Source organism: Drosophila santomea, chromosome 2R (assembly GCF_016746245.2).
Source record: "Drosophila santomea strain STO CAGO 1482 chromosome 2R, Prin_Dsan_1.1, whole genome shotgun sequence".
NCBI lineage: Eukaryota > Metazoa > Arthropoda > Insecta > Diptera > Drosophilidae > Drosophila > Drosophila santomea.
In genome coordinates, this window is record NC_053017.2 from 9,225,901 (window position 1) to 9,487,850 (window position 261,950).

General features: G+C 45.8%; 44 protein-coding genes, 1 long non-coding RNA gene and 1 pseudogene across 73 annotated transcripts; 23 read left to right on the top strand and 23 right to left on the bottom strand.

The window, feature by feature from the left end:
* Positions 1–32,076: 32,076 nt before the first annotated feature.
* On the bottom strand, positions 32,077–33,990 carry LOC120445911. The gene is made up of 4 exons (XM_039626569.1): positions 33,434–33,990; positions 32,553–33,171; positions 32,293–32,486; positions 32,077–32,215 (listed from the first exon to the last, which is right to left on the bottom strand). Exons 1-4 carry the CDS (start codon positions 33,690–33,692, stop codon positions 32,109–32,111), a joined length of 1,179 nt encoding a protein of 392 aa, XP_039482503.1. The 5' UTR covers positions 33,693–33,990; the 3' UTR covers positions 32,077–32,108.
* A 907-nt stretch (positions 33,991–34,897) lies between these two features.
* Positions 34,898–36,204, top strand: LOC120446626. The gene is made up of 3 exons (XM_039627686.2): positions 34,898–35,607; positions 35,666–35,862; positions 36,043–36,204. The coding sequence occupies exons 1-3, from the start codon at positions 34,904–34,906 to the stop codon at positions 36,135–36,137; spliced, it is 996 nt and encodes a 331-aa protein (XP_039483620.1). The 5' UTR covers positions 34,898–34,903; the 3' UTR covers positions 36,138–36,204.
* A 1,305-nt stretch (positions 36,205–37,509) lies between these two features.
* On the top strand, positions 37,510–65,873 carry LOC120446139 (calcitonin gene-related peptide type 1 receptor). The gene is given in 11 exon segments (XM_039626964.2): positions 37,510–38,232; positions 55,358–55,574; positions 55,986–56,129; positions 58,174–58,280; positions 58,380–58,471; positions 59,720–59,846; positions 59,948–60,174; positions 60,468–60,644; positions 60,964–61,087; positions 64,129–64,257; positions 64,561–65,873. Coding segments are annotated over 10 exon segments (1,827 nt in total). The 5' UTR covers positions 37,510–38,232; positions 55,358–55,387; the 3' UTR covers positions 65,074–65,873.
* Positions 65,874–67,317: 1,444 nt separating this feature from the next.
* On the bottom strand, positions 67,318–73,537 carry LOC120445937 (PDZ and LIM domain protein 7). Of its 3 annotated transcripts, none has more exons than XM_039626602.1 (6): positions 71,117–71,135; positions 70,799–70,950; positions 70,598–70,689; positions 68,543–69,288; positions 68,261–68,328; positions 67,318–68,190 (listed from the first exon to the last, which is right to left on the bottom strand). In XM_039626602.1, the coding sequence occupies exons 3-6, from the start codon at positions 70,686–70,688 to the stop codon at positions 68,103–68,105; spliced, it is 993 nt and encodes a 330-aa protein (XP_039482536.1). In that variant the 5' UTR covers position 70,689; positions 70,799–70,950; positions 71,117–71,135; the 3' UTR covers positions 67,318–68,102. The 3 variants fall into 3 exon arrangements, with proteins under 3 accessions (XP_039482536.1, XP_039482535.1, XP_039482537.1); XM_039626601.1 differs by lacking the exon at positions 71,117–71,135 and adding an exon at positions 72,741–73,537 and having other exon boundaries at positions 67,381–68,190; XM_039626603.1 differs by lacking the exons at positions 67,318–68,190; positions 68,261–68,328; positions 68,543–69,288; positions 71,117–71,135 and adding exons at positions 69,319–69,849; positions 69,975–70,147; positions 72,741–73,537.
* Positions 73,538–74,736: 1,199 nt separating this feature from the next.
* Positions 74,737–75,512, bottom strand: LOC120445182. The gene has a single exon (XM_039625394.2). It carries the CDS (start codon positions 75,434–75,436, stop codon positions 74,969–74,971), a length of 468 nt encoding a protein of 155 aa, XP_039481328.1. The 5' UTR covers positions 75,437–75,512; the 3' UTR covers positions 74,737–74,968.
* A 1,216-nt stretch (positions 75,513–76,728) lies between these two features.
* On the bottom strand, positions 76,729–77,851 carry LOC120446326 (annotated as a pseudogene).
* Positions 77,852–78,005: 154 nt separating this feature from the next.
* On the bottom strand, positions 78,006–78,815 carry LOC120446325. The gene has a single exon (XM_039627241.2). It carries the CDS (start codon positions 78,722–78,724, stop codon positions 78,053–78,055), a length of 672 nt encoding a protein of 223 aa, XP_039483175.1. The 5' UTR covers positions 78,725–78,815; the 3' UTR covers positions 78,006–78,052.
* A 2,293-nt stretch (positions 78,816–81,108) lies between these two features.
* On the top strand, positions 81,109–83,604 carry LOC120446543. The gene is made up of 3 exons (XM_039627558.1): positions 81,109–82,953; positions 83,029–83,125; positions 83,182–83,604. The coding sequence occupies exons 1-3, from the start codon at positions 81,229–81,231 to the stop codon at positions 83,553–83,555; spliced, it is 2,196 nt and encodes a 731-aa protein (XP_039483492.1). The 5' UTR covers positions 81,109–81,228; the 3' UTR covers positions 83,556–83,604.
* A 187-nt stretch (positions 83,605–83,791) lies between these two features.
* LOC120446578 lies at positions 83,792–86,493 on the top strand. The gene is made up of 3 exons (XM_039627600.2): positions 83,792–85,458; positions 85,889–85,985; positions 86,052–86,493. The coding sequence occupies exons 1-3, from the start codon at positions 83,932–83,934 to the stop codon at positions 86,441–86,443; spliced, it is 2,016 nt and encodes a 671-aa protein (XP_039483534.1). The 5' UTR covers positions 83,792–83,931; the 3' UTR covers positions 86,444–86,493.
* A 1,108-nt stretch (positions 86,494–87,601) lies between these two features.
* On the bottom strand, positions 87,602–88,759 carry LOC120446558 (muscle-specific protein 20). Its single transcript, XM_039627576.1, has 3 exons — positions 88,604–88,759; positions 88,110–88,442; positions 87,602–88,042 (listed from the first exon to the last, which is right to left on the bottom strand). Exons 1-3 carry the CDS (start codon positions 88,631–88,633, stop codon positions 87,851–87,853), a joined length of 555 nt encoding a protein of 184 aa, XP_039483510.1. The 5' UTR covers positions 88,634–88,759; the 3' UTR covers positions 87,602–87,850.
* Positions 88,760–93,797: 5,038 nt separating this feature from the next.
* LOC120446607 (glutathione S-transferase E14) lies at positions 93,798–95,956 on the bottom strand. Its single transcript, XM_039627647.2, has 4 exons — positions 95,751–95,956; positions 95,466–95,666; positions 95,282–95,404; positions 93,798–95,192 (listed from the first exon to the last, which is right to left on the bottom strand). The coding sequence occupies exons 1-4, from the start codon at positions 95,898–95,900 to the stop codon at positions 94,968–94,970; spliced, it is 699 nt and encodes a 232-aa protein (XP_039483581.1). The 5' UTR covers positions 95,901–95,956; the 3' UTR covers positions 93,798–94,967.
* A 269-nt stretch (positions 95,957–96,225) lies between these two features.
* Positions 96,226–98,431, top strand: LOC120445848 (protein PTCD3 homolog, mitochondrial). The gene is made up of 2 exons (XM_039626480.2): positions 96,226–96,679; positions 96,737–98,431. Exons 1-2 carry the CDS (start codon positions 96,353–96,355, stop codon positions 98,366–98,368), a joined length of 1,959 nt encoding a protein of 652 aa, XP_039482414.1. The 5' UTR covers positions 96,226–96,352; the 3' UTR covers positions 98,369–98,431.
* Positions 98,432–98,537: 106 nt separating this feature from the next.
* On the bottom strand, positions 98,538–99,749 carry LOC120445849 (probable palmitoyltransferase ZDHHC24). Its single transcript, XM_039626481.2, has 2 exons — positions 99,451–99,749; positions 98,538–99,398 (listed from the first exon to the last, which is right to left on the bottom strand). Exons 1-2 carry the CDS (start codon positions 99,686–99,688, stop codon positions 98,785–98,787), a joined length of 852 nt encoding a protein of 283 aa, XP_039482415.1. The 5' UTR covers positions 99,689–99,749; the 3' UTR covers positions 98,538–98,784.
* An 866-nt stretch (positions 99,750–100,615) lies between these two features.
* LOC120445735 (sulfhydryl oxidase 1) lies at positions 100,616–103,767 on the top strand. Its single transcript, XM_039626305.2, has 2 exons — positions 100,616–102,168; positions 102,997–103,767. The coding sequence occupies exons 1-2, from the start codon at positions 100,744–100,746 to the stop codon at positions 103,480–103,482; spliced, it is 1,911 nt and encodes a 636-aa protein (XP_039482239.1). The 5' UTR covers positions 100,616–100,743; the 3' UTR covers positions 103,483–103,767.
* LOC120444827 (transmembrane protein 183) lies at positions 103,765–104,974 on the bottom strand. Its single transcript, XM_039624783.1, has 2 exons — positions 104,818–104,974; positions 103,765–104,753 (listed from the first exon to the last, which is right to left on the bottom strand). Exons 1-2 carry the CDS (start codon positions 104,882–104,884, stop codon positions 103,765–103,767), a joined length of 1,056 nt encoding a protein of 351 aa, XP_039480717.1. The 5' UTR covers positions 104,885–104,974.
* A 212-nt stretch (positions 104,975–105,186) lies between these two features.
* LOC120447148 (probable peroxisomal membrane protein PEX13) lies at positions 105,187–107,168 on the top strand. Of its 2 annotated transcripts, XM_039628595.2 has the most exons (4): positions 105,187–105,388; positions 105,450–106,151; positions 106,205–106,434; positions 106,567–107,168. In XM_039628595.2, the coding sequence occupies exons 2-4, from the start codon at positions 105,469–105,471 to the stop codon at positions 106,986–106,988; spliced, it is 1,335 nt and encodes a 444-aa protein (XP_039484529.1). In that variant the 5' UTR covers positions 105,187–105,388; positions 105,450–105,468; the 3' UTR covers positions 106,989–107,168. The 2 variants fall into 2 exon arrangements, with proteins under 2 accessions (XP_039484529.1, XP_039484528.1); XM_039628594.2 differs by having other exon boundaries at positions 105,187–106,151.
* Positions 107,169–107,703: 535 nt separating this feature from the next.
* LOC120447147 (transcription factor Dp) lies at positions 107,704–113,086 on the bottom strand. Its single transcript, XM_039628593.2, has 9 exons — positions 112,406–113,086; positions 109,850–110,007; positions 109,720–109,786; positions 109,521–109,647; positions 109,124–109,457; positions 108,820–109,055; positions 108,680–108,762; positions 108,533–108,616; positions 107,704–108,472 (listed from the first exon to the last, which is right to left on the bottom strand). The coding sequence occupies exons 1-9, from the start codon at positions 112,470–112,472 to the stop codon at positions 108,288–108,290; spliced, it is 1,341 nt and encodes a 446-aa protein (XP_039484527.1). The 5' UTR covers positions 112,473–113,086; the 3' UTR covers positions 107,704–108,287.
* Positions 113,087–113,332: 246 nt separating this feature from the next.
* Positions 113,333–114,844, top strand: LOC120447151 (F-box/SPRY domain-containing protein 1). 2 transcript variants are annotated; one of them, XM_039628600.2, is made up of 4 exons: positions 113,333–113,482; positions 113,567–113,936; positions 113,990–114,354; positions 114,414–114,844. In XM_039628600.2, exons 2-4 carry the CDS (start codon positions 113,629–113,631, stop codon positions 114,506–114,508), a joined length of 768 nt encoding a protein of 255 aa, XP_039484534.1. In that variant the 5' UTR covers positions 113,333–113,482; positions 113,567–113,628; the 3' UTR covers positions 114,509–114,844. The 2 variants fall into 2 exon arrangements, with proteins under 2 accessions (XP_039484534.1, XP_039484533.1); XM_039628599.2 differs by lacking the exon at positions 113,333–113,482 and having other exon boundaries at positions 113,489–113,936.
* LOC120447157 (COP9 signalosome complex subunit 9 homolog) lies at positions 114,759–115,321 on the bottom strand. Its single transcript, XM_039628609.2, has 2 exons — positions 115,161–115,321; positions 114,759–115,020 (listed from the first exon to the last, which is right to left on the bottom strand). Exons 1-2 carry the CDS (start codon positions 115,236–115,238, stop codon positions 114,883–114,885), a joined length of 216 nt encoding a protein of 71 aa, XP_039484543.1. The 5' UTR covers positions 115,239–115,321; the 3' UTR covers positions 114,759–114,882.
* Positions 115,322–115,327: 6 nt separating this feature from the next.
* On the top strand, positions 115,328–116,110 carry LOC120447154 (UPF0587 protein CG4646). Its single transcript, XM_039628606.1, has 2 exons — positions 115,328–115,668; positions 115,731–116,110. The coding sequence occupies exons 1-2, from the start codon at positions 115,416–115,418 to the stop codon at positions 115,967–115,969; spliced, it is 492 nt and encodes a 163-aa protein (XP_039484540.1). The 5' UTR covers positions 115,328–115,415; the 3' UTR covers positions 115,970–116,110.
* Positions 116,111–116,226: 116 nt separating this feature from the next.
* LOC120447145 (organic cation transporter protein) lies at positions 116,227–119,935 on the top strand. Of its 8 annotated transcripts, XM_039628589.1 has the most exons (9): positions 116,227–116,584; positions 117,488–118,110; positions 118,165–118,882; positions 118,946–119,039; positions 119,228–119,284; positions 119,378–119,478; positions 119,539–119,619; positions 119,678–119,788; positions 119,844–119,898. In XM_039628589.1, exons 2-9 carry the CDS (start codon positions 117,554–117,556, stop codon positions 119,871–119,873), a joined length of 1,749 nt encoding a protein of 582 aa, XP_039484523.1. In that variant the 5' UTR covers positions 116,227–116,584; positions 117,488–117,553; the 3' UTR covers positions 119,874–119,898. The 8 variants fall into 8 exon arrangements, with proteins under 8 accessions (XP_039484523.1, XP_039484519.1, XP_039484522.1 ...); XM_039628585.2 differs by having other exon boundaries at positions 119,678–119,935; XM_039628588.1 differs by having other exon boundaries at positions 117,488–118,882.
* On the bottom strand, positions 119,857–120,946 carry LOC120447152 (transmembrane protein 186). Its single transcript, XM_039628602.1, has 2 exons — positions 120,764–120,946; positions 119,857–120,699 (listed from the first exon to the last, which is right to left on the bottom strand). Coding segments are annotated over exons 1-2 (615 nt in total). The 5' UTR covers positions 120,765–120,946; the 3' UTR covers positions 119,857–120,085.
* Positions 120,947–121,125: 179 nt separating this feature from the next.
* Positions 121,126–123,478, top strand: LOC120447150 (aquaporin-11). Its single transcript, XM_039628598.2, has 4 exons — positions 121,126–121,265; positions 121,872–122,052; positions 122,378–122,791; positions 122,882–123,478. The coding sequence occupies exons 2-4, from the start codon at positions 121,875–121,877 to the stop codon at positions 123,094–123,096; spliced, it is 807 nt and encodes a 268-aa protein (XP_039484532.1). The 5' UTR covers positions 121,126–121,265; positions 121,872–121,874; the 3' UTR covers positions 123,097–123,478.
* A 162-nt stretch (positions 123,479–123,640) lies between these two features.
* LOC120447156 lies at positions 123,641–124,474 on the top strand. The gene is made up of 4 exons (XM_039628608.2): positions 123,641–123,835; positions 123,895–124,001; positions 124,067–124,199; positions 124,336–124,474. Exons 1-4 carry the CDS (start codon positions 123,724–123,726, stop codon positions 124,404–124,406), a joined length of 423 nt encoding a protein of 140 aa, XP_039484542.1. The 5' UTR covers positions 123,641–123,723; the 3' UTR covers positions 124,407–124,474.
* On the top strand, positions 124,439–127,948 carry LOC120447155. Its single transcript, XM_039628607.2, has 7 exons — positions 124,439–124,580; positions 124,632–124,786; positions 124,844–124,979; positions 125,082–125,209; positions 126,843–127,088; positions 127,150–127,368; positions 127,809–127,948. The coding sequence occupies exons 1-4, from the start codon at positions 124,472–124,474 to the stop codon at positions 125,153–125,155; spliced, it is 474 nt and encodes a 157-aa protein (XP_039484541.1). The 5' UTR covers positions 124,439–124,471; the 3' UTR covers positions 125,156–125,209; positions 126,843–127,088; positions 127,150–127,368; positions 127,809–127,948.
* On the top strand, positions 125,847–127,948 carry LOC120447153. 4 transcript variants are annotated; one of them, XM_039628603.2, is made up of 7 exons: positions 125,847–126,067; positions 126,133–126,350; positions 126,419–126,554; positions 126,655–126,746; positions 126,804–127,088; positions 127,150–127,368; positions 127,809–127,948. In XM_039628603.2, exons 1-4 carry the CDS (start codon positions 125,959–125,961, stop codon positions 126,714–126,716), a joined length of 525 nt encoding a protein of 174 aa, XP_039484537.1. In that variant the 5' UTR covers positions 125,847–125,958; the 3' UTR covers positions 126,717–126,746; positions 126,804–127,088; positions 127,150–127,368; positions 127,809–127,948. The 4 variants fall into 4 exon arrangements, with proteins under 4 accessions (XP_039484537.1, XP_039484538.1, XP_043861838.1 ...); XM_039628604.2 differs by having other exon boundaries at positions 126,843–127,088; XM_044005903.1 differs by having other exon boundaries at positions 125,862–126,067; positions 126,655–127,088.
* LOC120447143 (ankyrin repeat domain-containing protein 12) lies at positions 127,943–131,126 on the bottom strand. 2 transcript variants are annotated; one of them, XM_039628582.1, is made up of 6 exons: positions 130,919–131,126; positions 130,563–130,844; positions 130,311–130,501; positions 129,616–130,254; positions 129,361–129,556; positions 129,096–129,260 (listed from the first exon to the last, which is right to left on the bottom strand). In XM_039628582.1, the coding sequence occupies exons 1-6, from the start codon at positions 130,928–130,930 to the stop codon at positions 129,231–129,233; spliced, it is 1,350 nt and encodes a 449-aa protein (XP_039484516.1). In that variant the 5' UTR covers positions 130,931–131,126; the 3' UTR covers positions 129,096–129,230. The 2 variants fall into 2 exon arrangements, with proteins under 2 accessions (XP_039484515.1, XP_039484516.1); XM_039628581.1 differs by having other exon boundaries at positions 127,943–129,556.
* A 162-nt stretch (positions 131,127–131,288) lies between these two features.
* On the top strand, positions 131,289–132,510 carry LOC120447149. 2 transcript variants are annotated; one of them, XM_039628596.2, is made up of 5 exons: positions 131,289–131,493; positions 131,554–131,698; positions 131,755–131,880; positions 132,041–132,190; positions 132,247–132,510. In XM_039628596.2, the coding sequence occupies exons 1-5, from the start codon at positions 131,366–131,368 to the stop codon at positions 132,508–132,510; spliced, it is 813 nt and encodes a 270-aa protein (XP_039484530.1). In that variant the 5' UTR covers positions 131,289–131,365. The 2 variants fall into 2 exon arrangements, with proteins under 2 accessions (XP_039484530.1, XP_039484531.2); XM_039628597.2 differs by having other exon boundaries at positions 131,384–131,501.
* A 93-nt stretch (positions 132,511–132,603) lies between these two features.
* On the top strand, positions 132,604–135,182 carry LOC120447144 (origin recognition complex subunit 3). Its single transcript, XM_039628583.2, has 4 exons — positions 132,604–132,745; positions 132,808–133,605; positions 133,675–134,912; positions 134,977–135,182. Exons 1-4 carry the CDS (start codon positions 132,719–132,721, stop codon positions 135,071–135,073), a joined length of 2,160 nt encoding a protein of 719 aa, XP_039484517.1. The 5' UTR covers positions 132,604–132,718; the 3' UTR covers positions 135,074–135,182.
* Positions 135,100–139,135, bottom strand: LOC120447142 (valine--tRNA ligase). 2 transcript variants are annotated; one of them, XM_039628579.2, is made up of 6 exons: positions 138,998–139,135; positions 138,729–138,943; positions 138,410–138,577; positions 137,089–138,351; positions 135,889–136,918; positions 135,100–135,829 (listed from the first exon to the last, which is right to left on the bottom strand). In XM_039628579.2, the coding sequence occupies exons 2-6, from the start codon at positions 138,912–138,914 to the stop codon at positions 135,327–135,329; spliced, it is 3,150 nt and encodes a 1,049-aa protein (XP_039484513.1). In that variant the 5' UTR covers positions 138,915–138,943; positions 138,998–139,135; the 3' UTR covers positions 135,100–135,326. The 2 variants fall into 2 exon arrangements, with proteins under 2 accessions (XP_039484513.1, XP_043861837.1); XM_044005902.1 differs by lacking the exons at positions 135,100–135,829; positions 135,889–136,918 and adding an exon at positions 136,962–137,024 and having other exon boundaries at positions 139,002–139,042.
* Positions 139,136–139,580: 445 nt separating this feature from the next.
* Positions 139,581–162,084, top strand: LOC120446836 (probable lysine-specific demethylase 4B). Of its 8 annotated transcripts, none has more exons than XM_039628024.2 (9): positions 139,581–140,251; positions 150,217–150,757; positions 150,833–151,171; positions 151,230–151,552; positions 151,618–151,877; positions 151,992–152,366; positions 152,974–153,378; positions 154,933–157,201; positions 158,107–158,605. In XM_039628024.2, exons 2-9 carry the CDS (start codon positions 150,326–150,328, stop codon positions 158,141–158,143), a joined length of 4,440 nt encoding a protein of 1,479 aa, XP_039483958.1. In that variant the 5' UTR covers positions 139,581–140,251; positions 150,217–150,325; the 3' UTR covers positions 158,144–158,605. The 8 variants fall into 8 exon arrangements, with proteins under 8 accessions (XP_039483958.1, XP_039483955.1, XP_039483957.1 ...); XM_039628021.2 differs by lacking the exon at positions 158,107–158,605 and adding an exon at positions 159,707–162,084 and having other exon boundaries at positions 139,582–140,251; XM_039628023.2 differs by lacking the exon at positions 158,107–158,605 and adding an exon at positions 159,707–162,084 and having other exon boundaries at positions 139,582–140,251; positions 151,995–152,366.
* Positions 142,199–144,418, bottom strand: LOC120446837. Its single transcript, XR_005615893.2, has 2 exons — positions 143,756–144,418; positions 142,199–143,108 (listed from the first exon to the last, which is right to left on the bottom strand). It is a non-coding gene; the product is annotated as an uncharacterized LOC120446837 (long non-coding RNA).
* Positions 162,085–162,227: 143 nt separating the features above from the next.
* LOC120444828 lies at positions 162,228–163,028 on the bottom strand. The gene is made up of 3 exons (XM_039624784.1): positions 162,879–163,028; positions 162,661–162,819; positions 162,228–162,590 (listed from the first exon to the last, which is right to left on the bottom strand). Exons 1-3 carry the CDS (start codon positions 162,927–162,929, stop codon positions 162,228–162,230), a joined length of 573 nt encoding a protein of 190 aa, XP_039480718.1. The 5' UTR covers positions 162,930–163,028.
* A 644-nt stretch (positions 163,029–163,672) lies between these two features.
* On the bottom strand, positions 163,673–167,208 carry LOC120446994 (1,4-alpha-glucan-branching enzyme). The gene is made up of 4 exons (XM_039628294.2): positions 167,020–167,208; positions 165,802–165,971; positions 164,799–165,739; positions 163,673–164,744 (listed from the first exon to the last, which is right to left on the bottom strand). Exons 1-4 carry the CDS (start codon positions 167,097–167,099, stop codon positions 163,878–163,880), a joined length of 2,058 nt encoding a protein of 685 aa, XP_039484228.1. The 5' UTR covers positions 167,100–167,208; the 3' UTR covers positions 163,673–163,877.
* A 690-nt stretch (positions 167,209–167,898) lies between these two features.
* On the bottom strand, positions 167,899–170,141 carry LOC120446995 (serine palmitoyltransferase 1). The gene is made up of 6 exons (XM_039628295.2): positions 170,073–170,141; positions 169,758–169,831; positions 169,194–169,693; positions 168,809–169,136; positions 168,389–168,754; positions 167,899–168,326 (listed from the first exon to the last, which is right to left on the bottom strand). Exons 2-6 carry the CDS (start codon positions 169,803–169,805, stop codon positions 168,162–168,164), a joined length of 1,407 nt encoding a protein of 468 aa, XP_039484229.1. The 5' UTR covers positions 169,806–169,831; positions 170,073–170,141; the 3' UTR covers positions 167,899–168,161.
* On the top strand, positions 168,155–174,575 carry LOC120446996 (apolipoprotein D). Of its 2 annotated transcripts, none has more exons than XM_039628298.2 (5): positions 168,155–168,287; positions 171,888–172,064; positions 173,817–173,971; positions 174,027–174,099; positions 174,155–174,575. In XM_039628298.2, exons 2-5 carry the CDS (start codon positions 171,927–171,929, stop codon positions 174,425–174,427), a joined length of 639 nt encoding a protein of 212 aa, XP_039484232.1. In that variant the 5' UTR covers positions 168,155–168,287; positions 171,888–171,926; the 3' UTR covers positions 174,428–174,575. The 2 variants fall into 2 exon arrangements, with proteins under 2 accessions (XP_039484232.1, XP_039484231.1); XM_039628297.2 differs by lacking the exon at positions 168,155–168,287 and adding an exon at positions 170,270–170,591.
* Positions 174,576–174,722: 147 nt separating this feature from the next.
* Positions 174,723–175,094, top strand: LOC122756433 (glycine-rich cell wall structural protein-like). Its single transcript, XM_044005887.1, has one exon. It carries the CDS (start codon positions 174,723–174,725, stop codon positions 175,092–175,094), a length of 372 nt encoding a protein of 123 aa, XP_043861822.1.
* A 564-nt stretch (positions 175,095–175,658) lies between these two features.
* On the bottom strand, positions 175,659–178,350 carry LOC120446993 (tyrosine-protein kinase transmembrane receptor Ror2). The gene is made up of 4 exons (XM_039628293.2): positions 177,955–178,350; positions 177,583–177,862; positions 177,275–177,517; positions 175,659–177,213 (listed from the first exon to the last, which is right to left on the bottom strand). The coding sequence occupies exons 1-4, from the start codon at positions 178,321–178,323 to the stop codon at positions 175,931–175,933; spliced, it is 2,175 nt and encodes a 724-aa protein (XP_039484227.1). The 5' UTR covers positions 178,324–178,350; the 3' UTR covers positions 175,659–175,930.
* Positions 178,351–178,474: 124 nt separating this feature from the next.
* Positions 178,475–180,007, bottom strand: LOC120446997 (DNA ligase 1). 2 transcript variants are annotated; one of them, XM_039628300.2, is made up of 3 exons: positions 179,802–180,007; positions 179,536–179,622; positions 178,475–178,883 (listed from the first exon to the last, which is right to left on the bottom strand). In XM_039628300.2, the coding sequence occupies exons 1-3, from the start codon at positions 179,898–179,900 to the stop codon at positions 178,698–178,700; spliced, it is 372 nt and encodes a 123-aa protein (XP_039484234.1). In that variant the 5' UTR covers positions 179,901–180,007; the 3' UTR covers positions 178,475–178,697. The 2 variants fall into 2 exon arrangements, with proteins under 2 accessions (XP_039484234.1, XP_039484235.1); XM_039628301.2 differs by lacking the exon at positions 178,475–178,883 and adding an exon at positions 178,961–179,079 and having other exon boundaries at positions 179,802–179,993.
* Positions 180,008–180,458: 451 nt separating this feature from the next.
* LOC120446990 (tripeptidyl-peptidase 2) lies at positions 180,459–186,028 on the top strand. The gene is made up of 12 exons (XM_039628291.1): positions 180,459–180,745; positions 180,947–181,283; positions 181,341–181,890; positions 182,139–182,693; positions 183,035–183,156; positions 183,213–183,369; positions 183,438–183,640; positions 183,706–183,869; positions 183,935–184,046; positions 184,107–185,102; positions 185,164–185,491; positions 185,550–186,028. The coding sequence occupies exons 1-12, from the start codon at positions 180,581–180,583 to the stop codon at positions 185,920–185,922; spliced, it is 4,062 nt and encodes a 1,353-aa protein (XP_039484225.1). The 5' UTR covers positions 180,459–180,580; the 3' UTR covers positions 185,923–186,028.
* Positions 186,029–186,154: 126 nt separating this feature from the next.
* LOC120446989 (activated Cdc42 kinase-like) lies at positions 186,155–196,076 on the top strand. 2 transcript variants are annotated; one of them, XM_039628290.1, is made up of 8 exons: positions 186,155–186,282; positions 187,511–187,580; positions 187,660–188,059; positions 188,114–189,196; positions 189,259–189,995; positions 190,056–190,275; positions 194,216–195,535; positions 195,593–196,076. In XM_039628290.1, exons 1-8 carry the CDS (start codon positions 186,279–186,281, stop codon positions 195,782–195,784), a joined length of 4,026 nt encoding a protein of 1,341 aa, XP_039484224.1. In that variant the 5' UTR covers positions 186,155–186,278; the 3' UTR covers positions 195,785–196,076. The 2 variants fall into 2 exon arrangements, with proteins under 2 accessions (XP_039484224.1, XP_039484223.1); XM_039628289.2 differs by lacking the exons at positions 194,216–195,535; positions 195,593–196,076 and adding an exon at positions 190,493–194,131.
* Positions 196,077–196,159: 83 nt separating this feature from the next.
* Positions 196,160–201,135, bottom strand: LOC120446991 (condensin complex subunit 3). Its single transcript, XM_039628292.2, has 7 exons — positions 200,701–201,135; positions 200,454–200,630; positions 199,563–200,377; positions 197,978–199,505; positions 197,335–197,916; positions 197,121–197,276; positions 196,160–196,830 (listed from the first exon to the last, which is right to left on the bottom strand). The coding sequence occupies exons 1-7, from the start codon at positions 200,944–200,946 to the stop codon at positions 196,276–196,278; spliced, it is 4,059 nt and encodes a 1,352-aa protein (XP_039484226.1). The 5' UTR covers positions 200,947–201,135; the 3' UTR covers positions 196,160–196,275.
* A 651-nt stretch (positions 201,136–201,786) lies between these two features.
* LOC120446518 lies at positions 201,787–204,885 on the top strand. Its single transcript, XM_039627529.1, has 4 exons — positions 201,787–203,352; positions 203,409–203,641; positions 203,695–204,091; positions 204,149–204,885. The coding sequence occupies exons 1-4, from the start codon at positions 201,889–201,891 to the stop codon at positions 204,656–204,658; spliced, it is 2,604 nt and encodes an 867-aa protein (XP_039483463.1). The 5' UTR covers positions 201,787–201,888; the 3' UTR covers positions 204,659–204,885.
* Positions 204,886–205,163: 278 nt separating this feature from the next.
* LOC120445339 lies at positions 205,164–206,247 on the top strand. The gene is made up of 3 exons (XM_039625675.1): positions 205,164–205,358; positions 205,432–205,640; positions 205,711–206,247. The coding sequence occupies exons 1-3, from the start codon at positions 205,280–205,282 to the stop codon at positions 206,026–206,028; spliced, it is 606 nt and encodes a 201-aa protein (XP_039481609.1). The 5' UTR covers positions 205,164–205,279; the 3' UTR covers positions 206,029–206,247.
* Positions 206,248–208,341: 2,094 nt separating this feature from the next.
* LOC120446793 (nose resistant to fluoxetine protein 6) lies at positions 208,342–212,142 on the bottom strand. 2 transcript variants are annotated; one of them, XM_039627950.1, is made up of 10 exons: positions 212,042–212,142; positions 210,794–211,969; positions 210,371–210,734; positions 210,243–210,316; positions 209,981–210,183; positions 209,813–209,925; positions 209,546–209,756; positions 209,292–209,473; positions 208,770–209,235; positions 208,342–208,715 (listed from the first exon to the last, which is right to left on the bottom strand). In XM_039627950.1, exons 2-10 carry the CDS (start codon positions 211,056–211,058, stop codon positions 208,488–208,490), a joined length of 2,106 nt encoding a protein of 701 aa, XP_039483884.1. In that variant the 5' UTR covers positions 211,059–211,969; positions 212,042–212,142; the 3' UTR covers positions 208,342–208,487. The 2 variants fall into 2 exon arrangements, with proteins under 2 accessions (XP_039483884.1, XP_039483883.1); XM_039627949.1 differs by having other exon boundaries at positions 210,794–211,103; positions 211,192–212,120.
* A 16,462-nt stretch (positions 212,143–228,604) lies between these two features.
* LOC120445575 lies at positions 228,605–230,657 on the bottom strand. The gene is made up of 2 exons (XM_039626063.1): positions 230,391–230,657; positions 228,605–230,326 (listed from the first exon to the last, which is right to left on the bottom strand). The coding sequence occupies exons 1-2, from the start codon at positions 230,437–230,439 to the stop codon at positions 229,740–229,742; spliced, it is 636 nt and encodes a 211-aa protein (XP_039481997.1). The 5' UTR covers positions 230,440–230,657; the 3' UTR covers positions 228,605–229,739.
* Positions 230,658–261,950: the final 31,293 nt, after the last annotated feature.

A 261,950-nucleotide genomic window follows, 5' to 3' on the forward strand; every position in this document is an offset into this window, starting at 1 on the left:
CATTTACCCATTGCGAATGGCATTCCTTTCCGGCTCCTTTGGCCCAGTGAATTCCCCAATTTACATGCAGGTAAAAGCCAAATAAATATTAACAACTTGTTTGTCCAAAATTCAACAAGATTTCCAACGAGCAAATTACTCAGCCAAAAACACGAAGCCAACTTTTATACAAAATTGAGGGCGGGTAAATGTTTTGCCATGAAAACCTGAAAATCTGCCAAAATTGAGAAATGTTGGCGAGCCCATTGGAATGTTTGCATTGGCCTTAGTGGCCTTTAAAGGAGCTCAGTAAATAGGGAAAATGAATGCAAATTTCTCATTTTCAAATATTAAATACTAAAGCTTGCAAGAGTCTTACGTAAATGAGTTGATGTTACCCCTTTTAGTTGTCAATTTAGTAAAGCTAATCAAACTGTTCACTGTCACTGCTTGAGAAACTGCTCGAACTTCGGCAATTGCCTACCTCAATGGTTAATAATTCATAGGTGACTTTGTGTATTTACTGCACTAAAACTTTCTCAACTTTCCCCAACCAGCCAACTCCATTGAACTTCATGTTGGGCCAAAAGTTGCCCGGGAAAGCCAAACCATCACAAAGCCAAACCGCAATAGAGCAAAATTGCCAAAGGGAAGCGAGGCGACGGGGGTCACAAGCCATTCAAAATGCAAAATGGCAAGCGTAAAATTGTTTCAATATTCATAACGTTGGCGCTAAATGCTCGATTTTCCATGGCCATAGTGGGGCCAAAGTAAGAACTCCGAAACGGAAGCGCATAAAAACTCAGTATTCGATGTCACAGGCCCATGAATGTTGACACCCTGGATCCTGGATGCTGGCTGCTGGCTGCTGGATCCTAGACCCTGGATGCCCTCTTCTTCCCCCCACGTTGGTCAACATTTTGGGAAATTTAAAGCACCTGTGCTGGGTTGTGGCAGCCGCAGCAGCAGCAGCAGCAGGCCTGATAACGCAGTAGGTGCTGCACCAACACGACACGTCCTGCGTGTCCTGGCCATTGGCGATAGCAGGCCGTATCCTCGACCCGGAGTGCCCCAAACCAGGCCAATTCCCATTATTGGTTAGCCAGAGCGACAGCCGCACGGCCCAGATGCAAACAATGGCCCCCTTGTCAGGATTCCCGGCCATATCCTGTGCCCACACACACACGCACACACAAACATATTCACACACATACACACACACTGTCACAAAGGGAGCGGATAAAAGCCGATAAGCGACATTTATGCGCCCAAAAACTCGCCCAGGAATAGGATAACCCACTCTCGAGCACCTCCTGTCCCCGTTTACACTTCGTGTAAGTTTCGGCACTAAGCTAAAATTGAATATTTTTAGCCCATTTTAGGTTGAGGCGCTAATTGAAAAGGACACACACATGGACGGGACTTAGACGGTGCAGCTGGGAAAACGCTTTAACTTCCGGCGGAAGAAGATGAGGAGCTACTAGAGTTGCTAGAGCAGCTCCTTGCTCCTTGCCATGCATCAGCATCCTTGGCCATGCATCAGCGAGCTGTGAGCATGTTTGCGCCGAAGATTAAAAGCATGTGTCCGGTTTTATGTGCCACGCCCCCCACGTCTGGCAGAACGGGGGCCGATGGGCGGAATTTATAACCGTAAAAGTGCAACAGTGAAAAAAGCGACGAGGCAGGACGAAGGGGCATGGAGCCAAACCAGCTGGCTGGTTTATGCTACATGGCAACGTTTTACGGGGCAGAGAGATAAGTCCTCTGGCATCCTTTTTGGCATGGCATGGCATGGCATGGCGTGGCGAGGATGGCATGGCATGGCATGGCAGCAGGATCTGCAGGAGTTGCTCCGCGTTTTGTTGCATAGTTTTGATTTATTGCAGAGCAGAGAAGCGCAGAGAAGCGCAGGGCAAAGAAGAGCAGAGCAGAGCAACAACGACTACAGCGAATTCCATTTGAAAATTCATAACGTGCAGCAGCGAGACAGGACATCCCAGCGAACGTGAATGGCATGGAAGGTGGGAAATGGAGCCATGGTTCCACATCCACATCCACATCCACTTCCACATCCACCCAGGAACCCAGTTTATATCCGCAATATCAGGGCATTATATTACCAGAGACAGGCATGACTGGAACTGGGACTTGGTTTTGGATTCGGATGTGGATGTGGATGCGGATACAGAGCTAATTTTAAATGCCTTACTTGGCATTTGGCCTGAATGTGATTTGGCAAAACTACCTATGAACTAAGGACTCGACCTAAAACCACTGCCACTTGAAATCCACGAAACACGAAACGGAAAACTCTGGAGAGGACTCCTCGAACGAACTGGCGAGTAAATCAATTAGCAAGTTCGCCTCTAAAATCGTTTGAAAAATATTCTAAAGGCGGCAAAGGGTTTTTCAGTTTTAGCTTTGTGCTTTTTATTTTGTTTTTTTTTTGTGGTCGAGAGAGCCTCTTCTGGAGCTCCGTTGATTGTTGAATTATTTATACGGACCGCATCTACATACATTTCGGTGTGTGCTCGGCTGATTTATATATACATATGCGTCATGCAAATGAATTATGCACATGAGTTGGCAGCCAGCAGCCAGCAGCCAAGGGCTTCTCTTCAGTTCTAGTTTTTGGCTTTTCATTTGCTCCTCCGCCCGCTGTTGTTCAACACCTTACACCGAAAAGCCATGAGAAGCGTTTTGTCAGCGATTCAGGCATTTAGCCGTTTTGGTGGGTAGCTTTTAACAGCTGCCGATTGATTGCGTGATTGATTGATGCGCGTAATCGATACGTGGGTAAGTATCCTTGTGAAAAAGTGTGCAAATCAGTGGATATACGAGTAGTTAACTGGGCTGACCCGAGGGTTGGCCGGTGCATTCGTACCCTTATCATTCTCTCGCCCCGTGTGCATTGAAGACAACTGGACGGAGAACTGATAAGGGCTCGTATCACCAATTCATCAAGCAATCCCCATTGAATGTGCCAGAATTCGGCGAGTCATAGAAGAGTAAATGCACTAAAGTGCACTAAAGCGTGAATAGAAAACAAACTGGAGGAATCTGCAATCTGGAATCTGGAGTCTAGTATGAGGAATCCGTATCCGTATCCAATGCGATGCCGTGTATATCCGCATTCCCATGTGGCTGCTCAGTGTGCGAAATCATTTTCAAATTAGCAGCTAACGTTGCACAAAAATCAGCCAACTGCTGTTGGTTTCGTTCCTTCTGCAAGAGTAAATTGCAAATTGAACGTGCGCAAAGCTGAAATTAAATTGTTGATAGTACGTACAGCATTCCCCCGCATTTCGGTGTCCTTCGTCTATGTTTGTAATATAATTTCATCAGGCGGCGATATTTAAACATTTACATTGCGTTTTGTGGTTGCGGAATTAATTAATTGCTCTTTGCCATGCAATACCAAAAGTATTTACCGAAATTCAATATTGTCATCGCGATGAATTCGTTGATCTATTTATTTCCCTATGGTAAACATGACTGAGAAGGCGCTGCATTCATGCTAATGCAATTATCGGCATTTTATTGGATTCTTTGGGGAGTTGTTTTTACGCGGTTTTTTTTTTTAATAACTAAAATAACTGCCCACAGCGATTATCTAATAAATTTATTATTTTTAAAAACCGAACATTTGTAGTGGCTTTGCGGAATATTTAATCTTGTGTTTAAATGTTTGCCAATCAAGCATTTAACCTTTTAATGACATTTTTCTGGTTTCCTGTATTTCCTGTCCATGAAGCAATTAATGCTGCATACGTCCTCTTGTTAAACTTTTATTTCTTAATTTGATGACATTAAAACGCATAATAAAAAGTTTGTGATCTAATAAATTTTTAGCAATCGAAAGAGTAAACAAGCAATTAGTGGAGTTTGCAGTCGAATTGAAATAGTATTGAACCAGCTGTTGTTACTTTTATAATTTTATTTCACTTTGCAATCGAAATGAAATAGTATTGACCAAGCTGTTTGTTACTACTATAATTTTAATTCATTGTTAAAAATGTTTTTTGCTTTTCGTATTTTCCTATTAAATGTCCAATTCATCGACCTCATTATCAATATAACTTGACCATTTTAGCTCAATAATTGTTTTTACATAAACAGTTGCTAGTTCTTAGCCAAATGAGGCAATTGCTGATGCTGCGATGAGCTGAGAAGCCCCATAATGAATTTCAATAAAAGTGACACAGCGAACTGTCGCTGTGCGTGGAGAAGGTCGTTGACAAGTTCTTTTGCTGTGTTTTTGGTCACCTCCTGGCGGGTAATTAAGTTCCTCTCAGCGGGTCCTGCCACATTCCTTGTGCGGTTAATCTATCAGCGAGTGGCAGATACCCCTACTCCCGGATCCCAGTTCCCAGTTCCCAGCATCCAGCTCCAGTTCCAGCTCCAGTTTCCCGCCTCCAGCAAGCCAGCACTACGCACACATATCGCTCTCGCTTTAATTATCAACAATGAGCTGGGACCAATAACTGTGCGCAATTCCCCGCGGTGACATTGCAGACGCTTTAATAAACAAACCATCGGCACTTAAGGAATGAGCAAAATACACATTAAATGTCCGGGGCCCCAGAAAGAATGGAGCATAAGTACAATGAGCCGGAGAAGCCATCAGCCGAAAACGAGAGCCAACAACAGAACCAGAACCAGAACCAGAACAAGGACGGCAATCAGCGAGGGCAGCTGGAATTATGGCACAGAGCAGCGAATAAGGACGTATCAAGAATCAGAAATCAGGAATCAGGGTCCAAGGACTAAGGAGCGAGGAGCGAGGACCAAGGAACTGCCGGCAAGGGGGCGAAAAAACAATCCAACATTCATTTATTATTTAATACGAAAACGCAATTCGTGCATTCACCTGGAAACCATCAACAAACGTCACCAGCGGGAATACTTCTGCTCCACACACACAGGCACACACACTTACACGCATACATGCGAATCCGGGAGGATTGCCCGCTCACACAGATACACGGATACTCGAGCAGATACAGATACACACGGCAAATAGTTGGCAAGTTCGAGTGGCTGTAGCCTGAAGGCGCAGGACGAAGGATGAAGGACGCAGGACGCAACCTACGCAGCCAAGCATAACGGTAAACCAAGCTGACGTTTACTGGCAAGGCGATAAAGCAGCGACACACACACATACACTCAGACACTCGGGGCACACACACCAGCGCAGCAGAACACCATCACAATCACAATCACACGGGAGCAAAAGTCTCAGACGGACGGACACACACAAATGTAATTCAAGCAAATTGAAATTTTATTTCAGCAAATGTCTTGCCCTTTACTCTCTGCGGCTGTCTACCTCCATAGAATACAGTCAGAGAAAAACATGAAACCCACAGAATTGGAAACAAATTGTCTAGCACTTAAAAATAGTTCATGTCTTTGACTTGTTATATACCATTACCCTAAATCTTTTAGATAAATAAAGTGAGTCAAATATGGCAGAAAAGCCAAACACCCTTTTTAGAATTTTCTAATATGAATGAGTGGAAATAAACAATGTAAATGTTTTTTAAAATGGAAAAAAAGTCAATAAAACAATATCTGATTTGAAGAAACAAAATGGTTTATTTAATTATTTTATAACTCGTTCTTAATTGACCTTAGATACATTCAATATCGATTTACATCGATCTTGAATCTCAGCTCTTGAATTTGGAATTGGTTTCTTATTTCGTTAAGTGTAGAATCAGCACTTACTACTGCTTTTTTATAAGCCCACCCACCATCTCACCCACTCAGGAAGGACGAAATCGCCCCCTGGTTGTCCTGTCTGGCAGTTGGGTCTTGTTGGTTTCGTTGGTCATCCTTAAGTTGCGCGATTTGTTGCACTTTTCAATTTAGATAAATTAAAAACAATGCCACAGAAAACTTTGCTCTGCTTGCGGTAAATGTTAAATGTTTGCCAAGAATCAAACTTGAGAGTTCCAGCGCCACCTAGAGATGCCGACACTTTGTGGACCCAACTTGTAATCGCCCGGGAATTGTGCACTTTTGTTTGTTCTTTCGACCAACCTGCCCCACCGACCACCGCCCACCGCCCACCGCCCACCAGCCCTTTTGATCCCCCTTGGATCCGTTTGTTTATTGCAGTTGGGGGGGCCCTGGGGGAAGTGAGGTGCCGGGAATACGAGTGGTACGTGCAATCGATGCTGCTGGCAATTCAAGTGAAAAGAACGAGGGATCCTCTGCGGAGCTAAGCTGCAGCTGCAGCTGGAATTCCGGAGGAGTTGGAGTTGGAGATGGAGTTGGAAGTGAAGCTGAAGCTGAAGTTGGAGCTGGAGGAGTCGCGTGAGGAATTCCGCCAGGTGCGGCTGTTGTCTCTCAATTGAAAGTGCTGCCATCTCCCGCGAGGCCCACAAGTTGTCGAGAAAAAAAAAAAAACAAGCAGGAGCCCCCAAGCTGGAGCAAATATCAAGGAGGAGAGTGAAGTCATACCGCGCTAAGAGCATTGCTCATACGCCAGGTACGCCCGTCTGCTCGGCTTAATCGATGGCTGCACACACGAGTGAGCAGAAGCTGGCGAGGATGGGGATGTGGATGGGGATGGGTCAGGATACAGCGTCGAATAATGAACTCAGCAGGCGGCCTTTAATAACGAGCAGCTGGGCCCCTTTAATAGATCGATTGCAACCACTAACCTGGTAACCAGGCAAACCCACACACCAACACCACCACACACACAAGCACAGCCTTTCGCATCCTGGTGCAAGCAAGACAGACACAAAGCCATTGGATATTTATGGCATTGCCCGGGCAGATTATGCGGCTAAAACTTTAGCAACTTTGCACTCGCATCGCAAGTAACTGGCGAGTTTACGTGGCTGCCAGTGAAATGCTGGCAATGAAATGCAATTTGGTTTATGAACTCCACGCAAAGCAGGCCAAAAGGTGCCGAGATTTAGCCAGTGCCAAATGAACTTGGCGCCACTTTCAGCCACTTTCAGCTCTCCACTTGCATTTGCAGCCAGGACTTTGCGACCACTTTGTGTCACACTCGTGAGTTGCAAGTTGAGAGCTCGTGTGTGTTCGTGTGTGTTGGTGTGCGGCAAGGATAACCTTTTGCAGAGCATTAGTATGCAAATTGTTGCAGGTAAATAAGCCATATAAATAAATAAGAGGAATTCAGCAGTTGGCACAGCTTAAACATGACTTTGAACACTTGCCGCTATTGATCGAGTTTATAAATCATGTGCAATTAAAATTCTCTAATTAAGCACTATAAATAAGTAATTACGTTATTTCTCGTGAATATTGAATGCGTTGCATTGCTCAAATAATCCCAGAACGATTCAATGCGATTCATAAATGGAATTTCTTAACGATTTTTTAACATTTCCTTGATGGAAAGGGTCTTCCTTTCCCTGAAATTTATTCCATGAAATACTGTTTGGCACTAATCGCCTTTAAAAACCCAGTTTAAAACCGCAAAATGTTTATTTTCAATAACATTAGCTAATCAGCTTATTTGACTCCACTACTGGAGCCATAATTTATGCAGCTAATTAAATGTCCGACGATGTCCTCGTTTCGATGACATATAGTATATGGCCATTAAGGATCAAGTTTTGGGCCATAGGCTAATGGCTGTAATTAAAATATATTAGTTGAGCGGCCTTTAGCTCGTTTCGCACAAGTTTAAATCGTTAAAGTTTGGCAAGCGCTTAAAGCGTAGCCACTCCTATCTGCGACACGGGAATCCATCTAAAGTTGATTAAGCGAGTGCATATGGCAAGGGCTTCTGGCATTAGCGGTGCCAGGTAAATATTTGTAAATCAGGACCTCACACCCACACACACACACACACACACATGGCAAACTTTGCGATTGCCAAGAGCGACACGCACTTGACTTTCGAAACTCACTCGAAGTCTAAGTTGGCTGTGTTGGCTGAGTTTTTCGCTGCCTTCTGTCTGCGAGTTTGCCTGCGAGTTTGCCTGCGAGTTTGCCTCCTCGTCTGTCCCGATGTCCTTTTGTCCTTTTGTCAGACTGCCTGTTTGTTTGTTTGTTTGCTTGCGCTCGAGTTGTGCTCGCTTTTTTGCCATGATGTTGCACTTTTTGCGGCCCGAGAATAAAGTTGTTTTCATCCAAGGAAATCTGGTTAAATAACAAGTACTCGCATCTCAGTACATATCTGGCAGTGCCAATTGAACCGCTGCCAGGTGTTCGAGTACACTCTTCCCTCCTCCAGCCACCGCTGCATATCCTGGACTAAAGAGCCCGGAATATGTCAACACATCTTGGTCGACTGGCTGCACCATCTCCCCACCCTTTGGCTGCCCGCACTGACCCCAAAATGTCTAGCCATCCGGCCTGCAACATGCACTCATTCATTCACTTCATTTGCCGAGTTACGCACGCTCTGGGAAGATTGGATACGTTAGGTTAGGAGTGGGTATAGGTTTGGGTGTGTGCCCGAGAAGGGAGGTCAAACTCCGCCCACTGATGACATCAATTTGCGTAAATTGTGCTTGGAAAACGCTGCCGGAAACAGGCAGACTAATGGAGCGGAAGTTTTTCCAAAGCATTCGAATGCCGCTCGTTGAGTCGCAGGCCCTTTGTTGCAACAAACTGCTAGACAGAGAAAAATGGGATTAGATCGCACCCACATACATATGTTTTTGCTATTTAAAACACTCGAAATGGATTCTAAATTTAAGGTTGCAAATCAAACAAATGTACTTAAATTTATGTATAATAACTAGCAAAGATTTCTTATAAATAGACATTACTATGTGCCCATTGTGTTACAAAAGCACATTGTATAATAATTCATTTGCATATTTTTATATCCTTTAAACGCGTAAATATATTTTAATCGGTTTTTTTTATATATAAGTAAGAATTTAATTTAATTGATACGCATTATGACACTGCAGATTTTATGATGCTTTTTGCTGGTACTCTTGCTATACAAATATTTATGTTCAACGGGTATAAAAACTATATAATTGCTGCCAATTTGCATGGTATTTTTTCCGTCTGTATTGAGTCAAGGGCTGGAGGGGCGACTCCCCGATATCCTGGTTCTCCGGCTTGCCAGCCAGTCAGTTAGCCATTTCGTGTTGCACATTCAAACGGCATGCAGATGAGCTGGCAGGATGTTGTTGCTGCTGCTGCTGCAGGAGGGCGGGCAGGCGGGGCAAGGACAATGAAAATGGTGGGAAATGGGTGTGGAGAGGGTGGGGGAGGGAGGGGTTCGCTTCCCGGTTGACTGGCAGTTATTTAGCGGCTCTTCTAATGAAGCTGCTGACGGCAATTAAACATTACGCATACGCACCGTTGTGCAGGCGAATTTAATGCAATTGTCTCGTGTTCTCACTCACTCACTCACTCACCCACTCACTCACTCACTCATTCAGCGGATGGTAAGTGAGACAGACAGACAAAAGGACGGCAAAGGGTGTAGAGAAAATGTTCCGCTTAATTTGTTTGAACGGGTGCCGTGGCTATGTGAAATTAAACTTGTCTGCCGCGCATTTAAAATGTCACCGAGCAGGACCGTCGACATGGCACATGGCCGTGATCCGGTTGTGGTGTCCTCCCATCCCAGGACCATCCCAATACCAATCTCCGCCCACTTCCGGCGCCCATGATAGCAGCACTAGCTGCGGTGCCCGCATGCAAAACGAAAAATTTTATCAGCATCAGCATGAAAATGTCGCCGCATATTAACCTGTCATCCATCACTTTTGATACTTTAGCAGTCCGCCGCCGTTGCCGTTGCCATCGCCGCGTGTTACCTTTTCCCAGATCCTGACCCCGTCCCCAGCTCCTCCCGTGACCCCTTACCCCCTGACCCCCCTGACGTCCCCCGTTGACATCACGCAGCGGCAAAAAAGGGTCAATTCCGTTGCACGACGATACACAAAAGGATAACGAGCGCAATATGAGTTGGCATTATAATACGCCAGCAACAAGGACTACAACAACAACAGTTTGCTGCCGAAGAAAGCGGGCTGCAGAATAAAAAAAAGTGGAAAAAATGGCACAAAGAGAAAATAAAATGGCGTCGCTGCTGCTATCATCATCGCCACATCGCTGTAGTTGTGGTGGTAGTGGTAGTGGTAGTGGAAGTGGCAGTGGTATTGGTATTGGCAGTTGCATTGGTAGTGGTGCTGATGCTGCTGCCACCGATGCTCCATTCAATGACGATGGGGAAATGCAAAAAGTCTCGACTTACACTTTTTATTCAATAAAAACTTAACTCGATTTTGAGGAACAACCAACCAACAGTCGAAAACCGATAACGATTAGGGAAAATTCGGTTAACTTTGGAAACTAACAGCGAAAATTCTGACGAAAAGCGTTGCCCAGCTGCATTGCTTTTACTCCAGCAAAATAACGAAAAATAATTCATCCTAAGCACAATAATTTTAATAATTCGGCGAATTTAAAGCTTACATTCTAACAGAACTCAAAGGATTTCCAAAAATACGTTTTTATAATGCATCAAAGCATTTGCTAAGAAACTTACACATAAACGCATTTAAAACAATAGTTATCTACAGTAAAGCGACTAAAATAAATACATTCCTGTTTTAAATACTTATGCCATATTATTGAATAGCATACCAGTTTAGCATACATTTTGGCTGTGTGCAAAATAATAGTAAATTTCATTACGCTGAAATGCACGAAATAACATCGCAGACAAACATAATTGTAAATTCCATTAAGTGTGGCAAGCCTTCAAATGTATTAGCCCTCAGAAATCAGATTTGGGGAATTAAGCAAAATGAAATAATAGCTGCAGTGGGGGTATTTTAGCCCCTGCCACCACCCACCACCCACAAGCCCACTGGATGTTTCATTTACTGTTGATTCGCTGTTGGCCAACTTCGGCGCAGCCAAACGGCCAACTTTAAAGGGGTTTGTCGACGGCTTTTGTTGGGGTTTTACAAAGGGGGCTTACAAAAGGGGGCGGGTATTGTTGGAGGTGTTCCCCAGTGTTCCCTAGTGTGTGTTTGTGTGTGTGGGAGTGTGCCTGTGCTTTTTATGAGTAAAATTGTAAATTATGTCAACTGGCCACGACCCACAGAGCTCGTTATATAGTTGGAGTGCCGTAAAGGATATGCGGGGACGGGGCTGCGTTCCGGCACTTCTCTAACTGCTACACGAAACTAATGAAAATTTATTGATAATAAATTTAATATGTTTTGCGGTTGGATGTTATATGTGTCCCCACATAACTTCAACCTATAGTTGTATACATACATATGTGCGTTTGAAGTTACGCAATCGATAGTCAAAGTGAGGATGTCTAGCCCCACCGATTCAGTGCCAACGAATCATAATTAATTTATGGCAATTAATTAGTTGGCCATGTAATGCAGTTGGCAATGCATGATGCCAATTTACCCCACGTCCACCCATCACTTTTTATCAGCGGCCATTATCATCTATCGTCATGCCGCTGTTGACATTTCATTGAGTCGAGCTCAAACTTCATTATGTCCTGCAGCGGTCCTGGCGCCAGGACGAAGTCTCATGTCGTGTGGGTGCGTGCTGTGTGTGCTTTTCCTCAGTTTTCCCCCAGTTTTCCCCCAGTTTTCCTTAGTTTCCCCCATCCCAAGCCACAGCAAACCCTTAACTTGTACTCTGTCTTCCTCGTGGCCCGACATCTTGCTCTGCTTCTTCTGGTTGTGTGACTTTGTCTAAGTTTGTTTGCATAACCTATTTGTATAAATATTTTGCCTTGCTCTGTTGCTCAACTTATTTGCACGTACACCCCCCTTTGAGCCTTGAAGCCCACCACCCATGACTCCCTGGCTCCGTCTCTGTTTCGTAGGTGATAACAATGTTTGTCTTCATTTTCGGGGTGGAACAAAACTTTACTCTTAACATTTTCACTTAAACTTGCACAACAAATTCGGTTTATTATTTTATAGTTTGGACACGTGTGTGCTGTGTGCTGTGTGCTGTGCGTTGTGTGTGGTGACTGCTGCCTGGCTCAGCAGAAATGTTTCAACCAAAATAAAACACAATTCGGTGTTGCATACTTTCGGGTCCTGCGTCCTTGTCGACCTGTCGTCCTGTCGTCCTGTCTTCCTGTTGTCCTGTCTACCAGCACAGCCTTCGCCTTTGCCCCCCAGAAGTGTTTATGCAAAACCAATTTAATTCCAGCGATTTGTTGACACATCGAGGAGTCGAAGCCAGGTTTATGTATTGGCCGAGATTAGAGTCGAAATTAACGTGTCTGTTCTGGCTGTTTTGACTCGCAATCCCCAATCTCCAGATGGTAAATGCAATTTACGCCCAGGCTAAGGCAATTTCGGCGCCCCCGTTTTGCAGCTTAATGAATTGTCAAACACTTTAAGCCAATAAACGCAATAATGGCAGACACACACTCCGGCGGCATTCAGGTAACAGCTACTGCAAGGCGTTTAGCTGTGAAACTTTTAAAAGTTGCCAACTTTTGTACACCACCTTCGAGTCCCTTGAATCCTCGAATCCTCGCTCGAATCCACGGGCACACACGCACATTTTGCACTTCTTTCACATGCCAGGACATTTGTCACAGGGCTTTTCTTTCTGCGGCCATGACTGTCAGCGAAACTTTGCTCCTCCGCCGCTCGACAGCCAGCAAAGTGTTTATGTTGGCCGGAAGACATAAAAGCGAGTGCAGTCAATAGTCCACACGGTCGATGGGTTGCTGGGTTGCTGGGTTGGTGGGTTGGTGGGTTGGTGGGGCAGGAGAGTGCGGAGATGCCAGTGACACGCAACCGCAACAAATCCAACCGGAAATCCACTTTAAACTTGGCCAAGAGCAGCTTCATCTTCCTGCTCCTGCTCCTCCTGCTCCTCCTGCTCCTCCTGCTCCTCCTGCTCCTGCGTGTTCCTGTTCTCGCCATGGCAAAGTGGAGCTGCACTTGCACTTGCACTTCAACGCTTCGGTCGAGTGCCATCGAGCAATCGATGGACAATGCCGAACAAAGACAATAACCAATGGAGTTTGGGCAGGTTGGAATGGGCGGTGGGGGGCGTGGTAGGTGTGGAGAAGGAATGGAGAAGAGCGGAGAAAGCCTTTCTAACTGTCCATTATTGAACTGGCATTAAAAGCTAAAGACAGAGGAAAGCGAAAGTCGGCAAGCGGAAGAGGATATCGAAATGGCTCAACAAATAGCTCAACAAATCAAATTATTGTTCAACCATTATACACATTCAAAGTAAGCACTATTATTTTCATGGGCAATTTAATTTGTGCAGCTAATAAACTGGAAATGAAACTAGCCATTTTAAGCTACCTTGATTGCAAACCGAGTTAAAATGTGAGATGTATGATTTGCAATAGCTACGAATACAATTTTGGCCAAAAAGCTTACTTAAGACCAAAAGCTGCTATTGAGGCAAGATTCCAATCGGAGTGCTCAGAGTCATGGTGCATTCAGAAAATGCATTCAAAGGAATTAAAAACTCACAAACTTATTGCACGACTTTGCAGTTTCAATGATAAGGAGAAGAAACGGGGGAAATAATTGGCATGAAATGACACAAAAATTGATTAAGAGCCAAGAGACCGAATAAGAGGCCATGAAATATTGAGCACATTTTTAAAGGCCAACAGCAAACAGGCTAACAAGCAATGAGCAACAAGCCAGAGAAATGCGATAAGGAATGCGTGAGGAAAAGTCAAGAGAAAGGAAATGGAAAAGCGTGAAGCGAGAAGCGAGAAGGCGAGAAAGCGGGCAAAATGCCGGATGAAGGCAGCGACAAAAGTTGAAAAAGTTAAAATCAATTCGTGGCCAACTGAAACCTGATTTATGGCTGCATTTATGAAATGCCCCAAAAGGATCGAAGGCAGTCCTGCGCCAAACACACACATAAAGATACTCCTTCGGCAAACACACTCGAAACACTCGAACACATACAGAAGAAGAAAACATTCGGAAAACGGAAAGTAAAACGGCTCGCAGCTCGGAAATAGAAAACTAAGTGATTGAGGAGTTCTAACGAGTCCCAGCAAATTTACCAGAAAATTGACTTTTTCTGTTTGGAATTAAAGCGCTTGGCTAGCTCCGCCCATTCGATTCGATGGGCGTGGCCTGTCAACTGAAGGTCCTTTTTTTTTGGGTGCTTTTGGAATGGGTAACGAGTGAAATTGAACTGTTTGCAACTACAAATTGCAACTTGTTTTCACCTGGCTGCGTTTTGTTTTTTTATTTTCAGTTTCGACAGGTGAAATAACCGCAATTACGCTGATGCAGCCCTCTCCGTCCCCCCCTCTCTCTCTCCCTCTCTCTCCTTTGGCCAGTAAACTTTAGAAATGAAATTGCCAGTCCGAGAGAGCCGGGCCAAAACACATTTGCTGTGGCAAGAAGTACGCTTAAGTGCCGCTTTGCGAAACATTTCATTGCATAGGCGGAGGGACGAGGGAGCGGTGGGCGCCCTTCTCCCTTCTCCCTGGAGGGCGTGGCAGGGTGCAGGTCCAACAGGAAGCTGGCTAAAGTGAAATACTGGCAGCAGAAGCAGCAGCAGCAGCAGCAGCTACGTCGTCCTCCGCGCAAAGTCAAAAAACTAACGAAATCGGAAACGGAAGCACACAAAGCGCCATGGTCCCGCTCCGCCGATCCGCCAGCTCCTCCAGCTCCTCTTGCTCTTCCTGCTCCTCCTGCTCTCCTTGCGCCTTCCGCTCGACGTTTGTCCTGCATCATCATTGTCGCTCCGCTGGCTGCCCGAGAACTGCTTAAAAGTCAAAACACAGCGAGCGGGAAAGCGGGAAAACAAAGTGTGCGGAGGGGGGTGCAAACTTTTCCCCAGTCAAACGGGGAAACAAACAGAACGAACGGAGCAAGTTGCCACAGTTTTTCCCACAGCAGTTTCCCCTCTCGCAGTTCTGCCCGCCACTGGCCGCTGGTTGTCATCACTGCGATATAAAAATTGGATGCTCATTTGCTGCTCTTGGTCAGCTTTCCACCCGCTTTTCACCCGCTTTTCCACTCGAACCGCTGGTAATTTGCAGCGGCCAATCTTTGCCGCTCCCTTCGCCGCACACTCGAATGCTTTGTTCAATTAATGAGACTCTTGACAGTTTTCCACAGCGCAGCTTTCGGCTGCTCCTTGTCCGCTCGCTTCCCTCTTTTCCACTTTTCCGCTTTTCCCCATTCCTCGTAACTCGTAACTTGTTCCTCATTTCCCATTGCCACAGCTTTCAGACCTCAGTTAGCAGTTAGAGCAGGCCACTCGTGCTGCTGTTTTGTAATTTATAATGTTAACTTTTTGATTTTTGCCAGGTCAGGGCGCACTTAATTAATGAAACAGGCGCAGGAAATGGCGAAAAGGAAAGGACTTGCGGAGCAATGCAATTGAACACAAATACATAAATTCAATTAGGCAGGCACAACAGAACAGAACAGCACAGAGCAGAGCAGAAAAGACCAGAAATCAATAAACAAGTTTTGCCTCACCTAATTGGCAGCCACGCCCCCATTGCGCCTCCGCTCATTAATTGCCCCACGTACATTGCTCATACGTCACGTGGCGCGCTAATGCCAAAAAGGAGTGGATAAAGTGCTGCACAGGAAAAATCGTCTGACGCAATGACTGATATGAAGAGTGCTTTTTAAATTTCACAATACTTTATACTGCGGGAAGCTTTAAACTCTATGAATGAGCGTAAATATGTTTATCCACTAATATCTAGCTGGTTTTTTTAGTCAACTGAATTATATTTACGTTCTCTGCGATTTGTTTGCAGTGTGGCAGAGAGTTATGTGTATGTGCATGTTAGGTGGGGGAAAAAACACCAACTGTCAGCTGTAATTAGCACACTCTCACACCACACTAACACACACATCGCCTAACTCGAGTTGACGCGATGAAATTTTTGACTGAGTGATGCCCACATCCCCATCCCCATTCCCATCCCCATCCTCCATCCTCCATCCGCCATCCTCCATCCGCATTCACATCGTTCCACGGAGCTCAGTTTTTGGCTGGCAAAAGATGAATGTCTTTGGCTGCAAGCAGGCAGGCTTGGCTGTAATTATTAATGTCATCATCATCAGCATTATGGTCATCATATGGCAATGTCGGCGCTGATGATGACTTGCCTGCTTTTAGGCGGCTCTTAAAGTGTTGAAGTTGCCGCTTGGCTCGACTCACACACACACAAGTACATAAAAGAAGGCCGGATGCCACACCCTAAAAGGGAAAACACCAACGCATATTAAACAGACTACAGCTCAGACTCCTTCAGCCGCGGGCAAAAAATAATAATTTGCAGTGCACATTTCTTGCTCTCCTCTTCCGTTTGCTTTTTCTGTGCCACTTTTTTCCCCTTTTTTATGTTGCGCTGGATATATATTTATATGTATGTTACAAGTTGGCATACCTTTTTTCAACTCCCGGACGAACGGACAAACAGACGGACAGGCGGACGGATACGGACACGGATGATGGGATCCCGGGGATACTGGTGCTGAAGCCCTGATGCGGCGGTGTTCATGTTGTTTGGCGCCATTATTAATAAAGTTCACGAATGCAATGCAATGAGCACCGAGCGCGTTATGAGTGAGTTTCCCCGCAGAACCCACACACTCGCGCCGAACTCATAAGCACACACTCACACACTGGCACACACACTTCTCACGGACACAAATGCACACTTAGTGGGAGGATGCGGCAACTCACAATTGCAACGGAGAGCTTTGCAGTGCCCTGCGAAAGAGTCAATGGGAATCCTGGTCAAATTTAAAGATTAAATTGGTAGTGCGAACATACCAATTGAACGTGTTTCTATAGAAATCTAATTTCCACTCGATTCTCTTTATATAGTAATGTTATTAGCTTAAAGGTAATTCATATATTGTAAGGGTGTTTTAAAAGTCGACGCATGTGTGGCGGATGCATTCGCATTTTTTATGCTATTTACACTGGGAGCCGCCGCATCTCCGACTCGACTCGGCCCGCAAGTCCTTCCTTTCCTCGTCCTTCCAACTTTCTGCTATCTATAACATACATACCGAGGATCCTGACTAACACACACACACGCACAGTTGCACACACACAACCGCAGCCAGTGGAAATACAAACGAACATGGCGCGTACTTGTAATTCCGCCTAGGTGCATGGCGGCCCAAAGTGTTTCTGTTTCATGCCCATTGCAACAGTTGCAAGTTGCAGCGGCAATGCCACATCAGCTACCGCACACACCTACACTCTCGCACACTCCCACACTCGCACACACACACATATACACACGCAACACATCACACAGTTGATGTTGATGCGCCTCGAGTTCTGTCGAGTGCGGCTTTTGTGGGAAAAATTAAAAATTTCGAGTGGGCCGCAAGTGGTTTCAAGGATTTGCATTAAGCGCATGCAACTTGCCAACTGTGGGTGCCACCCCCTGGCCACCACCCCCTCTAGCTCCCAACAGTCAACATCCAACACCCAACACCAAACACCCACCACCCCCCGGGCACCCCTGGGCACCCCCACTAACCACATGCCACCAGTACAAAGGCACAGGCCCTGGCACAGGCACATTAACGGTGCGGATGTGTTTGGGCTGTTAGTTTGTGTTTGCCCACCGACTCCCCATTTCCGCCCCCACCCCCAACACCCAACTGCAGCCCCCTTCCGCTTCCGGTTGCGATGGCGACTTTCGCTTTAATGACTGCCCGTCCAAGCGTTAAAATTGCTCAGCAAATTCAAATACTAATTCTTATTAGGGGATAGATAAGTCGACGGCCAGGGGTAACTGCAAATTAAATATTTACTCTTCTACCTTGGCCAACTGACGAGATTTGATGACACTGCGGGCTAGAAGCTGGTTAAAAAAGTACCATTTAATAGATTGAAGAGTTTGCCTTACCAGAGGACAGTAAATCCTTAAATATTTATGCGTCCTTGTAGCGCAATCAGCTTGGTTCATTTCTATATCACTTCAATCTAACACAGGAAACATAAATATCTAAACATTTGTGAGTTGGGTTATCCTGATAATCAGTATTCGCTCACTAAAATATAGTTTAAATCCGTTGATAGGATTTTGAAATAGTGTATTTGTCCTACTTTAAATAAAGTTAAGTCTTCTTGTTTCGACTGAGGTCCTCAGTTAACACAATTATCGCTCACATCCGCCTCGGGGCTTTGACTCCTTGACGGGGGAATCTTTGTGGGAGTAGCCATCAGTATCCGTGGGATTTGCGTCGCAGCTTAATAATGATCCGTCTGCCTTTGTGATGTACCCCCGGAATCGCATCTATTCTCATAGTCGTACTCGTACTCGTAGTCGTAGTCGTAGTCGTAGCACATGCATATCAAGCTGCTTTCAGCTGCATTCTTAGCAATTACACAGGGCTCAGACTTGGCAGGAACAGGAACAGGAGCAGAAGGGCAGCAGAAATCTGGGTATAAAGTAGAAAAAGGCAAAGAGTGGAAACTAAACCTTTGCATGGCCCACTAAGCACACTCGTCAGTTTGTCTCTGTCTCAGTCTCAGTCTCAGTCTCAGTCGCTGGCTGTTTTCCCAGCCAGTCGCCTGCTTTTCCCGCTTTTCCGACCCTCGTTCTCTTGTTTTCTATTTGCCAAGCGCTTCAGTCGGCTAACACACACACACAGTCACATGTGCCAGTCTACAAATGGTATTTTTATTTATTCTGAGCTTTGACTGCAGCCTGACTTGCAGAAATTTCATAATAAAGTTGTTGAACTATTTTTCATAGCATAGTTTTAGGGACTCGCCGTGCACTTAAGCGTATTAAAATGCACTCGAAAGGATGCAAATAGCAGATAATAATCGGCCAGCTGAACCCTCCGGCGAGTGGCAAAAGTGAAAATAAGAGCCAGGTTTCTCGTTTGGCAACGTGTAATTAAGTTGTGCCACTATGTACGAGTATATATGCTCCATGTGTGCTCCTCGTGCTTCAGGGCGCTTTAAATTGCTCTGGACGGGGGTGACAAATGGCCAGAACCCGCAGCTCTCGGATGGTCACATGCACGTACTTCCTAATCCTTTTTTTTGTTTCGAGGGAGGGGCGACCAGGAGACCAGGCAAATCCAAACCAAACCAAACCAAAATCGAGCAGCGAGCACAGTTGCAACGTGCGACGAAACGAAATCAAAAAGTTCCGAAACAATTTCGTCGTAAATCTTCGAAAATAGTTTTGCAGTCAGGCCGACAAGTAACGGCAAACAAGCAAACAGGATAGTGAATCCGCAATTGGAAAATGCTTTCGGGTCACACAGCGAGCAAATGAAATTGAGCTTGTCCGCCGGGCTCAAAAAATGTGTGCATTGGCATTGTTGCACCGCTCAAGTATTCTAATAACCATAGCATAGCCACTCTCCCCTCCCCTCCACTCCCCACCAATCCTCGGTGGCGCAGCCCCTTGCTCTTTAATGCCCGAAACTTGTGCGAAATCAGGGGCAGAAGTTGAGACTCCTGACCGCAGGATGCCACACAGCTAAGCTGGCGTACAAATAAACATTTAAAATGCCAGCCAAAGTGTGGAAAATCAGTTGCTGACAATGAATCGGAGCTCGGAACGGCACTGGCATGAATGAGAAGGAGTCTGAGGTTTGTGGCGAATTTAAACTGCCAGACCCAAGTGGTCGGTGTTCAAGTGCTTCAGTGTGTGTGTGTTCCTGTGTGTGCCTGTGCCTGTGTATGTGTGTGTGTGTGTGGAAAGTGTAACTAATGCTCGACACTGGCACTAATTTAATTACGAAAAACGCAAAAGTGTCGCCTGGCAGCTAATGCAGCTGGAGCTGCAGCAGCAGCAGCAGCATCGCCTCGGCCATTTGCTGATTGCCACAAATTGCTCTGGGGGGCCTCCTTCTGGGCCAAGTTTATTTTTTTTATTTTCCACCCTTTTTTACTCTTTTTGGCCAGTGGATGTCACTGAGTCCACCCTCTTATTTTTGGTTTTTATCAGCAGGAGCAGCAGGCGGAGCAATTGCAGCTCATTAGGCAGACACTTGCAAAGGATTTGTCCTGTCGCTGTGCTTGTGTGCGTGCTCCCCCGCTCGCCATCTCCTTCTCTTCACTGTGTATGTGTATGTGTTTGTGTGTGGCAAATTAATTAATTTAAGTCTTATGCAATTGCAATTGCATCGCACTGCATTGCCAGTGAGACAGCAATAAAACATTAGACAAGTGTCTGCTGCAAACGAGGTTAAACATGCCACTGATGTTGCACTCTCACACACACACAGACTCACACACACACACGGGGGAATGCCACGCCCTTCTGGCCCCTCCGCCCGAACGGTTCCTGTTTGGGGCCAGGACATTCAATATTTTCCGGGCATTCGGCAGATGCTCGGCAGATGAAAAATCGATTTTAGTTTAAAATTAACAGCCTCAAAAATGACAAACACTGGCACTTGCTCTCGATTCGCAGGACCTACAGGATATTGCATATTTGCCCACACTCTCACACACACAGACACACACACATACACACGCACACAGGGCAAGTGAAAAATGTAACTTTAAAGCGAATTGCAGGCCTAAAATGGAATGGAATAGCCACGAACACAGTGTGCAGCACATTTGAGCCAAATTGTGGGGGCAACGAGTCCTTCGGACGGGAGTTTCGTCCTTTTCTGCTGCTGCCAGGCATTTCTTACATTTTGGTTGCATTGCAGCCACACTGAGAAAAGAATTCGATACTGAACGCTTGGAAGTGAGTGATTATAAGAAATGAAACTTAGCTTTCAAATAATAATGAATAAGTGGTTATTACTATGCATAAGTTGCAGAATCACTGGGTTCTAGTTAACTACTGTAGGGTTAGGTTAAACACCGCTTAATTTTTAAAACTAAATTAAAGTTAATGTTAGTTTGTTATTGGAAATATTTTCAAAATACCCATCCAGTTTTGAACATTTTTTCGCCTGCCCTCACAGCGGCAAACAGAAATTGCAATCGAGCGCGTGTCAAAGGACATGGAGAATCCTTCGCCTGGCGTTTGGCATCCAAATGCCCCAGTCGCCCATCCTGTGTCCCCTCCGCATCCTCCATGCATCCCGATGCTGGTCGGTCCCTCGCTTAAAGTGAAGTTGTCCACATTGACATGGCCAGATCGGCAGCCCAGGAACACGGAGGTGGGTGGTGATGGGGCCTGGTGTAGCCAGGCCAAATGTGGATGTGGGCGTAACGAAACGGAATCGAGTTGCATGTGTGACGGAAATGTGAAACAAGTCGTCCTTTGGCCCCCTTTGCACCCCCTCCACCCATCGAAACCAGCCATTCTGCCCCCTCTTTTCGGGCAGTGTGTGCGGGCCAAAAATGCAGTTGTTCCATTGTCACAATTGCCAATGAGGCAGCCACTGTGCTGCAATCGCTGCACCACTGTCCACTGCCCACTGCACCGTTCCGCCTGCGGCGACCGGAAGTGGTAAACATGCATGCCAAGACCTGCAGCCTGGATAGCAGACCCACTGGCCACTGGCCTGAATCCAGGAGGCACTGGCCAGGAGGCTGCAGTTATCGACCCCCAGCGGATGCCGCCTGGATATGTAATGAAAAATCAATCAATGCAATGCACTTGCCGGCTGCCATAGGTCAAGAATTCCATTGCCACTGTGCGACATTCTTTTTTAGGTCCCTTTGGATTGCTATTGTTATTTACGGATTATTTCCATCGAAATAAATATTTTCTGCCGAAATATTTTCACTTGCCTGCCGCCTGAGTATTTCCAGGCCTTTCAGAATAGTGCGTAAATTGCAAAAGGCTAACGAGAATTTACAGGCGCTTAAATATTCAATCAATTTGTTGTGTCAATGTAGTGCGATAATTACCATAAAAGAAAGGAGCCTTAAGTCTTTTGGCTATTTATTGACTTACGCTGTATTTGATAATGCTTAAATATTTAGTCAGTAAATCGGAGGGGCTTAAAGGACTTAAAGTATTTTATTATATATTGATATTTATATATTTATTTATGATATATTAATGACAAGTGTGATCAAAATAGTATTATTATCTTTCGCAGTAAGGTTGTTTCCTTACTGCTTTTATTTATATTATTCCTTTGGATAGTGAACTTCACTTTCAAAGTGAAGCTTTTCAGTCGAAGGTAGTCCATCTAATCTAAGTAAGCAAATCCTTTTTTACCAGATAACTCCTTCTATTTGACTCAACCGCAAAATCTTACTGCACAGAAGTACAGCTAAGCTCGAGGACGACGACAAGGTGTTCCAAGTCAAGAACTTCTCGATTTCCCGAGGACTCCGCAGCAATAACTACAACTCAGCCCGATTCGGGGGGCCGATGTGTGGGGGAGGATGTGCTGGAAAAGCGAGAAAAGCGGGAAAACCCCGGGCTGCTTCGTGCGGCAGGCAAATTCCGAGAGAAAGAAATGGGCGACAGGCAGTTAAGACAAAAGAATTGTGGCAAAAGCAGCCATACGAAAAAGGTCGCGCCACACAGACGCAGACGGTAAATTGAAATAAATGCAAGACGGCGGTAAAAGTTGCCGTCGCACGTTTCAATTGCAATCCACCCATTGCCAGTCCCCCCCTCTCCCAAAAAAAAAAAAAGGAACCGAAGGAAAACACAGCTCCTTCAGGCAACAACAATTTTTCGGCTTATTAATAATGCAGCGGCCGCAATTCAATGAATTTTTGACTCCGGCCGGAGAACTACGGCAACCTACGGAGCACTACGGCCGGGGGCGATGGCTCCCGGGCATGCCATCGTTGCACGGCCATCGGAATCATCCGGAGCAGGAGCGGCATCATCCGCAAGCGGAGAAGCAACATAATTTTGTCTCTGCTTTTTTCCCCGGCTATCTGATGAACCTTTTAGCTGCGCTGAGGGCTGGGGCGATTTTTGTGTGAGTTTCGGGGGGAAACGAGCGGTGAGCGAGCAACTGTAACATGGCTGCTTAAACCTTTACGTGCGACAAATTTACGACTCCAAATGTGACCGCAACAACAACAGCAGCAACAGCAACTACAAATGGAGCAGCAACAGCAAGGTGAACACATTTTGCGGCAAAAAGCAAACAAAGTCCGCCCACGCAACCACAGGACCACACACACAATTCGGAAGGTGGATTGCAGTGCGTTCCCGGTTCCAAAATAGCCACAAAACCCCTGACTCGCAGTTGAGGTTGCCTTTTAGGATTCAAAAATATATATATTCAAAAGCGAATCGGACATAATATCAAATATCGGACATAATATCAAAGAGATTCAAAAATGTATAAAAGTGCGATAACTTAGAACAAGGAAGTACTTTAAACAATTGTAGTTTGCCCATCTAATCAACGTAACAAAGGTGAATACTTTTGGAGATTTCGTTTCGAAACATTTTGGGAACAGCTTCGAAGAAGCGGATTCCGCTGCCCGTTCAGTGGCCCACTCCGCCGGCAATTTTATCCTTTAGCAAATGCCCAAAAACCGTATCCACCCCCGACCTCGCCCCACACCCTACACCTAAAGCACACCGCCCGCCACCCACCACCCACTTTGCCACGCAAAGAGTTCACTGTCCATTACATAAATATTTTATTTCAATAAAACGTGAGCAGTTTTTATGAATTTCATCGACATTTCATGCACTCTGGTGCACGAATTTTGCACTTTACTGTCGCTTAGTGGCATCGTTCGTGTTCGGTTAGTGTTATGCGAGCGTTTTGGCCCATCCGGCGCTTAAAGGGTTAAAGCCATCTGTGCGTGCATGCATGTGTGTGTGTGAGTGTGTGTGGGCCATAGGGACTCGGTGTGTCCATGTCCGCTGATGTATGAAACGTTTGATTGAATTGACAGCACACACTCCGCATCCCCCTTGCCCCCTTTGGAGGTCCGTGGGCCAATCGAGCGCGTATCGAAAGCGAACCGAACGAACTCCACGCTCCAAGGACCTCTGCTCCTGGCCATAAAAAACAAGATGTCATAAATTTTCAACGCATTTCTGTTTGTTTTCCACGGCGTTTTCCCTGCCCGTTTCACGTTTTAAGCGTTTCGTGTGCATTTTGCGGCTGCCCCTGCTTCGCTTTTTCCCTCTGTTTTTTATGCACATTAAGTTAATTGGAAAACTCATAAGACCCAATGAGCATCGCGGCCACTGTGCGGATTGAGCTAGTCAATGTAAAGGCGGCCCGAAATCATTAATCTCCGTTTGCCGCTCAGAAGGGGAAGTACCCCACCCCAATGATTAAGGTAGCGCCACTCCCCACTCTTAATAAAAAAAACCAACAACAACAACAAGCAAACAAACAAGACGGAGGCGAATTGAAAAAATTTTAATCTCTGTCGCCAAGCGGAAACACACAGCGCAGTGCTGATTGCTCAGAAAAAATGTAGCTAGAAATCTGGACATCACAAGCATTTTCTTTTAAGCACTGAAAATTGTATTTAATCGTAAAATACATTAACCTAAAATAGTTTTCAACTCTAAATATAACACGGTAAATATTATTACATTGTTGACTAAACTATCTTTCCACCATGACAGGTTGGAGCGCCACAGAAATCGGCTGGCCAGCGCTCTAAATAGATCTCGCCCACTAAGAAGGCTGAATAGAAGACAACCGAGGGAAGTAAAATCATTGTAAAATAGAAAAAGCTAGCTGTAGTTAGCCGGCGCGCCCAAATGGGCTGAATTAATAGAAAAGAAGGACACAAAGGGGCTCCAAGTTTCCCCGTATGCCTTAATAAATAAAAAATTATTATTATTAAAAAAAAAAAAAAAAAAAAAAAAAAAAAAAAAAAACTATCTTTCCAAACTCATGTGTGTTTCTTATTCTTACCACTTTATTCTAAATAACGTTGAATCTTTAGCAGTGCTTGACTGAAAATTGTAGCCTACTTTTAAGCGGCAGTTAATAAGCGAGTATCTTAATGTTCGATCGAACATGTTGGAAGCCCAACTTCCAACTATAACTTGTCAGTCTAAGCAAAGACATTATAATAACAAGATGCGTAACGGCCATACATTGGTTTTGCACTATGCAGCCACTTTTTTGGTGACGGCCGAAATTGCTCTCTTTTCGCTCGCCAAAAATTGAGAGCGTAAAAATCTAAAAATAGAATTGACTTGCTTGTGTGAGTAAAAACAATAAAGGAGATAGTGTGTATGTGTGCGTGCTTGTGCTAGAAGGCGATTTTCGGGCCGAAATCAATTTTTGTCTTTGGTCTAAGCACTACTAAACAATTTTAGAGTTATTTTCAGATTCTTTCCCATTTCAGTTAATTTTTTACTGCCTTACATATATAATTGTGGCAGCACTGATGTTGACAGTCGCTTGTCGACGCTTTTCCCTTGACTGCCCAGAATTGATGTATAGCTAGGCGCAAGTTTTAGCCGTGGTCGCGGCCAGGGGTTAAGGACCAAGGACCAAGGACCAAGGACGCCAAGGACACGCCAGCGGGTGGCTAACAAGCAGAGAGCACGAAACAAATTGAAATGAGGCGTACGGAACTGTCGGCTTTCGACCGCCCTCCAAAAAGTGAATTTAATAGCCCAGCATATTTAAATCGTAAAAAGCGATAGCAAACGCGAGCGCGAAGCCAAACAAACTTTTTTACAAATTAGCTCGAATTTATTTAAATGGCACTGCCTGCGTTGTAGGCAAAAAATAGGTGGCACAAAAATAGCCCATTATGCGGCTGTAAATCTAGAATTGAATTGAATCTGGAATTAAGGAGAGAAAAGCTGAATACAACCTTAAAGAATGTTAAAATGTAAGTGTTCTGCACCATCAAGTTGGTTCATTTATTAAATGGACTTTATGCTATTAAAGCTAATTATTTTTGAATGTTGTGATGTAGTATTATTATAATTTAAAAAAAAAGTCCAAAACACGCCACAATTATTTAAAATTCATATTTGATTAAATTTTCTCGATGTTTCCTATTAAAATTCGATTTGAAAATGAACTATACAGCAATTTTTGCTGCTTTTAAGCATGCACAAGCCTGGGTAAAAATCTAAGCGCATTTCAATAACCATACAAATGTGGCTTTGCGATTATATTTATGCCGGGTTTCATTACAATTACGGCTGTTGGCTGAGCTGCTGAGTGAAAAAAACTCGCGTAAACCGAAGCCGAATATCATTCGCATACGTTGAAAGCTGCTCGCAAAATGGAAAATGTTTGCCAAACGCCATGTCGCGTTTTATGCGCTTGCTTTTGTGGCACTTTGCACTTGTGCGAAAGCCAAAAGCCGAAAGGCAGATGAGGCAGCATTTTTATGGTGCACCACCCAGACGCACACCCACACTCAAACGCACCACCCAACCACCCACTGAATGCAGCAGTTTTTCGCACACTCGCGATAATTGCAGCCACAGCAGCAGAAGCGACACGAAAACTGTTGCAATGCAATTAGGAATCTATTTTTTGCTGATGTCTCGCACTTCCGCCGCTTGGAAACTCCCGCGCAAGGATCCGCGCGTTATCCTTATTAGTTTCGCGCACCATTGCGCCAACTTGTCGGGCATCATCGACACTGTTTTGGCCATGGCCATAACGCTTATGGTTATGGAGAATCGTTGCGACCGGCTGACGGCCAGGCCACATTTGCTGACCATTTCGGCTGGAATCTCATTTCAAATTCTATCTAATAATTAACATGGCCATAAAGGGCCCACCTCCCCCCTCTGTTCGTTCATTATGTAAACTGTCTCGCTGGCATTTCAACTTTACAGAAACGAAAAACTGGGATACCGGCCAACAACAAGCCGCATTTATTTTTATTCGCCGGGAAGGAAAAGGAAGGGCAGAAACAACCTGTCGCCAAGCGAGGGGAAACTCATTTAAGCCAAACAAACATTTGTAGTCTTAATTTTCGTGGCTCAACATAAACTTGGTTACATTTCCAGCCCCCAAAACGCCACCAATTCCCAGTCCCGCGCCGTAATGGCCCCCACTTTGTTGATGATTTTCATTAAATTCTTACGCCTTTTCTGCACATTGTTGTTGCTGCTGTTGCTGTTGCTGTTGCTCCTGCTGATGGTGATGCTGTGCTTAAAGGATACACAGGCACACTCATACACACTCACACACACGCACACACTTTGCGGTGGCAGTTTCATTTGCCTGCCTTAAAAATCCGGTACAGTGTGCTTCCTCAATCCAGCACTGAGAAAAATACTGCCTGACTTGATGATTAATCAAATTTTACTTGAGTATATTCAATAATAAATTAATAATTTTCCTGGAGTAAAAGTATACTCTTTTGCATCAACGTATGATTAAATACGAAATGCATTTAAAGGAAAATATCTAAGTATGCAATTATAAGAATTAAAGACTTTCGTAGTTTCTCCTTGTGTATTTACCATTTACTGCCTGCCTGCAGTTAACTTTGTGTTTTTATCGTTATTTGTGTTGAACACGCATACTTAACACCATCGCACGCACACACCCGCACACTTACACCTACACACGCACACAAGCGAGTGCTCGCAGTGAAAGATAGAAGCTTTCTTCAGAAGAGCACCGTGCACAATATGGCTGAATTCTCATCAAAATTTTATGCTGAAATTAACAAATCTGTTTACAAATTTATTAAAACGCAGCGCGACTCGCTTGTTTCCAGGTTCTTTGGGTGGGTGGTGCGCCCCCTTGTGTCGTCATCATCATCATCGTCATCACCAGCACTGCCATCATCCGCATCGTCATCGTTATCGTCATCCGAGTGTTGCCAAGCTCCCCCCAAGCACCCCTTTCGCCAGATCGTCGAATAGCTAATGTTGAAAGTGGCGCAGCAATGCCGCCGTTGTTTGATCTGTTGACAGTTTGATGTGTCCGCCAATTTTTCCATAATGGAACCTATTGACCAGCCACAAACAAAAGGCCCGAATCGCCCACACATACTGGCAATTATTCAATATGCAAACATGCAAACGGTAGCGATTAACATATTATAACTCACACAGAAGAGGCAAACAATCGCACCCACACACTCACACGCGTGTGTTAGAACACAAATGGGGTGTGTTGTGTGTGCGTGTGTGGGTGGGGTGTATGTGTTGGTGTGGGTGTGGGTGTATGTGAGTCAGCAGCGTTTTGCATAATTCCCGAAATTTCCATAAACACAAACGGTGAGAAATCCATAGTTCAAACAGTTACCGTGTCGCCAACGCAATTTGCATAGCGACTCAAACTCAAACACAAATTCGAATCTAGACTCCAAGACGCAGGATGGTGTGGGTGTTGGATTTGGTTCTGCTTCTGCTTCTGCTTCTGCTTTCGGTTTTGGTTTTGGATTTGGTTTTTGAATTTGGATTTGCATTTCCGCATGAATTAGCTGACCAATAAGAAGGGTGAGGTTTTCCTGACTCATTCCCCGATTCTGGTCTCTGTGGGAATGTAAACAGCGGAGAACTCGTGGCGGCCCTAATAATAAAATTAGGAAAACCGAATGACCGTGGCAATGTTAAGATAGCCGTACTAAGTGCCGTTGCCATATTGGCACACATTCTTTGATCATTCAGTTTATGGTGTGAATTTAGCAGCTTATTGGCTGCTAATTAGTGAACAAGTTGCCAATTCGTTGGAGAAATTTTTCTGTAAGCTGTTCAGCTGGAATTTGGTGCATTTCTGCGATCTAAAACCAGTTTATCAAGCGGCAGTTTGGATCCCTTTTCCCTTATCCTTGTGGCTATATAGGGTTCTCTTCTATAAAACACACTTATTATTAAATATTGAATATTTAAGTTCTTGAATAAAATGAAGGACATCTTAGCGCTTAATAAACAAATAAAATGTAGCGGTATATTAGTTTGGTAAATACAACTTTCCGCCAGCAAAAAATGCACTCTTTCGACATTCCCATTGTCCATCCAAGTAAACTGTTTTGCATGCGAAAACCCTTGGCGAAATCCCATCTATAGTCGTGCAATTTGAATGGGAAGTCTTTAAGCCAAGCGGCTTAAGCATTTAATCAGTTAATTGTTGGCAACGGCGAAACGCATGGGTGTGATTTTTTAATTAACAGCGCCATTTACACAGCATTACCATTCCAGCACGCCACGCCCCACGCTCGGCTACCCATACAGATGCGATCAGCCCACGCACACACACAAGCACGGAAACCCACACAGACGCACAGACGAACGTTGGAATGCTGGAGAAACAAGAACAAGTACAAAAATTGCCGTTATCACGCCACAATAACCTCAAAATTTATTCACTTTATTGATAATGCAATAAATCGCAGCCGAGTGGCCAGTGCAACAGTGTGGGTGCATGAGCGAGTGTACTAGTGTGGGTGTGGTGCTGGCTCTGCGCGTGTGTGTGTGTGAGGCTCTCTGTGAACTGGCAATTTTTTCGTAGCATATTTTCGGGCTGGCGCATATTTTTCATGTTTGCATATTTCATTTCAATTTTATTTCTTGCTGCACACTTGCACACACACACACGTGCGCCTGTGTATTTACATCCAGTGTAAAATATGCCATGAAAATCAACAAAAATTCGCACACAGAGCGCACGTGAGTGGTTTCCCCTCCCCAAGTCACACCATTCATTCCCCGTCTCTCTCTCTCTGAATGTGCATGCTTCTCTTTCACAGACAACGCATTGCAATTGTATCTCGAATTTGCAGTTTTTGTCTTTAGGAACAACAGAAGAGAGAACAGGACATTTCGGTGGGCGGAGGGCTCGATAAAGGACCGCCCGCCACAAAGGACACCTTCAATATTTTAGTTTCATTTCATGAGCCTGCGACAATGTGTTGATAAGACAACATGCACGCAAAAAATTCCATCAAATTGGGTCATCAAATCTTAAGTTCTGTTCAAAAACAAAAATATGTCTAATGAACATTACATATAGAATGCCAGAGCGGGAAGGTCAAAAATGCATAAAAGTTATACACAGATATCTGAAATAAACAAGTATGTAAGGGAGGTGTATAAAAGTATGCTACGAAGAATGTCGAATCTATGAAATCTAGCCTCTATAAAAGTAATTTCTTTGTAATACAAAATAAACTCTGTGCTTGTGCTGCAAAATATTTATTTTGAATTTCATCAATTGTAAATATGCTAAAGAAGAGGTTTTCTTTCAGTGCACCTACATGGTCGCTTACAATGTCCATTTGCGATGTCGCGAGCCAAAAACTGCAGTCCGTGTAAGCCACTTTGGCATGCATTTTCACACCCCTGCTGACCATGACAAATTGGCTTGCATTGCTCGGGTGTCCGAGCTTTCCCTCTTCGCTTATTAGCCATCAATGCGAGGTGGCTTTAAGGGCTTTAAGCCCGAACTGAACAGGCATCTTATCTTGGTCAACTGGTCGCCCCAGCTGCGCGCAATTCGCACTTCCGGTTACACTCCATTTAGGGCACCATATTGCCGGGTGTTCGTGCTGGCACTTTTGCGCATATTTTGCAAAATCATTACTTAAACACACTGGCATGCTGGCGAGCTGGGCAAGCGAGAAAGAGCACCAAGTATAGTGCGAAAGAGAGAGGCTGACCAGTCCAGTGGAACGCTGCCCTTTTCCTTCTGAAGGCCCCGTGAGTTTTTCCTGTTTTTCCTGTTTTCCCTGGCTTTTCAGTCGCCTCGTTCGCTTTCGGGGGTTTTAAAATGCATTTTCGTTATTTTCACTGCAGCTGCGACGCGTTGCCAGTTGCTGGCTGTCGTCGATCTTTTGCCACTCACAGCATTTAGCCTTAGCCGCCTCAGGAGGTCCTGGCCATCCTTTTTTCCAACCACCCTCCCGCCACCCGCAGAACGCCATCTACCAGCAGTTTAGTTTGGCGTTAATTTATGAGCAACATTTAGCAGTTTGTACCTGGGAAAGCCGTTGCAAGCCATTGCTAGGGAACTTTGCTTTATGGCTTGTTGTTTGCCACCTACAAGGAGCGCAATAAAAAAAGCTAGAGATACAAATTAAATGAAGCTGCGACTACCAGATGCCCTAAATGTGGGTGGAATTTGTCTCGTCAGACTGCCTATTACTTCTATATTATAGACCTGTTTATATATAACTTACACTTTGCATAATAAATCAATACTCCTTAATTGCAAGATGACAATTCTAGGTAAGGAAGCTTTTATTTTGGCGTGGAAACTCAAGCAAGAATGCCAAACAACACGAAACTCTAAATAATGTAATGAATAATTAGCCAAACCTGTGCCAAAAATTAGCCATTAGACGTTGGCAACCATTTTACAAGTGGCGTACTCATAAGTACCCCCACATCCATTGCCTCGACTGAGTTGCTTGTGTTTTGTATTTATTTATCTACTGGTTTGGTTGGGGAACCATTTAAGATGGGTCACGGTGGGCTTGGGAAGCTCCCTCCGCCGATCCCCGCCTGGCAGTCTAACAGAGCTGCTGTCCACGGCAGGTGCGAACACGCTAATCCAGCCATAAAGAGACTCCCCCGGAACCAATCAACCATATTGACCGTTGGGATTGGGCTTGGGATTGGGATTGGGTTTGGGATTGGGTCTGGGCATGTGCCTGATTGGCTTATTTTACAATTTACACCAGAAGAGAGTGGCGTGGAGTGGAGTGTGTGGCTGGGTGAGAGTGATTCTCGGAGCCGGCGCTGCTAAATGAGCCATGATCGCTGGAAGAATGCGCTGCCCGTCAATTAGCGGGCTTCCAAATCTAGCACCTTGTCAGAGTGAAAGGCTTCCGGGGAATAGCAATGGGAATGGAAAGGGGAAGGGGAAGGGGAAGGCGGTCTGTGTGTAGCGGACGCGGTTTGATTCCCAGCACTCAAAGCTGCCAATGGCGCATTTTATACATTTCTATTTGTTTGCCTTTGTTCTGCGGTGGCATTTTAGCTACACATACTATACTACACTATACAGGGGTATTGGCTCCCCATCGGGCATCGCAGCTCTTGACTTTAATCACACTAATTACGCAACTAAAAGGATAATCGTGTCGCTGACCGCACAAGCTCCTTAATGCGTTTGTCCAACTTTTTGCGACTGCGTTTGTGTGTGTTTGTGTGTGTTCGTGTGTGTTTGTGTGTGTTTGTGTGTGTGTGCACCATCCAGTTCACCACCCCCCACCCCGATGTTTCGTCATAATCCCTTCGATTTGACAAGCTCATTAACTGAATGCCGAAATTAAGCTTAAACGCGTGTGTTTTCCTTAAAGACATTCGAGTTTATTTAATGTTGAGGCAAGAAACTATCCAAGTGTAGGTGAAAACAAATGAGTGCTTAAAGCAGCGAATTCCTCTGGCGGTAGGTCATACTGAAACCCGTCTCCACATCCCGATTCAAGGTGAGGTCATCGCTGGAGAAGTGCATCATGTAGGGCGGCGAGGCTGCAGAATGGAATGGAAGCCACATATCAGGCGCTGTTCAAAGGGCATTCCCCCTACGCAACAAGAGCAACACTCACCATAAACCAGCAGGTTGTCGTTGGTGCCGCAGTAGTAGGTGGGCTGGTAGGCCATGTTCTTGGCCAGAATGCCCTGCGGTATCATTAAGTAGTCCTCCTGTCTGCCGGTCGTGTGGACAGTGGCGTGGCAGAACTCGTCGTAGCCCTCGCCGGAGTCCGACTGCACGGACATCGAAAGCTTGCTAAAGGAGTATCTATTACGATATGAAGGAGGGGTTTCATCAAATTTAAGATATAAGCTATAATTTAGCCCTACTCACTCGATCATACTGGCTGTTGTGGCAGACTTGATGCAGATATTGTAGCTCAAGTCGGGCATATAGTTGCTGATGACTGAAGTCTGGAAGTTGAAGCTGCGAATGGTGCCCGACAGATCGGTGTAGTACTGCTGACAGCCGGGCGGAGCAAGTAGCTCATAGTCCGCGTGGTGGGCGGCGAAGATGTCCCTCAGATCCTGCAGAGAATTGGTGGAGGTTGCCAGGCCGGCAGAGGTGCTGGAACGACGTCGGCTGCTTGCTGGCGGACCTTCCAGCTGGGTTACAATCAGCCTCCAAACGGGTGCAGTTCCTCTGGAGGTGACGACAAACGTTAGGGTCACCTGGTCGACTCCCGCAGCCGCATTGAAGGGCAGGTACAGGTGCTGGCCATCGTTTACTCCGCACAACTTGAAGCCACCCGCCTCGAAGTAGTCCTGGCACTCGAGGACTCCATCCGTGTCCGTGGGCTGCTGCATCACGAACTGCTCGAAGTCGATTCGCAACTGCTGCACGTTGCTGCTAAAGGCTTCGATGGTGTAGGTGTTCAAATCGGTGGTTAGGACGCCAGGATTCTTGATGATCGTCCTCTTCTGGCGCGTAGAGGCGCCCACTTGAAGGTTGGCTACCGGAAAAGAGGGAATTTTAGTTTATCCTAAGAACAAGATTGCTGGCTCTTAAATATTTTATTTTTTCATACTTGTATTTACTCGGTTTTTCACTTCTGCGAGAAACACTTTAATAAAATTTATATTTTAAAGGAGAACCAACTCATTAAAAATGGAGTGCATTACACGTTAGTACTTCTAAGAAAGCAATAACATAATGTTCCAGTGGCCATAGTATTATATTTATTGACCCACTTTTCCTGTCAACAACCAACTCACTTTCACAGCAAACGCCGTAGGTGCCGCAGTATCCATTCACGGTGCCCGACTGCCGCATGCACTTGAAGCGCGTGAGGCAGGTGCCGGTGGTGCCGCTGTTGGTGACGCAGCTGTCCGCCAGGACACTCCTCCGCCTGGCCTGGCGCCACAAGCCAGGCTCCTGGGCGCCGGAGGCCAGGGCGCCGCTAGTGTCATTCAGCGTTTGCGCCTGCGCAATGGCCAGTAATCCGGAAAGAAGCAGCAGCGTGTATCCAATCATAATCCTCGGTTTCACTCAGGTTCTATTCACCCACGCACTTTCACAACGACTGTGTGGATCTTTTGGGGGTCGCAGCGCTTATATAGCACTTCTTGGGCCCAAGAATCCGAAAGATACAGCTCGCAGCGCTGGCAGCGATGCGGTGATGCGGTGATGAGATTTTCGTGTTAGAAGCAACGGCGTGTCAATATTTGGTAAGAAGCTCGGTTCGTCACCTACCGGCATGAATATTCAAGCCAGGCTAGTTGCGCCTATTAACTTGCTTGCTCTTGCCCATCGCCGATCGAGTTGATCGAGTCATTGAACCTCGACGAGTGTCCATTACTGTGATCTTAGATCTGTCAAAACTGGGTTATGTTTGCACACTCTTTTGGGAACTGAGACGGGGCTGAGTGGCTGGCTATCTCATTATCATCGATGATGATGATGACGATGATGTCAAAAAGTGAAAAGAGGCAACAAGTGTTGGAGGGTGTGATTGAGTTGACAAGACCCCAATTAGAGCCAAATTGCACAACTGAAATTGGGCCTCAACTTCGATAAATGCAGTCGGGTTCTATTCGTAGTCGAAAGTTGTTTAAAAAATCTACTTATATACATATTTGCCCATCAACTGATTGCCTCCAATAAACAACACATTTATCCAATAAAAGCGCGGTCAAGTCGGTTTGTATAAAACCTTATCACTATTCACTGGGGATTTTGTTATTTAGGAGAAACTTTGATTGCTGTAAAAGAGAATAGTCGGCGATAGATAAACAATTTATTTTTAGCTTTTTAGTAAACATATTTTTTGTTTATGTACGTAATTATTGGTGGAATAAATACAATTCTGTATGGAAGCGGGGAAGTAACAACTTTATAAACACCAAAAAGTTATTATCATCATTAGAAGTTCAAGAGTTAAAAAGGCCTTACAAGTTTCAGGCCAAAATCATAGTACTCCTTTGTGAGGGTATAAGAAAGCTTTTTGAATGAAAATAGCCTAAATAGATTGCTTAGACTTTTCCCCACTGATAGGGCAATTAAAAATACCTTTTCCATGGCTAAACAATTGTTTGCGATTTCGCCATCAGAATGCAGGTGCCCCCTTGGAGCGGAGCGATAAAACCAATCGATCATGATTGTTGACACTGGAACCTGGACAATTGGACGCGATTGGAGTGTCAGGTGCGATTGCCGGCGGGCCATAAAAACCCATCCACTGACCGATGTGCAAACTCAGAACTATGAAGAACTGCATAGCAAGCGCCCTGCTCCTCCTGGTGGCCGTTGCGGCCGCTCAAGCCGCTTCGGTGGCCACGCCCACCTGTGGAGGCTCCACCTCCTCGAAGAACATCAACCTGGTGAACCCGACGAATCCGCCGCGCGTGTGCGAGTACCACATCAAGCCGACCAGCAAGTACGTTTGCCAGCTGAGAATCGACTGGGCCATGACCTTGGCCCAACCCACGCTGGAGTCCGATGGTTCGGGCCTGACCTACGCCGAGTGCACCCGGGATGCCTTCGAGGTCGATGGACTGAAACTGTGCGGCACCGAGGTGTGGCAGCACATCTATGTGCCCTTCAACGCCACCGACGGTGAGTCTGTGGTGGATCTGGTCATTAGCTTGGCCGATCGTGCCGGAGGCAGTGGATTGCCCGCCGCCTACTGGGACATGACCGTCACCCAGCTGGAGTGCCCGGTGGGAGCCTCCGTTCGCTCGCTGGCTCTGGAGGAGGAAGTCACCATTGAGAGTCGTGCCACCTCCAACCAGGATGGCTTCTTTGTGGCCCCGCCCGGCTGTCGGCAGTACTTCCCGCAGGCCAAGGGAGCGGTGAAGTCCTTCAACTACAACGACGGCAATGGCATCTATCCGTCCCGCATGAACTACGCCATCTGCTTCCGTCGCCAAACAGATACCAAGACTCTAACGTGAGTAATGTAATATATAATTCTTTGATATTAACGTAATTTAACAATTTGTTTAAAGCATTCGCGCCTATGACTTCAAAGTGGGAGATGTGGTTTCCGCGTCCACCCTGATGACCGATGAGAACTGCTACAGCAGCGATAGTACCAACGATCTGGATGCCGATTTCCTGCTGGTGCCACAGGCAACCTTTGAAGATAGCCACAAGCACGCCACCTACTTCTGTGGCTCCATCAACAAGGATGTGGTCATATCGAGTAAGTTTCCAAGAGCTTTTTGGGGGCGAAAGCTCAGGTAACACTAGTGAACAAACTTTTGAGATTGGCAATCTATTTCTATATTATATATACATTTTCAAAATGAAAATCAAATTGAAAATTAATTTCCCGAAAATAATACCTTTACACTAAGTATTATAATATCTACCAATTTTTTAGGCAACAATCCCGGTCCTTTGATGGTGCTGTTCAACAGCGACGACATCTACAGGCAGAATGAGGCTGGCTTTGCTTTCACCTATGTCGTGTCCTAAGCGGCTGAGCTTCTTTGATTTCGTAAGCTAAACAAAGAATTTGGCAATAAACGAGGTTTAAATAAAAGATTTACCGAGTGTTTACTCAAGCATTAGCGTTGGACAATCAAAGAGAGTCGTTCGGCAGACTTGGCAGCTACAATCGTATGGGAATTTGGGGCTTTCGTTTTCTATTCCCAGTGCTTTGCCCTATCAATTACAGATAATTGAAGACTTATCAGAACAGACGCGGTATCAACATTTGTCTGCGACAATTACCAGACAAGCGATATATTATCTCAAGAAGCCCGACTATCTAGGTGTTCAAATAATGTGAGACAATCCATCAAGTGGTTCTCCAATCTATCAGATTCCAATCTTGGCGGAACTTTATCTAAACGCCTGTGAGCTATTTGAGATAATATCGACGTGGGTGAACTGTGTTCTAAAGTGGAAGGAAACTCTGCATAAACTATGTACTGAAATTGAATGCGTAGTTGTTTAGAAGCTTTGCGATTTTTATCCTGTGAGATAGAAGGAGTTTCAATAAGCTTCATTGGTTGAAAGCTTCAATAATATCCTTAGCCAAAGCAGTACACAAACTATATAGCTTTCAAAAGCCTACTGTCGGAAACGTAAATACTTTCAGACTATCAACAAGTGTTTGAAAGTATTGTCTTGGGGCCGTTCCCCCAAAAATATTTACGTTGATAGTATGAATTTTAAATTAGAATCTGAATGCTATTAGAGTAAGGAATAGCGATTATAAAACTTGCGTTTTATTAGCGGCGCCAGTCGTTTATCAAAAGCAGCATAGTCCCATAATCTGTATTTTAATTCGTTCGACTTGGAGCAATATTCCTTATCAGCCTCTTCAAACGCAGCGCAACAAGTTGCGAGCAACATTAGGTGCCCTGTGCCGAATCTGCTGCCGTTCGCCGCGGTGGAAAGCTTTGCTAAAGCTCGGAAAACTCATTCTTGGAGGCCAGCGCACTGTGGGTAGGAAACCATTTGAATTTCGAAAAATAAAACTTAATAAAGAAATAATATGTACGTTTTTTTGTGAGTGGTTTATGGTTATTGTGAGAAAATCTTAAAAAATAACAAACAGAATGAAAAATCTAAGAAATATTATTTTACATTACAATTTATGCTTTTACTTATTTTTAAAGCTTGTATTTTTTATTTGATACAGCTTTTTAGCCAAATGCTTAAACTGTAACTATTTTAAGAGAAGGTGCCCCTGTCTGCAGAGGTATCCCCTGAATGAGAGATTTACTTGCAATTTTTGCACCTTTTCCCACTGTGCAGTGATAAGACGCGCAATGCTTACGGCTAGCTGCAGCAACATGTTGCGCAGTAGCAGCCACGCCGGCTGCCAGCCGTGTGGCATGCGGATTTGACTTCAGTTGCCGTCCAACTGCCGCGTATTCGGAACGCTCCTCGCGCATCCGAGCCGGTTCCACAAGCATATCCGAAGCCATTTTCGAACGGTGTGCGCGAATCGCTCATTAAACCCAAATGGGTGTACAATAAAAAGTTTTAGTCCCGGCCATTGAAAAGTGTGTGTGCTCTACTTGTTCCTTTATTATCATTTTCTCCAAGCCATTGTCATCGCTTTTTGCGTGCAACGTGTGGCGTGCTGTGCCGTAGTGTGGTGTGAGTGGCCGGTTGCGAATGCGAGTGCGTCGCTTAAATGCCAATTAAAGTGGCAGGCGTTTAATCAAGTCAAGTCCCAGTCTACGACTCCGACTCCGACGAAGTAACCCACTCCAACAACGCCGACGGTGTGACAAAAGAGTCTACAGGAGTCCTTGGCATAGCTCCACTCTTCAGTTTCCTCGCCATCCTCACCATCCCCACCATCCCCACCATCCTCGGCATCCTCGGCAGGCAGCGCACATTCACGAAATTCCCAGTGAAAACATAGCCATAAATTAACAACTAATTCAATTAACTGCTGACAACGTCAACGAGCGCCGCTTGGCTGCAGCTTGGGACCAGATCCTTTGCCAGGAGGCGGGCCAGAAGGGGGCGAGGAAAAGTCACTGCATCGCCGCAGGATATGCGGCGGGCTGCCTAGGAGGAATTCCTTGTGCCAGCCTCCTTCTTCACGGTAAGCCCACGGTTCCCACTCACAATGGGTGAAATATTTCAAAGCGCACACATGCCGCTGCTCGCAACCGGAAATTATGAGGCCTGTGCGTTCCGGCGTACATTTTCAGGCGACTTTATCTGCTTATTCCAATCTCACATTTTTCATGTACATAACTATCGGTCTATTGTATTATGTTATCACCGAGGATATGCAAATTTGTATGGTTGCGGGAACATTGTCCATTTAAAAGAGTTTTAGAGCTGTGCTTTTAACATGACAAGTAAATTTAAATTCAGTAAACAATTTTAACACAACACTTTATTTTCCAGCTTATTTGTACATCTTTTAGAGAAAGAAGATATGATTAAATTGGTAATATGTTTGGGAGTTTTCTAGAAACTTTTAATTTAAAATCCATTTAGTCTATGCTTAAATCTACATAAAAAAGTTTATGTGACGCACATTTTTCTAACACTTTTCATGGACTTACCCTTGTTAACTCTGATAAAGAGTGAAGAATGGCTGTCAAAGTGGAAATCGGAACATGCGTTTCAGACTCTTTTGTATAAGTGAAGTCCTTAGAAGTTGGCCCAGCGAACAAATGAAATATTTGAGATGTGCTCCCAAGTCATGGCCATTATGCAAATCACAGATTGAGTGGAAAACGCCCAAAAGGATTTAGTTTTGGGGCCCATTCCATTCGACATTCGGCATTCGGCATGTGAATCGACTTTTGTTTGGCTTTCGAATCCTGGGTAGCAGCTGCATAAATCAATGGAGCAGCATTTCTCTCGGTTCGTTTGATTTTTGATTTCCAGCTCCATGATGACGCACGTTGTAAGGCCATAAATCTTGCGATCTGGCCGGAATGTCTTTAATTGTTAAGCGCACAGACGGCAATCTGCAATCTGGAATCTGGAATCGGCAATCTGCAAGTCGACGATGATTTCACAGCACGACGCGACACTATCATTATTGTGCGATGATCATGATATATCTGCCGTCATTTGTCACTGTAACAAGTTGAGCCTGGCGGCCAAAAGCAAACAATTTGCCACCGGCTAAATTCGCTGTTTGCTATTTCTTATTTGCTGTTAGCCGTTAGCTGTTAGCCATTTGCCATTAGCGTTTACGTGGCGCCCGAACTGCACCGTAGATGTCATAGATACAGATACTGGGCCCAAGATACGTGGGCATATTTACAATATAATCGTGGTGTGGGTGTGCATTAGCTTTTACTTTAAACAATAAATTCTAGCGGAGCGCTATCTCTTAGCCGGGAATATTTTGGACCACAGAATGCATTTCGCGAACTATATTATATTTTGCTTTCCTTTCTCGCCGCTTTGTTTATGTCCACGTGAGCCAAATGCGGCGGCTAATGAGTAAATATTGTCAGAGATAATACCCGAGTGCATAGTAGCCGTTTGCTTTCTGGGGCTTCCAGCAAATGGACGACTCTCGAGAGATATAAATCAGTGCTCTCGAGCTAGAAATGCAGGAAGTATCTTCTTTTTACTAGAGTAAATACTGAAGTCGCTTAGACTGCAACTGCAAACAGATAAGGCACCAAGTTATGATTCGAAATGCTTCCAAAGTACGTTATTAAAGTGCAATAAACAACTCATGCCCTCAACATACAGACAAAAAAGTGCAGGCAATTAAAAACTCATTAAGTGGAGTAAGAACGAAAACACATTTCCATTTCACATCGAAAATTACTTCTAATTTGTTTATTATTGTTCACAGAAATTTGATCAAAACAATCTTGAAAACAGCAATACCTATACATGAAAATTAATATCCAACAGAAATGGCTATCTAAATATAGCCTACGTTTATTCGTTTCGAGCATTAACATTCTTATGCCCAATAAACGCAGCCATTAGTACCAAATTATTTATTTAACCATTAATGAATGTATTTGGAAATCGTTGCCACTTTGCCAATATGAATGCTACTATGCTGGATTCTGTTTATAAAAGCAGGCTTATGAGTGATTTGTCGGATGTACGAGTTCATGTAAACACAATCAAATCAAACACTCTTTGACAAGCCCTCATCCTCGTCGGTTGTGGGCCAATATCGATTGCCCTATTTGTTATCAATTGCCATCATTCGTGGCTTTGGTCCACTGATTGATACATCCCGTTTCGCCGGTTGCCAAATTAATTTCCCTCGCAGCCATTTCAACAACATGGTTGCAAAGCGGTTACGGATTTGGGCATCAACGGTGTTTATTGTATTAAGAATTTTCCAAATTAATTGCGAATTTCGGCTATTTTTGGGTTCAGTGGGCACGAGTTTTCCTCATCACTAAAACCGTCAAAAAAAAGAAAAAAGGGGAGACTGACAGGTCTAAACAATAACAAAATGCTGGCGCTGATTGAACCGCTCAGTGCACAATTTCAATCAATTTTTCAATTAATTTTCATTGCCCCGCGTGCGGCCAGTTTGGAAGTGGGCACGATGATCAAACGACGTAGAGATCGCACGGCCAACGTCATTGTTAAGGCCAAATCAGTATTGGCCGCATCGCAAATGCAGGCAAATGTAGGCAAATGTAGGCAAATGCAGGAAAATTAAAATAAATGGTTATGGGACTCCATAAAGCATTACAATATCACAAGGCAGGAGCATCGCGAACTGCCAACGTGACTCACACACCCAGGCCATGTTGGCCAAAGACAAACATGGCCCTCTGTGTGTGCGGGTTCAATTAACGTGGACAAAGCAACTTGTTCTTGGTCGCAGGGAACCTGGAGTTGGAGTTGGAGCTGGAGATGGCTAGAACTCCAGCCTGAAAAGGCAGCGTCCAGATTGCAGCTTCCACAATCAGCCGAGCCAGACGAGCTGGCAGAAAAAGTTGTTAATTGGAATTTAACAATCTCTAAAAGCGTCTAATGGATGCGATGCGTGCTCTGCGTCCCGGCCGGTCGACCAAGCGATTTGCCCCACTGTGCGACTGGGCTACCAGTTTACCCACTCTGCGCTTTATCTGCCGGCAAATGTAGAAATTAAGTTTCGCCCGGCCAGATGGATCCCGACCGAGCGACTGTCAGTATCGTTTACGTGCCGCCGTCAGGCAAAAACAATCAACATCAACTTATTTGTCTGCTGGCCAAACATCTCAAAGTGGCCAGCATCGCAGACGTAGCAGCATCTGCTAAATCCAGATAGCCACAGAGTCAGTTGCTCGCTGCTTCGGTGTCATGACCATTCCGGGTCCATTTCTGGGCCTGGGCCTGCTTGCCCATCTGCTGAAGGAGTCGTGATTTTATTCCCCACACACTGACGCAAAATTGGGTATCTAATTTATATTAATCATATTTAAGAGTGGTAATCCATCATTTTATCTAAATATTTAAATGCCATTTATTGAATGCTTTTGGGGCTTACTTTTTTATTCCTACACTCAAGATAGGAATGCTAATCATTTTTAAATAATCATGGAATGGTTGTATATTTAGCGCAATATCTATTTAATAAGATTCCACATGAGCTTAAAGATAGTCCCGTATAGAAATAGAGAGAGGTAGAAATTAACCTATAATTTATTATTTGAAAATTAAAATATGAGAATACTTATTTCCTCGCAGTGCATAGAGCACAGGCTCGGCTTGCATTCTTGCGGCGTCATTTAGTCGTGGGCTTCGTAACAAAGATCGTTAGCTGTAGGAATTATTGGAGCAGCTTTTCCAGCGGCTTTATCCAGCCGTCAGTTCGAGTGGGGAAAATAGTTTCTCACAGCTGGCTCTGCCCCTCTGCCCCTCTCCCCTCTTTCTGCCGATGACAGGTCTCGGTTTTGGGCCCACCTGCCGGCTTTTTGGATGGCCTCCTGGCCTCCCTGGCATTCCTGACAGCCCCGTGCTCCTCAGCTCCCTTGGATCCCTTGGCTTCAGCTGCCGGTGACAGTTCACGTCACCACAGAGCCACCACCAGCTGGCGGAAGCTTCTTTGTGCCGCCGGCTGGCGCTAATAAAGCATCACACACATCCGCATCCAGGCCCAGGTGGCCAGCACGTGTGCTGCCTGGCCTTTGATAAAAATGAGAATAAAGATAAAAAATAAACCAAGTCAAGGGGCATCTTGTGCTCAGCATAATTTGCGCTGACATTAATCAATTGCATGGGCGTGGGCTTGGCAGGCGAGAAAAACCGCTCCGCACTTGGCCATAAATTAGCAGCCGCATCCACGAAACATGGCCAGGAACACCTGTTGGTGGCCAGCACTTCCGATTCGGGCCGCTTTTGAATATGATTTGCAGCATCGCGGTGCGGCGAACATCGATATGCTCTTTAGATAACGCCGAGCAGCTTCCCTCCGCAGATTGCAGCCCATAAATCAGCCGCACATTGCAAGGCTCATGCTCAAGCTCAAGCTGGTGGCCCTTGTCCGACACACTGGTTGTCATTAGCTGGAACATACGGCAACATGAGGCATGTGGCAAGTAGACACATTTTTGTGGCCCACAAACATATGTATGTATTTGTATGTGCCAAGACATCGGCGCCATTGACACATGACACGCCCGTTTATCGCAGCGGAAGTCGGCTGTCGAATCGGCACTTGGCCATTTGGCTTCTTGGCCAAAAGTGTTGACAGCTGCAAATCAAATTGTCATTAAATGTTCGTTTCAGGCAGAAGCCTCTGGGCACTCCTCCAGAAATAGTGTGCCGTCGGTAATTGCAATTAAAACAATTTTACGGAGCGTGTCGCGCCGACACATTGACAAACTGCGCCAATTTACGTGGGAATTCGGGGCGGCACTCAAAACTTTTCGCCGGTTGAAAAGTTGCAAATTGTTTGAAGCACGGTTGAGTTACAAGTTAACAAATGGTTGCAACGGCAACTGATACGTGCATATTTTCAGTCCTAGTCCTTAGTCCTTGGCAGGAGCTTGAAATACGATTTTAAAATTGTTTCCACGATGGGGGTTTCTTACTTTCTTTGATTTTGAAATACATTTCTTTGATGTAAAAGTACATTAAAATGGCACGACAACTCTTTGGCTGACTTACTTTATTATTTAAGATCCGGATTGACTAATATTTGTATATTATTTTATAAAAATATAATTATTTTCATTTTATATTTCGATACATTACCTTTATATTTGTATAAGTACAAATAGTTAGTAGAGTTTACAATTCAGGTCCCTTTTCTTTTGTATTATAAGTTTCAACGAAATCTATGACTGCTATATTTTAATTAAAATAAATAAGCCCACCAGATCTTCTGAACATGAGTAGCATTTTTCCACTCAAAACAGTGATAAGATAGTTATGAAGTCCAAAGATATGGGTTTGCATTGATTTATATTAAAAAGAAGAGCTCTAGATTAGTTCGAAAATACTTATATCAGGGAAAATTCCAAAAAAAAGATTGTAAAATTCCTCCAAGACATATGCCATATGCCATTGAACTCTCGAGATGGCAAGTGCGGGCCCTATTGAAATTCTAATGATAAATCGGGTGCCTGCTTTGTCTGGGTAAACCAGGTTAGCGGTTGTGGCCAACGTGCCGCCAATGCTGCGTATGCGTAATATTTATGGCACGACGCACATGTGGCAAGGTTCCAAATGCAAGAAGCTCGTCAAATGGCATAAATAAGCACATCTCACTTGGCAATGCGTTGGCTGCTTCTCTATGCAACATGCGACACGAGTATTGCATTAGAAAAGAGGTGGCACCGACGTTGCACCCACACCATTCCGTACGCCCTCACAATTCTGGCACGCATCTGAATGAAATGAGCAATCAAAAAGTGCGCATAACTTAATTAAAGATGTAGAGAGTGGAGAAGTCGGGGAGGGGAAGGGTAATGTGGCCAAGTGACCACTGCCAAATTGTCGCCTTTGTTGGACACGGGTTTTTCGCGTTAAAAGTTCCATTTGAAGTTCATTAGCATGTTTATTGGGTTGTTTAGTGTCCTTACCGCCAGCAGCCGGTCCTGTAATTACTCGGTTTCCGGGAACAGAAGTCGAGACTTTCAGCAACAAATGTTGCAACATTAATTAGGACACATTTGCTGGAAATTCCCTTTCAATTAGAGCCCGCTTTTATGCGACAGGATCTGCTCGAGTGTCCTGCGAATGGATTCCAGCAGTCAAGTGCCGCCAGGCGGGCGAAATGTAGTGGCACTGAGCTGCGGATTACGAGTAAGTCGGTCAAAGGTCAGCTGCTCTTAATGTGCTCCACCGCAGGCTTTAAAGCTGCTGCCCCACCACTCGACCTTTGGCTAAATCTCGGCTAATGAGTTCCAGAGTGGTATAAATAATGCAAAATGTTTCACAAATACACTCTGAGGGGGCACGACCACACACCCATTTATCGGCAGCCACGGAAAACAATGGTGCTTTGAAACAAAAGTTAAATAAATACGCATATCACACACATTTTTGGGTACTCATACATACTTGGGCGCACTGGAAAACAACGGACAAACTTTAACACTTATTTAATATACATACAAAAACTGTTAGGTTTATAAGCAAGGATAAGTTGTTGTGCATATAATTTACATATCTGATTTGTATACTTCTTTAATGCAGATATGCAATTATCTGTCTCAATTTAAGGAAATCCTTTTATTTTAAGAGCTCACAGATTGTTTCCATAGTTGATTCCCAATCAACACATTAAAATGGAAAGAGGCATGATGTTTTGAGAACACTAACGGGATTAAATAAATCTCCAATCGATCATGAGATTTCTCCTTGTGCAGCTGTGCAGCACCTCAATCTCCAGTGGGGGATTGTTTTAACAAATGTCCATCTTCGCACGCCTGTCTCGTCTCGAGTGAGTGGCAGATGGATTGGCAGCAAGTGTCATTTCCCCAGTCCATTGGAATGGACAGTGTGCTCCACCCACCTACTCGTTGGGTTGGTGGATTGGTGGGTGGAACCAATCAGTCGAGGGGCTGAAACTTAAACCAGAAACTAATTGAAGTTTTGCGGGTGCTCCGTGCTCCGACATAATTCCGCTTTTGTACTTCCAGCCATAGCAGCCATGCAGCTGATCCCATCAGCAAAGCTCCGGGTCTTCAGCTCGTCATTAAATCCTTTGCGTTTCGACTTTGGTCAGTTGATTAAGTATGCATAAACAGCAATTATGCCGCCCCTTGGGGGCGTGTCCGCGTAATTTATGCTAAGTTATGGCGTATTATATCTATTGCGGACCCATTTCGCTCGCTTCTATTACCAAAGACGAGCTGCCTGGGAAAAAGCACAAGCACGAAGCACGAAGCACAAAAGTTGGCAAACAAAATCCATACATTAAGCATATCCTTTTTGCAGGAGCCTCCCTCTAGAGCTCCCACGGCCATAGTAACCCATTGAAATTAAAACGCTCTATTGAAGGAGCGTCCCTTTTTTGTGGGGCACCCCACAAAATCTCCCTCCAAACAATACTTTTAAAACCTTTGTTGCCTTTTTCCGTGTGCTCTTTGCGGCCACGAAATTGCAGGTAATTAAGATGCCGCCCCATGGCATAAAGTACACAAAAAACGGCCAGTGAAAAACGGAGTGTGGCAAAGGAAAACATAATTCACTGTCTGAAAATTCATTTCGACATTTCGCTTCCCTTTGACAACGCTGCTGCCAAGAGGGCTGAATTTTCCTGCTGCTTTCACTTAAGGATTTTCCCCGACATTCGTTTTCCTTCGCTGTGCAGATGGAGCACCTTCTTGGCCATCCTCTCCTGCGTTAAATTGAGTGTGAAGTGTGCTAGGCATTTACTCAAATTGGAGTATAATTGACTACAAGCCATTTGTTTTGAGCAGCGGTTTTATGGCGCTATTAAATATTCTTTTTATATAGTTAGCACAGGTCGTAAATAACTCTTGAGGCCAATAATTTGGTGGCATCATTTCGCGATTAGCAAGAGCAAAAATTATAATGTTCACGTACTAATAATCATAAATCTCGCTAAACAGCTTTCAACACATAATGCTTTCATTAGAAAAGAGGGCATTAATTCGAAATTATAATATGTGAATATGCAAATGAGACACTAATATTTTTGTGCATTTATGTATAATCAAAGTTTATTTTCCAAACAACAGAACCTAATAATGCAAAGCATGGTGCTCCAACCAATCTGAAAAACTGCGCATGAGGGCGAATGTTGCATTCGTTTAACCCACTTGGCATTCATTGTTGCATGCAGCATGAAATATGGAAAATTATGCTTAGTCTGGTGAAGGAGAATGCGGCAACCGAACTGCATTGCTAATCGGGATCGTAAGAGCTACACAAAGAAAAGTTTATAGCTACTTATATTGGCACTATGGCACTATACAAAAATTTGTCATATTCTAAGCATAGTTTTAACTACCAGAATACGAGTTTTTCAAAATCCTTACCGATATTAACATTGAACGATTCATTAGTTTTTAATCGAAGACATTTGATCTTATTTTGTATGGTTTTATTTTAATAAGAGAGATTACACTTTCATTATAAGTTAGAATTCAATTTTGCTCTGTGCATCATCTGCATGCTACCAATTCACATTAAACTAGGCAAGTAGAATCTGGTTAAACATGTGCCATAATGCCATAATTTGCCAAATGCACAAACACAAGGATATCCAGGAGCAGACGTCCTTCCCGAAACCACATGAGCTGAGATTTTTGGCCAGCGACACTGTCGCCCTGTGAGATAAATTTGGCCAAGTTTATTGAATTATCCAACAGTTTCCTCGGCCATCCAGATTCCAGATCCAGATCCAGTTGCTCGACTGGACGGGACAGCTTCGATAAATTGGCAACATGGCTTTAATTGGCTCCGAGGCGTGCAATCAAAACAGTTTTCGATAACGCGCCACGAAAGGTTCAAAGCCCAAAGTTCCTTTGACATGGCCTGCGGCTGCAACTTGGCTTTGCTTTTCCTTTTCCTTTTGCTTTTGCTTTGGTTTAGGTTATGGTCTCGTCTGTCGTGGGCGAGAAGGCAAATCAGATAAGCACTTAATGCCAAGCACACAATGTGGCCAAGAGTTGTTGGCCAGGACACAAACACACAAACGCAAGCTCACACACACGAACGCAACATACATACACATACACGCTTGACTGGCTTGTAATGGAATTGCGATTGTATCTGGCAGATACATTTGTGCTGGAGGTCCACAAACGAACCCATTTGTTTGGCAAGCAGATTTATGCTCATGCTCATGCCGTTGTCATCGGAAGCCTAATTAAATATCACAGGCGGCCGAAGTTCGAGGCGGAAAAATTACACTACAACTGAATTAATTAAGCCAACAAGTTCCACTACTTCGTTAGTATGTAGTGTCGTCCGTCGCTCGGTTTCATTACCAAGAAGTCGGCAAACAAAAGTTTGCAGCTGTCGGCAAAGTTTATGATCCGACCTCGAAGAGATAGCGCAACAAGTAAATTCCGACTTAGCACGCGCCATCGGCCAAAGATACATTTAATTAATTTTTGATTCCACCAGATACTCAGACAACTAGTCGTATCTTCGGATGACGCAGTTCATTGCTTGTACTGATACAGATTAGATTCGGTTCCAGCTCGCAGCTTACTTCGGTCTAACAACACTGACCACTTCACTTAGAACTTATGAATTTGATTAAAAACTTTTCCTTTCACTCTAAGTGTTATTTAAATCGAAATCAATTGCATGACAGTTACAACTGGCCATAAATCGCGTACAAATTCCAGTCGAGCAGGCAAAAGTCCCAATCTAACTTTTCCTTTGTCTGCTCCACATGCAAAATTAGGCACAAACTTTGTGAAATCGAAAGCGACTCCAACACAAAGGTCCCAGCACTCAGTGGCCCATCACTTGAAGTTATTGAACCTCGACTGCCGACCATTGTTTCCCCATTATGCATGCAGGAGCGGATCAGCGGATGCGGGGCACGAAGGGCGCGTCTGACAATTACACAAGCTCCCTGCAGCAAAGTTCCACAAAGAGCAACAGTTGCGGCAGCCACAAAGAAACTCAGCTGCAACTGAAGTCGCAGCAGCAACACAAATGTGCCAAGCCAACAACAAAGGCGGCAGAAATAATATTGCTCATAATAGATGCAAATGCTGCAGGCGTTTTGGGAGAGTATACAACTGCAGTATAAATATATACAACTTAGATACAATTCTACAACTAGAAGAGGGCAACTGATTTAAGCGAACATAACACAAACCCAAATCATTGGTATTTCTCCAATTAAATGCAAATATGTTCATTTAAATCTTGCTGTCTTATTTAAGCACTTTAAGATACAACTCAATATAAGTACATTCAACTGAAAAAAAACTTGTTTTTATTTATTTATGCTTATACTACTTGCTTATCATTGAAGGCAAAAACTTCCCAAAAATGTGAACAGCGTATATAAAGAAAACCATTTGGAAAATAACATCCCAACATCAAAACATCAAAATACCAGCAATGACAGTCGTTTTAAGAGAAGCTAAGCCCGCAAATGTGAATTTCCATATGAATAGAGCAACAATTGTCCAAAGGCGGCGCAAATTGCAAATGAAATGAAATATGAAAATCAAACTGACTTCCCCCCAATTGACATTAGCTGACTGCCAGAGGAGAAACCCATTTTTTTTGGGGGGGGGCAGGAGGTTTTGGGTATGGAAATGGAAATGGATGGAGGTGACGAGCACAAAACAATTCTACTTGGGCGCTGACAATGGCTTTGGCCCATTCTCCGCAACTTGCCTGTGAAAATTCGACTGGTTTTCCTTACCCGGGTGTAGTCAATTGTAAACACATTTAAACAAAACTCAACGAGACGTGCGGAAAATTGCTGATATGAAAAGTGAAAAGTGCGCCGAGGTCGTGTGTTTGGGTATCCGACGGGAATGCTGCCTACACCAATTTGTGTGGCCAAAATTGTGGGCGAAAAACAAAATTGGAAGGGGCAAGGATGAAGATGAGGTCCTAGCTGAAGGATCCGAAAACGTAGGCTGGCCGCAAAATAATGTTATTGATATGAATTGAGTTCGTTTCGCAGGATGCGAAAGTGCGTGAGCTGGCCAAATAATTATCTTGGCTTCGTGTTCGGAAAACTCCAATTTGGAGCACTAATTTCGGATGGGATTGTAGTAAAATCAAATTAATTGTGAGCTAGCGTCTGGGGTGTGAATTAGAAATATTGGAAAATTAAATGAGCCAAATAAATTCATTTACCTTGGAAAACGCGTCAGGGGTCGGTGCTTTCAATTTTATCTGCAAAACCTTCACATCCTTTATGGCACAGTAGCAAAATAAACGTAATAACGACCAGCTTTTCATTACAAGAATAATTTGTTGTAAACTTTTTGTGGACCTTAGATGTGCTGAGCAATTTCTCAAATTTGTTCAGAGCTTTGTAACTTTTCAAGACGCTTTTAGCCACAAGTTCAATGTCGTTTTCGTTACTGTTTGAGTTGAAGTAACCCACTTTAGCCACTTCGCCCGGCCATATTTCAATTGGACTACAAAGTATTTGTCGAAAAATTCCCCCGTCCTAGCAACGGCAGAGAAATAATCAAATTGTATGATGAACACGCCTCGACTGGAATTATTATAAGAGGCAGCCTGAAAACAAATTCCCAAGCTCACAAAAAGTTGCCCAAACAATAACAAACTGAAAGAAATGTGCACTTGAGCCGCGAAAAAGTTGGAAAGGGGGAAAAGTACATTTATTCCCCGCGAAAAGTTCTTGAAATCAAAGTACGAAAGCAGCACAACAAATAAGCGCAGTTAAAGTACGAATTTTCTCACTGGCTTTTGCCAAATGACAAAGTTAAATAACAACTGGGGAAAGGGATCCTGCCCTGCTTGTTGCCAGGACTGTCACTCTTTGAAAAGGATACGGCACATGCACAGTGCCTCTGAGCAGCTGCTTTCTTGTTCTTGAGGTGCTATGCTACACATATACTACACACATGAAGGCAAACAGTGCCGTTCAAGACATTAGTACTTTAGTACTAATTTAAATATATTTTTATTAAAAGGGATAAACAGGAAATAACAATATCACTATATCTTATGTGCCTGCTAAGCCTCATGATAATACGAATGGTTTGTTAAGTAAGATAACCATCTTGAGATCTATTGTTGTGGCCGAATCTGTGGGTGTTTAGGGTGTGTGCCGAGCACTTTTGAGTAGACCGCAAGACATTTGTGAAAGAGCAAACAACAGACGGCAAACAAAGTCCATTTCAGAACTCACACCTTGCCGGGCTCAGACATATGCAAATTCAGTGCGCGAACAAATTGTGCAATTGTTGTTGGGAGGAAGTGAGAACAAGGCATTTAGCACGTGTGGCACGTATTTCATTTCAGAACCCAGCGCAAACGCACCTCCATCTCCAAACGGCGGAAAAGCAATGAACCAGGACACAGGTCGACTACATAGGGAGCTCCAAGGATGCAGAGCAACATGGTAGCGAGTTGAGAGTAGGACTGAAGGCAAGATTGTGGCGCAAATGCACTTAACGCCGCCGGTCTCTTAAAACTCCGCTTTTGGCCGGCTGGCGAATTTAAAGCCTCATCTTTCCTTAATCCATTGCCGGTCCTGTTTTATAAATTATTCCATGCCATTAGGGCTCGGCTTTCACGCTCAGCGCTCCATGCTCCACGTTCGCCGCTTTTGAGTCCGGAGCCAAGTGGGCAAGTGGGCAAATGTGTGTGCAAAATAAATAAATCGCTTGTTCTGGTAATCTCTGGCAACATTTTTATGGCCCTCTCCTCAGCCTTCCCAGGCTGCCCAACTGGCCAACCAGCTTAATCCTGGCTAACACAGATACTTCCGGTTGTGGTGGAGCGGTACGAGTAGTGTCCCTTTTGTCGGATCTGGGTTCTGGGATGTGGGATCTGGGATCTGGGATCTGGGCAGTGCCTGTTGAGCGATTCCGTGTTTACAGTTTATACTTATTTGAAATATGAGCTCCTTTCCACGCTGCCAAATGCGCGCTAAATAAATCAGACAGCGTGCCCGCAAAATCTTACCCATGGCAGCTGTCACTCCGCATTATTATCACTAACAAAAGGTCCCCGGCGCTGATGCAGTGACTCAAGCCCCGGACAGTGTGCCTGGTGGAGCACCCAGGATGGCAGCTTTGGATAAGAATGGGGATCTTGAGAAGCGCGAGTCTGTCAGCGAGGACAACATGATTTCAACTCCTTTTTGAATAAATGGTACGTCATTATCGGGTGATAATGGAGCAAGTCCTGGATCCGCACCAGAAGTGTGCCACAACATACTTACAAATGAACTAAAATATAATATATTTTATTCTGTATGTTACACTTTGGCTGAAAAACAGTATCAATTAACTGAAGCACTGTCAATCTTCTGTGAAATCTACTAAAAAAGACGTTTGATACGTTTCATCACTAAAATCAAAATAAAATATTTATTTAGAACAGCCATCGAAACACGAGTTTTTACAAAAACAGAATTTTCTTTAATTAATAATTGCATCGCATGTTAATTCTTACATATAAAATAACGGCCATTAAATAAATCAAAAGTCCCAATAAAGCTTAACATAATTCAAGCCCCATTGACGACCGTCAAGAGCAAATAACATTTTTCCTCATTGAAAAGGATTTTTACTTATAATCCCCGGCTGAAATCCACAGGAGCAAGCGAAATTGGAAACTCATAAATTGCCTTTATGCTCTGTCATTCCATTCGCAACAAAAGTGGTGGAAAATGGAAAACGATTCAGTGCATCAATGGCAACTGGGAATCCGGCGAAATCCGAATGGAATGCCATAGTTCGGGCCATGGCTAAAACGTTTCAGCCATTTCTGTCGCTGCAGCAGAAATGTTGTTTTAGGCAAAATGGTATTTAAGCGATTTAAGAGCCCGCTCGACAAATCTTCATTTCGAAATAAAACACCCAATAAAACATAAAATTCTGTGGAAATGGCTGGCTTTTAGCAGAATCTTTTAAAGCAAAATACACTGGATTTATGACATATTCGATTCGATTCTTTCATGCTACATTTCAAAGGGGGGAATTCAATTGCCGCCCACCAGCACATTCAATAATTGATGCCGTTGTTTGCTTAAAAAGCAAGCGAAATTTAATGCAAAATATAGAATAAATCATTTCGAAATCTTGCCATGTGGGCGGTATAAAAGTGGCGCAGACATCGTGGTACGTATGATTTATGCGCCTAATAAATTGCTGCAGCGAAAACTAAAAGCTGTTTTGTGCTCAGCGCGGAATGAAGATAAACTATCCATCGGGTTAGTTTGGGTTGGTTTGGGTTCCAATCCACTGAGTCCGAGACCAAAGGCTCGATTCACAACTGACAGCCAACGAATTGGAAATCGGCAAACAAACATTTTCATTACTCATACGTCAGGGGGGTACTCATACTTGTGTGTGTGTGTGTGTGTGTGTGTGCAAGCGCAAAAAACCCCGAAACCAAACCAAACCAAACCAGCCATTGAAAACATTTTGACAGATGCAGACGGCACAATTTCGCTTGGCTACGTTTTTTAATACCCAACAGTTTTGCGCAACATTTCGCGTGCAAAGTTTTTCACCATGGCTCCATTTTTAAAAATTGTTGGAGAAGAGTGGGCGAGGGGGCGTGGTCAGGGTCGACACTTCAACGCCGAGTGCCAGAATAGATGCCCCAACATGATACACATGTAACCCACGCATACATTTGCCAGTTTTATGCTTTTCCATTCCTCAACGCCCCGCCGCAATTTCCCATTTCCCCTGGCTTTTGGCCGTTTTTATTGAAGCTTTTATCAAATGCAATTTACGGATCCCTGACATCGAGCATTAGCTCAGGGTGGCCCAAGTCAAGTCGGGTTTACTTAACGCACAGCAGCTGCTTTCCCAGCCCCGATTTTCCGACTTTCCGATTTTCCGACTTCCCACCTCTAGACCAACTTTTTCGACAGCTACTTTTCGCCTATGGCACTTTTCCACACGCTTTTATTGCTAATTTCTGCTATTGCCGACGTTTTGCGTGAGTTTCGCGAGTTGTCGTAAAAATATTTTTATTATCCGATCGCGGGTGGTGTGCGTACAGATTGGGAGCCCCTCCCCCTCCTGAAAGCACATTAAAGCACGAGCTGCCACATTTCGGCAATGAGACACGCTAGAAAGTATGCTAGGCAAAATCCAACACCTTAACTTTCACATTCACACTGTGAATTCAAAGGCGGCAACTTTCATTGATTCCAAGTTAAATACTTAAAGCCATGCATTTAAACCCATTTTATGGGATCAATACAAGTCCTGTAACTATGCGTTCATTTGAGTCCCTTGTAACAAAGTTTAATTCGGTTGAAATACTATAAGTAGTAAAAGAACTAAGAACACTTTAAGAGCGATTTTGTGCAGGATATTCTTAGCCTGAATATAAAAAATATTGTTTATTTATTCAGCCATGGAATTCACCAGCTTCGTGTGCTTCAAACTCGCACTCAAGAAAAATTCTAGTACCTAATATTGCTGCCCGCACATTCAATATGATTTATCCGACTTCCATACAACACCCGACTATTTTTCAACCCACTTGAGCACCGAATCACTTATTCATTCCATGGCTGATGGGCAGGTTCAATGTGGACGATTTATGGGTAAGTTTGTACCGAGAAGTCGTAAAATTAAAGTGCCCCGAGCCCAGGATTCTGAAGACGCTTTTATGGCTATGGCCAGTTAATAACCAAATTTGTCTGCTCAGCTTTGGCTTAAACATTAAACCGACTTGCTGGGCGATGAGCTCAACAAAATCGAGCGAGTTGTGCTGAGTGATGTTCTGCGATTTCGTGTAATTCGTGTAATAAATATAAAACTTGTATTATGATTACAAGGGTAGATGGAGAGCTGCTAAACCCGAGCAAACATGGCATAAAGCGTTTGTCATAAAACGCCACTCGTTCACAAGTGTTGTGCACACAAAGTGCATTCAGTTTGCCATTACCCAAGCCACAGCCCTCGGGGAATCCCCCTCGATGTTCTGCTCAGCCAATTTGCAATCCTAGATTTTATGTAGTTCGCTCGCAAAGGAGCCTTTTCTGCGTTACCGGCTGTCATTGTGGTTTTTGCTCTTGTCACTTGGCAGTTCGAGTGCAGCCAGCAATTTGCCTAAACGATAAGATTAGAAAATGGAAATGAAAATGAAAATGGAAATGGAAATGGTAGTGGTGACAGCCACCTGACGCAATCTCGCATGAAAGAAAATTGTTCGGCTGCCATTCAATACCCGGCATCCGAAATCCGAAATCCGAAATCCTCGATATCCAACTGGACATGACCAGTTTCCGGAGGAATGCACTCCACTAGCATCTCGACACAAGCATGTGTTTGTTGTTCTCTGTCCAAAAACACGCCCAACTTATGCTGGCACATTTCAGTGCAGTTGACAGAAATATGCAAGCAGACGGCAGTAAATATTTGTTTGATTATTTATTTTAAAGAAATATGCAAATTCTCAGAGAAAAAAAATAATAGTAATAGAAAATTTGTTAATCAATAAAAAGAAACCTATGCAAACACAAGTCGTGGAAGCGATTGCTCTGCAAATTCCATATATTTTAACTATCAATTTACAAAAATAAACGCGGCAGCCCAATTCCCACTGAAGCGTTCAGTTTATTATTTCAATAATTACGCAAAATAATTGCCACTGATAATAATGGTTTTTTGTTTTTCGACTACTTACTTTATAATAATTTTATTATTTCCCAATTAAAAAACATTTTTTTTATAGCTAAGTTAATAATTCACTAGACTATTTATTTAACTAACTATTTAGGCTTAACTACCAGTTACCAGTTGACAGTTTGTATTTCTTTTGCCTATAGTAACATTATTTGGAAAAAATGCCACTTAAATTAGACTTCTGCATTTAATTAAAAGCTGATGCAATCGCTTAAACTCAATTAAGTTACGCACATCTTCTGTGTAAAAAATCAATGCATTCGACCATAAATAATTCCGTTGCAATCAGTGCAAGAGTATTCAGTCGTGGAACTTTAATAGCGGCAAGCTGTTGGAAAACCAATTAAATTCCCCTTCAAATGGAGCGTAAAACGCAAAATACTTATGGTGGGGGCGGCACACATTCGCACACGCATTTATGAGCTCGGGAAAACCCATTTGATTGACTAACGAAACTTATTTGCTACTTTATTGCAGCGGACGCAGTGCAGCAGTTCCACGACGACCATGAGCGACCAGCTTGGCAACCCCAATGCAACATTCAGCGGCAGTGGAAGTGGCAGCGTTAGTGGCAGTGCAATTGGTGGCAGCAACGCCGCCGCCATAGCCGAAAGTGTGGCAGAGAGCGGTCCGGACTTCGATGCACTTCGGGCCGCCTGCGAAACGCGGCTAAATGCCAGCGGTCAACTGGCGGGTGAGTCGTGCACTGCGAGAAAATATGCAGTGCATATGGAAACTGTGTTATACAATTATTATTACCACAGTGTGGCCAGTTGTTTAGCACACACTAGTCAAATTTCTATTAAAATTTATCTAAATTCGTTTTTATAAATTTCAAAATCATTTTTGTACACTTTTTTAACCATTTGTAGATCATTACATTTATATTTTTATGACACACATTGGCGTTTACTTAGGCAAGACAAAAAATGCAAACTGAAATTGCAGCACTAGTGAAATATAAGAATTATTGTTTCATTGCTACATTTTTGCCGCGTGCTTTACGTTCTGGCCAACTGCAATTTCGGCGTCCATTATGCACGAGTAACTTTAAATTGCTGACCTCTCCCTTCCCTCTCCTTTCCTTTGGCCCCCGGGCAAACAGGCTCCGAAGGACCAGACGCAGGAGCAGAAGCAGGGACCCACTGCGCCGGCACCTTTGATGGCTGGCTTTGTTGGCCGGATACGGCCGTCGGCACATCCGCCTACGAACTGTGCCCGGAGTTCATCACGGGATTCGATCCAGCAAGTAAGTGCGCCGGGCTGTTGCTGAATTGTTTATTAAATTCCACAAAGCTACATCCGTTTCGGGGTCAGCTGGGGATCTGCATATGACACGAAAAAATATATATAGTATACCATGTACACATACATGGGTTACATAACGTGCCAAAGGGAAATGTGTTTGCACGAGCCAATGCGGTTGGTTGGGTTGGTGGGTTGTTTGGTTGTTTGGTAGTCGGGGATCTAGGTGGTCTACCCTCTAATTGGGCTCATCCCTCAGCTCGTCGTTATATACACATAAATGGAACAGAAAATACGCTCGCAGCCAGGCCAAATCAATTGGAAACTTGTTATGTTTATGCTTTGATTTCGTGTCGTATGGAAACATAGAATATTCACAAACCCACACGGCTCCTTGCAGCTCCCTGGGCCACTAAATTATCCAAAAGAGCTCGACAAAATGCTAAAATGTTTCGCCTGATTTGGCACAATTTGCCGTAGTCTTACCGAAATCAAATGTAAGGCAGAAAACACGGCCAAATTGATTGAGGCTGCTGGGCAGAGTTGAAGTCAAATATGAGTATGTGCACAGGTATTTAAAGCTACTAAAGCACCAAGCAAAGGGATTTAAATTTTATTATGTTTGTGAATTATATATTTTTATTCATTAATCAGTGTTCTTGGCAAGGTGTTGATGACGGTCACAATGATATATGTATGTATAACTAAAGAAGAAAACCCTTTGAATAGTTTGGCCAACTCATTGTCCTATCATTAGCATGTCATAAATAAAAATATCAAAGGTGACTTGAATAATTTCTGAGCTTTCCGCAACACTGTGTTTATTTCATTTAATTTATAATTAGCAGATGAGTGCTATATAAATTAATCAACAGAATGGCCGAGCGCACAAAGAAAACTAATTAATTATGCTTGGCATATAAAAACGAAGCCACGCTCTACAAAATCATCATAAATGCGGATAAATATTTGAAGCAATTTATGGCATAAATCATGCGCTGCATGATAATTTGCATTAATGGTGTACAGCCAACTTAAACCTCAACCTCGTTTTGGCCATGACCAGGGCAACGAAAATAGCGAGAGTTGAATGACTTTTTTTGTTGTGACAGAGAAAGTGCTACTTTTGCTACATTTAGCTTGTGGTTAGCTTGGCGCCACCCTCACTTTTATCCTTTTTGTACTTTTTTTTGGCTTTTTTGCCTTGGGGGTCGCCGCCAGCTTGTACAAGATTATGTGCTTTGGCACTGCGCCGCCATTAACTTTTATGGCACTTCCGGTCGCCGGATGTCGATGTGGTGAGCTGTGGTCGAGAACTCACTCACCCCGCTTACCCCGCTTACCCCCGCTTACCCCGCTTACCCCACTTATCTGCCACACAGCGCGTATACGTGATTTTCTCCGTCTGCGTGCCAAACGGCGATAAATGGATTCTTGGCCAAAGATCATCGGTCGAACAGAACGGAAAAGGCAGAAATGGCGGAAAAACGAACGACCTGATAAAACTCACCTTCGAAGTTCTTTGCCAAAAATGCTCGAGTATTTTTTTGACAAGTGCCACTCCGTAAATTGCACTAGCAACTTGGTAATCCACAGTCGAACGGCACTTGACATGCCACAACCAATGGAAAGTTTTTGTCACGAACTTCGACTTGATTCGACTTAAAAACACACAGACGAGCCAAACAACAGAATGATTATGCAATTCCAAATTAATATGGTTGCTAAGACCCATACGAATCGCATTTCTTTTGCGGTTAACTTGGTGGCAGATGCAATAAATAATGGTTAATTCAATTGAATGCTCAGGCCGACCGCAAAATGTAAATATGAGCCAGAGTATTTATCCAGTAGTCAATCAAAAAATCACACACGTTTAGCAAGTGTAAATATTTGTGTGGTGCACAGGATGTCGAAATGTTTGCTAGAAAATGCGGAAAGGATTAATCGCATATACAATATTTATTGGGCAGGTGTAATAAGCAGAGTAAACAGCGCGGTTAATTATTTTTTATTTATCGCAAACTGACATTGCCTCCATTATGCAGGATATGCCCACAAGGAGTGCGGTCTCGATGGCGAGTGGTTCAAGCATCCGCTGACCAACAAAACATGGTCCAACTACACAACCTGCGTAAATCTCGACGACCTCGAGGTAAGCCGATCCCATAGACTATAGTTTATCCTTCATGCAACTAATTAATCGAAACACTATGTATCTGCCCACTTACATCTCTACCCCTCTCCTCTTCAGTGGAGGCACAACGTGAATCTGATCTACGAGGTGGGCTACGGCACCTCACTGCTGGCCATTCTGCTGTCGTTGGCCATATTGGGTTATTTCAAGTGAGTATGGCAGAGGGCTTTCCACTCCTTCATCTTGGCCACAAGTTGACAGCTTGGCTGCTTGGCTGCTTGGCTGCTTGAGTTGGGAGCAGGGAAAACCACTCCAGGGTAATGAGGCGCGCTGGTGATTATATTGCGACTTATATTGAGACTTATGACGACTGGCGCCAAAAGTGAAACTTGCTGACGGATGGATGGCAAACAAATGCGACAGTGGCTTAATCAACTGCCAACCTGGATGCTGGGCCCAAATGCTTATTGCACTCATTGCTCACTTAATGCGGCACAATTGACGCCGGAAATGGCGAAATGGGAAAATACATTGTGTCCCCTTCTCCTGGCGACTCGAAGCAGGATATCGATTAATTTCCCAGTGCCTGCAGACCAATTAGTGCTCTGCGTTTGTTTATCGCACATTCGGATGGAGCTGGGGCCCAAGGATAAAGGATAAGGGATAATGGATGTGCGGACAGAGGGGCGATCCCATAGACAGAACGGTTTTAAATTGTGTGCCAAAGGCAAATAAAATGGGGCCAGCGACGTGTGGGAATTCGGTCTGCCCTAAAAAAGTGAATAATTAAAAGTTTAATGACTGAGCATCGTGACCAACTAAATGGACCACTCCACCCTCAAAAGCAAAGCATTCCTCAAACAGCAACGATGAAAATACCAGAATTTCAATTCAAATAAAACTTAATTGCATAAAGGAAAATTAAGTCTTAGTGTCAGGGTATTTTAATAGAAAAATAATCACTACTTTAAAAAAGTATGATTCTCATTTAATAATTGTATTGCCTAAACAAGGATTTTTTAATGCAACTCCCCTTAAAATTACCTTTGATAAAGTTTGAAAAATAGTTTGTTTCTTGAGACAACAATTTACAAACCAACCGCTTCTGAAGGTACTTTTCCATTTCCTAAAACTTAAAGCACTATAAAGTAGTGAGGGGGATACCAAAAACAATCTAACCCATTGAATTAAATTGCCGAGATGAATTCAAATTAGATTCAGTTTGGCCAGATGTCAGCAATCAATGCAATTGAGCAAAGGAGAAACAGAAAATGGGAAAATGGGAAATGGACTTTGGCCTTTTGGTCGCAGGACTTTTTCTGCCTCTAACAGCTCTTTCAGAGCCTGGCCGAATGCAAATGGAGCCATAGACAAACTTGCAAATTTGGCCATAAAAACTTGCCACAAATTGCCGGCTGATGTAATTCGATTCGCATATTTGTCTTTCGATTGAACAGATCCCTGAAGTGCGCCCGCATCACGCTGCACATGAATCTGTTTGCCTCGTTCGCTGCCAATAACTCGCTGTGGCTGGTCTGGTACCTGCTGGTCATGCCGAACTCGGAGCTACTGCATCACAGTCCGGTAAGTGGGCACACCTGGCGAATGCGTAATGGTGAATCAACCTCGGCTTTCAATTTCCAATTTCCGATTTCCATATTCCGAATACCATATTCCACACCCAGCTGCGCTGCGTGGCTCTGCACATCACGCTGCACTACTTCCTCCTCTCGAACTACTCCTGGATGCTCTGCGAGGGATTCTATCTGCACACCGTCCTGGTGGCCGCATTCATTTCCGAGAAGAGGCTGGTCAAATGGCTCATCGCCTTCGGCTGGGGCTCCCCGGCCATCGTCATATTCGTCTACAGCATGGCCCGCGGTCTGGGCGGCACGCCCGAGGACCATCGTCAGTAAGTGAATAATAAATAGCTACACCTCACACCGAAAGAAATCTACGAATACCTACAGTCATCAAAAGTGAATATATCAAAAGCGTAAACAAGGAACAGGTTATAACCATAATGTGTTGTTGTATAACAGGTAATCTTATGATATTGAAAGTGATTTAAATCAGTTTCATCAAGATTTCTCTGTGTAGTTGAGAGATTGCGTCTGTCGGCCGCTTGGCCAAATGCTAATCAAATCAATCAGCAATTCACCCACTGACTCATCTCGCATTCCTCCACCAACTTGCTTATTGCAGCTGCTGGATGAGCCAAACCAACTACGATAACATTCTGGTGGTGCCTGTGTGTATCTCCATGTTCCTGAACCTCCTGTTCCTCTGCAACATTGTGCGCGTGGTCCTTTTGAAGCTGAATGCCCCGGCAAGTATTCAGGGCAGCTGCGGACCATCGCGAACGATTTTGCAGGCATTTCGGTAAGTTAGTCACCCCCCTTTCACAAAACAAAACAAAAGAAAAGCAACTGGGGAGACTGAAACACTTACGAGTATAAGCGAAGCTGAGAACTCTGGCCAACTGGCCCACGGGGCGAATGCGTAATTATATTTTGTTTCCCCTGTATTTAGAGTATTCCTCGTGCAGCCATCAGCTCTTTTATTGTTTATTCGCTCTGCACTTGGAAGCTGGGTTCATTTTACATTTTGAATTACGCATACGCCGCGTTGACTTGCATGTTAATACACGGCTGAGAAACGAAAACAAGGCATTATAATTCACCCTCTCATCCTGTTTTAGGGCCACGCTGCTTTTGGTTCCTCTGCTCGGCCTCCAGTACATCGTAACGCCTTTTCGTCCTGCGCCCGGACATCCCTGGGAGAATACATACGAAATCATCTCGGCGTTTACTGCCTCGTTCCAAGTAAGTAAAATGTTTTCCTTTCTGTTCTCGTTTATTTTTTTCCTTTTTTTTTCTTTCGTTTTTTCTTTCCGGCTTTTGTTTTGCACGCTCTCATAAAATCACTTTACGACTCGGAGCTGGCTAAAAAGTTATGATGTTAGTTCGCCTCATGGTGCCATCCACCACTGGGAATGCAAATAAGCCAGAATTACTGGAATACCAAATACCAGAGCTAGCTCATTAGATCGGTTCGCTTTTCAAATCAATAATGAAAGTACACGCCATGTGAAATTCCCGCCATTGGCATTTCAATTGATCTCGGTTTATTAAATTGCTGGCCGAGATTGGAGCGAAGTTCCCCCTTGGAAAAATGTGGCAAGTTGAGCATGAAATGCACTCTCGCACACAGGAACTCGTAAAAGCAACTCGAGCTTGTCGCTCTGCCAAGTCAGTTTCGATAGACCACCATTTACACTTGCTTAACATATATTTCTTGGCCGCAACTTAAAGACAACTACGCGAAACTTCATCGAGCTGCGTTCCCTTCTTGTTTGTAGACAAGCTATAGAATGTTTTAGTTCATGTTTTCAGTTTGCAGTTCAAATGGCTTGCATATATTTGCTTGTTTTTTCACACGAAATGGTTTTCTTGTACAGGCTGTTGACATTACAGTTCCCGTGGAGCCAGAGGTGCATAAAGGTATGCAACAAAAATCTTTGCGACCGATCTACACCCAATATAATCGATTTAAAAGGCATCCCAGCTAGCAACTTTCACAAAACCCATTGAATTCATGAGCAGCCCTAAAACAACAGAGAAATCCATTATCTTGCGAGTAAACATTAAATCATCTGGGGTGCCAGTAAGCTGCAGTCTTTTGACAATTTTCTATAACTCGGCAACAGCACAATGACACCTCGTTTTGAGCCTCTTCGTCAATGCCAATCGATTGATGAAATCTTTTATTCGAGAGCTGAAAGCTTAAGGCCAGTCGCCTGGGACTTTTCCTTTGAATTTTCCTCTGTTCGTATTTATTCACTTTTTTTATTGGGTTGTTTTCCGTTGGCTTATTTGCTGGAAAGATGGAAAAGTTTTCCCGCTGAACTCGGTGGTTGCATATAATTTGGATTTATTGTGGCAACCGTGCTGATGATGTCGACAGTCGTAAAAGATTCCCCGCAAGTTTTAAGCTCCGGAAAGAATATCAAATAATTTTTGAGTTAGGTGCCGGGGGATTTGTATACGAGGGAAATGGTAAAGCCCGAAACTGCTTAGTCAAAGACGAGAATTTATATGCATGTAAACGTGTTTATTTGGTTGTTTTGGTGCCGAAATGCGAAACTTGCTGCAATTGCCATTTGTCCGCTTGCGAGTTTCCCGCAGAGATTTTCCTCTGTTTTTCCCCCAAAAGCTTGTGGACATTTTGTATTTAGCAGATGTGTAGACTAAGCACGTTCTACTGTAATTGAATTAAAAACTTTCGCTTGGCAGAAAGCCAAAGTGGAAAACAAACGTCAGATGTCAACAGAATAGTATTATGAAATTCGCTTGGAATACTCTCAACTTCTTGCCAAATATTTTAAATCAACTAATTGGCTTACTAAAGCTTTCTATTCAACAGGTTTGCCTGAAATAATATAATATAAAAATTCAGTGCTATAATAATAAACTTGTCTGTGTTATTTAGCAAAGAAAAAAAAGGGAACTTTAGAAAAACGCATAAAATCCGGATAAAAAAACATTAATCCAGCTTAAACTTTATTCGGGTAGCACTCATAGTAAATGGCTTAAACTGCCAGACAAAGAGAGATAGTTCAACCGAAAGCTTTATAAATGGGACAACAGAGAACAGGAAGGCAACGCAAAAAAGACAGCAAAATGGGTGGAAAAATTTAATAAAGCCAGATCGTGTTTATATTTGGGTAAATGTAGTACTAGTTGGCCATCCGTTCTGTGGTGGAACACATCCCGGAACCAACTACGCCAACTAAAACTACTAAATAAGGAACGGTTTACACAACAATGCAGCTATACACAAATATGTAAATATGAACTCTGTTTTACAAATCGAAACATTTGACCTCATTTCGCAAGGAAAAAATTAAAATACTTTTATAGAGGGATAAGAGTACGTAGAGAAGGAGAATTTCATTCTGAAATGCTCTGTACAATACAGATACACTGGGAGCAAGGATAAAGTCTGCCAATTCGAGTGGAGACAATCAATTCTAGTCCTGGAAGAAGTGGTTCATTTGCAATCAAACAACAAATGTCTTCTTTGCAATATGCTGTGAGGTTATAAAACCCCATTTTGATTATGGAAAGGCAGCCAGAAACAGAGGAGTAAATGGATGGCAACTGTGGCTGATTGAGTCCATGATGGGTCTCCGTGAGTAGTGGCAATCAAAAGAATCCCCGCTCCGAAGTGCTAACCAGAAATCCAGGCGGCAGTCAATGCACGTACCCGGCCATACATTAAATATTTACATATATATATATATATATGGCCCCCACAAACGCCGCTTGCAACAATCAGGCAGAAAGTGGCAGGACAAATGTCAAACAGTGGGTTCGCATCGGTGTGGAGGAAGGAACGAAGGACTCACGGCCCGTTGAAGTGGCCGTCTGACAGGCGAAATGAATACTGAGCCATTTCGGTGGCAGGATGGTGGAATAGCCAAAGAAACAAGCAAAATTCTATTATGTATTGTATTAGGAGCGACTCGGGACAAACAAGAAAATGGAGATACACAAAAAGGGGAATGTCGCCTTTTGCTATACCCTGGAAAGCATTGTTGGTATACTAGCTGGGCTTTCAAACCTGTAACGTATATAATTATACTTCATCAGGGTCACTAGCCGAGTCGATCTGGACATGTCCGTTCGTCTGTCCGTCCGTATAGACGTTGAGATCTCGAGATGGGTAGCTACTGGTTATACCCAATTGCAGGGTACAAAGAGGGACTAAAGCGATGGACACTGCAATAAGGACAACTGCGATAAGCCGCCACGATAATTTGGCCAGCCTGCTCATCATAGTTCCATTCTTTTTTTTTTTCCAGGGTCTGTGCGTGGCCACTTTGTTCTGCTTCTGCAACGGCGAGGTGATTGCCCAAATGAAGCGCAAGTGGCGGATGATGTGCTTCAGCAACCGACCGCGGACCAATTCCTACACAGCCACTCAGGTCTCGGTAAGATTTGTACTAAAAGCTTCACATGCTTTTCTCCCATCCTTTCTCTCTGCTAATTTTGTACCACGGGTTACGGCGCGTATGAGTAATGCAGCAGCAGTAGCACACTTAAGCACTCACAGTTTATTGGCCTACAGATCCGAATTAATCGCATGCAACAAATAAACAAACAATAAAATATATAAATCTAACAATAAAAACAAAGAGAGACAGACACAGACATAAGATAGTTACAGAAACCGACGCACCGTTGCCAACTGGCCAACCACCATGATAGCAAATTCTCAGTTCTTTTGATTGTAGTTCGTGCGCTGCGGACCGCCACTGCCAGGAGAGGAGAAGGTATGACTAAAGGACATGTCGGCCAAGCGACGCGCCTCCGCAGGACCCCAACACCACCATCCGCACCATCAAAGCCACCAGTTGTCCTCCGATCAGCAGAGAGCACGCAGCCAGAGCCTGGCGAGTTCGTCGTCCTTTCTGGACGGCTGGCGCGACCGGATGCCGTTCCGGAAACGCCGCCAAACCATCGACCACTCCCGCCAGAGCCAGCCGCTCATGGAGGAGGGAGGAGAGACCGCCGGCCACGCCAAGTCCGCGCCAGGTGCCGCCGACAGGCCGACATTGATGACGACCATTGCGGAAGATGTTGCCGAGGCAGCAGCAACGGCAGCAACATCGCACGCAGCTGCAACATCCGACGCAGCAGCAACAGGTGCAAGTGGAGTGGAGGAGGGCCATCCCAATGGCATGGGCACTGTCATAGTTCGCATGGAGAGAGCTGGCCAACAGCACATGGCCGATGAGGCGCTTTAGGTTAATCTCTCGAGTCACACAACATCTCATAGTTTAAGCCACAGTTATACCAAAACCAAAACAGGTCAAGAACCCAAAAACCAAACCCCACCAAAAGCTACAGCCCATTGAACCCAGTTAGTATCGCCAGGCATGTTCCTCAATTATACCTCGAGTTTCTAAATAATCGAATGGGTGTCTAAAAGTGGACAGTGTCATTTTGCATCAAATTTGCAAGGCACAGCTTTTAGATTTGCCATTGTTGTTAAATGTTCAGACACTCTCAGCTGAGAACTTAAAAATTACGACTTCATTAGCTAAATTTGCATTTCTGTTGAATTTGTATTGCATATTTTAAAGTCTACTTTGAGGCACCCGAGATATTGTTAGGAATCTTGCGGAAAACTTCAAAGCACCCAGAATAAGTTCCTTAGCCAGCAAGGCTGATGTGTATTTTGCAACAATTTGCGCCATGCTAAATGTTAAGTTTGAATAGTATAGACCGCAGTTCTCCTTGGTTTCCCTAGAATGCGAAATGCGAAATAAATTTCAGCCTTTTGCCGGCAACGGACCCACTTGAATGAGAACATATTTATTGTACCTATATGAATGTAAGAATTTACGTGGATATTAAATATCATTGTTGTCTTAAGTGTTAAGTGTATCCTAGGACTAGTGCCCCCCCGAACTCCCTGCCCCCAAAATATATATATATATCTCTCTCTCTCTGTGGTAAGCTGAGCTTTCTGGCAATCGCTTTTAGTGTGTCTATGAATGTACGCAAATGTAATAAAATTTTAATGATATCTACGTATGCTATACATTTCCAAGTTCCTCTGGCTCTTCTCTGCTCGGTTCTGCTTGGTTCTGCTCTGCTAATTAGTCAACTTTCAGTTTGTTTAATGAATCTGGGGTACGTCTGTCAACAACAGCAACAAAAGCACCAACCTCAAGCCAGTCCGGACTCCGGACCTAATGCCCATTTAATGAATGCCATTTGAAGTTGGCCCTCCTCCGCTGCGCTTCGTCCCCATGGACGTTGGCCAGGTTATCCAGCCTGGTGATGAAAGCACAACAGGTGCTTCCGAATTCCATTTGAGCCAAACCTGTTTGCGCCACAACATGAAGCCTAATTTATATTGGTGTCTAACGAGAATTGCCGGGCTTCACTAAAAACAATGCTGAACTATTTTGAATTGGTACAATAGAGACGGGCAGTTTCACTTGGCTATTTGGGCAAAGGTGGGTGTGCAGCTGGTAACTACGGGTAAGTAATGCGGATTTGCCCTTTCACAGTGGAAGTTCCAGCTTGTTTTCTGTCTGAAGGCGATGCCCTCACTTGTATTTATTTTCATTCTTTCAAATATATAATTTAAAGCACCATAAAATCCATATAGTAATTTCAAATACTATTAAGATAAATGCCTAGATAAACTTTTATACAAATAGATGATACAAAAGTGGCTAACTAAGTTTAGACATTGCTAATTGATGGATGAGCAGAACGAAAAGGTATTCTCCTTTGCCTTTTAAGTCTGCCCACTGACTCTGAAATCCAGAGACTGTCAGCTATTCCCACGTAAACCTACCGAGTGAAACCGCATTCTGGCCCACCAGGACACTCCGCAGCAAACAAAGCTCATTGCAGTGCTGTCAACATTTGTTGACACTTATTGAGGACTTTCCGTTGAGTTCTGGCTCTGGTTTGGCCGTTTCCCGTTGGTGGTTTTCATAATGACGTCCCGGCAAGTGCCATCGGGTGGCAGTGGGCGGCAGTGGGTGGTGGAGGGTCCCTGTGGGTGGCTGTGATTGCGACTGCCACTTTGTTTGTATGGCAGGCACGTGTCCTCGCAGTTGCCCCATTGTGCGCTCTATGTTTTATGCATGTAAAGTGTGCGCGATAAGTGGCAGTTTCACAATGTGCACTATCACACTCCTGCCCACAGAAACTCATAATTCTGCAGATTATTCGCGCCCGGAAGCATAGTGAGCACACATGCTGAACTCAGCCCAGGTTGATATCGCTCATACGCCGCGTACGCCCGCCGGAGTAAACTTTTCTCATCAGCCAGCAGGCAAATGAGCTGCTTAATTCCCGAGCTGTTTGTTTTCAATGCTGCCAGAAGGGAAAACATTTACGTTGTGCACGCCAACAAGGCGCTTCATTCACTTAGCGACTCAATCTTGTATTAAAGTTCAATAAATTCAAAAAGTGTGTTGTGATTCTTTATTAAATTTAACTTTCAGCAATTAAATGTAGCTTATATAAGACCAGAAAAATATTTGAAACATGATACTATAAAACTTTAAATTTGTAATAACTATAAAATTCTTGAATAATTTGTATGTTAGCCTAGATTTTTGACCACATTCCATAATAGCAATTTCAATTCAAAAACAATTTAAAATAAAATCCTTTAAATATATAAAAAGTGATCCAAACCAATCTAGAATGACACTACCCTTGCACAGGGCTCTAAAAATAAGAGTTAACTTCGAGGAACATTTTTTTGGCACCGTCATCGTCCTTTTCCGTATCCTGCGTGACTCACAGGTCCTGCTGCTTTCGGAATAAGTGCATTGCGTTGGCCTTCAGATGGAATTTATGGTGCGGTGGGTCACAAATAATGCATAAACCCGGCCAAGTTGCAAGTGCCGGTTGAAGAGCTTGGCACTGGTCTAGTTTGGGCTTCGGCTTGGGTTTGGTGGCGGTTTTGTCTTGATTTTGAGTCTGCTTGCGTTTGACTTGGCAGTGATTTTTTTGGCATACGGCAGAGTGCACTTTAATTAAAAATTTTACCCGACTGAAAGGCTGGGTGTGAAGCGTGTTTGAATAGAGTTTCAAATACGCCCGGGTGTGCGGCTTTTAATTGAAGTGCTGCTGAAGTTGAGGCTGCTGTTGTCGCCTGTGTATTTGCATAATGAACTCAATTAAAAGTTGGCCACTTCACACCGCCCTTCGACGTCGAGTTGTCCCCCTCTGAGGTTAAACTTAGTCTAATGGCAGGAACTGTTTAACATGGGTTTGACTCCTTGCTCCCTTCACAAATTCACTCCCTTTTGTCCTTGAGCAGCAGCTGCATTCGCTGCCCCACCAATCCCAGCGGCTTTCGTGGCACCAAATGGCAAGTGGATTGCCTGGAATGAATAGGGTTTCAATTTGGGGTACATACTCGTACATGGGCACGTGTCCTGATTCACCACTCACTTGTATATGATCTTTTCACGGTCTGCCCAGGGCCAGGATCGCTCCAGCTTGTCCAGCCTGAATAGCAACTAAAAGAAGAGTTATGCTTTTATAAATATGCATAAATATATTGTATATTTGTAAAGCAGAAACGATTCTTAATAATATAGTTGCATTTTAAATGCCATACTAATTTGCAAACTGAAAGATCCCCTTAGAAAGTCCCCTTGCCAGACTTTGTAATCGCAATCGTTTGAAATCATCATAAATTACTGGCCTGATTGAAATATGCGGTGGCATTACCTTTTGTGTCTGCCCCTCGGCGGATTCTTGAGGTGGAGCCTTTGGAGTGGGCGTGGCTGGGCGCACCTTCACCGGCTCGGCTTCCAGGCAAGGCTCCTTTGCCTGTGGCTGCTCCTGCCGAGGCACCTCCCTTGCCTGAGTTCCCAGTGTCAGTTCACCTTCGGCCTCGGCGTCGTTAATTCGCAGCTTGGGCACATTGCGGAGATTCCACGTGTAGGTGGTGTTTAAGAAATCGCTGTCATCCTCGTCCTCGTCCTCTGTAGAAGAATACGTATCCGCGGCGGGGGTCGCTGGCAATTTCATGAAATACACCGTGCTGCCTGGATCATCCTCATCGCCGGATTCTGTGTCATCGCTTGCCTCATTTGCCGGATAATTGGCTTCCGATGCATAATCCGATTCCGGCGTGACATCCTTCAGCAGCTTTGATTGCCTGGCACCTTTCGGAACATCCACGTGCTCGGCCTCCTCCTCCTGAACCAGCACCAAATCTTCCCCGTCACTGTCAGTGTCACCTGCTTGTCCCCCGTTCCTCAGCTCAAAGTCAAGGGCATCCTCGTCGTAGGAGAACTTCCGCTGCACATAGGCCTCCTCCTCCTCGTCCACCTCCGATTCACTCATGCGGCCGAAATTCTGCGACACGGTGGCCAAAGTGGAGCACAGGATTTTGGGTATTTCGGCGATGGCAGACAACTTTCGCTGCATCTCCAGCAGACGCATCTCGATGGAGCTGGCTCGTATGCGTCCTAAATGGAATCCATTAGGGAGTAGAGGTATTTTGGGGGTTTCAAGGGGTTTCTTTTTATTAAAGCGACAAGGACAGACACGAAATATTCAACATTATGTACAAGTGTAAAAGAGTTAGCGAACTCTACACAGAGGAAAAGCTTCATCTAAATCAAGACTATTTATTATCTGAGTCATTAGTTTTGTATAGTGGATAATTGTGCGAAAGCAATGCATCTTAGATAGAACAATTTCTCCCTATCTTTCTATCTCGAAAAATATTCAGCTAGATATTATGTATAAAGAAATACAATACACATCAACAAAACATTATTTCTCATATTGGTGGGTAGTAAGATCTTTTGACCGGCATTTTTTCACAGTGCAGGTGTAGGGATGCGGCAGCTTCTGCTGCCAGGGATAAGCCGGTTAGCTGGGTGAACGGCTCCTCACTTGGCCTTGGAGGCGCTGGGCAGGGCCATCAACATGTTCTCGATGGTGTTCGTGCGCAGCTCCTGGTTGTCGCCCACCTCCGCGAAGAAGCGCCGGATGTTCCGGATGATGCGATGGTGGGGCAGCTCCTGGATCGCGGAAGGATTACACGGGGAGGCGATGGAGAACACGGCGGAAAGTGGGAGAAGGGAAAAACGGAATGTGTTAATTTCGATGGCAGAGTTGTTGGCATGCAATCGTGTGGTTGGTTCACCTGCTCCTCCTCGTCGGACGACTCGTCCTCGCTGAGCTCAATGACCACCTCGTTGCCCTCGTCGTCCAGCTGCGTTTTGGTTTTCTTTTTCTTGGGCTTCGGCGGCTCCGGGGGGTCTTGCCACATTATCGGATGCCAACAACGCGAGCCAAGCAGGGGGGTTGGGGTGAAGTCTACAAAAAGATACAAAGCCAAGTGAGTTCGGGGCTACACAGGAAACAACTTGGGACTGTGAAAAAGTTTTACGTATGGACAACAATTTTAAAGTAATTCGGATAGGCACGGTTCACATTAAAACAAGTAATTTGGATCGAAGCAGATAGAATATGAGTTATATATTTTAGCACATTTCAGCACGTTTTAAAAGTATTTTACCATTACTAAGTTTCATTGAATGTATGACTAATATATTTTTTATTGAGAATAACTACAAACTACATTAGTATCTTCTGTTTAAAGTGAAATTTTCCTAATTACTTATAAAACACGTGGCACATTATTAATAGCACTTGGTAGTAATAAAAAGAACAACATTTTCACACCACATTTCTGTGAGTAATCAAGGAATGGAGCTGGAGGCGAATGAACTGATTTGGGAACCCATGCAAAAAGTAAGTACTCACCACTTGGCGGCGGCAAAGGCTTTGGAACCCGCATCACAATCGACTTCTCCTCTCCGGCCTCGAACTGGCCCATGGGATCGTCCTCCTCCATGCTGCGGGGGAGATGGACAGCAGACAGTAGTTTGCTCATTACATAAGTTAAACGGCCTGAAAGCCTCCCAGACGCACCGCAAGCCAGCAAGTGCATCTGGGGCAACCTACTTGCGCAGCAGGAAATGTATCTTCTTGGGTGTCGAGTTGATTTTCTCGTGGGCCTGGGACAGCGTCAGCTGCGAGGCGTCCTCCTCGTTGATCTCGAGTATGATGTCGCCCAGGCGAATGCCCGCTTTGTCGGCCAGGCCGTTGGGGGTAACCTGCAAGGACCACAAGGATGTCGATTGAAATCGAGAGCGATGCGATGCGATGCCTATGCCGATATCAATAGCGAGAGCGAATGCGAAAGCCCGGCAGCTCCTTTCACTTTCAGCAAAAACCGCACCGTGCGAGCTTCGAGGCGCAATTGAATGGATATCTGCGTACTTTGAGTTTAAGTTCAGAAAATATACGCGATGCGCGAACGACAGATACAGATGACATGTATACGAGATGAGCTAACTGAACGGCTGCTCCCAAAAGAAAATGGCCCAAAAATAATGAAAAAACAATAACATCTAAAAGCAACACAGACACAATGCGTTGTTCTTAAACATGGCGGAATGGACTTGGTGGGTACCCTTTAATAAAAATATCATGGAAAATATAAATAAAATTGGATTTGTAATCATGTACCTCCAAAGTATTGTAAAGTTGTAAGAATTAAGAAACAATGAAACAAGTTGAACTCAAATAAAACAAATAATACTTATAAAGGAGTACATATAGTTAGGTACAAATAATCGCCTTTTTCCTTATGGAAACTACGTATGCATATGGTTCATCAAACTCTTTAAATGTCCCCTCAATTGACTTGAAATCAAAAATAAAACAAACAAGCAACAACGACTGATTTTTTTTTTAAAGACTAAACGCGAAACGTCAAAAGTAAAATGTTGCACAAACGCCAAAAGCAATACTAATAGTTTCGCCTTATGGGAAATCAGTTTGCATACATATGAGATACAGTGCGTCACATTTTTGTAGGGTTTCTTTATAATAACAATATATATAGATAGGATATCGATATCTAATACATTATTATAGCAAAGAGATTTTCCATTTGCATATGACTCTTTAATTACTTTCATTGATTCGATAATCATTGTTATATTGTGTGCTTGGATACATATATTTTATGACAGCCAACGTATTTATTTTGTGTATGAGGGGAAGGGGTGCTCGGCTAACCCAAATATTGTACATTCACTCGAGACTCAAGTGGGCCAAAAAGAGCAAAAAAGGGGGAGACGAGACAGGCCAACTAAAAGGCTAGAAAAGACTCGAAGACTGAGCACAGAAGACAGAAGACGGGGCGCGGCAGGTGCAGATGCCAGAAACAATAAAATGCTAGCTTCTATGTGCTGGCAGCCAATTTGCATTCGATGCGACTTCGTCATAGCATAATTGGAATTCAAATTTGACTTGGTTTGGTGGGTTGGGTTGTTGTCGTTCTGGCTCGCAATCAAAATATTGGAAACAATGACGAAACAGCAGTTGCAGCGGAAAGGAGCTACAGTGGGAACTACTGCGAGTGCAACTTGCTCCAGTTAATAATAGCTAAATGTGGAATTAAACAAATATTCAGCAATCCTGTTCTTGAAAATGTTCTTTAATTAAAATTATGATGTATTAAAATATATCATAAACTTGGAATGAATTAAGCAATATTTTCTTATTTACCAGTAGTAGATCAGCCAAAGTTATAAATAAAGTACAAAGTACCTTTATTCGGTATTTATTTATTAAGAACGAAGTAAAATGGGAAATTTATTCATCTTCGGAATCATTTGAGTTATGTACTTTTTAAATTTATATTTACTTCACTGCCACTTAACATTTAATAAATATTTTTCCCCCCCTGGAATGGATACCCAGAAAAACAGTTCAGCTTAAATGCCATTCCTACAATTTGCAATGGCTTGAGCTTGACTGTATCGATATAATTGTAAGGCTGGCACCAGGTGGCCTCGTTCCCAGGGACGAACCACCCCCATGGAGTATAACTCACCTGGAAGACTGTCAGCGGCATGTGGAACTCCGCTCCGCCGGTGATGAGGAATCCCCACCGGCTGTCGTCCTTGGTGGCGTACGCATCGGAGTCGACATCGAAGGCGGGATAGCCGTCCGTGTCGCCGATGCCGCAGGACACCTTGATGATGGGCGCCTTCGCCTTGGACTCCGGCACGGACCATAGCAGTCCCAGTGGTTCCGGCATTCCGGCTTTGTTTACCCGTACTCTTGCGAAGAGATACCGGATCTCTTTCTGGTTCTATCCGCTGGTTTTATTTATAAATTCGCACTCTTGCCGGCGGCACTCTTGCACTCTTGCACTCTTGCTTTTCTATTCTATCTTTCTACTTTTACAAGTATACTCGTATTGCTCTTTTTTCGCTGCGAAAGTTTTAGTTGCTCTTTTCCCAATCGCTTGTTTGCGTTCGCCTGTCAAAATTCCGCCCGTGCAAAAATATTACTCGAATTTTGCCGGCTTTTCGATACAACCTGAATTCCGGTTACTTTTTATTCAAACTTTCGATTCAAACTGCAGGAACCAGTTGAATGCCTGAACTTTGGGCAATTGTGCGACTTATATAATCAGCAGTCACGCATTGCACAACCCCAATCTCATTAAATCTTGGTCTGTAAAGTGGAGAAAAGTACGGAAACTCCACAAATTTCTGAATTACCAAGACCACGACTATGAGGGATAATTATGGAAAATGTATTTAACACTTTTTTATGCCTGCTGTCTGGTTGTTCCTTTTTTACTTTGTGGCTTCTCTTTCACTTCCACACGACTGCACTCGACTTGGGCAACTAAAATAATTTTCGAGAAGTTTTCCTTTGTGGCTGCATCTTTTCCATTTTCCCCATTCTCTCTCGATCTTTTTTCCTCTGCTCCTCTTGGTCTGTTTTTCCTTTTTTTAGATTATTCTTGCATTCTTTGTTGCTTTTTTCGACAAGTGGAAGCGTTTTTTGCTACTGATTAAAGATATTCCCAAGCATTCAAGTTTAAATTAATAAATGCATGTGGCATTGAAAGTAACCACTCTTATTAAGCTATAATTCATTGCACAACTATTAATTAAATCTACGCAAGCAAGCTAGTTTAACTAAAGAATAGTCGATGGGACTTGTGATGGGAACTGAAGAGGAAATAACATATGACAAATAATAATATGACATCAATACTCAAAAATGTAAGCTAGGCATAAGTTTAAATCAATAATTATCTAAATGCTTAAACCTCCGACTCATATACATATATACTATTTATTATACATTCCCCCTGTTACTCGTACCTAATATTCCATGAATCCAGTTACTCTACAAGAGTAACTGATATGAATATAGGGCCATGCTCACAGACAAAGCATTCCGCTTGTCAAATAAGCAAAAATGGAAATCAGAGTTCCATGTGTGGGAAATTTCAGGAGAAAGGCCCAAAAAAATAGCATACACCTGGCAGAAAAATCTCGATTAGCTCAGGGACAACTGCAAATGTAGATATGCTCGTGTGTGGCATGCCTGTTTCAGGAATAGTTCGTACACATTTTCTTGGAGTGGTCATAAAAGAGTGAACAAAACGTGCCTAATCAGCCGCAAAAGACCAACAACCACAAATGGTGACAAACGAAGAAACAAAAGCGTGGGAAAATTTGCGAACCAAGTTTTCAATATTCCAAACGTCGTAAAAGGCGCAAAATGCAGATGACACGAGTCACAAAAAGGCTCTTCACAAAACAGGAATTCGTTTGGAGTACACGCATAGCTTTTCGTAAAGAAACCAGAGAACAACCCAACTATCAGATACCCAATACACAGCTAGCACAAAAATCATCATAAATATCGGTAAAAAATGCCAAGATATATAATAATACTTCAGAATAATTGAATCATATTTGAAAAAAAATGGATGACCAAAGTGGTTTAGCATATGAATAGAAACTAACAAGCCCCCCCGAAAACTTGAACTTCGCACTCCAAACTCCGCATCAACTATAACATTTTATCTTGTTGCTATTTATTTGTAAATATGTAAATTTCTTAATGGCTAACAGAGTTTTACAAATCATTTCCAGAATGTAAACTTCATTTTTAGTTCTCATTAGTACATCATAAATTTAGGAACGTCGTGATAAGAATGGTGTTACTGATAACGTAGCAGATGACTAATAGGCCAGGGGTGACATGACTGGGGGAAAGAAATTTCATAGGAACTTTGGAATTTTTTTGTCTCTATTTAGAAGTGGGATTTTTTTTAGGTAAGTCGTTACAAATCGCGTACATATGAGATATTTCAATTCTAGAACTTATGGTACTTCCATTTTCCAGCTCGCTAAAGTCAGCATCTGGGCAAATAGTGGCCAGGAGATATAAGTTCCTGTACCTCACAGCCGACCTGCGCCTTCTGACAGCGGGCTCCACGGGTTCCTGGGAGTCCACAATCAGTTTCTGTTCCTCCCCCGAAGAGGATTCCATTGAGCTGTTCATACCATCGTGTACCTCCTCATTAACACTATCCGTGAGCTCCTCAGAGATGCTGCTACTAGTGTCCTTTGCAGCTCGCTTGCTGATAATAGGTGATAGGTGATTATATTCAGAGTCCCCGATTATATCAGAGGTGATATGCTCCCAAGTTCGGCAATTAAATGCCCCACTTAGCACAATGGCCGACATAAGGAGCAGCAACACAGATCGATGCATTCCGGTAATCCTTTTATATTCTGGCAAACTGTATTCCCCTGGCTTCCTCGGTGTGTTCTCCTCACTGAGAACGACTTTTTCGAACTGATTCTGACCGACTGCACACGTTAACCGCGAAACCTCAACGAATGTGCTATCGCCTTCTCGACGATTATGTGATTATAGACTCAAATTCAATTGTGCCAGTCAGATAGCGGGTCTCAATAATAGACTCTTTATGATAGACATCATTGAAATCTGTTTCATCTAGTCCATTAAAATCGTCACTTAAAGCAAAATTTGCCTGGCACAACTAAAAAAGCGTAGTTTCATTGACTAAACCATTTCAGTTTTAGGTGGGCTAATTTCGAAAAGCCTTTCAAATATTGAGAACAAGTTGATGATAAATATTCAATATTATGGTAAAATTGATTGTGAAAATATTTTTATTGGGAGTAATAAGGTATTGAAACTAGTGAGATAGGCACATATTTCATCATGCTGATTCTTAAATTATTTAAATAGGTATTAATCAATACAAAACAAAGTATGTGCGGGGTGTGAGTATATGTATGTTTTCTCCTCTTCTCTAAGCTTAAGAATCATCTTTCTTTCTTCCTGGGAGCAGTGCTGTCTTCTACCCACTAAATATATCTTGACGTTCATACGGACGGACAGACGGACCGGATGGCCAGATCGATTTAGCTATTGATCCTGATCAAGAATATATATACTCTATATAGTCGGAAACGCTTCCTTCTGCCTGTTACATACTTTTCAACGAGTCTAGTACATATACCCTTTTACCCTACGTGTATTGGGTATAACAGACAACGTAGACTTAAACTTTGCCATGCTCACAGGGAAATATTTCGTCAAATAAACAACAATGGAAATCAGAGTTTCATTTGTGGGAAAATTCAGTATAAAGGGCCCAAAAATGTGGCACACACCTGACAAAATTTCGATTAGCACAGGGAATACTGCAAGTGTAGATATGGTCATATTGTGTAACATATGCATGTTTCAGGAATAGTTCAGACACATTTTCTTGGGGTGGTCATGAAAGAGTGAACAAAACGTGCCTTATCAGCTCCAAGAGTCCAAAGACAACAAATGTGGACAAACAAAGGCACAAGACCGTAGGCAAAATTTGAGATCCAATTTTTCAATATTTCAAAACTTCAGAAAGGGCGCAAAATGCAGATGACACGAATCACAAAAAGGCTCGTCACATAACATGAATTCGTTTGGCGTACATGCTGTAGTCAAGTGCCTGACTATCAGATAATTCATAATACAAATAATTCCAGGAAAGTAAGCTTTATATTTAGTTCTCATGAATACATCGTTAATTTAAAATCGTAAATAAACATAAAAATGACCTTTGGCCACTTTGACGACTGCTGTCCTGATTACGATGGTGTTACAGATAAGGCGAATGAAATAATGGGTGGTCAGTGGTCACATGCTTGGGAAAAAGGAATTTCATAAGAATTTTGTAGCTTTGGGAATTTTTGGAATTTTTGTTTTTCATTTAGAAGAAAGAATGTTTTCTAGGTAAGCCATTACAAATCGCATACATATCACGTATTTCAATCCAAGAACTTATCGTACTTCCATTCTCCAACTCGCTAAAGTCAGCATCTGGGCAAATATGGGCCAGGAGATATAAGTTCCTGTACCTCACATCCCCCGAAGAGGATTCCATTACGCTTTCCATATTATCGCGTACCAGCTCATCGACACCATCCGTGAGATCCTAAAAGGTGCTGCTACTAGTGTCCCTGGCAGCTCGCTTGCTGATAATTTGATCGACACCGCTGTACAGCTGCTGCCCCGATAGGTGATTATAATCAGAATCCTCGGAGTCCAAAGAACTTGCCACACCTAGCACAATGGCCGACATAAGGAGCAGCAACACAGATCGATGCATTCCGGTAATCCTTTTATATTCTGGCAAACTGTATTCCACTGGCTTCCTCGGTGTGTTCTCCTCACTGAGACCGACTTTTTCGGTCAACGAATGTGCTATCGCCTCCTCGGCGATTATGTAAATTACGTAGGTTGAAACAGAAGAGCCTAGTCCCTTAAAAACGCCACGTAATGCACAATTTGACTTACACAACTAAAAAGGCGTAGTTTCCTTTCCTGTACCATTTCAGTTTTAGTTGGCTCAATTTCCAAATGCCTTTTAAATAATGAGAACAAGTTGATGAGAATGGTTCAATATTATGGTAAAATTGATTGTGCAAATATTTATATTAAGAGTATTATGGTCTTTCAACTACGGAGATGAAAATTTCAAAATCGAAATTACACTTGCATACAAATTTTAGTCCAACTCAACACAAGCCTCTCGCATCTAAGCAATAGAGCTTTCATTATACGTCCTTATCAATGTAATAAGCACTCAGTACAAAGACCGATCTTAAAGGAAATATTAATCTTGCTAACTAGTAGGGATAGTCCAGAGGATAATACCTTGTACTGACAACTCAGTAATTATAATTAAAAGTCGTTTGTAGTACGCATACATTTGTAAAAGGTGATAAGACTACTAAAAGCCAATCTTGAAAAAGCTATGTACTTGTAATGTTATTTATGTTTATTTCAAATCAAGTTCTCTAAGAGATATCATTCGGCATAGGTGGCTTCGTTGGCCTCTTTGGAGCTGACCTCCATGACTTCGCATCCCTGGGCATAGTCCTCGATGCTTGTGTTATCCTTGCCCTTCAAAAGCTCCGCTGCAGCCTGCGCCATCTCCTCGTCCAGCTCCTTCTCAGCCTGGGGATCCAGGGTCGGCTCATCGCTGCTCATCCGATCGCCGAGCTGGCTGGAATGGCTTTCGGTAGCCTGACGCCTTCTTCTAGACTCGCCTAGCTTACAAAAGTCTACGAAAGTGTCATGCAGAATGGTATGCTTAATATCCAAATCTTCCAGTTGTTGGCAAAAGGCTAGCTTCATCGAATCTTCCGCGCTTCTGCGTTTCCTAGCCTCATGTTCCGTATTAGTTTCTTTATCCGCAGGTTTTTTTGTCTGCTCTTCGGAGGAACTGTTCGATTTGTCCTTCTTCTGGCCCTTGTGCTCCTCAGAGGAGCTGCTGGAATCCTCGGTAGATCGTTTACTGATGTGGTTTCCGGTGCTGTCGTCCAGGTCCAGCAGCTCACCGCCATCCTCGCTCTCCGTCAGCATCTGCTCCAGCCAATCCTCCTCGGATTTGGACAGTTTTGTGGGCAGAGCCACTGCAGCACAGAACAGGATGGCTGACATAGCCAGTAGCAATAGTGATCGCTGCATTGATCGCATCCTTGTGGTATATCCTTAAGGTTTGCATATAAGCTCTCCTGTGCTCCACTAGGCACACTTTGCGCCACGAATTTCTTTTGCAAACTGACTACGACTGGTGGCAAAGATTTGCCAAGAAACCTCAAAAGTTCGTTCCTGTCCAGATTCTGAAATTACGGGTGCAAATGTAATTAAAGCCTCTATCAAATACGTATGTTTAAATGTTTATTGCATTATACAAGTATTGCATATAGATTGCACATAACACTCTATCTCATTTTCTGTTTCCGCGGCACTGCGCAATTTCCGAGTTTGCGCCAATTGCGAGTTCAGAAATCCAGACTCACTTGCATAATTCATGACAACAAATTGAAAGGCTGTGGAACGCGATGCACTATCGAGCTGCCACAGTAAGGCAGGCGAAATCGCCCTGATAAGTCCACGGATCACCACAGATCAACCCCGACGCGCAATTTGTAATTATTGATGCTTGTTCAAAACAGAAGAGTACAAATGAAATAGTATAATCCGAGTACACAGCAAACAAAAAGATCGAATATGTTTTGCAGTCACAGAAAATATTTTCCTAGCTGCCCCACTAGTGAAGATTACATAGAAGGTTTTAGAAAAAAATTGTAAATTAATTTAAATAATAAATTTGGTATGCTGGCATAAAAATTGTGTTAAATAAGAAATAATAAAAGCCCATACATTCCTAATTTATTTAAAATATTTGTTAACTCATCTAATCTTTAAATGATTCACAGAGAAATCCAGATTTGTTTTTTAATGACCTTCTAATCTTCAAACGTATATTCCACAAACACCGTTTCGAAAAATAAACATTAAATCACTTTGTTATTAAGCTGCAATATGTATTTATTTTCTGGGAAATTATAAATACAAATTTGATTATTGAAATAATTATATTAATTCCAGCGAATTCCGTCACATAAAAAAACTGAAGATTTCAGGTTTGTCTAGTTCTTCTTTCCGCTTAAGTTCAGCAGTAAAATAAAATCTATCTTGTAAAACAAAAACTTTTCTCATACAATTTTTAGCATTTTCTTAATCTGCTGGGTTTTTGTATGCAAAAGGCTATATTTTCCCGCACTGTGTATAAAAACACTCGGAAATTACAATTTGGCCGGCGCAACGTGCCAGCGTAATTGAAGCGTTTCGCGGAGGGAAAGTCAAGTTCAAGAGTTCTCCTAAGTATCCGTAGGATACTGCGACGCCTAAGCCGAAAATGCCACTTAAGGCGGACAAACAGAACGGGAGAACAAAAATAAAACAAGAAAGGATTCCCGAAAAGCTTCGGACGGAATGATAAATAGCAAAAGGATTCCCGTTCGGCTTCGCTGAAGACTGATGACGTGAGCCGACTGGGAAGTAGGCCCACCAGTAGGCCACATGTGTCCACTGATGAGTGTCCAGTAGGGGCAATTATGGTGTCACCGGTGTTTGTTTACCCGACTATTAAATATCCATCAGAAAGTTGGCTATTATTCACCTGAAGGCGCGCCAGAGGCAGCGTCTTAAATAACATCGAAAACAAATTTATTTAACAGCCATCAAAGGGGATTGGCCCATTGCGTCTGTCATAAAAAAGTTATTTGCCTTCTTGCTGTGGATCCGGCTTATTGAATATGATTCCCAGATGTCCTTCGCAACATCAAAGGGAAAGCAGTGGAATGGGAGAGCAAAGTCGCAGGCTCATGCATAATTTAAAGCAATTTGGCATTGTGCTGTTGTGCTGAATCAATTTCCACGCCCAGACAATCAAACGGAAAGTATTAAGACCCGAAATCCATTTCAAGTGCTGCAGTGCTTCCATGCAAATTACACTCTCCACCACTGCAGCACTTTTATGTAAATCCTGGCAGGCACCTGGTGCCGCTGCCCAAAATGGCAGTGAATTAAAGCACCAACATTTTGTCATATTTATTAAAAATTTATCAATGTCATAAAGTTTACCGCACCCGCGCAGAAAACCAACAACAGTCCAGGAACACACGCACACAATGGCCAACGATCAATCAACTTTAAAGCCCTGGCAAGATTTACTTAGGACCTCCAATTGGACCCCAGATGGTGCTTAAAGTCCGCAAGTCGCGGCTTTAATCCACGTTCACCAGTTTAACTTCTTAATAATATATATCGTTTCAATTCAATTTGTTTAAATCTTAAGAGCACTTTACTTAAATAGAAATTATTAGTACGTCAAGCCTAAAAGTATGCCACTTTTTCTTTAAATCAATTTCTGTTCCTTATTTTCAACCTTTACTGCAACGGCTTTGCAAAAAGTATTGGGTAATTTATATATGTAGAATTTATTAGAGAACAATAACAATTGACCAACTTTTTGTTGCTTATTATTTTGCTTGAGTTATTTGTCACATCAACAAAGAAAACCAAAAACACAACACACCCACAGGGAACCCACAACACAAAAAAAACACACAAAAGAACAAAATAAAAAAATAACAAAAAATACACTAAAAAAACACACAAAAACACTAAAAATGTCCCAAGATCCTGTCTCTACACAAGAAGTCTTCCCCGCGGTGGAAACCATCGAAGCAGGAGAAAAATCCGTGGTAGACACTGTCCCAGAGGTTGTGCCCCAAGAAAGAGCGGCTGAGGCCGAGGGGACCTCCAAGCCGGAGGAGGGCAACCAGCCACTTGGCGATGCACCGCGAGAGGAGAAGCCACAGAACGCGTCTATGCCCATCACCGCACTGGAGGCGACGGAGGAGGGACAGGAAACGGAAACCATCGAACACGTAGCTACCAAAACAACAGAGCAAACGGAAGCCTCAGATGATCTTTCGGCAGAGGAAAGGAAACTGAAGCTGAAGAAGGAGCGAAAGGAGCGTTTGAAGAATTTCGCAACCACTCGGTTTGCCCCGATTGAATTCGAGGACAAAGTTAGTTTTGTAGGGGTATATAAAGAAGAAGTCAGGGATAATGAGTTGGAGGAGGAGGAGGACCACTTAGCCAACCCTGATGAGCACATTGATGGGGTCGATGGAGTCGATGAGGACGCGGATTCAAGTGCCACCGACGAGTCAGAAGACGAATTATTCTTGGGACCCAAAATGGTGAGCCTATTCCCGACCTATGGCTTCTCAGATGGCCCTGTTGATAAAAGCATATTCCAAACGGATGTAAAATTTGAGGACATTGATTATTCGGCGAGTTTGACTGGCATAAGCATTGTATCGACGAGAACATTGAAAAGCGAACGCGATCCGGATTCCGTTCAGATGAAAACCAACTTTCTGAGGGATTTCGATGTGCCCAGTCTGTCGGACATATCGGAGGAGCACGAGCAGTCTGCTCAGTCACCGGATGGTGATAAGCGGTCGCTGATAAGCGTACAGCACGATGATGGTTTCTATGCGGATCCCACGTCGAAGATGGACTCAAGTTCCAGCTCGGCGTCGGAATCGGTTGGGGACATGGAGGAAGAGCACCGCGCTGAGGATGCGGCTTCAGAAAGTGAGGTCGGCTCCCTCGATATCTCCGACATACCTGAATTCAATGAACCACCAGTGTTCAGGACCAGTGTTCCTGAAGAAAAGCATGTGACTCTGGATGAATTCACCATCTTGTCGAAGGTGGCCTTCTCATTTCCCGATATCCGAGAGGATCTTGACATTTCGCTTGCTTTCGAGATCAAGTCGGTGGTCGCCGATCTACTGTTCGATCTTTTCGAGGAGACGGCTAAGATTTCGGACCTCCACAACAAGGAGAACGAAATTCGCGCGAAATTGGACAAGAGTAAGCTATTGGACGAGCTGCAAAAAGTCGTCAGTTCATATTTGTTTGAAAGGTCCACCAACGAAATGGTGGGCAATCGACTGATAGAGTATTTTAAACGCAATCGCAATGCCCGGGTCTTTGTCACGCTCTCGCAGGAAAGTGAGAAACGATTCCATTCCCGATACATGCAGGCACTGGCTCTGCTGGACAGTCTGAAGTATCGACTGGTGGTGGCCAAGCACAAGCACGCCATCCAGATGAACAGGGTGATCCTGGATCTCCACTCCGCCCAGAGTGTCGCCTCGATCACTGAGGAGCGCTTAGAGCATCTGCTCCGGAAACACCTAGTCCGGGCCGACTCGGATTACCTGCGACGTCTAGTCGATCGCGAACTGAGACTAATGACGGTCAAACGGAACGAGATCAGCGACGCCAGACTGTTCCTGATCATAAGAAAGCACACCTTGGGTCACATATTTGGTGTAAGTATGCTGGTCAGCAAACCCAGCACTAGCATCTGTATGTCACTAGTTAATATTCCTCCTTGACTCTGCCAGAAAATCCAAGAACTGGAGACACTAAGTGACACCTTGAGCATCAGGGACTTCTTGGCCGTGCAAAATGATGTGATTGCCCTGCAAAAGAAAATCGAGGGTAAGCCCGATATTTGCCTCACAAAATTCAAGCTTTCATGATCCCATTACCGGCAGAGCGCACTGTCGATCTGAAGAGGTTGCGAACGCAGTTCCTCATGGACGTTCATCTCACCCGACACAATCGGGAAAAGGCGCTGGCTCTGGGGGAAAAATTTGAGCTAATGAAAATACTGCTGCGCAACGCCATCAAAAATCAGAGAAACCTGCGAAGACGTCTCTACGAAGTGAAATTGGAGCGCAAGACGATGCGTCAGCAGTTAAGGGACCTCACCTTCCAAGGCGGCATCCTGTCGATGCCATCGCTGATGTATGACTTCGACAACACCGTGGAGCGGCTGAAGGAGAAGCGGGAATCGGTCGCCAAGCTCAGAGAAACCATGAAGGCACTCCAGCGTCGGGTCAGCCAACTAGAGGGAAGAAGCATATAGAGTTGTAAGAACAGATAAATCGAATAAACAGTGCACTTTATCACAAAAACGTTTGGCTGCTTTTACTGTGACAATTAGTTCCAACTGAATTTAAAGGCAACACCTTTGTACCCTTGTAGAATATCATTTTAATGTGAAATAAACTCCTTTAATTCGAATGTATAAACCATTTGGGGTGACAGAGTACCCTTCAAAACATATGCCCCAATGCAAAGACTGTCAGTAAAAGCCTAGGGTACAATCACAAAACAAATGTACACGAGTACACAACAACTCTAAACAGAAACACTAAAAATATAACACAAAAAAACCATTATAAAAAATACAAAATATCGTATGCACAAACGAAAAAAGAAGTAAAGAAAATACATACACGATGGAAACAGAGTTAAATGAAGAACCGCAGATTGATTTGGTCGAAGAAAACGAGATAGCTTTGGCTGAGGAAGATCTCTCAAGATGTTCAGAAGATATGATTAAGTCGGATTCAGAGCCCGTATTAATAGTTTCTATCTCATCAAATAATAACAGTGAGGTAAGGTTAAAAGCCTTAAGAAAGGAGGAAAAAAAGGAGCAACTAAAGGAAATCATGAATCGACTAAAGGAGCGCGACGCAGAGGAGTTGCGAAAGAAGCTGGCCGGCAAACAGGAGGAGGTCAAAGGGAAGGACGAAATGGACAGCCAGTCACAAGATAGTTTCCAAAGGGCCCGGTTCAGCTTACAAGTCGAGGAGTGGGATGACACATTGCCAGAGCCCAATCGGGATGATGATATCGATGATACCAAAAGTACCACCAGGCACTCGGATGATGCACCTCCAGCAGCCACTTTGGACGCAGTTGATGCCGAGGAGGATGACTTGCTCGATCCCATCGAAAGCCGTTCGGAATCCGATTCAGAAGCACCAGTGACCCAGAGGTCCAAGAGCATAGATCCCATGCAAGTGGCAGTTAAGTCTTTAATGCTGGTGCCCAGTCTATCGGATATATCGCTGCCAAGTGAACAGCCTCTTCGAAGAAAGTCTACCCAGTCCGTGAAATCATCTCGATCATTATATGTTAGGCGTCTCACAACCGATGACGACACAAGTTTCGATTCCGAAGAGGCGGAAGAAGAGTCCACCAAAGCCCCCAGTGAATTCCTTACTACTGCAATTGAGCAATCTAGCGAGTCGGAATCGCTTGGCGGGTCACTGCCGCCCATTCCAAAAACAGAACCATTGGAAAAAGAAGCCCAACCTTACATGGACATCGAACAGTTGTTTCCGGTCGCATCGGAAAAACTCGTTGAGAACGAAATCGATACGGCAGTCAATCTGAGGATTGCAGAAACACGCCAGATTGTTAATGATTTTATAAGCCACTTGATACAGAAGGTAGTCGTGCCGGAGCACCGGGGTACTGAGGAATATAATCGGGTGCGACTGGACAAGGAGAAGCTGCTGGATGGGCTGAAAAGTGCGGTGCATGATTACATGATTGTGAAAGATCATAACAAACAGCTGGAGGATCGGATGATAGAGTACTTCCGCCGCACCAAGAACTTTCGATGCTTTGACCGCCTATCCCAGGACGCCGAGTTGAGCTTCTCCCGTCGCCTTGATAACGCCCTGGCCTATCTGTCCTATGGCCAAGAGCGCCTCGCCAGGGTGAAGGAGAAATATGGCATTCTAATGAGCACTGCGTTTTTGGAACTCTCCAACGCCATGAACATCGTTCTCAGCACGGAGCATCATCTCGAGCAGACGTTGAAACAGGTCCTGGTTCGCCCGGACGCCGAGACCGACTTCCTCAAGCGCCTGGTTGCCCGCGAACTCCGACTAATGGCCGACCATCGGAATCAAATCAGCGATGCCAGGGTGTTGCTCATGTCGCAGAAGCACACCTTGGGTCGTGTCTTAGAAGTAGGTATCCAGGGATGCACTGTTGTCCAGATGGTTGTTGATTGCGGGGTTGGCAGACATGAAACCCCCAACTGTCAAGTTTCCCCCGTATTTTCCTACATATTCTCCGCCATGTTGTCCGCAATGTTGTCCGCAGTGTTGTCCGCCATGTTGTCCGTCATGTTATCCTCCATATAGTCCGCCATATTGTAAGCCATGTTATCCGCCTTGTTATCCGCCTTGTTATCAGCCATGTAATCTGCCATCTTATCCATACTCGAATGGAATTTCCACCATATGGAGCTCTTTGTTGCCCATTACGTTGTCCACAATATTTTATATCATGAACACCACATCCCAAATATTCCACGATGTAGGCGAAATTCTACCTCTAAAATTGTTTTTCAATGTTCCATATTTTTATCAATTTTTGTATTCGCTTCTCTCTTAGCAAATAAGAGATGTAGATACTGTTTGCGCCGGTGTGAGCTTGAATGACTTTATTTCCGTGCAAAACAAGGTGTTGGGGCTCGAAAAGAAGATTGAAGGTATAGTCTTGTGTATATCTCTGTTTTCTATTCGATCCCTATGTGAATATTTATCAACTTCATCAGAGCGAAATATTGAACTGAAAAGACAGCGCAGACTATACCACACCGAACTGCATATAACTAAGCATAATCGAGAGAAGTCCCATGAGTTGAAGAACAAGATTCACCAACTTAAAGTTAACCTGCTAGGAAAGCACCGGTTGAGGGATAACTTAAAATCCGTGTTGTGCCATGCGAAATTGGAACACAAAGCCATTCGGAGGCGGTTACATGAGTTGACATGCCAGGGTGGTATCCTGGCTATGCCCGCACTGATGTATGACTACGATCGGACTGTTGCCTATGTTTCGGAAAAGGAGAAAGCGGTCTCGAGTCTGCGGGAAACCTTGAAATCACTTACCAATCAACTGCACAGTGTGCTGGCACCTTTCAAGAAAAACTCAGTCATTCAATAGGACTATGCAAACTTTTAAGCTAAATAAATTTTTCCACAAAAATAACGTAATATTTGTCGTTTAATAAGACTATAAACAATGAAAAGTTCAAGACTTCCTGCTCGTAAGCTTATGCATCAATAAGAACCCAGAATCGGTAGAGAAAATCTCTTAATGAACCATTATGAATTTATATATATCCCCCACATTTTCAGTGTCAAGTTTGTTATTTATTTGCCTGCTTTGTTTATTCCACCCATATATATGTTGAACAAAATGAAACCAAGGGGAAATACCGTTTGGCTGTTCTCATTAATATTTCTAGCAGGCAATTGTTGGAAATTTTCAAAATTCTAAATATACCAATTCGGAAATTGGCACGCTTTATTCTTAATCATCTTTTCTGAGCACTATTTGAGTTTAAAATACACACGACCTGAGTACACTTCAATTAGCCAAAACGAATGAGGGAAATATTTCACTTGAGGACTGCGTCATTTTGAAACTAATTGAAGAGATGCTGAATGTATTCCGCAATCTAAAACATGTTCCTTAGATATATAGATTGCTTAAGTTTCCAGATTCTTCCAACCTTGCTCTGTTCTCACGGCATAATAAGCTACAAAAGATCAATACCTCCAATAGACGGACTGTAATAAATGAAGAAATTAGAAAGGTGCCAACTGAAGGCGTGAAATATTCGCCAGCGATGTCTGGCTTCTCATTTTTGGCACCATCATAGTTGCACCTGCAACACATAATGTTGTGTGTGTGTTCACTGTATAGTGAACAATTTCACGCTTCGGACAGGTGAGTTTCGGCATTCCATTCGCTACATATATACTATAGGTATAGGTAGTCAGTGTATAGATGCGCATCTTGATAATAACTCTGCCCAGCGCTGATGCTGCGACCTCGACACGCTTCGGTGGAATGTTTCACATCGCACACACTCATCGGAGTGTGTTGATGTTTGGTTTATAACGTTGATACGATGATACATATATATATGGATATATGGATATATGGCTATACGAGTATAGCTATTTGGCTATACGTATGAAATTCATTTTTAGAACGCACCGTAGGCAGATAAATAAAGTCTGTACACCCACACAAGCAACAGCAGCAAGAACGTAGAGAGCTCAAGGTTATAGAGGTGATTGGAAAGTGGAAAACTGGGATTTTTGAATTACTTTATTGTACTCATAAATAGATTAACTTAGGCGTATACTTAATATAAGGCGACAAGCCTTTGCGTTGCTTTCATGTGTTGTTTTGTGTGAGTGTGTTCTTTGGTGTTGTATATTGCTTCGGTGAGGAATAGCATTGTGTTCATGTTTTTCATCATACAAAATATATACGGGTGTGTTCACTTAGCATATGTGTAGAAAAGGGTGTGGATCGGGCCGGGATCCATCCTGGCGCTTACTTGCCGAGCAGGATCTTGCGGCCGGCGCCGAGGTTCTGGCCAGCCTGGGTGGCTCCCTTGTTGGAACCGGCCTGCAGACCCACGATGGTCTGGCCGGCCTTCAGCTGCTCATCGGTGAAGTCGCGCTTGCACTCATCGGCGGGCTTGGGGCCCAGGAAGGGACCCTTGAAGTCGGCGTGCTTGTAGGTCTGCAATGGGTTGCAAATCGAAGATTAGCCTGGCTCAAAATGGGTTAGAATGGGATTTTGAACTTACGGCACGGCCCAAGGCGAAGATGGTGTTGGTCACGTTGGCAATATCCTTCTTCTCGTACAGATCGACGGTCTGGAAGACATCGATGTCGGGCACACCGTACTCCTTCAGGGCCTTCTGGAAGTTGTTGATGTTCTCCATGAACTTGAACTGGCCGCCCGAGGAGTTGACCTTGGCCACGGCATTGGGCGACAGCACGTTGATCAGCTTGCACAGCACCTGACCGTCCTTGAGCACATCCTCGTAGGCCTGGCCGGCGGGGAACTTCTCGGCAATGATGGCCTCGATCCACTCCTGGGCCTCCTTGTCCATCTCGGGATTGCGCTTGCCGGCAATCTAGATGGATCGTTTCAAGAATGAGAAAAAAAGGCATATTTTAGGCACAACATTTCACACAGCTCGTTGTTCGATTTCACACTTCTTCAATCCATTTTCGTGTATACTCGTATACATATATTTTCGTAAGGATCTTATTTTTTCACTGGTATGGTATTCACCTTGGCACGAACGGCACGCTCAAGAGACATGTTTGATTGGTTTGGTTTTGGGTTCGGGTCCTGCGGGATCTTCACTAAAGCTCTGACAAGCTAACACTGATGCCAGCCAACGGGGCGTATGCGGCTTTTAAAGCGCGAGAGAGCGTTCTCCGACGAATTCGTTCAAGAATTTTCCAAAAATATATCCGAATTCGGAGTCGAGTGTGTGAAAATTTCGCAGCGTGGGCGTTCTGTATATCTATTCGAAACGCCGACTTTGCCCGTCTCCCGCGTATGAGTCGTGCGTTATAATTTTAGATCATCATCGGCCGAGAAAAAGGAAAAATCCAAATGCTTCATCATTTTCACACATTTCCAATCGATGGGTGCGGTGTGTATGTGTGCGTGTGTGTGTGTGTAGATTGTGCTCAAAGTGCTCATTTGCATGTTAGCCGCATTTTTTCGGACTTGCTACTGTCCTGCTGTCATTTTGCACTCATTTCGGGCGCGTGCATTCGTTGGCCGTAATTTCCATCGGCATGCAATGGGTCATAATTAAAAATGGCAGCAAATTGGCTCCCATCGAGCGACACATCCTCCAGAATTTACAGGCAGATTTATGATGACAAGTACATCCTTACAATATTCACGCAGTTCTCAGGGCATTTTCTTGTTAAGAGGACCTTCTGAATAAACCGCCTGATTATTTACTTATTTTTACGTTTAAAACTTTAAAAATGTCTATGTACTCAATAAACTTTTCTGCAAACGCTATCGGGTTTTCAAAGTTTGGGTTTTATTGCTATTTTAAATGTATTTAATTAAATGTAATCATTCGAGACGAGATATAGGAAATCAGAAAAACATCATGCAAGAAATGTATGCTTTTATAGAATTGTTAATATGTCGGTTATTTTTGTAAAAGAATAGTCGAAATAATGTCATACTATTTCGATTGATTTAAATGAATATAAATATTAAACAAATATTGATTTTGATTTGGGCTTTTGTTTACATGGCTGCTAAGGGCTATTAACAATAATAAAATTAATAATAACAATTTAACGCTCTTTTAAACACCTCTCTTGATTGCAACATTGCATTTAATGCATTAGCCATACAATGCATTTATAATCTGATAATGCATATCAAATTGTCCTCGAGGGAAAAAGAGCCATTTACAAGCATTAAAAAGCAAGATGACAGCTATTACTTTAAGAGCGGAAAATTAAGTTGAATTGCGTGGCCTGTGTTATTGGAAAGCACTTTGTTGGAGGACAGCCGTCACCAAAACATGCCTTCAAAATTAACAGCGGGAGGGCAATAAAGTGAAGACGACCAGTCAAGGCGACTGGGAACTGTCAAAGTTCGTGCCCCCCAACAAAAATGAATATTTTATTAGAGTACTTCGGAGGAGAGCCAAACAAACAAATCGCACAGCGATATCTATTTTGGGATGGGGGAAAATCTTTTGCTAGAGCAGATACAATTTCGATAACACTCGGAAAATCTACGAGATACACGTAAAAGGCGCGACGAAATTGTGCTATGGGTAGCGCGAATATTTCTGAATTCCCGATGCCGAACAGGTGGAACCGAGCCGAAATAGTTGAGATTTTCCAGGCTTTTCTTGTTTTTCCCTCGGCCGAGAAAAACAGATGGCGTGTTCGTTTATTTTTACCGCCTCCTTGGCCCGCGGCACTTCGTCGACGGAGCGCTTTCTTTTTTACATTTTTATTTTAATTAACAAATACGCGGCGAATTGAAGTAAACCGCATTTGTTGCCATTTAAGTGAATTAAATGTGCCCCAGGCTGGGTTTTGACTATTGTCTTCGCCAAAAATTTAATTAATGCCCCGCAGTTGGACGGCCATTTTTCACGGCAATTAAATTATTGTAATTGCATTCGCCGACGAGGGGTGTGGCTCATCAAGTGAAAGAATCAAATTCAATTACGATATGGCACCCTCGATGGTTTTGGAAAGCACTGCCGCCTCCCTAGGATTGCAATTCAAACAAATGGCTGATTAAATGTTTATCCGGACCCCAGAGTCCTTCATGCATCCTCATCAGGCGACATTCCCCTCCATCGTTTTGGCCAAATTGCACGGAGGACACACACGGCGGCCCAATTGCGTATGTGTTGTGTTGTGTGCTTGTGTTTGTGTTTGGCCAGGAAAATTAGATTCGAGTGTGCAAACATCCTGGCGGGGAACCATTTTGCAGGCGCTAAGTTAGGCGGGATTATTTTCCCATAAATCAGCATAAAAAATCCACATCCAGGCCAAAGGCCTGTGCCCCGCAAAATGGCCAGCACACAATGGTCCGAAAATGGCAACGCATATCCGAAATGAAGTCAAGCGAAAATGAGGTCGTTGGGGAAAAAGGCACCAAGGGATCCAATAGATCCAACGGAGCCAATGGATCCAAAGGATTCGGCGCGCCCTTGGGGCATCGAGCAACCACTTGCTGGCATTTGTGCCGCTTCCGCTGGCTTACAGTGAAGCTGGGCGGAAACGGAAATTGAGTCAAGCGTTTCAGTTTGCAGACTGCAATTTCATTTATAAACAAACACAAAACGGACAACATCGTTTCGAATACAGAACACGGATACTGGGAACTTGTGCCCCATTGCCAGTGAGTTGGCCGTCTATAAATAGACGCATTATTTATTTAAGCTCAACATTTAATTGGAAAATCATGCCCAATGTCGTCATTTTGTTAGCGAAAATAAACATTCGATTCGCCGCGGTCATGGCATCGAGTAGTTATTTATAAGTTTCTCATAATTTCTGTAGACATTTTTCAGCTTCTTGCGACAAAAGCAATTAAATAAATTTCACATTTTCACTTTGTCGTCGAGAGAACATTCGTAGCACAATGTTGGAGGAATTATATGTTTTGTATTTAAAATTGTTTACCTTTTGGCCAATTTTTTTGTACCCAAAATGTTTTGGTTTAAGCGAAACAATAACTGCCAACTTTTGACCAATCATAAAATTTAATTGCATTTATTTATGGGCTCAACACACGTTCCACGTATCAATTAGGTCAATTAGGATATGTTCTTTGTTGTTAATACAAATGTATATTACTTACATGTTTATTTTATCAATAAATTTTTAACTCATTTCTCATCTCATTTCTAAGACCAGAGAGCATTTTAAAATTAATTTGAAATAAGAATACTATTTTGTTTTAAACTTGGTTCAACAATGATTGCGATGCGGAATCTTTTGAACACCTTGCTTGATAGATGTTTGTTCTCTTCCGTTCTGTTTGGCTTTCACCCAAGATCTTTCAACCAAACGGACTTTGCTAAATCTTGAGACGTAAGCCTCAGATAAATGATACTGGCGATGTGGGTGTGGCCCGGCATACGCCCCCGAAAAACCCGAAAAAAGGTTAATTAGAAATTCAGCTGGACCGCAACCGAGATGCCTAGCACTCAACCACAACAGAAAGGTCTTTCTGCTCCACCAGCTGGCAGAGAATACGGAAGGTGAAAGTAATATAATAGAAATTAATATTTGCGAGGGCGGTTAGTTGGCCGAAAAGTATACGGATTTTTAATCAATAATTCAACTGTGACTGCTTTCCAGTTTACGACCAACTCAGCAGCGGCCAAAGGAGAGATGTTTGACCCGAAATAAAATCAGCAAATATTGGCCCAAGTAATAATCGAAGAGCTAAACCCAAAATCGCTTGTCCCAATGGTCGATTGCGAAAACTTTGTCAATATTTCAGTATCACGCTTCGACGACTTCTGGCCTCCAAATGTTCCCAATGCGCACAATGCGCCCATTGGGCAATGGGAATTGGCAACGTGGAATGGCCTGGTCTAATTGAATTTCCTGGCTAACACTTTAAAGCTGGCTGCCTGGCTGCCTGGGTGCAACTAGGAGCCTGTAATGAGGTTTCATCCACTGCCCCGCATCGAGAAACTTTCCATTTGGACAAATTGACTGGCAGGGGCTGAGCAGGCGGACTTCAAAGCAGCATTTTCACTAAATCAATTTGCACGATGTAGGCTCAAGGAGTTCTGGACCCTCCTGCCATCACTTGCGAAGGGGAAAAGTTTGTCACAAAAGTTGTCGCCTGTCATCCATAACTCGATTTGTAAATGGCAACGTGTGCCGCATTAGGGTTCTCTCCTGGATGGGCTCCACTTTTTAAAAGCTATGCTAATTTGAAGCCATTATACGCCCAATTATGGGATTCCTTGTGCCAGGAAATGTGTGAACATATAAGGAGATTGGAGAAAGTTGAAAACTTTTATTTAATTTGCAAAGAAACACACAACATAAAGCATAGGTAAATAAGAAATCACAGACATTTTTATATAATGTGGCTACAAGTATGCTGTAAGAAATGAATCCATTTTAAATTTATTAATTGAAATTTCATTTCATTTGTGCATTTGTTTATGCTTCTCAGATTGTAATTTCCACATTAAAATTACGAAGGGCATACTTAATTTGCATTTTCCTTTCTATGGTTGTAATTATTGTTTTGGAAAAACAAAATAATAGCCTTTTTTATGAAAAAGTAAACTTGTAACCACCGTGTTTCCCCTTCGAATTTTACACTTGTGTTTTCCTGTGTCTAATTTATGCCGGTTGAAAAGTCCTTGCCAGTTCGATTTTAATTATTTATTTTAGCTTCATAAAAACAACAATAATTATTTAAATTAAATTGCCTTTCCGCCCAGTTCGCACAGTAAATTTGCCTTTATATATCAATTGGATTCCGCGAGGCTGAGGCATTTGGACATTTCCCAGTGGGTGGCATTGCATCATCATCGTCCGCCGCTGGAATTGCCCATAAATAAAGTCGCATGTATGGGGCAACGTGGCCTTTAATCGAATTTAAGCGACATGCAAATACACACAGAAAAGTGGTAGAAAAAATGCTTCATTTTGAGTGTCGACACAGTTTATGCTCTAAGGAAAAAAGTAAGTGGTTCAACTAAAACTTTTTTAATATACGACGTCCGTAAATGACATTATAAAAAAATGTATAGAGATTTTTGTGTTGCAAATATTTATTATTTGTTTCCTTTATAAAACAAAATGCAATATACATACGTTTTCGAGAACACTTGGCATAATAAAGTAATGGTTAATAATTATAAATCAAGGCAACAACAATATTTTAAGTATTAAAAGCTATTCTGATTCATGAAACACTTGTGCATATACAAATTGTTCATTGCGACTGGCTTGCCCACATAAAATTGCAAATTGATGCAAATCACCAGACAAAGTTGCTAATCTCTGCGGCAAAAGAGTAAGACAGAGCTTAAGTAAAATTATTCAGTTTTATATATTTGGGGCCCCGGATGCGCTTTTGGTTGGCCGTTGACAGAAAGCTAAAGCATTCCGGTGGCCATGACAAAAAATCTCTGTACAAGCACTGACAACGTGAAGGGCAGATAAATGTTGAGACAACGCCGGGTGAAATTGAAAAACTTGCTGAGCGCAAAGTTTGCCGCGTGCCTTGGATGGATGTTGCTCCGCCTCGGATGGCAGCAAGAGGCATTAGGAATGGCTGCATCTTTCCCGACACTTGGCAGCTGAAAAGCCAGGCGGTCAGAGGGTCAGAGGAGCAGAGCAGCAGACATCCGACGAGAGGACCAGGTGCACGTAGACGCCAAGCTGTAAAGATGGACGTGGATGTGTATGTGGAGATCGGTGCGTGCGCCAAAGTTTGTTCGAGTTGGCTGACCAGGGCATCGAGTTACTTGCTCCTCGAGGTTCGATGCGGAGCAATTAGCAAACTGGTCCTCGAACAGGATTACCCCGCTCAACTGGAGGGCACTCGATATGGCTATTAGGCCTGACAAGCTGTCATTAGGGCGCAAACGTCCGGAGCAGCCAAATATTTGCCAGCGTTTTGGATGTAAACAAGGGTCACTCGCATATATGTTAATGAGCTTGCTTAAGGGTCGCGGCCAACCGCTAAATTACTTTGAATTTGGCGGAAATACACATATATTTTCCCTTCACCAAAGCAAATATACTCTGGCTGCACCCACATAAAAGGGTTGGATGTTTAGATATCCGTTTACCCCCTAAATAGTTTACGCTTTTAAGAGGGAAATTTATCAAATTATTTCGCACGAGTTTCTATAATAATTATTAATTGGCGTACTTAAGAAATATGTTATGGAAAATTATCATCTGGCATTAATAAGAATATTTCACTTTGTATTGCTATTTTCATAGATGAATATCTGTATGCATGAAATCCAATCACAATTTAAGTTTAATTAGGACTTCAGCTATATAAACAATATTTTTTAGAATTTATGATTATAAGCAAAGTAAGCGATCGAATCAACCCCGTTGGCAGCTTAATTAAACAAGCCTTCTGATGAGCAGTGCTACTCCACTTTCTCGGTGACTGGGGCGGATGATGATGGGAACTGAAAGCTGCCGACGCTCTCCATCGTCTGGCGAAGCTTCTCCAAGCCACTGCAGTTGGCCTCGTATGCATCCAGCTGCTGCATCGCGGTGAACCAGCGCCGCAGACGTGGGAACTGCGACAGGGGAAACATGAGATTGACGGTGCTCAATGTGGTCACGATGGATAAGTCGGCGAGCGTCAGCTGAAACCGCGGCAACAAAGGTGAAATTCTAGACTTAATTGAGCCGCCACAACGACAGGGAATCGCAATCAGATGAGGTGGTTTTTTACCTGTGGCCCTGCCATAAAATCGCTATTTTCCAGGTAGCGCTCCATGATAATATACGCCTCGGTCAGCTTGCGTTTATGATGTGCCACATCGACATGGGCGAATCCCTGGCGGACAATCGCCGACTGTGAAAAATAAAAACAATATATATATGTAAACATCTAGTTTTAATTGCAAAACACCCACCATAAAATCACTGTCACGCCGAAACAAAAAGGAGCACTCGAAGAGCAGGAGGTTCAGGACCTTCATCCGTTCGCCGTGCTCCTGGGGCCACAAACTACCGCCCTCGTCGAACTTTTCCGCCAGGTGAATGAGTATAGCATGGCTGTCCGTCAGCACCATATCACCATGGACTAAGGTGGGCACACTGTGCTGGGGATTCAACTAAAAATGCCACAATATAAAAACACCATTAACGATTTCGTATAATTATAATGAATTGCATATAAATTAAATTTTCTCACTTACCGCTAAGAAATCTTTTTGGAATTGCTCGCCCTTGAAGAGATTCACAAACCTTAGCTCGACATCTATATCCAGCAATTTGATTAGCATAAGACAACTGCGGACGGGCGGACTGCGTTCGTCGTAATACAAAATCGGCTTGGGCTGTGACATATCGTTAAGATCAGGTAGAAAAACAGACAAACGAACGCCTTGAAAGCCGATCAGTAACTGAATTGGAAAGCATATGTCGCAGTGGCACATGTGGCATTTGTGTACTTCTATAAAGTTCATCATATCATTATTAAAAATTGCTTAATTTATTTAAATTAAAATGTGCACTTTCACCGAAACATACAAAAATGTAAATGTAAATAGATTGGAAAGATAACGAAGACATTTTAAAATTGGCGCTCATTTTTAAATTCGTGTGGTATCCCTGATATAGTGCTGAAAAACGACATACTAACCCGCACTGTTAACCGGACTGTTAGCTACAGCTGATCAGCCACACTTTTTGGGCAAGAAGAAGCACCTGCATTTTCCCCAATTAAACCAGAAAAACATTTAATTTTCTTGGTTTCTTTACTGAAAGTCAGGTTAGTTTGTGCCCAGCCCCCTAAACAATGTACCTCTCGCGCCAATTGAGACTGCTGCCCAGGGCGAACATCGCTCGCAGCTTGAGTTCCAGCGGAGCACATTACACAACAGCGGCGCCGGCGGAAGATGTCCCCATTGAGATTCCCAATCGGATCGAGCGTTCGCCCACCGATCTCCTCCAGGCTCTGGCAGGCACCGTGGCCAGGGATCATACCGCACCGCACTACAAGTACCACGATGACCCGTTCCTGATACCCATGTCCAATGCGGCGAAACGTACTTATGCCATGTCAAAGGAATCGGGACGCAAGGCGGCCAAGTGGATCAAGGAGGAGCACCGCGATCTGTTTATGGTGAGAAGCCAGGTGAAAGTGTTACCACATACATACTTATCATTTCCCATGTCACAGCACCAAGAAGCACAGCCGGCCATCGAGAAATTCGCACCTAGCATGGTCTATACCGAGGATTCGGTGGTGGACGAGACCTCCCTTGCCCAACTGATTTCCCAGGGTGAACTTAAAGACGCTGTTCTAGTCTACAACCTCCTGGAGCAAAAGGGAAATCCAATCAGTCCCGATCTTAAGCAGAGCCTTCTGGAACTGGTTTGCTTCCACAACAACCAGGAACCGCTGCCGGCGGAATACATTGAAGAGCGCTGGTTCATGCAGAACAATCGCCGACGAGAGCGTGGTGGCAAGACCTGGAAGGATGGCGATCTGGCAGAGAAACTGTACTCTGAAATCGAGCCCAAGACGCCGCAATCATATGCCTCGCTTATCCGTGGAATGGCCAAGTACTTGCAGTGCGAGCGGGCATACGCATTGCTCCAGGAGGCTGGCGAGAAGCGGGTGCAACTGGACACCAACACCTTCAACTCCGTTATCGAAATAGCGAGCTTCCTGAAGGACACAGCCGAGCAGCGATGGCAGCTCTGCACGGAGCTTCTGAATGAAATGTCGCAGCAGAAGCTGAGACCAAACCTGGGAACTCTGAACGCGGTGCTGCAGTGCATTAGCACCTTTGGCAACTTTAAGTTGGCGCGCACGGCTGCCCTGCAGGCTCTGCCGGAATTCAAACAATTGGGTGTGAGTCCTAGCCTGGGAAGCTACTACTACCTTCTGATCATCTTCTGCCGAGAAAGAGGACCAGTGTCCCATGTTATTGTGGATATCCTTAACGATATTTCTGGCAAGGAGTTCCAGATTCAGCATCCCAAAGACACATACTTCTTTGCCACCGCCATGGATGTGTGCCGCAATCATTTACACGACAAATCGCTGGCGAAGAAGGTAGACGAACTGCTGCACACGGGCAAGAACTACGATTTGATTGGCGACTCCTTCAAGGAATCAATCTACTACCGCAACTATCTAGCTCTGCTATGCCAAACCGAGTCGATAGATGAATTCATGCTGAGCTACGACCTGCTGGTGCCCAACATCTACATTCCCGAACCGGGTATCATGGAGGAGATTCTTAGAGCCATTGAGATCAACGGCGGCGTTGAGTATGTGCCACGCATTTGGTCTGACATGGTGGTATTTGATCACACGCACCGAGAGAGTCTTCTACTCTATGTACTTCGCATCTTGGTAGATAATAAGCCCAATGCAGATTCCCCAGCCCAAGCACAGTTGCCGGAGCAGGGCGCCAAGGTGGCGCTGGATATGTACGAAAGGGTGGAGGAGGCTATCAAGCGACTCCGAAAGGTGTCCTTCACCGGCCAAATGCTGGGAGATATACTCACGCTTCTCGTTCGCGGAGGTAACTACGAGAAGGCGACGGAGGTCTTTGCCCACATTGACAAAAACCAGCACAGGATTCCCGGAACACCCAGCTTAAATGCTCTGCTGGAATTTGTGGACGCAAGTGTGCAGGAGAAGTCACCCAGCCAGGCGCTGTTCGCCCTGCAATACGCCGTTGAAAACAACATCGATTCCAGGGCGTTAGCCAAACGCATTCACGAAGGATTTACCCTAAATGAAACACACCTGTCCAAGCTGAAATCGCTTGTAGGCGAAAGTTTCCTCGACAAGTAATAGATATAATGATTTGTAATTGATATAATGAACGCTGTTAAATAAATTACCATTAACTAAATACTAGTATTCATTTAACAGAATAATTTAAAACTTTGCCATAGAATACACGTTACTGAATACACAGTATTCTTAATATTTTGTAAAGCTTTATGTCAATAAAAGGGTTTTGTACTATTTTAACATGTCAGCCGATCAAATGTGAGATTTGTAAACATTAAACATTAATTTCTCTTGGTCAAGTTGTGAGTAACAATACCAAATATTGACTAGTATAAAATTTATGATATATGTACCCGAAGAAATTGTGACTAGAGCGTCTTAAAATAAACAATACTGATTAGTAATTTGTTATGAAGTAAATATAAGTAAATGCCTCTAATAAGTGTGAAAAACGGCTAAGACACAATTCAGATCTATTCCTCCTTTGGAGAGAAGGCGGCTATGGGGTCCCAGTTCACCCCGTCGTGGGGCAGATCACTGCGTAGAAACGGCGACAGCCAGGTGAGATGCATTCTCTTGCCCAGAACCATCTCCAGGTTACCCCGCAAGCCGCGATCGTACTTCCTTGTACCGCGCTCCCTTGTCACTGCACCGCTCTTGAATATCGACCAGTGGAAGACAAGGAGCAGGGATGATATGGCGAAGCCCAGAAGGGTGAGATCATATATGACCAAGTAGAAGGACTCCCAGCTTGGCGACAGCAATAGGCTAACCACAGGAGCAAAGATGGTGAACAGCGTGGACCAGCGCCAGTAGACATCCAGATGGAGATGCCACAGATAGATGCTTTCCATGATGGCGGCCGCCAAGGAGCCGATAATCATGTACACCAGGTAGTAGAAGAAGTACCTGTAGTTGTGGTGCCCGATGCAGCAGCAAGTGAATCGACAGTGGTGGTCCCGCTTCAGCACGCACACGTTGCACACTTCGCAGTGCCAGGATCGAGGTGGCACCAGTGTTTGGCAATCGTGGCACGAGTGCCACCGGGCCAGCTGCCCCGCATCCATCGGTGGCTTCAGAAACTCCTCTATAAAGATAATCTTAGAAGGGATACCAAAAAATCATTGCTGTCTACCCACTCCGTATACTAGTGTCCACAAGCATGCACGCCAGCATGTTGGAGGTGATGTTGAAGATGACGAAGAGGCTGGCCAACCAGAATAACGTGTAGCAAAAGCCTCCGATGGCAAACAGTTCCGGCATGACAATGGTGACATGGAAGATGTATGTCACGGGCACGAAGACAGCTACCAGGAGGAAACATGCGAAATCCGAAACGGAACGCGGTTTAATCCGATCCCACGAGCGCAAAATCATCTTGCTCCCGTTATTTTTTGTACCCCCAACTGAGACAGTGCTGCAAAGCGATTTCTGGCAGTGCTGCTAACGGTAACTCTGTTAACCGGGCAAACAAATCGGTAAAACACAACTGTTACCGCTGGGAAACCAGTACAATGTTAAATAAGACAACATTTAACAGAGTCCATTCATTCTCCAAAAGAAACGAGAGATTTCATTTTAAGTATATTAGAATATTTAAGATAATAAGATGAAAATAGATACAAATAAATAAAATGTATGCAAAATGTATAGTTCTGCAATATGCTTGTGCTTATATTAGTTAGTTAATCTAAGTTTGCATTTTATAAATAAGTATATAAAATCTTGTACTCAGAAACAAACATTCTTTTGAATAAAATAACGACTCTATAATGGGTTTTTCAAAGTAAATAAAATAAAACCATAAAAAATTGATAAGGAACATCACTTTATTGAGGCGAAAGCTTTTCTTATTTCTTGGTATTTTTAATGACATTTCTCTAAATATATGAGTATGCATACATAAATGAGTGCCTTTTTTATGGGGCTTATCAAACACCATGAACGAAACAAAAGAGTAAACAAAATATTTAGCTAAACAATAAAAAATCATTTCCCTAATGTAAGGGTCAAGCAGATCTGAAACACTGCCTAACTAAGGTGCACATAAATGTATTATTTATTCGTTCATATTTTTCCATTAAAGTTATTGAAACTTTTTGGAACTAGTTCGCAGTGATAGTAAAATCTTGTAGCTGGAAATTATATATGACAATTTGTTTTAATGACAATAAGCCAAAGTAATTCAAAAGTGCATAAATTAGCTGGCACCGACCGCTTTTAACAGCGCTTCGCTCGGCGGGTTTTGAAACTAGCTGACTTCTAGCTATAAGGCAGTTGATTTGGCATCCCTGCCAGCAGTTAATCAAACCACTAGCGACCGTAAAACATTCCAAATGCTTCGCTGAAGTCAAATCTTATCGCAGCAGAGCAGTCGCGTTCCACATCGCATTCCGTACGAATCGCAACCGCAAATTGGATAGATCCGCAAAATGTCGGCGACGCACCTGGTTATTCTAGCCGTCGCCCTGCTGGTGGACTTCGCATCCGCGGGCGTTCCCCTTCCGCGATATGAGGCGCTCCTCAAGGAACAGTCCGCTCCATCGGATCCCTCACTGGGTCTCTACGATGACGGCGATAAGGTTGTCCGCCTGACGGTGAACAACTTCAATTCCACCGTGGTGGACCAGAATCGCGGAGCACTCGTCGAGTTCTACAACACGTACTGCGGCCATTGTCGCCGATTCGCACCCACGTACAAGGCGGTAGCGGAGCACCTGTTGCCCTGGTCCGAGGTGCTCATCGTGGCGGCCATCGATTGCGCCGCCGAGGAGAACAATGGCGTCTGCCGCAACTACGAGGTGATGGGCTATCCAACGCTGCGTTACCTGGGCCCCGGTTTCCAGCCGGGTCCTCAGCACTACGGCCAGAGTCTGCAAACGCAGGATATAAACGAGATCCGCGAAATACTGGCAGGTATGGTGGCCGCTGAGAACCTGACCAGCAGCCACAACAACTCCTACTGGCCAAACTTTCACTCCCTAACGGAGAACGATTCCGCCAGCAGTTTGTTCGAAGGTCTCAGCAGCGTCACGCAGTACGTGGCAGTAGTCCACGAACCGGAGAACACCACTGTAGGCGTCGAGTTGGCTCTGTTCATGACCCAGTGGCCAACGGTGAGCGTCCGTCGCGTCATCGATCCTGCAGTGGCCGCCAAGTTCAAGATTAACACGAGCAATCTGCCCCTCAGCTTGGTGGATCGCAAGGGCGAGATTACGGCGTACGCGCCAGAATCTACCAATGGTGAATCTTATGCCAAGAAGCTGTCCGAAGTGCTGGGTAAGAAGAATATCACTCCCAGGCCAGTAAAGGTGCACCAACCATCGGCTACGCCGGCGACCAAGATTACGGGACAGAACGAATTGATCGACGAAGTGCACCGGAACAAGCACTTCGTCTACCAGGCGGATCTTGAGCAGGCCATTCGCACAGTGCTCCACAACGAGGTGTCCAAGGTGGGCGAGATCAGTGGCGAGAAACTGCTCGCCCTGCAGCGATTCCTGGCCGTGCTGCAGCGCTACAATCCGCTGGGTGCCAATGGCCACCAGCTGGTGTCAAAGCTGAAGGACTTCGTGGTACAGTTTAATGATCAAGTGTCGGGCAGACAGTTCGAGGAGGAGCTAAAACGTCTGGAGGCCCACCTCTCGCCCGTCTACTCCTCCACCCACTTTGTGGGATGCGCTGGATCCAGTCCTCGCCTGCGCGGCTTCAGCTGCTCCCTGTGGACGCTCTTCCACTTCATGACCGTGCAGGCGGCCAACAACGAGGAGTCCCAGGATCCGCTGGAGGTTCTGCAGGCCATGCACGGCTACATCAAGAACTTCTTTGGCTGCACTGAGTGCTCCGAGCACTTTCAGGTGAGTCAGCAGGCGGGGAGGAAGCTACGTGCTAATGACCACAATAGTGCTGATTAGGAAGGCGATCGTTATGGGGTAGGGTAGGATAGTTGATTACCAAACAAAAGACTTGAGTGCTGACTGTCGGAATTTTCCATGCATGCCAATTCGATCTTTTTTAACCAGAAAACTAATTTACCGCCCGAATTAGACCATTAAACAGCAGAACTAGTGTATAATTTAATGCTGTGTTCATTAAAAAAGCCAGTGTGCGGATCAGCACCTCCGAATCCGGGGTTTCACGGGTAATCTTTACTGCCTAACTGGTATTGATTTCCCTGCACGTAGTGCGGCTTGTATAATACACTAATTGTATAATCACGATGTAGTCACTTTGATAATTGTATTCAGTTGTTCTGGCCCTCGCGCTGAGCCGAGATTTTGTTTGTTATTTATAATCCGTGAGTCACACACCTACTTTCTCTTGAGGCTAACTACACAGGTGATTTACTAGTAGGCTACAAGGGCGACTTGTTTTCAGGTAAATTTTAATCTTTTTTTTAACGATACTGTTTCATTTCAAATCTATTTTGAGTTCTATTCTGGTTGTTGCACATCATTTATTAATTCAGACTTCTCCATGAAACTTTAATAGCAAGTTAGGGAAAATAATTTAACAGCTGAGCAAACCTCCTGTAAATTGATATAGCACACAGTGGCATTTCATTTCGGGGCTGCCCTTAGCGAGGTACCACTGTAATTAACTAGGTTTCCGTTCGGCAGCTGTGACAACAGTGGTTTTTTGTGACGCTCACGCATTAAGTAATTTATTTTGTTTACGTTTCACAGGCGATGGCATCGAGGCGAAAAATCTGGAGTGTGCCGAACAAAGAGGAAGCGGTTCTGTGGCTTTGGGCAGCCCACAACGAGGTGAACCAGCGACTGGCGGGCGACGCCACCGAGGATCCAGAGTTCCCCAAGAAGCAGTTCCCAGCTCCGGATAGCTGTAGCGAATGCTACCGTACGCCCGGCTCCAAGTCGGAGAACTTAGAGATCGAGTGGAACAAGGACGCCGTGTTGGGCTTCCTCAAGAACATACACAATCCGCAGTTCATCAGCCGGTACGGTGTGCAGCGGGAGGAGCTGCTGCACCCAACGGCGGACAAGATGCGGCAGAAGCGACAGATCTCAAGCGTGTTTACAGACATGGATATGCGGATGGGCATGCTGCTGTACGCCTTCTGCATTGTGATGATGGTGTTGGCATTTAAATTGTTCGCCTTCAAGGGATACCGCAAGAAGCCCTATGGCCACGACCTTCTGGGCAAGGTGTAGGTTAATCCACAGAAAAGCTTCCCCTAATTCTAAACAACAAACAAAAGACACCGAACATCCAGAAACGGAATTTAACACGCCACATCCTTGCATGTTTTGTATTCGTGGCATTTAGAGTTATAATTAAGTTAAAAGTGTGTATATATGAACAGTCTTCTGCCAGTTGTAACCCCTAACATAATCGCTTTTTACCACGACGATGCACCTGATTGCTTTATTTTTTAGGCATGCAAATGTGATTTTTCCCTCCAGAAGTGACAGTTTGAATAAAAACGATCAATGCTACACGATTGCGAACACTTGTTGCATGTTGAACACATGTTTTGGGCGGTAGCACTTGTGATAAGGTGCACATACAGCAATATTGCAGATAAGGAAAGACAATTGGTATGAGGAGAGGGTTTTATTTAATCTCTGGAACTTCGGATGCCACCAAGGCAGTACTTTGTACTTTTCGATGCGAGCGTGTTTAATGGTTACAGACACATTTTGGCAGCCATCCTCGGCGAAGTCCAGCTCTAAGTTCTTAGCCAACATATCCCTGCAGAGGAGTTCCCGGGTGGCCCGTAGGCGATAGCGTGCCTGCTGACGGCTGTAGGATAACATGTTGGCAGTTGGCACGGCGTGGCGGCAGAGAACAATCAGCATAACCACACCCTCGTTGGGATTGCCCAAAGTAAGAGGAAGCTTCGCCGTATCAGCCTCCGCCAAGGATTCCCAGTCATTTACAACTTCGCTGGGGTCCGTCTCCAATTCGTCCTGCACATGGGGCTGTCGGTTCGAAAACTTGTAGCACATAATCCACAGACACTGCTTCTGCGTCTGCCAACTGGATATAAGGATGCGATTCAACAGCCAGTCCAAGCTATAGCCTAGTTGCAGGCGAACCTTCAACGGGCGGTAGCAGTGGAAGAGCGCGTCGAGGACAAGTGATCTGAGGGCCTGGGTATCACAATTGCGCATCTGCTCCAGCTGCAGCTCGGGGGGCAGGTTCAGATTCCACGCAGAGGTGGCTCCAGTGCAGTGACGCCGGTAAAGATTGCGCCAAAAGGCCCGAGAAGCCACGAGTCTAGCGGTTTGTTTACATATGAGAGCGAAGGTCTGCACGTCTTCCGGATCAATGTGCATGGATATGTGGAACCAAATGTCATGTCGCATGTTGATCACATTGTTGTTGCTGCCCTCCGCCATGGCCAAAGTGGGTGCAGTGGCTCGGAATGTGGACTTCTGCTTCACTGCGACGTAGACATCCGATTGGCGTGCATATATTGCTGTGGGTCACGTCAATTTATACCGACATTCAGGAACGCTCTGTGGGCGGTAGGGTCAACTTACCACATTTCCCTCTAGTGCGGAATAGTTTGTGTTGAATAAACTCATCACAATCGGCATCCAAACTCATTATGTTGTGCTATCGCAGGCTCAACAGCTGTTCATTTGCGAGTTGGCGATGCCCGACAGAGTTGTCACCCGTCGCGCATGTATTAAAACAACAATTATAATTAGGCCTAAAATTGTATGCAGGAAAATAACACTAAGAGAAAGTTTTGTTCAAGAAATAATACACAAATCTTGACGGAATGCAATATAACTTTTTATTACGATGCCACAAGCTTATCAAAATCAAACTTTTAAAGAAGCAAACCGAACTCACAATCTCTAGCCATGTAGAGCGAGACCTGGTCACTCTGTTTAAGTGCCATCTCTAGTTGAAATCTAGCTGGAAATAGATAGAACGCTACAACTGCTGAAATTGATTAATTGTTAAAACAAAAGTTTCGCAAAGGTTCGTTGATAAGCCTCTGTTGGAGTTCCGAGGCAACAGCAACGAGCAATAGCCAATCCGCACGAAGCAGTCACTTACCGACCGCCAAATCAGAGCCAGAAATCTACAGTCGGCCCGAACGTACGAGAGCAACTACCGTGCCGTGGGGTAAAGTTCACAGCACTTTTCCTTTTGTCCCAAGTCAGTCAGATTTCGTCACCATGGTCGACAACAACAACCTGCGCAGTGCGGTGATCAGCGAGGCGCCCCTGCTGCCGCCCTCGAGCAGCATCGGAGTGGGCGTATCCAGCGGCGGAGGATCTCCGCCGGAGGCAGTGCTGCGCACTCCGTACGGCAATGTTAGGGCGCTTCCCGGACCGGCGCAGCCCCCTCCGCTGCCACAATCCCCATTCCAGCAGACACAACAGTTCGGTGGATTCGGCACCGGGTACGGCGGAAACAACTACGGACTTGGGGGATATGGTGGATTCAACAGCGGCGCCTTTGGATATGGTGGATTAAGTGGGTTTGGCAGTGGATTCGGAAGTGGATACGGAAGTGGATACGGAAGTGGATACGGGTATGGAGGCGGCTATGGTGGAGGCTATGGCGGCGGCTTCGGCGGAGGATACAATAGATTTGGAGCCCTGGGCGACAACGATCCGGAGCAGCGGTTCATTCATATGGCTGAGGCCAGTTCGCGCCCAGCCTTCCAGAGCATCGAATCCCTAGTGTCGGCCATTGGGAACATCGCCTCAATGCTTGACTCCACATTCTTCGCGTTGACCAGCTCGTTCCGGGCCATTCTCGGCGTGGCCACGAACTTTGTACGGCTGCGGAGTGTTTTTGCCCAGTTCTGGACCACGTTTGCCATATTCCGCGGTCTGAACTGGATCTACAGAAAGTGAGTGCGGTGCAAAAGTGTGGAAGCCAATTTAACCATGTATTTCGTTATAGGATACTCTTTTGGCTGCGTATTTCGAACCTGGACCCTTCATCGGCGGCCTTCAAGAAGGCCTTTGCCGAGGCACTCAACGAAGGCAATGCCCAGGCGGGAGGGGCACCTAAGGTTCCACGAAAGGGAAACTCACCCTGGCCGGTGCTGGCCTTTATCAGCTTCATCTTCACTGCTCCCTACTTGATCATGAAGCTGCTGGGAACCGTGACGAACACCGCCCAGGAGGAAGGTAAGCCCTGTACATTGCACAGTCCATTTTATCTAATCGAGAGCACTTTGCTCCGTCCATGTGCTATAATCTGGCCGATAAGGCCTCTTAAGATAAGGCTGCGAATAACGACTGTGCTCTCATCCCAAACAGCCCGTAATCCGGCCAAGTGGACTGCGCCAATTCAGACTCAGGCCGTCTACGACTTCGTGGGTCGCAGCCCGAGCGAGCTTTCACTGCGCGCCGGACAAACGCTCCATGTGGCTCCCCGCGACATCCAGCAGACGCTCAATTTGCTGAACACCGGCTGGGCCCTAGCCACCACAAACGGACAAACCTCCGGCATCATTCCGATTAGCTATGTGAAATCACCACAGCAAATGCGCCAAGAGATGCAGGATCAAATGAAGCCCGCTCAGCCACAGCCGGAACTAATGAATTTGTCCGCGGCAGCCTTTGCGTCTCCTCCGTTGGAGCAGCAGATGAACTATGACTTCAATCTGGCTGCCCAGCAACAGGCACCTTTGGGTCCGCCATCAACGACGTCAGCTGTGCAGGGCGAGGGCTTTGCATGAGCCGGCCAAATCCTCGGGGAATTAGCTTAAGTTTAAGTTATGTTTGGTTCAGCTTCTGTATATGTATGTCCCTGTATTTTAAGTTAGCTTTCGCCTTTTGTATATTTCTATTTAGTTGTAAATGTTAATTAGTCAGCGATCCCAATGAAAGTAAACATTAACCATATGTGGTGTCATGAATTGTTGACTTATTGGGTGGTGCAGGGGCTTCTTATGTTATTCGCTTTGTGAAATGTGTGCAAGCCATTGAGGAAAAGATTAAATTCTCGGTTTATCATATTTTACAATATGCAAATTACTTCTTTATTAACTTGTCACTCGGTTCGATTTCGTCTCACTTGTTTGTAATTTCCTTTGCATCCATGCAATTGTTTCGATTTATTACACAACTACATGCTCGACACTTAATTGTTAACGCCTTATACTTGACTTTCTACTAATTTGTATTTGTATGTTGTTGTATTCACTTGAAGAAGGTTCAATAATATAAATACAAATTCTGAAAAATGTATATCTTGTTTAATTGTTATTACTAATTAGGTAGGTTGATTATTTCGCAACTATCTGCACTCCGTTGTCAACTTAAATTGTGGGTTTTGAGAATCTAAAACAATCGCTCTGTCGAAGGGTGTTAGCAAATTAAACATATTTCATATGTTTGCTCTTGTCTGCAGTTCAAACTGCTCGTGGCATTCTAAAAATAATTGCATTTCACTGCGGTTGTGTACAGTTTTGGTATATTATATTATTAAGAGACAATTACCCATAACATTATCGCTTTTGCTTAAGCCTACCCAAACATGAAAAGGCCATTAAGGGGAAAGGGAGACTGATAACAACTAAGTAGAGAGTGAACATTAGTCTGGGCCTGTGGTTTCGCGGTATTGCCATATGTGAATTGTGGTTTGAACTAAAATACGCGTTCTGCTTAACTAGACAAATTATTTTAAAAACGTTTGAGCTTAAACATAAATCTTCAATGATACAAGTACAAACTGTGTATGCAAACTACACTTACATACATGAACTACCGAATCATTCTGTCTCGTCGCTGCGAGATATATGTATAATTTAATAGAGTCTCATTGAGAAGTAAACAAAACCAATTGTGTGGGTGGGTCGGATTGGGTGTGGAGTGGAGTGGAGTGCGACCCCTGCCTATCCAGGGGGCCGTGGCAAACCTAACAAAGCGTTGATAAACGTAAAACTAAATGTGTCCTCCGCATCAGCATCTGCACCTCCATCCGCATCCGGGTCCGCATCGGCCATGGCTGGCACAATGACGGCGGCACAATCAGCTCAATCGATATCGTCGTCCAGCTCGTCATCGTCCATCTCCAGCTTGAACTCGCCATCGGTGGTGTGTTGTGCCGAGTGTTGTGCAAAACCCTGGGACTCATTGGCCGCATCCAGGTACCCATTGAACTCATTGTCCTCGTCGTCCGATTCGTACATGGTTTCGCCAGTCTTGCCAGAGCCGTAGGCTGAGCAAATTACAAATTAAACTTTATAATTGAATTGAAATTGGCATTATAAGGCCATACCTTCAACATATTTGGCGAGGTTTGGGGGCACCCACGACTTGACTCGTTCAATGTTCTCCGGCGTGCATTCGCCCTTATCCAGTCCTGCAAATAATAGCATATGCAATGACTTTCGTATCTTGGCAGCATAAAATAAAACACACTCACCCAGAAGGAATCCCATGCGCTTAAGGACCTCAATGTCATCGTGCATTTCGAAGGTTTTGTCGAACTTGAATATGTATTCGGACCTGGAACGAAATTTGTGATATAGAATACATGCATACTCCAACTGAGTGTATGCTCACTTGTCGTTGGTCACACTGCAGTTGATTTTCGTGGACTTGTGCGTGTTCACGATGATGAACGGTAGCTGGATTGAGGCATTGGGGGAAGGCACCACGCCTTGGCTCTCGTTCCGCTTGTTCCGCTCGACCAATCCCTTGAACGCCACATGCTGCATGATCATTTCGCGCAGCATTTCGTTTTTTTGTTTGATTCGCTCGCGGCGCTGACTGTTTTCCTCTTCCAGGGCGAGAAATGTCTATGGAAAGGGGGCAACATTATCACATTAGCATGGTGTTCGGTGCTCATGGTGAACTCTAGTCCAACCTCTGCCGAATTGGCGGGCAGTCCTATCCAGCGAATCTCCTTCTTGTCCTTGGAAATAACATTGATTGCCATCAGTACGTTGAGCGCATCGTAGACACGACGTCGGATATTCTTTTGATCACAGTTGTTGTCGTACGCATTGTTCTTCATCTCCTCGCTGACCAGGTCGTCGGCCACCTCATTGTAGGTGGTTTTGCCCTTCTCCTCCACCTTTTCGCAGACCTTCATCGAGAAGTGACGCAATCCCTTGCCTGCCTTGTCCGGCTTGCGTTTCCTTTGTACGGACGATGATGAGGCGGACATGGAGTGCAACGTGTTACTCTGAATGGCATGGCTGTTTGGAAAAGGACATAACTTTAGTAACCGCCTAGAAACTGCTCTGTTCGCTTCTACTCACAGTTTTGATTTCATTTTCATGGGATTTGGCGTAAACTTCACATAGCGATCTCCCTTCAAGGGCAAGTCGTAAAGACCACTGCCAGCGCTCGAAGTCTTCTGCGCCGAAACGGTGGTGTAGGTAGTACCTGTTACTCGGAGGAAACCAACAAATAATTAAATTAGTAAAAGGAGGATCACCAAGGGCTAGAAACGTTTACCTTCTGTTTTTGGAATGGACAGTCCGTTGTCCTGCAGCCGAATAAACTGCCCCTGACTACTGGAGCCCTGTGGGTTAAGCGGATCGTTAGGTACTAAGTGCAAGCAACGTGAGGAACGTTTTACACTTACCATCTGACTAAAGGCGCCCATGCGTCCCACGTTGCCGATGCCGCTAGCATTTCCGCTGTTGCGCGCGGATGAGGTGGTGGCGTAAACGACAGCCACGGGTTTTCCGCCATCCAATTCGGACCTGGTTTGGGCCGGCTTCAGCATTTTGGATATTTGTCCTGCGGAGTTGGAAATATGAAGAAGAAGCGGAGGTTCCTTAGTTGCGGATATACACATAACACGCGACTAAAATGCCTTCTTTGATAACGCAACTGCATGTATTTTCACAGATACACATGGGTGTTGAAGTGTTAGTGAGCAACTAAGTATGTGTGTAGTACTATCAACGATGCGTTGTTTTCGCCGTTTCCACGGCGAATTCATCGCAGCGAAGTGAAGAGAATGGAGCGAACGAAGCGCATTGGAGTCGGAGTACAACAACAAAAGCCCAGCGGAACAGTAAGATTGGGGTGCATACACACATACACGCATACTAAAAGGTATACCCACACTTACGTGCTGGTGGTGTGCGTGTGTATCAATCGGTGTGACAAGGATAAAAATGCAGAAGCATAAACAACCCGAAACCAGATCGCCTGGACATTAGAGATGGCCACCACGTGACCCTTACCCAAATAGAGATGGTTCGATACTTAAGTTCGTGACTTGACACGATTGTTGATCAAAGACCGGTAGTCCATGTGTCGGATTAATCCGAATTCAAATGAAACTCGAATTGAATACAGTTCGATAATATGTTTCCCATTAAAACTTATTACTTTCCCTTAAAATTTGAAGACCAAAAAGCAAGCAGAAGCCTAAACAGATGGTATTCAGAAAACAGAACACAAACTAATTCCGTTTACTGTTTTCAAAAGAGTCACACATGATATCACTGATCGCAACATGGTTTGTTAGAAAATATTAATTACTGCTAATTTGATATGACATTTCCATTCAAAAGCAACATATAATATAATATCCAAGCAGAATTAAAATGAAACCCATTAAAGCTACTCGTTTGGCACCCCTGGTTTCGTATCTAACCGGCTTCTCTAAGCATTACCAGTTTTAGATCTGTAGGTCTTCGTCTTCTTTCGATGTAATAATTATTCACCTGTCGCCAGCCCGATATTTGCATAATCATAACAACAAAGCAGGTGGTGGACAACGAAGAATGGAGATGAAGATGCCCAAAACAAAAACCGCAAAGGGTCGAATGCTAAAAATACCTGCCAACACTCCCGCACCCACGGGCACACCACACGCACACACACACCTGCAAGTGAGTCAGACTCACGGGGGCTTAGGCATACCCATACGAGAAAATGTCGGACTGTCCCACCAGATGGTAGCCATGGGAGTCTTAAATTCGGCGGGGGTTATCCTATTCATAGGCAGGGTCCCGAAATGCAGGTGCAACCATAATCCCTGCCATTGGAGAAGCAGTTCCACAGTCCGCCTGCATCAGTCAACTAGATAACTACAAACCAGGTTCCTCGCTGGTACTGGTCTATATACTGCGTTTATGCGCTCACCAAATTCAACAAAAAACGGAATGATGGATTGCATATTATAGCTTCGATTACAACAGAACATTAAAAGTATGCATAAGGGTGTCAATTTGATAAATAAATCCTCTGCCCTTTCAACACATTTGATAGCTTACTTTAAGCCACATTTAGAATGTTTTATTTTCTTATTTTGTGGTCTTGGCTGAATGACACTCATGAAGTTAATCAGTGGGCTACTGCGGTTTGCGCTAAATGCCGCATAAACGCGGCGACGGACAACCACACACGTGTACAGCGCTTACACCTATTTGCGCTCGCCTGTTTTGGGCTTCAGCTTCGTGGCTGAATACGTGTGTGTGTGGCAGTGTTGTTCTTGTTGTGGCTGTTTTTCTCTCACCCCGATCTCTCTCTGCGTTGCGCCCCGTCTCTCTCCCACTCGCTGAGATATGGCAGAATGTCACGCTGTTCAGATACATTGGTTTCTCGTTGAATTTATCAAGTCCCCCACAATAATACCTTTGTACGTAGCTGAAATCAACGATTTATCACTACTACACTTCATGCTAAATCCTCAAAGCGAATTCGCAGTAGCGGCGAAGTAATCAGCTGTTCGCCGCCCAATGAAAAAATAACAAAAAATAAGTGGGAGAAAACGCGCGCGTGCTAGTGTGCGTACGTGTGTGTGAGTGAGCGCGCCAACTGGGCGATGGGCGTAGATGGTAGAAGGGGGCGGGGCTGGGTGGCTCGCCGATTTAAGTTGTTATTTCGCGGGGGTCTCTCTGTCTTTTATTATTACTTTTTGCCAATTCCTAGCACTCTTTTCGGTTCGTCTCGCTGGTCTCCCCCCGCAAAGCGTATCAAACGATGAATATGGTAGGCAAAAGAAACCCGAAAAAGCAAAGATGGCGTTTTACGCTGCCCATGCAACTTTGTAGCGTATCTGTGTGGGTCGGCGTGTGTATATGGGGGTGTGTGTGTGTGGGTAGGGGTGGTGAGAGGGGGAGTGCACCCACTCCACCGTGAGCCAAAGTCCTGTCACAGGATTCCGCTTCCGCCCACTTACCGTGCTCATTTCGGAAGAAGAAGTTCACCTCATCGGCCTTCACCGTACCGCTCGTCGAATGCGCCATTTTTTGGTCGCTGGAGATCAAGTGATCTTGCTGTTGTTGTTGTTGCCGCTTACCGCTCACCAGGTGGACCGCCAAAAAATGAAAGAAACAGCAGTGCTACGTGCCGTTGCCGCAACGTGTGTACTGCGGGGCAAATAGAGCTGCAAAGGGGCGACGGCGGTGGGTGGGCGGGTGGACGTACTGCACCCACGGGCACGTGTGCAAATCCGGATGCGGACCACGACCACGACGACGACGACGACAATTGCGACGACTATGGGGAGCGCACTTGTACAAAAAATAAGTGTCGCCCGAGTCAAAATGGCGAGCGCATTTTTCACTTCCAGCGGCAGGGCATTTTTTTTTCTTTTCTGTTGCTCACACACACTCACAGCGGCGGCCCTTTTTCGGTGGACTTTTTCGAGGTCTTGCGGCGCACGGATTTTAACGCGGTTAGTGGCAAAAGATTCGGCGGACTATTAGCTTTCGAACGGCAGGCAGCAGCGCGTATTTCCGCAATTTCTAAGCGCAGCAAAATGGTCACAAAATTTCCACCAAGTGCTGCTTTTCGTTTTCATGTGGGAAAGGCAAAGCAGGCTGTGTGCGGGTGCGAATGAAATGGCAGACAGTGCGCGCCAATTTACGCATCAATTTACGCAGTGTTGTAAGCAGCTGTGTGCAGCGGCCGCTTTCCCGCACTGGTCGCGGATGTAAACAAAGTTGCCACTTTGTCCAGGTGATTGGTATTTCGCTGGCACACCATCAACGGTCACCTTGCATTTTCTCCATTTGCTTGGTTTGAAAAAATGACAATCAACTAAGCGCAGCAAAATGGTCACAAAATGTCCACCAAGTGCCGTTTTTCGTTTTCATGTGAAAAGGGCAAAGCAGGCTGTCAGCGGGTGCGAATAAAAAGGCAGACAGTGCGCGCCAATTTACACATCAATTTACGCAGTGTTGTAAGCAGCTGTTTGCCGCGGTCGCTTTTTCGCACTGGTCGCGGATGTAAACAAAGTTGCCACTTTGTCCAGGTGAGTGGTATTTCGCTTGCAGTCCACCAACGGTCACCTTGCATTTTTCCCATTTGGTTGGTGTGGAAAAATGACAATAAAAAGGAACGGGTAAATCCAAGCAGCAGCTATATACAAGCAGCCCAGCAGCGGAGCAGACGCACACAATGGTTGATCCTGTGGCGGCGCTGTGCAACTACAATGTGCTGGAGGTGATCTTCTCCTACCTGGAGCTGGAGGACCTCAGTCATTGCTCTCAAGTGTGCAAAAGTTGGTATCACTTCCTTAACGACGAGAACAGCGACGTCTGGCGCTGGCACTGCCTAAACAAGCTGCCCAAGGAGGCCCTCAAATCGGACCTGCTGGCCTCCGTCTCCACATACAAGACGAAGCTGCGGGCCTATTTTCACGCCTGGAGCCCTAACGACTGTTCGCGGAATGTGTACATCAAGCCAAATGGATTCACACTGCATCGGTAGGTCTTTTGTGTGGCTAGAGCTGGCTTAATGTATCCTTCCATTGCCGCAGCAATCCCGTGGCCCAGAGCACAGACGCGGCCCGGAGCAAAATCGGATTCCGGCACGGTCGTCACACCTGGGAGGTGATATGGGAGGGACCACTGGGCACCGTAGCCGTCATCGGCATATCTACCAAGGAGGCGGCTCTGCAGTGTCACGGCTATGTGGCCCTTCTCGGCTCTGACGACCAGAGCTGGGGCTGGAATCTCGTCGAGAACCACCTGCTGCACAACGGCGACATGCAGGGCAGTTACCCGCTCCTGAACAACGCACCCAAGTACCAAGTGGGCGAGCGGATACGCGTTATCCTGGACTGCGAGGACAACACGTTGTCGTTCGAGAAGAACTACGAGTTTCTTGGTGTGGCCTTCCGGGGTAATTCGAAATACTCCGATGGTACCAACATTCTGATTCTATAAACTTGTACTTTGCAGGCCTGCCGGACAAGAACCTCTACCCCACAGTATCCGCTGTCTACGGCAATACGGAGGTCTCGATGGTTTATCTCGGCACCCCGTTGGACGGATAGCTTCGCAGAGGACCTACAACTTCAACGGATCCTCTAGGTTATTGTGTACATTTGTATTTATCTTAATTATGATTGCTTCATTCCACCTGCAACTCAGCTCGATAAATTTAGTTACTAGTTTCGTTTTTTTGTACAAAATTATGAATTTTGTTGATTTACGCTACGCCAAAGTTCATATCCACCTCGGCACTATCTTCACATGGCAATTTACGTTAGTTATACGAACCAAATGAATATAATATTATAGCGATTAAACAATAGTTGCAGCAATTTTTTATACACCGAAGATCGCTGATGATTGCGCAAGTAAAATTACAGACAAAAGAACGAATTGCAGACACATTTCTTTCAATCCATTCATTGAGCGGTGGCGCCTACTGTTTCCCATCGGATTTCATCTTGGCCCAGTTGTCGTCGTCGAATAGATCATCGAAATCGTTGTAGAAGTCAGCGTGGACGTGCTTATCGTTGGACGGCAGGTGGTCCATCATCATTCCTGTGGCTCCGCCGGACTAACGGAATACAATATAAGAACAAACTAGGTTAGCATTGGGATTATGAAAGTAAATTCTAAAAATTGTAATGTCTACAAGTATAAACAAGGTTTGCCACAACCATGTTTTTCGATTGGAAGCCCTGTTTGAGGACTTACCTCGTCCATTTCCATGTAGCCGGGGCCTTCGGAAAACATTTCGTCGGCAGCCAGAGAGGGTTTCATGTTTAAATCCATACTTAATTATATTTTAGTTTCCAACTAACTTTTTAATGCTTTGTTTTGCGCAGAAAATGTACTTGGCTGATGGCGTTGCCACTGCAGTGACAGACAGAAAAAGGTGGCCATCCGGCAACCCTGCCAAGCAGCTGATTGCTGCTAGTTGCTGAAATATAAATAACAAATTTTATAAAAATGGTGCGTGTGGGCCTACAGGTTTCCGCCACGCTGGAGAACGTAGACAAGTTGGAGACGTGTCATCCGGACTACTCCTTCTTCTTGAAACTGAAGTGCAGCAACTGCGGCGAGCAGTCGGACAAATGGCACGATATCACCGAATCCGAACGTGTGCAGCAGGATTCGCGCAATGCGGCCGGCTTTAACTTTTTCATGAAGTGCAAGATGTGCAGCCGCGAGAACAGCATTGACATCGTGGATAGGTCGAATGGTAGGTGGTTTGTTTTGCGTAACGAACTCCCAGTGATCTCCTGAGTTATACCATCCTCACAGCTCCTTACACGGCGGACGATTCTGGAGGATACAAGACCATCGTGGTCTTTGAGTGCCGAGGCGCAGAGCCCGTCGAATTCTCGCCCCGGGTCGGATGGCGCGTCTCATCCGCTGAAAATGGCCAGCAGTTCGAGGAGGTAGACCTCTCCGAGGACGATTGGGTGGAGTACGACCAGAAGAACAACAACTCTGTGGGCATTTACGAGTTCGCCTCGAAGTTCATCAAGCTGAAGAAGTGAATCCGTTGCTTCATTTTGCCTAGGATCTATTTGATATTGGGCTTACGCCTTAAACTAATAAATATAAAAGCCACGACACTCAAAAACAAACATCCTTTAAGTAAATAAAAATGGATTTTGAATTGTTTTGTTAACCATAAATGACCATTTTTAAGATATTCAATACTTCTGTTGATTTTGATTGCGGTTTTAAAAATATGTTTAATCGTTTTTCTACTTACAATACAGAAGTTTCCCAGAAATATTTCAAATATTATGTGTGATCATCGTGCGATTCTCTTAGCCGCTTTCGCGGTAAGAGAAAGTATCCCACAAACTCTCTGCACGGTTTTCTCTCGGTATCGATTTTAATATGCCGGCTACTTTGATTTCAGATTGAGCACGAAGATATATGTAGCACTTGTAGCAATTGTGTTTGCCTCTCTGTGTGCGTTTGCACTTGATTTCTCAAGACAATTCGACTATTCAGTATTTCGCCAGACTGCGAGCGATACGGACCGGATACGGAATTCGAAGCCAGTTGCCGGAACCGGATATCGTTGGAAAAGGCGCGTAATATTTTGTGAATGGTGACCCTTTGAATCACCTTACGACCACCTGCCGAGTGTCTAGCCGGTGAGTCTCCGCTAATTATGCCGTCTGGTGAGCGAGTGCCGTCAGCCAGCGTCACCAGGTGCATCATTAAACCTCTCAGTGATTAGATAATGGGGGCAGTCTTATCTGGACCTTTGGGCGACGTAGTTCAGCAGCCTGCATAGGTTCCCACCAATCCGAGCCCTGACCTTTGCGAAAGTACGTGACATGGAATGTTCATATCGAGCGCTTTACCCCTGGCCACTTCCCACACGGTTCATCCATTATGCATGATTCTAGGCTGGCACGCTTCAATCATGCATCTTCTCCAGTTGTTAACTGCAACACTTGGAAGACTTATTCCCATTCCCATTACAACACTTCGCTTTCTGGGATGCAGCATTTTATCTCAATTGACAATGATTGGATTGCGTGCCTGCATATAAATTCCGGCAACTAATTGGTCACTTTTTACATTGAGTGGTGTTTTGTTTAAGTCAACAAGATCAAACTGTCAATCCATCGATCTTAATGTTTAACATAATGAAGAATGAACGACTTTTATGTCTTCTACATAGACTCATTAGCTTGATTTTCTATCTCATTTGTTTAAAAATATAAAGAAAGCCTTTTTAAATTTCTAGAATTTTAGAAAACGTTTTAAAAGTTCTTGAGGTTTTTAATTACGTTCCGGCCATTTTGCTTTACATATAAGTTAATTTATTAAATTTTCAATGGAGTATTTATCGACACAGGGGCTTTCATTTTTAGCAAAAATTGTTTTAAATTTTTTTAAGATAGCATAGATACCGGCCGCTGGACTTTTTCAAAAGTTTATTGTACACGCATTTCTATTTCTGATCTGCTGCACACCTTCTATATATACACCCTCGAAAACGCGTGGTCAACATTAGAATGCCTATTAATTAGCTATGGTAATCGCAGGTCAAGCGCCGTAAAATCCGGAATCCTTGGGCTTAAACCCACTCACCCCTCACCACTCACTTCAGAATGTCAGCTCCAGCGGCAGCTGCGGCGTCTGCCGTCCTGGACTTTGACGACATTCTAGCCGAGATCGGAGAATTCGGACGCTTTCAGCGACGGAACTATCTGCTCATATGCCTGCCCGTACTTTTTGCGGCCGCCAACAGCCTGTCGTATGTGTTCACGGCAGGTTCGCCGACCTACCGATGCTACGTGCCCGAGTGCGATAAGGTGGAGGATGCGGACTATGGAGCGGATTGGGTGTCGATCGCCGTGCCCGGCAGCTGGAGCAAGCGGGGCCAATTTACGCCGTCCATCTGTGAAAGGTTCGTGGCGAACGGAAGCCACTTTGCATCAACCTCAGAGCCTTGGAGGTCGTGGCCTTTGGATCAGTGCTCGTCTGCGAATTTCACGGCGGAAACGGAGAGGTGCCATCAGTTCGTGTACGGCAGTTCGGAGCGAACCATTGTGCAGCAGTGGGGAATGCACTGCCAGGAGAATCTCTGGAAGCTGGCCTTCGTGGGCACTGTGCACTTTGCCGGCCTGGTTGTGGGAACAGCTCTCTCCGGATACCTTGCCGATCGGTATGCACCGACTGCTTACCATTTATGTTTATGGTCTACATACACCTATTTTAGATATGGACGCAAGCACATCTTCCTGTTCTGCATCGTGTTCATGGCGCTGACGGGAGTGGCGCAGGCGCTGTCCTGGGACTACATAAGTTTCCTGGTCTTCGCCTTGTTGAATGCGGTGGGCACTTCCGGTATTTACCCGCTCGCCTTCATCATCGGAGTGGAAATGGTCGGACCGCGCAAGCGTGAGATGTCCTCCATCGTGCTCAACTACTTCTATGCCGTGGGCGAGGCGCTCCTTGGCCTGTCCGTTTTCCTGCCCGACTGGCGGCAATTGCAGCTGGCGCTCTCGCTACCACCGCTCATCTGCGTGGCCTACTTCTGGCTGGTACCGGAGTCCGTTCGTTGGCTGCTGGCCCGTAATCGGCGGGAGCAAGCGGGTGTCATCATCCGGCGGGCGGCCAAGGTTAACCGGCGAGACATCTCCGTCGAGCTGATGGCCAGCTTCAAACAGCAGGAGCTGGAAGCGGAAGCCAGCCCTGAGACTGATGTCGAGGGTGGCCAGGACGTGCGGAAGGATGACAAGATCTGGTTGGCCATCAAGGAGGTGGCGGGCTCTCCCATTTTGATGGGCAGATACGCCATTCTGCTGCTCACTTGGGCCGTCAATGCCATCGTCTACTATGGACTTTCGCTCAACGCCACCAGTCTCAGTGGCAACAAGTACCTGAACTTCGCCCTGGTTTGCCTCGTTGAGATTCCTGGCTACAGCCTCGCCTGGGTAGGTTGACACCGCCTTCGTCCGGAACCGCTACTAATCCCACCCCTAATCCTCCGCCAGTAGCTGTTCCTACGGAGATTTGGCCGACGCATGGCACTTTCAGGATCCTTGCTGCTCTGCTCCATCACGTGTGTGGCCAGCGGATTCGTCACACTAGGTAAGAATCAGATAATGAATCAGATCACGATCGGCAGTTACCCTGAACGTTGAGATCTTTAGTCATTAAATATTACTCATACGAAGCTTTGGCCAGCTAGAAGTTGGCTTAGCACAACTAGACTGGCATTCATTTCATCAAGGGTAGTTTAATAATAACGATCTAAATCCCCATGCATACACGCTAAGCGCAAGGAGATTGGATTCCCTGCCCAACTGGAGGCGAGAGTAGGCACTCGTGGAGTTGTGAGTTGCCTAGATTCCGATTCAAGATCGGAAAGCTTAGCGCTTTAACATACCTCCTGTTTATCTGGCCATAATAAGCACCTTGTTTTCTAGGTGCCGACTGGCTGGTTGTGACGCTCTTCCTTGTCGGAAAACTGGGCATCACCTCCTCCTTCGCTGTTATCTACACATTCACTGCGGAAATGATGCCCACGGTACATAGCTCATTTAGTTGGCCCAACTCAGCAGATTAGTTTCGATTTCCTTTATCATAGGTCATTAGGAGCGGCGGCGTTGGTGTCATGTCCACATTTGCCCGCTTCGGTGCGATGCTGGCTCCATTTGTGCCTCTATTGGTAAGTTAAGTTCTGAATTGAAGGGAACCCTTTTGACAACTCATTGAAATCTCGGCAGGCTTCTTACTATGACCCACTACCTCTGCTTCTTTTCGGGAGCTTATCGCTTGTGGCTGGACTTATTTCGCTGTTGCTGCCGGAAACCTTCAACCAAAAACTACCCGATACGGCAAGTATCTCCCGAAGTGTTGGAACCACAGTGTTAAACTTTCCCATCTCCACAGGTAGAAGAGGCGATTGCATTGGGGAAATGATTCATACAGCAGCCTATATTTTTCTTAAAACGCATGTTGCTGAGCCTAAAAAATACTCGTAATAAAGTATGGCATACAAAAGGATTACTGACCTTAAAGGTTGAGCATCGAACACAACACGCATGTGGCTCTTGGACATGATTTTGTAATTTAGATACTAACAATTGGGTGTCTCCGGTATAACAATTGCCTAAAACTATCTATCGATCGATTCAATCTCCAAAGAGGCCCTCGAACAACTGGGGATCACTGACATGGCCAAAGCGATTGAGAAGCTTATACCGCCGTTTGGGATCGCTGCGCAGGCAGATGGGCGAAACAAATCGCAGTCGGGACGGACTTCCCTGCTCCCAGCTGGGCAGCACATCATCGGTGTCCACGAGTGCCTCCTGTCGCCGTCCCCAGAAGTCCACGTAGGCCAGTTTGAGCAGATCCTGCTGCTCGTTCACGTAGACGAAGCCCACGAGATTGGAGGCCGCGTAGCTGGCGAGTGTGAGGGTGATCAGGCCGGTGACGCCCACGGCTGCGTAGATGGCCAGTGCGTCCGTGCTTAGCTGTCCGGCGCTGCCCAGGGCGAAGACAATGGGCGTTCCGGCAGCCGTGACGGCAGCCTGGTAGACTTTCAGCTTACTAAATGCGGCCACGATCCTTATGCTCGGCAGACTATAGACGGTTCGCCATTCGGTGAATCCGGCGTTTTCGTGGTCCGCACTTTTTCCGGCCGCTTCTGTTGCGAAGCGGCGTCTCTGCGCCGGCTGAATGGCTAGGGACATGCAGCTCCTCCATGGCAATCTAGCAGGACTGACCCGACTCAGCAGCTCCAGCACTAAAATAATCAATTTGCGATTTAAAGTTACAAACATTATGGTTGTGTGGCGAACTCAACTCACTTTCATTGATTTGTGGGTGTTTGGGCTGAGTAATTTGATCAAAATGTTTGGTTTTCGTAAAACTGCTTTTCTCGACCTAACGCGTATATTTAGATTCGCACTTTATGTTATAGTTATCCGTCTTAAGATCATTATTTACTAACATGCCTTGCATAATAAACAAACGCACGTGTGAACGGTACCTAAAGCCAATCAGCTGGCAGCTGTCTATCGATAACCCAGGTGCCGCCGTGCCAGTGCTGCCCAGCGTCGCTCAGCAAACGGCGGTTACTTTTTGAAAATGGGCGAGCATGGAGAGCATGGCACACAAGTGAGATATTACGTCAGGACCCAGTGGATAAATATAGCAGAGCCAGATGATTTCCCGGCGCACAGAGAGTGATCAATAAATAAGGCACTTGTACTAGGCCTCAGTCGTCGCACAGTTCTCACAGCCTCCCAACGCGATCCTCCGCCAGTTCGTTAATCTAATTTAACGAAGTTCATCTTTTACAATTGCGAAGTATGTGCATACACATGTCCAAAAACATGGAACAGTCGGGTAGTCGACTGCCAGTTCTGAGTATCCAAATTTCGTAGACAATCGTTGCAGCAGCATCCAACATTTTCCAACTACTTGTGTTTATTTGGCTTTCTTTTCGCGGTCAAGACTCAGTCAAAACATTTATTTTTAGATATCTCGCTTGTGCACTGCATTCGGAAATAGTTCTTTTGCACACAAACGCACTGGTGTGCAATATTTTTCAACATGCAAATTGTTCAAGGTTCAGGAGATAAGAAGGCCTTGATTAAAGGGTCACAAGCATTAGCCATTTAAAAGGTTTGGTCGCGGTGGAAATATATTTTTATTTAGTTTAGGTATTACAGTAACTTTTGGGAAATGTATAGCTACTCAAATATAGCTTAAAATTTGTTGATGATTTGCACAAATATCAACTTCGAAAAACGAAATGAACAAATATAACTAAAGAAAGTCTTTCATGTAAGCCTAAGCAGTACTTGTTAATTAAAACTTCAGATCTAACTGGTTAACTGATCGGTGCTACATGCACTTATAATAAAGCAGCTAAAACCAAAAGTATTTTAGAAGTGTCCTTCCAAAACGCAGGACATGTCGACGACAGCGCTCGGGATCAGCGCCCTCTTCATGGTGGGCTGCTGTGCTCTGGCCCAAATCGCTCGGGTGATCTGCCGGCGACTGGTGACCCGTGAGGGCTTGGTTCCCATCCTCATCAACGAGGCCATCGCCGCCGCCGAGCTGTGCGCCTGCTGCTTCGAGCTGATTATTGGTGAGTAGAAGGTTTGGAAACCGATTATTTGATTTCAATCGTCGTTTCCAAAGGATGTGGAATCTGTGAAAATTACTCATACGCTACGTAAGCCAGCTTGAATACTTTATAATAAATCCTTCCTCCAACTCCTCAGTTGATGATAAGAATAGTCAAGTATGTGCGGGAATACAATTTGGATAAATTGTACATAAATATAGTATGAAAATTTGTTGTCAAAGGCAACAGTACGTATGAGTAATAACTCAGCAACTAGAAAGTGTGATCATGTCATTTAAAACTGCGGCACTCAACGGAAGACTTTCGCTTTCAATGCTCCCCGCAGTGGCCGACAACTTCGGAGTGTCCATGTACGCCGTCTGCCTGTTCCTGCTGACCATCTGGTGGGGCCGCGTGTGGGGCGACGCCTCCGCCTGCCCCTACACCCACATGGAGGACGTGGTGGAGGGTCGCACCAGCTTCAAGGAGATGGCCCTGCGCAGCTGGGCCGAGCTGATGGGCGGCTGCTGTGTGTACCGCGTGGTGCAGGTCTTCTGGTGGCTGGAGCTGGCCGAGACCCATCGTGGACGGGCGTTCGAGGCCTGCAACGCCGATCTGCAGGTCAGCCCCTACTTGGGGGCGGTCATCGAGGGCGTGGCCACGCTGCTGTGCCGCCTGGCCTCGAAGACGATCAGTGAGAAGGAGCCACGGTTCGGGAGCTACATCGACTCCTTCATCGGCACCAGCCTGGTCGTGGCAGGTGAGTGGCGTAGCGCTTGTTCGATCCGATCCGCCTGCCCACTGCTGGTCTCCTAAGTAGTTTACGCCTTTAACTATGTCCTGCTTGCAGCCTTCAACTTCTCCGGCGGCTACTTCAATCCCGTCCTGGCCACCGCCCTTAAGTGGGGCTGTCGCGGCCACACCCACCTGGAGCACATCATCGTCTACTGGATTGGCGCTTGTGCTGGCGCCGTGCTCTCCATTCCGGTCTTCAAGGTGCCCGCGGTGCGACGCCTCCTGCTCGGCGAGGAGGCGGCGTCCAAGTCCAAGTCGAAGCAGGAATAAGCCCGAAATTCAGCCCTTTTATTTCGCGTATCCGCCGATATCTAGGTAGACATGGCATGTCGAATACGATATGGAATGCTATTGTTTGGGGCACCGACTACACAGTTTGAGATTCCCTCCACCCTCTTTCCTCTTACAAAAGAGAACATCATCGCTCCATGCTGAGCTATATTAAATTAACATTCTGGCGCACATGAACAGAAGGAATTGGGCTTTAATATATACATAGAAAATATATATGTGTATATTTATATGTATTCTGTCACTATGCACTATATCACTATGTCACTATAAGTAGAACAAATTTGTTAATGTTTTGCGAAAAACAATAAAATGTATACAAGCATCATGTTGCCGAAACATTAGTTGCGGATGCACCCGATCTTGTCGCTTCGTTTTGATCCGTGTTGCTAGCAACTATCTGTTAGATACATTTTATGGTACTAGCGCCCCACATATCTTCCTATAGCCCGTCGATCTCGGAATAAACTTAGCAATCGGATTATCGGATTGGATTCGGAATCAAGTACGCTTGTGAAAATCATTGGAAAACCGAGCAGTTCAAATTCAAGCTTCAACTGAAACGTACCATATACATATATAATATTTACTTAAAAATCTGCTGCAATGGCTATACCAACCATAAAAAAGTGCTTCTGCCTTGAGCTGAAGTGGGGAGCTCTCATTGCCGCCTTGGTTGACTTCATCTTTGCAGGCTCCTGTGTGGGCTGCACTACCGGTGAGTTTCATTGAAGTTTCCAAGGGCTAAGGAAAGAAAGAAATGCACGAATCTTGCAGGGTATAGAGATTCCGATGGAGGTTTGAATTTCGTCTGGTATGCTGTCGCCTTAGTTCACATTGTACACATAATCTTCACCATTTTGGTCATTGTTTCTGTTTTTGTGGTAAGTAGTAAGTAGTTGGTCATGTCTGCACAACGAGCCTAAGGAGCATCTTAACGATTTTCTAGGCAAACAAAAAACTCGTCATACCTTATCTTATAACTGGAATTATTCGCATTATACTGGATGTCATATTTTTCATATTTGTGTTAATAGATGGCACTGATGACGTGGCGCTGGTTCTTATCATAATTAACATAGGTACGTTTTTTCATGTTTTTCGGATATGTATGTTAGAAACGTACGTAAGATGGCTTTGATTTTTCTTTAGTCTTTATGCATTCGAGAGTAACACCTAATAAGTTCAACTTAACACTCTTCTTATCGCTACCCATAGTTATTGCAGACATCTTGTGGATCGTTATCTTCTCATGGTACAAGAAGCTTGGAGGCTCAGCGGATGTATAGATCACTGAGACAATACAAAAATGATGCCAAGACCACAAAAGAACACTAACTAAATCGCAATTAGAATGAAGTGTGCCATTAGAAAGTGCTGCTGCTGTGAGCTGAGATGGGGAGCCCTGATCATCGCCCCTATAGACATGATTGCGACTGCGGCAGTTGTTTTGGAAACTAAGTGTAGGTGATGTTGTGTGATCCGAAACAGTTTGGGCATAATGTGTTCCACAGATTTGGCCTATTATGAAGACTGGTGTATGGATCATAATGAGGAGGTTCGTGAAAGCAGCTACTACTCTTTAGCCTACTATACTTGGATTATCGCACTTTTCATCCACTTTGCCCATCTAATGTCCTGTGTTTTGGTTATTGCCTCTGTTTGGGTGGTAAGTATTCATTTCCAATCAGCAGCACAAGATTCAAGAGACCCTCTTTTGCTCCAGCAAACCAAAAAACTGCTCATTGTCTATCTCATTACTGGAGCGATACGCATTATTTTTGACTTCATATTTTTCATTTATGTATGCGTCGCGATTGGTGCTATGACTTTGACCTTGCTTCTCATTGGCTGTGGATTCGGTAAATCTAAAAAAATATCTAAATATCTTTGCTAGCTGGCCGGAATTAATACTATTGCCCATTTCAAACACCTTGTAATTAATTTGCAATTTAAACCCGCAGGTGTTGCCATTTACTTTTGGGTCGTCGCCTACTCGTGGTTCAAGATGATCCAAAGCCCAGCAGGCGGAAACTGAAGTACCTCACTTGATCGCACCAGGCTTAACACAATATACTGAAATAAATTCTATGTAAACAATTCAAATCGATTGCAAATTCATTTCAAATTGGTTCGTCAGCAGCAGCAGTGTGTATTTCCATAGCCTCCCCAGAATAACCACGTCATATTCATCGATGTGATTCAGTTTTGTTGAATCGGGCTTGGCGTATAAAAGTAGCAGACTTGATGGGTCCAAAAGGAGTTTGATCCTAAGTCTCTTCACAACCAAAGTTTTTGTCCTGTGGGGCTAGGTTCTTCTTACTTCACGTCGCCTCGTCCTGCTTGTCGACGCTAACAGCAATCTTGGGCAACCAAATATCCTCAATAATCCTAATCCCCCGTTCTGTTCGGTTCTTGGATCTCCTTTCTCGATGGAGTCCAATTCTAAGTCGAAGCAGGAATAAGCCCGAAAGTCATCCCTTGCATTTCAATATTCGCCTATATCTAGGCTCTAGCCTCTTAGTTCTTAAAGGAAGCGATGTCGGGCTTTAATAATGTAATATATATAATGTTGTAAATATATATGTTATTTTGACACGGCTTCAGAACGGATCAGCTTTTGGGATAGTTTCCGGATTATAGAGTTCATCAATGATAAAGCTGATCAATTGATGTTGCTAAACATCGGTAAAACCATACTTCAGTGGTAGCCTTTCCGATCACTAGTATTAATTTATTTGTTTCCTTGGCATAGGTTATGAAAATATATCATGATAAATGCCCTGATCAGAGTGCCCTCCTTTCAGAACTCTAAAATTTAGTACACTGAAATTTCGTAAAATGGGCGTTGTCGACAAATTTCTTTACTTCTTCGAGCTGAAGTACGGCGTACTCATAGTTGGGTTCGTGGACATCATCCTAAGTATACTCTGCGGGTGCTACCTGCCATGTAAGCACTGGGTTAGCACGGAGGAGGAATGTGGGTGGGATAACCGTGTTGGTCTTCTTCCACAGGGATAAGGCGTAAGGTGGATGAAGATTTTTGGATCCTTACACAGGCGGCGTATACTATTCATGGGCAATCCCTTGCGAAACGTTCGCAGCTGTACGATTTTTATGTTGCTGATGACTTTTACTTCAATAGGTTCGGCTATTCAATGTATATATTCTGCTTGATTGTCCTCGTTCTTCACATTGGCGCCTCCATACTCATCATTGTGTCCGTACTCTCGGTACGTCCATACACCGTCTTGTCCAAGTCCCCATCCCAACCGCAGAACATCCCCGTTTACTCGCTTAGGAGGAGAAAACCATGGCTGCCCCCTACGTGGCCACTGCCCTGATGCGCTTCGTTGTGCTGCTCCTCATCCTGATTTGGATAGTGACCAAGTCGTTTGACTGCACCACCACTTTTTGGCTGATAGGCCTGAGTCTGTGTGAGTACTCTCTAGTGCCAAGTGTCAAGGGCCAATCAGTCAATCAAAGTGGGTTTTAAATCATGGCATCAATCTCTCATCATTCGCTTCACCTCTTCAGTTCCAGCCACCTACTTTTGGCTAACAGTCGTGTCTTGGTACAGCCCGTCCACCTCGGAATAAACTTAGCAATCGGATTTGTGTCAGAATCAAGTACTCGCATTATTCGCATTATACTGGATATCATATTTTTCATATTTGTGTTAATAGACGGCACTGATGTCGTGGCCCTGGTTCTCATCATAATAGGTACGTTGTAGGTGATGTTCCACAGATTTGGCCTATTATGAAGACTGGTGTATGGATCATATTGAGGAGGTTCTTGAAAGCAGCTACTACTCTTTAGCCTACTATACTTGGATTATCGCATTTTTCATCCACTTTGCCCATCTAATATCCTGATAATTGCAAGAGATAACCTAATAATGGCTCTCGCACTGCTCATAATCGGGTTGGTAAATGGGATACTTTTGATTTTCACCATAATTAACACAGGTATGTATTTCACATGAGATACTAATAAGACCAACAACACTTTCCTTATGGCTACCCACAGTTGTTGCAGTCTGCTGTTGGTACGTTGTCTATTCATGGTACAAAAAGCTTGAACGCTTAGAGGAAGTCCAAAACTGATACAAGACCCCAAAAGAACGCTATTTAAATCTTAATTAGAATGAAGTGAATCTTAATTAGAAAGTGCTGCTGCTGTGAGCTGAGAAGGGAAGCCTTGATGTAGATGTGATTGTGACTGCGGCAGTTGTTTTGGATATTAAGAGTAACTTTTATAACATTGTTTATAACCTCATACCCGTTCCTTGTAGAGTAACAGTTTGTAACAGGCTGAAGCAGTTATATATATTCTTGATTAGGATTAATAGCCAAGTCGATCTGACTATGTCCGTCCGTATGAACTTCGAGGTTCAGACTCCAGAGACATAGACGCAGCGCAAGTTTGTTGACCCATGCTGCCACGCCCACTCTAACGCCCACAAACTGTCCAAAAGTAACTGATATCTGATAGACGGGTAACCCGACTATAGGATTCTCTCTTTGCTTTTTTATTGATGCTTGCGTGGCGATGAGCGCTGTGATGTTAACCTTACTCCTCATCGTCGGTGGAGTCGGTAAAGCTTACAACTTACCTTTGGCTAACTGGCGAGAAATAATATTGATTTTTTTTAACACCTTGTTATTAAATTGCATTTAACCCCATAGGTGTGGCCCTTTACTTGTCGGTCGTTGTCTACTCGTGGTTCAAGATGATCGAAAGCTCAACAGGTTGAAACTAAAATACCTCATTTGATCGCACCAAGCTTGATATTATGTATAAATAAATTCTAAGTAAGCAGTTGAAATCGATTACAAATTTATTTCAAATAGGTTTGTCAGCAGCCGCTGTGGGTATTTCCGTAGGTATTGGTTTTCGTCGGCGAGCCCGCCGTTTCACTCTTAAAATGACCTCGTCCTTTATCTGTTCGTACTGGTAATCGGTGTGGCCCAGGGAACAGCGTTTGGTCACAGTTGAGCCATCGTCATGTAGGCTGGCTCCCAAAGTTTCGTCGATGGTGTCATCCAAACTGGCGGCTGGCACCTGCGGCGCACTGTCCATGTTGACTTTTCTCTTTTTCAGCGGGGTTTTCTCCGTGGCCTGTTTCTTTGGCGTCGGCATCGATGACACAGTCTTCGACTTCGTTTGGGATTTGATGGGACCGCGCTGGCTTGGAGACTGGGTGAGAATCGTGATAAGGCTTTGTTTTGGCGTCTGCGGAGCTCTATTCGACGTTGAGGTCACTACAGTTTCGTCCGGTGACTGCTGGTGCAATTGCTCCAGTGCCATCTCAATGGCGTCTTCTGCGATCCGCATATTCGGATAAGTTGGATCTGCTGTGCTCGCTGCATCCTGATCGTTCGTCAGCATGTCCATCTCAGCTTCCAGAATAACCTCGTCATGTTCATCGCTGTGATCCAGTTTTGTTGAATCGGGCTTGGCGTATAATACAGTAGACTTGATGGGAGTTTCGTCCGCGGAGCTAAAAGCAGTTTGATCTTTTATCTCTGCACAACCAATGTTTTTGTCCTGTGTGGCTAGGTTCTGCTGATTCGGCGCGGAATTTGTGACGGCTGTTGGCGCCTCGTCCTGCTGGTCGACCTTTACAGCAAAGTGGTCGATGTTCGCCATCTTGGGCAACCGAATATCCTCGATAATCCTCACTCCCACGTCGGACTTGACTACTGAGCTTACTTCATCCGTTATGTTCGGTTCTCGGATCTCCTTTCTTGAGCCCGCCTTCTCATTCTCATCATGCTGAGAACACACATCAGTTAGGGGCGTCATGTTCTTTGATAATGCTACATAATCGGTTCCCTCTTCGTTGTTAGCCGTTTCCACAACAGTTTCAACTGCAAATGGCTCTTTTTTGTCTAACTTTGCCTGTGGCTCGTTGGCTTCTCTTGCATCCTTGAGTTGGTCTAGCTGTTGCGCATCTGCTGGACAATCTTTTGCTGAAATGTTTTTACATTTTTCAACTATTACAACCTTTTGATTCGACGTCTTATTTAATAGATCGTGTGCGTGTGTGTCTTTTGTATGATTCGAGAACTTTTTAAAAGGATTTTTTTCGTCTCGTTTATCCAACTCTATTTCGTTGTTAAAAACATCCTCAGATTCTGGGTTAATTAAATTAAGCCCCGGGATAATATCATGTTTTGGAATACAAGCTTCAGAAATTAAACCATCTTTCGGTTGAGTAATATCTTTCGTCTGTACCTTTGGTTCGCTTGAGGAATTGGCATTCGTTTCTGAAGCAGCATCTCTTCGCTTGGAAACGCCTTTCCTAGGCGGTTGGGACTCATATACCAGTTTGGTGGACTCGAGGATCGGGCTCCTGCTGCGTTGGTCATTTGCTTCATTGCCAGTAAGTGTGGTGTTGGCTTTGGTGCTTTCTCGTGACAAATGTATTTTGCTACAAAAATCAGATGGTGCTAACAACAAATGTAACTTATGTCCTTTAGCTTTACTGACCTGGGCGATGCGGAATGGCTACGGCGTTTGGCGTGCCGGGACTTGCTTTCTTGACTCCTGTGGTAATCTCGCCGGGAACTATGTTTTGGACTCCGGCTGCGGCTATGGTGTCTATCTCTGGATCTGTGTCTATTTTCTGGACGACGAGTCTGTGTAGTAGATTTTCGATCGGTGGTCTTGGAATATTCCGGCCTGGGGAACTTGCTTCTTTGGACCGATTTCTTGTCATCTTCTCTTGTGATAGATTTAGTAGCATGATCTTTTGAGAACCACTTCTGGTCATTATCTTTTAGGATTGGCTTCTTATTATCATCCTTGAATATCGCCGCACTTTCAACATCTTTTAAAGCGATTTTTTTAGTGTCATCTTTTGTGGTCATCATCTTTCTAACATCTTCTTTAGCAGTGAACTTTTTAGTGTCATCTTTTGTGGTCATCATCTTTCTAGCATCTTCTGTAGCGGTGAACTTTTTAGCGCCGTCTTTGGCAGCTTTGAACGGATTTCTATCCGTTTCCATATCCGTCTTGGCATCGATTGGCTTCGCTTGAAATTCTTTCGTACGCTTACTCTCGGGTTCACTTACCCCTGGCAGTTCAAATGGTCGCGCTCGTTTTCGCCGGAAGCATACATCGTCCTTTCTGTTAAAGAAGACGTTGTTAGTTAGGAAGCAGGGGGGTTGAAAATTTATACTAACTCGTTTCGCAGCTCGGAAATCAGTGTCTCTTTTCTTTTAATCTCCGCCTTGGCTGTGTCCAGTAGATTCTGCAGATTAACCTCCATGGTTTTTATCTTCTTTCCGAGTGCCTTATTCTCGGCCTTTAGCGCAACAATTTCGGCCAGCGCCTTTTCGTATTTGGCTTCCCATTCCTGTAGCTCTTTGGTTTTCTGCAAGATGGTAATTTAATTAACCGAACTCCGCTGAAAGACTTCCACCTGCAAAACTTACACGATCTTCGACCTTCTGGAAGTCGTCCAAATCATCGTAGATGTCCAGTTCAAGAGATCTGTCCACTTCCTTGGACTTTGTTGAACCTGCAGGCTCCATCTCGTACAGATCGTCGTAGATATCCAAATCCATAGATTTATCCTTATCTTTTGACTTCAACCCACCCACGCCATGAGCTTCCAGATCCAGCTCCATCAAATCCTCCAAAGCTTCGGGTAGCCCCAGTTCCTCGCTGGATTTCGTGTTCCCCTTCACGATCGCCTCCGTGTTTTCTTGGCTCCCCTTCAAACGAGGATATTTACAATTAATAATGATTAATAAAGTTACGTTTGTTAGTTAGTTACTGTAGTATTTACCTTCTCAGCCATAATTTAGACAACTTTCAATACACAAAAGAACCCCAATGGTCTTGATTTCCTTGTCCACTTCCACGGATATTGCATGCAATTGGATAGCTCGGTGGGTATTTGTATTAATGAAATATTAACTAATATTATTATTCTATTAAATATTCTTGGAACATTCCGTGTTGCCGCCAATCGATAGCAGCAGAAGCGCTTGCCAATCGGAAGCAACAGCTGACCGCCTCGAACGATAGGCAATGAAGAGGCTCGATATCGATTGTTAGCTGCCAAAATGTGGCGGCAAAGCAAATTATTCAAAAACTACTTCCTTTCAAGTTCTCGAGTTCCCATTAATAATGGGATTTTAAAAACAATCTAGTTGACATCCCTTAATACTCAAATTTCTATGTCCTTCAAACAAAAATAAATAAACACTTAAATACCTAGAAACACTACATAATGGCAGACATTCCAGAAAAAAGTTCTTACTACAAGAGGGAAAGAAGGAAGTTCGCCCTGATCACTTACCTACTAACCGCGATATTCTTGATCGTGGCGCTTTTGCAATGGGCTCTTTTCCGCTTTTTGTACGTTTGTATGTATTTTTCAAATCTATTTTATCCTCATTCCACTTTTTTTATTTTCAGAAACTCTTTAAATGTATTTTTTACTTCATACTATTGGCTGAGCTCCTTGTTTTTTGGAGTAGGCCTGGTACTCCTCGTTCTTTTCATATTCTTTGAGGTACTGCGCTTTAATAAAATGGTTAATTGGTTGTTTGCAGTCCTAATTGTAAGTCTATAACGTTATTCGCAGTCTGGGTGCAAATATGAACCTATTCTTCCCAGCTTGAATTCATTGTACTGGGAATCGCACCGCTGGTTGTCCGCCACTATAAGTATCAGTTCCTCTTTAGCTTCCTCATATGGACCCTAGTCTTGGCACTCTTTATCGTCTGCGGTTCCTTCCTTCCGGTAAGATGTGTCCCACATCGTTTTTATAATTGTATTATTTAGAGATTTGAGTCAATTTATTGATATTTTGAGCTTATTACGTGTCAAGCTATAGTTCTTGATAGTATTTCATATAAATCAATGGCATTTGGTTCAAACCTATTATTGTTATCCCATTAAGCTGGATCTCACACTGGATGTGGTGGTGCTATTTGTGCTCGCCGTGGTTTCCATTATCGGCGCCATATACTTTGTGATGCTTTACATCGTGGCTAATGTCGCATACTCGTTCATCATCGCCCGGGGCTTTATCGTCATCAGCATCTTGATGGTTAGTACTATATCTGATTTTGAATTAGTTTCTGTCATTAATTTTCGCACTTACAGTTTGTGATGTACCACGCGCAGATTATAAATGGTGGAAGGTTTGCAGAGATGCGCACGAAGGACTACTTCCTGGCAGCAATCATACTCTTCCTCGATTTCCTGCTCCTCTATCTCTTCTCGTTCCAAATGGCTCCAAAATGGTCGGATCTCTGCGACCGCGAACGTTCAAAAAACTTGGTGCTCTTCAGAGACTCTACGACTTCGAGTCCCCCGAAATGGTGGTATACGAGGACCTCGTCGACGGAGGGTATGACAACGAATTGATATTTAGGGGTACCCGCCCCTAAATTCGTTAGCCAACACTGCCGCCCATTTGGCGCCAAACACAGCAGCCAGCTGATTTCATTTCGCGTTACTACCGGTGAAGAAACTTTAATTGGGACAGAGCTGACCTAAACAAATAAATAAATAAACGCAACCCGGCGACATAAAGAGACCACGACATCGGGCCGCAGTCAGTGTAAAGCCAGCGATGGATCCCACCATTTCAGTGTCCAAGGTAAGTGGCTTTGGCCTCCAAACTGGACATTGAGGTTTAACTTCTTATTGTTTTGCTTGCAGGGTTGTTTTGTCTACAAAAATGGCGCTACGAGAGCCGGGAAAAAGGCGGCCGGCAAGCGGAAGCGTCCTGCCGCGGAGTCCAGTAGCCTTCTGGGTCAGGAGGTAGTGCAGCAGCCCTTCTATGAGGAATACCGCAACGCCTGGAACCAGGTAAACGACCACATAGCTGATCTGCAGCACCGCAGCTATGCCCGCACTCTGGAGCAACTGGTGGACTTTGTGGTGGGGCAGGCAGAACGTGCCACCCCGGACGAGGTGCTGCCCACCGCCGCCTTGTTAACGGGCATCAATCAGCCGGATCATCTCAGCCAGTTCACGGCACTTACACAGCGACTCCATGCCCAACGCGCTGCAATGGTATGTGTGCTGCAGTCGAGGGATTGCGCCACTCTAAAGGCTGCCGTGGAGTCATTGGTTTTTGGGCTCGTAGAAGATGATGCGGAAGTAGAGCAGATGGATGACGTGGACGAGGATGGCGCCGAACGGGATCGCAAGCGACTACGTCGCTCGCAGTGCACCATGAAGCAGCTTAAGTCCTGGTACTCAAACAACTTTAACTCGGAACGGAAGCGTCGCCAGCTGGTCGTCATCCTTCCCGACTTTGAGTGCTTCAACGCAAACGTGCTGCAGGATCTCATCCTCATCCTCAGCGCCCACTGCGGCTCACTTCCATTCGTCCTGGTCCTGGGAGTGGCCACGGCCATGACAGCAGTGCACGGCACACTTCCCTACCACGTGAGCAGCAAGATTCGTCTAAGGGTTTTCCAGACTCAAGCTGCTCCAACGGGCCTCAATGAGGTAATAGCCCATTCTTTCTTACCAGTGTGTGCTTATTTGTGTGTTAATAGATTTCCTAACCACTTTTAGGTGCTCGATAAAGTTCTGCTGTCGCCCAAGTACGCTTTCCACCTGTCCGGAAAGACATTCAAGTTCCTGACCCACATCTTCTTATACTACGATTTCTCAATCCACGGCTTTATTCAGGGCTTCAAGTACTGCCTGATGGAACACTTCTTTGGTGGAAATGCCTTTGCTCTTTGCACGGATTACAGCAAAGCCTTGGGACGCATAAAGCAGCTGTCCCACGAGGATATGGAGACAATCAGAAGGCTTCCATCGTTTCGTCCGTACGTTGAGCAGATCAATGATTGCAAACGCATCATAGCCGTGCTCACCGACGATGACTACCTAAAGAAGAAACTGCCGCAGCTGCTGCGCGACTGCCTACTCCACTTCCTGCTCTTTCGCTGCTCCCTGGAGTTTCTTACAGAGCTTGTTGGGGATCTGCCGCGCTGCCCTCTCGGAAAGCTGCGTCGAGAACTGTATGTCAGCTGTCTAAACCGAGCGGTCATTTCGACACCGGAGTACAAGGAGTGCCAGCAGATGCTTAGCTTTCTGTCCAAGGACGAATTTGTCGCTAAGGTAAACCGATCCCTGGAAAGGACTGAGCAGTTCCTAGTTGACGAAATTGCTCCGCTGGAATTGGGCGAGGCCTGCACTGCTGTGCTGAAACCTAAGCTAGAAGCTATACGCCATTCAGTGGACGAAGTGGTCAAGGCCACCATGGCGACAGTAGCAGCGACATCGCCCACCGAAACAAGCAAGCCAACGGACCAGCTGACTTCAGTTGCCTCGCGTCAGGAACTGAAAGATCAGCTTTTACAGCGCAGCAAAGAGGACAAGATGCGGCAGCAGCTGAATACGCCCACCACTCAATTCGCACGGGCTCTGCAGAAGACTCTGCAGCTTATCGAGGCACAGATTGTCCAGACACATCTTCGTCCGCTGCAGGATGCACCACCTATTCACGAACTTTTTGTGTTCAGCGACATTGCAACCGTGCGGCGAAACATAATTGGAGCCCCGCGGGCTGCACTGCACACTGCCCTGAATAATCCACATTTTTACATGCAGTGCAAGTGCTGCGAGCTGCAAGATCAGTCGCTACTGGTTGGCACGCTGCCCGATCTCTCCGTGGTTTACAAGCTGCACCTGGAGTGCGGTCGCATGATCAACCTTTTCGATTGGCTGCAGGCCTTTCGATCAGTTGTGAGTGGCGGCGACAACGAGGAAGTGGCCCAGGAGCAAATCGATCCCCAGATCCAGTGAGTACAAAATGATATTCCTCTCCGTATACCATAAATCCTTATTCATGTTTCCTTCAACCAGAGCCCGATTCACGCGTGCCGTAGCCGAGTTGCAGTTCCTGGGGTACATTAAGATGTCGAAGCGCAAGACGGATCATGCCACCCGATTAACCTGGTAGCTCGGGATATGAAGAACCAAAATCCCTTAGCGAATAGTACTTTTCTATTTATTTATATTGGGGCAAATTTCGTGTGTGGGACGTTATAAATAAATAAAACATCAATCGATTTGTCTACTCTGTTCGAAATGCATTAACTTTGTTTGCGATTGAAGCGCGTTCTTGTATTTTTAAGTAAAGCCCAGCAGCTGGCCAGGCAAGCGTGCTAAATATCAATTACCAGTGATCCCGACTAGCGGTTACTGTTCCCTGTTCACATCAGTTTCAGAGTCTCGATGGCGGCAGCGATGCGTTCAATCTCTGCCCGCGATTCGGAAAGTTTTGTCTCGTTGGCCTCCTGCACCTCGGCGGGAACCTTAGTTGCGTAGTCGGCGGCCTGGATGGCCTGTGTCAGCTTGCCCACCGTCTGCACTAACTGGTCGCTCTTCTTCTGCAGCTTGGCGATCTCCTTGTCCGCCTCCACGAGTCCCTTGAGCAGCAGGTGCACCTCGCATTGGCCCGTCACGGTCAGGATCGCACAGCCCTGGGGTGCGGGACTGTCGAAGACCACCTTGGAGCAGTAGGAGATTGTGGCCAGATCGCTGGCGTAGCGTTTGAGTATTTCACTGGGCACCGAATCCGTGCACACTATATACACCTCGGTTTTAACCTTGTTGGGCAGATTATAGTCGGAACGGGCAGAGCGGATAATCCGCGCCGCCTTCTGCACAAATTCCACGTCTGACTCTATTTTCGTGCTGCGCCAAGATGTATTGCCTAGGTATAAGAATATTAAAAAAAATTCAATTGCATCAATAAATAAAGAGGCGACTTACTGGGATAGCTAGCCACGCAAATGCTAGGAGCGGGATTTGCCCTTGGCAGCCGCTGGTAAAGTTCCTCCGTGATGAAAGGCATGAACGGAGAGAGCAGGCGCAGACCATAATCTAGACATACGTAGAGTGTGCGCCTGGCGGCGGCCTGCTGCTCCTCGCTGCCGCTCTGGAAGATCGGCTTGAGGCACTCTAAATACACGTCGCAGAGATCGTAGAGCCAGAATGCGTAGCAGGCGCTGGTCGCTGCAGCAAAGTCGTAGGACTCAAAGCCGGTGTTGCAAGCTTCAATGGCCGCTGCCAAGCGTGACAGGATCCAGGCGTCCATCTGGTTGATCGCTTCAGAGGCACTCAGCTCCGTGTCAAACTTCTCAGAGCCGGTGAAGTACAGCAGCGCGAACTTGGTGGCGTTCCACAGTTTGTTGCAGAAGAAACGATATCCCAGAACGCGGTTAATGTCCAGGTTGATGTCGCGCGCCTGCGTGATGTAGGCGCACAGCGCGAATCGAAGGGCATCCGAACCGCACTCGGGAATTCCCTGCGGGTAATCCTGTTTCTGTCCAGCCTTAGCCTTTTCGATCTCCCGAGGATCCAGGTTGGAGCCCACAAGTTGAGCATGGAGTCCCTCGAGCGTAATGCCACGAATAACATCCATAGGATCGATTACATTTCCCAATGACTTGGACATCTTGCGTCCATGCGCATCCCTCACCATGGGGTGAAGGTAGACCTCCTTAAACGGCAGTTTGCCCAGCAGCTTCTGTCCGAAGAATACCATGCGGGCCACCCAGAAGAAGAGAATGTCGTGACCCGTCTCCAAGAGCGATGTGGGATAGAACGTCTTCAGATCCTTAGTTTGGTCTGGCCAGCCAAAAACGGAGAAGGGAAAGATTCCCGAACTGAACCACGTGTCCAAGACATCTTCGTCTTGTTTCAGAACGATCTTGCTGGAGTCCACTCCGAATCGTTCGGCTGCCTTGGTCAGGGCCTCCGACTCGCTGCGTGCGACAATCCAGTACTGCTCGTCGTCGTTCTAACAAGGAAACAAATAAGACAGTTGTAATACGTCTAATTTAAGTGTGATCTATAATTTAAGATATTCTTGTTGGCTTTTTACGTACCACTGTTCCATGAGCAGACTAAGAAATCCAACGTAATATATTACCCACATAAAATGTTATTACCCACAACAGATTTACTTACCGATCCGGCTTGGAGGGAAGGGTCGGTGAAGCTGACATGGTATGCCGGAATCCGGTGACCCCACCAAAGTTGCCTCGACACGCACCAATCACGGATACCGTCCATCCAGTGGTACCACGTCTTAGTGTGGTGTTCCGGTATGATCTTCAGTTCGCCGGAGCGCACTGCCTCAGTGGCAGAGGCGGCCATGTCCGAGCAGCTGACATACCACTGCGGCTTAATCAGTGGCTCCACAACGTCCTTGGAGCGACTGCAGATGGGCACCACCATCGGGTTGTTCAGTGTCTCGCGGTAGAGATTCAGCGCCTTAAGCTTCTCCAGGATTTTCTTGCGGCACTCGAATCGCTTCATTCCAGTGAACTCTCCGTAATCACCGATTATGTAGCCGTCGTCGTTGAAGATTGTAATGAAGGGCAAATTGCAGCGCTTGCCCACCTCGTAATCGTTGGGATCGTGGGCCGGGGTGATCTTTACGGCACCCGTACCGAAAGCCATATCCACGAACTCGTCACAGACGATTGGCAGGCGGCGCGTGGAGAACGGATGGACTACGAACTTGCCATGCAGGTGCTTGTACCGATCGTCTTGGGGATGCACAGCCACAGCTGTATCGCCCAGCATAGTCTCGATACGGGTGGTGGCTACAATGATCTCCTCGTCAGTGTCCTCCACCTTGTAGGCGAACTTTATCAGAACGCCGAACTCCACCTTGTCCTCGTATCCGGGAATCGAGAGGAATGTGCGACCGGGGATCTCCACCTTGTCCACCTCAATGTCTGATATGGCCGATCGCAGTGTGCACGACCAATTGACCAGTCGGGAGCTACGGTAGATGCTGCCCTCCTCGTGCAATCGGACGAAAGCCTCGGTAACGGCGCGGCAGAGCTTGGGGTCCATGGTGAAGGCCACACGGGTCCAGTCATAGGAGGAGCCCAGGGACTTCAGCTGCTCATAGATGCGACCGCCCTTCTCCCGGCGCCAGTCCCAGATGCGCTCAATGAACTTTTCGCGGCCAAGATCGTGCCGCGATAGCTTCTCGTCGCGCCACAAAAGCTTCTCCACCACCACCTGTGTGGCGATGCCGGCGTGGTCACAACCAGGCACCCACAAAGTGGTTCGTCCCTTCATGCGGTGATAGCGCGTGATGGCGTCCTCGATGGCGTTGGTCAGGGCGTGGCCCAAATGCAGGGAACCCGTCACGTTTGGTGGTGGAATGATCATCACAAACTTGCCATTGGGATTAGGGTCGTCAATCGATGCACGCTTTCGGAGCAAGCAGAATTAGAAACTACAGTTTTACACAAAACATGGATCAACTCACTCCGTACTCAGGCGTGAAGAAGCCCTCCTTCTCCCACCAGCTGTACCACTGTGCCTCCACGAACCGTGGGCTGTAGGCATCGGGCAAGGCTCCACTCAGATCCTTCTTCTCCCCGGGAGCTGTTTGTGCCGTGTACACGGCAGCCTCTTTCACCTCCTTGGTGCGCTTCTGCAAGGGAAGGTAATTCGAGCATTACACATAAGTGGCACTAGCTTTCACCAATAACAATAGGCAGCAATTACTGCCTCTCACTTGGCCACATAACCTCGATTTGGGATCTCAAAATAGGAGGCATTTTCGGAATGAATGCATCACTAACCTCGGGCTTCTCCTTTTTGTCGCCCGCTGCTGGAGCTGCTGCGGCCTTCTTATCCAGCTTCGCCTGTAGCTTGGCCAGCTTCTCCGCCTTCAGACGCTCCTTCTCCAGTTGCTTGGCCGTCTTGGGAGGATCACCCCCGGCTCCGGCTGGTACGTTGGCATCGTTCTGCTGTTCAGCCTCGGGCATTTTGATGTCAGGTGATCTCAGGAGTAAATCTGGATAGTGCAACCGTTGGTCAAGTGATGAAATGGACGGAGTACATTACTCACATGCAGTTGGACTGGAGTCGCAGAAAAACAGATGAAAACGTGTGCAGTTTGTGGCCAGGGTTGCCAACCGGAATTTATTTTGAATTTTAATTGACAAGAATAAATATATATTTAAAGTGGAATTTTAATTAATATTTGTTTTGAGAGCTAGTTAATGTCTTATGTAAAATTAGTTTTCTATAATATTTTGTTACTATATTTATTTATATTCAAACCAATAATAATACATCGTATTTTAAAATATAAATTACGCCAAATACTCAAAATTTAATGTTAATTTATTATATAATGCCTACGATTATGGAAGTGTTATTTTATAAATAGTTTAATAGTTTTGCATCGTTTTAGTTTGGGAATTTTTGAATTCGTAAAAAAAAACGTAATTGCGTAAGAATCCCCAATCAAATTTAAAATTGTTTAACATTCTCAAAAATGTTTTAATACTAAATTTATTTATAAAATTTATTTATAGCATTTCTTTATAAAATGGCTTATTTTGCAACAAACTTTCGCTAAATTCAGTTTGCCAGCACTGTCGTATTTCGATAGGCCTGAGCTAGAATTAGATTGTATTATCGCTACAATCTGGTCACACTTGCAGTAGTGTTTTTGGTGTTTTTGTATTGCAAGATTTTTGCGAAAAATAAATACATAAGCTAGTGTAATTTGTGTTGTTCTTTTGTGAAATGTAAAGTGAACACAGACACCATAGTTTAGGCCAGAGTTCAGTGCATACAATGTACACATTGTACCACCCAAGAAAATGACTAATTACAGCGTTTAGTGTAAGTGTTCCCATTCGAGTGTGTGTCCATTGGACTGCAGAGGAAGCGTCTGATAAGCAGCCATCTTCTTATAAGAATGGCAAGAAAATCCCTGCCAAATATATGTAAATCCTAAAAACTATTGCCGTGCAGCAAGGGGCACATGCCTCCTGGCCGTCCACGAGATCGAGAAACAATAGATTTAGCAACACCACAACAACAACACACCCAGACATGTGCATCGCGCAGCTAATCTATTGTAAATAAACTGCGTCTGCGTCCATTGTGAACGAACACCTTTTCTCGGTCACGTACGCCGATTCCGATTCCTCGATTCCCGATTCGCTGATTCTCCGATTCCGTTGCAACCAGCAGAGCAGTTTGCAGGGAATTGGCGAAAAACCAGGTGCCCCACATCCTCCAGAGAAGCAGTTGCAGGAGCTGTAGGAGTGCGATAGGAGGAGAGCAGCATCCACGGCATATTCATCGGGTGAGTTTCCCAGACGAAAGTGCACTGCTTTCCAATTGGCGATTCGCAGCAGCGAGTCCGCCGTGCAAAATCGATTTTTCAATTCGCCCACTGGGGCTGCCTCCCTACCACCCACTGCGTACCGTCCACTTTTTACTGGAACGCTTGGACGCGAATTAATTCCATTAACTTGGGTAATTCGCCAGTGCGGTGTGGTTCCTTTTCCGACAACTGTGATGCACAGTCGAGGTCGGGTTTCTAGGGCTCTTTACATCTTAAATCAGTTTAAATTCAATTTATATTTGTTGCTGTAATATGATATATTTAACACATTGTTTTGAAATTACAATTCAATGAAATAGTCCCATAGAACCCAATAGATTATTGAAGTATCACCGATAAGTAGGCTTCGATTGAAAACAACATACAACATTTTTACAAACAGACGTTTGTCTGTTTTAAGCAAGAAATTAGGCTAGCTTACTTGCACTTAAAACTTAGAACGATTTTGACAAAGATTCACACTAATTTTATTAGTGATGTCCCACACTTTCGGGGACTTAGTGTTATAGTTTTCCGATTCATTCAGAATGTTATGAACAAAAATGCAATATTCCAGGGTAAAAAGGACTGTGATTAATTAATGAAACTATAGTTGCTGTCTGATCACTACCATTAATTTTCCAATCGTTTCTAAGGCAGCTTGTTATCTGTAACTCAGAATGTTATGAAACACAACGAATTATAATTTGTTGTCTTTTTTATTTGATAAAGTAAAGGAAAACATGATATTAAGCTATGAAGCTGAAATTGGGGTCTATTTATTTCCCGATTTCTATGGGAGGAATACGATTAGTTCTGCGGTTTCTATTCCGATCTATTGGGACTTATATGCAGTTTGCACGAGAAAGGTTTTCTGAAGAGTTTCAAAAAGATATTTGGGATTTGAAGTGACTACTATTTCTTTTAGAGTACCCTCTGGTTAAACTTCCACTACAGATGGGTTCCAATTGACGTTCTTATCAATGAACTGGAGCGCATTTTACAGAATGAATAGCTAGATCGATCTGAAATTAGAAGGTACGAGCTGTCTTTGTAGTCTTTATTTAGAAAGCAGCTGCGGTTTTATAGAACCTTGCCCGGCCGTTCAATGACTTCTTTCAAGCAAACAAAGGTAAACAAATGTTTGACAAGCCTTTGACGTGCCCACAGGATAACGAAATCAACTCTTCTGGAGGCAGCAACTGACCTGCGACAAAAGGGACTCACAAAGAAGAACATCTGCCGTCCTGTCTGGCTCTCTTCTTACCTGCCTCATCCAGTCAAAAGGACTAGGTTCAATGTACGCCTGCGCAAACATCGTGGCAAAATGCAGCTGCCACTGAAACAGGACAGCCTTAAAACCGACGGGGAAGTCGTGATTTTTTTTAGCGACATTTTGCACTTCCTCTGCGACGACAGTCGCAGGCGGAAGTCTCGAATTGTGTAACAGTTCTGGCTGGCTCCTTTCACCAGCTCTCGTTCCTCGTAAATTGAATGTAATCGCCTTCGATCGCAGTCGTGTCCTTTCGCCGCTCACATACCGGTTTTGATACCCAGTCCACCAGTTGTTCAGAACGCAACTCGAAACTCTTCCCAGTTGGAGCACTCATCGCTCCCCTCTTCCTGTGCTTAACCTTAGCCCTAGCCCCATTCCCATGCCCATGCCCATCCTTATCCCTACGGGTCTCGGTGTCCAGTTACAGCTGGGAGAGTTCAGTTTTCGGAAAGCTGTTTGCTCTGCGTTTGCTGCAGGTTTTTTATGCTGGCTCTTTGGGCATTGGAGAGCCATCCTGTGGGGTCGGGCAGCTGATGCCAATCCAAAGGCTGATGCTGGAGAAGCAGCTGGGCGTGGGGCCAGGATATCGGCTTTCCTTACCAGCTTCATCAGTTTGGAGTTTGAAACAAAAGACAAATACTCATAGGGCATCAATTGAGTTATGATCTATTACATTTTGGATATATGTAGGTTTAAAAAGCGTATATATTGGGTTCTCGTTTTGTACGTTTGGTTTGTGTGAATTTAGACAAAACGAACTCATTGCAAAAGTAAGGCTGTTATGATTGATTTATTACATTTTCCCCGAAAAAAGGTACCTTTCCTTGTGTTGAATGGTGTCACCGCAAAAAACATGTAACTGCATTGCAACTGCGCCAGGACAAAGGATGTCATTCATCAAAAACGAGTTGGAATCGCCCCATATACTTCGTGTTTAATTAGCTTTTCGTGGTCCCTGCTCGCAAAAAAAAAGAGCGCATTACAGTGCTGAAGAACTGAAAATTTATAGCAGAGCTAGATAGAATAGTTGGGGGCCCCTTTGTGCAGCTGGCAGATGTCCTTTGGTTCGTGGCACATGCCAAGGCGAGGATCGTTGAACGAGGAGCAGGGCAAAACGAGCCAGATGTTAACGACCGCTCCGTTTGTGTTCCGTCCGTGAAGAGTAATCAATGCAACAGCAGGCCAGCTACGTAGTCTCTTTCTCGATCCCTTCGTAGCCATCGTCCTTTCAGCTTGGTTCTGCTCAATGCCTCAATAGCTCAATACCTCAGAGCCGGCTGCAACTCGTTGGACTGCCTGCCCGCGAGCGACCATTGCATTTTACGGCCGACATCGACAGACATCTGTCGGTTCCAAAAAGGCCGGTCTGCCGCTGTGCCACCCAGCCAGCTGTCCTGAACGAGCGAGATGTTCGAATTAAGGACTCGGCGTGCAGGTGATGCAGTATTTTCCGCCTGGAGCACACTTTATCCTTGCAGAGTGCCGGGTCTCCCCTCAATTTTTTTGTGGGTGGAGAATGAGTGCTGCTGGGGTTGTGTGGAGCGGAATGCGGGACACTGCCTATGGGGGATGGCCCAAAATCAGCTGTTTGGCGCAATGTTTATAAACAAAAAGCGAAACTGTGACACTGGCAGTGGCAGTAACCCTTAGACACGTCTGGGCATATTTTTGGAATCACCACCAGGGCAAGAGCCCGAACCCGAGCCAGAGTCGCAGCCAGAGCCAGAGCCAGAGCAACCACCGACCTACTTTGGCGCACTTGCTCTGGGACACATGGCGCATGGGGTGGTTCCGCTCACACGCACGCACCACATCGAACCGCACGGCCTTCTCGTAGGTGCAAGGACGTTGGGAAAACCCCCCAAAATGTAAACAAACGCAAGCAACCCCAGCAGAGACACCGGCACCGACCGTATCCGCTCTTGCTCTTGCTTGGTCATATGCCTCCGAACCCACCACCTACGGAACGGATACGGTTACGGCTGATATGGATTCGGTGGCGTGTGCCGGCATGTCATCCATCCACCCAACGTCTTCGACACGTCACATTTAGGGGTTTTCCCAACCAAAAACAAAAAAAAAGAACCCAAACCAAACCATAACCATATTGAGACCAAAACAGAGCGAATCCGTGGTGGTCGGTGGTAGTTAAGGCAGAGCAAGGAGCATCCGCTCCCGCTCCCATTCATAAAGCATAATAAACATACCCCCGGACCGACTAGGTGGTGCTTTTGCCAAAGATCCCGTCCGTAGGTCAGGTGTGGTGGTTCCGAGTGGATGAAGTGCGAACAAGTTGTCAACTCAACAGGTCGCCGCCCCGCCGGGTGGTTGTGATGCACTGGTGGTCGGTGGTCGGTGGTCGATGGTCGGTGGGTGGTGCAATGCGATCCTTTTCAATCCAACTGAGGGTATTTTACTGATTAGTGAGGCGGGTTAAGTAGCTAGAGCCCTTGGTGTTGGGAAAGGTTTGGGGCTTCCCCCAATTTGCAGTAATATAGTAGTTTTGGATTCCTTTTCAAATCGTGGCATACTTTGCAGAGATTTTTCCCAACATTTGCTCAGTGTTTTTAAAGGGAATAATGCAGTGAAATAGGTAAAAAGTGACCACATTTTGGTTCGTACCCATTTTAAAGTATATAATGATTCAATTCCTAGCTATGATTAATGCAATATTATATAACTATTCAAATATGGATAATAATTCAATTAATATCCATTTATCTTAATCTATAAAGATATTTGCATGCAAATAGTTCGCTTTGATGAATTTATAATCCGATGTAAATTGCCTTGCCAATTTTTTTTAAATAAATGAATGAAATTAAATGAGTTTCTAGTTAAGACTTAGCTTCCTTGCTTAAATATTTTGCTTTAAACTACAATTAGGTGTCCTTTGAATTTGCTTTTGCATTCTAGTGGCCAATGGCCTCGTTCTATATGTTGTTCTAATGCCACAAATCTGAATGCGGAGCATGCCGCGACTAAGGTCCTGGTGCGCACATCCTGCTCCGATCGACTTTCCCTTGGCAGGATAACGAAGTGGCCACTTGAGCACGGACACGGGCACGGCAACTTGAAAAGTTTTCGCTTTTTCTCGGCGTTCATGTTAGTATATATACAGGATATACTTAGTCATATATCCTGGCACTTCTTGCTCCACATGTACCATGCACACATACATATACTGAGCCGTATATCCTTGCGCTTTCTGCTCCACATGGCCGCCATTTTGTTGACCAATAAGACTTGGGATGCGAAAAGTGTCGAGCAATAGACGAACAATGGCGAGGAATAGAGAATTAATTAGATTGGCAGCTGCTGGGCGTGCTGCAGCTGAGAGAGAGCCAGAGAAATAGATAGAGAGATAGGAGAGGGGAGTCAGGAGGGGGATAGAGAGGAAGAGAGAGCAGCGAGTGTGCGCGGAAAGCCTGCAACGGGAAACTTGTCATCGAATTCGAATTCTACTCCTTCCTTCTCCTTCCTTTGCGCTTTCTATTCACTTAGCACATAATAACAGCACAACAACATCAATAACCGAAAGAATGGACGCCAGGACGAATGTAGCTGGGCGCCTGCTAAAAAAAAAAGAAAACGCACAGAAGCAGAGCACTAGACACCGGGAATACACACAGAGACACACACACGCACCAGAATCACAAAATGTAACGAACGAAAAGCATGAAAACAAAACAAAGGCCAGCGGCAAAGGCAGAGAAACGAGCCAAAGCCAAACAGTTGTGCAATTGAGATAAAGGACAACAAAAGGGAAACTTCGAAAAGGGGACGCGTGCTTTGCTTTTTGGTCGATGCCTGTCCTCGCCGCACAGTGGGATATTTTTAAAGATATTAGGAATGTGTGTGTGTTTCTTTAATCCTTTAAAGCCCAAAAATCATTACACTCATTGTCCGGTCTTTTGGTGAAAGTTCCAAAGCTGGTAAAAATCGTTGCATACCTTCCGGAGACTATTATTATTAAAATATTACAACAGCTCGTTTAGTTTGTTTTTAAATCTATACATTTTTATTAGTATGATAAGGTGATGGATACAAATAAATTAGGAAAGAATAAAAGAAACTAAAAAATGTTTTTTTGTATTGTGCGGGAAAAATATATAAAACCATGTTTCAACATCGCCGATTAAAATAATGAAGTTGTTGTATAAAATGTATAAATACAGATAAAGATTATGTATCAGTTCATAAAATAATTGCAAATGTAAACAGAATGCAAATTTATAATGTACCACCTTTATAAGGCAAATCCCACTGTGCGGATTCGACGCGCGTGCTTTGCGTCACAAAAGGATATAAACAGGCAACTGGCAGCAGGAACAACTACGGCAGCACAGCTACAACAACAACGAGCGGCAGGAACAAGCATAGAAAAAAGCATAAATAATCTTGTAGCTGTTGTCGCAGCTGAGGCGCAGCGGAGCTCGAATTGAAATTTTGTGAGAAATTGTGTTGGAGAAATGCCTTGTGAAATCACACGAGGCACAGGACGAATGTGTGTGCTCGCGTATGTATGTGTGTGTGTGTGTGCGTTTGTAAAATGGAATATAAAATGACAGGCGGAGTGGTATGGTGCGGAGTGGAGGGGGGCGCGGTGGGAATGTGGAAAAAGGGGACGCGCATTATGGCGGTTCTCCGTGTGTTCTTCATCGACGACGTCATCGCCAGTTGTTGTTGCTGTTGCTGTTGTTGTTGTTGCTGCTGCTGTTGGTTCCTGTTTTCGCTTTTTACCGTTCAGTCAATGACCACATTGTGTACACAACTGCACTGTTAGTATGCGTGTGTGTGTGAGCCATTCCTGCCGGAAGTTGAAGCCGCCGCCTGGTCATTCTCGCTGCTTTGCTGCAAGCTCTCTCTCGTTCGTTCGTCCCTTTCCGCTCTCTCTGCGTTATGCCTGAGTTGCTTTGGAGAAACAAGTTTTCAGGACAGGATCCTTGGACACCCCGCCACTTTTTGTTTCTTTCGTTCAAAGTCCTGCCGTGCAGTGTGACCGTTCTTTTGTGCTCTGGTCACGCTTTGATCCTGCCGTTGGCCGCTCCCCCAAGCTCCATTTTTCCATAGGCGTCGCCCGGCTAATGACATGTTGTAAATTATACTACCACAAGGCATTCCTTTCGCCGTTTCAAGCTGCTGTAATTACTCAGCCCGGTTTCCTTTTTCCTTTTTTGTCCCTCTCCTTCGCTCCACGTCCTGTTTTAATATTTCGCGTCGGTTTTTGTATGGGTTTTCTGCACACAGGATGCAAGAAACCTTGTTATCGAATCGCTATCACGTAATTGCTCGCTGCAGTTGCAGATGTGCTAATTTGTATTCGCCAAGCGCATATGCCATTAAATTGTACATTATAAGGGATTTAACAAATTATACTTCTGCGCTTTTGGGAAATTAATGTCCTTAACAGTTGCTACAATATAAGATTTTTTTATTGCCGAAATGATTGGGAAATATAATTGGGGGCGGTATAACTTAAGGCGCAAAAAGCGATCGGCTTAAAGTGACGTCCTTATTAAGCTGGTACAAATATCTGCAAACGAAATATGTCCTCATAAAATGTAAGGCAAGCTCAAGCCATATATTTGAATAGCTAATCTAATGAGTACAAATTTTGAAACCGATCAATAAAATTGTTTACTCTGTATAGCACGAATTAAATGGGAATTTTGTAGCATACAAGTAAACAAACAAACGAGCCTTGCTCTTAGCCCTATTTGTTGGTTTTGCAATAATTATAAAAATATGCAATTATTAAGTACGAGGCACACGAAGCCGTCTCAAGTGAGAGAGTCCTTGCGTCCCGTCTCAAGTGGATCTTCAACCTCTTACCTCTGCCACTGTCGTTTACCTACGAACGATCGCTGGCGATCCGGGATCAGTAAGTCCTAGATTAGATCTTCGCCAAAATCCGAAATCCGTGCCAGGACAATGCATAATGAGGATTAAGTCCTTTGCGATTTCTCTGACTGCTTACTGAGATGCAGAGAACGAGAGAGAAGTCCTGACTGCAGAAGAGAGCGTTTCGCATGGCGAATGCATTTTTCCTTTTGCCACATTTGCTTTTCGCAATAAAACTAAAGAGCAGAAAAAAAGGCATTGTTCGAACCACGGATGAATAGAGGAAAAAGGAGGAGCGGTTAAAACTGCCAGTTTTCCACACGGCTTGCATTTCCCTATCCACAATTATCCTGTCAAACTTGTTTGCGCCGTCTCCCTCTAGCTCTACACAAATTTTTCTTTCGCATTATGCTTTGACCAGAGCATTCGCATTAAAAGGACAACGCTCTTGTGCGACGTGACTGTGTGTGCGTGAGCGTGTCTGTGTGTGCGCGCTTGCTATGTGTGTGTGTGAGTGCGAGCGAAGAGCGAGTTCTTTCGACGCCTGCGTCGCCATCGTCCTGGCATCGAATTGCCGTTCAGTCGACGCTTGCCACTCAGACCGCTCAGACATGTCGCGCCCGTCGTGAGTGCCAGTTAGGAGTCCACATACATATACATATATATAAATATACATCCTCGAATAGAGAGAGCAGCAGCCATCAAGTCGAAGACTGTGTAAAACGCAAAACAACGACGCCATCAGATGTTGCAGGATAACATAAATTAATATCAATCACGCAGCAAAACCAAAGTATTCATCCCAAATCATTCTAAAAGAATAGCAAAACCCAAAAAAAAAGTGCTCAAGTGTATAAAACATCAAATTGTGCAAATTAGTTACAGTTAGTTAAAAAGCAGCAAAAGTTTCATATGCAAATACACAATAAAATAATGTGCAATAAACTACCAATCAATTCAAACAAAAGCAAAGCAGCAGCATCCGGAACAACAGTCACATCCAGCAGGAGTTGCTCATATAGTTACAAAAGTACTTTCGACATTTTGTTGGGATTTACGCACGGCGAGCATAGAATAAACTAGAGAAGCAGAACCAAAAAAAAAACCCATCAAAGCACATCACAAGTGAGTTCCGAATTTCGTCCTTTCACAAACACACTCACATATTCGTAAACACACACACACACACACACACATGCATACGCACTCGCTGCATTGCGACTCGTCCATGTCGAATCCCCTCTGTAGCGAGTATATCCTGCCCGCTCACTCGCTCTTCCCACCATATTCGCTCTTCCCTTGTCAGCTAGCAAATAGTTTTGCGCACTCGTCAGCTCCCCCCTCTCAGATATCCCGTTACCCCTCCCCTTCCCCAACATCGTCGGCTCTCCGCTCTCGTTCGCTTTTTGTCTTCTCGCTCTCTACGAATTCTCGGGTGGTGGTACAGTTTTCTTCGTGGTCGAAAAATTGCGTAAATTTTCATCTAGTGCTCTGGGATGTCTCGCACAGCGTTGTCCTCGTTATCGTTATCCTTGCTGCTCCTCCGGCCTGCAGAACTTCCATTCTGCTTGTGCGGAAAATAGGAAAAACAAACGGAAAAACGATTGAAATTGGTATTGACTGGGAAAAAGATGTCGCCGGATTTGTGTCATTTGCTTATTGGGCGTTTTCAATCCCTATAAATGACTTGGCATGGGAATAACGGTTCGTCCTGGGGCTCAATAATTAATTATCCACTTCATCTTGATTTATTGTGTTTTTTTTGGGAGGCTTATCGTATACAGAAATACACACAGAGAAATTTTTCAATCACGCATGACTCATGTACCTATTTATTATTTTACATTTCACACTTTAAAGTCATTTATCCTTATCTATGGCAATCAATTAAAAGTAAACAACTTTGGTATACAAAATAGGTGGAGTACTAGTTAAAAATTCATATTAGTTTAATTTATTTGTACGCTAATTTCAACGATTATAAACCTAATATATATATTTATATAGAAAGTGTTAATAAAAAGCGCCATATTATGAAATAAACTTAAAAAATAACTATTTTAAGTTATCTCAATCTAGTCGGTGATTGTTTATATATATTTTGCGTGCTTACATAAATAGCGGTTTTAATTTTAATAGAATTATGTATTATATCGAATTTGGGAACACTTCTACTTTTTGACAAACTTGTTTACATTTATCATTATTACTTTATATTTTACTTATACATATTTGAATAAATATTTCCTCAAAATAAAGTGCGGTAAGAAATGAATCGAACTAACCATTTTCAGCCAACATACAGTATTTCCATGTTACCGGTTATACCTTTAACTCACAACTTTTCAGCTGGTTCTGCATGAAATCTGATATACTTATTCAATTTACAACACATCGCCGTAGTTAGTAGGGTTATCAAACGAACGATCATTGCACTTTTTATGGGTTCCTATGGGTTATGGCGGGTAGCGCTGGCCCATGAGGAAAACCACTCGAATGACAGGGGCGGGGGAAACGACAACTGCATATCCTGCCAGCCTCTATTCTCCTGCCAGTCGTCCTGCCTGCTTGCCTGCTGTTGTAGCTGCCGCGCCCATTAAAAAAAAAAAAAGAAAACCTCGAAAAGTTGCAGCTGTTCCCTCAGCGCTCCTTCTCTATTTGTTTTGTGGCTACCAGCCATAATGCCGATCCCAAGCGATCCGATCGCTGAGCGCTTAGCAACGGGGCAGGCAGACGGGCAGACGGGCTGGCCATGAATGGCATCTGCCCGGGATTAATGGGCCGTGCACGGGAGTACGGAGTTCTAATGCTGCTTCTATCACAGTTCCAGATCGAAGCGCCCGAGCTGTGAGAGAAAAGTGTCTCGGCTCAAAGATTAAAAAGTCCGACAACAGGTCGGAATTGAAAAAGGAAAGAGAAAAGCTGAGACGAAAATGAAAATGTCAGAGGTGCCACGCATCATGGTCTTTCGACCCACCTGGGAGGAGTTCAAGGACTTTCCCAAGTATGTGGCCTACATGGAGTCACAGGGCGCCCACAAGGCCGGTCTGGCCAAGGTGGTGCCACCGCCGGAATGGGTGCCCCGTCGCAGTGGGTACGCCGATCTCGATGCCCTGAATGTCACGATTCCGGCGCCCATATGCCAGGTGGTGACCGGCAAGCAGGGCTACTATCAGCAGATCAACATACAGAAAAAGCCACTCACAGTGAAGCAGTTTAGCGAGCTGGCCAGCACCGAGCGCTACGCCACACCCAAACACTTTGACTTTGAGGATCTGGAGCGCAAGTACTGGAAGAACATAACATATGTGGCGCCCATTTATGGGGCAGACGTTAGCGGAAGCATCACAGACACCGACCAGGATGTAAGTTGGTTAGGGTTTAGGGTTTCGGTTTGGGCTTTAGTTGATGATCCGTTGCCGATTCGTTTGCCGTTGCAGAGCTGGAACATCAACCGGCTGGGTACTATTCTTGACTATGTCAACAAGGATTATAACATCCAGATAGACGGCGTGAACACAGCTTACTTGTACTTTGGCATGTGGAAGACGACTTTCGCATGGCACACGGAGGACATGGACCTCTATTCCATCAATTACTTGCACTTTGGGGCGCCAAAGACGTGGTATGTGGTGCCGCCGGAGTGTGGTCGCAAACTGGAGAAGGTGGCCAACCAGTACTTTCCGGCCAGTTACAAGAATTGCAATGCATATTTGCGCCACAAGATGACGTTGATTTCACCACAGATTCTCAAGCAACACGACGTGCCCGTCAGTAAGGTGCGTTAATGGGTAGTAATTATGTCCCTAGTGGCCGTACTAAATCCGGCTCTTGCAGATCACGCAGGAGGCGGGCGAGATCATGATCACGTTTCCGTTCGGCTACCATGCCGGCTTCAATCACGGCTTCAACTGTGCCGAGTCCACCAACTTTGCCATGGAGCGCTGGATCGAGTACGGCAAGCGGGCGGTGCAGTGCACCTGCAGCAACGACATGGTCAAGATCTCGATGGACACATTTGTCAAGCGCTTCCAAAGCGATCGCTACGATCTGTGGATGGAGGGGCGTGACGTGGGGCGGCATCCGGAGGATCCGCCGAATGGGGTGCCCAGTGCAGCTCCCCTGCCACCACACCTTGATGTCCTGCTGTGTGATAAAAAGTAGGTTTCCTTGCGCTCCTTAGGGCTTCCAGTGTGTCTTATTCCCATCTCCTGCTCCTCCGCAGAATGAAAAAGCAATGCAATCCCACCAAAGCCAAGAGTTTCAAAGAGCGTAATCCCGATCTGGACCTGGATGAAATCCAGCAGAATCCCAACGTGCCCGACGACGTCAAGGCCATGCTGAAGGAGAGCGTCCTAACGCTGGACACGGGCGATTTAGCCACGGATGAGGCTGATTTTCCCAACGAGGATGCCATGAGTCTACAGAGTCCGGCGGATCTGAAGACCAAGCAGGAGCTGCTTGAGTACATAGACGACGGCACAGGTGTGTGGGTCGGCAGGTGCCCTTCAAAATGAACTCCCCCTTTCCCCAGCTGAACTATAATATGTTTCCTTTTTTCGCATTTGTTCTTTGTCTTCCCCATTTGCTTGTTGACAGAAGATGATGATGAGGAGGAGGACTTCAAGCGGCGCAAGCAGAAGCGGCGCTACGATGCCGACTACGACGACGATTGGCTGGCGTCCAAGCGCAAGAGTAACTCGCGAAACAGTCGCGGTCGTAGTCCGCGCACCAAGGATGACCGTTCCATATCGCCAGCCTCCTCCACTTCTTCGACGTCGCGGGGCGCAAGGCGTGGCAAGGCCAGCGGCACGCCCCGAAAGACTCCTGCACGGCGGAAAAAGGACGCTAGTGCCACATCTCCGGCGGTCACTTCTGCTGCAACTGCTGTAAAAACAGCCACATCAGCCGTGGCAGCTGGAACAGCATCACCAGCCACAAACACAGCAACAGCAGCAGCAGATGGCGGAGGAGGTGAGAGCAGCAGCTTAAGCAGCCACTGCACCACTGCATCCACATAATCACAGCTTCACCTGTCCACCTCCAAGCCATCCAAATTCTTTAACCCAATGCCCCAATGCCAAAACGTCCCTTCTTTAGCTACAATCATTCCAAATTCCACAGCATTTTTTTGTTCTAACCAAATTGACAATGTCTCACATGCCGTTCCACATGCATTTCATCGTTTTTGTTTTGCGTTTAATGTACAAATAAATCGTTCTAATTGTAAGAGTGCGTCAGAGAAATATACGATCACGCTTTTAAGTCTATGCTAAAAACTAACCGAAAACCAAAACTGTTTTACTAAACCGAATCCAAGGTGTTGGTGCTGTCTGGGCCTGATCCGTTCCTCTTGTTTTGCTGCCCCAGAATCCGCTTCACTTGCTCTTTCGCTTTGACTACTCACCCTCATTCCACCCAATCACAATGCCTCCTCCCCAGAAAACCCCCGAGTCCACATGTGTGTGTGTGTGTGCCTGTGTGTTTACACCAACAGTAACCGTATGAAACGCATTTAATCACAAACTATTGAAATCCCTGCTCGATCAAGTACTAAACTCTATCGATTGACGTTTTTCAGATGCCAAAAAGGAGCGACAGTCGCTGCAATTTATGCAACAATCGCGTAAATTTGAGGGCAAGATACCAAAACTAAGTCAAAGTCAAACGAGTGCGGCAGCAGCAACAGCAGCAACGGCAGCAACAGAAGCATCCACATCCAAGTCTAGTCAAGAGCAGCAGCAACAGATTGTCTACGTCAACATGTTGCCCGCGGCCAATACCCTGAATGGCATTCCACAGCAGCAGCAGCAGCAGCAATATGCGAGCACGGATGGCAATGTCTATCAGCTGCAAAATGAAATACTCTGTGATGCGAACGGACATGCCGTGAGTGCCGCCACGGCTTCATATCAAACTACGGCCAGTAGTCCGCAGCAGCAGCATCAGCAGCAGCAGCAACAGAATGTTGCAGCCAGTGTTGCCGGTAAGTGTGCAACTTGAATTTGTTCGCTTTACGTTAATTTGTTTGTTGGTTGTAGTCTTTGTGTATGGTTTAACCCTCTTGTGTACTCGTATTTGGTGTTTCAGTTGAAGCTATTACCACTAACCGCTCTCATTGTAAATACAAACTCACACAATTATGATTTTGACCGTCATCCGAATTGGCCAACTTCGAATCCAATCAATTGTTTCGTTCTGTAAGTGTTGTCGCACATCCATGTCCATGTCATCCATTCGGTATCATCTGCACTCCATTCCAAATTGAAAACTGCATTTTTATTTATCAACTTTTTGTGCCAAAATTCAAACGCGCGCCACTAAGGGAGAACGTTTCGAATGAGAACAAAACATTGAATTTGACTTCCATTTGTGTGTTCCGTGTTCTTTGCCCCTCCAAAAAAAAATAAAACGATAAAAAAAGCAAAATGAATGAAATGAAATAAAAAGGCAATGAAATCTTCAATTACCCATTACCGACCTATCGAAATCCAATCGCATCGCCCAATTAATAACAACAACCGCTTTCAACTGCTCCACACACTACATGCTCGTCTTTAATTTGCGACACCCTTTCCCAGGTCTGTGTCCTGTCTCTTCTCGAATTGTCGAGAGCATTGGAACAAACACATAAATAAATGCACAAATCATTTCAACCGAGGGAGGGAGGGAGCTCCGTGCAAAACAGTAACGCGTCGAAAAAGGCTCAAAAACAATTGTCGATCACGTATTATTTTACTTTATTAGCTAGTTTAAGCTAGTTTGTTCTGCAGTTCAAACTTTGGCGCCCAAGCTGTGAGACCAATGAGAGCAACAGTGCTGCCCATGCGCGCGCCGACTCCTGGCAGCACTTGCGCGCCAAATTTGAAAATTGAGTTTATAATTTTTAGATTTGCGATTATGATTTAGTTACTTTTAGCAACGACACTTTCCCGTCTTCTACCTCTCACTTATTGTTTCCCACTCCACCACACTGGACACCACACAAAACACAATCCGTTCCCAGCTCCTGCTCCTTCGCAAAAGTCGGAGGAGGAGGAGTCTGACCAACGTTGGCCACACACACACCAGTTTCATCCTCTGCTCTGACCACCTGTTACCACCACCTCAGTTACTGAAGTCGATTATTTATTTAACTTTATTTAGTACGTATTGAGTTGCGAGTACTGTACCAGAGTTACGATTACGATTGCTGTAATGTAGATCTAAGTAAACACAAATTCTACCGACAAACAAAAACCAATTCACTCACTTTCTATCTATATGTCCTGTATTGCCGTATCCAATCGATTCGATGAATAGGCCCGTCCGTAAATGCATCAGATGCACTCCATCTGGGGCATTTGCGTATATACAGTTGGCCGCAAGTAGCTTTCATTTTGCACAACATTTGTTTTATGCGAACCTGATTTGAGTGAATTGTTGATTGATTTCGATTTCAATTACGAATTGATTTATTGATTTATGCAAATATTACATTCAAACACATCTTTTATGAACCAAACCAAATATGTATTTTCAAAATATATATAAACAAAAGACAATGTGGTCACAACTATTAGTTCGTCCTCCATCCTGCACACGAACGCCAACACCAACGGAGTGGACGCAATCGCCGCCACACAGCAGCTGCAGCAACAGCAGCAACAACAACAGCAACAACAACAACAACATTACCACTATATCACCACCACCGGCGAGGATGGACAAACCCCGACCACCATAGTGTTCGAGAACTACAACGGCGGCATGCCAGCGGTCAGTTCCGCCGCACCAACGCCCGTTCCCGTGTCGCAGGCCAACTCAGCCGCGACGACGACCACCACGGCGCTGGTTAACACGGACGGCACGATCATCGAGTTCGATGGGAGCACGTACGAGGAGTACCACGTACTCAAAAGCGAGCCCGGCAGCAGCGATTGCCTGAGCAACGGCAGCAGTGCCGTGGCCGCCGACATAATCAAGTACGATCCCCAGCACGGAGTCGTTGGCGACGAGGAGGACGACGAGGAGAACGGCTTGTTACAGGTGAAGTACGAGGAGCAGAGCCTCGAGCACGATCCGGATAACGAGCACGATGCGGACCAGGAGCACGAGTACGAGGAGTTCCAGGTGATCAAGGCCGAGGTAGAGGCCGAGGCGGCGGAGCTGGCAGCCGGCACCACCAGCTACACGATCAGCCAGGACCAGCCGGCACCGGGCACCCCGGTGCTGTCCTCCATGGTACCCAAGTCGGGATCGGCGGCGGCCGCCAAGCAGAAGCGCAAGCGCAAGACGCGTGTCATCGCCGACGACGAGCAGGGCGAGTACCTGGAGAAGATGAGTGTACGTGGCCTGGACATTGCCCGCTACGAGCACATCATCGACGGCGTGGCCTACTGCCTGGTCTGCGCCAAGAACGACATTTTCAAGACGTTCAAGAACAAGTACAGCTTCCAGCGACACGCCTACCTCTTTCACGAGGGCCAAAACCGCAAGATATTCGCCTGCCCCATCTGCAACAAGGAGTTCTCGCGTCCGGACAAGATGAAGATGCACAAGAAGGACAAGCACGGCGACGTGCCCATGCCGCCATCGGCCACCACGACTCCGCTGAAGGCTGACGGTCCGCCGGCCAAGCGGGCGCGCAACTCCCGCACGCCGCGCGTTCGCAAGACGAAGGGCGGCGATGGCAGTACGCCAACCAAGAAGCGGCTGGCGCAGATCGACAGTGTCCTGGACGACGTGCAGAATGGAGAGTCCCTCACCATGGCGCCGGTCAGCGTGAGTCACTCCCAGCAGCAGCAGCAACAGCAGCAACCGATGCAGCACAGCATCACAACGCTGGCACCCACGACGCCGTCGCAGCCGCAGCATCAGCTGCAGACGCTGCCCTCGCTGGACTTCAGCGGCATGATTCTGCCTGGAGGCGCACAGCTGGCACTGGCCAATCCGGGCGCCACCAGCTCCGTGGGACTGCATCGGGGACCAGCCACGCCGAATGGTCAGCCGGCGGCGCCCACCACCACGCTGATCTACTCGAACCAACTGGAACTGCAGCAGGCGCTGCTGCAACAGCAGCTGCACGGCCAGAGCATCATGATCCAGGATCAAGCCGGCAACCTGGTGCCACTGCAGCTGGACGGAACCCAGGCGATATACACGACGGCGCCGCAGGCTCAGCGCCAACAGACCACGGCCACATATCAGACGACGCAGCAGCAGCAGCAACAACCAGCGCAGCAGCCCGCCAGCCAGGCGCAACAGCAACCCCACTACGAGCTGGACAACGTGACCTATTTGAGCTCCACGGCGGCGGCCACTCCGACGTCAGCAGAGCAGCAGCAGCAGCAGCAGCAACAGCAGCAGCAGCAGCAGCAGCACGTGATCGGCACGGTGCAGAGCTATCAGATCCTGACGCCCGACGGCCTGCAGAACTTCCAACCCAAGCTGGAGGCGGCCGAGCTGGGCGACCTGTGTCCCTACTCGCAATACACCTTCACCACGCACGCCGGAGCGCAGCCCACGCTGAATGCGAACGCACTGGACGCGCAGAACCATCAGCCGCAGCAGCACCACCAGCCGCAACAGCACCACCACCAGCAGCAACACCACCAGCAGACGCAACTACTGCAGCAACAGCCATTCGCCACGCACCACAATCCGCACCAGCAGTTCATGGAGCTGAAGAACGAGCTGCTGATCAAGGGCGGTGACGCCTACACCCTGGACACCGCCTCCATGTACCACCTGCCCTTCTCGCCCACCTCGATGATCAATGCGGTGAACGATGTGAACACCTCGTCGCTGCTGGAAACCAAAGAAATTAGGTAAACGCTCTTTCCAACTAACCAAGCCCACTATTGCCCACTTCCCTGCCTCCCTTGTCTGCCCGACTTTTCTCTTAGTGTAACGCGCTCGATTAGATTGCCGCTCTGTATCTGTATCTGTAACTGTACTATATCTCTGTATCTGTACCTATACCTGTATCCTATACCTATCTTAAACTTAATCCATATTGCTATCTCTGCCACCGTAACCCCTTTATTGCGACTGCGACTCCGACTCCGATCTTCCTTTCCTGTATTTAGAATCGCGAATCGACGGTGTACTTAATACAGAAAATTAAACACTAAACACCCGATGGCCGCCTACAAAACACGAAAACCGAACATTAGGGGAAGGGGGGATACATTAAGTATTGACTTGTTTAGTTTTTAGTTTTAAATTAGGATTATGCATATATCTTAGTTGTATTATTTTGTAATCATCCATGATGTACCTTTTTATTTATTACGTATCTGCATTATTTAGTAGTCTTTAACAGAGTTTTTCAGTTGGTACTTTAGTCGTATGAATTGAAGTTTGTGCATTTATTTATTTACCAATCATAAACCCACTGAGGTACTGCACTCTATTTCGAATAGAATGTTCCCTGTGTGGCTTGTTGTTGCTTTCTTGTAAAATGATATGCCATCGAATAATACCAAATGAATTCCCCGAATTAATCACAATAACCAATTCGAACCCCTTTTTGTTTCGAGAAATATTTGTGTTCAAATACGTTTTATACTTCAATGCAATTTTGTTCTTTTTCTTTCTTTTCTCTTGTTTTATTTTATGTACACACAACCAACCCACCAACCAACCAATCAATCAAACAATCAATCAAATCAACACTCCAACAATATAATACCCACTAAAAAAATAAATAAAAAACGCTCCCTAACTATAGCTACGATATATCAGAGGCAGTGCTATTAGCTCTCTGAATAAAATGATCAACACAGAAAGCTGCAGCCAAAGTACCAAAAATTCTATTTTACGAATACAAGACTATACACTGAGTTCGCAATGAATACGATAGCTAAACGAAACGAGTATAAAAGTGAATACCACCTAGCCATAATCCCAATCGAAAGCAACGCAAATGGAAGCCATTTTCAATGTTTGCCCAGATCAGCGGCCAAGCATATAAACAAGAATCCACCAAACTAATTTAGCGAAGCATTTGTGTACTTACAACCGACACATCACATACTCATTTTACTCGATTGATTCACTGATTCATTCACTCTTCCATCGTTTCCCGTTTGTGTGTGCGTGTGCAAGAGCAGCAACGAGCAACAACCAATATTCGAAAGAAACAAACAAGCAAACAAGCCAAAAAATGATCTCCAACACTCATAAAAAATAATATAAACATATAAAAAATATTGGACAATTAGTGAAAGGTATGTGTACTTTTGTTTATTCGCCTTATTTTCTTGTTTCCCATTTTGTTTTGCATAACACTTTTCTGTTTTGTTACTAACCCTGTCCCCTTGGGTAACTGCATCGTAATAACCACTGGTATTCAAACACCCACTAAAAGGGAACCGCACTGTTCAGATACTTTTGTGTACATGGGGTGTAAGTATCTGAAACGTCATCTACTGACCACTAACCACTGATCACTGACCATCCGGGAGCAACACCATCTGATCCATCCACACATCCACATTCGATCCATTTAAGCTATCAGCCATAAGAGCCCTTATCATTTACTAACCAAAATTAACTTTGATTTAAGCATATCTAACAACTAAATTAAATGAAAGGAGTCGAAACAATCGAAACTAACACCAATTGAAATGAGAAATCAGCAAATATGCTAATCAAATTGTTTTTATTTTTCTTTTTCACCCGACAACATTTTACGTTCGTCTGTTGTTTGTGTTCTTGTGTTATTCCCTATGATTTGCACACAAAAATTCATGATCATGCGACACAACAACCACATCAACAACCACATCAACATCAACATCAACATGAACAACAACAACAACAGGTTCTTCTAAACACGACAACCACCAGAAACAAATGTTCAAGCGACCATACAACACCACAACACCCAGCAACAACCACAGAACCCAGAACACCACAACCAATCCAAATCCGAATCTGAATCTGAATCCGAATCCGAATCAGAGTCAGAACAATAATACCACGCCACAAGATGATTCGCAGCGCCGGCAAGTGGAAGCGTATCGCATTTACTACGAAGAAATCGTCGTCAAGCAGGCTAATGCCCGTGCCCGTCTTGCCGACCGCAGCACAAGTTGCAGCAATAGCAATAGCAACAGCAACAGCATCAGCAGCCGCAGCAGCAGTAGCGGCAAAGGCAGCGACAGCGGCAGCCGCAGTGGCAGTGGCAGCAGTTTCGTCGACAAGTTCACTGACTTTGTGACCCTTTCGAGCCGAACTTCTCCCATGCCCAATCCCCCTGCCCAGTCCCATGTGCCGCCACCCACAAGAAATGCGACTAATGAAATCCTTCCTCCCAACACGAACAGCAGCAGCAGCAGCGGCGGCAGCGGCAGCAGCACCAACGCCACTAGCAACACTGCCGGCAGCAACAGTGCGTCCGCCGTGGTGAGCAGCAGCGCGAGCAATGGCCTCAAGCCGGCGGCCAAGAAGACACCTGTCATTCTGCTGGCCGCTCGTGGTGCCGCCAAGCAGCCGCAGCTCAGCATTCTCAATGGCAACACCAAGGCCGGAACGGGAAATGGAAGCGGAAGCGCAGGCGGAGGCGGAGGCGTTACGTTGGTGCGCGTCAATGCATCCAATCGCAATCAGCGCCAGGTAATCGTCGCCCCGGAAGTTGCTCCTGTGCAACAGCAATCGGTGGTCGAGGAGGAGCTGTTGGCCGAGGACGACGAGCTGGAAGAGGAGCTGGATGAGGATGCAGTTGCCCTGGCCGGACTCTCCTCTTCGACTGCCCAAATCCTGCGGAAGTTCCGCATACCAAAGGGCACAGCCGTGACGGCCAAGTCGGGTGACAACTACCTGGCCATGCCCACGCCAACACCGTCGCCGCCGGGTGTTGTCAACTTGGTTAGCTCCGGCGTTGAGGCTTCCGGTTACATCGAGAACGACGACGACATCATCGAGGAGCTCAACGAGGACGACCTGGTCGAGGAGATTATCGACGAGGAGCCCAGCCAGGAGCAGACGGAGTTGCAAGAGGCGACGACCGCCGATGGCCTCGATCTGAGCAGCACGAACAGTGCGACGGCCACAGCTGGCACCACCGTGCTGCTGGCCCCCCAACCGCCTCCGCTTCAGCTCCAGACGGTGGCCTCCAACGGCACCGTGACCTGCTTCAACCTGCCGGCCAACACCATTCTGCTGCAGTCGGCCGACGGCAGTATAATCGCCGCCACCCAGGTGCCGCATCCCAGCAAGGCGGGCCAGCAGCAGCTGATTGCGCTGCCGGGCAACGTGGCCCTGGCCAGCGAACCGGCGTCGCAGGCTCAGGCCACGTCGGCGCCCCAGGCCACGCAGACCCTGATCCTGACCGCCGACGGCACGGCCATTCCCATCCTGGCCACAACTCCCCAGCATCAACAGCAGCAGCAGCAACAGCAGCAGCAGCAGCAACAACAGCAACAGGCTGCCGCTGCTGCTGCTGCTCAGTTGTTCGCCGCGTAGGGTCTAATGGGTGGCCAAATGGGTCGATTTTTGAACAGTGCCACCATAATGCCGACCACTTACTTCTTTTAAAAATCTCTCACCTGTTCAGCGCAGATTCGGTTGCCCATGGCGCAAAGCTGGAACTCAGCTCTGTGCCGTCGGCAACGTTTAAATGTTTTTAGGGTTTTAGAATACTACTTCAAAAATCGTCACATTTGGCCACCAAAAAGCGGGGAAACGCAGCAGGAGCGTTTTTACAGAAAATCGAAAGAATATTAACTCAAACATAAGCCAAGCTAACTCATTGATATTACCACACTGTTGGATGTGCATACGAAATTTATTTTTTTACTCAAAAAACCAAATGCCTACAAGAATATAAATCAAATGTTGTTCAACACACAGAAAAGCACACACACGCGAATGGATTTGCGGCAGAATCAAATGTACGAGTATTCGGTTCACGGCAAAACTTGAGAGCATCGTAAATTAAAATAATTTCTACGCCTAAGCTAAATTTTAAACGTTTAAGTGCAAACACGAGACACACACCCCAAACCAGTTGTAACTATTTCGCCTGCCTACAGTGCGGGCAGAATATGTTTAGTGTAATTTAGTTTTGCGAGAACGGTTCCGTTTCTCTAAAGGATAGCTCACTTTTGTAACTACCGGGAGCGTTCTCGAAAGATACTTATAAATATAATTTGTTCCTTGCATAATGAGAGATGGACACAGGCAACTATGCAACGTATTTCATGTAGTATTTATTCGATAAGTTCTCAATCTATTTATTTATTTTTGTTAACTATTCCCATCCGTGTACCCCGCCACCCTTACCCTTGTCATTACACTTTCTTTTGCCATGTTGTATATTCTTTACATATATATATATATATTATATATTTTATTTGCAATCTTGTTATGCCATTCGTATAGGAAAATAGGAATTCAAGCATAGCACCGACCTAACATTACTCTAAGTTGTAGGCCCGATACTTTAGACTAAAGTATTTTTTTAACCCATTCTTGCGACACCGACGGCCCAAGAATACAGAAACCACACACACATTAAGCTAAGCGAAGCTAGGGTTAAGCCTAGGCTAACTAAGATACTTTAACCGATGGAAGACAATGATTTAAAATAGCTGGTAGTATGTACTCTAAGACAAATAAGCAAAACTGAGTTGCACTTCTGTAAGATATACTGTAACTAATAACGAAGCGGAAAAGCTACAAATAAAGCAACTCGAGTAGCCTACATTATGTATAATACAAATTCTAAAGCTAATATTACTTTACGTATACATATATATATATTTATTATAAACAATAAAAATACAATTTTAAAAATTTAAAGCAATAAAACATTACGTATTCATTTATTTCTGCGCCTTTTGCTGGCTACACGTCTCGATTGGGTTTCTTCTTCTTTGGCTGGATAGCCTGCATCACCTGGACGTACCAGACGAAACCACCAACATGTGCGCTCGGCGGAGTTCGGTAGTTCTCCATGATCGTGATGTTTAATTTGTAGAAACCTAGGGGGAAGACGTTGGGAAAGAAGGTTTCGTTCAAATAGGCGTCACGTGCTAGCAAATGGCCGTAATATGGACAGGAGTGATTGAAGTTTGAGAACATCCTGCTGATTCTCAGAATAATCAAACCATAAGGAATAAAGCTGCGCCTGGATAGTGCATCGCACATGTTTATTTGAACGTCCACGAGAAACGGCTGGAACTGGTTGGTGTAGTCTCTCTTGAGGATCTGAAACCGAATCTTGAGATAACCTGGTTAGTGGAGCAATCAGATGCGTGGGGAAGACCGCCGAACTCACCGTTATATTGTACAAAGTCCTTAGAAGATAGACATCCATTTCAGCCACCGCCTTGTTCCAGTTAACGGCTCTTATATGGCACGAAGCGTTCGCCGAAAACCCAGGCACTGTTGAGCACTCAATATTTTTCAGTTTGTACACTATGATGGGTTCGCTGAGCTGGAAAATATCACACATACACATGGACTTCAAGGATACTGGGGCAGTGCTTCACTCACGACACTCCAGAATAGGTAACTGCCAAATAGGACTAGGTGAATGGACTGCATGTTACTCAGCAAGCATCGGAAAATAACCTTATGAGCTGTGTTTAAATTCCTATCCCAACATTCTAATGTGGTTTTAATAATCAAAGCTCCATTAATTGATTGGATCAGCTTCAATGATTGTGTACTTGTCATTATACACAAAGCACCATACATTTATAAAAATCTGTGTGGTACAGATCAAGATTTGTAAGCGACGTTTACAACTTTGTAATTATTTTTCTAAATTTTTCTAAAAATTCAATTGTGAGAGACTTAATTTGAGTGGAAATTTTTATTAGGTCCAAACTAACAGCATTACTGGTAAAAATATTTTATTTTAGTGCCCATTATGGAAATTTCCAAGTTGTCTATCTGCCTTTAAAATGCACTTGAGTACAATCCATTATTGTATCCTTGAATCCAAAATATCCTAAATACGTTACAATGTGACAGTCATTGTAATTCCCTAATTACCCAAAACTTTAAATAGTAAAAAAATTTAAAAAATTAATCGATTTGAAAATGTTTAGCTTATATGAATGCGATATCGATTCAAAGAAGATTTTTCTAGTTATTGGTGGTATGGTAGCAGGCGAGTCTCTTGAAGTAGTAACAAATTAATTACATTTCATCTCCGTAAATGAAATAGTCGCTAAAAAAGGAAGCACAATTAGTTTGAGTATTCTGCCGTTTTCGCAACTAGAACCAAACCCGCATCGTTGAAATAAAAATGAAGTGTAATAGGACTCAATGGAGTATCAGGATTACCTTCCAGGATTCTTATTTATTTAATGTATGGTTGAACCCTAATAAAATAACAATTTTAGAAAACTATACCTCAGTGAGCATATATTTCAATGATGGCATCCCGATTCGTAACATTAACAAGCACTATGACTAAATGTGAAATTCGTTTAGGCATTAACATTTTTATAGACCCGGTCCGACCGGGACAACTGCGACTACTAACTAGTCACTGACGCGGGCGTAGACCACGGCGGTGCGTGAGGGCGTGTAGACCTCAATGAAATTGGACCGACCGGCGTAGCCCTCCGGATTGGAGGGATGTTTGCAGTTGGCATCGATGCGGTTGTGGCCGCCGAAGAGAGGATCGTCTGAGGAGAGCACCGCCTGGTAGGTGCCCGCCCAGTTGGTGCCCACACGGTATCCAGTGAAACTTCGCTGGGGATGGAAGTTGAAGACGAACACCAGGCCGGCACGCTCGAAAGCGATGATCTTGTCGCCCTCGTGCTTCCAGCTGACCCAAGCGGGTCCGGAATGCAGCCAGCCGTAGCGCTCCTCGGTCTCGTTCATGGCGCGATCGAATTCGTTGAGGTACTTGTACTTCAGCAGATCGTCGTCCACAAGATTCCATTGCCGGCGAGCATAGTGATACGAATCGTTGTTGCCAACGCGCGGGAAGTCCAGCCATTCGGGATGTCCGAACTCATTGCCCATGAAGTTCAGGTACGCCTCGCCTCCCAGGGCGTGCGTGATCAGCCGAATCATCTTGTGCATAGCCAGTCCACGGTCAATGATCAATGAGGAGTCCGACAATGTAGACATGTGCGTATACATCTCCTTGTCCATCAGCCAGAAGGCGATCGTCTTGTCGCCCACCAGCGCCTGATCGTGAGACTCTGCGTAGGCCACTGTGTTCTCCATCCAGCGACGGTTGGTCAGCGTATGCACCAAGTTGCCCATGTCCCACTCATCGTCACTCTGCTCCTTCAGCAGCTCGATCCACTTGTCGGGGATGGCCATACCCAGGCGGTAGTCGAATCCGATGCCACCCTCGGAAACGGGGCGACACAAGGTGGGCATTCCAGAAACATCCTGAAAAGAGTAAATTGTGAATATGCCTGTTCTGGGAACTAGCGCATAGCTTACCTCTGCAATAGTGATAATCCTCGAATCTATTTTGTGCAGCAGATGATTGGCCAGACCCAGATAATTGAGCGCATCCGTGTCGACGTTCAAGCCAAAGTACTCGTTGTAGTCGCCGCTGAAGCCCTCCCCAATGCCCCGGGAATGGTACAACATAGAGGTTACTCCGTCAAAGCGGTAGCCATCGAAGTTGTACTCGTCGTGCCACCAACGCAGGTTAGATAGCAGAAAACGAAGCACCTCGTACTCCACGTAGTTGAAGAGACGACTGTCCCAAAGCGAGTGCTCGCCACGGGCTCCGTCGTGGAAGAAGCAACTGTTGGTGCCATCGAACTGGTTCAGACCGTCCTGAACGTTCTTGGAGGCATGCGAGTGTACCACATCCAGCAGAACGAAGAGGCCGTGCGAGTGGGCCACGTCGATCATGCGCTTCAGTTGCTCCGGGTTGCCATAACGGCTGGAGGCTGCATAAAAGCTGGTCACTTGGTAGCCAAAACTGGCGTAGTAAGCGTGCTCCATGATGGCCATGACCTGGATGCAGTTATAGCCCTGGCGCTTGATGCGCGGCACAATGCGATCGGCAAACTCGTCGTAGCTGCCGACCCGCGGCTCCTGAGAGGCGATACCCACATGGCACTCGTAGATCCTAAGCGACTTGGGTCTGGGCGGACCAGCGTGCTGGCGTTGATAGCGCTCGTAGGATGGTGGCTCCCACACGTACTGCTTGTAGTTGACCCCCTGGTTGGCCGACTTAGGGGGCTGCACCACGTACTTGGCCCAGGGCGACAGGCGGTCCAGCAATTGACCGGAATGGTTGCGAATGATAATCTTAACTTCGCTCATGTGCTTGATGGCCGGGCTGCCGTCCTCGTTGGGGGGCAGGTGAAGCTCCCACTTGCCGAAGTCGAGCTTTTTAAACGGATGCGATTCCCATTGCCAATTGTCTGTGGGATTGAAGAACTGGGTTAGACTTGATCATTCCGATTGAGAATGATGGACTACTCACTGAAGTCACCCGTGAGATAGACATCTCTGGCTCCAGGTGCCCACTCCCGGGCAATCACCGAATTGTCGGGCTGGAAATGAAGGCCGTAGTGCTTGTAAGCCGTCGAAAAGCCATCCAGTCCGCCTTCGCTTTGGTTTATCTTGTTCAGCCAATCCTCTAGCACGCCATGACTGCAATTGGAAATTGTGGGATTATTTAAGGAACCAACAGAATAAGATCGAGCTCAAATAGGTGAGATATAGTACATTTATACACTATTAAGAGCTATTTTTAGATCTATACTGATAACTAACTCAACAGTTTTTATAAGATAATCAGTGCTATTTATCCCTTTCGATAGCGTAATAGTTTCTTATATTGGGGAAGAAAGATTCTTTTTATTTTTGTTAAATAATTTACATATTTACACTCATAAAGCCTCTGCCTCAGATAACAAAAAATGGGGTCAAATAGTGTCATTGCCAAAGCCAGTTTTCTGATTTGGTTTTATTTAAGTAAATACCATTCAAATATTTATTGAACTTGTGAATGCTATTATTTTTGTATAGTATAAGTTATATGACAAAGTTTCATTATGTTTTATTAAAAAGTTTCATTTTTTTTCACTGCACTTGAAGTTAAGTGTTTTGATTTCTAAAACAATTAGACACAAAAAGTAAACAAAACTAAAGGCCGAAAAGCGAACATCCTACAATCACAATCACCCGATAAAAGAGACCAAAACAAAAGACGTAAAAACGGAAGAGCAGCCGAACCGCTTCGATTTGCACGGATGCAAAAATAGAAGTGTCGTCGGCTCGACTTGGGGAAATGCGGAAAATGCCACCAAGGCCAAGGAGATCCATGCTCCAAGCACGCCGGCAGCACGCAGCGAACATATCATTTATAATTTCGTTTTGGCAAACACACACAACGCACCGCACTGGCCAACTAACACACACACACAGGGGTGTGCCGGTGCGGCAAACACCGGCGACCTTCATTCGACATTGCGAACGCAGTTTTTCCAACTGCATGATACGGCTGCAGCATGGGTTACGGATTCCGGGCTGCGCGCCACGGACTGCGATAGCCCTCTATGGTTACGCCGCACCCGCTTATCAGCATGGAGCGCATAAAGCCGGCGCCAACCTTGGGTTACCTGATGTACATACATGTACATACACTTATACACATTTATGTATGTACATCCGTGGAGGGCGGGGGATCTCAACTCACCGGCGACGGATTTCGTGCTCAAACGGCCGCAAGTAGCCGTCCGTCTCGAACAGCTTCTCGATGTCCTTAGCCTCGGCCATGGCAGAGGAGAGTGAATCCCCGAGCGGTTGACAAGACAGGAGGAACTGAAAAAGGTGGCGTTGGAGCTGCTGGTTTGCCTGTTGACCGACGAGCGACAACTGTGCTCATTTATCAGCTGCAGGCCAACTCAAAAGCTGCGCGGCGAACGGAAAGCTTTCGCGTGCGATCAGCTGTTTTGCAGCTTTGCCTTTTGCGCCCGCCATTCGCGTATGTAAACAACAAAGCGAGAACTGCTGCAATTGCATGTTTTTGTCGCCAAATGTTGCGTATTCGCACTGATAGCACCGCACCCAAGTTCATAGTACGTATACGTCCAATTGCCGCTGATTGCAGGCTGGCATATCGGCATCGGAATCCGCATCTGAGCGCTATGTGCACAACATCATGATGCGGGGTCGTCGTTGTCAAGTTCATCAGCGGATCGAATGCACAAACATGGGTTTGAAAGTCGAAGGGTTATGATTACTGCTCACAGATTAGGTCGTCCCTTGGAAACAGCTCTGCCGCACTGGTAATCAAGTCGCTTCAGAATCTAATTTAGGTATTATTGAATGTCCGGCGATGTGTTCGTTGCTTGTTTATGATGTGTATCTTAATTGTCATGCTAGGAATGTAGAAATAAATAATATAGGTAACACAATGTCATATATGTTTTTGAATTACATATTTTAAAAGATGTGAATGTTTCTATGTGGAGGCTGCTCCCGTAGATGTTACAAAAATGTAGAGTCACACAACACTACCCAAATGTTTATCAGAATAAACCAGTATCAGCAATAAAAAGGCAGGCAAGGCAACTACCAAATAAACTTAATAGTTTTATTTATCCAGCTCTCTTATCTATAACATGTAATCTTTGGAAACTTTCCGCGACTTACAGTTTTTGTTAAGGCGCAATGCAACAAAGAGCGATGAGCAAGTGCAAGGCTAGCCATTAGCTTATACAATTCATACTGGACTGGTCGTGAAGAAGTGATGGAAAAATGATGGGGCCTGCAGGCCTCAAAACTTAACAGTAAGGCCATTGTCGAAAGAACATCATTCCAATCCAACAATAAGGCTTATAGGACGGAGCTGGAAACACTCTCGATGACCTCGAACGCACTGTCTATTTCCGCGCTCTCCAGCAAACGGTTGACGGCAATTCGAATGCTGGGACGGACTGGTTGGCGTTCCCTGTTCTGCAGGTAGGCAGCCTGTACCACAGCCACTCCTCGGGCAATGCACTGGGGAGAGAGAGTAGGAATGTATAGTTTTCATAATTTCAAGGGGTGGAGGGGGTGCCTACCTTATCAGCCAGCTCTGCTAGAAGTTTCAGTTCCTTGTCAAAGTCCTCGGCGGGCTGGACCAAATACAAGTGCTTCACTGGCGACAACTCATGACCGCGCAGGGTCAGCTTGCTGAGCCCCAAGAACTTCTGGTGCAACGTCTTAGACTTGGCCTGCAGTTGCTCGAAGATTTGTGGTTCTCGCTCGAAATGATCCAATGCTGAAATAGCCGCCTGGGTGAGCATGGGCGGCAGGGAGGCCGAGAAGATGTAGCCCAAGCCAGAGAGGCGCTGGTGCTCGGCTATAAAGTGGGAGCCAACGCAGAAGCCACCGACTGTTGCCATCGATCCCTCCATTCCGGCCGATATCAGATCGACTTCATCACGCTGAAAGAAGTATTAGTTATAACTTTAGGTTTTGCGTTGCGGTTTTCCACCTACATCGACATTAAAGTGCTCCGTAACTCCGTGACCACCCTGGCCCAATGTACCAAAGGATATGCTTTCATCAATGAACAAACGCAGCTTGTACTTCTGGCGCAAGGCCACCAGCTCGGGAAGTGGGCAGATCTCGCCAGTGTTCATATAGATACCCTCGGCGACGAGGAAGCGCCTTGTTTTGGCCGCCTTTTTCGGATTTTTCTGGTCTCGTTTTTCTTGCTCAATCAGCAGACGTTCCAGATCCTGAACGTCATTGTGCTTGAAGAAAACGATTGTGCTGCGCGAGGCATCCAGGCCCTTCTGAATGGCAAAGTTAACAGCCTCATCCCTACGAAAAAACAAATTATTAGTCGATAAATCAAGAAGTTAAAGTAGGGAATCCTACACAAAGATAAGATCGCCACGCTTGGCATATGCGGGAATAGCACTGGCCACGGTCGAGAAGCCGTATGAATACACAATGGCCTCCTCCAGGCCCATGAACTTGGCAATACGATCCTCCAAATCCAGATGCACGTCCATGGTGCCGTAGAAGCCCCGAGGTCCGCAGGATCCTACTCCGTACTTGCGCAGGGACTTGCATGCCTCCTCCAGTATCTCCTGGTTTTCGAGGAAGCCGAGGTAGTTGTGCGAGCCCAGGTTAAGGCAGTCGTGGCCATCGACCTTGATGCGCTTGCCCACCTTGGATTGCACAACACGTGTGTGCAGCAGCGGATGATTGGGATCGGTTTCGGCCACCAAGGGCTCTGGTTCATAGTCGGCGATTATGCGGTCTTCCTCCTCCTTGGTCAGCTGGCGGCGACGACCTCCTCCTCGCCTGTGGAGCAGCAGCCAAACCACGGTTATGACCAGCAGGGTCTCCAAAACGAGGGCGAACGTGGGGGTCTGTCGGAAAAAGAAGAAACTAGAGTAAGTTAGGCATAGGAAAAATCGGAGAATCCAAACTCACGTTGCGGAAAATACTGCCGATTTCGTTAAACAATTGAATGGCCACCATTTTGGGACTTTGCTTGCGTGCCCTTTCTGTGAAAAATCAATTGAAACCACCTTAATTCCCTGAAGTTATGTGTCATCTAGACGACGCTTTCTTATCGCAGATATGTACAATCATATGTAAAATTGAAGCAACTAGATGAACGACCATACGGTACGCAGTTCTTTTAAATTGGGTGTGTAGGCTGACATAAGCCAGTTAACAGAAGGTGATCCACGCCCTTTTCCGATATTTTCTTAAATTTAATTTCCATTCAAATCGAGCACTCACCACAAAACTCAGTTAACTATAGCATGAACTATAGTGAAATATCCGCCGAAACAGCTGGTTAAAGAATGTACTAAAAAATACCATTGTGCGGATATCTTTAAGGTTCTTAAGGGCAAGCTTAAAGCTCGCTAAAAGATCCATAATTATCAAAAAGAAACGAACATTTGCAGCTGATTTTAATTTTCAGTTGGCAGTTAGCTTATCAATATTTTAATAATATTTTAACTGAAACAAACATGCTGCCTAACGGTTTTTTTTCTAGTACCCGGAGTACGTTGTATTTTAAATTAATGTTCGATTACTTTTATGTATCGATAGGCAGAGCAGCTACCGCAGTATAACCGTGTGGGGGAAATAACGAAATTGAATTGAATTCAAACCGCCGATCCGTTCAGTTTCCATTCAACGGTTGCTGCGATCGGTCGATCGATGTGAACGATCCGCGTTACTGGCGCTATTCGAAATTCGAGTTGGCGAGATAAAAACCGCGAGAAGCCAAAGAACACCGCAAAAGCCTATGTAAACAAAGTGATATGACAGAAAGTGGTGCATTTTGCATGACAAATTTTATTATTGCATTGCACGCGAATTCAATCTAAGCGGACTCTTGTATGTGCACAAAGTGAAATCAGCTGGCCAAAAAGAGTATTTTGCAATTGCCTTGGCTTATTTTCAGCTACTTGCGGCGGTCGTTTTCTGTTAAATTAACACTTTTTCTATTGGCAGTGATGGGAAGTGTCTATTTGGGCGTACCTAGCTGGCAATCTAGGTACCATTTAGTCTAGGTACAACATTGCAATATAGGTCACCTTACAAAATGTCCTTTTTCAAATGCAGACGTAATAAACTCTACCGTACTTCACTTATTCTTTAACATAATTTTGAATACTATTATTTATATTACTATTCAATTCGAGCCAAGGAAATACTTCTTTCTAAATCACTATTGTAATGATTCGGCTCAAAATACAAATTGATCAGATACTTGCACAGACAGAACTGATAAGCTAGCTGTTTCAAGAAATACATAAGCTTGTAGTCAGCAATTAAAGTCCCTTTTACATCACTAACCATTGACAAAAAGTTGTGGGCCTTATTACACATGCGATAATGGCAAGTCGAAGTAGCGAAAAGAAACCCACTTCCTACTTCTCTTGAACTTGATGCGCTCGAATGAAGCTACATTCGCTGCAAACGCCCGTTTTCGCAGATAAATCGAGCAATGCACCCGACTAACTCCATGACACAATTGATGCATCGCATCGCAGTATTTCCTCGATTAGGTATTTTCGCTTTTACCCGCTTTTTGCAATGCGCAATAAGTACGAGTACGAGTATCTCTTCGAGTGTGCGAAAATCGGTGGAGCAACCAGTTTTCGAGCTGCATTTCGACGCTGGCTTTTCTTTTACGTAACTCGCTGGCCGGGCACGAGCCAAAAACCAAAATAAATATCAATAATAAACGGCGCCGCGCCAACCCAGTTAGTGGTTTTCACTTCACTTCACTCCACCTCACATCACAACACATCACTTTACTTCTTCTCCGCGGGACCGACCACCAATTCGGTCCGGCTTGCCCCACAAAGCCGGTAGCCAGCACGTTCCGTTCCATTATCGCACACATCCCATCCGGAATACTAATGGACGAACATGGTGTACCTTTGAGGAAGTGTGTAGGTTCATGTTGATCCGCAGTTCGTTGGCCAAGTGAACCCGTCCAATCGAAAATCGGAAATCACCACTTTGTGCACAGCCAAGTTAAAACGGCCTAGTTCAATGGAAATTAACTGATTTCGAATTTGGAATTCCACACAGTTTAGTTTAGTTATTCAAAGTGAACTATAAAGAGCAGCCATGATGAGTGGCCAGCCACTTGGCTGGAGGGTTTGGCTAGTGTCCGGAGTGCTATTAGTGACTTTTGCTGGGACGGATGCCTACGGATTTGGACGTTGCCCGAATTACCCATCGATGCCAAAGTTTAACATGAGTCGGGTAAGTTATCTGCTGCCCTCCATTCCTTATAACATGTACTTATATTTAATAGTTAACTAAAATTGTGGTGTTTATCGATCGCTATTGCACTGACAGCCTGTTTGGATATAATACATATTCATGCAGACTTTTGTTTGCAGTCTAGACACATTTTTGCAATGTGATTGGCTCAAATAAACCACCTTTCAAACCTGTTATTAAAGCCCCACTTTATTGACCCAGCTGAACCCAACAGCTCCAGTGTAATGTTTATAACTAAATAAACTCTGTTATTACACTATATAAGATTTATGAGTATGACTAATAGTATGAGTATATGAGGACTGTGTGTCCTTACAACTGCGAGATGCACTTTAAAACAGGCCAGTCATCGCCTACTTCCCATATCATCTCAAACGTGTCACATCTCCGATTAATTGGCACAAGGCGTCTGCCGCAGACGAAGATGCAGAGCCCTCTTTACATCTCGTGGATTGTGCAGATGATGAACTTGAACCAATTTAAGGCCACCAAACCGATCGCCGTGTAAAATGCAAACCAGTTTTACAGAAGGAGGCGAGCGGCACAATGGCTTTATGGCCTGTGCGATGGTAAACAAGCCACTTAGTTTATAAAGAAGTGAATCAAGCAGTACCAATGCTGAGACATGAGCACGCCAAGGACAACAGAGTGCACTACAGTCGAACATCCCTAATGCGAACACTTCGATATTACATTTAATATTTCAATCAAACACAAATCACCACAAACGTGAAATGGATGCTTGTTAGTGCCTATATCTAACATAACTTAGCAGGGCAATAAGAAAAAGATTTTAAGTGGCTATGAAAAGATTATATAAAAGTATTTCTGAGAATCCATAAATGGACTTTGTTTAGTACTCATAAATGCATGTAGTTGTCTTAGCTATAAAATCCCCACTGCTCGCTTGAATATAGTGTCGAGATCATAGACTAGAAAATTGACTCACTGGCTTCAGCAGCTCAAATTAAATTGATTGAGCCTTGATTTGCATAAAAGATAATGCACCATAATTGCCCGGCTGAGGTGGAGGCATTGTCAACCACATTATGTGGATGTGGCGACCTCCTCCCCACTTCCCCAAATGGCACATCATCCAATTGAGTTGTTGACAGTCGCCGACAGGCGTGAATTAAGCCACTTGCCACCGGCCCCGCCCCCTAAGCGCTCTTTTGACCCGGGGCAAAGACCTCGGATGGTCACCAACAGTAGCAACTCAATCCGATGCGGCGCCCTCCAACTTTGAACTGCAAGACGGGCTGCGACCGAAAGAGCAAGTCCACAACCAGTTTCCAAAATGTTTATGTTTTACGCTTTGTTTGCACTAAGTGGCGGTTTGATTAGTAACCCAGTTAAGTGTTTCTCGGCCGAGAGAAACGCTCTGTGACAAAGGTTTCGGATTTCACACTAATGGTTTTCAGATGGTTCTAGTTCCCATCCTCCTTCCAGATGCGTGAAACATGCCACTACTGATAAAGTACTTGGAAAGTGAGTGACTAGAAGAATGACCTTTTACAGAGACAACCAGAAAGTAACATATGTGCCATATACTTTCAAAACTCAGAGTAGACGTTAGACAAAAAGTGAAAGAGTAATAGTAATAGAGTAATCAATTAATTACACAGTAGTAAAGTATAAAAGTATCTATTAATTACATAGTAGTAAAGTATAAAAGTATCTATTAATTACATAGTAGTATGTACTCATTACATTAATGTACTCATCTTGTAGGTCCTTGGACACTGGTTCGAAGTGGAGCGCTCCTTTTACCTTCCTGAAATCGCCTCCGGATGCACCACCTTTCAGTTTGAGCCGTACAACAAGGGCGATCTATCCCGGTTTTCCAATTTCAAGCTGGCTGTGGCCATTAAAAACATTAACCGCATGTATGTATAACTAATCTTTTAAATTTTACATTGCTTATAAACGTTAGCCTTTTAGAACTGGCAATCCGAATGTGAACATTGGCTATGCGACGCCAGAAAACCGTCGATCCTCCATCATGGACTTTAAGGTATCTACGATAAATAATATTAATAACACTAAATTAAGGATCCACTGTTTTCTAGTTTACCACCCGATTTCCGGATGTAATTGCCCGACTGCTGCCAGGTTCCGGAAAGTACCAGGTGCTCTACACGGACTACGAGAACTACGCCATCTTGTGGTCCTGCGGCAGCATCGGTTCACTGGGCCACTCCGATCAGATATGGATTCTGGGACGTGATCGGGACTTCGAGGTGGACGTGCGCTCCAAAGTGTACGACGTGTTGAAGCGACTCTCTCTGGACCCGGAAAGGTTGATCATCAGCAAAAACAAACAATGCCCCGAGGCGCTGTAGGATGCATCCCCCATCTATATGTTTAAGTTCATTCGGTTAAGGAACAAATTACTTTTGACGCCTAATCATTTAGGCTGCTGTGATATCGAGGAGTGTGAATCGGCGCAGAGAGGCGAAGCATCGCAAATACAGAAACAAATAAGAGTAACTCGATCGGGATTTTCAATACTTGAACTCATGCGCGTACTGCCAATTAGCGCGGGTGTCCTAATTAATTTGCAATAAATAGAATTTCCCAGTCATCAGAACTTAGTCGTGATTTGACAACGGATCGAATAGGTTGCTGCCGAATAAGATGTCCCAACTGTGGATTTTGATTTGCCTGATTATCCTTGCGATCCAGGCACAGATGTCCGATGCGAGAGGAGGTGGCGGCGGGGGAGGACATGGTGGAGGCGGTCATGCTGGAGGCTTCGGAGGAGGAGGACGAGGAGGCGGATTCGGAGGAGGAAGAGGCGGCTTCGGAAGAGGTGGCTTTGGAGGAAGGGGGCTAGGATTCGGTGGACCTGGAGGTTACAGAGGCTACGGAGGATATGGCGGATTCGCACGATATGGAGGGTACGCTGGATACGCGGGAGTTCTTCCGGTGCCACTGCCCGTACCTTACCCTGCTGCCTATAACCGTTGCTACTACGACAACTACTACTATAATTACTACTACTGCTGATGGGATGCGGTTATAGATGGTTTATTTATACAAATTACAATCAACACGTTGCTTTAGTTACAAAGATTATGTAAAGTTACCCAGAAATTGGGGTCTGTAGACAGTTCTCTAAATATTCCATATCTCATTTGACTTATTGTTTTGATGGTCTCCGGTGTCTGGTTCCTGTTTGTCCACCCAGTGATCAGTGTTCAGCGATCTTTGTGGAGTGCTGCGATGGCAGTGCTTAAGGCTAGTCAAAAATATTCCCATTAAAATGCAATCTACATATGCGCATATATATGTATAAACTTAATCTACAGACTAGATATGGATACGAAACGTTGATGATGCGTTCGTTGTTGTGGCAGACTATTCGATCGAGATCGAGAGATCAGAGGGTATAAGAATATCAAAATAGTTTCTGTATCGATTAAAGAAAGTTATGTGAGGAAGCATCGAATGAAAGACTTGGTAACGGAGCGATCTCTTAAAGATATGGAGTTGTCATCTATGCTAACTTAATCACAAACCTGTTGCCCTCTGATCTCACCTTGTGCGAAAATTCAATTCAATATGCATAAGATCGTACGAAAGATGGTGCAAGGTCGGTTAAATTCAAGAGGGATAGCCTAGGAATGTCATCTGTATCCAATTCAGAACTATTTTGTATGCCCTAATAAAATTCGGTAATGCTGAGATACACCAGCATTATCCGATATACTGAAGGTCCAAGTGTTAAGATGGCATTCCATTCTAGCCTGGCATGTTCATGCGGTTCTATTACATGCCCCCAAGGACAACGGACGATCGTTCTGCTCGACAAGGATTATTTCATCGACTCCTACGGCGATCCCCTAGAGCATTGCCTTGCACTCGCTCTCGGCGATGCTGTGCTGGATGCAGTGGTTGATCTCGGCGAAGCCAGGTCGCTCGCTGGGCTTGCGGTTCCAGCAGCGGCGCATCAGCGCGTAGACGGAGAGCGGCGTGTTGTCCGGACAGCCGAGTACGTTGCCCTCCTTGATGTACTTGATCACCTCCTCGTGGGTCAGCCCGAAGTAGGGCTGCAAGGCGAAGGAGAAGACCTCCCACAGACAGATGCCGTAGGCCCAAACATCCGACTCCAGCGAGAACTTGTTGTACAGGATGCTCTCAAGCGGCATCCAGCGGATCGGGATGAAGTCGTTCTCGTCACCTTTGTAATAGTCCTGCAGATAGATCTTGTGCGAGAGCCCAAAGTCGGCGATCTTCACCGCCATGTGCTCGTTGATCAGGCAATTCCGTGTGGCCAAATCCCGGTGGACGAATTTTCTCTCCGAAAGATACAACATGCCCGCTGCAATGTTGGCCGCCATCTGCAGCAGGTGTAGCTCGTTCAGCTGCAGACGATCCCGCGCCGGCGCCTGGTGGGTGGCATATGGGGAGCAGGCGCGGAGGAACTCGCTGAGATCGCCAGGAGCCATGTACTCGAACAGCAGGCACATGGGCCTGCCCAAGGCGCACACACCCAGCAGCCTCACGATGTTTGGATGATCGAATTCGGCCAGCAAACAGGCCTCCCGCTCGAAGTCCATCTGCATCTGGTCGCTGGCGTCGTCCTTTAGCATCTTAACAGCGACTAGGAGATCTTCCTGATCGGGCACAAGTCCAGGAGCTCTGGCCTGAAAGACGCGACCGAAGGCTCCTTGACCCAATGATCTCACATACACGATATCGCCACGCGGATACTCCAACTTCTCCAGGCGCGCGTTCGGTTTTGTGCCCTTCGCATCGGCCACGTTGGTCACGGTAGTAAGGGCGACGCAATTGCTGTGAACCGTGGCCGTGCTCCTGATGGTGCCCCACTTTGCCAAGGTATTCGTGTTGCCATTGCCTCCGAGGGTTTCTCTACTGGTATTCAGATTGCCGCCACACTCCGCACCGCCACGCATGGAAACACTGCACTCGGCAGTGGCTGCTCCCGGAGGCTGGGTGTAATCCTTGTGCTTGGACAGCTTATAAACAAGCAAGATCATCAAGTGCAGCGCCACAATGGCCACGAAACCTATTCCGGCCAGGAGGAAAATCATCGATGGCGTGAAGAACTTCTCCATCTTGATGGGCGTGTTCAAATCACCAGCATTGGGGTCCACATAATCCGCTAGAACGGAAATGGGTGAATTGTATAAAGTTGTAGAGGAAACGGAATGATCTGATCTTACGGCACATGGGTATATCGCAGTGCTGCCAGCGCACTGATTCATCCACAGTGTAGCACCAGGGATGAGGCTCCTCGCCGCCAGCATTCCGGCAGTAGTTTTCGCCCTCCAGGAGCTGATGGAAGACCAGAGGTGGCTGGAAGTGCTTGTGCGGGTACTGAGTGTCCCAGCGCTGGCAGGGAATGCCCGACTTGGACACGTTCATCGTGCCCATGTAGAAGCGCCCATTTCCATTACGACAATCGTCTGTGAGGGAAAAGGTTCTAGCATTAGAGAAGCCTTCTTAAGGGTTAGAGGTAGTGAAGACTCACAGCTCACTTCGGACTCCTTGAGTTCGGTGAGACCGATGTAGGAGCAGTTGGGTCGCCGCATGGAAGCGTTGTAGTGCGGCAGGGAGGAGCAGTTGGGTAGACGAAAGTGGCCGCGGCTCTTGATGAACATGTTCCGCTCCTTCTTCTCCTCGATGAGCACCCAGTCGTTGTAGCAGAACTGCAGATGCGTGGCCTGGCAATCCTCGTAGCAGAGAGGAGCCTTCACCGCTCGACCGCCCTCCATGTGGCAGTTGGGAAATGCATAGGCGCAGAGCATTTTCTGTAGCGGAAAGCGATTAGTAATGGATGTTAGCATACGGTTTTACGAGCAAAATGTAGAAGCTCCTTCTAGATGCATCAACTGAAACTCACCTCGGCTGCCTCGCGACACAGACCCGTCAGATCGGAGATAAGCTCGTCCCAGAGCGCCGTGGTCACCTGCTCGTTCTTCCAACCGCCGGTGGGATCCTCCAGACTGTACCACACCTGACCGGTGAGGTACTCCTTGCACACCTTGCCGCTGTACGGAGCGCAGTAGCCGTTCTCCTCCCGCTCCCGCTCGTGGTGCCGCTGGTGGTGGCGCCGGGTGACGGGCTCCTCGATGGCGTTCAGTGAGTTCGCGTGCGTGGCGCTGGCAAAGAGGAACACGCACAGCGCCAGGACAGCTAAATTGGCCCCCCATTTCAGTCCCATTCCCCGGAGCACCCGCTCAACCACCCCCACCCAGTGCCGGGCAGCCATGGCTGTGTTTTCTGTATATGCCTTGTTTAGCGAACCGTTTCCAAGCTAAATCCTAAATGCAGGCATACATAAACTAAGGCATTTTACCGGCTTACAACACAATATTCTGTCTTCCCGAATTTTACAATTGTTTTAAAGAAGTGAATCGGAGTTAGTCGGTAGGATATTTGTTTATTTCCGCGCTCACAGCTCGACGACGCCTTTTCACCGAATACCACACAAAGCTGACGACGGGATGTTTCGCCACCCGAACTTCTCCCTTAGGGGTTGTTTCCTGTCACGAGCACAGGGTTGCTAAATGCGCGGCAAAGGCGGCCGAGAGTCCTGTGCTCGGATTGGGAGCTGCACTGGCGAATTGTTTGTTTTTATTGATACTAATTTTTTCTCTGCTTCTCCTCTTCCCTCAGCTGTTTCTCCCTGAGCTTTTCCTCCTTCTGCAGCTGTTTCTCCCTTAACTTCCGCTCCTTCTCCCTCTTCTTCGCGAGTGCGGGATCGTCGTTGTCCTCGTTGGGATCCTTTTCCTCCTTCTTCTCCTCTTCATCGGGAATCTGCTCGAGTCCCTATAGAAAAAGAAGCTTTACACCTGAGGCAGCATACCAATCTGTGAAGAACTACAGGAAAAACTCAAAGACGACCATTTCAACTATCACTTCCGAACTGCACGATTCGTTTATTCACTTTTGCACTTAAGCTTAGACGGAAAACTTTACTTAATTAACATTAGTTTGTTTTCTCATCCGGTATGGCATCCAGACCCTGCAAGAAGATTGGTACGGTTCTTTATAGATGGAATAGGTTCATTAAACTCTTTGGATGAGCGTGCAGGAATGAATGATGTTGGTAGAAAAACAAAAAACATTAAGTACCGCTACTAATGTTTAATAACAATGTTAGTAAATGAAATTGACGTAGAAAACACAGTATTAATATACGATTCCTTCAAAATAGGGAAAAATATTACTTCTTAAATTTTAAAACCAAGTTCGTGTTAGTGAAGAAACAAGTTTATAACACCAAAATCGATCTAAATCAATTTATATACTTCAAAGAAAAACATAAACAACAAAACCAAAATGAGCGTGCATATATATGGAGTGAGTGATATGAGATAACAAAACTGCTGCCAGAAATAGGGCACAAACGAAAGCTTGATAGTTGGCCGGCCGCACAAAAATCAGCTGTAGGCAGGCCAGACTATAGCATACCACTTACGTTCATCTTGTAGGGATTGTCGGTCAGTCGGAAATCGCGCTGGTACATAACTCGGCTGAAACGCTCGTCCATGTTGCGCCGGAAAGCCTGTGGAGCACACGAAAACTATTAGAAACTCCGTAGCCAGTGATCACCAGTGTTCCTCAGAACTTGTTGCGAAAAGCAGGCGGTTGAATAATGTTTAACAGATTTCGATTGGTGCACAAACAGCTGCGGTTATATAAGAATTTCGAGCTGCTGGGTCAGAAGGCCAGCGTGGAACTCACATTGCCGATCGTCAGCTTGTCCAGGCCGTACATGGCGTATATGGGCACCGACAGGAGCGTGGTGATGATCACGGCACCAGGTAGGATTTCGAACCACATATTGTCGGGAAATAGATTGTTATGATATTTTCTACAAGACGACACCCAGTGTGACCACGTATGGACCGTTCCAATATACAGGTTGCCCCACAAAATATACCAAAAACTAGAATGTTGAACTAGAGGTGGGCCAGTAACGATAAGAAAGTGACGGTGACTGAGTTCTATTCTGCTACTTCGATTTAAAAAATGGTTTTGTCTAACAGTTATTTGAATGAATTTGTATTAAAAATAATATTATGCAAATGTGAATAGTGTATTTTAGCCTGAGGTCTGATCCAAGCACGTCCATTTAACCGAAGATCTATATTAATTATATTGCTTTAATAATAATTAAGTTTCCGATATAACAAGTAATAGTACTAATGTAATTTAAAAAAGTGATTACTGAGTTTTCAGTACCTATGACACGGCTTACACAGAGAGATATATTTACTTTTAAAAACTGAAAGTTTCAGTGTAAGGTTGTGCGACCGTTTTGCGTTCGATCCCGATTGGTATTTTCCCGGTACATTTGCGGTACATGCAGCTGCCCCATTTTTTTGCACTCACATCTCGGTCCTACCAATCCAATTCTTCATTGAACAGCGACCAAGGAATTCGCAGAGAGTTCTGAGCGCAGCAACAGCAGCAAGCAGACTACCAACAACGAGCAGAGCGACAAATCAGCGGAGAGCAGGATGGCCACCAGCGGTATTGTCGAGTCATTTCCCACGGGCGCCCTGGTTCCCAAGGCGGAGACGGGGGTGCTGAACTTCCTGCAGAAGTACCCGGAGTACGATGGACGCGACGTCACCATAGCCATCTTCGATTCCGGCGTTGATCCCCGGGCAACGGGACTGGAGGTGAGTTGGCACTTTTTTCACGCTGTCTATACCGGTGACTAAGTACTGGTACTGGTGATTCTACTACTATTCACAATGTTCCTCTTTACCAATTTTATTCTGTTTCGTTCTTTCTACATTCTACTCTGCCTCCTTTCGCGTGCTCCTTCTTTCTCCTTCTACCCGTTCCGATTTCAACCCGCTCCTGCTTCTCTCCAACAGACGTTGTGCGATGGGAAGACCGTTAAAGTAATAGAGCGGTACGACTGCTCTGGATGCGGCGACGTGGACATGAAGAAGAAGGTGACGCCGGATGAGAACGGCAACCTGAAGGGCCTCTCCGGAAACTCGCTCAAACTGAGCCCGGAGCTGATGGCTCTGAACACAGATCCGGATAAGGCTGTGCGAGTGGGTCTCAAGAGCTTCAGCGATTTGGTGCCCTCCAAGGTGCGGAACAACATTGTGGCCCAGGCCAAGCTGAAGCACTGGGACCAGCCGCACAAGACGGCCACTGCCAACGCCAGTCGCAAGATTGTTGAATTTGAGTCACAAAATCCAGGTTAGGCAAGGCATTGAAAACTTACTTGGCCAAATGACCCACAACTTATCCTTGCAGGAGAAGCCTCAAAACTGCCCTGGGAAAAGAAGATATTGAAAGAGAATCTAGACTTTGAGCTAGAGATGCTGAATAGCTACGAGAAGGTGTACGGCGACATTAAGACCTCCTACGACTGCATCCTTTTTCCCACGGCCAACGGCTGGCTGACAATTGTCGACACCACGGAGCAGGGCGATCTGGACCAGGCCCTGCGCATTGGCGAGTATTCGCGGACGCACGAGACCCGCAACGTGGACGACTTCCTTTCTATATCGGTGAACGTCCACGACGAGGGTAACGTACTGGAGGTGGTCGGCATGAGCTCACCCCACGGCACCCACGTATCGTCCATTGCCAGCGGCAACCATAGCTCCCGGGACGTGGATGGCGTGGCGCCGAATGCTAAGATCGTGTCAATGACCATCGGCGATGGTCGACTTGGGTCTATGGAGACTGGCACGGCACTCGTGCGGGCCATGACCAAGGTAATGGAACTATGTCGCGATGGCAGACGCATCGATGTGATCAACATGAGCTACGGCGAGCACGCCAATTGGTCAAATTCCGGGTAAGAAAGAGCGAGAAGCCGACGGCAGCTAATCCCAAAGTTGGTGATGTCTTTTAGTGGGTCTGGGTCGGAAGAAATGCGTCGCAGAAGAAAGAAGATGTGTGCGTCTAGGTAAATGCCATGCGAAATCCAAATACTCACACACTCCAATCCTCTTGTCTCCGACACGTTCTAGCCGCCAAACACCTAACTGATAACCATCAAAAGTCATGAAAAGAAACCTAATCTGTATCTCTAATCTCTTGCAGCCGCATTGGGGAGCTCATGAACGAGGTTGTCAACAAGTATGGCGTTGTATGGGTGGCTTCGGCCGGCAACCATGGTCCGGCACTATGCACTGTGGGAACTCCGCCGGACATTAGCCAGCCCAGTTTGATTGGCGTAGGCGCCTACGTATCGCCCCAAATGATGGAGGCCGAGTACGCGATGCGAGAGAAACTTCCCGGCAACGTGTACACTTGGACATCGCGAGATCCCTGCATCGACGGAGGACAGGGCGTGACCGTGTGCGCTCCGGGCGGAGCCATTGCGTCTGTGCCTCAGTTTACTATGAGCAAGTCCCAGCTGATGAACGGTACCAGCATGTCGGCACCTCATGTCGCCGGCGCCGTAGCCCTGCTCATCTCCGGTCTGAAGCAACAGAACATCGAGTACTCGCCGTACAGTATTAAGCGGGCGATCAGCGTCACTGCCACCAAGCTGGGTTACGTGGATCCCTTTGCTCAGGGCCATGGCTTGCTCAATGTCGAGAAGGCATTCGAGCATCTGATTGAGCACCGCCAGTCCAATGATAATATGCTCAGGTGAGTACTGCAAACCGCCAATCAAACGATTGCAACAAAAAACACCTTGCTATAACCGGTGTAATTAATTGACGTTCATAAGCAGCCAAAAATCAATTCAACAATTAGATACAAGCGAAATTATACCGGTTATTATTTCGGGTTTAATCATGTTAATCGAATAATTCCAAATATGTAGAAACAAATGATAAGCGCACTTTCTGGTTTTATATTTTAATGATTATCTGCTGATATTATTAGATGGAAGAATAATAGTTAATTATTAAGCAATATTCTGGAATTAATTTTATTATCACAATTGTCCATCCAGATTATAAATTCTTTTGGTTTTAATCCTTTAGGTTCTCCGTGCGCGTGGGCAACAACCAAGCAAAGGGCATTCATTTGCGTCAAGGCGTGCAGCGCAAGTTCGTCGACTACAACGTGTATATAGAGCCCATCTTCTTCAATGACAAGGAGGCGGGTGAGATAATACTTTAGGTCACGCCGTTCGAGTTCTTAACCTTTCGTTCTCTGCAGATCCCAAGGACAAGTTCAACTTTAATGTACGCCTGAATCTTATTGCCTCGCAGCCGTGGGTGCAGTGTGGAGCTTTCCTGGATCTTAGCTATGGCACCCGCTCCATTGCCGTGCGCATCGATCCCACTGGACTTCCGCCAGGCGTTCACAGCGCTGTGTAAGAAGCTTCTCAACAAAAAGGGGGACTCCCGCTCTAATTTGTTTTTTTACCTAAAATGTACCCAGAATTCGGGCTTATGACACTGACTGCGTGCAAAAGGGCTCTCTCTTTGAGATTCCTGTCACGGTGGTGCAGCCCCATGTGCTGGAGTCGGACAACACACCCGTTTTTGAACCCGCCTCTTCCAAGGCAGACAATAGCGTGGAGTTTCAACCAAACACCATTCAAAGGGACTTCATTCTGGTGCCAGAACATGCTACTTGGGCGGGTGAGTGTTCCTCGTTGAAAAAAGCTTAAAAACTGACACTAGAGTCACACTACTTCCTTATACAGAACTGCGTATGCGTATCACCGATCCCAATCGTGGTAAGGACATTGGCAAGTTCTTTGTACACACGAACCAACTGCTTCCCAAGCAATCCTGCCGTAAGCTTGAGACCATGAAGATCGCGGTTGTCGGCTCAGAAAACGAATCTACAATGGCTTTTAAAGTTAAGGTTGGTAAATTGATTTAAACCTTTCCATGTCATCATACTGATGTAAACCTACATTTGTTTTGCAGCCTGGCAAGATTCTGGAGCTATGCATTGCCAAGTACTGGTCGAACTATGGCCAGAGTCATCTGAAGTACAGCTTGCGTTTCCGTGGCGTGGAAGCGCACAATCCCAATGCCTGTGAGTGTTTCGTATTATGCTAATCGGATCTGTTGGAGTAAAATAACAATAATTTTTTAGACGTCATGCATGCGGGCAGGGGAATTCATAAGCTGGAGATCGAGGCCCTAGTCGCGGAGGATGTGAAACCCCTGCTACAGCTAAAGAATGCCGAAGTGGTGCTAAAACCGACAGAGGCCAAGATCTCGCCACTAAGTGCCACCCGAGACGTTATCCCAGACGGACGTCAGGTGTACCAGAACCTGCTGGTCTTTAACTTGAACGTGGCCAAGCCCGCAGATGTGTCGATATACGCACCGATCTTCAACGACTTGTTGTATGAAGCGGAGTTTGAGTCCCAGATGTGGATGCTTTACGATGCAAACAAGGCGCTGGTGGCCACCGGCGATGCCCACTCCCACACTTCCTTCACAAAGCTCGATAAGGGCGAATACACAATTAAACTGCAGGTGCGTCACGAGAAGCGCGAACTGCTGGAGAAGATCTCGGAGGCAAACCTGGTGGCCTCATTCAAGCTGACCAACCTGCTCACCCTTGACTTCTACGAGAACTACAATCAGTGCATCGTGGGAGGTACTAAGTACGTCTCGGGGCAGTTGAGGGGATCCACTCGGGTGCTGTATATCGCTCCAATTACCCAGGAGCGACTTACCAAGGCCAATCTACCCGCTCAATGCGCCTGGCTAAGTGGCAATCTCGTATTCCCGCAAGATGAGGCCGGACGACGCGTGGCTCAGCATCCCTTCACTTACATACTCAATCCCGCCGAAAAGAAGGCACACACGAATGGCTCGAGTAACGGTTCCAGCGCTGCAGGGTCCACAGCTGCAGCAGCTGCTGCCCCCTCTGCTAATGGCACAAAGCCGAAAGCTCCGGCGACTCCACAAGCGGCCACCTCGGTGACCAATCCTGCGGCCGGCGATGGAATCACAGCTCAGAATGACCCTCCGGTGGACAGCAGTGTCAGTCCCGCCTCACCCAAAAAGGGCAAGGCCAATGCCGACGACTATGCCGAAAGTTTGCGCGACTTCCAATGCTCGCACATTGTCAAGTGTGGTAGGATCATAAGAAATAACTCATTGTTTTCTGATTAATTTCCCAAATTATCTTCTTACAGAGCTGGAAATGGCAGAGAAAATCTATAATGAGGTGGTAGCTGCGCATCCCAAACATTTGCAGGCAAACCTGCTGCTCATCCAAAATATCGAGTCAAACCAGCTTAAGTCGCAATTGCCGCTGACCTACGTCAATGCCCAAAAGACATATCCACCAGAAGCAGGCGAAAGTTCCGACAAGCAAAAGGAGGATCAAAAGAAACTACGAAGCGCCCTGGAGCGCATTGTTAAGCTAGCCGACAAGGTGATCCAGGAGACCGATGCCGAGGCACTGCTCTCCTACTATGGCCTGAAAAACGATACACGTGCCGATGCAGCCAAGATAAAGACGTAAGTTGTGTACTTGGGTTAGGCATTCCTATCAGGAAATAATTCCCTTTACCTTTAGCAACATGGACAAACAGAAGAACAATCTCATTGAGGCGCTAAGCAAGAAGGGCATTGCTCTGGCCAAGCTGGCCGTTTTAGACGACAGCATCAAGGATCGCCTGACTGAGATGAACGATCTGTATAGTGAGATTATCAAGTTCGTAGACGCCAACGACTCGAAGGCCATCCAGTTCGCCTTGTGGCACGCCTATGCCCATGGCCACTACGGTCGCATGTACAAGTACGTGGTGAAGCTGATCGAGGAGAAGCGCTCCCGCGATTACTTCGGGGAGCTGGCCGCCATCAACGGCGCCCTGGGTCACGAGCACATCTGTACTGTCATCAACCGTATGTTGGTCACAGCCTTTCCCAGCAGCTTCCGTTTGTTCTGAGCACCATTCGACAGAAGTCGCAACAAATATTCACGCTTCGATGCGATCATTGTTTTTTATAACTAATGTAATCCATATGTATATGAATAAATGCTATTAACTGAAATTAGGAACTGTAAGTCATTTCTTCTGAACCAAATTTGTTAATTTGATCAAGTATTAATTATAGATTCTCCTGAAGAATATAACAATGCAATTGAGCAGTTATGGAAATTTGAAATCCCGCCAAACTGTTACATCGTCGAATGCAGCATTTTCCAATACTGGCTCCTGGTAATTGAGCCGACTCCGCGCGACGGTCATACTTATTGCAGCAAAAAAACAAAAAACAATGCAGACGCACACGCGAGTGTAAAATGGGTAAGTTTGACAGAAAAAGCGCAGTTAAAAACTGGAAAATTGTCCAATTGTGTGGTTGACAATACGAACTCGCTGGTGACAGGTGAAAAGTGCAAGAAAAGCGACTTTCAACTGCAGTTTCCTGCTACGTAGTTGCGATGAGGCTTCCGCCTGTGTGTGCAAGTGTGTGTGTGCGTGTATGTATTGGCCGATCGATTTTATTTTGCATATTCAAGGACAAGCGAAGTCCTGCGGGAAAGTGCGGCCGGGATTTGAAGAAACGAGAATCGGGGCGGCGCCGGAAATTGGAGCGAGATCCAGGTCCCAAGCTCAATGACTCAGTAATCGCAGCACAAATCCCCGGGACGATATCAACTTCGCAATCTGTGTACATGCATTTGTTGCTCAAGTTCCACCCCGCATCCAGTCCCATCTCAGCAGTCCCTCTCCCACTCCAACCTACCCCTTGCCCACCCAGTGTGTCAACTCCGGAGAGGACAAACAATGGCCCCTTGCAGCCGGATGACAAATGCGGGTGCAGCGACATCAAGAAAGAACCTTCGACTCTGGCGACGCGACTATCAGACACTCTTCTTTTTAAGTTTGCCTATGAAGTGCATTGGCATTGCGTGCCACTAAAGTGAGTTTCAATTCAGACCCTAGGTTTAAATTACGTAGCAGATTAGATCGACGTGTTGCGATTTACGGAAGTTAATCTTTAATTTTACCCAAATAGATTACTCAGTATGAACATCACTTTCTAGTTAGAATTCAATTGGAGTGGCACATCTAGTTAGATATTTTGCACCAATATCATTTAAGATGGTATCTTCCATCATGAAACTTCCGAAAACCTCACCTTCCAGCGGAGGTGAGAGCTGTATACATTTGAATGAATGTGTGAACGAGAGTAGGGTATAAAACAAGGCAATTGGAATTCTGTGTCAATGTGGTCACGTACTCCTGTGTGAGAGGATGTGGGTGAGGGAGCGGGTGCGGGGGCGGAACTTTTGGGTATTCAGGAGATGTGTGTGTTTTATTTTATCATATTCAAAAAACCATCTGCGTTGGCGGATCGATCGTTAAAGAAGTTATTTATTGCCTAGGGTATTCCCCCTTTCCGTTCTTCACTTCAAAGATAAGGGCCCCAAAGATTTGGTCTTGTGCGGTCGCTTATATAGTATCTATATAATATATACCGACGATCTTAATGTGTTTATTTTTATACATTCCCATTCCCCGGTTCCAGAGTATCCACAAATTGATTTATACGAATTCCTCACTGAGTCCGAACTGCAGCAGTACTACAATGCCGTCAAGTGAGTGACCCAGAAAGCGGAAGCACTTCTCTCCCCTTCTCCCACCGAACTAACTCATTATACTTTATACTCCCCGCAGAAACGAATTGAAAATAACGAATGCGGCCCAATTTAAGTATGCAGCGGACGAGGATTTGCGTTTCATCGGGCTGTCGCGCCCGGAAATCCGGAGGCTGCGTAAGTTCTACGAGAAGCATTTTCCCCACAGCTACCTCAGCAAGATCAAGCGTCTGCTGCAGGCGCCCGGCACTATGGTTAAGCGGGAAGAGGCGCCTGGCGGCGGAGGTCAAGTGGCGCTGGATGGCAGTAGTGCCTCTGCATGCTCCTCTCTGGCCGCCAAGAACGGAGCCAGTTCTCCGAGCAAGGTGCCCAACAACAAGCATATTATACCGGCGGACTCCATTAGTGTAAACAAGCAGCTGGGAACCGGCGAGTTTGGGATCGTCCAACAGGGAGTTTGGTCCAATGGCAGTGAAAGGGTGAGTCAGATCAGTCTTTATCATCTTGCAATTATTATCCTCCATCTTTGACAGATCCAAGTGGCTATTAAGTGCCTGTGTCGAGAGCGCATGCAGTCAAATCCCATGGAGTTCCTTAAAGAGGCGGCCATCATGCATTCCATCGAGCACGAGAATATCGTGCGTCTATACGGCGTGGTTCTGGCCACTGATTCGCTCATGCTGGTCACTGAACTCGCCCATCTGAGATCGCTTTTGGAATGTCTCAAGGATTCGGGACTGCGAGTCAGTTTCCTTACCATTCCCACGCTATGTGAGTTCGCGCTACAGATCTGCAATGGAATGCGCTACCTGGAACAGAAGCGCCTCATACACAGAGACCTTGCGGCGCGAAATATTTTAGTCTTCAGCAAGGACAAGGTCAAGATCTCCGACTTTGGCCTGTCGCGGGCGCTGGGCGTGGGCAAGGACTACTACAAGACCAACTTCAACGTGAATTTAAAGCTGCCGATCGCATGGTGTGCGCCCGAGTGCATCAACTATCTGCGTTTTACCAACGCCTCAGATGTGTGGGCCTTTGGAGTGTGCCTGTGGGAAATGTTCTCATACGGCTTTCAGCCCTGGGCGGCACTTACCGGTTTGCAGATCCTTGAGGCCATTGACGCACCCAACTACCAGCGGCTTGAACAGCCTGACTGCTGTCCCAGCGAGTATTATACATTGATGATGAAGTGCTGGCAGGACGACGCTGCCAAGCGCCCGCGCTTCGGTGAAATCTATGACCAACTGCCTGATATGAAGCCAGAGCAGCTCAAAGCTGTAGTGAATTGCACGGAACCCAAGAAGGACCATCTACTTTATCGCCAGGGCGATATTATAAGCGTTCTAGACCGCAACACAGGCACACCCTTCTGGAAAGGAGTGCTTAGCACCGGCAAGACGGGCTACTTCAACCCCTCCAACACTGTGGCCTTCCTCGAAGGTCTGCCCAGCTCCACGCGAGATTCATTCAGCCGGGTGAGTGACCACAGAATCAGCAAGCGCAAGCTTCGCACCGAGATGATTTCAAAGCCACAGAACGACTTCAAGCACACAGGCCACGTTGGTATTGACGGAGCAACATTTGGAGACATCGCATTCCTGGGAAGTTCGCAAAATGTGAGTCCTATAACGCAGTCGATTTCATTCTCTTTACTTATACGTAATGTTAATTGTTTCAGTACAATCACGTACCCAAGCAGATAGTGACGCCCTACAAACCCTCGGAGGACATTGAACAAACACCCCTGCTACTGCCGCCAACGCCCACGAGTCCCGATTCTCTACAGACTGCCAGTGGGTATTTCCCAGAGGGTGCCAACAGCGGGGGCGCCATGGGCACCTCTATGAACCCCACATTCATTCCATCCGCCGAGCACACTCCCAAGCTGATAGCCACCAACGGCCAGAGCTCATTCGACTTTGCCAGCGGGTCTACAAATCCGTTTTTCCTTAATAGAGGAGACGAAGAACTGGAGTTTGGCTTGCATAACAACAACTATGGTGCGGATGGTAAGAGTGTCCATTCGGAAACGGGCTGGCGCCCCACCTCTCGGAGTATTGTAGATGATCCTCATGAATACCACGAGATATCAGATGATGAGATTGCGGCTGACAAGCTGGACTTTGGCCCTTCGCTGTTGGATGAGATTAACTCGATGTTTGGATCGATTAGCGCAGCTACAGGCAGTCATCCCAAGTCGCCCGGATTTGATCACGTGAACAGCAAAAATGAGATTACGGAAATGTCGGCCAAGTTGGGCCAAAAATGTGGCGACACCAATGGCAATAAGCATGGCCATGGTCTGCTGCCCACGCTCTCGAAAAAGAAATCGTCGGGAACTGTGAAACCTATTTCTGTAAAGGATGAGAAGATTCTCAACCATGCCATCGAGATAGCAAACGAGATTAGTGCTAGGTAAGCTGCCCTCTATTTAATCTGTTAAATAACTTCTAATTAAACTGTTTTTGGTTTTAGGTCGATGATTGATCTGGTCTCTGATCAGACACCCGTCATCCACAGTCCTAAGCGCAAATTTAGTTTCAGGTTTCCGCACCTTAGTAATAATGGAACCGGCGACAAGGCTGGCGGCTTAGGAGCCAGCGGTTCCGCCCACACTCCCACCCATGGCAATGCATCGCCCTTTTCCAAGAAAAAGAATTTCACCGAGGAACTGCAGAGCATTCCGGATATACAGGTAAGCCCAATAAATAGTCTGATGATCAGTTAATTTAGCCAGTATTGCTCTGCCGCCGATCTCCGGTTCTAAAATAGATTCTAATCCTTGAGTTTTGTCTACACTCTGCTCTTTCTCCTTCATCTACATCGTTGCCCTTTCATTTACCCTTTTGCGTTTGCGTTTGGCATTTTGTTTTGGTTGTTTTCTCGTTTTGCTCCTCCATTGATCCGAGCAGCGTTTCCGCTCGCTGAGCGAAATCAAGAACAGCACCGATCTACGTGTACCCATCTTTGACAAGGAGAGCTCCGATTTCCTATTTCAAAAGTCGCGAGAGATCCTAAGCAGGCCATTGAATCTAGAGCGAGAGTGTGCGGATGAACTGCCGCCAAAGAGTATCGACGACAACATCATGGACATTGAAAACACACTGAAAGCGCTCAACCTGGACTTTATGCACACCTACACGGAGTTGGATAAAAGCGACTCCAACGACACGATCCTCAACGACCAGCTGCCCCACATGGCCAGTCTGGACGACGGGATCAGCAGTGCCACCGGCAGCCTGAAGTCGGCGGTGTACAGCTACAGCAACGGCGTGCAGACCATGTTCGATTTCAATGCGGCCACCAGTCACCTGGACAAGCACCTCCAGTACATGCATACCCAGGCCCAGCTGAGCGCCGCTGCCCCCGTCGATCCCAAGCCCATGGATGACAAACGGTCGAGCACTCCAGACACGGGATTCGCCTCGCGCGACACCAACATCTCCCTGTCGCGTCGTAGTAGCCAAAAGTCCAGCTACAGTCCCCAGGAAAGTTTTCATTTTCCGCTGAAGGGCGAGGCCCTTTTCAGCGCACCACCAGTGGTTATGTCTGGAGGATATGCCAGCCTCAAGGATGAGCTCGGTTACGAGAGATTTGGAAACGGAGCCACAAAGCAGATGCTGGCCAGCGCCTCGCCCATTAAGTCTGGAGCGGGTTTGAATGCCAGCAGTGGCTCTGTTTACATGGGATCCAAGGGCTACCGCCAGCGTTCGACATCATTCAACGAGAGCTTCCATCCCATTTCGCCGGTTCTCTCGGAACCGCCCCAGCGAGACAGAGGCGTGATCCAGCGACAAGTGAGACTGGAGCAGCAGCCGCCTTTGCCACGTCGCTCCGCCTCGTATAAGCCCCGTTCCATCAGAGCCCGCACTCTAAGGCGGTTGAGTTACAATCCTATGACTCTGGATTCGAGTTCTTCCAGCGGCGAGGAGCCTGTCAAGCCAAGTCTGGCTCGCTCCGAGTGCGACATCCGCGCCAGAGTGGCGGCCAGCTCGAACTCGTCGTTGGGAAGACGCCGCCGGGCGGGAATGAATCGCCAGGTGCAGTCCGCATGCCACGACGAGCGGGAGGTTATCATCTCTCCTCGACAAATGTACGGATCCAATTCGAGCATCAAATCGGCGCCGCACTATAATATTGGAGGGCAAAGACGCAGCTTTCACAGGGGAGCACCCGGCGTGATGGGTGGTGGCTACGAGCAGTTCCAATACGACGAGCGCATTTACGATTTCGGAGGTCGTGGTCCGGGCAACAATTATAATATGGCTCAAGCGAGTTACCTGAGCTCTAGTCAAAAGCCCAGCTATCTCTTAAATGGATCCGAATTGCCCGGATCCGGATCGGGCTCCTCTTCGGCAGCTTCGTCAGCCGTCCAGGCAACCTACAGAACAGAAGCCGGAGCGTCTGTACAGCGACCAATGAGCGGAGGAGCTGCTCTGCACGAGTTCGATATTAGTCGACTTACGGGAAAGAGTCCCACTTCCACTAACTTCGTGGGAAGTTCCCCCGAGGAACTGAAACAGCGCCAGCTTTCTGTGGGCTCCCTCCAGGCGCCAACTAAAAAGGTAGCGAAGCCCCAGCGACCTACGGAATTCCACTGGCCGGAGAAGATACATGCATCGGCGGTGAAGCAGCACGAGATGCACTGGCGACAAGTGCAACAGCAGCAGTCGCTGCCCACGGCATCGATTATCACAGCAGCGGTCGGCGGAGCAGTTGGAGCCCGAAGATCCAGTGATAGCTCCTCCTCGTCGAGCACCGAGAGCGGGGATGAGTTCCAGTTCCGGCGTGAGTTCGTGGCGCCGCGAATTCCGCCCAGTCCGGCTCCATAACTAAGGAAAATGCTGAAATACGTTCTCAATTTACTGTTTGGCAATGTGATGTCCGATTAGTGTCGATGGGGAGGGATACGGGGAGATGCGAATTGAATCCGGAAAGTCGTGGTCACGAATGGATGCTCCGCAAGGAGCTTGGCGGTGTTGTGTTTGTGCTACTGTCTGTGTGTGAGGAATAGAGCGTAGAGTGTTGGCGTCGAAGAGTAAATTGTAGAAGTATTTACAGCGAATAGATTATATATTTTTTGGATTTGAATTTTTTGAAGCGAGATGAGAGTGTGCCTTATAGGAAAACACCGAAGACCTCTCAGAACAGATAATAATGATGTGCAGATCAGCTGCATACCTTCCATTACATCATCTATCCACATGGTTCATCGTCACCAACATCTAAACTCCATTGCATCAATAAAAGCGGTTCCCTTTTCCAGTTCGATAAAGAATGTTCAAATATAGTGGTCTGTAATTGGATTCAGACATCTAAACCTAATTGTAAACCCCATATTTCGTCCACTCCTATCCAATTTGAAAAGGAAAACGCCGCGAAAGTTTTCTCCGCCTTTCTCAAACAGAAAAATAGTAATAGCCTTACGTCAATATACCAAACGTTTCTTCAACTTTTCACTACAAACTAGCATATATAACAAAGATAATGGCTTCCAAACGGAATAGAAAATGTTCAAGAATTTTGTAAAATGAAACCCAACAAGAGCTTGGTTGTCGAAAACAGTATTGCAAGGCACACGACAAACACAAAACACCTACACTTTTCGAGGGGAATCCAACTAGACAGGGTATTACCTATTGCCGGCGGGAGCTGTATCCTTAGAGCCCACGGTAGTTATAAGTCACACAGACACAGAAAACAACTAGAGACAGACAGACACCTACACAAAACTGTTGACAATCCTCAGAACTTGTCCACATCCCTAGACATTCGTCGGAGCAAGAATCCCGTACGGATTATGTGCCATATCCTGACGCTTGCATTTTTTATGAAACCAAAGCTAAAGCGAAACCAAAACCAAAAGCAAAACCAAAACCAAAACCAAACAAGTTAGACGATACCGAAACCAAGAGAAGCATTTACGCTCACTTTAACTAGAGTGTCGAGCCCTAAGTATCTTTAAGATTGGAGATTGAAGAGTCAAGTATTGGCGTACTAACCAAAACGAAACCGAAAGCAAAACTAAAATAACCTTAAATTGAATTGCCGACGGCTGCAAAGTGTCGAACGTTTTTGATAACCTCACTAAGAATATATTATATGAATTAAACTTACTAAAAGATTTTCGCATTCTATGCATTTATGGATAACATTAACATGAGAATATTATATACAGATTATATATACACCTACCTAAATCTAAATCAACCTAATTATATGTATACAAATATTTAGTACGAAACATGATATTCTAAACTATGCGTTTGAAGCGTTTCAACCCAGAGAACATTAAACTAAAATTAAAACCAAAATTTACTCGAGTATTATACAAGAAACCCCAAAGCTAAACTAAACTACATTTAACTAAGCGACAACTATTTAAAAAACAAAACCGTTTGAATTCTAAGAACCAAACAAGTTAATTGGTAATCAAAAAAGAAAATGTTGTGCATATTTAAAGGGATTCAATAAAAGAAAACTAATTCTGAATTTCAATACTGGCGTTGGGTCTTTCGATCGATTAGTATACATTGATTCCCCCGAAGCTTTAGTTATTATTGTTTTGAATCCCCTACATTATCATTTTGTACAATTTCATTTCCATTCACTTTATTCCCAACCCGCCCACACAGTCGCTGATCGGCAAGGAGGGACTGGAGGCCTACAACAGCCTGATCGAGCGCAAGGCCCTGCTGGACATTGGTCCCAGTCCGGCGGCCACCTTGCTCCGCCACCTGGACACCGACGAATTCGATCTGCAGAGCCTTCACCAGTCGCAGCGCCCGATGACATTGCCCACTCGAGGTGCCACCCAGCGGGTGCGCAAGGCGGAACTGGCCGCCGGGCTGAGTCGCCACAATGACGAGAACTCCAATTCGCTGGAGGCTTGCGAGAGTCCCAGCTACATGACCCACGGCACCTACAAGTTTCCCGAGGCGCAGCCGACAGAACAGCTTCCGGAGCCGGAGCCGGATTCGCCGAACCCCATTCCCCTACCGCCGCGCGAAGGCAAAAAGCAGGTGAAGACCAGCACCAAGCGCCATGTGCGCAAGTATCCGTTGATAATCCCGGCCAACGGTTTGCAACGCACCCTCAGCAAGCTGACGGACTTTGGGGACGAGCCTGGGAAATCAACGGAGCTCTCCACCTCCTCCCAACCACAGCCAGGACGAGCCATCGAAGTAGTGGCCGCCGTCCGGCCGAGTGGCATGCGCCGTCCGTCGCGGCCCTCGGAGCGGGAGTACGAGAACATGCCAACGGTGGAAAAGGAATCCGCACACACCTACCAGAACTTGGATAAGCTGGCACCCGCTGATGCTGCCGGCTTGACGGACACAGCTTCGCTGCAGTTCGAGTCCATCCTGGAAGCTGACACCAGTAAGGAGGGCGTTCTGCAGTCGCCGGATGTCACCGACGGATTCTATAACTTTTCCATTCAGAAGGAGCACTACAACAAGGGCAAAGATGCCGAGTTTGAGGCCACTCAAATATCTGGCCTGTATGTAAACGATGACGAGCTTCGCAACCTGGACATCGAGAGCAGTCGCCGTACAGCCACCCCAGGCAGCAGTTGCAGCGCTTTGGAATCGGAGGTTACCCAACCAGATGCCTTGCCACCAACAGAGTCGGCGGCGGAAGTGAGTCGCTTCTCAAGTGCGGACAATGAGCTGGCTGGCAATGCCCTATTCAAAAAGGTTCGAGCCTCCGTGAACATGGCCATGAACAGGAAGTCAGTAGCCGAAAGCAGCTTAAGCTGCAGCCAACCAGGAGGAGCTTCTGCCAAGCCCCAAACTGAAGCAGAATACTTTGCAGCCACCGCCGCTCGACTGGCGGATTCCAATTCGGTGAGCTGTGAGGACCTGCTGGAATTCTCAGACAAGAAGCCCAAGGGTTGCGAACGAGGCGTGGACTCGGATGAAGTGCGCATAATGGTGAAAGTGCTCGGGAAGGATGTGAGTTCACTGTACATAGAGTAACAAATATCATATAATCAAATGTGTATTTTACAGAGCACGCCCAACCGTTGCCTGGGTGCCCTGGAGTTCATCAACTGGGACGTGCACAAGTCTATCAAGCTCATCAAGTTGCAGAACCTGGTTAGCGAGGCTAATCTCAGCCTGGAAGCCTCCTTCGAGGCGCTGCAGCAGCACGAATGGGATCTGCACACAACGGCCCACAAACTAAATGGCCTTAAACTTTAAATACTCCTCTAAGGCCCCCACTTCTGGATCGTCCTGATCTGGTTTCAACGACCGCCGTTGCCTTAACCTCATAACTATTGTTTCTAATTTGTAGGCTAAGCATGGTATAGATCTAAGTAATTTGGAACTAACGTAATCACTGCTCGCCATTGGCTGCCTTCATTCGGATCCATAGAATCTCAGCATGTACTTATTTACGCATGCTTGGTCTGCATGCAAGTAACCAGCATCAAAATACACATTTATGCATATACGTACATATATAGACATTTTCAATAAATTATAAACATTTTATACACGGCCTTCAGTTGATTTAAAATTCAAAATGAAACAAAGGTCGTTTCTGTTAAATTATTTAACGATTTATTTAAACTTTATACTACTACATAATTTACACATATTTTACACAAACAATCGGGCACGCAACTTAACGCTAACGAACGAACACAGAACACACAACGTGAAACTATCAGGATGAGTATGACCGGACGCTATTTCCGCCTGCTGCGCTTGCCGTCCACGCTCATGGACAGGGCCACGGCCCGCGTCACACGCTTCGGCGTGGACACTTGCAGTTGACCGCCACTGAGGTTCATCTCGAGGGACATCCGCTTACGGGTCATGACACTGGAATTTATCCGCTGCGCACGCGCCTCGTTTCGCGTGGTCACTTTTGGGGTGCTGGAACTGGGGCGGGATCGGATTAGGGATATCGTCTTCTTGAGCGGCTTTTTGGGTTTCGCAGCTTCTGGTTCAGATTCGGACTCTGTTTCCGAGTCCGGCGGTACAACAATCGGTGGAGGCACTTGGTTCTCCTTGACCGAAGATGTGCTGTCTGTGGGACTATTTGTGTTTTTCGCCACCTGTTGTCGCCGGGAACTCCTGTTGTCCAGGCGTTGCTGCTTCCGCAGCGGCGACTCGCGGGGCGGAGAGAGAGCCGTTGAATCATTGGACCGTAGTGATCGGGAGTTGGGATCTGACGGAGTTCGCCTTAGTACTCTTTTGCGTCCGTTTCTTAAAGGCGTTTCCAGGTGCAAGACTTTTCGCTAATGATAATTAAAAAAAATAATGTAAAAATCAAGTGAATACAGCCCCTTTTGCGAAGTAAGATTATTGTGCTTTATATGGTATATCTACCCAATTGCAAAGCTAAGCAAGTGGTGCAAAATTAATTCTAAAGTTCTTGAAGGAAACTACAATTTGTGTTTAGTTTTAAAAACATTTGTTGATTGTTAATGACGATTGCAACTTTTATCTTAAACTAAACAGCGAGTAGGTGGTGCGTGTGTCCTTTTGGGAGTGGCTAGAGCTGCAAGCGCAAGCGCCTCATACTCACTTTGCTAACTAGGTTGGGTGTGGTCTGGGATGTGGAAGTGTTGGCGCCCTTTCTGTTGCGTAGCGAGCGGAGGCGAAGGTGGCTGACTTCGTGTCCTGTTTTGGGACTGGGTGAGGCGACTGTGGGCGATGCTTCGATCACCTCTGAATCGTTAGACTTAAAGAGAAATGAAATGTCAAGGACTGTAGTTCTCTGAAGAAAAACTTACTCTTACCTGGTTTGCTGCAGTTGGACTTTCGCTTATCTCCTCGTCGGATGATTCCTCTTCAGTGGAGGGCCGCTTTTCTGGTGTCTTGGACGACCTGGCAATGGCCATTTCAAGGCGACGCCTTATTTGCGGCTGGCGTAAATTTTGCTTGGATGTTTCTACCGCCTCAGATTCTGTGCTTTCCTCTGGGTGGGGCGACTGCGGTCCTAATAAACTCTCGGCATCTGAATGGCTTATGGCCATTGAGCGGCGCAGGTGACGAATTCCCACAATATTATCTTTCCCAAAGGTGGTTACAATGGGCTCGGGGATTGGCGCTGGTGGTTCGGCTGCCTTTGGGGTTGCAGTAGCGTTTACTGCTGTTGAGGCTGCAGATTGCGTTAGTTCGTTCGGAGATTCTTCGGTATCAGGAGATTTCGACTGAGCTGGCACTGGAGTTTCCGATTCTGCGGTGGTCACAGTAGCATTTTCAAACTCTTCATCACTTTCGCCTTCACCGGGATTCCGACGAGGTGGCGGATTGAAACTGCCGTTTACCACCAGCTTGAAGTTCTCAATGCTCTTGATCATGCGCGGATCTAAATCGCTCTGAAAATAAACAGGAGTCAAGTAAGCACAGGTTATTAAGGGTTCTCAAAAAAGTACTTACTGCTATCAGATTATCCGCCAGCGCAAGTATTTCAGCCTTCACGTCTGGACCGTTGAATACGTTTATGGTTAAAGACGTTAGCTCCTTGGCCAGTAGACGGCACATATCTTTGCGCTCCGTAAAGTAGTTCTGAATATATTGCAGAAAACTTATCGCTATTTTGTTGTGGATACTTGTTTGTGGCGTGCTGATCTCTTGCACTGTCATTTCGAGGAAGAACTTGGTCAAGTGTTCGGGTTGGACGCCGAGAAGCGGCGAGTCAAAGCTGCAGTTCATGATGGTCCAAACGGTGGGCAGGAAACACGGCTGTAGGAGACTATGCTTATTTAGGCGCCTAAGCTCTTCGAAGAATATGCCCAGCACCTGGCTGATAATGGGCTCGGTGTTTGGGTTAAAGTACCGCTTCAGCAGTTGCTCCAGCACATCGGTGCGATCGTCGAGGTGGCCTCGGAGCACCAAGCGACAGAGACCGCGAACGATTGCCAAGCCCACACCTTTGTTCTGCACACGCTCCACATAGTGTCCCAGTACCACGAGAATGTCACTGTTCTGCTCGTTGTTCTGAGACTGGCTGCCATCGTCGTCATCATATAGCTCCTGCATTGTGTACAGTTGTCGCCGCTTCGTCTTTGACAGTGCACCTCCGGTCTGGTTGAGATCGTTGAAGTAATCCACTCCATAGCGATCCAGTAGCTCCAAAATGCAGTTGGCCGCCGTCTCGCACAGACGCACGATGTTGTTGTTGCAGAACTGGTCCACCACCACCTCAAAGACCTCCTTGCTGTAGGCCTCGTAGAACATGCTGAAGGTGGTGCCGCATTTGATGGCCCACTCAAAGATGTCAACCTCGGCGCACGGTAGGTAACGGCAGATGAAGTCCTTGTACAGCTGGCAAAGACTTGGCGTCAGCTTGTGGACGTGCGGCGATGCGGTCATGTAGTAGCAGGTATAGAGACCCTTTAGCACGCGCTCTTGCTTGGAGAGTTTCGGGCGAGTGGGCATTTCAATCACTCCGTTCTTCTCCAGCAGCGGCCGAATTAGCTCCGTATACTCTTCTGTGACAGCAATTTTTTCATCGTTTACCGACTGCGCCCGTATGTACTCCTTCTGGCGCACATAATTGTCCTCCTGTTCCTCCATCTCAAGAATTCTAACTTTCAGGGAAGAGATCTTCATCTTTAGCGGAGTGTCCAAGTCGTCCAGCAACTTATTGATCAAACTTCGATCGTGAATCAGCTCGTTCTGCTTGGTGTTCAGTTCGCACAGCTCGTATATGATCTCGATAAAGAACTGCATTCGGTCGTTCATGTCGGTGATCAGTTGCTCCATGCAGCGCACCAGCACGCGCACGATCTTGTGGTCTAATAGGCAGTCTTTTAGAAGGTTGGAGATCAGCAGACGCATATTGTCACGCCCGATCTCGTCGCCTAGATCGTAGGACTCTAATATCTCTACCAGCGAGAGAAGCATGTTCTGGAACTCAACCTGGGCAAACTTGTCCATATCAGGCTTTTGAAACTGACAGAATCTACGAAAAGGAATACATTTAATACCAACTGGCGGTCAGAACTAGACTGCGACTTACTTATCCATATAGGTGCAGAAGACACTGAGTTCCGGCAACACCGATTCCATTTCGGGCGCTTCCGTCTCCAGATACTCGCTAAGACACTGCCAATACAATAACAGCTCTACGGTGATGGATTCGTGTGGGATGCAGCGGTGCAGTTCACAGTCTTCGCTTAACGGCAGCTGTTCGATGAGTTGCTGGATGTCTGTTTGCTCGAAGATCACTCTAAGCATTTGCTTGGCCACGCGTCGGAAACGCAGCAGTTCTTCTTCATTCGAGTCCAGCTTAAGGGCCGCTGTCAGAGCAACGTAGTTTTGCTGGTAGGATTCAATCCACGTCTTGAGCATGAAGTTGATCACCGTTTTGCGCACGGTGGCCGATGTATCGTTGAGTCCCTGCTCCAGCAGGGTGAGCCGCTGGGCCACCTTGTAGGAGCGCACCGGATAGTTGCACATGTTAACGTAAGTGTGGCGGCGCACCTTTTCATCGACGTCCCATAGCCGCTCCAGGATGTGCGGAATGGTAATGTAATTGCGGCCCATGCACGTGATGATGCACTGACGCACGTTGGGCGAGGGATCGGAGGTAAGGTGATACTTGTAGGCGCAAACGACGGGGTCGTTGGGATTGTCTGGGTTTTGAAGGCGCTGCATGGCCAGAACGGCCTGTTTGCGTACACTGGCGGACACATCCTTCACGCGGTCCAGCATTGCCTCCAGTATATTATCGCACTGGTGGTCATCCAAGGCGGCATTGGGTCCGAGCTCCTTAAGTATGAGATTTACAAAGTAACAGATGCGATAACGTATGTGCGGGTTGCTTGAGTAGGTCTGTGGGGGAGGGGAAGAGCGGGCACTAGCATTAGGTACACCATTCGTAAGTACAGTATGTACAGTAGACACTCACCGTAAGCAGCCAGTGAAAGGTTTCGCCCAGCATGGGTTCTGTGCCATCCGAATCTGGGCTTGTGACGAAGGTGGCGCAGAAGTTGAGGGCCATGTTGGCGTTCTCATTGCCCTCCTCAGCCTCCAGGACGGCTTTCAACACGTTGATGAAGGCCTTTCGAAAGGACTCGTGGCCCATCTGTCGGGAACGCACAATGTTAGTTTCTGAAATTCCGGAAACAACAGCCGGGAATTCCGACGCCACTCACCTTTGCGTACAGTTGCTGCATCTCCTTTGAGTAGCGCTTGTGCAGGGATTCCTTGAGCTCGGCTTGTCGCATGATCGCGTACATGAGTTCCGCGGATGCGTCCGAGGTGGTGGCCACGCTCTGATCCTCGTTCTCCTTCTCACCATCTTTTTTGGACTTTTTGGTGGCCGCCGGACGCCTTCTTCCGCCCGTTGCCTTGGGTTTGGGTTTTTCCTTTTCGCCCGCCTTCGCCTTTGGTCTGGCCATTCCGTATAGGTTATTCTGTTTTGCGTGGTCCGCAGCCAATACTGGATCTCCGTTTTTTACGGTTTAATCTTGAAACTTATTTTCAAATTGCATTAAACGATGGCGAAACAAACAAGCGTCGCGTTATTGCTTTCTCCTCTTTCCACCCCGTTCGCTTGTTAAATTCAAATAATGCGTATGGATTTTTTAGTGTGTTTCTGGTGTTGCGATCGATAAATGTGATCGTTTGCCTAACGATTGCTGTTCTCCATTTTAAATTTAACGGAATTATGTATACACACAAATTTTCGTTTGTGTTTGATTTCTTATACTAAAAATTATGTTTTAATTACAATATACTGCTTGAAAACCAAACGTAAATTGAGTAATTAATAAGCGGTCTTCGATATTCGCTTATTTGTAAGAACTGTGAAATATCTTAGCATTTTCAACTTTTTGGAAAAATCCTGTACCAGAAATCTTGCACAACTTTTCCTTTTTAAAAATCGGCAAATGGGATTTTACTAGGGGTTGTTTTTTACAAGAAAGACGGATATTACATAGCACTCAGAGAATTATCTCTCAGGATTGATCAATAGAAAATACAGTTGGCTGATAGGAAATTGCAGAGAGAAGAGTTAATGCACATGTCATTTTATATTGCAATAAGAACAAGATTTCAATATTTTCGGTAATTCTTTTTCCGAATTCCAAAAACTCATTGTAGTTAATTGAGAAAAAATATCCTGTGGCATTGCAAATTTATTGTTGCACACTTTTAGGCATTTTCATTAATATTTATGACATGTAAAATATACAGTGAGTGTAAATTACATAAAAGACGAAATCCTATTTATCAAAATAAAGCTATCTGGACAGAATTTGTCATTTAAGATATGTTTATTTTAATATATAGAATATAATAAGAAGATATTACTAGAGTCGCGCGAAATCTTTCTAACCATGTCCCGAGCCTCGAAGCGCGTCTACGACGCAAAGACCACTTACCCGGATCGCACCAAGTCCGAGGAGAAGTCCTTCACGGAGGTGAGTGTTCCGATCAAGAAGCTGGACACGGCCCTGCTCCTGCTGAACTCCAAGGAGGAGTGCGTCTTGCTGACCATTTTCAGCCACATAACGGACTTTGCCCGACGCCAGGATGCGAATGTGCTGGAGCTAAGGGCCCATCGCTTGTTGGAGCTGCTGCTGGAGAAGGATCTGTTCATCGCGTCGGAGAACACGATGATCCGCCGCTTTGCGCTGTACCTGCTCACTGCTCTGCTGGACAACACGGACATGTCCACCTACGAGCCAGAACAAGCTGATCAGATCCTGGAGCAGGCGTGCAGGTTCTACATGAAAGAGGTGGACGACTTCTGCATCGAGTACTTGACGTATATACTCAATGTGTGCCTGAAGGATCCCCAGATGGCCCATGGCATTGTGGAGGCCACTGAGTTCCTGGAGAAATTTAAGTTGGTGTTCGTTAGTTCGGAGAATCCGGATACGGTGTTCAACTCGATTGAGGCACTGCACCGGATGCTGCTAGTCCAGAGTGCAGAGCAGATGCTGGAGTTCACCACTCTGCCGGATTTTCCGGTTGATCGTATTATCTGTGAGGTGACCAACGAGTTCCAGGAGATCCGCAAGGCGGCCCTAAAAACACTAAAGACTCTGCTGGCGGACACTGGCGACGAAAGCGTCTTCGAGGCACTGCATCGGTGCTACTTCGTGCTGGAGCAGTTGGTCAAGGTCTTCTGCGAGAATCCTCAGGGCTCGGAGGCAGCCGATGTCATCGAGGTTCTGGCCACAGCTCTGCGATCCGAAAAGATGACCAAACTGTTCTTCGAGCAGAACCTGTTCGACCAGGTTGTCGAGCAGCTGCGCAATCACATGGAAATGATGCCGCTGGAGATGCGCTGCACCATCATATCGATTTTCGCGGAGACGGCTCAGTACGAGCAGTTCCTACCGCGGATGAACAAGGCCGAGATCACTGACATGTTCCTCACCTGCTTGATGCAGAACAAGCCGGCTCCGGCTGCCTTTGTGATCCAGGGCCTCCATCGCATGTCCCACCATCCGGATGCACTGCGTCGTATCGTGGCCGCCTATCAGGAGGGAGCAGTCCGCAAACTGGTGGCCATCCTCATGTCGCCGGATGTGGCCATCAAGGCTCGGGAGCAGGCGGCCGAGTTCCTGTCGCGTCTTCTAGTGGCTGCCTTTCGCGACACAGCTGCCGAGCTGCAGGAGCAGGACATCGCTGTTGTTCTCACCGCGGTCATTGCGCAGGGACAGCCCATTCTGTCCATTGATCTCATCCTATCGCTGCTGACGATCATCGAGAGCCTGGCCCAGAACGAGGAATACCGCAGGATCCTTGGGGAGTATAGTTCACTTACCGAGCAGCTGGCCCAGCTTCTAATGGTGACTACTCTGAGATTGTTGTGTATCCACCCAACCTAACCCTCCTTTGGTGACAGCGTTCCTTTGCCCACTCCATCCTGGTGAACAACATCTTCCGATGCCTCTGCACTCTGATCGACGAGGCGCCGGTGCGTGAGACATTGCTGGCCAACTACATAGTCTCCTCCATGAAACGCGCCCTTAAATCCCTGTCCAATCTGGTGAAGACTTCGGTGACCAACTTCATTCTGCAGACCACGCGCTTTAACGAGTTCATAGATGCTTACATAGACCGTGGGATCATGGAAGTGTAAGAGTGTCTGTTTATCACTGAAGTGTTCTTCATTCCCTTGTCAATCTCAGGTTGTTGGATTTCCAGAAGCACGCCTTCTGCATTTCCACCTGGGGGCCGGCCATCGAGAGCATCCTGTCCAAGTGCCCCACTATGAAGTTCGCCATCCGCAACTGCCTCACCTTTACGGACATCACCGCCGGCAAGGACTTCTATGTGTCGCGCAGGAAGTTCAAGGACTTCCGCCAATTTCAGGACATTCTGCGCCTCGACTGTTCGCCTTTGGATGCCGTCCTGGTGATGAACTTCGATCGACCCAAACCGAATCAGAACGACGTGATCGCCGTGCCGCTGCGTTGCTTGAGCACGATCACGGACTTACCCGGCGATCAGGGTTGGGGCTACTGTAAGCGACCTGGGGATAACAACTTGCCGCAGTACTTGGAGGCACTGAACCAGACACTAGCGGTGTGTTGATCTTGTACAGCAATTAACCATTTAATTACCTTATCTAACTGCCCCCAGATGCACGGCTTGGTGGAGAACCCCGAGCGGGTGCGTCGCTCCATTGACTTTGAGAACGTGGCCAAGCGGAGCAAGCTGATCGCTCAGGCGGTGAACGCCGTCATGAGCGAGAATTTCAAGGTTCTGGACCTGAACTCAACGGAGGAGTGCTGCCGGAACACGGTCCGCTGTCACCTGCAGGATCTGCGCCATGTGCTGCACACCAACTTCATACCGCTGGGCATGGTGCGCAGTGGCTGCCAGTTCGAGCGGGCGATCCTCTTCAAGGGCTTGGCCGACCAGATCGGTCTTCCCTGCACCCTGCAGCGCAGTGTGGACGGCAGGATGCTGTTCAACGAACTGCCACTGCCCCTGGAGCCGGAGAAGGATGTGCACTGCGACAAGAAGACGCTCAAGTACATGCCCTGGCGGATGCTGCGACCCACCCACGTGGTGGACCTCCTGTACAATGTGGGTGAGCTGTATCCGATGCAGAGTCGCCAGGCGCTGCAGTACCTGCGCCTCTACTAGTTCAACTAGTTCTACTTGTTCCCAGTTTCTGAGCTAAGCTCAAATGATCTCGGTTGCGCTTGCCAAATTATCCTGTCCACTTGTTTGTCCTCTGCTGTATGCAAGTTTATTAAAATTGTTTTATCGGGTACGCCCATTGTTTATTTTGTAAGAAATCTATTATATATCTTAGAGCAAAATATCATACAAATAGCTTAAACTTTATTACATTAAACACATTAAAACAAGTTCCAGCACTACGCCCTATTTTAGTTAGATTTTTTGTGTCAGAAATTAATAAGAAGAAACACAAAGTATTTGGGTGTTGCGATTGGAATTGAAATGCAATACAAATACTTTTTAAGCCAGTTTAGCGTTTTGAAAAAAACATATTCACAATCGTTTTGAATTAAGTGTGGTATATTTTTCGAGCATAGAAAGTAATATCTCTGAAAATCCTGGTTTGCGTCGCGACTATTTACGGAAGCCACTGCGCATGTCCTTCTCCTCTGGAATTGCGTCTGACATTCGTGGTCCCAGTGTCAGATGGAGAGCAGTGGGGTTCGCGGAATGAGGAGCACGTAAACAAGAGAATCTCGGGCCACGTTAGATTAGCCAACGGATTGGGTGGCCAGCAGCAGGATGATCCGGCCCTTCGTCACGCTGCTATACTTCCTGCTGACCAGTTCGTCCATCGTCTTCACGGCCTGCGTGAACAATGGTGAGTGCTCGTTGAGGGGCGACCTTGGCGGAGAAAAATCAATAACATCTCACATTTCATCTGCGATGTCCAGTGACGGGCACCAGTTCACCCGGACCCGGTCCCAGTACCTCGCTGACCAGCGGGCACATCCATCGCACGGCGGCAGCCATCGAAAGGGTCAACAAACTGTGGTGCTTCGCCTGCCACACGATGGATGATGGGGAGGCCTGCGTGGATGTGGCGGTCCGTAACGATTCCGCACTGATGAAGAAGTGCCAGGGCGAGGAGTTCATCTGCATGGTGAGTAAGCATGGCCATGGCACCTCCAGTTCTCGAATCACTAACCATAACCCACCCACTCAACCCACAGGTCAAGCGATTCTCGTACACCACCAGCACGGAGAACTCCACCAGTTCGCCCAAGATGTGGTCATTGGACCGGCGATGCACTGCCAACTGTGAGCCCGGCTGCATCATCATTGGCGAGCGGACCAAGCTGTACTCCTGCACCTCCTGCTGCGAGGAGTCCTTCTGCAATACGGGCCGAGGTGCTGCCTCCGGGATCTTCCATCGCGAGGACACGGGCATTGGCACACGGCTCTTTTGGCTGGCCGCCCCCTTCTTGGTCAACATGTCGCTGGTCCTGTACAAGCGGCACGCCGGCCACGTTCTCCTCAAGCTGCAATAGGCCTCCGGGTCACCTCACAGAATTTAATGCTCCACACTGAACTCAACTCCACTAAATGCCAAATCCTAGCTAACTTTAGTTCGATGTCTCCTGTAATGTAGATAGGCCGGGTGATGAGAAGACCCCACAAAGCGAGAAATCATGAATTGGAACCTCGATTCCGTAGGCTAGTACTAATATTATATTTACCATGGATTACTTTTAATTAAAAATAGATTTCCCACATATATTGAGTTGTGACTTTAATATGATTTGCAGCTCGCAGATATCTTATTAATTATATTATTCAATTTGGACAACATCAAAAGCTACTTATTACCTCGAGTGTGCCCACAAAATTGTATTTTAGTTGGAAAATATTACGTATTTGGTCAATCGGAAGTAGCTGCAACTCCAGTTCCACCTGGCCAATTAATTATTTGTTTGGAAATTACGATTTTTACCCGAAAACTCAAGAGCATTTCTAAATTGTTTACCCATAAGCCAGCTTACTGCTTTAGATTACCAGTTGTAAGCACATTAATTAATTGCGATCGAGGTCCGTTTCCATTGCCGATTGCTTATCCGTAGGCAAACTGTTAATAGAATAATTGTAATCCCTAAATTAGGGGCCATTGTCGGCAATCCCAGCCGTATTGTATGCCAAATTCTGGTAAGCAGCGAGGCCATGAATACATGCATTAAGCCCTTCATTTGGCCCTGTGAATTGCATTACGTTTCCGTTTCCACATCCACATTTACATCCACATCCACATCCACATGCACATGCCCAGCTTCCTCTGTCTGCATCCGCATTACGATTTTTGAGCCGGCTGCGGATGGGGGATTCTGTGGGGCGGCTCTTCTGGGCAGACATGAATTATTTATTGGACAAGCAGTCGCCGCATCGTAGGAGTGTTTATAGGCAGCTGTGGGCGGGGCAGGACCTCTCTTCCGGCCTTTGGGTGGGCGGCAGATCCTGCTCATCTAATGGCGTTGCCATTAAAAACAGATACTAACATGAGACATGCTGCATCCGTGTTTTCGAGCGTGAGCCTCTTGTTTTGTCCTTATTTTCGGGTCTGGAACGCACCACGCCCCCTCATTTGGGCCACACATGCAAGAAGGCTTGTTAACGCCCATCAAGTACACGGGAAACTAACAGAGGGAAAAATGTGTTTGCAAGCATCAGAAGTTATAAATTTATCATACAAATAAGAACAATTATTTCTAAATGTCTTGTAATATGTAACAAAGATAGTTTGTCCTAGAAAACTTAAGCGATTTGGCGTATACATCAATAGAGATACCATTTCTTGCACTGCATGAGATCTCCCTGCTCCAGTTTCGTTTCCCCCGAGGGATACTTTCCGGACCAAACATGCCGGGCTGGCCCGGCTCCTAGCTGAGCTTCGTGCTCCTAGGCTCCTCCATCTTGGCTAATAGAGCCGAGACAAATCTCTTCATTTCGGGCTTAATTTTCTTAGCAAATTTACATAAATGACCGAGGGGAGTATGAAATGAAAGGAAGTTGGATAGGGTTCAGGTTCAGCCGGCTGGCCATCCATCATGGCTCTCAGTGGGTGGCGAAGTGGGGTGGGGGAGTGGATAGCTTTATGTGGCCTTCGTGTATTTGGCGTTTATTTTTGCGGCTTTCATGTCGTAAATCTTCATCAGACTGCAAATTACGTGGTTTCCATCGCGCCACTCGCCCGCTCCTTCGTCCTTCGTCGTTCGACGGCATCCTTCGGCGTTCCGGGGGCACTTTTCGGAATGTGGCGGAACGTATCCGGCAAACAATAAAGTGACCGCATCGCGAGGCCCCAAACCTCCATAACCTTGGTCGGGAAAAACAATAAGCGGTGACAAAAAGGCAACAGGATGCGCATAAAACCAGGAACAACAAAGGCATAGACAACAACAAAAATAACCATTAAAGGACATCGGTGGGCGGTGAATGCGGCGCAGCCATTGACAACAGTTTCATTTATGAAAAATAATAGCCACGGCAATATGCAAAATTTATTATTATATTTGCGTTGAGCCGCAAAAATGCGACGGATTTCGAGCCTCGACCTTAAAAAGTTGATGGGACTGTCCGAGCAAGCTACCACGAGTTTGAAATACCCTTTTAAAATGTTTGATAAGAATGGCTGCCAAGTACAGGAAAATATTTTTATCATAAACTATATTAATAGCCTTTCAAAATATTTATAAGATTAATACAGATTACTAGTGTTTCGTCTGGCACCCACACAATGCGATTAGAGAAGTCAAGTGTCGATGATAAATGGTCATGATAAAAAACTTGATTAAGAATGGACTCATTAAATGGAAGATTATACCGAATTTAATAGGCACTTGTGATTTTAAGTCTTTTTGGGTGCTTTCCAATGAAACGTGTTATCTGTGAGCAGTGACGGTTATAAATACTTTCCTTAATAATTATTTTAATTCACAAACTACCTAAGTTCTTCGATTCAGACACTATTATTTAACTTATCTACAGTAGAGGTCGGAGGTTCCACTGGTTCTTCTGGGGCGCTAGGTTCCTTATCATCTCTAGGAGATGTCTGTTTTTCGATAGGAGGGCTTTTTGCCTTTGGCCGCAGGAAAATGTCAAGTCCTCCGAATGGCGCCTCGATGAGCAGATGCATTGCATAGGAAAACAGCACGGTGAATCCAAAGGTCGACCAGATGTTAAGCATCTGAAAATTGGGTATTTTAGATCCAACAAAAGCATTATGGTTTACTAAACCCACCATTTGGTAATCCGAGAAGTAAGTGCTCGTCCTGGTACTCCGGGCGTTCATCTCCATAAAGAACATGTGCCATATAAAAACGGAATACGACAGCCTGGAGAGCGGTTGCCATAGCGGAGAGGAGAGGAAACTATTGGCCAGTCCTCCGTGTCCCTGAACGCAGGCGAAGATCACCCAGCAAAGGGCCATCGCCCAGCCCAATCTCGTGAAAGTATAGTAAGAAGTCTCCGCCAAGGTGGACGCTGAGGGATCAGACCACTTGGACGGTGGATACATGGCAAAGAGCGATGTGAAGATCATGGCCAGGCAGAGGATCCATCCCGACCACACGGACACCCAGCTGAGCTGGAACTTCTTCCCCTTGCTCAGATGCAGGAAGTATCCGAAGAGGAATCCTATAAGCCAAGGTGTAGCGTGCGTATGGGTTGCATAGTATGCAGCTTCCGTTGCTCCTGGAGTGGCATTTCTGGAGAAAAAGCATACGGTAAGAACTCGATTTAAACACCAAACAGTATGACCTACGTGACCATCATGGAGTAGCCGTTGACCATCATGGTGGCAAAGAGACAGGCGGCAAGTGATAGTATGAGAATGAAAATGCCAGCAGCTGCTTTCTTGCCCCATTTGTAGAGGGAAATCAGGAAGATCGGCGAGATGATGTACAGCTGCATGTCCATCGACAGATACCACGATTGACCCAGGCACTAGGTTTGGAAATGAAACGTATATCATATTTATGTATTATTAGGATGGTAGTAGTAGTACTATGAACTCACCTTGGCATCTGTGTAGTTGTTCACGAAGAGCAAAGTCCAATACCAACCAGACCTGCAAGCCGCGTTCCCGAGATACCCACCCACAAAGAGTGGCCCATCGGATATCAGAGGCATCAGCTTCATGTGGACAACTATGGCCATCGCCAGGAGCGGAGCGATGCGGATGAGGCGGTGCAAATACATCATTGGCACATTAAGTTTGCCCTTGGTCCTGCGGGTGAAATGCACTCAGCATGGGAATAGCTTTGTCACGTTTCTTTGACTCACTTGTCCATCAATCGCAATGGAATCAGAGCCACCAGCAAGCCGCCAATCACTAAAAACGAGTCCACGGCTATGAAGCCATGCAGAATAAAACTGGCAAAAGGACTTTCCACCCACTGCAAAGGGATATTGCTTTTAAAATGTTCTCCAAATAAGTAGAACATCGCTTACCGTTGCGGCACTGAACAAATTGATGTGTGGCGAAATAAGAGAAGCGGAGTACTGATGGCAAGTAATCACCCAAATGAGCGACAGGCATCGGATTCCATGAAGGCAGTCGATTACATTCGGATTCGAATGGCTTTCCACCACGCGAAACAGGGCCCGCGAATTGGCCCGAGCCGAGAAGATCTTCACAATGCTGGGAAGCCGATCTGAGGATGAACTAAAACCGTGAAATATGCATAAAAAGGTTTATAATAGGTTTACTTACTCTGATCTTTGACTAGGAAGTAGTCCCACAGGGTGAAGAGTGCCACAATGCAACTCATCACCGAAAACATAACTCTGCAAACAAAAGAGTTAGCCAAATAAAGTTCTATACCACTTCGGGTGACTTACATCATGAAAATGGTGAGTCCATCCCAGGACCCACTTTCACTCGCCTGGCAGCTGCCTTCACTGATGCTCATGCCTGAGCTGGGATCACTCACATTGAGTAACTTCCCCATCAGTTGACCCACAAAAGTGTTCATGTGGGCCGCCGAGCAGGATGCAGGAAAGCAAGTGGCGGTCTTGAAGCTACCGAGCGATGTTTCGATCCCCATTATTTTGGCAGGGGATACCGAGAGAAAGCAGTACTTTCCTTGGATACTTCTACCCTGGCCGACCTCCTTCCTGATGTTCAGACACTCGTCGAAGTTGCCCAGGTCGTACGAATGGCCGGTGAGAAGACCCGATGGAATGGAGCCCCAGGCATCGATCACTGGCATTTTTTCAATGCTAGATATAGCCAACTCTACTTGTAGTACTTTAACTACTTACTTTTCAACGCCCAGTACTCAGCACTTCGCAGTCCTGCCATTAGCCTCGCCATATCGTTGAGACACAACAGATCCTCCACACCAACCAACTGGGAGACGCCTAAATCTTCCAGTGAGATGTTCCGAAAGTATTCGGCAAACTCGATGCCCAAGGACCTAAGATTCCTGACTTTCCGAAACTCCGGCAATACATCCTCATCACTCGGATTCCCGGCACTGATAAACACAATTCCGCAGAGTAGAAACACGAGCACTTTGTTCGTCATGCTGGTTAAAGTGCTATTGAGGGTTTCTTGACGAATGAGGAACCCCTTTATATGCGAATTAGGTAGTGATAAGGGCCGCCAACGCAAATCAGTCACGATATTAGTCACTAGATAGGTAATAACATTGAAATACCTGATTAAACAATCTTGTCACTTGCAATAGTTAATCAGTACTTAAGCAGCGCTACTTCACGGAATTGTTCAGAATCGGACAGGTGTACCAAAATAATTTGGTTTCTTATCTACCCAGGTGCTTGAAGCGGACGCCTGGCCGATGATTATTATTCAATTTAAAATATGTTAAGTCTTTTGGGAATTGCCAAATACCCGAAACCAAATTCACAACAAAAACTCCGTAATCATCTCGGAGAAATCACGCGAAATCATCGAAGTAGTAAGCATACCCGACTGGATTTTTAGGGTAAGTGTCACAGAGATTCCCGCTGGTGTTATTGCTTTGCCCGCTTTATTCATTCATTATTATGTATTGCCACTTTGGCATTGGCACAGTGTTCCGCCATGTTTCTGTTTGTTTGTTCACTTGTTTGCTTTTATTTGCCATCATTCTGTGCACTCGTTAGCGGTTGTTGTTGCTGCTTTGTCGCGCCAAGTCCACAAAGAAATTTCAATTAAAATGCAACAATGCCGCACTCCATCATTGGGGCGACGCGCCAAGCTGACAAACCGCGACACATTCCCTCGCCCGGCATTCTCCAAGTACTCCTCCTGTAGCACCTCCTGCTGATCCTCCTGGTGCTCCTCCTGGCACTCCGCCCTGCCGGAAGTCCCCAAGAATTTGGCAGCCACGAGAGTCGCACGTCTCGCCAATGGCTGGCAAATGACTTTTCATGGCGCAAAGTTTTTGGCCAGGCGGCAAGGGGGGCTTTGGGTTTTGGCCACTACTCGGAAAACTGCAATAATGAGTTGGGGAAAATGAATTAAGTTTAGAAAAAGTTCGCTGGGGACGATATTCAAAGCCCAACTTAGAGTTTGCTCATAAAAACGTAATAAATGTACAATTTTTGTAAACTAATAAGCTGAAATAATAATGTGATTTGAAATAAAAAGCTTTAAAGCACTTGGCACCCTCAATCAGATATATAAAATATATTAAATGTAGCTTATAGCATTATTTATGAGTGGTAATAGAAATGAAATAGATTCTTTAGTGTTCCTGATTTATCAAGCATATATCTGTAAGGTTCAATGATGAAAAGATATATTTTAATATTTTATAATCTTCACATTGAAATTGAAAATAGTCGTGTTGGCGATAATAGAATAATCTATTGATTTGAATTTTGAATAAAAAATGTTACTAAATAGCTACCACCTGTTCTTATATGTTTCAATGAAAAACCAATAACCTTGTCATTAATTTATGATTTTCATTTGTGACTGAAGCGCTGGTTGTGGATCACTTAACACTATTACTATATCAAAGTCCATGTTCTGTTCCTAGTAAAGTTCTTCATGGCACCGCCGTGGGTGATTTCTCCCCGTCGTCAAATTAGGGTGATGCACATGCAGAACATCGCCAACTGGCCAAAAACAAGTGCAAACTGGGCAACATCTGGCGGGGCATGGAGCATGGAGCATGGAGCATGTAGCATGCAGCATGGGGCAGCAGACAACGACAAGACCGGGCTGATGTTCCATTGACAGCACCCGAATGTCAGTGGCCTTGTAGACGACGGCTGAGCCGAGGCCCCACCACCCAAGAGCCCCACCACCCCCCGCCTGGGGGATCGGCTCCCTTGCAGTGACTGTGTAATTAAAACTTTGAGTAACAGCCACGAAAACTACAATTGACTGACTGCCTGACATCCTGGGGGCATTGTTGTATTTGGATGGTGAGTGGTTGGGTAACTGGGTGTTTGGGTGTTTGGGTGACTGGGTGCAGGCGGTGGGTGGTGACCTAAGCTGTCAGTTGACGCCACTTTGGGTGCGAAGTGTTTTCGTTTTTTTAATAAACTTTCACCAGTCTGCTGGCAGCAGCTCATCCCTTATTGGATTTTCAGCTTTCGGTGCGAGCGATGTTGATGGAGGCGGAGCGAGCTGAAATAGAGATAAGGAGATAGTTGAAAGTCGGAGGACTCTGGACTGCTTTCTCCATTAAGAGCTTGCTCTGCTCTTGCGATTTGCGTAAACGATTTTGATAGATTTTGATGGGATTTTGGCTTTGGTTTTGAGTTGGTGAGTTGGTCTCGAGTGCCTCGAGTTTTTCCCACACAAAGTTCTGGCTTTAATTCCAGCTCATCTTGCCAGTCGGAGGACACGGAAACGCACTAAGCGCAAATTAGAGGGAGCAAAGGAGATTTCGTGTTGGAAAATTGATTTTCTCGTGTCTTTTCTTTTGCCAGCTTTACGGTAATTTGCTCGCACACAGGCACACTGAGCGAAAAGTTGTATGCTTACACATGTAAAACTTAAATATTTTTAGTTAGGTTATTATATAAGATACAACATTAAATTGCATTCTTAAAGTTTATGTTTTAATATTGAATATATTCAAGCAAATTGGTTTAGTTTGGTATACGTTCCCAGTGCACTGATGTTCACTCGGATGCACACACACAAAATGTTTCTCCGCTCACGTTTAATGCTTTACATGAATTTGCATATTAATCTTGGGTTTCTTTCCCATCTCCTGGCTGGTCCTGCCATCCGCCCATGGCCCGGTGTCCTGGCAACCTTTCCGAAATTACACGGAACTACACATTTTGGTTTGTCACCTCGGCATTACGGCACGTAAAGCGTAATCAGCTGTGTGTGCAAAGCTGTGGGACATCTCCCAGCCACCCCCAGTCACCCCTTTTTGGAGCTGTCCCCTCGAGCGTATGCAAATAAGGACCCCGCGTTGTTGCCAGCTGCTCTCAAGGCGACTTAACGCCTGCTTAATGAACATAAATTAGTCAGGTGTCGCTGTGCGGCGTCCTTTTCCCACCTAACGCCCCCTTTAGGGACCTCGTGGGCGTGGCACAGCATGCGTTTGTATTTCAATTTCGTCGCTAGTAACTTCCGCTGGGCGGCAGGACCCCCACGAGATTCCCTACTCACGAAGTCTTTAATCAAGGTCGCAGCGTGACTCCACTTTCCGCTCAGTGGTCACGGTCTTGAGATTTACGTTGAAAAGGAAAGCTGCTTTTAAATTCAAATAATTTAAATGGAGTTGGAATAAATGTAATTGAAAAATGTATCTAGAATGGAATTGAGCAGGGTAAAAAAAAATAATGAAAACTTTTAAAACTAGGTAAGGACTACCATTTAAGTGTCAATAATAATCGAGTATAATCGAAATGGATCCATTTACTAACGTTTGAATCGCAGTTTAATTGCACTATATGTTTCAGTCCTGCACTCTAATTGACGTTTCGATGGAGAGCCTGTCAAACACTCGCCGGATCTGAATCCTCCAGTTCAGTGGAGCACTTTGACCCAGTTACCACCGCCCCTTTTATGGGAAACCCTTGTCTTCGATTACTGTTTGCTAATCATCTGCCCTCGATTGCGCCATTACAGTTGACAGTGGGCATTAAGTGCAGGCCCACCACCGCCCATTTTAGCCATTCACCAGGCGGAGTGATTAGGGCCGGCAGTTATTGGGCCACAACCGCTTGACCGCAAATGAAATCAGCCAGCGCATCTATAAAGTCCATCCATTCAAGCGGCTGGGTGCGAAAACCACGGCATCCCGCCGGATGCAAGAACTATGCCCGATGCCCAATGTCCGCTGTCCGATTGTGTGGCCTACGCACGGGTCAGGGATACCCCCTGCATCAGGCCCCACTTCCGCTGACCTCTGCTGCGGCTGCCAGGAAGCAATCAATAGTGTAGTGCCAGACAACAGCATCCGGCGTAGTTGTTTGGAGCTGAAATAGTAAAACAGACCTGCGACTGGCCGTGGGGTTATTTGTCAGCCTATGACCATGCCATTGGAATCACCACGGCACTAGAACACCCATTAACTGTCCTCAGAAAACGTCAATTTGTTTTACCAACCCCAAAGTTTTGTCGCACATGTAAATAATGCCTTTTAATCAAAGAGAACAGCGGAGTAAATCCATTAAAAGTGTACGTGTCGCCGACTTTCACTGGGGCTAGACACCCTAGGCCTAGATAGCCAGCTCCCCTTTTCCCTGAACTTCCCCCCGTGGAGCTTGGCTCCCTGCTGAGCAGGTTTATTTACAAATTTCTTTAATGGGGCGACAACAACATTTTTAATTAGCACCTGTTCCCGCTGCTGCTCAGGCTAGTCAGCCATTTGTCGATCCAGTAATCTCCATAAAACAGGAGGACATGCTCGCAGTTCCGCACCGTGGAAATTAATTTCCAACTTTCCCTGGCTCCTCGTCTCGTAATTTCCTCCGAGGAAGGAGGTGCAAGTACGCCCAAGTACTTCGACAACTTTCTCCCTAATGATGCCATTCAAATGCGTGGCACGATGTTCCCGGCTTCTCTTAACCCATTACATCCTGGGTTCCTTTCGCCCTGATTCCACTGTGTGCTCCAGTTTCTCTCTCCCTTTCTCTCTCTTCCAGCTGATCCAATACTCTAATGCCTCCACTTAGATTCTGTTTCAATGGCTGTTGGATCTCCCGCACATTGCGCATCCGCCCTGTTGTCCTCAGCTTTAGCAGCCTTTTGTTGTTGGTGCTGCAATAATATTTTGCAAGTGTTTCTAAACAAGCACAAAGTCATGTTTCAACAGCTGTAGTCTGGTTTCTGTTCGCTGCTGTTTTTATTGTTATGTGCCACTACTTCCCCTGCTGAATTCCCTTAGTTCCTTTAGTTAAACCCCCACCACCCCCTTTGCAACCCCACTGTAACTGCTTTTTGCTAAACTTTCGCTGCACATTAAAGCAATTTGGCCGACGTTTATAGACTGATTTAATAGAATGTGAAGGGGCGGGGAGAGGGGATGGCTCCACACCCAAATGAGATATTTCCACACAAATGAACAGAGCCAGACCTCTGGTGTGTGTGTGTGTGTGTGTGTGGGTGCGTAGAGTATCTGTGTGCAATTGGATATAATTGTTTGACTAAATGAGTGCGTTCGCCTCTTGCTTGTGCCCCCAAATGTGCCATACTTCGCTTAGCGCTCACACATGGCCAAAAGCCTGGCCAAAAGGAGAGGGGAGGAGGTGGGGTGCAGAGGATCCTTTGGATAGCGAGCTGAACATAACGGAACAACAATAATTATGGCAAGCACAACCGCATCCCCACTTCCACTTCCATCTCCACTCTGCATCTACTTCAATTTCCGAGGAAGGGGGATATATGTGGAGAGAGTGCGAGTGAGATAGAGCAACTGAGAGGGAGACGGGAATTCATTTAATTCCCAGCCGTCTGCTTCGATGCGTGCATCCTTCCACTAGATAGAGGCGAATCCAAATGGATATGACTCTTGGCATCGTGGATGGCCCGATAGCCGTGTAATGGATGGAGGAGCAGCTCTTGCCACCCATTCCATTTGCGATTGGAGGCTGTTCCCATAATGAGGATGAAATTGAAGGCAAAACAAACAGGAATCTCTGGGCAAAGAAGTGGCGGATCACGAAGAAGGATGTATTAAGCTGAACACATAAAAATCCCCTCCAGTTTCCAGGGAAATTGAATATTTAATTATGTCTTTGTGGAAATTGCGTTAGAACTTGGTGACGAAAATGGGCCAGACATCATGGTGCTAGGGAGTCTAGAAAAATGCCAGAGTGGGAACCCAAAATGTTTACAAGGACAACAATTGAAGAGGCTGCTAAATAATTTATTCCAATTTGGCAGAGATTTCGAGGCACCAAGAAGTTAACTTGGCTCGAAAGAAATGCTAATGTTTTCCCTAGAGGGAGAAGTGCTTTTAAAGAGGGAACGAAGGACTTGAGCTCCCAAGTCGGTGGAGAATAATCCCAGTGCTTTGGAAGGAACCCTAATGGGTTTGGTTCATTCAGTGGTTAGTTTGGATTAAGTTTACTAATTTTCGCCCAAGGGGTATACATTGCCTAAAACTCACTGGATTGGAAGCAACAACCGAGATAAACAGGGCCAGACTGTCTGCGTCCCTCTGAATGGAGCACCTTCGCTTATCTAGGCGGACATTCCACCTCCTTCCTCGAGAGACTCACACGCTCCGCCTCTCGAGGCACTGGGTTTGTGTGTCGCCTTCACCAGCACCTTCGCCCAGCTTCCACTTTCACTTCCCACCTGCCACATGAAGTACGTGAGCGCCACACGAAAGTTTCCCCCTTCGAAATCAGACCCAGACATCCAAACATCCAGACATCCTCGAGGGGAGCGGGTGGGAAAAGCCGCATATTTATGAATGGCTCTTGTTTCGAGTTTAACGCACTACGGGAGCTTTATCAGCTCGTAAATATAAATTAGAATTTAATTTTTATCGTCGAGGAAAGGTGGCTCATGAGGGGTGGGTGGGAGCGGGTCCTCCGCCTGGGGAGCAATCGAGTGGTCCTCGGCACAAATTAGAGGGTAGTCCTGGCAACAGGGAAGCGAGGTTTGCTTCAAGGGTATCGCCATTTCCATTTGCGCCTGCCACGTGTCGTAATATATCAAAGGCTTTGATTTCGCAGTGGAGCCCAGTCGGAATCCCCATTTCAAATCCAATCAAGCCCCTGGGATGGTCGATAGTGGGTTAGATAGTGGATACTAGTGGCACTCACCTGGGTCAGTTGCGAGAAGGCGTAGTAGGAAATCCTCGAGGGACAGATCGACTCTGGCTTTGAGTAAGTCGCCTCTGCGGTCTGTTCAACGTTCAAGGTTGGAATGGGTTATGTCCTGAAACCTGTGGATTGGTCTAAGGATTGCCGGGGTTAGTTAGTAGTCAGTTGCCCGAAAGTATTTGTTGTAACCGCAAATCACAAACCTGGAGAATATCAAGGGAGATAAGGAGGGATTCAGCTGAGATGCTTGTTAATGAGATTGGCTTCAGATGATTGATGCTTGGCGGATATGTTGAGTGAGTGATGTTGAAACACCTTGAAACCTGGTCATGTACATTTTGATGGGAAGCTACAGGTGCACCGTAGGAGAACCAGGAATATTTTGCCTTCTTAGATGCTCACCTCCTCCTGAAGGCTTAATTGTTAAGGAATTTAAGGTTACTGATAGCCCATGCTGTGGAGGTTAAGGATAACACCAGGTGTGTGTTGGTCATGAAGGCGGAGCAGGATATAAGAGTAAAAGCGGACGCAAAGCGAAAGTTTACACTGCATTCACTTTACAGATTTCTCCTGCTGAGCAAACTTTGTGCATTTGGTGTTTGCACTCCCCTCGAGCGATTCTCTCTACCATTAAGCGGAAATTGATTTTCTCAAAGGAAAGGGATGCTGGAAAGGGGGCAACACTAGGTGACAATGCTGGTGGGTAAACAAAACCCAAGACACAATAATAATCGAAATCGAATCCGTCACCAGCAGGCGAGGAAGCAGAAGTGTCTCGAGTTCTCCTTGGGTTCGAAATGAGGAGCGACAGGATTCCTGGGGGAAGCTCTTCGGGTTGGAGATATTAAAAGGTGTCAACTGCGACTGCTTCATCACAGGACTTCGCAGAGTAGCAGAAGTCCTGGCGTGTCCTGATCTTTCCCACTCTCCACTCCAGTTCCCCACCCGCTGGCATTGAAAGACGAGCTGCTTGAGTTAAAACGACGTGAAATTAAATTTCTTCATCCGCTTTTATTGTTGCTCTTCCTATTTCTATTCCACGCCCCCCTTTTCAGGGGCGCATTATTTACTCCACGGGATCAGGCTAAGTTCGCTTTTCATTCAGACCAGGCTGAGGAGGAGTGGGAACAGAGGGGAATGGAATGCCGCCTGTTTACCCGCTTCAAGTTCGAGTTGCCGCTGTTTCTGCTGCCTGGTGCTCTTCCTCTTCCTCCGACTCCGCCGGATGTTGGATGCTGGATGTAGCAATTCCGCTTCCGGCGGACTGAGTGAGGGGATGATTGGCGCAGGACGAAACCGCCTGCATTTAGGATAGAACAAAGCGCTCGCTAGCTGCTTAAAACAATTTTAAATCCAATTACAGAACAAGAAAAAGCATTTTTCGTTAGCTTTCATCCCGCTCTCAGCTTCATCTACATCTTCAGACTGATTCTCCCCACCAGCTCAGCTTTCTTCTATCCACTTTCCATTTACCATTTCTGGCTTGTTTTTGAGTCCCAAATTGCTTTGCTCCCCGTCGCGTTTTTAACCTGGCTTTCTGAGTGGGCCAAGTGCACCACTTTCCCACCTATAGTACTACCCCACGAAACTCTTTGAGCTAGTGAAAAAAGAAAAGTGAAAGAACACAAACATAACCCCAAAGTGCTTCCCATCAAATATGCACAAACACGGAAAAAGGACAATGTGCCCTTCTCATCCTGAGCCCTTCTGTCCTATTCCTCTCGTGGTTTTAGGCAGGAGGCAGTTGAGTAAATGACTGTCTCAATTAATTCAGCTCTGATTTCTGGGATGTCGCAGCTTTCCACCACTCCATTCTCTTAACCCGTGTAATGCCTGTCACCTCGATTGGCTTCACTGGGGAGCGTACTCCTGAATTGCACTTTAAGCAGCATCAATTGGCAGTTCTCACCCCAGTGCACAAGTTCATCCTGCTCCAGGTTGGATATCTTTTGGAATCCCCCATCATCCCATTCCCTTCCTTGTAGTGTCAAACTTTGCTCGTCTTTCATATCACGGTGCCGCCAACTTTGCCTGCGAAAGTTTCGCCGCTTTTGAGAAGGCTTCTTTCTTCTCGGGACTCTTCTGGATATTCCCTCCTTCAGACCTCTTCTTCCAGACCCGATAGTACCACACCCACGAGTCCCGCCTCCCTGGCCATAATTATAATTCCTGCCATTGCGATTGTCTGAAAGACTTCGCCGCACACACGTGACACTGCAACCGCAACTCTTATTCTCTTATTCTCGTAGGTGGGGAAATGGGGCTCTGGAGATGGGGAAAAGCGGAAAAATGGCAGAATCTGGTGGCTAAGGTGAATCCCAGTGCCGTGTTAGCTCTGCACTCTCACATCGCCAGCAAGAGGAGACACTATTTGCATGAGAGATTAAGGGGTAATTAGTGTCATTAGTTGGGAGAGTGCACTCCAGCCCCAATCCTCCTCTTCGGATCTCAGGGGAGGCAGGTGCCCCTCGTCGCTGATTAAGAGTGTTCCTGCTAATTGTCCCATGAATCAGAGATGAGGATTGCCGTTCAATTGGCACAGTTTCTGATTGCCTCTCCCCCCATCCCCCAATTACCACATTTGAAGCAATAAAGACGGATTCCAGATGCCAAGCCACCCTTGAAGGAAATCATGTAACAGGGGGTAAATTAATGTGCGGATTTCGTACTGTTTTCTATTCATTAAAAATAATTTTCTTTTGCATTAACTTTTCATTCGCAGGGAAGTATCAGACCGAAGGTTGTGGTCCACCCTTAGGGTGGGGCACTTGGAAGCTGGTCCGAAGGGATCGGGTGGCAAGGAAAAAGTGTGCACATCAAAGCGAAACTTGTTGAAATTGCATTTTTACGCACCCTTGAACAGGAAAGTCTTCAGCGGAAGTAGGAGAGGGGAAAGGGGAAAGGGAAAGGGGGGTGGCTGTGTCGGTGGCAACGGGGAAAATGGTTCGTTGCTGGGACAACACATCCAAATTGAACTCAGAGGCGGAAAATCTCCAACAAAAGCGCCGAAAATATTTAATTTTAATGCTTTCGACACTTCATCGAAGGGATTGGATGTCACGGGAGGGGAAAGGGAAAGTTCAGGGATTCGGCTGTGACAATTGATACGAAATGAGGAGAACGGAGAAAGCAATGAACTTTGTTTACTCTTGGCGCCGGAGAAGCCGAAAAGTGCACAACAAATGGTTGGAAGAAAAGAGCCCATTTCCATGTGGGAAATGCAGCAAGAGAGTCCAGGAAAAGTTGGCTCGAATGGAATAGGGAATGGGGAATGGGGAATGGGGAATGGGGACTAGTTCGTGCATCCGTGAAGAGCCTTCCACATGAAGAAACTCCCATGGAGACCGAGAAGCAGCGGAGGATGAAAGGGAAATGAGGTGGAAGTCTAAGGGAAAATCATGCACAGGAATTTTTCATCAGGAGTGCGAGAAATGAGAAGATGGAGGAGGAAGAGGAGGATGAGGAGGATGAGGAGGAGGATGAGGGTCAGTTTGTTTGATTTCATGCTGCTTGTTAATTTTCAAATCGAAACAACTGAGAGGGTGGCAGCCATCACAACTGGAGGATGGGGGTGTTTTCAGGGGTGTTAACTGGTCGTTAGAAATATAACGAGCTTTTAGAAATGGAGGAAGGACCTCAAAGAAGAGGAAGAAAGAAGCTTGAAAAGAATCTTGGCCAGGCAAAAGAAATGGTGGAGCGCCTCTGGAAATGTCGCTAATGAAATCCGATTTGCATGATAAATAGGAAAAATAGTTGAAAAGGCGGAACAAGTTGTTTATGAGGTGGAATGGCCAGGAAAGAGCCCACTTGCCCCATTGAACCGGATGCATTTGAATGGCTTGAAGGCGGCAATGATGGATGGCAGGAGATGGAGGCCATAATTGGATGCAGTGCAGCGCAGCTCGTTCATCCATCAATCCAGTATCCATCTCTCCATCCATCTGATTGAGGATTACTTTTATGCCATCAACTAATTCAAGCGCTCTGATTTGGCAACTAGGAAGCCGAGTGGATGGAGCCTGCATAATGAGATGGAAGCATTTATGCTCCAATTACAGCTAAGTGCCGGAAAATGCTGTGACCAGCTAAACAGCTAAACAGCCAAACAGCTAAGCATTGAGTGATGGAGTAGCGACCGCGAACTAGGCCAGTTTCCATGCCTTCCCATCGGAGTTTCCACCTTCCACTTCTTTCCCGTTCCTGAGATCCATCAATCAAGCTGAGGAACAGGAAAATCGCGAGCCAAACGACGAGCACGAGGCCATTCCTCCTTGGCGCGTCTATGAAATCCGCGTAACTCCCATCTGGAGGAGTCAGCCCACTCCTGGGCTGGGCTGTGCTGGGGAACTTGGCCTTGGCTCGATCTGGAGCCGGCGCCATCAATAACGAGAATTCGCGTGGAGCAGCAAACGGAAAAACAAGAAAACAAACACGGAACGGCGAGCAGGGAAAACATGGAAATGTGGGGAGCAAAGGAAATGGTCGAGGGAAACGGAAAATGGGGGAAAGCTACTTGCAGCTGTCAGCAACGCGGAGGTGGGTGGCTTAGGCCCGGCGGAAATCGATTTGTGTGCGATTTGTTTTGGTTTCGCCCACTAAGCATGTCCATATAATTCCACCTTCCATGGTTCCCCTCGTCACTCCAGCAACTACCTTCCTTCGATGGTCAACTATAATTTCGGAACTATTAATGACTGTGACGTGGTCTCCGACTTGGGGGACTGTTTGTGTTTTCGTGTTCGGGGATCAATGAATTTGTCCTGTCGCACTTTGGCCTCCAACTATTAATCATAGATCCTGCTCGTGGAGTGGGTGTCCCAATCGAAGTTTCATTAATGGATTAGCAAGCGGAACTGAGACTGGACTTACCCATCAGTTTCATCACCTCGTGGTGGCTGATGAAAATGTTCAGATAGCCGCTGACCGAAGTGGAAATGGTGAGGCATAGGAGCAGGATCGGGATCAGATTCAGGGGAAGGAGTCCCATGGTGGAGCGGGGTTTGGTGGCTTAGTGGGTGTGGGTGTGGGTGCCGCGAGGAGTCAATAAATTGTCAGAGCATGTGTCGCCGCAAGTGGCGAACATTTCCACAGCTCCACTTCGTCCGCTCCCCTTTGACAGCCAATCTCAATGTGTTGCCATTGATGCGTAGCTTCCAAGGGGGAGTGGTGATGGGGTTTCCGGGGTGAAGTTTTCCTGGTGCTGGGTTTAATTCGGCTGCCAGTTGCTCCTGCCTTGGTGATGGTTGTCAGTGGCTGGTGCCACAAACAGATCCCAAGCTCTCGAGTAAGCGTTAAAATCAAATTCCAGCTGCTGCTAACTGTTCCGGCTGCAAGTGGGAACGAGATGGCCAGAAAGGGGTCTGTCTACCAAATTTGGGAACTTTTCAGCCTCGGCTTCCGCTGGCTGCTCCCCTCATTCCCCTCTCAGTCCCCTTTCTCCACTCCTGCAGTCTGTTTCAGAGCAACTTTTCCGTTTTCAGTTTTGTTTGGCTGCGGTTGCTGTTGCTATTGCTGTTCCTGGTGGCTTCCTCCTCCTCTCCTCCGCTTCTCCTCCTCCGGCTTTTTGCATCAGTGTGTCCAATTTTGGCCCAGACTGAGCTTGGTTGGCTTTTATTGGCTGAGCTTCTGTCAACTGGTCCTGCTTTCCACTTTCCTCTTTCGGCTGTGTTGTTTTGTGGCTATCGCCTGTCACTTTGTCCACTTTTCTGCTGCTGGTCACTCCATGTTCCTTGCTCCAGAGGCCTTTCTCCTCCGATTTCTTCCTCGCTTCCTGTTGGTTAAAAAGTGATTTGATTTAGTGCAAATCAGACTGCAGAGAGATATAGAGATGACAAAAGAAGATGCGTTTATAAAGATGGGGCTTCCTCAATTGGAGGTCTTAGAAATGGGTGTACATATATGTGGTGATGTGCTGTTCGGTGGTGCAAACAATTTGCAAAATCAAAATAAAAGTTTCTCCCCTGCAAAAGTAATTAGAAAGTTGCAGAAAGATTAACAGCTTAGGGTTTCGACTGAGATCCATCGCAACTTTCCGTGAAGTAACTGACTTACATCGCACATGAGTTGGTGGTTGAAAGTGGAAGGCGCTTTAATAAATTTGAGGCAGTATTTATGGGTTTGTTTGGCATAAATTATGAACTGGAAAAGGGAACAAGTTTTGGCTTTGGAAATGTTTGTGGTTCAAGTGGTTCAGGTGGTTTTCCCCCCGCTCATTGTTGTTTGGTCTACGTGTTTATTCAGCTGTCCCTCCCCTTTCCCCTTGCCCCTTTCCCCTTTCCCCTTGCCCCATTCCCCTTTCATCCTTGCGGGTTATCCTTGCTGGTTGCGTGTGCAGGTAACCCGAATGGAATGCCAACTGCATTGGAGGAGGGCGGTGGGTCAAAGTGCAGTGGGGTGGGTCTCGTGGGCATGGCAATGGATCCGGGACAGTCGAGTGCTCTGCTCCCCAAATGAAATTGTTGCCAAGAAGCAACCAAAACTGCTTCCATCTCCATGGAAAACTGTTTCCCACTTGGCTTCTGCTTTTTGCTCATTGCTCCTCTCGCTTTTCCCCATTTTCTGGCCGCAATAAAAATCGAAATCAGAAAAGTTAGTTGCCTTCATTTTCCGATTTCTCTTTCTGCGTTGAAACATTTTTGGAATTTTAAAGTTTCACCAACAGAAGATAGTTTTTCAGAAGATGAAAGTAATTCCCGAGCTTAACCAAAGAATGCTAAGGTCTTTTTAATTAAACTTATCTGTGCCGAAAAGATGCAGAGGCGCCGCGAGATGGCAAGTAAATCACTTGATTAGGGATCGGAAAGTACCTATCCCACTTTTCTACCAAACCCATCATCACCTTTAAATACTTCAAAAGCAGCTACATCTTCTCGGAAACGACGGTAGACTGTGCCCATGAGATATTGGGCTTTCAGAAGTCACTCAGCGGGTGCATTAATTATTCAGAGGACAAATAAGCGATGCGAATGTGTGTTTTGCATGTGAAATCAGTGAAACGAATTCAAATGGAGCAGCAGACAAACAGGGAGTTGTAACTAGGAGCACATCCTTACTCGATAACATATAAACTGCATCAGCTCAATCATAATCAGCGAGCGGAGCTGCAATGAAGGATATGAAGGAGGCTTCTGTTTAGTCACTCGCATCCTCATCCGTCAGTCTGGAGCTCCAGCTCCTCCGGCAAGTGACAAATTGAGCAGTTGCCATTGTCTCCGGAACCGAACGAAACCGTACGGAACTGATGAGATGCGATGAGCAGAAGATGAGCCCTAAATGGACGAGTGGGAGTGGGAAAAGTTTTCAATTACTTGCAAGGAACAGGCCGGAGACGAAGAAATGACTCAGGGAAGAAGTCTGAGCAGTAATGAATAATAATCTGTTACCCCCGGTTACTCCGCATCCCGTGGCAATTCATCATTAGGAAATCCGTGGAGGAACACGTTCCACCGCTTTTCCTTGGACAATTTCAGTCTGGAACAATATTTACTCTGCCCTGCTGAGATTCTCGGCTCTCGACTTGGCTCACCCATACTCCTGCAATTAAAAGGACATCGATGGGCTGCCCTCTGGCCTCCTTGTTTCAATTACAAAGTGGCTTTCACTTCTAATTGAATCGTGAGCTTGCCTCAATTCCGGGTCATACTTTATTCCACCTCGGCACTCTACTTTGTTTGCTCTGGGCTTTTTCAGAAGGCATCTCAAATGGCTGGCAAGGGTTAACGAACTGAGGCTCGATTAATGTTTTATTTGAAGTGATGAAGTACTTTCCCATTACCAAAGGCAACTTTTAACCAAGCCTTATCTAAGCTACGAGATGTCAGAGTATTTTTAAAAACTTACCAAACACCGTACCTCAATTACAAAGTATATGATCAATATTTAATGTGCGAAAAGGGACGATTTATTGATTTAGGGTAAATTGATTCTTCGATGGTACTCAATATCATTTTAATAGTGCACCACAAAAACATGAAGCAAACATTTTTCATTCGATAAAAATCTGTTTCGGCAGCCAAACGTTTTTGTTAAACAAGCTGCTCCCCAATGAACAAATCGGTAACAAAAATTAATTGTCTGTACAAATTAGCCCCGAGAACAAAAATAACCATTCCTTCTCATTCCACTCGACAAAGCATTTGCAATCATTTTCCATTTACAGGGACAACAAAAGCAAATGTCGCTCGTTATTTTTAATCAGCCATCAAAATATATGGCTGAAAATTTGTCTACCCAACTGGGCAGCTGGCCAGTGGGCCAGTGGGCAGGTGTTTTGGCCTGGCCCACTTCCCACTTCCCACTTCCATTACCAGTCCGCATTACAGGTCCATTATAATGTGCGCCGCGAAATATTTTACGCGAATTTAATAAACCCTGGGAATTGGGCAGGAACATTAAAGCTAATGGAACATTTCGGCCTGCAGCTGATGTGGGATAAGCTAGTTACTCGCATTTGGGCATCTGTCGATTGTGAAGGTCTCTATTCTCTGTATATAGTGTGCATATTCAATGGCGGCGACTCAGGCTCTACAATGTGATGTGTATATAAAATATATGGAAACTGCGTGGCATGACTTCTCTATCGGAGCTCCATCATTGATTTATGGCTATTGAAATACATTTTCCTATGCTGTGATAAAAAAGAAGTCAGTCTGCTTGTTTTCCGCCTAATCAGGAACTCCTTTGAACCGAAAACTTAGAGCACTTACGAGCTGCCTTCAACTATAGTAATTACACAAGTCTACAATAATTTAATCCACTTATAACATTACAATGATTTTTTTTGTATAAAAATGAGCTTTTAATTGCGTGTGCACTATTGTCTTGATCGCAACTGTAAGGACATTCAGGAGCCCTCTTTGCCAGCGCGAAAATCATAGCACACTTTTGGGTCACGACATAATTCAAGTAGCCAGATTATTGGTGGTCCTTCGCTGTTGTTGTTGCTTTTGTTGCTTTTGTTGCTTTTGGGGGGAAAGCACTTAGTGGCCATTCAATCAACGAGCCACTAAGCGCAGAAAGTGGACCCTGCGATGGGCGAAGGCTCCCCACTGGAAAGTGTTCGAGTGGAACATCAAATTTGCATAATATTCTTTTATGGCTTATGTCTTGTGGTCGCGAAACTTGAGCCGCCCAAAGGATCCCCATCTGGGGGCTTTTGTGGAGGGTGTTGGGAGGGGGTGTTGTTTGAGGGTTCGTTGGCTGGCATTTATTGAGTGGCTTTTAATCCCCGGCATATTTCAATTAGTGTCAACTTTTTGATTTTATGTAAACACATGCGAAAGCAGAGCAACTTTACAGCCCATCGTTTTCCCCACCCAATTGGTTACTGCCATAATCACTGTATCCCCCCAATCACACACACACACACACACACCCTCAGCCAGTGGGTAACACATACATATGCATGAGTGTTGGTCACGCAATCCTGCGGTTGTGGCAGGATATGTGATTTGTGCGCAAAGGTGGTTGTGCCACACTGCGTTTGAGTGCTTCTTGTGAACTTGAAGACTGCTAATGCCGTTGGTGAGGAGTTTCTATAAGGTATACAACTTTAATAAAAATATAGAGTTAAGATTGGTATACAACTTTGAAAAAATATAGAGTTAAGATTGGTATAAAACTTTAATAAAATATAGAGTTAAGCTTTCCGTGCTGGTACTACATTTCAGTGTAAGATCGTAAATGCCGTGGTGTTTGCTTAGGTTAAAAGTTACTAAAACCCTTTTAAATATTAATTCGGATATTCAACAAACTGAAACTACAGTCAAAGCATCAAAAAAAACGGCATTTTAAAATGCACAGTGCGATAGACGACGTGTGAGATATGTGGAGTGAGTGAGATCCAATGTTCCACCAGCATACATACATCTAAAGAAACCCATTTAAATAATGGACCAAATCCAACGGGCTTAAAATATATTCTTTATTATCTTGGAGACTTAGAGGATTCAAGAAGAAACCTTCGTGACAAAGCCGTTGTCTGAACGGACAACTATTTCATTATGGAGTGCAAATATTTGCCCAGGTCCCTCGTTTCCCTCGGCAGTGGAATAAATATTCATCCGTGGCAGGGGTATAGTGTGCTGGACAAACCCCTTTTGCAATCAACTCAAACTGCTGACAAGTAATGTGGGAAAAATCTCCGACTACTGGCATCTCTCGGGGATTCCATATCAAAGGTGTTTCATTACAGTGAGTAAACGACATGGCTGGCATCTGATGATACCAGATACCGGATACTTTCCCTTTACCCATTGCCATTTGGCTTTAAGCTTCGACACGGGAGACCTGGTACCGGTACCGGCACGGATGTTGTCAGAGGTCCGGAAGCCAAGCCCACCTTCGATTAACCAAGTATCCCGAACACTCGGACAAGCCGCAGTCTCGCCGGGCGCCGTGTGTCCAACTGTCTTTTGTTTACATAACATCAACATGGGCCAAAAGCCACAAACGGCCGAAGGCGACTCGGCAACCTGTGTGGGCACATGCGCACTGGGGAATCCCCCTGCTCCCTCCCCCCGGCGAGGCGTCCTTTGGGTGCCCAGTTTTGGGAGCCTGCAACTGTTGCTTCGTATTGCTGATTGCACTGGCAACTGACACTAATCCAATCTGGCCGAATCAGCTGCGGAACGAGCTGCAATCCCAATTGGTGCCACTAATTGCGAGCAGGACACAAAGGCAGCGCCAATGGATTTAATTTGCAGTCAGACAAATTGCACAACTTGGTCAAAACAATTGCCAGCAGTTACGAGTACGAGTATATGGTCATCAGGGTGTACGAGTACACTTTCCCCAGCGGTGGAATTCAATTACACTTGGCGGACTGTCGACTGTCGACTGTCGACTGTCAACGGGAGTAATAAAAGTTATCGAAGCGAAACAGTTGGACATGTACGTAAATCCTTTAAAATGTAATCAAATTTGAAAAGCTTTCGAGCACGTGACTCAATGGCCGCTATTAAAGCCTCGCCAAGTAAATTGACTGTGATGAAGCTACGATTTGGATGGCCGGGCTACACGGATTCCGACCGATAAGAGACCGCTAATCCCCCAGACGTGCACTTATCAGCGAAGCAAACACATCCCACTCCCACTTCCACTTCCACTTTCCCTGCAACCAAAAACGCCATCTTCTGAAGGACTTATCCCATTCCCTCGTACGGCGGGAAACGAAAAGGGTGAGAGCCAGTCATCCCCCGATGCAACAAATGGCAGTGGCAGAGCGGATATACATAGAACACAATAAGAAGTGGAAACACAAGTGGAAAGCACTAAATAGTTGCAGCAGTGGCCGGAGTTGCAGGACGAAGGATAAACCGGAGAAAAAGCTGCAGCCGAGTGCCAAAGTTCACACCAACCCCATTGGGGAATCCGAAGAAAAACCGAGCTGGGATAAGGATAATAATGCGGGAGTAAAACAAATATACGTTGATCTCTGGCAAAGGGTATGTGGCAAAAAAAATGTGTGTGGCGCACAGGAAATGGAATCAAATCGCCATACAAGAAAACAAAATACTGCAAATCCCCTTAATGTAAGCAAAATGGGCACGTGACCAGAAAGAAGGAAGCAATAAGGATGTGGGGTTAAGTCCAAGCTCTGGACAACAAATTGCCGCACAAAAGTAATCCTGGCATTTTGCAGATAGTTGCATCTCGGACAATAGGAAAGCAATTTGAAAGGTGGCTTTGTACCATTAAAATAGAAAATAAAACAGAATTGTGCATCATTTTCGCCATAAAAGGACCAGCACTAAACGCCCTTTCCCTATCCCCAGACTTGAGTCCTTCTGCCGCATTTGAATAGCTGTCAAATCAAACCAATCTCGAGAGCAATCTGAAGTGGAGCAAGTATAAAATGAAAGAAGAAATTCTTATTTCCGCAGCCACGTTTCCCTTATTGCTCACTTGTGGATTTATGATATTTTAACTGCCTGAAATGTGATTAATCCAAGCAGCTTTCATATATTTTCTAAATCAATAATCTAGTTTATGCCTTACAACTCTACGTTCCTCATGTTTCTTCATTCCTTCGTAAGGCCTTGTATTTGGCACTGAACTTTTCCAGAATTTTCCTGCCCAGACGACAGGAAGGCTCTGCCATTTGGCGCAAATCCAGCTGTGTTTTCTTGTGGCTTTTGAGCTTCTTTTTTCGGAGGCTCATCCTGGTCTGAATTAAATCTCCACTAAGGTCACCTTGGCGAGCCCTCAACTCGAAGGAATTGGGACCGATTCCTGGCCTATAAGCAACCAAGTACCGCCTGCCGTCTTGAACGTCATAGAATCTGGTCGTGCAGCGCATCTCTGCGGCAAAATGTTGCACGATGGCCTCTTGTAGTACAGACATGGGCCTAAAGTCTATGAATCTGCGCTTGCTGGCGAGGAAGCGCCGCAATCGTCGCAGGATCACATCTGCCCTAAGGACATGCTCCTTTAAGTCCGCTAAGTCAAGTGGCCCCAGATTTTTCTCAGCATGCAAGGAGGAAACCAACTGGGGAAGGGTTCGCTTGGACTGGATTCCTGGTTGCTTATCAGGCGGAATGCAATTGTAGTTGTGCTCGATGTGGATAAGTCGGATGAGACTGCCGAGCGGCCTGGGAACTGAAATATCTCGAAAAGTATCTGTAAAGGTGCTGATCAAAAGACTTTAATGTTCTACACCTACCCATATTGTCTTCATTAGCTTGAAGAATCTCTTTCAGTTGCTTAGTCATGCTCAGAGATTTCGCAACTTTTTTTCAGTCGAACAAGTTATGAAGTCTAAATTCTCAAACTTTCCAGATTTTCACGCAGCTTATGGATACTTAAAGAGAGCCCAACTTATCCCAAACTCTTATTTGAATTTAATGTAAGCTTTGTTCAGAATTGTTACTGCCGAAATTGGGTTCGCTTTTCCTCACTTTTCTCCTCACAGCTGCAGCAGATGACTAAGTAAAGGGCTGCACAACATGAATCAACTTTTTGGGAACCTTGGAAACCCTAATTCGCAGAGGTGACAACCCAAAAAAGAGCGCTGCCAGTTGCTTTATCGAAACAAAGGAAAGTGCAAAACTGAAAATTCAAGTACGTTGGGATCTGCATGTTGCATGCCACTTTTATTGCCCAATTCGCCAGCAGTCAGGATATTATTAGGGCCAAGCCAAACAGAAATCAAAGTTTTAGAGCCCCGGAAAAGTGGGTCCTGCAAATTGTTGGACGGACGCTTCCCTTGCAAAACTCCGCCTCCGGGGTGTCGGAAGTGACGGGAAACTTTCGTGGCCAGCAGCAGGAGCAGCACATCCCTGGCCAGATGAACCAACCACAGCAGCCAGTGGCCATCACAGTCATCCAGTTTTATGGTATATAGGCGTCCGACGAGGATAAGCTCGAAGGATGCCACTTTTGTATGAGACGACAAGTCGTAGTCGGAAACTTCTTTGCTGAAAGATTTTATTGCTTTCAGCCGTTTGCATGTGTCCCCATTTCGGATTTTGGGGATTGCTTGGACAACCCCCAATCCTCCTCCGCGAAGTTGGCCTAAAGTAAATCATGCGTGACGCTTTGTTTTCCCTTGATTTAGTTTTATGGGTCTGCATCGGATGTAATTGAATTATGCAAGTTGGCAACGAGATTATTAACATTCGATCGCAAAGGGGGAATTGGGGGAAAAGGAGCAGAAAAGGGATGATGACACGGATGAAGGATAGCACCAGGAGCCAGGACACAGGATACAGGATACGGGCGGACGCAGACATGGTTACGCTTTTTAGCGGTGATATTTGAATATCAGATGATTCCGCACAACTCGCGATGAAATGAATTGGAAAATATGTGTATGTACTGATAAAGGAACCCCAAATCCCGCCACATCATGCAAATGGCTATTGGGATGACAGCAGGATGTAAACCGTATTGAAATGATAATCTTTTTATCTGCCGAATGGAGGCCATAGCATTGCACTACCAGGAATCAGGCTGCGAAAAACTGCCTCGGAAAACCAATGGTAAGCTCTTATCCAATATTGCGGACCAATAATTAATATATGAGTAACCATGGCCGACGAATGAGAGCCAGTTTGTTGATATTTGCGGAAAATCTGTGAACTGAGTGTGAGTTTCGTATATAGGACACTCAGTTTCGGAAACTTCATTGAAGGGTCCTCCGATGCAGAGTCCTCGAATTACAGTTTCATGAGATGTCCGATGAGGTGGGTGAAAAAGAGGAGAGGTTGCAGCTGATTCCGAATGTATTTCCGAACCGAAACCAGTGACAAATTGAATTCAAAAGCGTTCGAATTGCATCTGCATCTCCACTGCCCCTTTCACTCCATTCCCCATCCAAAAGCGATCGGGGTAGAGAACATCCAAGAGCTGTTTGTGTCCTGTCGAGTTGAGTTGTGTTGCGTTGTGTTGCGTTGTGTTCGACAAGGACTAAGCTGCATCAGGCGATTCCGAGTAAGTGGCTATTGCAACTCACGCATCACCACCCAGGCTTACAAATGTCAAAAGATATCGTAATTCGCATCAACAGGAGAGATGCTTCTTCACCGATATGCTACCGAACCGATTCACAAAGCCAACAGAATACTTCGTTCGATTGCTGCAGTCATCAGCAATGAAATAATGCACTTAACCAGGCCCCAGGACACGCTTTCCACACTCTCCCCTCGCCTACTTGGCAAACTTCTATGGCACGTCGAAAAGTTGCCTAAAAATGCTCACGTCCCAGGCACGTGACCAAAATGTTTGGCCATAAACAAGGAAAATATGAAAATGAAGAGCCGAGCTCGGCAAATAAAGGAAACGAGGAAATCAGGAGGAGGAAGTTTGCAGCTCGGAGTTCGGAGTCGGTAATCGGGTTGATATATTTATCCTGGCTGAAAGTTCGCTCGAAGCCTCTTCAAAAATTCATCAAGGAGCAGCGCTCAAGTTGACTTCAGCTGAGTTTGGTTCGTCCTTCTTCGCTCCTTTCTGCGGGGTTGGACATTAACCCCAATTGGCTAAATGGCTCATTAGGTCAGTGGGGGAGCTCTTTCTTGTTCCTGGAGTTCCAAAGGAAATGGAGAAACAGACCCACAACCAGAAACAGAAACAGAACCAGAAACAGAAACAAACGCAAGCGAATTGCACTGCTGCGTGGTCAGTTATAATTAGGGACATTCGCATTCGGAGCTTTACGAGCGAGCGATTAAGCGAAAGGATACGAGGGAAACACCCAGTAGGGAGTACTGGGATGACCAAGGCCAAGGACACGGGAATACCCACTCCACCTCGGACTTACATTCAATATTATTAATTGACAACGTGGTCTGTCTATCCGAGCCCGAGGAATCGTAAATATATATTGCTTACAGGCTTCTGTCCAATTGGAAAGTGGCCAAAGTCATGTCCAGGATGTTTGTTTAGGAGCCGTTAAGGGAGCGGTTGTGAAAACGAAAGGTGTATCCTCCTCATTGGGCTTTGCGGCACTGAGGAGTTGATTAATTGGCCATAAACCAAACGATTATCATCGAAATTCAGTGGTGGATGGGGAGGTGAGGAATGTCCGAACCCCACTCCAATTCATTCCAGTTTAGCATATCTCTCCCCTTTCGAAGTTCGAGTACCAGACATTGCTGTGGATTAGCCAGGATGTGGATGTCCTTCGGTTGCACGGCTGGTGCTGGGCTGATTCCCACTTGTGCGCAGGGAAACATTTCTGGTGGTCTGGAGCTCCGCTCCGATTCCATTTGCCTGGGCAACATTTACCATTATGATTGCAGAGCCCAACTTCAGCTGGTGATTTCCCTTGAAGTTGCCCCGTAATCAAGGGGATGTGGCGAAGGGGAGGAGCGCCAGGCAGTAATTGCTTAATTTGATTACGTGCCGCCGTAAAAAGCAGAACAGGAAATTTGCACACACACAAGCTCCGTGCTGGGTAATGAAGTTAGGATGGATGGATGCACGGCTGAATGGACGGATGGGTGGGTGGCTGATGGGCTGTTTGGGTGTAAAGGTGAAGACCCCCAACCGCAGCCCCCAATGCTCCCCATCGAAACAGGAGCGACTTTAAACTTTGTCGCAGACGCAAGCAACTTAATTCGTGTTTCGGCTGAGCCTTTCGCCAAATGTCGCAGGCCATTTGCCATAAACAACATAACAACAAACAAGATGAAGGGTAGCGGTGGGGTAAGGTCCTGGAAAAGGGTAACAATGGCGTCAAAGGATCGAAATGGGAAATGGGAAACTGTTCGCTCGTGCGATAATTAGAAGCGCCCAGTGCACGCTCAATTAGAAGCTTGTAGCCCCATCCCCGTGGGTTTTCCGCGCGCAGAAGGTTGTGGGAAGTACACGGAACATGGAAAGTCTTTCTCCCGCCCTGCTGCACCACCTCCTCCTCCTATTCCCCCTGTTCTCCCTGCTCCGCGATGCAGACACGCGATGATCCGGAGCGGAGCTCGGCGTGAATGAGTCGCTGGATGGACGACTAGCTGAGTGGGTTGAGTGGGTGGGTGGTGAGAGGAGAGGAGGGGAGGCGCAGGGCTTGAATGTCTTAATTAACTGTTAGCTGCACTCTGCGAAATCAACAGGCCATAAACGGCAAGTGGAGCAGAGGGGGCAGAGTTATGGCCGTTTGGCTGTTTGCCTCTAAATAATGTCGAGGACGTCGTGCCTCATATTTATGATTCGCAATTATTCTACAACGTGTGGCGGCAAATCTGCGCCGTTGCCAGAAAATTGCAGTGCAGTTGGGTTTGCGAGGGTTGGGCTATCTGATTGTGGAAACATGGAGAGTGCATAGACGGTACAGTGGAACAACGCTCACGCACACTGCTGCCAAACAATTTGCACACTCACACAAATGAAAGAGAGCTGTTGGTTTTTTTTGGGGCGTTTTCTATGTGGCGATGTGTTTTTATTTTGGCGGCAGACGAAAGTGTTGGGCAGACAAATGGGGTGACTGGGGGATAGGGGGATTGGGGGATTGGGATTAGGGGCAGGAGCCGAGGGGCGCACTATAACATGTCACTGGGCCATAAAAAAGTTTATGTCTGACATGAGCCAAAAACAATTTGCATATTTTTCCACTGGATAACAACTTAATTTAGGATACCCATAGACATTCGGGGGCGTAGCGCCTGCGTAGCCAACTGGAACGGCGGCGGCGGAGTAATTAAGCCCGCCTTGAGCGGATGGGGATGGGGAGCCCAGAGCACCAGGAACACAGGGAGCACAGGATGGGGATGGGAATGGGGAGGTGGGGAAGTGGGCCCCCGTGAGCTGCCAACTGCAGGGCCACTCGGGCGGATGCGCGATTTGGCTGCCTTTCGCACCTTTGTAGCCCAGCGGGTGTCGTCGCTAGATTGAAATTGCTTTTCACATTTCACATTCCCATTTCCCATTTTCCATTTACTTCTGGCTTTCTGTGCGCGTTTGCTTTCTCTCGGCTGCATTCATCGCTTTCTCCGCTCGATGGCCTTTCTTTCCGCATTTCTTTTCTCTCTCCTGGCTGCTGCAGTGGAAATGCAATTTATTTGCTGTCGCGGGCATTAAACGCGCTGCGCTGACTTTTGACTGACGCCATATTTTCCGCCACATTTGCAATATTCGCACGAGCCGAACGCTTCCGCTTCCGCTGAAACTGCCACTGGATCTTTATGGCTTGCGCCACGCCCACCGCCCACCGCCCACCGTCCTCCGTCCTCCGTGCTCCAAATGCACCGCCCTCTCAGCTTTCATTTTTCAAAACTGTCGGCTGCGAATATTTCACAGTCGCTTTTTGGCATCTCACCCCCCTGGCCTTCCATTCCCCTGCCCCTTTTGCCAGTGTCCTTTGTGCTTAGCCATCGAAGTGTAGAGTTAATGGCCATAGCTGTGAAGTGCCTCGTCGTAACCCGAGCACTCCTGAAAGAAATCCATTTGCCCCCACTTGCCAAGGCCTTAATTACAACGTCGCAACAAGAACAACACGTGTACATGTACAGGTGCACTTGGAAAAAAGTTTGATTTAATTGTTGCACAGTCTGTAAAGGAAAGTAACCCTAAGTAACCCAAGCCAACTCTCAAGTACGCTTTTAAATTCATATGAATATGAGAAAGTTACAATTTAGCATTGAAGTACTGAAATAATTAAGTGAACTTTCTCACCGTGTACAAGTAACATGCTCAAGCTAGCCAAGATTATGCAGCATTTTTTCATTAAGAGTGGCAGGCAAAGCGATTCGTCTGCTCCTTGGTAGTCATCAACCTGGCTGCCCTGCGGCAGGATATGCGACGGAAGTGGAGCGCCAAAGACTACAAGGTCCTTTGTGAAGGAGATCCGGTTCACAGGAGTGCGAGGTGGTCGTGCTCAGTGGTTTTCGTGTTCAGCTTCGACTTGGAATTAGCATAATCAACATGAAAAGGCAGCTCCAGGAATAGCAACTCACTCGGAGTTGTAAGCCAGCCGCCACCCATTCCATCCATTTCAACCATTCCAGCCGGCATTCTCCTCTGTGGTCGAGTTTTTCGAGCGCCTTTAATTAGACAGCGCTGCACACAAATGATGAGCTGGCAAATTTCCACAGCTCCCAAGTGGCTGTGGGCGGGCAAGGCTGTCTAGGTGGCTCTCAAGGTGGGCGTGGCCGTAACTGTGGCACAGTGACTAAGGATTTTGCGAAAATGGCCCGCAGGCATTGCCAAAGCCAAGGCAGGACTCCAGACAAAGCGATTAGTGAGCCCGAGCAGTGCATGCCAAATGCTCCTGCGGAGACCGAGGTTTCTATCCTCAAATTGAGATAAACTTGAGATAAAGTGGGCCAGGGATCTCTTGGTATGGCAATGTCCTGGAAAAGCAAGAGCCAGAGGCAAACCCGAATGAATCACACGATAAAGAGATGTCGGCCATGAAACGAATTAGGACAATATGTTAAGTGCCAAAGTGATGGCGATGCTCGGTCTCCATCAAACTCTCAGCCAGAACAAAGGATAAAACTAATAAAAACTAATGAGAATGAAATTCCCATAAATCTGATTTCCATTTCCCATCCTTGCTGCTTCTCCCCGCCAGCGCTAGACTATTAAAAATTTCCAGAATAAAGCGGGATTGATGGGTTGGAAAATAAGTAAGAACGGCAATCGATGTGAAAACTGTGGGATTAGAATACACTTTTAGTTTGTATAAATGAAAAATGTCGGATAATAAAATGTGTGCACCAAGACTTATTTAAAAGAATCGAACCTGAGTGATTGCCTAAATATTGCATGGATTGAATAATCGCCAAAATATATTAAATGGAAGCTTGTCTGTCAATCGGAGTCAAAAGAGTAAGAACAAAAGGACATGCAGATTAAGCTGTCATCTCTGGCGAAGAAGCCATAGCTTAGCGGAATGTCTGGCAAACTGACAAACAGACAAACTTTGGCAAATTGCTGCAATGGCCAATTGTCCGCACTTTCAGCTGGACATGCAATTAAAGTTTGTGGTCCTCGAAAACTCGAGAAACGCCCGTGTGAGATGCCCAATACCCCAGGGCAATTGGGCGCCACTTGGGCAGCTCCTAGCTCCTAACTCGTCAGCCGGCTGCTCGAACACTTTTAATTGTTGAACAATTTTCGAGTGGTTCATAGTGCCATGGCCTCGATCAAAGATGCAAGTAATGTTTGTCCATGAACATGAACATGAGCATGAGCATGAGCATGCACACGACGGATGGCAGACGCAGTACTATACAATGCCATTGGGGAAAATTCCGGGTGAAATGTGCAGAAGAAGGCGAAGGCGATGGCGAGGGCGATGGCGGCAGCAGCAGCAAGTCACGACAAAGTGGTTCCTCGTCTCAGCCAGCCATTCACTCAACCCAAGCCATTCTGCATTGTGAATGTAAATACATGTGCGAAAGCGACCACCTGAGAAATCAGCACGCCAGGAAAAGCACCTCTGGGTTGAGTTGACTGATCCACCCAGTGCTGTCGGAAAAGCTTATAGCTGAAATTACAAGAATCACACCATTTTATGGGGCAGCAATCATGGAAAAAGAAAATCATCTGATTAAAGGACTCCTGCAAAATGGGATATGTACATACTATAAAGCAGAGACATCTGTTGCACATTTTTCGAACTAATACACACGTTTCTCTACATTCACTTACTAATGTGTTGTAACTACTAAAAATAGATGAGAAATTACTATAAACAAAGATCTTTCGACAATATAAATATAAGGGAATATTTCGCTATAATCACAAATACAAAAAGCTAGTTTATTATTATAGCTCAACAGGCATCTCTGTTAATTATTATAAACAAAGATCTTTCGACAATATAAATATAAGGGAATAACTCGTTATAATCACAAATACAAAAAGCTAGTTTAATATTATAGCTTAACAGGCATCTCTGGCGCCACCACCTTGAATGTTACCAAATCGCTTTAGCTCCGCCACAAGGAGCAATAAAAATGATACCGAAATGCCGCCCACTTATTGCCGCCGGATTGCGATTTCCACTGCGGGGGAGTGGCACTGCCATTATGCTTGTGTATTGATCTAAAATTGAATGTAAATTGCGGCAACTCGAATGATGCACGTGGGAAAGAGCAGCTGCCCGCTGGGACGAGCACTCGAGTGCAGGGTTCCGGCCACAATGTTGCCAATGTTGGGGCAACAGCGGCCGTGGAATCCTGCGCAAGCCCTCTGCCATCCTTCCTCCTGTCTGGACGCCGTCGCCGTCTGCCACGCCGGGGTGTCCTGGTGCTCGTGTCGTGTCCTGGCTTTCTGCTAAATCATGCGACTGCCATTAAACCTCGCTGCTGCAGCCATTGCAACCGAGTGCAGCCAGTGTCGTTGACTCGGAGACAGTGTTGCTCCTATGGTCAGTGGCCGATGTCCAGGCTCCTTCCACTCGTAACTCTTCCAGATAACCAGGGGCGACACTACCAACCAGCCAGGCAGGCAGCCAGCATGTGTGCCCACAGCAAACTGGGCCATAAAAGACCATTACATCTTATCTTGGCCAATTGGCTTTGGTTAAAATTTCTGGCCGCCGGGGGAATTTATGCCGGGGGCTTTGCCCCCCAGCAAGGCATGCAAATAATTTAAATCAGCAGGAAAAGGAAAACACCTGCCGGACCTTTTGAAATGTGGCGCATGCCAATGGAATGCCAAGTAGTCGCGCCGAAGGAGGACCCACTTTATTCCGGGCTCGGCTCGATGGAGCTCCATGGAGTTCCCCCAGGCACATCCCGTGTCGTTCATCTCGCATATTTCGCTTGTTTATGCTTCCCGCATGCTTCCCGAATGCTTCCCTTATGCTGCCCCGCCAGAAAACTGTCGACTTTTCGCTCCGTTTCGTTGGGCTTCCTTCCGTTTTATGACTTCATATTGTGTATGGCATTGAGTTGTTGCCGGAGCTGTCGTCTCGCAGATTTTACGACCATGATGGCGCATTAAATTTTATAACTTATCAAAGGGCCAAAGCTTACCCCCTCCCCCCTCCGCCCACCGTTGCGATGTGTCAAAATCCGGAATGGCATGGGGTGTGAATGATGGGGGAGAGATGGGTGTGGGTATGAGTATCGCTTGAAAGTCATTTAAATTTTGGTTAACTGTAAATTGGCTCTCGGCACTTGGGCACGGAAATTTGGATACCAGGGCCGTCCCCAACCCGAAACGCACGTTAATTGAATTTCGCGTCAAACAAAAGACTCTGCGGCTGAAATGTGGCTTGTCACACCAAAAAACCCGGCACCGGAAGAGAGGATGGATCCTGCGGAATGGATGTCCTGGGTGTGGAATGGGTGTCGAATCGGCAGCACGGGACCATCCGGCGGGTATGGGTATAGGCCATATACGGATGTGTGCGGGTCTGGCTTTGACTTGATTACGACATGCGATGAAATGGGCTTGGATGACACCCACATGACACTCCAACGGGGTGACAACTCTCCCATTTCTCCCATTTTCAAGAGCACTCGTCCCGTCCCGCAGTCAAGTTGACTAGTTGGAGGGCTACGGAAGAACTTTTGGACACAACTGTACTGGGACGCTCGATAAATCGGAAATGATTTGCAGTCGAGTGCTTAATTGTTCCTTTGTCTATGTAGTAGAGTTCAAGAGCAAACTAAATTGGTTGCAGGGTGGACGATCAATATTATATTATTTATTTAAATTACTATTCCAAATGTCGGTCTGTCGTCGAGGCCTTTGCAATTAGAAAAGCAGATTGATAGGTAGTCAATATTTTATCAGCCAATACTTGGCGAGGCACCAAGAAGTGTCAGAACCACACTTTAGAAATAACTAATACATTTTAAGGCCTATCAAAGTCAAAACCACAAGTGATGAGAAATAAGGGTATTTGCCTGAGGTGGAACTCTTGTGAAATAGCGTGATTAGAGGGTATCTGATAGTCGAGAAATTCAGGCATAACGTTCGCTCTTGGCATTTAATTGCTATCGATTCGTATGCTTAAATTACAGTGTGATTTGCCAGTGAATTGACGAATTAATATGTTTTATCCTATTAATAATAGTAAGCTTACGTGTAATACGTCAATAGCTTAGTGGCTTTCTGTTTCGTTACAGGATCGGATTTATCCATTTCGTGGCTTTGAATTGAAACATTTGCATTAAAAAGCGTTAATACTTTTTGTTTTCGTTCAAAAGCCATTTGCATTTGACACCCATACTCTTTCTTGTACCCTGCACTTCATCCCATATGTAGAAGCATTAAATGCACTTGTTATTTTGCAATCAATGCCAATTAAAGCCATCAAACGGGCTATGGTAAATGGATTTGCGTCTGACATTGATCTCCGTAGACAGCAAAGCACCCACAACCACCCTAAACCACCCAAAACCACCCAAAACCATGCAATACCAGCCCGAACCACTTGACCGCAAATGAAACAAATTCAGGCAGTACATGGCAGTATTAACAACAATATATGACAATAATTGTGCCGGTTTGGGGGAGTGGCCATGCGATTGTCTTTGTGGCCATGGTGGGTGTGACCTGCACACGGGGCAATTGATTTAAATTAAAATTTAAATGGAAATCAATTAATTCGGATTGCCAGTGATTTTAATTGAAATTCGTATTCTACGGCCAAAAACTAAAGCCCAAAACCAAAATGCGTACAGAGACCGTAAACGAAAACGGTTCGGTTTGAGTTTCGAAATGGAAATGGAAACTGAATTAACTGGCGGGCACAAGGAGTCTTTCAATGACCGAGTCAATTATTGTCGATGCTGATGCAATTTTTGCGGCTGCCCCTCTGCCGACATAAATTGGCATTGGTTGCAAAATTAACAATTTCATTTGATAAATCAAAGGTTGCCCGACTGGCCGGCAGATGGAATTGCTCACTCAGTCAGTCACACAGGCGCAGCCACAGCCACAGTCGCATTTGCAGACGCAGATGCAGTTGCAGTTGCAGTTGCTGTTGCTGTTGCAGTTGGAGCTGCAATGCCAGTTGCACAGTTGCACGCATCAGTGGGCACTGGGAACCTTTTGTGTCCATATTCAACATGACACGAACACCCACGCATCGGGGAGCATTCATTATGCATTGTTGCTCTCGCACACCCAAACTCACAACATTTAAGCCACCCCAACCACCCAGCCATCTACATCCACACACATTGAATTTGCATAATTGCATCTGTCATTGGCATTGGCTTGCTGGCTACAATTGCATTGACCAGCAGCCACCCACTTTGGCGCCCAGCCGCCCACTGCAAATTCGAGCCATTTTACTTTGTGTTCAATATGTCGAACATGCTACATTTTGTTTGCTTTGCTATGCAAAGTGTGTCGAGAATGTTCCGCAAATCGGTTCATCGGTAAAACTGCGCCACTCAACTGGGTTTTATATAGCTGCTCTAAAACTAAACAACTGAGTTTTAGTGCATTCCAACAATTACGATTTTTGCCTGAAAAATACCACTAACATGTAGATAAATTCATATCATATATGCTAAATACATTTGTCTATTCCAAATCATTTAATTGCTTCCGTTAAGTAGTCAATAAATTAATGGAGAAATGAATATGAAATGAATGTCATCAACAATAGTTTATTTACTAAGCGCTAGGTATAGAGTGCAGATTTATTAATAAAAACATTATTTTAAAATGTCGTTCAAAAGTATTTCTTATTTTTCATGCTAGTTATATCTATATAATCTTCATGTTTGTACTAAAATGCTTTAAGTTTAATTACCAAATTCTCAGTGTGCCGTTTTTGGAGTAACCAAAGTCGAGAATGAAAATATTTGGCAACTGGAGAGCTTGGCTGACATTATTGTAAGTGCATTTCAGGGTCCCAGGACTATTTTATTTGTTTTTACACTCTCCACATGGCAAACACAATTTGCCACAGACGGGCAATGGCTGGAAAATCTCGCACTCGCACTCGACTAAAATGCATATCAGAGAAAATGACTATAACATTTTAAAATCATAGCAGGTAAATATTGACCGATGAGCTGCCCTCCGCCGCCATCGATTTCACTCCGATATATCAGCCTATATATATATATGTATATACATATGTATAGATAGCTAGCTTTACTGACAGATTGCGTGTTTGCGGACAACAGAGAGCAGGGTGGGGAGGGAAGGGGCGTGCTTTTAATTAAAAGGCCGAATGGGCCAAAAATGTTGGCAAATATAGAAGCATGCAGACTGAGTGCACATATAGATTCCACTATGCCACAGTTGCCATTAAAGCCGATCGAAGATTGACTCCTTTTTCGCCTTCAATCGGGCTGAGTCATGAGTCCTCTTCCAGGACTTTTACAGCCCTTACTTGCCTCACATGTGTGGGTGTGTGTGTGTGTGTGTGTGTGTTTGGATAATATTGCATGCACTTCATTTACTTTATGCGTTCGCTGTATCCTTAAATGTCCATGAATTTGGTTAGTCATTCTGCAGCCCCCCCGCCGCCGCCGCCGCTGAGCTTCGTTCCGCTGCATAAAATTTATTTCGCTTTTATTATCATTTCGTGCATTGAGTGCACCCCCAGCCACCCCCTACCACCCCCTGACACCCCAACCACCCTCGATTCACCCCCACACCCCCGGCATTTTTCGAGCGGAAGCAGTGGAAAAAATTCAAAGAATCGCCTGCAATTGACCTGCCCTTCGCCGCTGTGCAAAATGCTTTTCCCGGAGCGGATCTAAAAAATGGCTAAAAAATACTTTCGCCCCCTTGTAAAAATATGTAAACTTGCAACACGTTCGTTTTGGCCCTGTATTTGTGTGTTCTTTAAAAAATGAAATGGGGAGTCCATATATATATATATATATGTATATGTTGCCGTAACAATAACAAGAAGGACAATGGCAGTGACAACAAGGACAACGCTGCATGAACTACTGCGGGGTGGGGTGGTGGAGGAGGTGTCGGTGGGGATTCCCCATCTCTTTTTAGTTGCTGGGGTAATTTTTTCCGTCGTCGTCGCTTTCTTTATGCTTTGCGTTCAAATAATGTCATTTCGTAAATTGCTTCACTTCACTTCTCCCCCATCCCCATTCCCATCCCCATTCCCATTTTCCATCCCCAACCCCATTTTCCATTTCCATCCACAAACCGCACACCCTTGTTGGCATATTTTTTTAGGGCTTCCAGCTGAAACACAAACATATAGCGATACATATCCACATACATATCGAAAGTTCGGCTGGGTTCTGTTCCTTTTATGTTTTCTGGATTGTTTTTTGTTTTTCTTTAGTTTATTTTTGTCCTTCTTGTTTTATTTTGTCCACCGCCAACAATTGGCCTTTTAGCTCCGGCTGCGGGCTCGGCTCCTCCGGCTCCCAGCTGCTCTTCCTGTTCCTGAGGCCTTTGTTTCGTGGCAGCCACTCCTGTTCCTGCCCCTCCTCCAGCACACGACGTAACGTGTGTCCATGTCCTTTTGAAACTTTGCCTTTTGTTTGGCGCGAAAATCAATTAACGCGCTCAATGAGCTTCGGAAACTTTTGCCCCAGCCACAGACAAACACACACACGCACACACACAACACAAAGCCAATTTACAGTTAACCAAAATGTAAATGTCCTTTTTGGTGGCGGCCCAGGGAGGCGGAGGGGGGCGGGGACACGAAGCAAGTGTCAACTGCTTTGATAAGCTGTTAAATTTAATGTGCTTCAATGTCATAAAAGTCTGTGGCAAGGACAGCAGCTGAGGGAGATCCAAAGGGCCATAACATGAAAACAAGTTCTGAACGGCACATGAAGTCATCAGCAGCTCGGAAAAGCCTCCCCCGCAAAGATATATCTAGGGGTGCTGGGAAAATCTGATAAGAGTCCATTCAAAGTGCATGCCCATCGAAGAAAATTTACGAATTACATCTAATAAGGCCGTTCCACCTTTACAGGGTACAAATATTACCAGCAACTGACCCCTTAGTATTTAGAATGTTAAGTATAAGCTCTAATTGTTAAATAAGTACATTACTTCCTTTTCAGTACCAAATAACTACTACAAAAAACCAATTTATGAGACATGCGAATTGTTAGATCCGCTTTTTTACCAATAATACAAGTAATCTATAGCTGTTATAACCAAATAAATGATAACAAAAGGCTTTTCCCTAGGCAATTTGTGTTCAGTATTATTCATTATATGATAGCATGATAAAAATTGATGCCTTCTGAAAGAAGTGTGAAGTACTGTTACTACTACATGAATTTGGCACATCTTCAACTTGTCATTCCCTTCACGTTTCACATGAATAAGCTTTGATTTTATGGGGCACAATGATGAAAATTGTATTTTATACTCCTTTTATATACACGTTTTTAGTCTTGTGCCACATTTCAACTTTTGTTCCCTTTAAATGGTTAAGCTGAGCTTCTGTGCCTTCTCAGCACATCCAACACTTTTCCCAATCACCTGCCCGATTCCCACGTGCCTCATCAGAAGCCGAATCAGATGCGGATACTGATACGCACTCGCCGCGATTCACATTCAATTTGAGATCAATGCGCGAACATAATGCGGAGCATCCACTTACCCGCTCCCCGAAAATGGGGATTGGGGATTGGGGGGCCATTCATTTTGTATGCCATTATGGCTTCTGTTGGCGGCGCCAAAGCGATTTGTGCTGCCAATTGCCCCAATCATCCATCGCCCATCGCCCAGGTGATTGCATTCGCACATGTATTTGCGGGCTCCCCAAGTGATTTGTGGGGTGGCAGGTTCGGGCAGGTCCTTGCAGCACATACCGCATGCATCCTTGGGGCAGGAGAAACTACTGGCGAAGTGAAGTGCTCTGTGCCCGAAACTTGTCCGACAATTAAAAGTAGCCAGTGTGCAGTGCGGCCAAAACGCAGGGCGACTGACAGACAGGGCATTTGAAGTGGCCAAGAGACCGCAAACTTTAATTGCATGTCCGGCTCAAAAGTGGGGACAATTGACCAATCAAGCAAGTTTCACAAACTTTGCCAATTGTCTTTGATTTCATAGGCGGCATGTTTGCCTCGGTTTTTGGTTTGCTTGGCTTGGCTTGGCTTGAGTAGCGTGTTTGCACAAATTGCGGCTTGTGGAGAACTCAATTGTGCTTCCCATTGCTCTTTGCCCATTGCCCACATCCCATTTTCCATTTCCCATTTCCCATTTCCCATGCCCAGTTGAGTTTCCCACTTTCGAGTTGGGAATGTCATTTATTGCCCGGCCCTGGAACCACCGGATTTATCTGGCTCCTTCAATCCATTGTCATTGGCTTTTTCACACCCCGAAACACCCTTGGTCTGTTGCCAAAAAATGCCCTGCTTTTCGGGTCTTAAAAATTTGGCTTATTGTCGTGCTCGCAGATTGCGTGTTGTTCGCCTGTGTGTTGCGATGGATTTTTGGATTTTTCCCAAACAACAATTATTTTAGATTTGTGTTTTTTCGGGCATGAAATTAATTTCGGCTCTTTGTGGCCAACGAACGATTCCTTCGTGTTTGTGTTTGTGCGCCTAGTGAAAACTTTCATTAACTGCCTTTGACCTTAATCAAGTGTTTTGCGGGGGGCGGGGGCGGGTTGATGATGGCTTTATGGACCTACTCAATGCCCAAGTCCAAATTGCAGCAAGGCAATTCGAGTCCAGGCAGTCAGTCGGAATGAGCATTGAACTTGTGCGTCGGCCATCGATACTGAAAACTGATATTTGCCTCGTGTAATGAATGCCTCTTCCATAATTTCTGACTTGCCGTTGCCATGCCATCGCAATGCCCGAATCCCGAATCCCGTTTCCATTCCCATTTCTATTCCGACTCCCAGTTTCAGTCCCAGTTCCACTCCCAGTTCCAGTCCCAGTGGAGTGCACTGAGCCGTGGGTTTTGCTTCGTTCCACATGCATGAGTGCATCTTGACTATCGACATGCCAATTGCAAAATTGTTTTTCGTGCCTCCGCCTCTGGAGAGGCTCCATCAGGAGCAGGACCAGTACCACGACTAGCAGCAGGAGCAGGTTGCCCGGACAACCCTTGTGGACCCGGCACTAACAACACAATCAGGACAGCATTTGAAGAGCGCCCGGCCACGATGCGAAGGTGTTATTGCCGCACATCTCCATCTGCATCTCTCTATTTTCAACGGCCACTCCATCAGTGGCCTCCATCGAGGGTGTGTCCACCCCATGGTGCACTGTCAACTGCCAGTAGCATTCCACTTCCACTTCCACTGACCACTCGGACGCCCCAGCTGAACATTTCGCCTGATAGAGCTCTTCAACTTTTCCCCCTGCTTCCGAAATGAATTAAAAATGCTCCATGCCAGCGAGAATTATGGAGATGGCGGCCGACAAATTAGTTTAACTGGTAGTCGAAAAGGAAAAAAATATATATATATATGTGTGCTAAATTAATTTCAATGCCAGGCAACTGAAACTGGAACTCAGTTAAATTCCGTTTGACAGTGAATAAAACTGCTCGCGTTGCGTCTGCCAGTCTGGTGGACGCGAAGTTCTGGGCTAGGGGTTAGGGGTCAGGGGTTAGGGGTTAGGGGTTGGGGTTTTGGGTTGGAAGTTGGGAGTTGGATTTCAGGAGGATTCGGTTCGAGTTCTGCTTCAACAAAGTGCAATTCATTTGGCGCCACTGCCGACGCCATTGGGCGCCATTTTGTTGCCGCAACTTTGAATGGAGTGGGATTACGAGTGCAGCGAGGCAATGAACAAGTTTTTTTCACCCCAAAGCATTCTTTTTTTCCACTACAAGTTCTGGGCAAAAAACTTTCAAGTTTATTCGAACGGCAGTGTTGCAAATTCCAGTGCTGCTCATGACCAATGCATCCCCCTAAGTGGGTCCAGTAATGGCCAAAGTTAAGCGGAAACTGCTTAGGCAGACTGGCCAACTGCAGCTGTTAGTCGATGCACTGTTAAAAATTTTGGGATTGGGTGTTCTATAGAATAAACACTCCTGATGTGCGATACCTTGACATTGAAAGGCTTAACTGAAAACATAGCTATGCGTCTATGAAGCACACATATTTGGATCCGCTGTTAATCTTTACAAAGTTGTATTCTTTCCATTTGAAAGGAACTACCAGATAATGATATACAAACTGGGAATAATCCCATCAAATGTTCCAATCCTCGTTATCGAATACCCCACTGATTTGCTTTTGATGATAAAATTCTACTTTTACTAGACAGCGGACGAGTTCTACTCACCTTTTCACCTACCACCTGCCACATATGCTTGCCACTTCCATGAGATGCGAACTGTATTCAGTGTGGTACGTTCCAAGAGGTGCGTCTGCTTTTGGCCAACCACTTTGTGCCGAGTGGCGATTCCACTTTGATTGGCCACTTTGAGTGCTCATTGTCGGTGAAAATCAAATTAGAAGCGGTCCACCCACGAAGTGGAATCACTTTGAGGCAGCTCAAGCTCACATCTGACTAATTTGAGGCCACTTCCGAAGCTGCACTCTGTCCCTGAGCGCCGTGGCATGCCACATGCATCTCTGTCAGGCAGAAAACACCCCCAATCCCGGCCAGCGAAATGTAGCGGAAAATATGGCGTTAGTCAGCGCAGAAACAGGAAGACGGAGCAGTTCGCAAATGGATTGCCTTCCACGTGGGCGGAAGGCGGAAGACGGCCAAACAGGACAAGTGAGTAGCCCAAGCTGTGTTACGCAACTCGCTCCCCGGAGAGAGACAACAATGAGCGGGTCCTGGGACACCCCGAATGTATCCGAAATTAAGTCGTTATCCAGCGCTGAAATATATGCAAATTGTTTTCGGCTCATGTCAGACATAAACTCTTTTTATGGCCAAGTGACATGTAAATCCACCTAACCCACTCCTTCTCCATCTCCTTCCCCTTCCCCTTACCCCCCGATTCCCCTCTCTGTTTGTCTGGAAACACTTTCGTCTGCGTCTGGCAAAGAGAATTATTCCAGCTCGACTGTGTGTGTGTGTGTGTGTGTGAGCTCACGTTTATGCACTCTCCGTGTATCCAGAATCTGATAAGCGGAGCACCCAGCTCAACCCACTCCGAAGTTGGCTTGAAATCCACCTAAACACTGCAGTCAGTGGCGGATCTAGAGGGTTCAAATCTTTAGGGTTTAAACTCCCCCCGAACGACACATTATTAATGATATTTTGAAAATGTGCAAGAAAACAAATCGATGCATATCAAAGTGGTATGTCCTTTCACTTCAACTTCACTCCACAAATGACTAATGTTTGGTTTGAGCAAAGAAAAATATATTTATAAATTTCTGTTTAAATATATCATGAGAAAAAAGCAACAGGTATATGCTAGTTCAATGATTTAATAGTTACAAAAAGTAGGTCCTTACTTAATATTTTAATCGTACTCAGCTCAGAAGCTAACAATATCTGAAGCCCCTTAAAATTGGTTTTTAGTGTGTCACTGTTCAAAGTCCTTGCAATTTAGAGCGGGGGAAGAGGAGATTTGCCGCCTCACGTTGTAGAACAATTGCGAATCATAAATATGAGGCACGACGTCCTCGACATTATTTAGAGGCAAACAGCCAAACGGCCATAACTCTGCCCCCTCTGCCCCTCTGCTCCACTTGCCGTTTATGGCCTGTTGATTTCGCAGAGTGCAGCTAACAGTTAATTAAGACATTCAAGCCCTGCGCCTCCCCTCCCCTCCTCTCGCCAACCACTCCATCCAGCGACTCATTCACGCCGAGCTCCGCTCCGGATCATCGCGTGTCTGCATCGCGGAGCAGGGAGAACAGGGGGAATAGGAGGAGGTGGAGGAGGAGGTGGTGCAGCAGGGCGGGAGAAAGACTTTCCATGTTCCGTGTACTTCCACAACCTTCTGCGCGCGGAAAACCCACGGAGATGGGGCTACAAGCTTCTAATTGAGCGTGCACTGGGCGCTTCTAATTATCGCACGAGCGAACAGTTTCCCATTTCCCATTTCGATCCTTTGACGCCATTGTTACCCTTTTCCCCTTTCCCAGGACCTTACCCCACCGCTACCCTTCATCTTGTTTGTTGTTATGTTGTTTATGGCAAATGGCCTGCGACATTTGGCGAAAGGCTCAGCCGAAACACGAATTAAGTTGCTTGCGTCTGCGACAAAGTTTAAAGTCGCTCCTGTTTCGATGGGGAGCATTGGGGGCTGCGGTTGGGGGTCTTTACCTTTACACCCAAACAGCCCATCAGCCACCCACCCATCCGTCCATCCAGCCGTGCATCCATCCATCCTAACTTCATTACCCAGCACGGAGCTTGTGTGTGTGCAAATTTCCTGTTCTGCTTTTTACGGCGGCACGTAATCAAATTAAGCAATTACTGCCTGCCGCTCCTCCCCTTCGCCACATCCCCTTGATTACGGGGCAACTTCAAGGGAAATCACCAGCTGAAGTTGGGCTCTGCAATCATAATGGTAAATGTTGCCCAGGCAAATGGAATCGGAGCGGAGCTACAGAACACCAGAAATGCTACCCTGCGCACAAGTGGGAATCAGCCCAGCACCAGCCGTGCAACCGAAGGACATCCACATCCTGGCTAATCCACAGCGATGTCTGGTACTCGAACTTCGAAAGGGGAGATAGATGTTAAACTGGAATGGATTGGAGTGGGGTTCAGGCATTCCTCACCTCCCCATCCACCACTGAATTTGGATGATAATCGTTCGGTTTATGGCCAATTAATCAACTCCTCAGTGCCGCAAAGCCCAATGAGGAGGATACACCTTTCGTTTTCACAACCGCTCCCTTAACGGCTCCTAAGCAAACATCCTGGACATGACTTTGGCCACTTTCCAATTGGACAGAAGCCTGTAAGCAATATATATTTACGATTCCTCGGGTTCGGATAGACAGACCACGTTGTCAATTAATAATATTGAATGTAAGTCCGGGGTGGAGTGGGTATTCCCGTGTCCTTGGCCTTGGTCATCCCAGTACTCCCTACTGGGTGTTTCCCTCGTATCCTTTCGCTTAATCGCTCGCTCGTAAAGCTCCGAATGCGAATGTCCCTAATTATAACTGACCACGCAGCAGTGCAATTCGCTTGCGTTTGTTTCTGTTTCTGTTTCTGTTTCTGGTTGTGGGTCTGTTTCTCCATTTCCTTTGGAACTCCAGGAACAAGAAAGAGCTCCCCCACTGACCTAATGAGCCATTTAGCCAATTGGGGTTAACGTCCACACCCGCAGAAAGGAGCGAAGAAGGACGAACCAAACTCAGCTGAAGTCAACTTGAGCGCTGCTCCTTGATGAATTTTTGAAGAGGCTTCGAGCGAACTTTCAGCCAGGATAAATATATCAACCCGATTACCGACTCCGAACTCCGAGCTGCAAACTTCCTCCTCCTGATTTCCTCGTTTCCTTTATTTGCCGAGCTCGGCTCTTCATTTTCATATTTTCCTTGTTTATGGCCAAACATTTTGGTCACGTGCCTGGGACGTGAGCATTTTTAGGCAACTTTTCGACGTGCCATCGAAGTTTGCCCAGGAGGCGAGGGGAGAGTGTGGAAAGCGTGTCCTGGGGCCGGGTTAAGTGCATTGTTCCATTGCTGATGACTGCAGCAATCGATGGCTCGCCGAAATTACAAGGTAGCAGCCAGTTGTTGACCTATCTCGTGTCTCCTTTTGGTGTATCCCCGTAATGTTGTAAGCCTGCACTGGGATGATAGCCAGAAGCCGCTTAGTTCTGTTAGAGTAGAAAACAGTTGGAGTACAAGACAGGAAGCAAACAGCTCCCAACAATTCACGGATCCGATTGCAACGATTGGACGAATGGCTTGTGGGAGAGTGGATGGCAAAGATGGCACTTTGAACGCTTTCGATTTCAATTTGTCATTGGCTTGGACTCGCAAATAAACTCGGGATCAGCGCCGTGGCACCAGGCACTCCCTTCCACTTTGCCATCCCAACTGGCAGCTCATGAAACTGTAATTGGAAGTCCTGGTCACCCTGCAGCTGGGTGTCCCTGTCAGTTGGAGGAGCAGTCGTCTGCCATCATTGGAGTGCTGCACCAGCACTCAATTTTTGATAAACGAAACCCGCACCGGGATGACAGATTGCAGCGAACCGTAGTGATGGTTGGTACTGATGGTTGGCCTGGCGACTCACATATTAATTATTGGCCCACAATATTGAAACAGAAACCCCTGCAAATGCTCTGAGGCAGTTGACAAATCGATTTCCGCGCTTTGCCATGGCCATCGAAGGGACTGACCTGGCTGGGACCGCACCCTTGTTGGCTTATTCAAGTTTCAGATTTGATTTCCAGCACTCCACCCGACATCCCACTTCTGCATCCCGGACATCCATCGGTGTCAATTAGGCTGTGGAAAGCTTTGTTCGCCTGCAAATTGTCATTTCATTATGGATGCCATGCTGTTGCCATCGCATTGCGCATTCATGGGGCTGCTTATCACTGGACGTGGTTGTGGATTGTGGTTGTGGTTCTGGATTGCAGCAGTAGGTGGTGTTACTCAGACTTGTGGTGGCATATCGAATAACCCACATCCTTTATCAGGCTCATCCACATATTTTCCAATTCATTTCATCGCGAGTTGTGCGGAATCATCTGAAATTCAAATATCACCGCTAAAAAGCGTAACCATGTCTGAGTCCGCCCGTATCCTGTATCCTGTATCCTGTATCCTGTATCCACTCTCCTGGTGTTATCCTTCATCCGTGCCATGCTCCCCCTTTAGCCCCTTTCTACTCTTTACCCCCACACTTCCCACTTTACGATCGAATGCTAATAAAGTCGTCTGCCGTTGGCCGACGGCGCCAACTTGCATAATTCAATTACATCCGATGCAGACTCATAAAACTAAATCAAAGGAAAACAAAGCGTCACGCTTCATTTACTTTAGTACAACTCCTCTCGGCGGGGAGAGGTCCTGTGGATACATTCCCCCTTTTCCCCCTCCCCGAATCCAAGAAACCCCCACACTTCGAAGTGGAGACACATTGAGCCGGCTAAGAGCAATAAAAGCGTTTGCCAAGAAAGTCTCCTTTGGCTTCATTTTTGCCCCCGCAGCTAGTATCCTTCGTGTTGCTAGTCTGCTTATCCTCTTTGGCCGCCACCCAAACGCTTGGCTGACAGTTGACGTCCTTTGGATGGCTTTGCTTGGTGTGCTGCTCTCTGGCAGACTCCTGAACTCCATCCTAGGCTGCCATCCAGCTCCAGACCCAGCCAGACCCAGCCAGACCCATCCAGACCCGGCTGGCCATGAAACATGAAAGTTTCCCGTCACTTCCGACGCCCCCGCGGCGCTGCTTTGCATGGGAAGCGGCAAACAATTTCCTCGGATGGAAGTTGGCTGCGACTTTGATTCTAGTTTGGGGCCCCCGTTTGGGGCAATAATAATATCGCAGAATGTGATTGTCGTGACTGATTGCACTGGGTGTGCTCCAAGAGTTGGCAGCAGTTTCTTGCAGTGCACTTAACTTTATTGTGCGCCAGTACTGGCGTTGCTGAGCTGCCCTCGTGCCGGATTTGAGTTAGTGCCAGACATCAGGCATCAGGCAACAAGGCATCGGGCATAAAGTGTTGGCGCATTATTATCTTTCGGACTTCATAACTTCTGGCCGTAAAGTTCTGATTGGGCGCCGGCGAAGTGCCAAAAGTGCCGGGCGGCTGGGTGGAGTTGTCTTGGCTGAAACAACATTTGCCCTGCCAATTTGCGGGCCACAGAGTTCGCAATGCCGACGCCCCCCACCCCCCCTCATTATTTTCACATTTATCGAGCTAATTAACAGTCGGGGGAATACGTGAGGCAATTGAAGCGGCGGAGACGGAAAACGCCTTTCATCTCGCAGAGAAACGTCAAAACGAAAAGGATTTAAACTGAAAATGCCCCATCATCAGGAGAGAAAACTGGCTGACAGTTCTCAGAAACTGGAAAAATGAGTCGAAAAATACTTCGACAGGCGTTGAGGAAATGAAATGGCGAAAGGATGCTGGCGTGCTCAAAAGATGTTTGATTTGACAGCCATTCAAGGACTGCAGTTGCACTCTCGAGTCTGCACAATGGACGACTGGTGGTCAGTGCTGGTCATTTCTGCTCTCCGCTGGAGAGAATGCTGGTGTGAATAATGCACAATCCTTTCCTGACTCGATTCCCCACTCCCCATTCCATACCCCTAGATATTGGTGTCTTGCAAGTGCTGTCTGCCAACTCGCAAAGTGCTTCCTTATTCTCCGATCCTGGCGCCTTCGCAGTCTGCGTCTTTGGTTTTGGTATCCGACTGGGTTTTATGATGGCGCAACAATCTGCAGGCTGTCAGGATTACTTTCATGCGGCAATTTGTTGGCCAGTTGGCAACTTGTGCCCCATCCACATGCACAGTCCGCTGTCCGCTGTCCAGGGCAGGGAATCCACCCCAGAGCTCCTTTATCCTGGCCAACTCCTGCTGGCTTCTCCCTTTCTGGTCACGTGCCCATTTTGTTTACATGCCGCATTAAGGGATTCCATTCCGTTTAGTTTTCACTCGCTGTATTTCGTTTTGTTTCGTTTGCTTTTTTTTTATTGCGATTTGATTCTATTTTCTGTTTGCCACACATTCATTTCGCTATATACCCTCTGCTATATATCCCTGCCACACAGATCAACGCATATTTGTTCTTACTCTCGCATTATTATCCTTATCCCGCCCCTTTCCCCTTTCCCCTTTCCATCGGATTCCCTGATGGGGTTGGTGTGAACTTTGCCACTCGGTTGCAGCTTTTTCTGCGGCATATCCTTCGCCCTGCAACTCCGCCAGCTCCTGCAACTATTTAGTGCTTTCCACTTCCATTTATTGTACTGTTTTGCGGCTGCTTATTGTGTTCTATATCCGCCCTAGTGCTGCCATTTGTTGCATCGGGGGTGGACTGGCTTAACCTTTCCTTTTCCGCTTCATCCTTGCTACATCCTCGCTTCATTCAAGCTCTTCGAGCACTCATTACTCAAGGAGTGAGCGTGTGGCAGGAGCTGGGCGAGATGGGGTTCCACTGGCAATGTAGATGTGTTTGCCGCGCTGATAAGTGCCCGGTTGGGGGATTAGTGGTCTCTTATCAGTCCGTACTGTCGTAGTCCGACCTGCACAGCCAGCCAACGACCGAGAATCGGGGATTTTATCACAGGCAATTTACTTGCTGGCAACTTAATGGCGCCCAACGTGGCACGTGCTCCACGTGCGAACAGCTCGCAATGGATTGTTGAGATTGCAAAATTGAGACGGGGTTGACTGCTGACTGGCTTGCTAGCCTGGTTAGCCCGGTTAGCCATGAAAATTTCAATTATTTTCAGAGGCCTTGTTATGATTTGTAATTGGTTTTCTTTCGTTACGTTTCATTTCGTTTCAGTTCAGTTCAGTTCGGTTCGCTTCGCCACTTGCCGTGCGGATGTCCCTTCCTTTAATTAAAAGTCCGAGCGTATCGCAGCGAACAAGTTGGAGGGCCTAAAAGTTGGCACTTTTTTGTTTGCCTTCTTCGCCTGCCTTTGGTAATGAGCCATTCTCCGATCTAATGGCGAACTAATCAACCTTTTTTAATTGAATTCCTGGTGCCGGAGCTGGGAACTGGAAGCTGTCGTCCCCAGGCTCGGGGACAAATCAAGGAAAGTTATTTCATTAAAAAATTTTAATTGACATTCGTTCTTCCAGCAAATTAAGCTTTGTGTCGTAAAAATATTTGCCCATCTCAGCTAGAAGTTTCGGTCCGGCCAGGCCATCTGTCAGTTGGACAGGACCTGTCCCAGGACCTATTACCTCGTCCTGTTTCTTTCGCACTGCTGGCTCATTTTCACTTCCACAATGAATCAAGCTGACAGAGGCTCATATATATTTCTATTTCAGTTTCCTTCTTTTTTTTTTTTTTTTTTGCAGATTCAAACTTTTTGTGCAATGCTCGCTTTTCGCCCTCTTTATAGATATTTTGATGTAATTACTGCGACAAGTTGCCCAATTTGCTTAGTTCGGAGTTCGTTTTATTTAATTAGTTTGTAGATTGTTTGTCCCGGCTCTTTTGGCAACGTCTTCTGATTTTCCCCATCTGCCATCGCTGGCAACAGGAAATTGTTCAGTTTCGTCGGCTGTTGAGTGACAAATTGAATTTGCTGTGACAAAATAGGGCTACTTGTGAAGGTCCATGCATCAGATGCTGTCGCCAGCACAGAGAATATATATCACCCACATACCCACACCCACTCAGGCAATTAGAGATTTCGTGCTATATCTTTCTGGCCACTAAAACACTGCTAGTTTAGGGTCCGAGAAACAACGAATGCGCAGTTTTGTTCACTCACTCTGGTCAACATTCCCCTAGTGCAACTAATATTGCTCTTACGACGACTTTGCTTATACTTCACAGCAAAAGTACTGGCTTTTGTGGCACTTGGAACTAGTTCATAGAAAAAGTATCCAAATTGTATCATAAGGTTTAATACAGCAGAAAATAGAAAAAAGTATAGAACAATTAGTAATATAATTGTGACGAAAGCATACATTCGTTTAAATAAATTACCTTTCCAATGTTTGACCCTTCAGAACAGTTTTTTTATTTAGCGATAGAAATAACTGGTGCTTCATTACACATTTTAAACACTAAATATGAAAAAAAAATGTATTTTGCACATGCAAATCTCTCCCAAAGGATATGAGTTTTATTTTCTGTTAACATTACAAACTAGCAACTTGTTGAGCACAAATAAACTATCTTTTTATTAAAAATAACCCTTGAGTTTTGCCGCCTTAAATTGCCATTTATTATATTCATTGAAATTATTCAAAATAAGCGCACAGAGCGGAGCTGGATCCGCTCCACTTGCGCTATCGGGAAACCCGAAACTCAACACGACATCAAGTGCAATCATAAACAAGCGCAGTTCACTGCAACAACCGCACTTCTCGCTGCCCATTTGCAAAAAAAATGCGCAACAGTTGCATGTGGCAGTCGCCAGTAGCTACAACAACAGCGAGAACAGCAACAACGACAGCAACACCAACACCAACACAAAACAAACAATTGTGCTTTCTCCGGCCCTAAAATCCGCACCCAACCCCCTGCGGCCGCCCCGTTTACTGCCGGCATTTTTGTGAGCACCACCACCCACCTCCCACCACCCACCACCCACCGGAAACGGAATCGCTGCGCATGTGCCCACAGCAGAGCCGAGTCCTTCGATTCGTGGCCAAGTCGTGGAAAAGAGTACTGGAGTCAAGGACTCCGACGGAGGACTTTCCGTTGTCGTCGACTTTCAGTCGCTCGCCACTTTTCGAAACACACGGTCGTCGAGGATTTTCCACCGCCGGAAAACTGTGGAAAACTGCGTGCGTGCGTGAGTGTGCGTGTGCTTCGAGGGAAAAGCGAAATTCTCCGTCCAAAACAACAGGCAAACACAAGCGCAAGCTTCGTGGTTCCTGCGAGGTTCGCGTACCGCAAAACCGAATCATTAATAAAGAAAAGCCCTGCCGTCGACAAAATTGTTTTGCGGTGACCGGCACGTTGACACGGCTTAAATGTGGCATTAAGTGCTCGGAGTTCAGTGCTGATATATGCAATTTCCGCTAATTACAAGTGCAATAAGCCCACACGATTCTCTGTGTGATGCCAACTGGCCGGCAGAACTAAAAGGATTAAGCTCCATATCCACACATCCACCCATCAGCCCAGTGGTCAAGTGTTGTTCCGAGGCGAACGACAGGCGTTAAGCTGATTGCCCTGTGTGATATAAGTAAGCATTTAATGTGTTTTGTTGGCTCTGAGCGATTTCAACACCCGCTTGAACCCGTCACAAGGCATCGCACCCACTTCAAACTCTCGACCGGAACTAAATAAATAATTGTGCTCGACCCCCACACCCCCCAACCCCCATCCTACACATACACATATATATATATGGTTTTTTAGTTCCTTTTTTATGGTGTCACATTGCGTGACTGGGGAAACTTGCGACTGAGAACTGACACTAATTGCAATGTGTGAGAATGATGGCCCTTTTCTTCGGACGCCCGAAAGTAGGCAATAAAAAGTAATGCAAGTTCCGAGTGGACAGCCAAAATATGGAGATGATATGAAGATGAAGAAAACTAGCATAGAATGCACGTACTTGAAGGTATTAAATGGCATGCGAATACCTTAAGCTTACAGGGTAACGAACATTCTAAGTTTTCAAAAAAGGTTTATGCCAAAAAGAAAAATGATTCTCCTTTGAATCTTATTGAAAAGGCTAAATGGCATGGAGTAGTGCAGTGGTAAATTTTATTCCTTATATATGATATTTAAAAGTATAAGTAAAAAAAGTATGAGTAAGTAAACTAGTTAAACTGTTAAGGAATAAGTAGTGGGCTTATTGCACTCTTAACTAGGAAGATTAGTTTAATTTCTTTTGAGGACTAACATTTCAGTTGAACGACTTGAACCAAAGCAAGTAGCTTTAAGAAATAAGTAAATCAGGTTAATGGGGTCAGCACATAAGCAATAGTTCTCAAAAACCGATATACCCCGTCTTACAAGGAGTACCCCGCCTAAATGGAGAGGAATAAAGCTGAAAATGCAAATCTCTCGTTGCGCTTGGGCGGCTCCAAATGGGCTGGCCCGACACTTAGCACCACCCCACTATCCAACCACCCAACCACCCAACCACCCAACCACCCAACCACCTTACCACCCAGAAGACCTTTTGGCCAGTACCCCAACCCCATCCCCACCCCCTCCGCCACTTTCATCCACCGGACCACTCAGTGCACGCCAACGCCTCGACACGACAGCCTACGTTGATTGAATGGCTAAGTGGAGGAGGCAGAGGCAGCGGCAACAAAGGCGGCACAAAGTGAAACTAAAAGTTGGCCTAAGTGCGGGCCACAGTTTCGCTTTTAGCCCGGTTTTTATGCCTCGGCCCCTGATTAGGGGTCTTTGGTCGAATATGCATAGATTAGGCACGCTTTTAGCGCTCGATTGCGGGACACTTGGCTTGATGTTTCAATTTGGGGGCATAAAACTGTAAAAAGCGGACTCGGCCGATTCTGTTTTGACCCAGATAGTCAGACCCAGGCTCAGATGTCGTTTCACAGTCAGATTTTCGCCAAGTGCCGGGGAAAATATCATTTTAATAACCGAAATGACAGCCATAAATCAATGATTATTGCCCATTGTCTGGGGAGTTGGGCGGTTTGTCGTTCTTCGTTGCCCTCGTCATTCGGAGGGGCTTTAAAACGAGGGTCCTGACTGTCGTCGAGATACTTCAACGGAGATAAAAGTCCCACACCCAACCAGCCCATCTGGGTGTTTTCGCTTAGCCCGGCTTGTGTCACTTGGCACCATAAATTTACGCCACATAATATTGAAAATTCCCATCAGACAACCGCACGGTGTTGAGTTAAACTCGTTAAACGTAATTGAGGTTGTATTTCATGTTAAATGGCCGACTGCCCAGTGGCGCAGTCCTCTGTTCTCTGGATCAGCCAACTGGATATGTGAGATGGTCATTATGGGGTTATTTACTAGACACTCGCTCGCATGCAGACTAGCATCCTGGAAAGCCCTCTTTCTGTTTACCCAGCTGTGCGGAGTTGGGAATCCCCCATGCGGCTGGATCTCTAGGTCTTACCTTTAAATTACGACCTCTGTATGGAAGCTCTCTTCATTTTTAAGCACAATGGCATTACAAAACCAGTAGTCACGCCATAGTTCAGATCCTCGACTACCAGATTCCTTAGCGAGAAATTCTAAAGTGAATCTAAAGGACATGCATCCTCTTTGTTCGTATTTCTACGAATTCGTAGTTAGATTTAGGTTCTTAATTTCACACTCGATCCAAGTGTTAAAACTACCACAATCAAGGAAATTCGGTCAAAAGTAAATGGCATTTATACTTCCATTTTCATTTTAGGTTCCTTGTCAAACCATTAAAATAAAACAGCAAAAATAATTGAAATGCTATTAGGATTTCCCTTTCACTGCAATGCAACACTTTGATTTAAGGAAAGTAACCTAGTTACTTTGTAAATGCTGAAGTTTTGACATAATTTCTAAGGATAAACGAACACGGTAAACAGCATTATCATAGTATTTTAATGCCACTTTAATGCCAATCAATAATTTTCCTAATCTATGGGCACAATAATTACAAAAGTAATTAGAGAAGCCCCACATTAAGTGGAAACTGTCATCATCAGAAATGGCACAAATTCTGAATTTAATTGCTTAGCCAGGCTAGACACTAATAACCAATAACGCCGCAAACTTGAATGTCCTTTATGAGGGGTCCTGGTGTTTTGGATAAATATATTTAGCGCACATGTTCGGCTGAAAATCGTTAGTTCAGTGGAGCGCAGCGACAAAATTACACAAAATGGAACAAATCGGAGCCCCCCTCCTGTTGTAATGTAAATTAATTGCCTGCACAAATTAGCCAGTCCGGCGAACATTTTGGACATTAGGCCCGGCACTTTTTGGGCAGCTCACTGAGGGGTGGTGCAATTCCCAATTGTTGGGACAACATTCGCCAGCAATTCCAGCGAGCCATTAAATATACAACAATACTCAGGTAATGCCAGGTAAACATGGCAAACTGTCGCTCGTTACTTTTAATCAGTTATCAAAATTTATGGGCAACAATTTGTCCGGTCAGCGCGAAAATTTCGCATTGTGTTGCGAAGTCCATTTTCGCAGTTGGAGTCCATTTTCAAATATTTACGCCAATTTAATGAGGTTCGGCGCGTTTGTTTATTCGTCAAATTAATGCGAGCGAGGCCAGTGCACTTAGAAAATAATATTTGACAAATTAGGGGATAAATATTTGATTAAAAAATCACAAATAAATGTTATTCAAAGCGCATACCCTGTTGATAGTCAAAAATATGTATTTTCAAAGAAGAATTTATCTGGTAGAAATGAATGGTATTCATTTATGGGCTTATACGGACAGACGGACGGACGGACAGTCCGAACGAACACACAGACAAAAAGAAATGTATACCCAAATTTGAAGCAATATAATTAAATTTACTAATGAACACGTATCGAACTGAGGACACAGTCATAGGAAAACTGTATACATCAAGTAAATGCGAATGGCCACAGGGATGACGTGGAGTGCAATTCGATATTTTATTGTGGGCGGAAAAACTATTTCCATTCTGCGCCCATTGAAAGCCGAGGGCGAAACTCAATTTGAGTTTCAGTTTACTTTAATTTTGGCCACTCGCATTACCCGAATGCGAAATTTGTTTTTGTTTCTGTTGGCCAAAATAGATGCCATCGGAGTTTTAATAGCCAAGGAGATGGATATCCTGCCACATTCGGTTGTTTATCATCAGTTATATAGAAGTTGGGGGAGCGCCAGTTTTGGTTGCTACTAGGAAAAGCCCCGCGGCTGTTTTCCCAGCCCAAGCGACAACAAATGGGATTGGGAGCTGAGAGCTGGAAAATGGGAAAATGGTAAAATGGGAAAAGGGAAATGGGAAAGGCGGAGGTGGGCGTGAAGTGGGTGAGCTGAAGCCATGACAGGGCATTTAGGGTCGGGTGGAGGAACCGAGCAACTGGAAACGCTAAGCAAACAGAGCTCGAAAAGATGGAGAAGGAGAAGGAGCAATCGGTGGAAATAAAATATTAACTCAGCCCGACTCTAGCTCACGATTCAATTAGAAGCGAAAGCCATTTTATAATTGAAACGAGTCGGGAGGAGCCCGAGGCCCCATTTCCCCCCTCCCAAGCAACGAAGCGAAAGCCTTTTCAATCTAGGCCGAGCTCTGGGGAGCGGAAAATAATACACATCGATAAATATTAGCTGGGGAAAAATGATGCAGGCAGCGGCAAAGATTATTATTCATTACGGTACCAGCTTCGCCCGCCTATTTTCCTATTTTCCCCCGAGTAATTGAAAACTTTTCCCCCATCGCCAACTCAACTCATCCATTCATGGCGCATCCTCTGCGATCTTTCCTCCGGCTCCAGAAACAATGGCCAATGCTCAATTTGTCACTTGCCGGAGGAGAAGGAGCCGGATGGATTTGGGGGCGTGGCAGACAGACAGATGATGCGTGTGAGTAAGCGGAAAATGCTCGAAGGAAACTTCGTGTGCCCACGGTCATGTCCCGCGTGCCAGCATCATGATTATGATTGAGTTGATGTAGTTAATATGCTATCGACTAAGATGATGATGATTGCGATGAAGGATGGGCCCGTTTCCCCATTGGCGACCCCCTCAGGATGTGCACCCTGCTCAATGCTTGTCTGCTGCTCCATTTAAATCAGTTACAGTGAGTTTCCCCTCGGAAAACACACAAGCAAAGACACACATTTCCCTCGTTTATTTGTCTTTTGAATTATTAATGCACTCGCTGAATGACTTCGCCAGCCGGAGAACTCGTGTTTTCCATCTGCAGATGCGGCTGCCTCTGCTCCTTGGCTTCCTTTCATGATGATAAAGGTGATGATGATGGCGCTGAAGTGGATGGTCGCTAGATGTGCTGATGATCTGGCCCTTAATCAAGTGATTCACTTGCCAACCCGCGGCGCTCTTTGGGCGCAGATAAGTTTAATTAAAAAGACCGCAACATTCTTTGGTTGAGCTCGGGAATTACTTCCATCGGCTGGGAAACTATCTTCTGTTGGTGAAACTTTAAAATTCCAAAAATGTTTCAACGCAAAAAGAGAAATCGGAAAATGAAGGCAACTAACTTTTCTGATTTCGATTTTTATTGCGGCCAGAAAATGGGGAAAAGCAAGAGGAGCAATGGGCAAAAAGCAGAAGCCAAGTGGGAAACAGTTTTCCATGGAGATGGAAGCAGTTTTGGTTGCTTCTTGGCAACAATTTCATTTTGGGAGCAGAGCACTCGACTGTCCCGGATCCATTGCCATGCCCACGAGACCC

Bases quoted from the DNA above. Each gene is read 5' to 3' on its own strand.
- LOC120445911 (XM_039626569.1), bottom strand. From the start codon at position 33,692: ATGATTGGATACACGCTGCTGCTTCTTTCCGGATTACTGGCCATTGCG. The intron at 33,172-33,433 runs GTGAGTTGGTTG...CTTTTCCGGTAG, and splicing joins CTACGGCGTTTGCTGTGAAA to CCAACCTTCAAGTGGGCGCC. The intron at 32,487-32,552 runs GTGAGTAGGGCT...ATATCGTAATAG, and splicing joins ACAACAGCCAGTATGATCGA to ATACTCCTTTAGCAAGCTTT.
- LOC120446626 (XM_039627686.2), top strand. From the start codon at position 34,904: ATGTGCAAACTCAGAACTATGAAGAACTGCATAGCAAGCGCCCTGCTC. The intron at 35,608-35,665 runs GTGAGTAATGTA...ATTTGTTTAAAG, and splicing joins ACAGATACCAAGACTCTAAC to CATTCGCGCCTATGACTTCA. The intron at 35,863-36,042 runs GTAAGTTTCCAA...CCAATTTTTTAG, and splicing joins CAAGGATGTGGTCATATCGA to GCAACAATCCCGGTCCTTTG.
- LOC120445937 (XM_039626601.1), bottom strand. From the start codon at position 72,947: ATGCCGGAACCACTGGGACTGCTATGGTCCGTGCCGGAGTCCAAGGCG. The intron at 70,951-72,740 runs GTGAGTTATACT...TGGTCCTTGCAG, and splicing joins TGCCGCTGACAGTCTTCCAG to GTTACCCCCAACGGCCTGGC. The intron at 70,690-70,798 runs GTAGGTTGCCCC...TCTCCCCCGCAG, and splicing joins ATACATTTCCTGCTGCGCAA to CATGGAGGAGGACGATCCCA.
- LOC120445182 (XM_039625394.2), bottom strand. From the start codon at position 75,436: ATGCATCGATCTGTGTTGCTGCTCCTTATGTCGGCCATTGTGCTAAGT.
- LOC120446325 (XM_039627241.2), bottom strand. From the start codon at position 78,724: ATGCGATCAATGCAGCGATCACTATTGCTACTGGCTATGTCAGCCATC.
- LOC120446543 (XM_039627558.1), top strand. From the start codon at position 81,229: ATGTCCCAAGATCCTGTCTCTACACAAGAAGTCTTCCCCGCGGTGGAA. The intron at 82,954-83,028 runs GTAAGTATGCTG...TGACTCTGCCAG, and splicing joins CCTTGGGTCACATATTTGGT to AAAATCCAAGAACTGGAGAC. The intron at 83,126-83,181 runs GTAAGCCCGATA...CATTACCGGCAG, and splicing joins CCTGCAAAAGAAAATCGAGG to AGCGCACTGTCGATCTGAAG.
- LOC120446578 (XM_039627600.2), top strand. From the start codon at position 83,932: ATGGAAACAGAGTTAAATGAAGAACCGCAGATTGATTTGGTCGAAGAA. The intron at 85,459-85,888 runs GTAGGTATCCAG...CTTCTCTCTTAG, and splicing joins CCTTGGGTCGTGTCTTAGAA to CAAATAAGAGATGTAGATAC. The intron at 85,986-86,051 runs GTATAGTCTTGT...CAACTTCATCAG, and splicing joins GCTCGAAAAGAAGATTGAAG to AGCGAAATATTGAACTGAAA.
- LOC120446558 (XM_039627576.1), bottom strand. From the start codon at position 88,633: ATGTCTCTTGAGCGTGCCGTTCGTGCCAAG. The intron at 88,443-88,603 runs GTGAATACCATA...CGATCCATCTAG, and splicing joins AGCGTGCCGTTCGTGCCAAG to ATTGCCGGCAAGCGCAATCC. The intron at 88,043-88,109 runs GTAAGTTCAAAA...AACCCATTGCAG, and splicing joins TCTTCGCCTTGGGCCGTGCC to ACCTACAAGCACGCCGACTT.
- LOC120446607 (XM_039627647.2), bottom strand. From the start codon at position 95,900: ATGTCACAGCCCAAGCCGATTTTGTATTACGACGAACGCAGTCCGCCC. The intron at 95,405-95,465 runs GTGGGTGTTTTG...TATTTTTCACAG, and splicing joins GGCGTGACAGTGATTTTATG to TCGGCGATTGTCCGCCAGGG. The intron at 95,193-95,281 runs GTAAAAAACCAC...CCGCGGTTTCAG, and splicing joins ATTTTATGGCAGGGCCACAG to CTGACGCTCGCCGACTTATC.
- LOC120445848 (XM_039626480.2), top strand. From the start codon at position 96,353: ATGTACCTCTCGCGCCAATTGAGACTGCTGCCCAGGGCGAACATCGCT. The intron at 96,680-96,736 runs GTGAGAAGCCAG...CCCATGTCACAG, and splicing joins AGCACCGCGATCTGTTTATG to CACCAAGAAGCACAGCCGGC.
- LOC120445849 (XM_039626481.2), bottom strand. From the start codon at position 99,688: ATGATTTTGCGCTCGTGGGATCGGATTAAACCGCGTTCCGTTTCGGAT. The intron at 99,399-99,450 runs GTGGGTAGACAG...TTATCTTTATAG, and splicing joins TGTGGACACTAGTATACGGA to AGGAGTTTCTGAAGCCACCG.
- LOC120445735 (XM_039626305.2), top strand. From the start codon at position 100,744: ATGTCGGCGACGCACCTGGTTATTCTAGCCGTCGCCCTGCTGGTGGAC. The intron at 102,169-102,996 runs GTGAGTCAGCAG...TACGTTTCACAG, and splicing joins AGTGCTCCGAGCACTTTCAG to GCGATGGCATCGAGGCGAAA.
- LOC120444827 (XM_039624783.1), bottom strand. From the start codon at position 104,884: ATGAGTTTGGATGCCGATTGTGATGAGTTTATTCAACACAAACTATTC. The intron at 104,754-104,817 runs GTAAGTTGACCC...CGTGACCCACAG, and splicing joins CCGCACTAGAGGGAAATGTG to CAATATATGCACGCCAATCG.
- LOC120447148 (XM_039628594.2), top strand. From the start codon at position 105,469: ATGGTCGACAACAACAACCTGCGCAGTGCGGTGATCAGCGAGGCGCCC. The intron at 106,152-106,204 runs GTGAGTGCGGTG...ATTTCGTTATAG, and splicing joins CTGAACTGGATCTACAGAAA to GATACTCTTTTGGCTGCGTA. The intron at 106,435-106,566 runs GTAAGCCCTGTA...CATCCCAAACAG, and splicing joins GAACACCGCCCAGGAGGAAG to CCCGTAATCCGGCCAAGTGG.
- LOC120447147 (XM_039628593.2), bottom strand. From the start codon at position 112,472: ATGGCGCATTCGACGAGCGGTACGGTGAAGGCCGATGAGGTGAACTTC. The intron at 109,648-109,719 runs GTAAACGTTTCT...TCCGAGTAACAG, and splicing joins GTCCATTCCAAAAACAGAAG to GTACTACCTACACCACCGTT. The intron at 109,056-109,123 runs GTTGGACTAGAG...CCCTTTCCATAG, and splicing joins TGCCCGCCAATTCGGCAGAG to ACATTTCTCGCCCTGGAAGA.
- LOC120447151 (XM_039628600.2), top strand. From the start codon at position 113,629: ATGGTTGATCCTGTGGCGGCGCTGTGCAACTACAATGTGCTGGAGGTG. The intron at 113,937-113,989 runs GTAGGTCTTTTG...CCATTGCCGCAG, and splicing joins AATGGATTCACACTGCATCG to CAATCCCGTGGCCCAGAGCA. The intron at 114,355-114,413 runs GTAATTCGAAAT...TGTACTTTGCAG, and splicing joins TCTTGGTGTGGCCTTCCGGG to GCCTGCCGGACAAGAACCTC.
- LOC120447157 (XM_039628609.2), bottom strand. From the start codon at position 115,238: ATGGATTTAAACATGAAACCCTCTCTGGCTGCCGACGAAATGTTTTCC. The intron at 115,021-115,160 runs GTAAGTCCTCAA...GTATTCCGTTAG, and splicing joins GCTACATGGAAATGGACGAG to TCCGGCGGAGCCACAGGAAT.
- LOC120447154 (XM_039628606.1), top strand. From the start codon at position 115,416: ATGGTGCGTGTGGGCCTACAGGTTTCCGCCACGCTGGAGAACGTAGAC. The intron at 115,669-115,730 runs GTAGGTGGTTTG...CCATCCTCACAG, and splicing joins CATCGTGGATAGGTCGAATG to CTCCTTACACGGCGGACGAT.
- LOC120447145 (XM_039628584.2), top strand. From the start codon at position 117,554: ATGTCAGCTCCAGCGGCAGCTGCGGCGTCTGCCGTCCTGGACTTTGAC. The intron at 119,285-119,377 runs GTGAGTTGCCTA...CTTGTTTTCTAG, and splicing joins GAGTAGGCACTCGTGGAGTT to GTGCCGACTGGCTGGTTGTG. The intron at 119,620-119,677 runs GTAAGTTAAGTT...AAATCTCGGCAG, and splicing joins CTCCATTTGTGCCTCTATTG to GCTTCTTACTATGACCCACT.
- LOC120447150 (XM_039628598.2), top strand. From the start codon at position 121,875: ATGTCGACGACAGCGCTCGGGATCAGCGCCCTCTTCATGGTGGGCTGC. The intron at 122,053-122,377 runs GTGAGTAGAAGG...TGCTCCCCGCAG, and splicing joins CTGCTTCGAGCTGATTATTG to TGGCCGACAACTTCGGAGTG. The intron at 122,792-122,881 runs GTGAGTGGCGTA...TCCTGCTTGCAG, and splicing joins CACCAGCCTGGTCGTGGCAG to CCTTCAACTTCTCCGGCGGC.
- LOC120447156 (XM_039628608.2), top strand. From the start codon at position 123,724: ATGGCTATACCAACCATAAAAAAGTGCTTCTGCCTTGAGCTGAAGTGG. The intron at 124,002-124,066 runs GTAAGTAGTAAG...ACGATTTTCTAG, and splicing joins TCATTGTTTCTGTTTTTGTG to GCAAACAAAAAACTCGTCAT. The intron at 124,200-124,335 runs GTACGTTTTTTC...CGCTACCCATAG, and splicing joins TCTTATCATAATTAACATAG to TTATTGCAGACATCTTGTGG.
- LOC120447155 (XM_039628607.2), top strand. From the start codon at position 124,472: ATGAAGTGTGCCATTAGAAAGTGCTGCTGCTGTGAGCTGAGATGGGGA. The intron at 124,581-124,631 runs GTAGGTGATGTT...TGTGTTCCACAG, and splicing joins AGTTGTTTTGGAAACTAAGT to ATTTGGCCTATTATGAAGAC. The intron at 124,787-124,843 runs GTAAGTATTCAT...CTTTTGCTCCAG, and splicing joins TTATTGCCTCTGTTTGGGTG to CAAACCAAAAAACTGCTCAT.
- LOC120447153 (XM_039628603.2), top strand. From the start codon at position 125,959: ATGGGCGTTGTCGACAAATTTCTTTACTTCTTCGAGCTGAAGTACGGC. The intron at 126,068-126,132 runs GTAAGCACTGGG...CTTCTTCCACAG, and splicing joins CTGCGGGTGCTACCTGCCAT to GGATAAGGCGTAAGGTGGAT. The intron at 126,555-126,654 runs GTGAGTACTCTC...TCACCTCTTCAG, and splicing joins GCTGATAGGCCTGAGTCTGT to TTCCAGCCACCTACTTTTGG.
- LOC120447143 (XM_039628581.1), bottom strand. The intron at 130,502-130,562 runs GTAAGTTTTGCA...ACCATCTTGCAG, and splicing joins TCCAGAAGGTCGAAGATCGT to AAAACCAAAGAGCTACAGGA. The intron at 130,255-130,310 runs GTTAGTATAAAT...CTTCTTTAACAG, and splicing joins ATTTCCGAGCTGCGAAACGA to AAAGGACGATGTATGCTTCC.
- LOC120447149 (XM_039628596.2), top strand. From the start codon at position 131,366: ATGGCAGACATTCCAGAAAAAAGTTCTTACTACAAGAGGGAAAGAAGG. The intron at 131,881-132,040 runs GTAAGATGTGTC...TATCCCATTAAG, and splicing joins TCTGCGGTTCCTTCCTTCCG to CTGGATCTCACACTGGATGT. The intron at 132,191-132,246 runs GTTAGTACTATA...TCGCACTTACAG, and splicing joins TCGTCATCAGCATCTTGATG to TTTGTGATGTACCACGCGCA.
- LOC120447144 (XM_039628583.2), top strand. From the start codon at position 132,719: ATGGATCCCACCATTTCAGTGTCCAAG. The intron at 132,746-132,807 runs GTAAGTGGCTTT...TTTTGCTTGCAG, and splicing joins CCACCATTTCAGTGTCCAAG to GGTTGTTTTGTCTACAAAAA. The intron at 133,606-133,674 runs GTAATAGCCCAT...AACCACTTTTAG, and splicing joins CTCCAACGGGCCTCAATGAG to GTGCTCGATAAAGTTCTGCT.
- LOC120447142 (XM_039628579.2), bottom strand. From the start codon at position 138,914: ATGCCCGAGGCTGAACAGCAGAACGATGCCAACGTACCAGCCGGAGCC. The intron at 138,578-138,728 runs GTTAGTGATGCA...CTTCCCTTGCAG, and splicing joins ACAAAAAGGAGAAGCCCGAG to AAGCGCACCAAGGAGGTGAA. The intron at 135,830-135,888 runs GTAAGTCGCCTC...TCTTATACCTAG, and splicing joins TTGCGTGGCTAGCTATCCCA to GCAATACATCTTGGCGCAGC.
- LOC120446836 (XM_039628021.2), top strand. From the start codon at position 150,326: ATGAAAATGTCAGAGGTGCCACGCATCATGGTCTTTCGACCCACCTGG. The intron at 152,367-152,973 runs GTGAGAGCAGCA...GACGTTTTTCAG, and splicing joins AGCAGCAGATGGCGGAGGAG to ATGCCAAAAAGGAGCGACAG. The intron at 157,202-159,706 runs GTAAACGCTCTT...CAACACGAACAG, and splicing joins CTGGAAACCAAAGAAATTAG to CAGCAGCAGCAGCGGCGGCA.
- LOC120444828 (XM_039624784.1), bottom strand. From the start codon at position 162,929: ATGCAGTCCATTCACCTAGTCCTATTTGGCAGTTACCTATTCTGGAGT. The intron at 162,820-162,878 runs GTGAGTGAAGCA...GATATTTTCCAG, and splicing joins GTTACCTATTCTGGAGTGTC to CTCAGCGAACCCATCATAGT. The intron at 162,591-162,660 runs GTGAGTTCGGCG...ATTCGGTTTCAG, and splicing joins GGACTTTGTACAATATAACG to ATCCTCAAGAGAGACTACAC.
- LOC120446994 (XM_039628294.2), bottom strand. From the start codon at position 167,099: ATGGCCGAGGCTAAGGACATCGAGAAGCTGTTCGAGACGGACGGCTAC. The intron at 165,972-167,019 runs GTGAGTTGAGAT...TTCCAATTGCAG, and splicing joins GAGCACGAAATCCGTCGCCG to TCATGGCGTGCTAGAGGATT. The intron at 165,740-165,801 runs GTGAGTAGTCCA...TCAATCCCACAG, and splicing joins CTATCTCACGGGTGACTTCA to ACAATTGGCAATGGGAATCG.
- LOC120446995 (XM_039628295.2), bottom strand. From the start codon at position 169,805: ATGGTGGCCATTCAATTGTTTAACGAAATCGGCAGTATTTTCCGCAAC. The intron at 169,694-169,757 runs GTGAGTTTGGAT...TTTTTCCGACAG, and splicing joins TCGGCAGTATTTTCCGCAAC to ACCCCCACGTTCGCCCTCGT. The intron at 168,327-168,388 runs GTAGGCACCCCC...CTCTCTCCCCAG, and splicing joins TAGCAGAGCTGGCTGATAAG to TGCATTGCCCGAGGAGTGGC.
- LOC120446996 (XM_039628298.2), top strand. From the start codon at position 171,927: ATGATGAGTGGCCAGCCACTTGGCTGGAGGGTTTGGCTAGTGTCCGGA. The intron at 172,065-173,816 runs GTAAGTTATCTG...CTCATCTTGTAG, and splicing joins CAAAGTTTAACATGAGTCGG to GTCCTTGGACACTGGTTCGA. The intron at 174,100-174,154 runs GTATCTACGATA...ACTGTTTTCTAG, and splicing joins CCTCCATCATGGACTTTAAG to TTTACCACCCGATTTCCGGA.
- LOC122756433 (XM_044005887.1), top strand. From the start codon at position 174,723: ATGTCCCAACTGTGGATTTTGATTTGCCTGATTATCCTTGCGATCCAG.
- LOC120446993 (XM_039628293.2), bottom strand. From the start codon at position 178,323: ATGGCTGCCCGGCACTGGGTGGGGGTGGTTGAGCGGGTGCTCCGGGGA. The intron at 177,518-177,582 runs GTGAGTCTTCAC...TTTCCCTCACAG, and splicing joins CAAGGAGTCCGAAGTGAGCT to ACGATTGTCGTAATGGAAAT. The intron at 177,214-177,274 runs GTAAGATCAGAT...TTTCCGTTCTAG, and splicing joins CTGCGATATACCCATGTGCC to CGGATTATGTGGACCCCAAT.
- LOC120446997 (XM_039628300.2), bottom strand. From the start codon at position 179,900: ATGTGGTTCGAAATCCTACCTGGTGCCGTGATCATCACCACGCTCCTG. The intron at 179,623-179,801 runs GTGAGTTCCACG...TGTGCTCCACAG, and splicing joins ACAAGCTGACGATCGGCAAT to GCTTTCCGGCGCAACATGGA. The intron at 178,884-179,535 runs GTAAGTGGTATG...CTTTTTCTATAG, and splicing joins ACAATCCCTACAAGATGAAC to GGACTCGAGCAGATTCCCGA.
- LOC120446990 (XM_039628291.1), top strand. From the start codon at position 180,581: ATGGCCACCAGCGGTATTGTCGAGTCATTTCCCACGGGCGCCCTGGTT. The intron at 183,370-183,437 runs GTAAGAAGCTTC...AAATGTACCCAG, and splicing joins CCAGGCGTTCACAGCGCTGT to AATTCGGGCTTATGACACTG. The intron at 185,492-185,549 runs GTAAGTTGTGTA...CTTTACCTTTAG, and splicing joins GATGCAGCCAAGATAAAGAC to CAACATGGACAAACAGAAGA.
- LOC120446989 (XM_039628289.2), top strand. The intron at 188,060-188,113 runs GTGAGTCAGATC...CATCTTTGACAG, and splicing joins GGTCCAATGGCAGTGAAAGG to ATCCAAGTGGCTATTAAGTG. The intron at 189,996-190,055 runs GTAAGCTGCCCT...TTTTGGTTTTAG, and splicing joins GCAAACGAGATTAGTGCTAG to GTCGATGATTGATCTGGTCT.
- LOC120446991 (XM_039628292.2), bottom strand. From the start codon at position 200,946: ATGGCCAGACCAAAGGCGAAGGCGGGCGAAAAGGAAAAACCCAAACCC. The intron at 200,378-200,453 runs GTGAGTGTCTAC...CCTCCCCCACAG, and splicing joins CCTTTCACTGGCTGCTTACG to ACCTACTCAAGCAACCCGCA. The intron at 197,917-197,977 runs GTAAGTACTTTT...GTTTATTTTCAG, and splicing joins TGGCGGATAATCTGATAGCA to AGCGATTTAGATCCGCGCAT.
- LOC120446518 (XM_039627529.1), top strand. From the start codon at position 201,889: ATGTCCCGAGCCTCGAAGCGCGTCTACGACGCAAAGACCACTTACCCG. The intron at 203,353-203,408 runs GTGACTACTCTG...CTTTGGTGACAG, and splicing joins AGCTGGCCCAGCTTCTAATG to CGTTCCTTTGCCCACTCCAT. The intron at 204,092-204,148 runs GTGTGTTGATCT...AACTGCCCCCAG, and splicing joins CACTGAACCAGACACTAGCG to ATGCACGGCTTGGTGGAGAA.
- LOC120445339 (XM_039625675.1), top strand. From the start codon at position 205,280: ATGATCCGGCCCTTCGTCACGCTGCTATACTTCCTGCTGACCAGTTCG. The intron at 205,359-205,431 runs GTGAGTGCTCGT...TGCGATGTCCAG, and splicing joins CACGGCCTGCGTGAACAATG to TGACGGGCACCAGTTCACCC. The intron at 205,641-205,710 runs GTGAGTAAGCAT...CTCAACCCACAG, and splicing joins GCGAGGAGTTCATCTGCATG to GTCAAGCGATTCTCGTACAC.
- LOC120446793 (XM_039627950.1), bottom strand. From the start codon at position 211,058: ATGACGAACAAAGTGCTCGTGTTTCTACTCTGCGGAATTGTGTTTATC. The intron at 210,735-210,793 runs GTAAGTAGTTAA...AAAAAATGCCAG, and splicing joins TGAGTACTGGGCGTTGAAAA to TGATCGATGCCTGGGGCTCC. The intron at 209,926-209,980 runs GTAAGCGATGTT...ATCCCTTTGCAG, and splicing joins ATTTGTTCAGTGCCGCAACG to TGGGTGGAAAGTCCTTTTGC.
- LOC120445575 (XM_039626063.1), bottom strand. From the start codon at position 230,439: ATGACTAAGCAACTGAAAGAGATTCTTCAAGCTAATGAAGACAATATG. The intron at 230,327-230,390 runs GTAGGTGTAGAA...GAGATATTTCAG, and splicing joins AGCTAATGAAGACAATATGG to TTCCCAGGCCGCTCGGCAGT.